General features: G+C 35.6%; 3 protein-coding genes across 6 annotated transcripts in view; 2 read left to right on the top strand and 1 right to left on the bottom strand.

Annotated features, from left to right (window-relative positions):
* Positions 1–43,599, bottom strand: part of LOC142336228 (uncharacterized) — a 125,442-nt gene extending 81,843 nt beyond the window's left edge. The window contains exons 1-10 of one of the 2 annotated variants that reach the window (XM_075384904.1): positions 42,438–43,599; positions 38,749–38,959; positions 38,378–38,435; positions 34,079–34,170; positions 33,304–33,454; positions 19,155–19,244; positions 15,435–15,643; positions 13,964–14,038; positions 2,545–2,868; positions 1,526–1,808 (exon numbers count right to left, since the gene is read on the bottom strand). In XM_075384904.1, the coding sequence (XP_075241019.1) occupies positions 1,526–1,808; positions 2,545–2,868; positions 13,964–14,038; positions 15,435–15,643; positions 19,155–19,244; positions 33,304–33,454; positions 34,079–34,170; positions 38,378–38,435; positions 38,749–38,959; positions 42,438–42,783 (1,839 nt within the window). In that variant the 5' untranslated portion in view covers positions 42,784–43,599. The remainder of the gene's footprint in view (positions 1–1,525; positions 1,809–2,544; positions 2,869–13,963; positions 14,039–15,434; positions 15,644–19,154; positions 19,245–33,303; positions 33,455–34,078; positions 34,171–38,377; positions 38,436–38,748; positions 38,960–42,437) is intronic. The other variant, XM_075384905.1, reaches the window with a different exon arrangement.
* A 44,752-nt stretch (positions 43,600–88,351) lies between these two features.
* On the top strand, positions 88,352–238,969 carry LOC142336229 (transient receptor potential cation channel subfamily A member 1 homolog). 3 transcript variants are annotated; one of them, XM_075384906.1, is made up of 20 exons: positions 88,352–88,688; positions 112,643–112,805; positions 116,428–116,696; positions 117,060–117,275; positions 117,593–117,686; positions 127,115–127,340; positions 127,750–127,933; positions 128,218–128,561; positions 140,322–140,573; positions 156,929–157,059; positions 162,930–163,303; positions 163,478–163,522; positions 171,794–171,930; positions 174,914–175,097; positions 175,777–175,911; positions 186,948–187,148; positions 219,931–220,185; positions 230,991–231,170; positions 232,097–232,129; positions 237,839–238,969. In XM_075384906.1, the coding sequence occupies exons 1-20, from the start codon at positions 88,404–88,406 to the stop codon at positions 238,028–238,030; spliced, it is 3,900 nt and encodes a 1,299-aa protein (XP_075241021.1). In that variant the 5' UTR covers positions 88,352–88,403; the 3' UTR covers positions 238,031–238,969. The 3 variants fall into 3 exon arrangements, with proteins under 3 accessions (XP_075241021.1, XP_075241022.1, XP_075241023.1); XM_075384907.1 differs by lacking the exon at positions 232,097–232,129; XM_075384908.1 differs by lacking the exon at positions 163,478–163,522.
* Positions 238,970–255,198: 16,229 nt separating this feature from the next.
* Positions 255,199–273,688, top strand: LOC142337079 (beta-1,3-galactosyltransferase 5-like). The gene is made up of 7 exons (XM_075386147.1): positions 255,199–255,615; positions 259,006–259,110; positions 261,618–261,766; positions 267,180–267,339; positions 268,176–268,313; positions 268,735–268,836; positions 273,357–273,688. The coding sequence occupies exons 1-7, from the start codon at positions 255,328–255,330 to the stop codon at positions 273,576–273,578; spliced, it is 1,164 nt and encodes a 387-aa protein (XP_075242262.1). The 5' UTR covers positions 255,199–255,327; the 3' UTR covers positions 273,579–273,688.
* Positions 273,689–288,358: the final 14,670 nt, after the last annotated feature.

A 288,358-nucleotide genomic window follows, 5' to 3' on the forward strand; every position in this document is an offset into this window, starting at 1 on the left:
TTAGTTTCTAAATTTCTTACTCTAAAATAAGATCAAAGAATCCTTCAACAGCATAATAATTGCCACTGATTGAATAAGATCAAATGAAACTTTCTTCCCAAAAAGTTCTTAACTTTTTCAATTTCTTTACCTAATCTATCTTTCTCATATCGGTCTCGTAGGATATACACTTGACTTCAAGTTCATCTAACCTGCGATTTCAATCTTTGCTAGTTTTGTTTCCCCAACTGCTTTACCAATTGCTATTGACCAATTGCTTAATAGCTGAATTTGTGCAATCGTTTGTTATATAGCAACATTGTTTTCCCACAGGCTTTGCTTTATCAGCAATTTTTGGTCAACTGGCATATCATCAAAACGCTGTCCATGCAAGATTATATAGAAATTTTGTCCGAACAAGTGTTCAAAAAAATGAAACTCAACATTTGAGGTTAATGGAATTTTGGAATATTTTAGCTAAAGGAAAACTGATTTTCTAATGATTAACAACAACTGTCAATGATGTGAGAGCAATAAGAAGCTTTTCGAATTAAGATTGGAACGAAGGCTGAAGGTTGAAAGATATGCCGTTCTAAGCTGGTGGTTGGTTGGATTTTGACCACAGTATGACCGTTTACCCAGTTTACTTTTTCAGTGCCTGGTGTGCGCATTTGAATTATCCATTGGATTACATGCACCTTAAGTTTTTTGCGATACCTTATTTGTAAGTTTAATCCACGATCGAGCTTAATTGAAATGGAAAATCCAATAGGCCTATTCATTTGAAATTGATTACAAGAAATGCTAAGTTTTGAAGTATACTTTGGTGACGTGAAATCCACAAGTGATGACTCAGCGGAATCAGGCCAAATAAATTTAGGTATTAATTTGGGGCGTTGTGGATTATTCCAGCACAGCATTTTGTTGCCACGATGTGACTTTTGTAGCCGGGTGAAAGTAATCGAGATCACTCTAATTACTTCAATGGCCAGCCATCAGAGCAAGTATCTCCAATTAGTTGCAAAGCACCAACAAATGTTGTTTAGCCTTTCAAAGAATCAAACTTCTCTCTCGGCTCAAAAGTGAAAACAGAAAATCTACTTGTTTGAATGTCAAATCACAATATACACACTAATTGAGGAAGTTTTTCCTACTGAAGAGAGGAGAAAATGCGTACATGAAGACAGTAAGCTTATAAGCTGGCTGGCGAAACTCCACAACAACATCAAGGAAAAGTAATGGAAAAAGCAATAGAATGGGGCAGAGCAGCCAATTTGAAGAAGAGGAAGAAATCAACGGACCAACAGTCGTCAATTTAGGAATCATTATTAATTCACACTTCAGGAGTAACGGGTCTCGGAAATGAACTTGGCACTTCCCCATGATAGCCCTCGCTCTCCCTTAGAGAGGCTAGTTCTATAATAAGGCGGCTATATTATCGAAGAGAGACGACGAACCATAATGGGGAAGACACAATAAACTCCATGGAAAATTAACCTTTGCTTCCATAATCATTTTCGCCAGTTTTCTCTGGTTTAGTACTCACCGGTTGGGGCTGTTGGGGAGTGGGGGGAAGCTGATGTCCCTGTTTGCCAGATAAGGAGCTGGAACTACCGGATGAGACCCCAGACTGGGACATCTGGGATTGAACTCCCCCTGAAGTGGGACCAGTGGATGCGCGGGTGGTGGCCGGGGATTGTCCGGAGGATGTAGAAGATGCGGCGGGAGAGGGCGCCGAGGGGCGCTGAGGAGGGACTTGTTGTTGTTGGGGCGGGGGCTGGCTTTGAGCAGGTGACTGTTTGAAGGGTTGGGGAGCTTGTTTGCCCATGCTACAAAAAAATAGAGTGGTGAACAATGATCAACTGTTGCTCAGTTGTATTTCTGTTTTTTGGTGACTCGCAAAATGATTTTTGAAAAAATAATTTGAAAATAGCCACCTGTGAAAAACTGAAATCTTGTTTGCTGCATAAGAACAAAACTGGAGGGGAGTAAGGGTTTCTTTTGTCACTAAATGAGAGGTGACCATAACCGATTGTGTGGTTATGTGAGCGGAAAGACTTGTATAAACCAATTAGATTTATGTTACATAACTCTGTAAAGTACGATAGATACCAATTGATGATTCGAAGAACGGGAAATGCCCAAAGGAGTGATATGCTGCTCAATGACTTTGTCTGATTATTTGCTTGATTACCCAAGATTCAATTGTTCAACTGAGATATTTACAATTGAAATTAAGAATAAAACAAGAACAAAACAGTTAACTTCTTATCTTTAAGTTCATTGTTTTGAATTAACGGAAGCTATATAATTTCAAGTATAAAGTGTAAGATCATAGTTATTCGTTATTCGTTAACTTAATAATTACTGAACTAATATCAATGATTCAATGATTAATGTCTTTGTTTGGTTTTAGTCGCACCCTACAAACCCTATGCACATAAACTCTATGCACATAAACTATTTTCGTGATTGCAACAGCAAAGCACTTTGGAACAATAATACAGAACATTATTGGAGAAAACAGTCAACTTAATTTTAGGTTCCACTGGTTATCTTACTCACCTAGTGTCATTTGGTAGGGAAGCTAGTGGGGTGCCTGTACTAGCAGCCCCTCCAGCAGCAGTAGTTGCTGCAGTACCCACAGTGGTAGCCGGAGTGGGCTGTGGCACTATGCCAGATGCAGACTTGGCCATGGAGTCCATCTTAGTGAGGACCAGGTCTGCTATGGCCCTCTTGTCCTCCTCCTGTTTGTCCCCGATGAGTGGGAGACAGCAGTCGTTCACCTCTATGATGTAGTCCTTGTTGTCCCTCCCCCTCAGAGCACTGATTCCACACATGTCCAGACCTCCGAACAACTCACACACCTGGTCCATCCACATGCGGAACCTATATATCACTTGGGTTAACCTTGAATGTTCCTACAACAGATTCTGAATTTTACTTATACAAAAAACAAAGTTAATTTCCTGTAGCAGTTGCAACAAAGATACAGATACGATTGTAAGTCTGCTAGGTTTGTACAGGACATCAAAAACATACGCCGTTTGCAAACCTACTCAGGTCCAGATCTCGATTTATGAAAAGATTCAAAAATTCTAGTCGAGGTGGGGGTACTAAAATTCGCTGTTGCCTAAAATTGCGCAGTAGAGCTTCCTACTTAAAACCGAGGAGAATTCTTTTTATGGGTCGGTTAAAATGCTTTTATGGGCATTAAATTATGACAAGCAAGGCCTTTTCATACGTCGAGAACTTTTTTTGAGAAGTCTACATTTTTGCTATTCTGGAGAGTTTTTGTTATTTCTTTTGCCTTTTTAGATACTGAAGCAGCAAAAGAGCAACCAAACAGTATTGCACTCCAACTTATAAAGTAGAAAAATTTGAAACATCTTGTTTTTAGCACATTTTTTTTACTAACAAGTACAAACAAAGATAAATTTTATTTTAATTTTATGTTAAAACAAAAATTTTCACGACAGCAGAATCGTAGAAAAGAAACTATTTTTAATTAAAAATCTGAGAAAACATAGCAAATCTTAATTATCATGTTTAGATGGCAGGCTTCATCCTACAAACACCTAGAATCAGAACTTAGATTTTTTAGGATCTTATCACTCGGATTAAGTAACCATTTCACGCAAAAGAAACGACAACTTGAAACAAAGGCTGCTTTATCACTGATATTTGTAGTTTCCATTTTTTCTGATTAATTTTGAAAAAGAGCAAACCAGTGTGTGTAATAAAAAAACCATGTGAGAAACAGAATGTAGGAAAAAATAACGCCTCATTTTAATTCATTATTTTGATTTATTATTGTGAAACAAACATTTTTGTGAAACCATTCTTTTTGCATTAATTTTGGAGAAATTAGTGAAAAAAGATAATATGTGGAGAGAAGCTCCTCTAAGCGATCAGATGGCGTTTTTGCCATCAAAACTCATTGTGAATGAATTCCTTTTCGAACCAAGTTTTTGTGGTCAAATAATATCATTTTGTATAGGAAACAAAATAATTGCCATCCAAGCCTCCCTGCTTTTTAAAAATTTTAAAGTTCGTGCCAAAAATGTGCACAATTTCTTATGAGAAGAAAAACAATTATTTCTAGTGGATGTCAGATATGCGTGTAATTTGTCTATCATCAGATTAGTTAACATTAAGTCCACCTTCTAGGCGGAAATGATTAAAACCACTATTGATTTACTCAGCATTGTTTTTGAATAGCGGAAAAAATCTTGGCAGCGGAGTACAACACAAAATATTTTTGTGACTACAATAAAAATTACAAATGACTGTTTTGATTTAATCATGAAGTGACAAAATGCCAAGGTCACGAGTGATGGTCACAACAAATGGAGAACCTAAATGGTCATAACTGCTAATAAAGCGTTTTAAGAGTTGAATATACAAGTTTTTCGTGATTGCTCCCGCAATCACTCGAATCAGCATGCGCTCATCTGCGAAATAGAGGGCCTCATTGCTCAAAAATGTAATAAAATAACATGTATGTTTTGGGGGAGAATAACTTGCCTTGCATGGTCCTACTGTGTCCCGACAAAACAGTCCCAGACAAAACAGTTCCAAATTGCAAAATGTTCCCAGGCAAAACAGTTCCAGACAAAAATAACGGAAAAATTTTATTTCAGTAGAAACCGGGTAGACATAGTGGACAACTGGGATGACGATTAGCGAAAATTATTGTTCAAGCATGCCAGGAGAAGCATATTTTGTTGCTCGCCATGGTTTTAGCGTTGCTGGCATAGATAAAAAACAGTGGTTCTGACAAAATAGCTGATAGATTGTCATAAAAATGGAAAGACCAAATGCCGCAAATATATACTTGGTCAAAACAAGACCATGCTTTGCAATCCTCAGAGAATTAAACTTTTGTATCAGAGGCAACAGATGCAAATGGCGATCATTCTAGTTTGAGAATAACGCTTTCAATTTTTGAACATGGAATGTTAATTTTATAATTAGCTACATTGAGAAATCACTGCACAAAATTGAATTTTCATCATATGAGGTCAAAGATCCGAATTCTTTGATTTTTTAAAGAATTATAGATTTGCTAAAATATGACTATTGGCTTAATTCTCTTTTTTGACCAATTTAGTGTAGCTACAAATTATAAGTGGAACATCAACTCATAGTTGGCTGTTTTAAAAATAATTATTCAGATGGTTTTTTAATTAAAACTTGATTTATTTAAAAAGTTTGCGTCATTGTATTCATTTCAGAATATTCATTTATTACAATATATATTTCAAATAACAATATTCATTTCCACTCGCTCACAAAGAGATCTTTGAAAGTTCAGCAAGTTGTGCAGATTGATTGCTGAGTGATTATAACTTAAATCAATTGAATCGTTATTTCATAAAATAATTTAAAAGTAGTAAGTGCCATCAAACTCTATACTTTGCAGAGATGGAACTGACCTAGCGGTTCAATGAAAGAGCACTCACTGCGGGGAGCCATTGCATCAAAGCAGGAAATCAATTAAATTTCCTTTTCAGGAGCCTAACACCCCTTTTTCAGGTTACCATCGGGCCCTGAGGGACTAACCCCTCCCCCAACCCACCTTATCTCATGTTCACGTGAAGAGATGGGATTGATGGTTTACATATCACAAGAGATAGTGCCTGGTTGAAATATTTGTGGAAATGGTGGGGTGATGTAGCATGTGGGTAACTTTTCATCGCCATTTTGACTGATTTATTTGGTCCTTATCAACTGTGACCACAGTTTTATTCCCAAGGAGGGGAAACAAAGGCGACATTTTGGCTGTAAGCTGCATAAATATAAGTAGTGTGTGATATTTAACACATGCAGGAAGTTTTGTGGCGAATATATTCCATGAAAAATAATAGCCCGCGTCTCAAAATAAGCTACGCCCGCTTTTTAAGAGTAAATGTTCTGGAATCTTCTCTTCCAGCAGCATTCTTCAATATTTAAGCAACAGCTTTCAATTTTGCACGCAAAAGCGTTTGTCTCAATGCAGCAATGTTAAATAGATCAAATTTTAATTAAGAAACCATCTGAATAATATTTTTTAAAACAACCAACTTTGAGTTGATGTTCCACTTTTAATTTGTAGCTACATTGGCCAAAACAGCGAATTAAGCCAATAAAGTCATATTTTAGCAAGTCTATACTTCTTTAAAAAATCAAAGAATACGGATCTTTGACCTCAGATGATGAAAATTTAATTTTGATGCAAAACGATTTTCGTGAATTTACACATTGATAACAACGAATCCAATCAACTCGCAGTCTGAACCACATTATGTTCAAAACCCATTGAGAGTCTGATTGAGAAGATATCGGAGGCGGCGCTGTCTATGGCCATGACTCTCAGCCACTGTGGGAGGTTATCCAGAAACCGCAGGCCGGTTATTGCTGCGAAAACGCCCATCGGCCCGCGAGAGACAATCTATAATAGCCATTCTCTGAAACTTTATGGCTAATTTGACCTCTTTTTCAAATTTCCACTTACTTGCTATCGGCTTGCTTGACCATCACTTTCTTTTATATAAATTACAAAAGCTTTGATGGGCAACAGTAGCTTTTTCGTAATTTTTTATTATTTCAAAACGTGAAAATTACGTCTTCACTATTTTTTCGCAAAGTTGATTATATATAAAAGACAGTTTTTTTCAAATGAAGCTTCATATTTTCAGACAATTGGAAAAAAATTGTAGATTTTGGACTTTTGTCTTTAAAAGGCTGGAGACAATCTAGCGCTGAAAACTCTATCAAAAATCGGAACATTTTTTGGTGTTTCCGCCTGTTGTGAGTACTGTTTTGTCCCAAAAATACTGCTGTCTCGACTGTTCAGAAATTTCACTCTGGATACTTGGAATAATAATCAACTTATGTGATATCAGCAACCAGGAAATTTATTGCCAGAGAAAGATAGTTGATCAATTTCAACAATACAACAGTAGATTTTCTACCAAAACTAATTAGTGGTCCTTACTAAAGTTTAACTGGTTCAATCAAACTTTCCACCAGTATGGACGATCCAATGATGAACCTTCCTAGAACAACTTCCTACTTGAGCCTCCCAGCACTTACTGGTCAGATCCTTATTACTTTCTCAACCAACAATTCTTGATCTTTTGGGCTGCATTTTCACTCACTGTAACGAGGCAATTATGTTCTTTTACGAATAACTTACTAAGTAACTACAATTTTTGCTCACTGAGAACCAACTGCTTTTCTCAAACGTTCTCTCTCTCTCTCTCTCTTCTCTCTCTCTCTCTCTCTTTCTTTCTTTCTCTCTCTCTCTCTCTCTCTCTCTCTCTCTCTCTCTCTGTCTGTCTCCCATACTCAGACTAGCTCTTATGTACGGGTGCTTAACGTTATCAGAATTGTCAGCAATAACGAAAAGATCTATTCAAATAGAACATTTTGACGTAGCTCTGAAGTGTAACAGTGAATTTTTTCAAGGTTGGTCTTAAGTTGCACCTTGTATTAAGTAATTAATTGTTCAAGATTATTTGAGTTTCGTGGACAACTTGGGTTGATAAATTCACGATTCGGTGAAAAAAAACTTTTTTCATGCTCAATCATTCTCATACTTGTCTTTTTCCTATTTATAGACACTTGTCTGCTCCATTCTAAGTTTACGTCTGTTTGTGCCTTAGATAAGGATTGAGCAATTTTTGTATTCGAAACAAAATTTGACAAACTTCCTTGAGAAAAGAGTGATGAGGAAAATCGAAAATCCACAGTTTGTATTCTAGTGCTTTTCGAACGTTAACACTCCCGTATTAAAATTGTTCCCAGTTTGACGCATTAGTTTTTTAGCGAGTGACTCAATAGAAGCAATGCCCCTGTAAGGATGTACGTCTCGAAGAGAGTGTTAAAAGGTCTCCAGTTATGGTTCTTGAAGGTAAATAACCAGCTGCTGGTGACCTGAAAAACACTCTGTTTTGTCCATTGAGTACACAATTGTTCGGTGCACCATCAGTTCAATTTTGATTCAAGTCAGACTTTAGGAACTATTGGTTTTTTCAGGGTTGGGGGCGGGCTTGCAATTTTTTTTGACAATTTTTCCCATTTTTCAAGGCTACATCTTGTTGAAAAACTTTATTCTTTCCACTGTTGGGCTAAAAAATCATTAGGTAAAATTAATTATACCTATCTTAAACATTATGAAAACGCTGTCTCCCGCAGTTTGTCATGAATGCTTTTATTGCCGTTTCCACTACTGTGTACATTATTTATTAGGTGGTAAATAATTCTGTATTTTCTGGAAAAACTCATAAAAGGCCATCAAGTGCTTAAAAGTAGATTTCTTACGTCTTTTTCCTTCTTTTTAGGTCTCCTTGTTGACTGAAATTCCTATTTCTTTGTCTGAAAACACCAATTATTCACTCAAGTTTTTATCTGCTTGATAAATTTACTCACAATTTCACTTCATTTTTACTGCCCAATTGTGCCCCTCGTTCTCTTAACAAAAGTAAAGACAATCAAGTTTAGCTTCAACGTTGTGCGAACTAATTAACCAGAAAATATGAAAGTCTCAATATGAAAGTCACAAAAACACATTGAAGAATTTTTTTGGTTTTCATGACTTTGAAATTTTGATTTCACTGGTTTAATTGAACTTTCTGGAAATTTTTCAGTACCAGTTAAAACTAAAACACGAATTGAAAAATGCAAGGCCTAAACTTGAAAATTGATTGTGTCAATTTTTATGCCTACCGTCAACGATTAAGGCAAAAGCATTTTCTGAATGAAATTAAAATAAGTTGACAAAATAGCTAAAATGAGAAATTATTGCACAATTATAATTTCTGTTATTGGGAAATGCACGTTATCTAATTATGGAATAGCTCAATATCAAATACTGATCATTGTAATTTTCTGTTACTGCATAAAAAAATTTGTCTGCCTCAAGTAAAAATTTTGGCTAATTCTATCTTTATTGGATACAATCGATACCTAAAAAGAATTTCGTCCAGAAACACAAATTCCACGCTTTTAGTTTCTTAAATTATGACATGCCAACATACGTTGTTCTGACTCATTTGGTGATCGATACAGAATTCGGTTTAAATGTTGGAACATTTTGTGCAAGTTCAGATATCTCTTCCTGCTTTTTCAGTATCTAGCCACATGTTTTTGTTGAAAAATACTGTGGTAAATTTAGTCAGTCCTTCAGGTTTTAGGACCCACTGTTTCTGCTGATAAAAATAAACAATATAGCAGAGCTAAGTTTATTAATTATTCTCTGGAGAATCACTGCTCGCGCGTTGTTCATCACGTGATGTTCAAAAGTTATTCACATTTTCTCGTAATGTGAAAGCTGTTGCCTAGTGTCAATTAAGAAACCAAGTGAGCAAACTTTTTGGAAGCATCCTTAACAGCTTCAAAAAATGTATATGGGAAAGTTTGTGGGATTAGGAAACGTTTTTGTTTTTTTTTCAAAATCTGAAGTTGATTATTACGATAAAACCAAGTTTCCATGAAAAATTTAGAATAACCCTTTCATAATTCTCCATTTTATAAACAAACAAGGAGGCTCGTTAATGTGCGCTTGCACATGATGTTCCGACCCGAGCTCATCTACATTTTGACTTAATTGAGATAACAAAAATAGGTGTTTGTGTTTAAAAAAATTTTCACACAACCTATCTAATAATTGAATTATTTAATGTCATGCGTCATTACAGCGCTCATGAGATCTGAGATCTGCCATTAAAAAGGATACGAGAAAAAAACAAAATAAGCAAAAACCAAAAGAACTTTTTTACGGCAAAAAGGCAAAAACACAATACCTAAATTTAAATGCACCTAGTAACAACGTCGAAATGCAGTCAGATAAAACCCTCACTACACAAATTTATTTTTTAAACTATACAGCAGATGGATGTTTTACTCAATGAGACTAGGTAACAAGTCGACAAAGAGAAGAGAAAATGAATTCAAATTCAGAAATCAATCAACATTCTTTAAACCAAACAATTTTAAAAGTCGAAAAAAATCTTATAACAAAATAATTCTTAATTAATTTACTGAAAAGTCATTACGAAACCAATGGGACCAGTCTTTGGTTAGTCTAAGCCATTGGAACGGAATAAAGATTAAGAAAATCTCAAAAATTACAAACAGTTTGCGAGAACACGAATTATTAAAGCCATTAAAATCATCATCTTGCAACTGAATATTACGTATTTTTAGTTCAGTTTTATTTATACTAATTAAGCTGAAATTATACTGAAGGAACAAAACAGTTCATTTGGGCCAAATTTGAAAACCATTGGGATCTGTTATTACCCGAATGGGCTAAAAGAAGAGAAAAAGAAACACAAATACACCACTCACAAAATTTTATGAAAACGCATATCGTCCGTAGTAATATCAGTAGAAATGTCAATTTTTGAAGTTCAAAAAATTGGATGGGACCTCACAAAGATGAGAATAAATTACAAGTTGACGAAAAGAACAACAAATTTCGAAAAGTTTTAAAAACTTTGACAAAGTATAATATCACAAACTTTAAGACTATTCGCTATAAACTGACCGCTCCGGGAAAAATCATTCATTTAATTCCTAATTACAAGCTTATTAGACCGGCCAGAACTTTACGGCTACCTAAAGAGTAAAAAAGAGAAAACGGCAAATAAAAAAATCATAAAAGTGTCGAAGCCATTAAAAATGAAGTTTTCAGTAAAAAATTAAAATTTGAAAAATTTTGAAGATGTATAATATCATAATTTTTAAGACCATTGGCTGTAAACTGACCGCTTTGGGTAACATCACGCCTTTAATCGTTAATTACAAGTTTATGAGATCGATAAGAATTTTACGGCTACCTAAAAATAAACAAAAGAGGCAAAAACAGCAAACTCAAAAAAATTAAGCGAAAAGTTTGAACGCCTTTAGAGAATGAACTTTTCAGTATAAACTCTTCTATTTTCAATTAATTTTTTAACAGCAATGGGATTGTTTTTATTGTTACAAAATGACTTAAAAAACAACAAATATGAACAAAATTATTGAAACCACGAAGTCTTTGAGAAAACCCCTAGAAACAAAGCCATTAAATTCAATAGCTTTTAATGGAATAAAATTAACACGCTAAGTTCTATCTCGATGAGAAAGAAGCGAGATCTTGCATTCATAAGTCGTCAATAATCCATCACAATAAGTCGTATGACAATGAAGAAAAATACACTAAAACTACGAAATTTTTGAGAAACCCCGCCTTATCAACGACATAAATTTAACAGCTTTCAACGGAACCCATTAAATACGCTAATGTAGGCCCTGATGTTTGTCATTCATAGGTCATCAATATGACATTACAACATGTCATTGACTAAGAAAACAACAATAAAAAGATGCAAAATCCAAAGATTCAGTAGAAAAAGGCGAGAAGAAAGTGTCAAGCCATTTGAACCATAGGCTTTTCGCTGGAAAATATTACTGAGATCTTTTGAACGTCTTCTCTAAGCCAATGACAACTATCAGTATTAGGATAATGTGATAATATTTCAAAAGGAACCAAAATTATCAAAAAATATTTTCCTAAATTTTTTAAAGGAATTATGAAAACTCGTGCTTCGAAGTAAAAAAAACCAATAGTTAGAAGATAAAACCGCTAACTAGATAAATTTTTGTCAAAGTAGAACAAAATTCGAATCTGTCATTGCAGAGACTATCTTATAGTTCTTGAAAATAAGCTTAAGATTGATTTATGTTACAAAAATAATATATATTTTTTTCAAATTCTTTTTAAACATTAAATTCAATAGCTTTCAAGGGAAGTCAATGAATACGCTCAGTTTTACCTCGAAATCAACAAAAACATGTTTGCGATGCATAGATAATGAAAACGACATCACAATAAGTCTTATGACCGTTAAAACAACTAATACAGGCAAAAACCAAAAATTCTTTAGAAAAGTGCGAGAAGAAATTGTTGAAGCCATTTAAACCAGAAGTTTTTCTCTGAAAACTTTATCTGTGATCCATTTAACGTCTTTTGTAAACCAATGGGAGCATTCAATCTTAGGAAAACTTGATGAGATTTCAAAAGGAACCAATAATACGAAAAAGTCAAAAAGTAAAAAAAAATTGAATTCTTGTGGCATTGAAGTCATATAACCAATAGTTAGAAGATAAAACTGCTAACAAGATTATTTTTGGTTGTAGTAGGAAGGAAGAGTGTCTTTTCATTTTTGAGACTGATTCAAGTTTTCGTTTCAAAGACTTAACAGCCATTAGCTGTCCACTCAAAGCAGTAGATAGGTTCAGGTAATGCTAATTACGAGACCTATTGCTCTTTCAGTCAACGATTTTATGCGATAAGATTCTAATTTAGTAAAATCTCAAAAATAAAAGCAGAATATCAATTAAAATTACGATAACTAAGAGTCGAACTCAAAAAAAAACATGAGCGATTCCTTGAAAACGAATTTTTTGTTCATTGGGCTTCATTTGAGTGTAAATGAGGTTCGTCATTAACTGAAATTCGATAAGAAAATTAAAAATTGACTCGCCTCTAGGTGACTTGAAGAAAACAAAAATTATTCAAAATTTTCTTAAAAAAAGAGCTCTCAAGAAGAGTTCGATTTTTTTTGGTAGTAAACTTCCCTATGAGACCAGAGCTAGTCCTCTTCATCGCCTTTTGTCTATTAAGAACAGCAAAATGATTGATTTTGTGGCGTGAAATGTAATTTTGAGATAAAATTTTCGTAGAAAAAATGTTAATTCAACAAAAATTACGGTAAAAGTGAACAAAAGTGAACCAATTATCCCCTGTTAACTTGAACCTTTAAACCTCGATAACTCCTCGAAGAAAACCAAATTTAATAAAATATTTCTAATTTCGAATTCCACGCTGGGTGAGCTTTTTATTGATACCACTCACATTTCTCAACGATGAATATATCGATTGGCCAAAATTGTCTGAACAAAAAAAAACCCATTTGAGTATATAGTTCCTCCCCCCACAAGTGGGATCCGAACACTAAATGCAAAAGACATCAAAATTAACACAACAGATGCATCAAACAACTTAATTCGCAATATCATGGGATTTTACATTGGCTTTTTACTTTATCTTAATACTATGTACGCGTTAAAGGTACTTACAAAATTTTGCAGATATTAGTAGCTCAGTTGATCATAACTGACGACAACGATTATACGAATTGAGGGACTATTCACCGATTATCCTTATTCAATTACTATTTAAATGATAATTCTATTAGCTTGAGGTATTTTGAGTTGTCTTTGCTCTGTTTTAAAAAGGAAGATAATTTTGTGAAATGCCCTTACCGCTGAACCTAACTACTAATCAAATTTCCTTGGGATTAATTTCCACTTTAGGCTATTTAATTGTTGTGTGGAAATTACTTACACGAAATTTAATCGCTTTCCACATATGGCGTCAAAAGACGGTTGGAAGTCCCAGCCAAATTATTTGTAACTAGTCTTTTGGTACCGGTAGACGTTCGTTATGATTTTTTCAAAGTTGAAGTACAAGTGTACTTTTTGTGTTTTGAGTTACGAAATAACTGAATGATTAAACAATTTATCTAATCTGGTACAGAAACAGAAAAATTTGGATGTAAATCAGATAGAGTACAGTGTCGGGTATCTTTTGAAATTCGCGCTCAGCCTCGGACGCAATCATTCTCGGCGTTGAGATTGACAATAACATATACTTGTGCTCTGACTTTTATTTTTTGTTAAGAAAATATGGCAACAATATATACAAATGAGTTGTTTTTGTCCTTTTGGTCTTTTATGCCCACGACTTCAAAAAAGTGAAATGGGCATACAGAAATTTATCGTAGGGTGTGTTAAGTTACCCCCCCCCCCCCAATGGGAACAATAGCAGTTAATCAGCTATAATGTTTAATTTAGTTACGGTGAGGGTTAAAACAAGAAATGAACCAAATAATGCAAATGTGCAGAACCATAGCTTCTATGAATGTGATGAAATAGATTTTGAAGGGCTAACGTGTCGTTCATGTTGACTTGTTCCACAACTGCTGATCCTAAATTGGACTTCCACACTGCAGAAGAAGAGGTCCTCCTGAAGCAAAACAAAATCACATATATCCAATGCACCGATGCAAACTAAGCCTAAGCTTTTGGTATGAGCTTGCGCCCAATCGAGCTTTGTATTGAGCAGCATAAGCGCTCGATCTAGATTGGCTGGCAGTATGCAACCACAACGCTTTAACTCTTTCCACTGTTTTTTTTGTGCAAAAACTTTGAGACAAATTCTAAAAGTCATTATTTGGTCGTCAACGCAGTGAAGCATCATTCCATTCAAAACAATTAAGCCAATTTGTTTATTGTTGTAACCAAATAAACAATGACCCAGATCTGAAAACTCGGTTGCTAGGTTCATTTCCAGGTATAATTACCAAATTGATCATACAGATTTAATAAAATATTTGCATCTCGAATTCAGTAATTAATTATGAAGTTGAAGAGGTTTCAAAAAGATCTACCCTTATTGCTCTCAAAATTTGCGCAAAAACTGGTGGTCATTTGTGGCCAAAAACTGGTTTTTGTGATACACAAAAACTGGTGGTCATTTTCAATTTTTATATTAAGAACTAGAGTGAAACTATTGTGTGTCGATTCACATAGAAATCAAACGAATTCAACATAATTGGAAAAATTCACTTCAAAAACAGAGCCATTTAAAGGTGCGATTTGAACTTTAATTTTTGTAAAAGACTGGATTGTTTTCCTACTCCATGACTGAAGTGAAATGCAATGAACCTGAAAAAGAAATCTAATCGCGTAAGCCCACTGTTTTTATTCACGCGTGAATCAAACTTATGCTTCCTTTTGCAAGCAGTAAGTTAAAAGAGCGCATGAAATAAAAATTAAGAGCTTTGTTTTTCTACCCCTTTCATAGACGGTGACGTCAATAGAAGCGATGAACAGGCTCTTCAGACTGAAAAAGAAGGCTCAAGTAGATTAAAGTTTGATGCATTTTGTTATTGTGTCTCCACTTGAAATTTCGATAGCCATATTTTCCTGAGAAAACTTTATCTCTCCATTATTAGTAAACTTTACTCTTAGCCAATTGCGGGCGAGACTAAAAACTTAATTCAGTGATAGGTCGGTATGTTGTAAGCAGTATAACGCTGGTATTACATATACCTTGTTAACTTCAGCTTCACCTTGCTGTGGTTGGTTATGATTGCTTATGTTCCCTTTTATTTTTCTAACGTTATTTTTGTTATTTATTTTTCAAAAAAACCGGCCATGAAGATAAATATTTTCAAGTTTTGGCACTAGTTTCCACGGTTAACCTAAGGCTATTTTAACGTGAAAAACAGTTCCTTAAAACGGATAGTAGCAACGAAACGTTGCCACTGCTGTCCTCAAAGGTCTCAAAATGATAAGAAAAGTTGTTTTGCAGAAGTAATCTAAATTCATCAGGGTTTTGAATTGGTACACACACTTACATGTATACTTTGTACTGTTGGCCTATCTTCTGAATGCGGAAGTCGAATTTGCTGTCGATGAATGGCTCTGACGTTGAGAACGTGTTTGCCACCTTCACTAGCCCTGCCACCTCTTCGTAACTCTGAGCAGACTCCACCTTCACCTTGCCCACTCCTCCGTGGTCATGGCCGACCTTCACCACCACTGGCAGTCGAGGCACCTTCTCACTCTACACATGCATTCAAACATTATAATAAACCAACTGTCACTCTTTCCCAGATGGAAACTTTCAGCTTAAAATTAGCATCAATATTTAGACAACAAAGAAATAAACTCAGTTTATATCTTTTATTAGAACAAAGTTTTAAAACAATTTGTCTATGAAAAAAAAATGGTTCGACCTTAACTAGGGTCCTCGACCATATAATTAAAGTCAATTTTAAGTCTTAAGGAATTTCCAGAACATAGAGGCATCGAATAGAGCGTTCAAACTAATACGAAACTTGCAAATTCTTACAAGTTAACCATTCGTTCTCGACACGGGTTAATTATAGCCCATACATTAGCAAAATCAAGCGTAATAAATCTATCTGTGTGAATTGTAAATTACACCGCAAAGGCAGAATTTGAATAACTTTGCCTGATCTTGCTCTTGCGGTTATCAGTTCAGTTACGTTCAGTTGCAGAATTCAAGTTAAAATCTTTGTAGCCTGAATTCCTTCTGTGTTTCCAAATTTTGCGGAAATGAATTACGCTTAAAACGGGATACAGTTACCAAATCTGATATCTAGTTTCCAGAGTGTACGTAAATAAATGTGTGTAAGTTTATTCCACAATGTGGTTTATTAAACGCTGCAATTTCTGAAAATAAATTCCACAAAATGCTTTATTAAATTCCACGGTTTTGTCACTAATTATACCCCTAATTGCGTTAAAGTGTAATTGGACTAAAACATTGCTAACACTGGTTAATTAAAAATTGGCGGACTGCCTTAAATATTTCAAAACATCAAGCTGAAGAATTTTTATGCGAAAATTTTACTTCTAACTTAGTTCCATAACACTTCTTATCTTTGAAACTTGGTATCACTTCTATAAGCATTTTGCTTTAAATTGATTTTGCATGCTCCAACTCGGATTTAAGCTATCAATCAAGCTGCCATGATACCAGCGGAATTGCTGGCCTGGATTCGGCGATTCCTAAATTTGCTGATTTTATTGACTTGGGTTACCAGTTTCAATTCAAAATAGCCTAGCTTTTGAATTAAACCCAATTTTGCAAAGTCCGTGTAAATCTAATGTAATAACAAAGCAAAATTAATTTAAGTTACAGGCTCAATCAAATTTGACCAGGGCAATTCAGGTCTAATTTGGCGGAGTAATGAAATTCATTCATTTGTGAAGCTGGTTTCCACTTTTGTTCATTATTAGATCTTGAAAGATAACTGTGCCTAATAATGTTTTGCTTTTTCGACTGGTCTGAAGACCGCAGCCAATTTCTCTGAAAGTTGTTTAGTTGTGATATACGTACACGCTTCTATCCATTGAATCAAAACTTGCTACACCCTAATAAGACATAAATGATGTTAAGATATCATACACAACTTGAAATATCTAGACAAGGACTTGAAACACCAACATTTCTTGTTATATCTTCTTTACCGCACTTGACAAATTTTTGTCACCACTCAATGAAATTTTCATAAATGTTGATAGCCTTATTTTTTGTTCCCTCCTAACTTTGGTTACGAGGGAACAAAAAAAGGGAACTAAAAATTCAACTAAAAATAGATAAATTTTTTTTATTGTGGTCTGCTAAAATTTTTTGACCACCACGTTTGTTTATGATTTTTGTTCAAGTCTTATCATATTACCACAATTAAGACAGCTCATATTAGCATTGAAAAGAGGCTCAAGTTAACAATTATATATATATATATATATATATATATATATATAAATATATATATATATATATATATGTATATATATATATATGTATATATATATATATGTATATATATATATATATATATATATATATATATATATATATATATATATATATTTATATATATACATAATCAGCAAATAGCTTATGTTTTCGATGGCTTCGACATCTCCTTCTCGTTTTTTTTTTATTTTTTGGTTTTTGCCTAAACTTGTGATATCTTTTGTAAGCTTAGGACTTCTTTTGCTTAATGAAAATTCTTAGTGCTACCTTATTCAGATATGATTTAACGCATTCAATGCGTTTGTTGAAAACTAAATGTTTTAATGGCTTCGATACAATGAGTTCTGTTCTGAAAAATTTTCTTATTAAATTTTTGATTTTGCTAATTTTCTTAATTTCACGTTATCACAAAAATCAAAGATGGCATTGGTGTTAAACACAGCACAATATTTAATGAATACAATAACAGAACACATACAGTTTTTACTGATTGTTTTAAATCGGCTTTGACACTTTCCTCGAACATTTTACTGTATTTCTGCTTTGCCTGCATTGTTGTTGTTTTTTGGGAGTTGTATGCAATACTTTGACAGGTCTATTTAACTTCTTTTGAAGGCCTAGATGAACTTAATTAATGTCGTCAGTTGATGGCTTAAGATTTCAAGGAGTGTATTTTTATTTGTTCCCAAAATTTTAAGTATTACTGAACTTGGCTTCTTCTTTTCCTCAATTTTTAACATATTCTCTTCAATTAGCGTTCCCATTCTTTTTCTTGTAAAAGAAAATTAAATTCATACTTTGGTTTCTCGTAGTAAACACTGTTTTACGATTTGGCCCTATGTGTTTTCATAAAATTTTTTTATTTGATCAGTTGTTGTTGTTCTTTTTTTGTCTCTTAATACATTCCTCTATAATAGCATGTCCCAATGATTTTCATATAAAGCCCACAAGAATGTTTTTAATTATTAGTTGAAAATTAACTGGCATAACTTAAATAATAGTTTAAATAATAATATGTAATATTCACTTAATATCAAATTTTTTAATGGCGTCAAAACTTCGCTCTTCTGTAATTTGTTTGTATTTTTTTTATTTTTCCGGTATCTATTCTTAGTTTGTAGTCCTGTCATATGGCATAATCTAACTAAATACAGGTCCTCTTGGCTTCCAAAAGAGCTATATGTAAACATATCAAGTTAAAAGCCAAGGGTTTTTATGAATTTGAAACATTTTTATTCCAAAAAACAGGCAAAAAGACAGGCTCCATATGTTTTGTAATCAAGGACAGGTGGTTTTGAATATTTTAGGATTTACCTGATTTTATTTTGACTTCGTTACTATGTGTTTTAAAATATTTGATATTGGGTTCAAGCCGTAATTAATGTTTTCTGTTTTTGATTACTTGTTTTATTCATTTGTCTCGTAATCATAATTTTTACAGATCTCATGGGCGATGTAAGGCGGCATAGTATTATTTAATTAATTTATTAATTTGAGTTGGTCAGAACTTTTTACTCAATATTTATTTTGGAACATCTCTGCATTTGGTAGAAAATTATGTCAGAAGTGTGGATGAGTGGGGTCGGAACATTATGTGCGAACGCATATGACCGAGCCTCCTTGTTTGATAGGTCTATAATCGCAGCCACTTTCTTTGAAAGTGGTTTATTGCAGTAGCAGTACACGCTCGTAATGGCAGGCCAATGAAAATCAAAAATTTTATTCTAACGCGTGGAAGGGCCGGGAGGGGAATTAATTTGAGTGTGTGTGTGTGTCGGTGACTTACCATCTGCTTGTGAGTGGGGTAGAACACCTGTTCAATCAAAGGGAACTTGTCCTTCCCGAGTTTCTTCTGAAGTGTCACTAATTGGGAGAACTAAAACAAACATACATGCATAAATACATACATAGATACACATCTTTTTCAACAACTATCCACGGCGCTTAAAAAGAACAAACATGTAGGTATATCTTCACTAGAGGTTTTATATATTCGTGTATTTGTGTACCAATCAAAACTATGATTATCTGGTTGTTTTGCTACAAAACAGAGTTATTTGTGCAATACACATCCAGGACAGGCCTGCAAAAGCTACTTGGAGGATTTTATGGGAAATATGGTCATAGAGGTAGCATTTTCACCAGTTTTCATTCTTCTGTAAAATGTGCTGCGAATTAATCATTAGAGAATGAGGGAGAGTAATTCAATTTTCTATACTGAACTGTGAACGCAGGGTGGCCATCTGTTTTAAATAATTGCAGATAGAATTACCAGGGACTTGATTAAAAATGACTTGTTTTTGGAAAACTTTAAATACTCAGAAAAAATGGGAAAAAATTTTTCACAGGTTTTCTGGTCAAATTTTACCTTGTCTGATCAAAAACCGTGTCAACATACCGAACAATTTCTTTGCTGCATTTAAACAACTTTTAAACTTTAAAGCTCATTCCAGTTACCAATCTGAATCTTAAATGACTACAAAGACAGATGAATAATAAAAGAAAGATGATTTTGAAATTATTTCAGACAAAATGAGCTAGCAGTCGAGTGGACCTTCATACAATGTAAAATTCAATTTGAAAGGCGAAAAAAATTAAGTATACTTTTTGAATACCTAGAGGAAAAACTAGACTTGTAGTCTCTAATTACTTATTTTATTTTGTAAGATAATAATTTTTTGCAAAGATCATTTAAAGTAGAAGCAGTCTGTTCGGAAAATCAGATTGAACTTTTTGCTCCGCTAGATAATTTTGTTGATAAATTCCCAAAAAATTGGGTTTGTATAGAATTTCGTATTGGTGATCCTTTTTGTGATGGCTTCAAAGAAAATTCAAGAAGTTTAGAAGATTTTGTTATTAAAGTTTCAAAGACCAAAAGAAGAACTTACCTGAAGAACTTTGCTTGCGGCTATGTCGATATACAGTGGATATACAGAATGCAGAATCAACTACTGCGTGGATTATGTCTTTTGTGGAAAAATGTCGCGCAGAAAAGATGACAAGATCAACACCGATTGTACTATAGTGAACCTACAAGTAACCATTCTCTTTCTTAATATGAGCTGGTAAGATGCCATTAACAAACTTAGGAGCCTAATGAGCACTAGAATCTTGATGAATACTCCGTAAAAAGACATCAGGTTGCCTATTCAAATTTATGTTTCTCCTAATGAGAGGGTAGTAACGGCAGAAAAGGCAAAATGTTTGTCCGTAATACAAGGTGTAGGGGAATCAGACAACAATTTTCTAGCACATCTGATAGCAGAAGCACGCTATTGTGACTTCGAAAAACTCGAAACAGCGGCCAACCCTGAAGAGGAAATAATGAAAATGAAATTTATCTCAGAATTGAGAGATCCTGAAGCAAAACTTGGACAACTAGACGTTATTAAAGCCAAACCAGCAATGTCGGTTACTTATATGACAGAGAACTTAAAATTCACAAGTAAAGCAATGACTGTTGCTATCTCTTCATCAAGTTATAAGTCCGGAGGTGAGCCACACTCTAGTAGACCCTGTTCAGCGCTAAATAGAAAATGCAACTCTGAAAAAGTGGGACACTTCTGAAAAAGACATAGGAGAATGGAAAGTTTTATACTAGTAAATAAGATTTAGCGTGACTGCGACATGGAGTTATATCTCAATAAAAAACTGCAAAAGAAAAATGCAGGCAGACTCAGATGCAGATAGCACAATGATATCAAAACAAGGACTGGGCTTGGTCAACCTTAGTTAGACGGTAAAATAGGATATCTCAAAGCTTATGATGGTCGTCAATTAACAATTCTGGCATCACCTACTTGTGACTTTGATTGGAACGGAAGTAGGCACACCCAAAAACAACTAGCAGTTGTGCAATCTTAAAAAAATTGGACTACTTGGGAGAGACCTTGTACTCAAACACGGTGTGAACAACATCACAATTAAACATCTAACTGCTGTGAAGGGTTGGAAAGCTCATGTGAAGCTGATACTAGGATCACAGCCACTGTTCTGCAAAGCCAGAAAAATATCTCTACCTCTTTAAGACAAGGCCACAGAGAAACGTGAACAGATAGTCAGACAGGGCATTATTGAACCGGTACAGTCAGGAGGAATCAACAATGCTTCTCCAGTGGTGTGGCAGAGAAAGAAGAGTGGAGAACTGAGACTTTGTAAAATTTTGAGAGTGCACATCAATGGCAAGGTCATGGATGACCACTACCCAATAAAAAACATAGAGACAATCTTTCACAACCTATATGCGTCCTAATAATTTGGCAAAATTGATCTATGACGCCTTTTAGCGAATTGATTTTCACCAAAAAAACCAAAACATATACACAACCAGCACATCTCAGGGACTGTTCAAGATGTGCAGACTACCTCAGGAATTGGAAAAATCTTCTAAGTTCTTCCAGAATTGCATCGAATCAACACCGAAAGTAATCAAAGGCGTTTTGATCTTTCCAGACGATGTGTTGGTCTATGGAACTACCAACAAGCAGTTCGACAAAGAAATGCTTGATGTCAAGAGACAACTACGTGAAAAAAATTACTACTAATAAGAAAAATCTAACTCAAAACCAGACAATGGCATTAGCTTTTTGGGACACTCCATTTTAAATTGGAAGAAAATGCAAAAACACCAACTGGAAACAAACAATCCGAATCGTTGGTTGTGATGGCTAATTTTTACGGGGAAGAAAGATTGCTGAGTTTGCAACAAAAATGCTACAACTGAATTACATGAAAAACCAAAAATTTCTCATGGGGCAAAATGCATCAAACAGCGGCCAACCCTGAAGGAGGAGTTGTTGAAAACGAAATTTATCTCAGGATTGAGAGATCCTGAAGAAAAATTAGACAACTAGGCGTTTTTATAGCAAAACCAGCAAAGTCGGTTACTGAATTGACCGAGAACTTACAATTCACAAATAAAGCAATGGCTGTTGCTAGCTCATCATCAGGTGATAAGTCCTTTAAAGTGATTGAATAAGTTGGGTACAATGTCAAAAGACCTTTCGGAAATCAAGCAAACATTTTATGGCTAATAAAAGCAACAAAATGTGCACTAGGTCTGGAGGCAAGCCACACTCTAGTAGAAACTGTCCAGTGCTAATTAAAAAATTGAACTGTGAAAAGGTGGGACACTTCTCAAAAACGCGTGGAAGCAAACCCCGAAAAATTTCAAGTAAAATTAAATAATATAATTTTTGTGGAGAAGAACATAATTCTTTAGATCAACCATTTTTGGCATCGGCAAACGGAATGTCTTATACTAGTAATTAGGTTTAAGCATAACTAAGACGTGGAATTATATCTCAATAAATAACTGCAAAGTAAAAATGCAGGACGACTCAGGTGCAGATAGCACAGTGATATAATCAAAACATGGACTGAGCTTGGTGATCCTCCGTAAGATGGTAAAATAGGACATGCCAAAGGGAACTTGTCCTTCCCGAGTTTCTCCTGAAGTGTCACTAATTGGGAGAACTAAAACAAACAAAAATGCTTATATACATAAATAGATAGACATCTATTTTTTCAACAGCAAACCGCAGCGCTTAAAAAGAACAAGCATGTAGGTATATCTTTACTCATTACTTATCTCATTACAACTCATTACAATCTTTAATCAAAACTATGATTGTCTCGTTGTTTTGCTACAAAACAGATTTATTTGTGCAATACACATCCAGAACAGGCCTGCAAAAGCTACTTGGAGGATTTTATGGGAAATATGGTCATAGAGGTAGCATTTTCACCAGTTTTCATTCTTCTGTAAAATGAGCTGCGATACAACATAATATATATGATATTTTCATACAGTACAAAAAATCCGGATTGAAAGACGAAAAAAATAAGTATTTTTTTAATACCTAGCAAAAAACCACACTTGTAGTCTCTAGTTACTAATTTTAATTTGTAAGACAATAATTTTTTGCAAAGATCATTTAAAGTAAAACAGTCTGTTCGGAAAATCAGTTTGAAGTTCTTGCTCAGCTAGATAATTTTGCTGATAAATTCTCAAAAAATTGGTTTTTTTAGAATTTCGTGTTGGTGATCCCTTTTGTGATGGCTTCAAAGAAAATTAAAGTTTCAAAGACCGATTTTGTTTATAAAGTTTCAAAGACCAAAAGAAGAACTTACCTGAAGAACTTTGCTTGCGGCTATGTCAATAAGGAATGGCTAAACTCTTTTATTTTTTGCCTTGGCGCTATCAGCAATGTCAATTTCTGGATTGCCCGAGAACTTACAATTCACAAGTAAAGCAGTGGCTGTTGCTATCATTTCATCAGGTAATAAGTCCTTTAAAGTGAATTTAGAAGTTCGGTACAAGGTCAAAAGACCTTTTGAAAATCAAGCGAACATTTAATGGCTAATAAAAGCAACAAAATGTGCACCAGGTCTGGAGGTAAGATACACTTTAGTAGAACCTGTCCAGTGCTAACTAAAAAAATGCAGATGTGAAAAAGTGGGACACTTCTCAAAAACGCGTGGAACCAAACCCCAACAAATTTCAAGTAAAAACAAATAAGATAACTTTTGTGGCGAAGAAAATAATTCTTCAGATCAACAATTTTTGGCATCGGAGAATGGAAGGTCTTATACTAGTAATTAGATTTTATAATAACTGCGACATGGAATTATATCTCAAAAAATAACTGTAAAGCAAAAATGCAGGAAGACTCAGGTGCAGATAGCACACTGATATCATCAAAACATGGACTGGGCTTGGTGATCCTCCGTAAGATGGTAAAATGGGACTTCCCAAAGGGAACTTGTCCTTCCCGAGTTTCTTCTGAAGTGTCACTAAATGGGAGAGCTAAAAAAGCAAAAATGCTTAAATACATAAATAGATAGACATCTTTTTTTCAACAGCAAACCGCAGCGCTTAAAAAGTACAAGCATGTAGGTATATCTTTACTAGAGGCTTTCCGTTTTTGTGTTTTTGTGTACCAATCAAAACTGTGATTGTCTCGTGGTTTTGCTACAAATAGAGTTATTTATGCAATACACATCCAGGACAGGCCTGCAAAAGCTACTTGGAGGATTTTATGGGAAATATGGTCATAGAGGTAGCATTTTCACCAGTTTTCATTCTTCTGTAAAATGAGCTGCGATACAACATAATATATATGATATTTTCATACAGTACAAAAAATCCGGATTGAAAGACGAAAAAAATAAGTATTTTTTAATACCTAGCAAAAAACCACACTTGTAGTCTCTAGTTACTAATTTTAATTTGTAAGACAATAATTTTTTGCAAAGATCATTTAAAGTAAAACAGTCTGTTCGGAAAATCAGTTTGAAGTTCTTGCTCAGCTAGATAATTTTGCTGATAAATTCTCAAAAAATTGGTTTTTTTAGAATTTCGTGTTGGTGATCCCTTTTGTGATGGCTTCAAAGAAAATTAAAGTTTCAAAGACCGATTTTGTATATAAAGTTTCAAAGACCGAAAGAAGAACTTACCTGAAGAACTTTGCTTGCGGCTATGTCGATAAGGAATGGCTAAACTCTTTTATTTTTTGCCTTGGCGCTATCAGCAATGTCAATTTCTGGATTGCCCGAGAACTTACAATTCACAAGTAAAGCAGTGGCTGTTGCTATCATTTCATCAGGTAATAAGTCCTTTAAAGTGAATTTAGAAGTTCGGTACAAGGTCAAAAGACCTTTCGAAAATCGAGCGAACATTTAATGGCTAATAAAAGCAACAAAATGTGCACCAGGTCTGGAGGTAAGATACACTTTAGTAGAACCTGTCCAGTGCTAACTAAAAAAATGCAGATGTGAAAAAGTGGGACACTTCTCAAAAACGCGTGGAACCAAACCCCAACAAATTTCAAGTAAAAACAAATAAGATAACTTTTGTGGCGAAGAAAATAATTCTTCAGATCAACAATTTTTGGCATCGGAGAATGGAAGGTCTTATACTAGTAATTAGATTTTATAATAACTGCGACATGGAATTATATCTCAAAAAATAACTGTAAAGCAAAAATGCAGGAAGACTCAGGTGCAGATAGCACACTGATATCATCAAAACATGGACTGGGCTTGGTGATCCTCCGTAAGATGGTAAAATGGGACTTCCCAAAGGGAACTTGTCCTTCCCGAGTTTCTTCTGAAGTGTCACTAAATGGGAGAGCTAAAAAAGCAAAAATGCTTAAATACATAAATAGATAGACATCTTTTTTTCAACAGCAAACCGCAGCGCTTAAAAAGTACAAGCATGTAGGTATATCTTTACTAGAGGCTTTCCGTTTTTGTGTTTTTGTGTACCAATCAAAACTGTGATTGTCTCGTGGTTTTGCTACAAATAGAGTTATTTATGCAATACACATCCAGGACAGGCCTGCAAAAGCTACTTGGAGGATTTTATGGGAAATATGGTCATAGAGGTAGCATTTTCACCAGTTTTCATTCTTCTGTAAAATGAGCTGCGATACAACATAATATATATGATATTTTCATACAGTACAAAAAATCCGGATTGAAAGACGAAAAAAATAAGTATTTTTTAATACCTAGCAAAAAACCACACTTGTAGTCTCTAGTTACTAATTTTAATTTGTAAGACAATAATTTTTTGCAAAGATCATTTAAAGTAAAACAGTCTGTTCGGAAAATCAGTTTGAAGTTCTTGCTCAGCTAGATAATTTTGCTGATAAATTCTCAAAAAATTGGTTTTTTTAGAATTTCGTGTTGGTGATCCCTTTTGTGATGGCTTCAAAGAAAATTAAGGTTTCAAAGACCGATTTTGTATATAAAGTTTCAAAGACCGAAAGAAGAACTTACCTGAAGAACTTTGCTTGCGGCTATGTCGATAAGGAATGGCTAAACTCTTTTATTTTTTGCCTTGGCGCTATCAGCAATGTCAATTTCTGGATTGCCCGAGAACTTACAATTCACAAGTAAAGCAGTGGCTGTTGCTATCATTTCATCAGGTAATAAGTCCTTTAAAGTGAATTTAGAAGTTCGGTACAAGGTCAAAAGACCTTTCGAAAATCGAGCGAACATTTAATGGCTAATAAAAGCAACAAAATGTGCACCAGGTCTGGAGGTAAGATACACTCTAGTAGAACCTGTCCAGTGCTAACTAAAAAAATGCAGATGTGAAAAAGTGGGACACTTCTCAAAAACGCGTGGAACCAAACCCCAACAAATTTCAAGTAAAAACAAATAAGATAACTTTTGTGGCGAAGAAAATAATTCTTCAGATCAACAATTTTTGGCATCGGAGAATGGAAGGTCTTATACTAGTAATTAGATTTTATAATAACTGCGACATGGAATTATATCTCAAAAAATAACTGTAAAGCAAAAATGCAGGAAGACTCAGGTGCAGATAGCACAGTGATATCATCAAAACATGGACTGGGCTTGGTGATCCTCCGTAAGATGGTAAAATGGGACTTCCCAAAGGGAACTTGTCCTTCCCGAGTTTCTTCTGAAGTGTCACTAATTGGGAGAGCTAAAAAAGCAAAAATGCTTAAATACATAATTAGATAGACATCTTTTTTTTCAACAGCAAACCGCAGCGCTTAAAAAGTACAAGCATGTAGGTATATCTTTACTAGAGGCTTTCCGTTTTCGTGTTTTTGTGTACCAATCAAAACTGTGATTGTCTCGTGGTTTTGCTACAAATAGAGTTATTTATGCAATACACATCCAGGACAGGCCTGCAAAAACAAGTTGGCGGTTTTTATGGGAAATGTGGTCATAGAGGGAGCATTGTCACCAGTTTTTCTTTCTGTAATATGTGATGCTAATTATTCATTATATAATTATTCAGAGAATGAAGGAGAATAATTCATTTTTCTATACTGAACTGTGAACTCAGGGCGTCTATCTGTGTTATATAAATTATTGCATATAGAATTTCCAGGAATTTGATATAAAATGACTTGATTGTTTTTGAAAATTTTAAATATTCAGATGAGATGGGAAAAAATTGTCCACAGATTTTCTGGTCAGATTTTACCTTGTCTGATCCAAAACGGTGTCAACATACCGAATGTTTTCTTTGCTTCTTTGAAACAACTTTTAATCTTTAAAACTCATTCCAGTTACCAATCTGAATCTTAAATGACTACAAAGACAGATTGAAAAATAAAAAAAAAATTAAAAAAAACGAAAATTCAAACTGATCAAAAGATCTGGAGATTTTTTTTAAAACAGAAGAATGATTTTGAAATTGTTTCAGACATCCTGAGCTAGCAGTTGGGTGGACTTTCATACAATATAAGATCTGATTCGAAAGGCGAAAAAAGTAAGTATTTTTTTCTAATACCTAGCAAAAAAACTACACTTGTAGTCTCTAGCTACTAATTTTAATTTGTAAGATAATAATTCTTTGCAAAGATCATTTAAAGTAGAAGTAGTCTGTTTGGAAAATCGGTTCAAAATTTTTGCTCCGCTAGATAATTTTGTTGATAAATTCCCAAAGATTGGGGTTTTTTTAGAATTTCGTGTTGGTGATCCTTTTTGTGATGGCTTCAAAGAAAATTCAAGAAGTTTAGAAGATTTTGTTTATAAAAATTCAAAGACCGAAAGAAGAACTTACCTGAAGAACTTTGCTTGCGGCTATGTTGAGAAGGAATGGCCAAAAAACTAAACTCTTTTATTTTTCCTTGGCGCTATCATTACCTTATTGACCTATCAATGAGTTGTCAGATGTAAATTCTCACACCCATAGAAACCTGATTCTAACATCTACTCACCTCCAACTAAAGACCTCGATTGTATCTAGGCCAGATATGGTTCTCATGGAAAAATGTTGAAAGTAGAAAATCACGTCCGGGATTCGGAACTGAGATATTTTCACATGTCAATCAAGTAAAATTTTTTTTAGCTTATCTAATTTTTCTCTATCTATTTTTGCCTTGATAAGCACTATAAATAGGAAGTAAAATTTGTATATTTTCATTTCCACAATTAATCAAAAATTCAATTTATTGATTTGTTTTGACTCGTGTTATCGACCACAACAATGGTGTCCAGACCACCAGCAGACAGACAATTTCTGAATCTGCTAAATTTGTGGATTATAGCTTTTGTTGAGAAATGTTGCGCAGAAAAGAAAGAGGACAATATCAAAACCGATGGTACTATATTGGACCTACATGTAACTTATCTCTTTTTTTTATGTGCTGGCATGATGCAATTAATAATATTAGGAGCCTAATGAGTCCTAGAATTTTGATGAACACTCCGTAAAAACGAATAAGACTGCCTACTTAAAATTATGTTTCTCCTATTGAGAAGATAGTAACGGCAGATTGGGCTAATTTTTTGTCCGTGATACAAGGTGTAGGGTAATCAGACAACAATTTTATTGCGCGTCTAAGAGAAGAAGCACGCTGTTGTGACATCGAAAAACTAAAAACAGCGGCCAACCCTGAAGGTGAGTTGTTGAAAATATAGGTTAACTCAGGATTGAGGGCTTCTGAAGCGAAAACTTAGACAACCAGACGTTGTTAAAGCAAAACCAGCAATGTCAATTTCTGAAATGACCAAAAACTTACAATTCACAAGTAAAGCAGTGGCTGTTGCTATCATTTCATCAGATAATAAGTCCTTTAAAGTGAATGGAGAAGTTGAGTACAATGTCAAAGGACATTTCGGAAATCAAGCAAACATTTTATGGCTAATAAAAGCAACAAAATGTGCACTAGGTCTGGAGGTCAGCCAAACTCTAAAAGAACCTGTCCAGTGCTAATTAAAAAAATGCAACTGTGAAAAAGTGGGACAATTCTCAAAAACGCGTGGAAGCAAACCCCAACAAATTTCAAGTAAAAAAAAATAAGATAACTTTTGTGGCGAAGAAAATAATTCTTCATATCAACCATTTTTGGCATCGGAGAACGGAAGGTCTTATACTAGTAATTAGGTTTTAGCATAACTGCGACATGGAATTATATCTCAAAAAATAACTGCAAAGCAAAAATGCAGGAAGACTCAGGTGCAGATAGCACAGTGATATCATCAAAACATGGACTGGGCTTGGTGAAACTCATTTAGATGGTATAATAGGACATCTCAAAGCTTATGATGTTTGTCAATTAACGCTTCTGGCGTCACCTACTTGTGACGTTGAGTTGAACGGAAGTAGGCACACATATAACCAACTAGAAGTTGTGCAGTCTTATAAAAAATTTGGACTACTTGGTAGACACCTTCTACTCGAACACGGTGTGGACAACATCACAATTAAACACATACCTGTTGTGGAGGGTTGGAAAGCTCATGTAAAGCTGATACTAGGATCACAGTCGCTGTTCTGCAAAGCCAGGAAAATATCTCTACCACTCTAGTCACAGAGAAACGCAAACAGATAGTCAGACAGGGCATCCTTGAACCGGTACAGTCAAGGGGAGTCACCATTGCATCTCTAGAGGTTTTGTAAAGGCTTGAGAGTGCATATCAATAGCAAGGTCATGAATGACGACTACCCAAAAACTGACATGGAGACAATCTTTCAAAACCTATATGTGGCCTCACAATTTGGCAAAATTGACCTAAGACGCCTATTAGCAAATTGATGTTGACCAAGAAGCTCGAGACATATGCAAAATCAGCAAATCTCATGGACTGTTCAAGATGTGCCGACTACCTCAGGGATTGAAAAACTCTTCTATGTTCTTCCAGAAATGCATCGAATCAACACTCAAAAGAATCAAAGCCGTTGTGATCTTTCAAGACGATGTATTGGTCTATGGAATTACCAACGAGCAGTTCGACAAAGAAATGCTTGCTGTCAAGAGTCAACCACGTGAAAAAAAATTACTACTAATGAGAAAAATCTAACTCAAAACCAGACAATAGCAATAGTTTTAATAGCATTTTAAATTGAAAGAAATTTCAAAAGCTCCAACTGGCAACAAACGATTCGAATCGTTTGTTGGGATGGCTAATTTTTACGGGTAAGAAAGATTGCTGAATTTGCAACAAAAATGCTACAACTGAATTACATGAAAATTATAAATATCTCATGGGGCAAAAGGCAACAATAAGCTTTCGACGACTTCAAAAATGAATTATGTGCTAACCCACCTGTACATTCGTAAAGTTTGCAAAAAGAAGCGATAACTACTGACGCCTCTGAAAAAGTCGCAAGAAGGATATCCAGTAAAGTATGTTTTGAGGAATCTGATTCCAGCGGAGCAAAACTACTCAAGATGCGAAGAGCGTGTTGCGCTGGCAACCGTTTTTTTTGTCGCATGGTTGAAACAATTTCTTCTTGGAAGACGATTTACCCTAAAGACAAACCACAAACCATTCGAATATCTCTTTGCACTTGACAGAGATAGCAAAAACAGCATCAGCTGAAGTCACAATATGGACAACAAATCTAATGCGTTTCAAATTTGAGTCGCGGTTCACACCAGATCAAATACGCCACGCGGATGCTTTGAGCAGAATGAATTTTGATGATTACTAATCCAACAACGATCGATTGTGCCTCGCAATCAAAAACATCTACTTTGCTCAGAGTGATTTGGTGACCCAAGCAGAAATAAAAACTTTACGTGGAGCAAAGACCCTTCCAGGTCACAAATAAAGGAATCAATGAGTCAATTGGAAAAAATGCTCAGAAACGGAAAAGCGATTCGAACAACAGAAAAGTGCATTGACGATACACAATAGAATCATCCTCAGAGTTGTTGTCACTTTCATTCTACCCAATCTACGACACCTAGTTCTTTGCAAAACCGCAAGAGACACATTTTGGAAAGAATGCAACTAACTGAGGCTTCAGTCGGATTGATGGCATGGTGGTTGTGCATTACCCAAGACGTTCAACAATTTGTTATTAAATGTAAAAAGTATCAAGTGAACAGGCCTAGCCTGGGCGAAACAGACTCTACGTGGCCAGAAGAAAACGTTTGGGAACGGCTCCACATACACTGGGGTTATGTTAAGGACCAATGTAATATGTTAGTAATTGTTAACGCGGGTTGAGGCTGGATAGAAGTTTTCCTCAAAAGAAATAGAACGCCAAAAAGATTCGAAATACCATAAACCTTCGTGTCTGATGATGGTCCAGATTTTTTAAGTGGTGACCTCAAATGGTGGTCTGAATCATTGGGAAATGAGAAAACCGAATCATCGTTCTGTCCTCCGAGAGCTAATGAACTAACTGAGAGAGCAGTTCAGACATTGAAGCGGGCACTTCAAACGTGGATTCCCAAATTTAAAGTGTCATTTGGGGCATTCCTTTAGAGGGCAACGATGACAAATCGAAACACTTCAAAGACGAGGGGCAAAACTCTGGTTGAACCACTTCTGGGACACAGAGTGAGACTACCAGCAATAGCATTTTTCGACTCGTGCAAACACGTTTTATTCAACGTCAATGCAAAGACGAACACAATTCCTGTTACCTTCATCATCAGGAAGGGCTCGAAAGTGTTTTTATACAGCTAGAAAGTTCAACTCGGACTATCTTAGTGAGCGACAAACAAAGTGCGAGATTAGACGAGGACACTGTCAAAACTGAACAGCCAGTGGAGGAGACCATGTCTCAATCAGAACCCCAAGTTCAGAACACGGATGTGGGACCTTCGCATCAAGACGAAGCTTCTGCGGTCATATCAATTGCAGAGCACCAACAACCCGAACCATCAAGTGTTCGCGAAAATCAACAAGACATAGAAAATAAACCGACAGATCAGGAGAACCTGTACCGACAAACTTGCTTAAAAAGGGATCGAGGACGTGATGGTTTCAAAGAAAAATCAAAAAATTTAGAAGTTTTCTTATTAAATTTTAAAAGAACGAAAGAAAAACTTACCTGACGAAGTTTGCTGTTATGTCAAAAAGTCTTGGCCACAAACCTAAACTCTTTTTTATTGATGTCTTGGCGCTATCATGGTCTTATTGACCTACCAATCAGTTGTCAGAAGTAAATTCTCCCACCCAATGAAACCTGATTCTAACAATCCTTGACCTCCAATTAATGAACTCGATTGTATTTAGGCCAGATATGATTCTCATGAAATGTTGATGAAAATAGAAAATCCCCTCCGAGATTCTGATTTGAGATCTATCCATATGTCAATCAAGTAAAACATTTTTAAGCTAATCTAAATTTTCTCTGTATATTTTCGCATAGATAAATATTATAAATACGAGCTAAATTTTGAATATTTTCAGTTCCAATTTTAATTTAAAGTTCAACTTATTGGCCCGAGTTATTGACCACGACATTTTATTGATTCAAAAAAGACCCTGCAGGGCCAAATTGGCTCAACAAAAAGAGCCAGTTGATCATCAAATTTTACACCCCCAAACGATCTTGCAGGATTGGAACCAATATTTAACTATTCAATGCTTCGGTTAACTTAGAGCGTTTGTTAAGTAAACAACTGATTTCGAAGGTTCTCATCAATGTCGGTCAGAGAGTGGATAATCAATGTTCTAGTCAGAGAGTGGATTTTTTCTGTTATTTTTCACAAATTTTCGTTAATGGAAAAGTTTGCCCATGAGAAGTTTGCTTAATAGTTTCAAAATTTTGCTCATTTTCCAATAATAACGCTATTGAAAATTAAAGTTTCAGAGATGGTATTGTTTTCTAGAATAATGTTTCAACAGAATTGGCTATAGGATGTGTGTTTTTGCTTTGGCAAAATTTGAGGGTAGAAAATACTCTCAATAAGTTCCAAGGTGCTCTGAAAGTGGCCTTCATTTCATTCCGATGACACCGGAGTTGTTTGGCCGTTTTTCTCCGAGTTTGCACAAAAGACTGCAGCGAATAGCTGGCTGTTTTGGCTGATAAGGGAAGTTTTTTAGTTAGCATCGTTCACAGAAAGAGAGCAACTAGCAGGAGGAGAAAAAGAAGAATAGAGGCGATTTTGTTGCAAATTGGGACATCTTGAAAAAAATTCTTTTTAAAGAATGAAACTGTGATCTGTGGGTGAGTAGAGGTGGGAGTGTGTTGTACTTACAGTCCATGGTTTGTTTTGGAAGTTGTATATGGCGGAGAGAGAGTTCACACTGGGCACACACCCAAATTGCAGTCCAATCAGCAGGTTGGTGAAGTCCTCTGCCGCTGTCTTTGGATGTTGCCTCACCAACACAAAGTCTGGCCGGAAAGTCCTGCAATGAAACAACACCAGACAATTAATCAGAGTAAGACAAGAGGTTTCAAGCATTGCAGAATTCGTCCGAGAAAATGAAGAGAGGATATTTAGTGCACTTAGAGAACAATAGAAATACGATGGCGTGTCTTTCTTATATGAAAATAGAATGGAAAGGAGATGCAGGCCTTTTTACAACAATGATTGAACGTATTATAAAACAAATGGCGTTTGCATTCACGTTATCTTTTAGATAGAGCATCTATAATATTAAAAATAAAAATAATGAATTCAACCAAGCATAGTTACAACCAGCATAGTAGCCCCAGATTAGGGGAAAATGAAGTTTCAATAATTAAGACGGGACACCATCTTTGACACTCGTTAGCACCACTTTTCAACATCCATTTGCAGCAGCAAACTTAATGGGACCAAGTTGATCAGACCATACTGTGACTTAAGATGTTGGTTTGATCATCTTTCTCCGAAGAGACCTTTTGCAGTTTGTTCCTATTTTTCATTGCTCTTTTCTCTCGTTTTTTGTGCACCCCATGATGGTCTGACTAGAATTGAAAGTGTGGAATCCTTATAGTGGGAAGAGAAGACAAGGAATATAACATGTAGTTCTGTGGTGTGTGTGTACCTGACAACTTTTGGTCCTCCTCTGCTGATGTGCATCTCCACTGTGGCTCCAGTCTCAGAGTGACTCTTCACACACAACTCACTAAACTCCGCCTACACACAACACACACACACACACATCATACAACACAAATGTTCACTGTGAGTTTTTTATCACTTTTGTGCCAATAAGGACTAGACTGCTTCTGGTTAACTTCTGAACTATATCTCTGGTAGTTTACAGTAATTGTAAGTGTGCACTCAGCGTTAGACTAATCTACATCAGAATGTATAACCCAATCAACAACTGATAACAAGCGTGTCGAAGAGTCATACTCCTAATGACAAAACTGTTTTTTTTCAAAAGATTATTATCATAGGTCGAGAACTGCTATCACTGCTATCAGCTGCTTTCAAATACGTTTACTTTAAATGGCGGCAGTTCTAGCACATATTACTCGTTAAATAGCTGTTTTTGAGGTTTTCCTACTATACCGCCAATATTTCGATAACACTTTCCATTTTGCGTCACTCTTTTTTATTTTGAAAATAAGCGGACTTTCTTATCGATAATAGTCACGAAATTGTGCATCGAACGTCTCGGAAAACTTTGTATAGGATTCACTTCAAATAGCGCAAACATTTTTTGTTCCTACCCCACTTGTTGGGGAAGGAACTATATACTCAAATGCGTTTTTTGTTCAGACAATTGTGGTCGATCGATATATTCATCGTAGAGAAATGTGAGTGGCATCATTAAAAATTTGAAATAAAAAAGATATTTTTGAATTTCGTTTTTTTTTTCGAGGAGTTATCGAGGATTGAAATTTTGTGTGAACACGAGATATTTGGCTAGATTTTGTTCACTTTCAGTGTAATTTTCATTCAATTTGAATCTATTTGAACACAAAATGAATCAATTTTGTGTTCCTAATAGACGTTAGGCGATAAAAAAAGACTAGTTCCGGTCTCATAGGGAAGCTTAATATCAAAAAATTCGAATTCCAATTGAGAGCTCCTTTTTTAGAAATTTTTTCACATTTTTTAATTTTTTTATGTCAACTAGAGACTAGAAACTTTTCATTTCGAGATTCCGTTAATGGCATACCTCATTTACAGTCAAATAAAGCGTAATGAAAAAAAATTCGCTTTCATGGAACGAATAATGTTTTCTTGGCTTCAACTCTTGAGTTTCTTGAAAACTTATTTTCATGAACTGTAAGTCAGTCTCAGTAATGACAGGACCCCTTTCTTTCCTACTTCAACCAAAGTTAATCTGGTTAGCCGTTTTATTTTCTAACCATTCGTTATATGACTTCAATGCCACAAGATTTCAAAAAAAATCAAAATTTTTGGATGTTTTTGTATCAATAATTCTTTTTGAAATCTGATCATAATCACACTATCCGAAAATTTATAGCTCCCAGTGGTTTAGAGAAGACGTTAAATGGATCAGAGATAAAGTTGTGCCGAGAAAAATTTATGGTTCAAATGGCTGCAACACTTTCTTCTCGCACTTTTCTAATAAATTTCTGTCTTTGCATGTATTTGTGGTTGTTTCCATAGTCATAAGACTTTTTGTGATGTCATAGTGATTACCTATGCAAAACAAACATCCTTTTTTTCTAGTGAGGCATAACTGAGCGTACTCATTGACATCCGCTGATAGCTATTGGATGTAATGGCTGTTAAAGTTTTAAAAATATTTTCTCGAAGTATTTTTTTGAACTTTAACCGATCTTAAGCTTATTTTCGTTAACTGTAAGTCGGTATCAGCAATGACAGAACCCCCCATTAATTTTGATTTCAACCAAAATTTATCTAGATAGCGGTTTTTTCTTTTAACTATTCGTTTTATGACTTCATTGAACGAATTCAAAGTTTTTTCAAAATTCGGATTTTTTTTATCAATTTCTATTTGAAATCTTATCACATTATCCTTATATTGATAGTTCCCATTGGCTTAGCTAAACAAATTCAATGGATACAGATAAATTTTTAACTTTTCAGAGATTAGCTTGTGGTTTAAATAGCTTCGACACCTTCTTCTCGCACTTTTCTTCTGAATTTTTGGATTCTGCCCGTTTTTATTGTTGTTTTCATAGTCAATGACTTGTTGTAATGTCTTATTGATGACCTATGATTGGAAAACATTCTTTTTGTCCCATCGAGGCTTAATTTTGCGTTTTTATTGGCTTCCGTTTAAAGGTATTGTTTTCAATGGCGTTGATAATACAGGCTTTCCAAATTTCGTGGTTTTAATGTATTTGTTCACATTTGTTGATTTTTTAAGTCATATTGCTAAAAAGGAAGAATCCATTTGCTGCATTCGCTGTTAAAAAAGTTTTTGAAAATAGAAAAATTTTTATTGAAAAGATCATTTTTAACGGCTCCGACAATTTTCTCACTCAATTTGTTTTGAATTTGCTGTTTTTGTCAGTTTTATTATTTTTTAGGTAGCCGTAAAATGCCGACCGGTCTCATCAGCTTCTAATTAAGGATTGAATGAACGATGTTGCCCAAGGCAGTCAGTTTATAATTAAAAGTCTTAAAAATTATGATAATATACATTTTCAAAAATTTTTCAACTTTTCAGTTTTTGTTGTTGTTTTCGTCAACAACAAGAAAAACTGGATTGGACCTCTCATCATTGAGAGGTCCAATCCAGTTCCTTGTATTGAAAAAAATAGAATTTTTACTAATATTTTATCGTAACTGCTGTTTTGTTTGTTGGACAATATGTGTTTTCATAAGAGATTTGTGAGTGGTGTATTTTTGTTTCTTTTTCTCTTCTTTTAGCCCATTTCTGTAATAACAGATCCCAATGGTTTTCAAATATGGCCCACATGCAATTAATCATTCTTTCAGTTTAATTTCAGCTGAATTGTTATAAAAAAATTGACCTAAAAATACATGTGTCTTCATGGCTTCAGTGATTTGTTTTTTTTTTCGCAAATTGTTTTATATTTTTATGAGTTTTTCTGCATCCTTAGTCCGTTCCCATGGTTTAGTTACCAAATACAGGTCCCATTGGTTTCATAATTTCTTTTAAGTAAATTTAACGAGATTTTTTTTTGTTATAAGCTAATGATTTTTAAGACTTCTGGAAATTATTTGGTTTAAAAAATGTTGATTGACTTTTGAGTTTCTCCTCGTTATTTCTTCTCTATGTCGACTAGTCTCATTTACGAAAACTTCCATCTGTTTTATAGTTAGGAAAAATTAAATTTTTGTAGTAAAGGTTTTTTCTGATTGCATTTTGACGTTATTACTAGATGCTTAAGTTTAGAGATTGAGTTTTTGCTGTGAAATTTTTTTGTTTTTGCTTATTTTGCTGTTTGTTTTTTTTTCTCGTATTCTTCCTAATTGCAGATCTCATGAGCACTGTAATGATGCATTGCATTATGTAATTTAATTAGTAGTTAGGTTTTGAAACGATTTTTTTAAAACTCAAACACCTATTTTTGTTGTCTCTTCATTTGGTTGACAATTAAGTCAAAAATGTAGATGAGCTCGGGTTGGAACATCATGTGCGAACGCACATTAACGAACCTCCTTGTCTGGTTCTAAAACCCTACATTTGTAGGGAAGCGCGCAGACATGAAATTTTTCAGACTGAAAAAAAATTAATTATAATTATTTACCATTTGATATCAGCGGTCCTGGCACTGAGGGTTTTGAGTGAAAATAATCAGAATTGATTTGAAGGCTGGGGAGAAAAAATTACAATCAACGACTAAAAGCTGCTGATCAAAGGATTTGGGAATAAATATTTTAAATTAAGACAAGTTTTGACAGTTCGAAAAACTTCCAGTCTGCGCTAATTGCGAATTATTATGACTGAAAGACTCTTCAGTATCTGAATTAAGTCTCAAGTAACTAGTAGCAAAATTTGCTAATTCAAATACTTTTTCCTTTTCCCCCTAACGTGCATCATTTCGCATAATTTTGTTCAGAATTCACTCAATATTGTTCTAATAAGTCAACTAATATTTGACTGTGACGTTCTCGTGCTATTTTTTTTAACAATTTCACGTTACTACCTATATTTTGTCTAATAATGGCGCAAACATCTGACTATAAATATCATGTAACCAACTCCCATTCAAGTGGCGCGAACACTTCGTTACAAATACTGATGGATATGTAAAACTGTTCCGGGAAACTCAGAAACACAAATTAACGAAAAATGCAAATGAGAAAGAATTACAGGCGCAACTTTATAGATCGCTAAGACGAGGTATTTGCCCGAGTAATAATGCAGCGAAAAAAATTCTTCAATTTTTAGATGATGAATGAACACGATTATTTCATTACTTACCTGTTCTACCCTGATGTCATAGTCTCCAAATAGTTTCCGTCCTCGGAAGTACTTGTTCCTAAATACACAGCAAATCTATCTTACCTCTTAATAAAGAATAAATTGCATTTGCTTGTTAAAACTTAAAAATTTTCATTAAGTTTAATTTTCACATGAGGAAAAAAAATCAAGCCAATTAAATTTGCAAAACTGTACAACGTCTTGCGAAGCTCCTGAAAAAGCCCTATGGTGAGCAATGAATACACAGGTTCTATAAATCCATCAGTGCTTTTAGTATGGTTGCTTTTTAGTTAGCCCTATATTTGGTCTGAAATCTGATCAGTTGTTTAAGACAACAGATTAAAAGAGAACAGACGATCTGTATAACTAACCAGTCAGTTTGTGGATCGTCTATGACAAGTAGAATCTTGATTTTGGGTAGTGCTGCATTCTTGGCCGTCTCTGCCACATTCTGTGCTTTCTGGGTGAGAGAGGAGAAAAATCCCCCCACGCCACCTCCCGAAGAGGGTTGTGGCTGCTGTTGCATCTGTGATTGGTTCATCTTCCTCTGTTCGGGAGGAGAGCTAGGGGCACTACCAGCACCTGCAATCATCGGATTTTTTTTGCCCACCATTTTTTGGGGAGTAAATTAATAAAGTTTATCACTCAATGAGAGGGGACAACTTGAGACTTTCCATAAGGCTCACCCAATGAGCAAACTCATGAGAACAGAACATTCAGGCGAGTAACGACGATTGCTCAAAGGTTGAAATATGTCCGCATCTTTCTATAAAAGTAGTTGAAGAAAAAGAGCGATAATCAGCAAAAGGCGACAAAAGTGATGAGGTTATGCATTCCTAGGCGAAGAATCAAAAAGCTGCATGCGAAACAAGCATTTCTCTATCAACAAAACTGTTTAAGGTTGAAAGTTGAAACTCTCTTGCTATTGAAACATTTGGACGAAACTCAAAACAGTTTATGAGAAAAGTAGACTTCTGCAGAAACTCTGATGTTCCATGGCTATACCAGAGTTAACTGCGCATAATTGAAAGCGGTTTCAGTAAAGACCCGCCATTGATTTTCTTTTTAACTTTTGAATAAAAGACGTCGGCAAAACTAAGAAACATTTTTGTACTAATTATTCAGCAATGTAATTATTCTCTCTTTACAGAAACAAAACAAAGTATTTTTTATAGAAATTGCATTCTACAGGTAGTAACTAATTAAAGTTGAACAATTGATGAATTCAGCAGGCCACAATTATTGATTTTTTCTCACTAAGCTTCTCTTTCTTTATTTATTAGGTGGAAAACATTTAAAAAAACCATCTACAAATTAGCAGAGAAGATAGATTTTCAATCTGATTACAAATAAAAGTAATTGTCAAAATCAAAATGTGAACTTAATAAACTACTAATTTATTGACTGTTTCTTGTTTAAATCGTAGCAGATAAGTTCAGTCAATAATTTGAAACAAAAATGTAATCTATGGATTTTCTAAAATTTTCTAATCTAGATTATATATATATATATATATATATATATATATATATATATATATATATATATATATATATCCCAGCGAACCAAAACATGATACGCCTTGATGAGAAACGTACTAAAACAAATTTAATATTTCCAAGATGTTGACTCTTGACATAATACTTATTCTGAAAATATCAAGATTTGTACGAATTTGCAAGATCTTTGCATGGGCAAGTCAAAAAATTTTTTTGCCTTGCAGTTTCAAAAGATGTCCCCGGTTTCCATTTTTGAGTTATCTATGCCATTATAGCAAGTTTTAGATTTTTTTAAAATTTCTTGGGACGAGATGCATCAAACAGCAATTGGAAATGATAAAGAGTTTTATGAAGATTTGTCAAGTTTTTGTCAAGAAAATTTTTTGGTTTATTTTGATAAGACCTTACTATTCCTTATCAAGAGTTAACATGAAATAGTGCTACTTCAAGTTCTAGGCAAAATGTTTCAAGCTTTGCAAAATATCAAGACTATGCACGTCTTATCAAGGCATATCAAGTTTCTATTCACTGGTATGAGCTTTCAAATCAATAATTCTTGTTTACAATTTCAAAGAACCAATTTTGAAAAGTGGTGTAAAGTTTTCCTATAGTTTGTTGGCAGTTTTATAGAGGCTGTTTTGACAGCTTCTGTGTTTTCTGACATTTAAAAAAAAAATTTCACAGTGGCGTCAAAATTTATAAAAGAGAATTTTTGCTGGCATCCAACAAATTTTTGGTGCTTTTTCGTTCTCAACATCTAAGACATCTTACTGAGTGAGTGAGTGGCAGTTATCAAAGCTAATCGGGTTTTTACTGCTTCTTCCCTGATTTTTCATGGTCAAAAATGCTTCTGTGTAAAATTATTGTTTTCTCTTTAAAAGGAAATAACAGCATAATTTCAGCTGTGTAAGTTTAAATTGTTCATCTGCAATTTTTAGAAATCTTTGGAGAAAAATGCATCTGCTTAAATATATTGCATGCTAGAGACGAGATATCAACTAGTAAAATGTTTCAATTTTTAATTGATTATCAGCCCTGCATTTGTTGTTTCAAAAAATTGCTTATTTGTTTCTGCATTTAATAGTGAAGCTGCTTTCGCAGAAAAATAATTACTTAAATACGAGGGTTTCGATTTAGTTATAATTCAGAAATATCACCAAATCGCCTTGGAATTTTAATTGGGACGAAGATTTTCAAGTAGCCAACTAATACTCGCTCAAAAACATACACAGAGTAATCATGACGCAGTTTTAGTTAGCAGAAGTGGTTGTACCTAATATACTTAGCTCAACCATTCTTGATGTGTTTTCAACCCTCCTTTTTGGTTATTAATCACATATCAGACTTTTTTCTTTTGGAGGATGATTGTTCTTTTTTAGCGACTACGGCAAATTTTTGCTTCTGAAATTTCTACGTGGTATCACTATTGCAGCTGAAATTGGTCATGTTGATTTCAACTTTGAGCTTTGCGTAAGAGTGAATAATTTTGTAATCTGGTCACCAGGTATACACTTTCAAATTTTCAAGTTTCTCAATTTTCAGGTTTATTGGACTTTTTGTGGGATAATAGTCTACTTCGAAGACCGTTTTGTAAGAAACCAACTACTTTTGTTCAAAATTCTGAAAAGTCATCTTTATGTTTTTTATGTTTGAATTGGACTTTTGGTGACAAAAATACAAATGGAAAAATAAAGCTTACTGGTAAAATGTGATAAACATTGTTTTCAATACAACCATGTTATAAAACTCTTGCTATTAATTTTTCTTGCCGAAAAGAAGGAACAATTTTAGTTCAAAAGAGGAACTGAACCGAATTTAGATTTCAAATTACAATCGTTTTTAACGCTGTCCGTCTATTTAAATTTTATATCTGTTTTGCAGCAATTAATCCAATGTTGGTTGTTGGCTTTTCATGAAAAATGAGAAGATGCTTAAAACAAATATGCAAAAGAACCTGGATCTTAAGATAAATTAAGTGTCATGAAAAAGTCAGTCTTTGTTCGCAATTGTTTTGCATGCGTGGCTTTGTGCTACTCCGTCATAGTTTTTGTTCGTAGCTTTTGAGGCCCAAATCCTCGACAATTTAAAAGTGATCTGAATTTTTTAAATCTGGAAGTAAATGTTATCAGTCGCGCGTAAAAAAATCTCTGTCTAGCCTATCTTTGTTCTGCTAATCTTTATGAACACAAGAATTTCAGGTAAAACGTTTTTTCCACAAAGATTTCAAATAGATTGTAAATAAGGAAATATTTGCGTAATTGTTAAATTATTTTGGCCATTAACTAGAGAATTTAGAAAGTGATATTAAACAATGTTTATTCTTGAAATGGGTGTATCAACGAGTGATACGACAATAGTATGGGAAAGTTTCACAAAACAATTGATATTGCGAGCGTATCAAAATAAACAACATTGGGTGATTGCATTTCAACAAGAGTTTTTAGAAAAAAAATGACCAGTTACTTTGACCGGGAAGAGCAACTATTTTTTTCCAAAAGCTCTCCCTAAAAGGGAAAAAGGCTTAATTATTTTGTACAGCGTGTTTAATGATTATACCATACCTGGTTTGGATAGGTCGCTTCTGGGTTGGGTGGTGGGTGGGTGTTGGAAGTTGTGTTGGGAGTGGGGAGGGGGGTTGCTGCCTCCAGAGGGTGGGTAGTGGGGTGCCTGCTGCTGTTGCTGCTGTCTGTACTGTGCTGGTACCTGGTGACTAGGGTTGTTCTGGTGGGGGTACTGTTGTTGACTGGCTACACCTGCTTGGCTGGTCTGTTGTGGGTTAGCACTTGCTGATGGGGCGCCTGATCCGGCGGGGTTATTAACTTGGTTTATAACTTCCTGTGTACTTGAAGCGATAGTGTCTAACAAATTGGGGCCCAAATCGGAGAATCGTCGTTTCAAAAAGTTCATTCTAGTAATATTGTTATGGTAAACTGCGGCGCACAGCTATCTGCTACTGTAATGTAATGCTCGTTTATGACTATCATGCAGTATTACGCTAGCAAGTTGCACCCCACACGCACGCGATGGAAAAGAGAGGAGAAAAATGGGAAGCAAGAGCACGAGAGCGGTGGGAAGAAAGCCTAGTGCAAAGTAGTTTTATTGTCTAAGGAAAGCAGGCAGGAACAGCGGATGGGGAAAAGCGAGAGAGAAAGAGAGAAGGTAGAGAACAGGGCTTATGTATTGACTAGTAGAAGCAGCGAGCGATGCTTTTGCACAAGTAGCGAGTTAACTTGAATTAGTAGAGTAGCAACTATAGTACGTTTTAAAGGTGTGTAGCACATTTATTATGTATGTAGTAGGCACACCAATGGATGTGTGTGTGGTCTAGAATAGATAGATGGATACAGTCAAATTGCTCAGAAGGTAGCAAAGAGAATTTTTTGGATAAATGCGTGCGTGTTGTGATGCGGTTTTGCCTCTTATAGAGAAGTTATGCTCAAGGAATGCCTATAATATACAATAATCAGCACGCGTGAACAAGCTATGGTGAGGTTGTGTTGCAATATTATGGAAAAGAAAGAATGAACGGATTGATGGAATTGGAAAAAAATGATGGTATGCCTGTATTATGATGCATGCATGTGTTTTTTACCTATTTTCTTTCCCTTATTGTATAAAAAAATAATAGCTCCCGTTGTATTGCTCTGCTGCAAAGCGGTGGTTGCTGGTTGTTTTTTATTTACGTGGGCGAATACTGAGAAGGAGAGGTAAAAGGGGAAATATGGCACTAAAACGGTATTGAGCGTAGGTATTAGTGGCGTGCAATAATATACACATGCGCTAGTATGTGCTAGTGTGTGTGTGTGTGTGTGTGTGTGTGTGTGTGTGTGTGTGTGTGTGTGTGTGTGTGCGAGGCAAGGAATATTGAAAGACAGCGAAAAATGAGGGAATTCAAAGACGCGAGATGGTGGAATGCATGTCGCGGAGGGCCAATATTTGGATGAGAGGGGGGGGGGGGGGTTTGACTGTCCAAGGTATGGGGTAGGTTAAGGGGCATTATAACATAGTACTATTATGATGCTGAGTAGGTAGTAAGAAAAGAACTGCCAGGATGTTTGCTACTAATACTACCAAATTTATATATATTTCATCTACCTAGCACACGTGTGTTTGTATCACGGTGGCATAGCAGTTACAGCACACCACTAGCAGTCAAACTGGCCCCGTGGGAATAATTTTCCCCATTTGAACAACACTGGACTACGCAGGAATAAAACAGCTCATGTTTGTGCGAGAAAAGGAGATATACTACTAAATGATTGAGAGCAGCCCTCTCATCTATACTATATACAATCAAAAAATAAGCTACATCACTTTCTAAATTCATTTTTATTTCACTCCCGCACCCCCCCCCCCCCCCCCCCCAGCAAATGTTCCTTCTAGCTATGGTCTACAGTTCTATCCCGTAAAATAAAGGAAGGAAGCTTAGTACCTATCACACACACTCTCTCCTCTCTCTCCTCTCTCTCCCTCTCTACTAAAAAGAATAGCAAGTCTAGCAGATCCGATACTTTATGCTAACTCGTCCTAATATCACCGCACAGACCAATTTTGTCAGCCATGGCTAATGAACCCAAAGCCCTGTTAATCTGCATTATAAATCTCTTTTCCTTCCCGATTAAAAGCGTCCATTTTGGCAGACTATAAATCACAATGGTCTATTTTAACCTGTATTTCTACCTGGTTAGGCTATTCGAGACGTAAGCTAGCGAAACGTCAAATAACAAATTCAAAACTCCTCAAAATTCCCTTTTTTCCCTGCTGCCTTTTCAGCTTTTTCAACAAAATAAACACGAAGGCAGAGAGCGTGTGAAAAACATTAGAGATAAAGAAAACGGGAGCACGCGGTGCGCTTTTTGCGTTAGATGAAAACAGAGCCATACTTTGCGACATTTCTCTAAATAAAAGGTAGTCTCACTAACACATGCCATCATGAATGAAAGCAAACAAAACAAATCAATGTTGATTCAAAGCCAAATTTCATACCACCCACTACCACCTAAGGCATTATCATATTTTAGAAATGTTTCTTTCTCATCTAAACTTTTCATTTTTCTTGATGCATAAATAATGACACTAAAAAGGCTGATAAGGAATTTCCAACGGTTGCCTTTTTATATCATGGAAAGTAATTGTTTTCTATTCATAAAAGCATGATTGATCAATTTTGATAGATACACTGAAGCCTCTAAAACGTAGAACCTCAGAAATATTTCTGCTTCTCCTTCGAGTGGATAAAATTGCATAACATAGTAATATTTGTACTCTTTTTTATGATATAAATTCTATAATTACTCCGACCCCACTTTAGTGGGAAGGAAAAACTATATACTGAAATGTTTTTTTTTGTTCAGTCAATTTTGTCCGATCGATATATTCATCGTAGAGTTGAGAGTATAATCACAATAAAACTCCTACAGCAAATAAATTGGAATTAAATAGATTTTTCAGAATTTCTTTTTCTCAAGGAGTTGCAAAGATATACAATTTTGCGAACCTGCCTTCGATTTCCGTTTTTTTGCTCACATTTTCCATAACTATTGCCCATATGTTCGTCAATTTGTTAAAAAGTGTTACAATTGTTAAAAAATAGTGTTATTGATTTTACCTTTAAATATAAAGTAGGTTTTCTGAACTGTTCGATCCGGCTTTCGGCTAAAATTGTTGCTAAATTGTTCGAAATTCAGACTTCTTTTAATTCAAAAATGGCACCAAACATGCATTCTACCTTAGCCCAATATGCAAAAACTTGCCTTAAAGTACAGCTCTGAACACTGCTGGCATAATTTTTGTGAACTCTAAGGAGTATCAGCTTTGTTTTTGCTTCCAAAGAGAGTCATTTGGATTTAAAGTTTTGCTTGTTTTTGGTAATGTAACTCAATAATTATCAAAAATGAAAGACCTATTTTGAATACATTGACTTTTATAGTAAATTAACCATATAAAAATAATTATTGCTATTCGACAGGCACAAAAATGAAGGCTAGTTTGAAGATAATCTTGCAGTTTCATAATCAAAAAATATTCGGATTGTATTGGTGCGCGGTTTTTACTCTTCCAATTATTTTTGACTTTATAAATGTTATTTAGAAAGCGAATGATTTCAAATTGAGGCCAAATTAGTGACACAACATATTTTCGCGAAAAAATGACCAAGAGAGATATATTAGGTTTTCACAAAAATCTGCTACTTTGTCTTTCAAAAAAACTTTTGATTAACTTTAAACAAATCTTGTGTTTTGCTAGCATTTGTCCTGCTTTTTTGCGGTCTCGTGAATTCTTTTCACTAATAAAGTTTCCAATCGACTTCTTTAAGTGGTATAAGCGAACCTATACAATGCGTTCAGTTGATACCGAATATCTTCTAAGTGTTTAGATAATTTTGTTTGAAAAAAACATCAGTGAACTTTAGAAGTTTGCCGACTATTTGTCTTGTTTCTGTCAACTTGTAGCTGAGTTTTAAAAAAAAAACAGTTTGCGATTTTTCTTCTCTTGCAAAGTAAAGCTGGATGTTTATTACACTTTATTGAATAATAGGTTCACAGCATAGAAACTACCAGTTTTCACAAAAATGTCGTGATTTTTGTGTATTTGGCATTTTTTGAGTATTTTGTTCACTGGTCAAATTATCACATTAAAGACAGATTAAATTGGCGTTGGAGAAATTATCAAGTCGGTTTCCTTAAAAGTTTTCTTGAACAACTGATGGTTTTATGGGATTCAACACAACTTTCACTAATTATTTTTGCTGAATTTTTAACTGCTGTTGTCGTATTTTGTGTTGTTGAAAGACATTTTCTTGATGAAAAGCCTCAATAGTTTTTTCAGGAGAAAAGTGAAGCTACTTTGTAATTTCAGTAAAAAAACCAATTGTCCAAATGTATCTAATGACTTTAAAATATTTTTTCAAAACTATAAAACCAGTTTGAACGTTGCCCACTTTTTCATTTTGTTCTTCTATTTGTCATTCTAAAAATTTGTCTCCTTAATGAATAAACACATCAACTTGTGCCTGACATTGATGTTGAGCCAAAAATTAACCTTTCTTTTAGTTGTCTGTTTTGAATGATGGCTTTTGGCTGCAGAGAATATGTTTCCATAAAGTTTTCGCGATTGTTATTGCTACTGGTCAAAATTTGAAGTTGGTTCTTCTGTCTTTTTCACATTCTCCCATGACAAAAAGCTCCAATGATAATAAATTGAGAGGGCGCAGCTTATTTCTAGTGAAATAAAAAACAATCAATATCGTGGGTTCTTTTTAGCTAACCGTTTCGTGGCTTTGATTAAACTAGTTTTCATTGAAAATTGGCAATTTTCGTATATTTGCTTATTTGAGGCTCAAAACCCAAGGAGGTATGATTGACCTTTATTTGACCCAAGTTTTTCCCCTTTAGAAATAGTTGTTTCCTAAAAAAGAAGGTATTTTTGAACCCTCATGCTCTCTTACCAAGTCTAATCAGGGACAGGTACCGTATTCTTTAATTGATGGAGAAATTCATTTGTTCAATTGACGTTTTATCTGACGCTACTCTGACTTTTTGTTTGGTGTCTTTTTTATTAACCATCGATTTTTGGTCGTAATTATTAATTGTTGTTATTTGACTTTGTTTTCTTTCTTGTCTCGTAGTTTCGCAGCTTGTTAGATCTCATCGGCCATCTAATGAGGCGTTGTATTGAATGCAGTTTAAGTTGATGTTTCGAACTCATACACCATTCATTTTCGATCATTATGTGAACACGTTCTCCATCTCTTCCTCATTTGGTAGACAATTAAGTCGAAATTTTAGATTTGCGTGATCGGAAAATTTTGTATACTTGAGTTTGCTACAGCAACTAGACTCGATGAAGTTTTAACACTACACCAAAATTGACAAGAAGTTTTTATTCAAGATCGATTATCAAAAGAGCTTTGGTTTATGTTTAAAAGGGTTTTCTGTTTTTGTCGACACAAGTTGAAAAGTTGAAAATGTGTAAAAGAGTTTTAGTTTATGTTGGCATAATTCGGCATAAGTAATTTATGATATGTGAGATCCGATAAGCTGAAAAAAATCCAAAAAATGCGTAATATAGGTAGTCTTCCCAATAATTATATTAAAAAGGTATGGATGTTAACATCCTTACGTGATAGTTTAATTTTTCAATTGTATCCTTAAGTATATGCTTAAGTGTATGTGTTTTTCAATTAAAGTGGTGTAACATATGTGATATCCAATTAGCTCAGGATAAATTAAAAAAAATGCTTAGTTTATGTAGATTTTTCCGAAAATTTAGAGTTAAAATGTATGAATATTAATGAATTACATGATAATTTATTTTACCAATTGCCTGCCTAAATATATGTTTAAGTATATGCTTTGGTATGTATTTAAGTATCTGAGTTCTTGAAGTAAAGTAGTTTATAATATGTGATATCTGATTAGCTTAAATTAAATTCAAAATATGAATAATTCGGGCAGTTTTACCAGAAAGTTTTTGGGAAAACTGTCAAAATTATGCATACTGTGATTTTTTTAATCGGTCAAATATCACATTTTATACAAGACAGGCTAGACCGTACGGCGCCAAACAGTTTGATCAGAAACCAAAGGGTGGAAAAGAGTATGATAGGTAGTCATCAAGCAATCACATCAAAATTGACGACATCTTACACTGCACGGTCTGATCAGATGTCAAACTTTTGTTGTTTATTTTTCGCTAAGAAATCAAATTTAGAGAATTTAGTAAATATAATCTACTGCATTAATTTAAATTTGTTTTGTGTCGAGAATTTTTGCCAAAGATAACGGGGATAAGAGTACAAAGAGCGTAATTTTTTCTTCACTTTTTCCGGGTAAATTAAAAGAGAAAGAGGGTCTTTTCACATCACTTTCGCTGATGTTCTTTTCCAGTTGATGTATCGCATCTTAATGAAGATAGTCTCCACCACTAACCTTTGTTGACCCACTTACTGAGGTCCAGCTCCTTACATCGAATCATTCCATGGGGTACATTTGGACATATAGCTGCTGATGTTGGCACAAATGCAAGAACATCGTCTGGTAGCTCTTGTCAAATATTTATCCTCCCATCCATTCTTCGTCAAGTTTCACCTAATTTTGGAAGAGCAAGGCTGTCATCAGAAAAAAACATTGGAATTTCAGAGACATGTGCAGACTTTGCATCGATTTTTGTGATTTGCAGAAAAAGTTTCGAATGAAAGGCTGGTCACCAAAATAAAGTAACTTCACACCGCTGTCATAAAGTGTTGTAGTCTGATGATACAGCCAAGGAGTATTTTGCTCGCCCACAGCGCAGAAGCCTATGTTTTGTTCCACATTGAAGCAAGATTTTCCTCCTGAAAATGGAAAGAAGCAATGAAAAGAACCAAAATTTTTCTCACCGAGGGATTTTTCAGTAAAAAAGGTAGATTTGTGTTTTGACCTAGTATCTAATACCTCATATTACCTAAAATACCACTCCCTATATATATATATATATATTCTTATATATATATATATATATATAAATATTTATGTTTAAATATATATATATATATATATATATATATATATATATATAATTATATATATATATATATATATATATATACAATTTTTAAAATCTCAATTCTTTTAATTTTCAATATATTATAATTTAGTATAAAATGGATAACAATTCAGCTAGCTGAAAGCCCACGACTAGTTGCATTGACTGAGCGCGTTGTTCTTTTACATCCCAGAATAAGAAAAACCAATCAATTTTCATCCCTCTTGCCGATATGAAAAAAGGTATCCCCAAATGTCAACTCGTAAACAGGACAGATTCATTTGACTATATCTCAGAAAACAATGAACTTTCACCTTTTTTATTAGGCTAACGCGAAAGCCTGAATAGGCTTTTTCTGTTTCAGACAAAGCCAAGAAAGTTTTAAGTAACCGTTTTGACGTTTCTTCGATTTATCTCACAGAGAGGACCAGCAGATTTTGACGCAACCCGTATAAAAAAAGTGTTTTCGAGTAAAAGACAGCACAACAGATCATTTTCCAGTTTTTGAGGAAATCAAAATTCGATCGCGGAATGCTTGATTTTTTCTTCTACGTAAAAAATTTGCTTCAATTAGTTGCAAAAGAAGATTTTTTCTAGTGCGCTCATGCAAATTTGTCTCTGATCAGCATATTTAACAACATCGTGCTAAAATAAAGTACGTCCTCCTCGACGTATATTGTTCCGCAATGGTTCCCTCTGCATTCGAATATCAAAATTTTTCGGAAATGGCTCTTGGTATTGATCTCTAACAAAAAATTTTGGATATTCTTTACATATACAATCTCACGAGCGGCTGGGTAGGTAGATTGAGCTTTTGTTTGCGTTGAAGCATGATTTTTAAGTAAAACTGGAGCGCTGAAATTCTATTAGTTTCGTTCATTGTTTCTTGAGCTGCATTGGCAGAAACAGAAAATGGTTGCAGAGTTATTTGTGAAGCTTAAATGAGAGGAAAGCTGATAACTTTCAGTTGAGTGGAATTTCACGCTCGGACAAAAAAGATAGCAAACTCCGTCTACGTGATGTCCAAGATAAACCAAGTATGTCTTCAACAATTAATATGTGCATTAAACCAATGCCAACAAAATTAAGTTGACTTTTATCAAAATCGGATGTTTTCCTCAAGAGTTCCTCAAATTTTAGGTTGGTGCCATTTGGAGTTGTTTTCGCTGCAGATAAAATTTTTCTTTTTAAAGATAATGCACTCTGCTTAGGAATTGGCTATTTCATTAAAAAAACTAACATTTAGGTAATATTTTCCGTCTATAAAACGATAGTTATTGCTGTAGCAGCTTCGTAACTCCTCTTGTTCGTCCATCAATAACATAAAAGTGCACAAAGAGAAATTTCGGTGAAAAAATCAAATATGAATTGACAACCGCTTTTTTCTTGCTAAATTTGATTTAATGAGTGCTTTTCAATTGAATTTGTTCAAATGAGTCCGTTTCAATGATATTGTTAAATAAAGAGTTTGTTCAATTTTTTTGCGTCTAATTATAGGTGTACAGGTGCATTCCATCGAATTTTCTCCAGAAAATCCCTAAATTCTGCGTCTGTTGTAGTTATCCCATTATGCCGAAATTTACAGGTGTCTATTAAATTTGGACTCGTTTACAGGTTGCGTCCATTTACAGATCACTATTAACCCGTGCAATAACAGGTCTATCAATAATTTTTTTGCCTCTTTTTTTAAGTTTACAATTCCAGGCCATGCGCGATGGTCGCGACATCGTCAATTCACCGGATTACGATCTGACATTGAAATTCCCTTTCATACAGTACTATGACCTGTTCAACGAACCCCTTTAAGTTGGGTTTAGTTTGTTGACGAATGTGAACGCCCCACGAAAACCCATTTACACCGAGAACTGGTACAGTAGGCGTTTTTGAAACGAGGCACAATTGTGCTCATTTTACAGAACCCGAAAGAAATTATTGTGAGTTATTCACACTTTTACAGAGTCCTTTACAGATTTATAGGCATGGAAGGGTGAGTACGTGGGAGAGGGAGAGGATTAAAAACAAAGGAGGATAAAAAAAGGTTTCCTATTGCAGACCCCTCTTAAATTATGGCCAAATTTTGCCTTAAGTCCGATCTTAGAAAAGTAATGCCGAATTTTGTTTTTCCGTCTATTTACACGTTTACAGGTCTATTTATTAATTTCTGCACAATTCCTCCATTAAAATTGGAGTTTATCGAAATTATATTTTTTCTGAAACATCCTTCCATTCTGCTCGCTCTCTCTCTCTCTCTCGTTCGCTTTCACTCCCCTGAAATTAGTTTTTTTCTGAAGAGGTTTCTGAGCCGAGTCTTCTTTGGAGCTAATATACGGCGTTAATTCCTGGACCCGATGTGTTCTCTTGTGACTTCGTTATACAAAACTAATTTTCTTGTTCTTGTTCTATATATGGTGGATCAAGTCGTGTTTCAGCTTTCTCTATGGCTACCAAGACAAAGCGGCCGAATAACAGCTTACTACGGGTTGTTTGCACTGGCGTATATCGTTGGCATGCTCTTAGTAGCACCTCTAATTACATTCTTTCTGTCGCGGGCTGGAACTTTACTGTGTTGGTGCACCAATGATTGCCCTCACTTCCTTCATCATCTTGTTGACGTTCTACAGGATTCAAAATGTAGCCGTTATTAGCCCATAAATTGAAAACGTGGGAATTTTTAGCAATTTGAGCTTGATCGCTTCAACCGCACGATGAACTACTCAAGTCATTACGAAGTTGCTGCATGTTTAAAGACGAAGAAGAGGCGATTCACGAAGAAAAATCAGGAGTAGAAACATCTGTCTAATTAATTGATCTAATTTAATAAATCAAAACTATTTTTTACAAACGTTTGCGCCTTCTCAATCTTAATTTATTATCATTGTTTTAAGGTAAAAGAAGCCATATTGCGTTGCTCTAGGCATTTTTATGGTTTTTTAAAATTCTTAGAGAATTGACGGTGTTACGGAGCCAACCTGACCAGGAATCTACTGGAAAGAACCCGCGAATCAAAGGCGAAGAAAGTGAACCAGTCATTTGTGTATGTTGCTGGGATCAGTGATCGAAAGTATTGCGAGTGGCTTCGCTATCAATGAGGTGTCTAGCAGAAACGAAAATTTAATCTACACTTGGGCTGCATTACTCATTTAAGAAGTGTTCTGAGCTTACCTTTTAATAGGAAACTATCTGTACTGTCTTATGGTCGTCTCAAGAATAGAAGTAATCTCAAGGCTTACCTGACTAATTAAAGTTCTATGTTTCTAGTCTGTTACTCTTCGATGGGAGTACTAGTGGATAGAGCACAGGCCCCAATGCTGCTATCTAGACTTATTCTCAAATATATTTCACGAGCGGAGTAGAGAGAGATTTGTATACTTTATTGTAATATCAGGTCTGACTCTGAAAGAACCAACTAAAGAGTGAAATGGAAGTATTCAAGCTATTTCTAAAAGGAAAAAAAGTAATAAATTTTTCAACCCATCAGAAAAGTGTATTTCAGTTTCAGCAGATTATATATTTTCTTTTGAATAAATAGTTTTTTCCAATTTTATTTCTGAATGTCAATCAAGATTGACTCCATCTTTCCGGGATATTGAGTTTTTGAAAACTTGTGACTTGTTCTAGGTTCTCTTCTACTTCTCTTCTCTCGTTATGTAGTTTGTAGGTAGATGCGTAATCAGCGGGCAGTTGGAGGTAGTCGAATATCAAAGAAGTAGTTGAACATCAACAGCCACAAATTTATCTATTCCACGAACCCTTTGGAATCGGCGAAATTCAAATGGTTCCCCTGTCAAATGGCAGAAGCCGGCGATCCAGTGATTCGTGGGGTGCCGATGCTCTGTCGTTGCTGCTGTATACTGACTAACCTGACTTACCCGAATGGTTGCTTAGTAGTTTAGTATTTGTTAGATGTGAATTGTGAATAAGGTTTAAAAAGTATTATAGTGTTATCCGGGTTAGATGTAGGTTCAATTGGGTATTTCTCAACAAGTCCTTCGTGAAAAATTTTTTTAATTGCTCACGAGATTCCTGTTAATTATACATTCAATTGTTCTAATTATTCGATAACACTTTACATGTGTACTTCAAGTTTCCCTTCCGGCTGGAAAAGAAAAACTTTATTCATGTACAATGTCGCTCGATCGTGTTTTGCTATGTGAATGTTTGTTTAAGAAAAATCCAATGTCAATTAACAAAATAAAGTAAACATATAACAGCCTGATTCCTATGATGCAGGTAAAATTTAACGTTGCTATATTATTTTAGCTGCATTTAGTTTTTGTGAGTTGGTAGAAGTCCAGATTCACGAATGTTGGGTAACGTGTGAACGGAGTTGGCATGTTAAAGGTGTTTTGTAATTAACGTCATTCTGGTTCATTTGTAAATCGTATCATTAAGGAAAAAGTGTAATAAGGAAAAGGTGTGGTGTATTATTCGTCTTTTTTGTTGATTATTTCAAATCGTGTCTTGCTATAATTCGTGTCTATCAGTGTATTGTTTCTAGTGTTATTAATTAGTGTTATTAATTAATTGGTGTGATATTTAATCTGAACTGTTATTTCTCTGGTTGAATTGATATTACCCTTTTTGAAAGTTTCGAAAATCTTGTTATTTTTAATTGTTTTCAAATATTTGGTTGAAAATTTGTTGTTATAACATATCTAATGTGAAATCTGTCACAAAAATTGTTTTACTTTTATACTGTATGTATACAGGTGCAAATTGTCAGTTCTCGGTAGTATTCATAGTCCGTAATGTGAGGTTACATGCATTTCTTTCTGAATACGTGTCTTTTCTCTTTGGCATGAATTCAATTATTAACTTAATTAATTGCATGTATTACATACATTCCGAGTTGTCATTTAATCATTTCGATTGTTATTTACATACTCTACAGTTAATCTACATTAATAGTTCATATATTCAATTTGATATTTTTTACACATTTCAGGTGAGGTAGTATATTTTTTTGTATATCTTCTAAAGGGTATTGGTTTATAGCTTGCTCTTAGTTGATTGGTTGCTAGAAGAAGAAGGGTGTAATATTGGTGTCTTTTACTATTACTATTGGGGGTGAATTTGCGTACGTGAGTTATTAACTTTGATAGAACAAGTTTAATGGTTATCTGACCGATTGTTGCAATAAACACTCGAATTCAAATGGTGGTTGATGATAACCAACTATTCATAATTTAGTGATAGGCTAGAGCTAATATATTACAAGTTATTTACTTAATCGTAATTCGACAATTTATTCGGAATTTTGAAAACAATAATGTTTGGAAGTCTAATATAATGTATCATTTTCGCGAGGTAATACGTGCTAAAACTATTAGTATGTTCAGCTAATTGTGAGCACAGTTTATCATTTTATCATTGCTATTGGTGAGTAATAATGAGATAATACTGATGAGTACTTGTGTAGTTTGGTGTACATATATGAATGGGTTTATGAAAGACAGTTTATAAATGGTTAAAAAATGATAGTTCATAAAGAAAAAACAGTTTATAAATGGTTGATAAATAGCAGTTTATAAATGAAAGACAGTTTAAAAATGAAAAACAAGATTATAAATGGTTACAGTTAGACAATTTTGGTTTGTTGAGGATAGTTTTTAATAGTTTTGAATTCGTTGAAATCTTTCATGATGTCTTCATTCTGTCCAAATAAGCAAGCAAGAGCATTGATTAAGAGTTGGGGGTCGATATGCGATATTGTTGCTCGTAATGCTTTTGTAACTTCGTTTTCTTCTTTGGTTGGGAAGCGAATTCCGAGATACTCGACATACTTTTTAACCAGTTTGACTGGAACACTACCATGGATATGATATGAATGATAGTTTTCATACGGTTCCAGTGTTTCAATTGGGACAATAAGAGGTCTGTGTGGGTGTTCAATAGGTCGGAAAATATAGTAGTTCTTAATGGGGTCATAATTTTGCAATGTTCTTTTTATGAATTCGGGCTTTATGGTGTATGCATATTTAAGAAAATAGGGAGATGTTAGTTGATCGTCTATATATAAAAATTTTTCATGGGGTAGGTTATCTTTCAAAAATGTGTAATATATGAGGTTATGAATAAGTTTTGTTTCTTGTACTTTGAAATTGTTGCTTTGTACGTCTTAGGGGTTGGGTGCAAGAAATTGAAACTTAATGGAAAACTTCATGGTTATATATTTTATATGCAAGTAGGTCTTCGGAGGTTTTTGCTATTACATGATCGAGGATAGGGCTCTTGGGCATATAAAATCGGTAATTATATTTATACCAAAATTTTTCGGTCAGGCCTTAATTGGGTTTATTTCTGTTGGTGTTGTGCATCTGCATCTCGGCCCATATTTCGTGTACTATTCTTTATTGATTCAACATTTTCACAGGTTTCAGGTGGCATGAACATGAATTCTGGTAATCGAAGTTGTTGCTGGAATAATGTTTGTATGTAAAAATTATGTAGTTTTTTCTCTTATGGGATATTTGCCCAATTGAGGAATGCTAATAAAAGGTTGTATTCATTATGGTCGGAATTTGGGTAGTTTTTCGGGTCGTCGTCTTTAAACCAAATCTTTTTACTAACCGAGGTGCTTGGTGATTGTTCATATGTACTTTAATGGAAAAAATTCTTTGGGTTACTGCTCTTAGGTGTAACTGCATAGGGAATCTCAAGTTGTTTGGTCTGGTCCTAAAAATTTTGCCCCACTAACTTGATTATAATGTTCAACTATTGGGTTGATTGGTTTGGTGCCTGTTCTTTGATGGAGTGGTGTGGTTTCATTGAAGTTTTTAGGTGGTTCTGGTAGCTGTTCTGGCATGCGTGGATTATATACCATTAGTGGTGTAAATATTGGCATTGGTGGATTTGTGTACGGTTAATGTTACTAATATACGGGTTAGTGTAATAAAATTGCTGTAACGTAGGTTGTATAATGTTTTGACTATTCGTAAGAGGTGTCGATTGATATAAGGGTGTTGCATGTAGTGGGTTTGATTGAAAAGGTAGGTTAGCAACAGGTTTATAATTGGTGTGGAATTGTACCTCTTAGTTCGTTATCTTTCCTTTGGCTCTAGCCGCTATATTCGTCCTTTTATCCGACAATGATGTATGTTTGACAGGTTGTCAGCTGAGTTGTCGATGTGCACAATCAGGTTCTGTGGTCTCGATGATTGAGGTGATTGAGGTTGTGGCGATGTAGTTTGTAAACCTTCTCCATAGTTTGTGTTATCGACTACTGTGTCAGTTGGGCTTGTTGGTCCGGAACTAATCTCGCCTTCTTCTACGGTGTAGCTAATAGGGGAATCAGGATGGAAATCACTGTTTGTTGTCATACTAAAACATTTGAAATGAAAACGGTGATATAACAATAAATATATTAATGTTATAAATAAACGTAATAAACATATTAGTTCGTCACACTGTTTTTACGATGTGCTATAATCATAATGTGTCATACTATATCTGATTCATTTCCGTTGGGAAAACTTATACTGAGAACAATTGTCGACTGGGGAGGGTTGGGTTTGGAGGGGTCTACTATAATCAGAGGTTGGGGTTTGATTTGTAATCAGAGAAGTTGAGGGATCGATTTAGAATCAGAGAAGTGTATTGTTAGTGATTTACATATATATATATATATATATATATATATATATATATATCAGATGCGTTATTAAGTGAACAATCCCTGTGTTAACATGTGTTAACACACATATCAATTGGAAAAATTGATATATGTGATTAATAGAAGGTGAAAAAGTTTATTAACGGGTTAATAGGTGAATGTTAATACATTTTAAAATAATAATGATGACTGTGTTATGGTTAGGATGAACAATACGGTTAGGATTAACAATATTAATATCTTCTTAAGTCTGTGTAATAGAGGGTTGAGAGTTCTCTCAAATGTTTTTTTGTTATATTTCATAGTTTGTTATACATTGTGAATCGTCGTATGTTACTTCATTCGTATGTGGTTTATCTTCATCATCTAAGATATCTCAGTTTACATTTAGACTTTGGTTCTGATTCTTGTTTAGTTAAGTGTTGAACACCTAATGGTGGTGGGTTTTGGATCTGTGATAGTTTTACTGAAGGAATTAGATGTTTAGATGTATCATCATTTTTAGGCGTTTCATAATTTGGTTTTGGTTCGAAAAAGTCTGGTGCATTGGGTGATTGATATGATGGAGGTGTTATTATATGTAGAGTTGGTGGTGATATCAGTGGTGGTGGTGGTTGTGGTAACCAAGGTAATGGCTGATCTCTTAATGATTCTTTATCGGTTATTGTTGCTAATAATTCTTTATGGAATTGTTCTAAAAGTGTTCTTCGTTCAAGTATAGGTTGTTTTTTACTTTTTGCATCTCAATTTTGTAATTGAATTCCCTTGCTCCAGCGTTTTACTGTTGCATTGTAGTGTTTGTAGTTGGTTTCTACATAGATTTCATTGTTATCATCATCTATTATAAACGGTGATTGTGTGATTACAATTTGTTATTGTTCTTGAGGTTGGTGTCGGTGTTTTGAATTTTTCTTTTTGTTTCTAATGGTGTCGTTATTAATACTTGGATGACTAATATTATCACTGTCATCTGACGTGTTATCAAGTTCTTGTGCTTCTGCAATTAGTTGGTTGAGTGTATGTGAAAATATTCCGAATATTCCTGATAGTAATATTTTTGCTGTTAGTAAAATATCTTGCTTGTTTTCCAATTGCTTTATGTATTGCAAAGGCGTTTTAGAATTTTATTATTACGTTAAATACAAACAGTATAAAATTTACCATCGCATACAGTATAGGTATTTTTTCGAGTATGTACCATGGTCATCCAAATACGGTGATGACTTGGTCTTTTAGCCATTTTCCATCAACGATTTCTTTCCAATTAACAGTCGGTTGATCTATTTCGAAATTATATCCATTGATGTTTGGGTTTTTTAACCATTTTAAGGAATGTTTGTATCGTCTATATGCATCTAAGAATCCTAATTGTTCTAATTCAAGGAGTTTTTGTGCATTTGCAGAGGTGGCTTCTTGTAACGCTCTGCTCTATCACGAATATATTCTCTTAGTAAATCTCGTTCTCGTTCTCTTACTAATTGTTCTCTGCTGAATATTCCGTTTTCGATTATACTGGCTCTACTAAAAAGTTTATCAACTTCTATTTCTTCAGGTGAGATGGTATGTAATATTGTTTCAACTTTTAAAGGAAATGGTGTGAGTCGATATTGTGCAGTTCCTTATGTATCAACAGATATAAGTTGGTCCAAGTTATTATGAGAGCAAGGAATTTTTTTAGCCCTAGCATAGGTTTTTTAGGTCAATTGGTGTAGATATTGAACTATACTTTGTATATTATACTAAGTATTGGTATCTTAACAGGTCTTTTCGTTTGGTACCCAAAAGTGTGATACTTTTCGTGCGCATATGTACATTTTCATAACATTTATTCCTTCTTGAACAAATATTGAACGGTCTCCGGTGAGATTATATCCAAGCAAATTATTGTGAGATTACATCCAAGCATTATATCCAGTGTATCTTTATGTACTTGTGTAAGTGTTAGTTGTCGTAAATTGCGAGTTTGTTCGCAAACTTTTGAGTAAAATTCAATGGCTTGTAAGCATAGCTGTGAGTGTATTTTATTCATATACAAGACCCTTTGCATTTCGAGGCGAGTGACTTCGTTCACGAAGCTGTAATAGTAATACGAGTTATTAGTATTATTTTGCATATTATGTTGTTTCGAAGCGTCTTTATTTCTTATTTTTTTAAAATAAATTTTTGGTTTTTGAAGGTGTTTGTGTCTTTATCATAACGTTTGCCGGTGTTCATATCAAAGACGTGTTCATAGATACTAAAAAGTCCTCGTATTCGGTTGTGTAGAGTGGTTTTTTTGGAACCAGAATTGAATTGCGGTTTAGTGTAAACTTCGAATCTAGTTGCTATTTGAATGGTATTGTTATTTTTTGTATCGTTTTTTTTGTTTAAATTTTGTGCTGAAGTCCAATCCATGTTGGTTTCAATCCAAAATCGATCTTGGTTATCATGAAGGCGTCAAATCGTATTATTTCAAATCTTTGACTCTGAACTTCTGGTTCCCATACAATTGTAATTTTTGTTAATGCTGTTGGGTGACAGTATCCTCCTTCTATATTGCGGAAAAATTTAGTTCCGTCTAGTGAAATTTCAATCGCATCTAAAATCAATGTTAGTGATACTGAACTCAAACCTAGTGTCAAGCCAAGAAATTCGACTCTATTTTTTTTTCTACGTCCACCTTTACAGTTTGATTGTAGATTAAATCCTGCTCCTGGTACCCAAGATTTGTCGGTGTAATCATACGCTATTCTACCGTATTGTGGTGTTAACGGTGTGTTGTAGGGGAATTTTATTCCTCCTTGTAGTTTTTGAAGTCTATTTTGTAACTCGGGTTATTCATGAAGTTGAATGAAATATTATAATTCCGAGGTTGATATTTAGTATTCGTTAATACTCTAATTCGTTCCAATTCATTTCTGACTTCGTCAGGGTCTAATACTTTGGAACGTGTTGCATCAGAGTAGTAATAGCTTTGTCTACTTGCTCTAATTTAATCGGTGTGTGGTGAAGACCAATGTACTGATTCTTTAATCGTTGTTTCTGCTGCAAAAGCTTTTATTTCTATAGCTTTTGCTCTGGAGGAGAGCTGAACTCCTGTTTTCTCCATCTCTAAGTCCATGGGTTTGAATTCGCAGGTGGTTATTTTATTTAATTCATAGTATTTAACATTACTGATTTCATTTATCTCGCAATCGTAGTGTTCAATGGATGTATCCTGTGGTCTTATTTGTGCTCCAGTAGTCAATTAATATCTGTTGGTAAGTTCTTATTGACTATTCTGCGTGAGCGTCTATGTGTTTTGTTGTGTCGGGGTTCGTTTAGAAATGGTTTTATTGCTGCTTGAGGAATGTAAATATTCTGCTGTCTATGATTGTATGCCTTAATTTCATGAACATGTTTATTTGATGTTGGGTAGTTATTCGTTGTTTCGATATTGGAAATTCATGTATTGGTTCCGGTGAGTCTTGTTTAAATGAAGTACTATATTGTGTTCGTTGTTCTGGTGTTTGTTTGTTATCTGATTTGGTGTACTGATCAAGGTTAATATTGTTTTGTATGTGTGGTGGTGTCTGTATTTGTGATGGGGGGTCTGCGCGTCCCCAGTTATGTAACCAGTAGTTCGCTCTTGTATCCCATAGGTCCTCATAGTCTGATTCGGTGACGTTTATAATTTCATTTAAAATGTTGCTGTGTTTATGATGGTTTTGTTTAATATTGTCAAGGTTACATTTTTGTTTATGTTTAGTTTCCAGATATTTTATTTCTTTTAGACGCAATTTAATTGGTCCTAGGTTAGGTTCAAAGTATGCTAGGAGTATAAATAACGTGATTGTAGTGATTGTACCAAGGAGTATTAATAGCAATATTTTTAGTTGAATCGAAATGTGTATGTTAGACCTGTATGTGGATTATAGAATGCTGCAAAACCAAGGGTTTGTTGTACATATCTATCAAATTTATAAATAAATTCAGTGCAGATTAATGGTGGGGGGTTTGTGCGAGTTGTAATTGACGGTGTTGTTGCGTGAAATGGATCATTAAAAATTGTGTCATTTCGAAAGATTGATTGAAAGTGTAATTCTAATGACAGTGTTGCTAAGACGTTTAAAGCAGTTTGTCTTTGACGAGTAGTGAGTAATGTAAATGTATTTCTTAAACGTGTTGGTCCGTTTAGTACTGGTGCGGGTGTAAATGATGTATAATCTACTAAAAATCTTTGTCTCTGTTCACGAATTATGCTTAGTGTAGGTGGGTTTTGGTTGTGAATTGCGGGAGTAATTGGACCTCGTGCTCTTCGATACTTCTCTGGTAATCTGATTTCGGGTTCGAATGATGTACTGGCTATAGGTGTATTATCAGAAATTGTAAAAGTCTCAATTTGTGAATAGGTATTTTGTGAAGCGTTGTCTTCTAGCGATGTATTTTGTGTTGATAGGGTTAGGCTTGATCTGGGTTTTATTTGTGTACTTGATATTGAATCTCTGGAAGATGTTGACCAAAAAAAACTATGCGGAGAATTTGCTTGAGGTGCTCTAAATTGTTGTTGTACGAAGTTAAAATCTTGTATTTGTTGTCTCGTTGGTTGATAAAATAAATTTGCGCTTAATTCTGACGATGCAAGTGTAGTGATAGGTGATTCACTAAGTAATTCTGATGAATGAATCCTGAAGTTTTGTAGTGTGGGTGTGCTATTTCTAATTGTGGGTTCAGATCGTCCTGTATCTAATGGTCTTAGTTCTTCTCTATCTATTTCTATGTCTGTTGTGCGATAAGGTATTAATGGTGCTTGATTAGGGTACGGGAACGATGAACGTCTACGTGCTTTCAGTGGTGTTTTTCGGGGTTGGACGCTTTCGCGTCGAACTGTATAGTGATTTTCAGTTCCTGGTCCGGTATCGTCGTTCTCTGGTGATGTTAGTATATTTGTTAAATCTGTAACTTCGTTATTATATGAAGCAATTGTGTTGATTTAATTTAGGCACCATGGTTTGGCTTTCCCGGTGTTCTCTTAATATTCTGTTGATGATGTCTATTACGTTGTTTTTGCTGTTGTTGATGTCGAATATTTGGGTCAAAGTGGTTATTAATTAACGTAGAGTTATTTGTTCGTGTATGTCGTTGACGATTGAATTGGTTTTGATTGTTGTGTGGGTTATTTGTTTTGTTATTAACTGTTGCTCTATTATGTCTATGTGTGTATATGCCAATGTGGGAAAATTATTTGTTTTTTTTTGTGTTTTGTGAATGTAGTATGTTATATGTTGTCGGAGGCGAAAGGATTAATAATGGTATCTTTACTTGTTGTGGTTGATTTCTTTGTGCGCATAAATTAGAAATCCAGATTTCGTGGTTTTCTGTTACATTTAGCTAAGATATTAAAACATTTCCGTAATTTGGAGTATTTTTGGGGAATGCGACTTGTAAATAAAAATTTTGAGCTCTTAAACTATAATAAATAGCTTCTACGCTTCTTTCGGGATCAATTTTGAATCATTAAATTTGATACTTTGTATGGATCGAAGATGTAATTTTTTAGATTATAACACATTAAAACAAAGAAATATATTATAAAGGTATATTTTAGAAATTGGAAAATTTCTAATTCTATGTTTTCAGTAAAGGATTTACAATAGTGATTGATATCTTGTTCGTTTAGTCCCTGTCCTTCTGACATTAAATATTTTGGTGTAGTTGCATGTATCACTCGATTTCGGCGTAGTGCGTTGTGAATAATTGCAAATGTTAATTAAATTGATATTACAATTATACACAGTGTAGTTATGATTACAATTAGACTAATTGTTATATAAAAGGCGATGAAGAAATCATTTTTTTGTTTTGTTTTTTATTTATTATGAAAAGAATTCTGTTAGGTCATCTGAGACAACTAAGAATGGTGTGCTAAAATCTGTTATGTTAATACACTTTTCTTTACTCAATTGGCTTAAAAACTGTTCATAATCAATAAAAGATTGTAAACTAATAGGTTTGTTTTGTAAGTGTAAGAAATGGTGTTTTCCCCAGGGAACGTCTACTAATTTTTGGTTGTTTAAGATTGCTGTGCAGGTTAGAAGGTATTTCTTTTGTTGTGTTTTACAGTTTATTATGTTTAGTATATATTCTTTATAATGGATATGACAATGATTGTGGTTTTAAAGTTTTTAAATTTATTTTCATTGTATGTGACTATTAGTGGTTGTTTAGTGGTTTTTTTGTCCGTCTACAGCGTACATATCTATTTCTAGTGTGTCCCTTTTTGTCTTTTTTTTGAAATCGGAGTATTAGGATAATAATTCTAGTATTTCGATCTGTTACAAAACTTTTGACTACTCTTACTTTGCCTCAATTCCGTTTGGTTACTCGTATTCGCATATATGGTTGTATGTTTGATAAGATTCAGCAATTTATGTTTAAAGTTAGGTTTAATCTGATTTAGTTAATTTCTGCTAATTCGTGAGCAACACGGAGAGTTTTCTCATAAATTTATATCTGGATCTTCTTTCCCTAGACTTGATCGTAAATTAATGTTAATATAAATATATCCTGCTATATTAGTGTCTATATTACTGTCTGTAACAAAATGTTTGTGATAACAAACACATGGGTTATGTATATTTATTATGAGATTGAGATCTTTTTTGTTCTCAGAATATGTTTTTAGAGAAGTATTAGTGCTCTAGAACTATTACTGTAATTATAAACTATGCGAGCTCCTAATCTGTGACACGTGTCGTTATTCAGTATCCGGATATATTTATCCAATAAGGTTATTACTAATGTTTATAACGAAGGTTAGAGAGAAGGTTATAACGAGTTAGTAATGTTATAACTACTGTGTATCTGTGTAATAAGTGAGATCAGTAGAAAGGTGTTTATTTTACCTGTATTATCGGAATAATAGGTGTATAAAGTTCACTCGGGTGCGGGCGGTTGTTCTAGACATGGTCTGATTTTATTCACTTCTTGATCTTCAAGTCTGTCCACAGGTTTGTCAGCAGCTCTGTCTACTGATCTGTCAACTGCAGGTGATAAGGATGAACTGGTTGAAATGGTGGTATTGGGAATAATTATAATCGATACAATGTCTTTTGAACTGGTGGTAATGGGAATAATTATAATCGGTACACTGTCTCTGGTTTCGAATTCAAGAGAGAGTGAATTAAACGGATATTCAGGTGTTTAAACGGATTTAAACAGAACCAAACATTTTAAAACAGTTTAAACAGACTTAAAGAGAATTGAATTTACTATTCCAAGTGAACAGATTATTGTATTCACCATCTGATTGATTTCAGTTGATCAATCGGAAAAAATCAATACAATGATAATCTGATCTATTTAGAAAATTTCAAAATTTACCTGGAGTATATTGGAATTTGAGTAGATGAAATTTGATTCAAAGTCTTACTGATTTAGGAGAGAAGTGTATATGAGATAGAGTTGATTTTCCGAAAAGAGAAAGAATTTTCCAAGAAATGAGAAGTCAACTGATTAGCAAGAGGCAAAACTGAGTTTGTGATTTAGATTAAGATTTGAAAAAGGGATATTTTTCCTTTAGTCCTTAATTAATATTTGCGTTCTATGTTGAAGCCTCTTAAGTGAGTTTTTGCTGTCAATTATGTTGTGAGAGTCCTGTTATTGATTTTGGAGATCGGACAGTGTGTCTTCATTGTACTTTATTTTTACATTAATTAAGTATTCTTTCTCAATTTGTGTCTTTTTTTGTTGCTCGTTAGTGCTGTTGAAAAAAGTCTATTTGTCTTTTCTGTTGATTAAGAATTGTTGAACAGGGTCTGTATGTCCGCTTTGAGTATATTTGAGGCTGCTTGAAGCTGTGGAAAAGTGTGATTATTTCAGAGTGCGTGCTTATTAAGTATTCAAAAGCATTGTTATTCCTGTGTTCAAGTGTCCACCTAGGTATTCCTTTTATTCCTCAGTACTGCTAATTGATTTTTTAATGGAATATGAGCATGTAATTTATATTTGAGGGTATTTATTTTGGTTTAAATTTTGATCTTTGAGGTATATTAGAATTCTGTTTTGTTTTCAAAATGGTTGTGAGTGGTGTTAAATGTTCTTCTGAGTAGACCTGGTGGTTTTTTTCAAGTGTTTAAAATGGTTGTAAGTAGTTTTAAAATGGTTGGAGGATGGTGATTTGTACTGTTCTCGGTTGTGAAGTACTTCTTAATGCAATTCTCAATGGATTTTAGCTTGAAAAATGCGTTCCTTTAAATGGGAAATTGTTGAAGTATAATGGATGCAACTGTTGAAGTGCTTTCTTTGAGTGCTAGATTGACGTTTATTAAGTGTAGTGTAAAATAATATGTTTCGTGCATTAGACGATTGTGTATTTAGCCGATATGTGCGAGTGTTTAGCTAATATATCTTTTGGATTTGATTGAATAATTCAAGATCCTGTGCGGTGTAATGATATAGTTATAATTCGTTTGAATGGGAGGCCAGAGGATATGTTCAGTGTGTGTGTGCTGTGATGTAGATGCGTTGGGAAGGTGTGAAGTTATAAATAGAGAGCTATAAACGGATTGTTCACAGTGTTCACAGTGATGTTGGGTAATCACAGTAATGTTTTTATATTTACAGTGATGTGTTCACGGTCATAAATGGAGTGGTGTAAGCCTTTGTTCATTGTGATTTGTTCACAGTGATAATGTAATGTACCGAATATAACATTATACCGTTTACATAGATATATCGTGTGAACTCCTTCATAAATGATTGTTGTGTTCGGATACAGATTACTCTTTTTCCTTTGGATAATTTATTTCATGTATTTCAGGTGTGATAGTGTTCTGGAATCTATGGGAGTGTTCTGTGTGAGTGTTTGGTGTATTGGATATTACAATATTTGGGTATTCGTTATGGATACTTGTTGAACGGTTATTCAAAAACGGTTTTTATCATTCGTACGGCTGGTTATCATTCGTTATCATTTGTTTTTATTCGTTATTATTCGTACATTGCTGGTTATTATATGGCTTGTTATTACTGCCATTATGCTATTATGGATATATCTTGGTTATGCATTGTCTTTATCTGCGTTTCCATTTTGCCGGTTCGATCTAACACAACTCCGTCCTTTTCTTTCGGGGGGATGTGAATTGTCGCCTGGGTGGTGGCACTTCGTATACGTGACTTTTTAAGAGCATTGCATTGTAATTTTTTATTTAGTTAGGTTAGTTAGGTTATTTTTAGTTAAGTTATTGTAAGGTTTTTGTTTTAGTATTTTTGTTAGCTTGTTTATTAGTTATACATGTTATTTATACATGGTATTATCATTGTGTTATTCGTGAGCTTAGTTTATTTGTTTATTCATTTAGATTTGTTTCAATCGTTAATTTGTTAGTTGTTTATTTTATTAGGTGTGATCAGAAGGCCATACGATGAATGAAGATCAATAGAAGGTTATCTAAAGATGAGGAAGATCATCTGGAGGAGAAAGATGTTGAAGAGCATCTGGAGGAGAAAGATGTTGAGAAGGTGAGACAGATTAGACAGATCATCTGGATGGGAAATGTTCTGGTAGAACTTTTCTGATTGATAGATGGGAAAAGTGTTATGGATAAATAGAAGCAGTTCTTTGTACAGGTTTTGTGCCTCTAAACTATTGAACTATTGAACTTACTTTTAAATTATTGAACTAGCATTATTAATTAGTTTTATTTTTTAATGTTTCATATTAAGTTAGTTGTTTGTTTATTGTTTATATCTTTTATCTAATGTGTTCGTTCAATTTATTTTTTTCTTTTCTTTTTAACAAAGTTTCTAGAACGTGGCATAGTTTGTCTAGAAAGTTGTCTAGAAAGTGGCATAGTTTAACATATTGAGTGAACTACAGTGAAGTTAGTTGCCAATAATACTACAATGTATACGAATGGGTGTATGGGTGATTACTTTTAAATGGTGTTTATTACTTACGGGTGTATTAATTGGTTTATCGATAAAATGAGACATGAATTTAGCACATGAATGGATGTCATTGTTCACCAATGTTCACAAATGTGAACTGTTTTATTGTACACAGGTGTGAACTGTATTATTTTACACTGGCGTGTACATAAATTGCTAATGTACAGAAATTTGAACTGATTTAGGTATTGCGAACTGTTGTACTAGCGTACAAACGTGTGAATTGGAAATGGATACTGACCGCAATGGGACTTTCATGTGATAAGATGTTCCGCTTATACAAAGTAGTTGCATACTTTTAAACAAGCTGGTTAGGATTAACAGTCAATCTAGTTAATATTAACTATCAATCGGTTATATGGTATGGGTCATACAATATTATAAGATAGTAAGGATTAGTGATCAATCGGCTAGATGGTATTAATATGTTGGCATTTTTAATCGAATGATTATTTAATCGGTTTGTTGCTCTATTTGAACTTAAGTAGGTGATTGGATATTTATCCTTTCTCAAATACCGCGGTGTGTGGTCTTTTAATTCAACAGTTGAATTAAACTGTTATCCGTTTATTTACTACTAGCTTAATTAAGAATGAGGTTGTCGATTTTTTACGGGTGTATTCAGCCTTCTTACAGGTATGATACTTTAGAATATTGGGTTCGAAATGCAATGCAGGTGAATGGTGTAAAATTTGTCTTTATAAGATATATAAACGGTTAGTAAAATGTTTGTAAGTATCAGGTATTTATGAAAATAGATTAAATAATAATTTAACAATTATTAAATTGAACATTAAGCAAAGTTTAAAAAGTGAAGGTGTATGAGAAGAAGGTTTAAATTTTCTTCTTTAAACTTTATTTTTAAATGAACCATTTCTATTTTTAGTAGAAGTACTGGAAATTCCGGACGTTCTTGTTATAAGAGATGTGTACATGACAACGTATGAAGAGATATTCATCTTATTTTTACACTTCGTTTTCGGAGGTTGTAAGGTATATGGCTTTCTGGATACGTTGTTTCTGTTTTATGATCGGTTGTTTCATTGTTCATGTTAGGGTTTTTGATGATTGTTTTTGTCGGTTGTTTCAATGTCGGGATGTGATTATTTAATAAATAATTATGTAATTCTTCCTTGATATGTTTTTTTTTGGAAAATATGGTAATATATGATTACGATGTATAGTGATTCTTTCCTTCTTCTGATCTTGTAATTTATAAGTTGTTTCAGTTGGATTTTCAATTATTATTTATGGTCCTGTTTTCAGGGGTATAGGTTTCTTCGATACTCCGTCGATTTATTGTTGTTTTGTTAATAATACAAATGTATGATTTTGTAGTGGTTTGGCGCTGCGGAATCTAGTATACACTTCATCAGTGAGCTTTTTTCTTTTTTGTAGAATTCGTGTTATCGTTTGATAGGTTTCATTGAATTGTTTTTTTAACTAAGAACCATTTTGCGCATGTTCCTTTTTGCCTTTTTGCTGGATTAGGATGATTAAATTGTTGTTCCAGGTGTGTATTTGTAGATTGTGTTTTACAGATACTATTATCTGAAGGGTTGCAATTTCCAAAATTAACTGTGGTTGTTCCCAATTTAACCTGAGTTGGTTTTCAAGGTTTTTGATTAAATACTACTTCATATGGTGACATTCCTAATATTGTTTGATATTGTGTATTGTGCGCGTATGGGAAGAATTTTGCTTTCCGTGACCAATTGTTATATTTCCCGTCTACTAATGTTCTTATGAATTGTGCAATTATTCGGTTTGTACCTTCTACAAGGCCTTTTGCTCAGCTTGCGTAGATCGTGTTTGGTTTAAATTTGATTTCAAAGTACTTGCATAGATGTGTTAGTTCTGAGTTAATGTATTCAGATCCGTTATCTGAACGTATCTCTTCTGGTAGTCCAAATTTCATAAACCAATGTTCGAACAAAATATGAAAATGCGTCTACAATTACAAAAATACATTGATTTCCCTCAGAAGGTGGAATTATTGGTCCTTTTGTGTCGATCTTTATCATTTCGTTGAAATATGTTTTTGTAGATGCTAGGTGTTCGGCATGCGCTTTGTTGTGGATATTTGGGAAATATTATTTCTCCATCAAATTTCGTTTTGTTTTTTTTTCTAATCTTGTGTGGCCGACACTATCTGTGCAGTGGTTTTCAAAAAATGCACATAATAAAAATAATGTCAAGGGTAAACAGTTTCAAATTAATGATTTCCTGTTAATTGTTATTAGCACTTTAATGCGCGAGGTGTTTTCGTCGATTACTACTGATTTAAACTTCCTGTAGGAGGCGAACAATTCTTTATTTCCTTTGATGTCTGGTGTAACGGAATTTGGATTGTTATTATGTGTTTTCCACATTTTTACTTTATGAGGTACTGGATCGAGGATTTGTGTTTCTTTAAGTAAGGAATTTGAGATTTTTGTATTTTCGTTATAGAAGACAATATCAATTTTGATGTTTTCAAATTGTGGTTCAACTGATTTTATGTTATTTTACAATCGTTGATAATCATCATCATGGTGTTCGATATATGGTTTTTTTTGATTTCGAGATATTACGAGGTCAAATTTTTCCTTTATTGGTAAATTCCAGTTTTTATTTTTTGGTTTATATTTCGGTATTAGGTTTGTTTTTGTTTCGTTTCTGATTTTTCATACGGAATAAGTTGGTATTTGTTTTTGTCAATATTGATTTATAAGAAACTGTTATGATTAATTGCTAAGTATGGGTAGTGGGTTTGATCTGTTTTTCATCGTTATTGTTAGAGCATATACTGTATTGGAATTCAAGGTTATTTCCGACTGGTGTTTTTGCCAGGAAAAATTTTATTTTCTCAGGAATTTCGACGGTAATGTTTCTTGATTTTTTAGAATGTTCTTCGTTGATGGTTCTACTGAGGAGGTCAGGTAGTGCTAAGTTCTTTCCTTCTCTCCATATAATATGGACATTTGGGACTTTCATCAGGATTAGTTGAAATCTCTATACTCTGTGGTTAGTTTATTTTTCTTGGAGAATAGATATATAATGGGTTTTTGATCGGAGAAAAAAATTATGTGATGCTTTGATCCTGTTCATAAAAATTCGTATTCTGTCAATGCAAATACGATTGCAGAGCATTTTCTGATGAGAGTTGATAATCTCATCTTGATGGGTGTAAATGGTCTCGAATTAGCTGAAATCAGGTTCATTTTCTTTTCTGTAGGGTGGTGTTGCAATAAAGCTGCCCTTAATCCCGTATTTGATGCATCGGTTAAAATATAAAAGGGTTTGCTAGTATCGGGTATTGCAATTTATAATTGTTTGGTTATTGTTTTTTTTTCATTTTTTCAAATATTTTTGGTGTTCTTTGCTCCATTTAAATTCCGTTACTTTGCGTAGTAATTTGTAAAGAGGTTGAAGTATTGGTTGCATTCCATATACGTATTTGTCTAAGAAATTTATGGTTCCGAGGTATCTTTGATGTGATTTCATACTATTCGATGGTTCCAGCTTTTAAAATCCTTCTAGTCGTGATGTTAGTAGTTCAATGTTCATGTTTTCTATCATATGAAGAAATTAGACTTTTTTCAACATAGAATATGTTTTATCAGGTGGTGCTTTTTGGTTTTCTTTTTGCAGAATTTTGTGATTTTCTTCCAATGTTTCGTACATTTGTTCGTACGTTGTTGTCTGGATGAAGATGTCATCTATATAGGTGATTACTGTTCCTTTCCGTATCAAGGGGTATAAGAAACGAGTTAATATCGAAGCGAATGCTGCTGGTCTCATAGATATACAATAAAGAACTCTTTTGAAACAAAATTTTGCATTTCCTATGTTGAAATGAGTATATCTCATTGATTCGTTATCAAGGGGTATTTGGTTATACGCGCTATCTAAGTCCGCAGTGACAAAGATTTTTCCATTTGTTCTGGTTAGTGCATCTACAGGTTCAATTGACCAGTTACACTTAGATTCGTCTTTCACTGTTTAAGTTTCTTGCGTCTAGGACAATTTTTAGTGATTCTTCTTTTCGTAAGATAATCACAGGATTTGTAAATGTATTTCCGTTGAGAGTTGTTCTTTATTTACTGGTGACATGATATCGTATTTTTTAAGAACGTCAAGTTACTTTTGTAATTTATCTCTCAGGTGAATTAGTACTTAACTTACGCGTTGCTTTTTGAGAATTGCATGTTTTTTCATCGGAAGGTTAAATTTTACTTTTGTCTTGCCAACATCAAATTTTGTAGTAGCATATACATTTCTGTATTTTAAGATTATTTCTACAACTTTATCAAATTGTTTTTGTGTTAGCTGAGAATGTTGGAAATCAAACACTTGTATAAATTCTTTGTCTTTATCGTCATATCTGGTAATATTAAATTTACTTTCGAAATTTGATTTTCAAATGTCGCAACTTGGTCAATTGTTTCTGTATTCTCAATTTGGAAAATTTTTTTGATATCGTTTTCATTTTCATAGGTGAGGTGATATAATTCTGGAAAAAAATCAAGTGAATTGTATAAAAAATTTCAATCTGGAACGTTTTGAACTTTGTATTTTGGTATATGAAACCGATAATTTCATCTTTTAAAAGAATTTTATGGTTGTTTTTATTTATCAAATAAAAATCTGGGAAGATTTTGTTTTCTTTAGTTAAGTCTTTAATATCGGTGAAGGATAGGTTTTGATATTTATGGATTGGTTCAAAGTAATGTAGGGATGCGTACAAGGCTTTTCCATTAGATTTTTTCATTCTTTGGATTATGGGGATAGGAAATGTTTAACATTTATGTTCATCTGGCTCGAAATAATGAGTTTTTTTGTTGTACACTGGATATAATCTCGAGTAGTATGGGTACTCTTTGGTTGTGTTTTGAAAAAACATTATTTCGTTATCGATGTTTGTTGGTGTATTTATTGTTACTTTGTTTCAGTTGCAGTTAATGGTTTCTTTGTATTCTTTAAAGAACGGTGTTTCCAGTACGGTTCTTTGTTTCCAGTACAGTTCTTTGTACGGTTTCCAGTACAGTTCTTTGTATTCTTTAAAGAACGGTGTTTCCAGAACGGTGGATTTTTGTATTATTTGCTGCTGCCAGGGTTTTTGTCGATTTCGTTAATTGTAGGTACGGATTTTTATATTTTAGCTTATTCCAAGTATCTTTGCTCAGATGATTCAGCGTTGCTCTTGAAAAAAACTTGAAGTCAATTTTCAATATTGGTTTTTGTTTCGTGAAGTTTGTTTCCAAACTTGAACATTGGTGCATTGGTAAAATCCATATAGGGTTTGATTCAATTGTGTTTATGGAACTACAGGTTTCTTCATGTGCATTGTAGAATTTATTTAGTATTTGTTGATCTTCGTTTATTGTTGTTGTTATTTCGACCGTTACCGTAACTTCTATTATTTGAATTTCTGTTTCTTTCATTACTTTTGTATCTACTTCCGTTATTGTTGTGTGAATTTCCATTTTTTTTTATTAGGAGGGGATCTCGATTGATATGGTGATCGTGAATTAATTCGTGGATTATTTCGTGTAGTTGTTTTGATTATTATTATTATTATATTAGCGATCATTATTATTATATGATTGACTATAACTTCGGTTTTAGCTGTTGCTGCATTTTCTGGTGTTTGAATAATCATTATTATTGTTATTTCTGTTATAGCTTTGTGATCGGCTACGGTTATTAATTCTATTATTGTATCTGTTTTGAGATCTATTGTAACTGTAAGATCTTTTGTTTCTGTATGACATGATGTTGCTATATGATCTGCTGGAAGGTCTACTTTCGCTGTAAGGTCGGTTATTTTGGTTATTCTGGTATCTGTTGTGTTTATTAGGTTTTCTGCTTCTGTAACTATTATAAACAGGTGATGTTGGTGGTGGTTGTCTACCATTGACATTGTTTGAATTAGTTTGTCTATTCGGGAGTTTTTGGTTATTCCTCATATGTCTGTAGAATGACCTTTCTCGTGGTTTTTGTTGGTGTTCTTTTTGTGGCTTTTTAAAACATCTGCTATTCGTACGTCCATGTGAACTACAAAAACTACAAAATAGTGCAAATTTCGGTCTCCCTTCGAAGCTTTTTCTATCATATGTGTTATTGATTCCATTCAAAACATTACAGACTGCATTTTCAAATTTATCAAGGTTATTCTGGTTTAGCTTATCTGTATTGTTGCATATTTTGAGATAATTGATTAATATCTATCTGTTGGTTGCTAGTGCTCTGATTTACTTCATACAATTGTTTATGATTGTTTGTTATAGTTCTAGTTATGTCCATCTGGTCTATTTTATCAACTAGAGTTTTGAATGGCATTTCAGGTTCTCTCGGTGTCTGTTTATGATTTGCGTATTTCTTCAATGCTGCCATTTTTAACTCATTGTCCAGGTATCAGATAAAAGTTTGATTAATTACACTATTTTTGTAATCTTCTGTGTATAAGGTGTATGCAGTTTTTACTAATGTTTCAATCCTTAATGCGAGTGATCTCAAGGATTCGTTAGTTTGTTTTTGGATTTGTTGTATTACTGTTTTTGCTTGTTGTTTTGACTTTTATGAATCAAACTTATCTGAAAATTTTTTACAGAAAAGTTCTCATTCGAGTTTTGTTTCACTTGGTAAGATGGAGAACCACTTTTGTGCTGGTCCTTGTAAGGTGTGTAGAATTTTTGCTGCTCGATTTACATTCAATTGGTAATGACCTGGCCGGTTGACTGGTTCCATACCATTGCTAAATATCATTGCTGCTATTATTGCTTCAAATATTCCTCAACTGTATGTCCTGGATCTGTGCCGTCCAATGGTTTTATTGTTGTAGGTACTGATCCGTTTGAAAATGAGTTTTCTATTCGCGGTCCTTCATTTATGCTCATTGAGGTTAATTGTTTATAAAAATGTAATGGTGGTTCCGTTGTTGAGTTAATTTGAACATCAGTTGCTGAATTAATCTGCATTTCAGAACGTTTTGGTCTGATTTTTGTCACTTGTGTGTTTCTCCGTTGAGATTCAGCTCTCTGGTTTTGTTTTGTATTGAATTATATTATTGTTTGCTGGATTTGTTCAAATGCTGCATTTAATTGTATTTCTTATTTTCTTTGAAAGTTTTCACTCATTTGGTAAAATATGTTTTCCATATTTTCTAATATTTTTTTAAAACTAATTTCAGTGGTAGTAGTTTTTTTTTGTTTTCGTATATATCTGGTGTTGCGGTATTATTAGTGTAATCATTGTTACTGCCGAATGCAAAACTGATATGTTGTCGTGGAGCTTGTATTTTTCTTGGTCTCTCCGTTTTTATTATGTCTTTGGAATAATAATTTGTATCACTTTCGTCATCTGGGTCGTTTGATGGATATTGCGTTTCGTTATACTTATTACTGAATAGGTTTGCGTTTTGGAATTTGTCTGGCACTAGTGTTGATTTATATTTTTTAATCCTATGGTATTTTGTAAGTTGTCGTTCGGTGTTGAAGTTGACGTTATATTTTTTGGTGTTGTCATTGACATTGATCCTGTCTGTTCTTTAATACTGGTTTGTAATATGCTTTCATAAAAAGGTGATTAATGATTATAATCCCAGAGTTGTTGAAATTCACGTTTTTCTAAAGATGGTATCTCTTTTTTTTATACTTTCCCAGTTAACATCCGTGCTTCGTTTATATACTCAATGCTGTCTAACCAAAATAGGTAACACACTTCGGATACTACTGTCAAGATGTCTACCGCCGTTTGGTCAATTATTTCTTGTCTGACTTCTGCTATTCTATTTAACCAATTTTCAAAGCTTTTAATACTTTGTCTTAACGTTTCGTTTAATGATTGTTTCGTTGTTTCTTTAACTTCTTTTAGGTATGTGGTACTGTCTTTTATTGTTTTGAAGGTTGATTGGGTTAATGCTGATTAACTGTTTCTATCCTGTTTCAATTCATGTCCGCTTATAAAAATTCGTACTTGTTGCTCTAGGCTTTAATCAATATGGTTATTATAATGCTTAATAGTATTTCCGTTTTCTTCGGTAAGTTGAAATATATAATTTTTATTTAGTTGGTCTGTTGTTAAGAATTTTGCTGGTATATAGTGTGATAAATGGTGTTTTTACAAGGTGTGTTGGGTTACAGTTTTAGTATTTAGTAATAGGTTTATTTTTGTATTTTTTGTTTTTGATTGAATTATCTGTTTGTCCTCTGTTGGACAATCAGGGTTCATATCGAATGGTGTCAACAATATATCGTTATTCATTTTAGGTGATCACAGATTATTTCTAAGCTATTTCAAAGGTGATAGTACTATAATATGTGAAAGTAATTTACAAGCGATTGTAAATTTGTGGTTTAATATCTGAATGCTACTCAACACTGGCCGCACCAGATAAGACGTGATCTGAGCCTACCTTTTAAAAGGAAACGATCTGAACTGTCTTATGGTCGTCTCAAGAATAGAACTAATCTCAAGGCTTACCTGACTAATTAAAGTTTTATGGTTTAGTCTGTTACTCTTCGATGGGAGTACTAGTGGATGGAGTACAGGCCCCAATGCTAATATCTAGATTTAGTCTCAAACATATTACACAAGCGGAGTAGAGAGAGATTCATGTACTTTTTTGTTAAACCAGATCTGACTCTGAAGGAATCAACTAAGGGGTGAAAGGGAAGTATTTAAGCTATTTCTAAAAGGGAAATAATTAATATATTTTTTAACCAATCAGAAAAGAGTATTTTAGTTTCAGCAGATTATTATTTTCTTTTGAATAAATAGTTTTTTCCAAGTTTTTTTCTGGATGTCAATCAAGAATGACTCCACCTTGAACATCATAGAGCTCAAGAAAAGAATTGCCTAAACAAACATATTTCTACTCATCCTTTTCGTATAATGCGGATCAGCGTCGATAAAAATATAAAAGTTTTATATTATCTTGTGTTCCTAATATGATTAGTGGGAGACAATAATTAAAACAGACGACAATGTTAAGAAAATTTTGCCACACAATATTAGAAATCTTAACTGTTGTCACCTAAAGCGAAAAATTTTCACAAAAAACGCAGTAAAGTACTCACATTAATCATGGACGTAGATGAAAACACAATTTGTCACATCACAGCGACATATCGCAATCCATTCTGAACAAATCCATACTTTGTTCAGAATGGATTGCGATAAATATATCTGCTGTTAAGGAGGTTGGGTTGCACTTTTTGTTCCAAAAAAATGTCAAAAAATGGAAACTGATTTGACCTGCTTTGGCAGTAAACTTTACGAGTCAATTTCGGTGGAATGCAAAAAAGATTTAAACCCAAAATCGAAGAAGAAATTACTAATAAACATAACTAACCACCACAAAAAAATCAAGAAAGCTTCATTGATATGTTTGCATTAAACTTGCTACTGTATATCTCTTGGGTGATTAAAATATAGAGTACTTGAGAAAAAAAGAACAGAAATATTCTTGACAGTGTCATGATACAATACGAGCTCATTTCAGTCTGCTCGTATTTTCATATTTACCAACGAGAGTCTGCAACAAGCTCAGTTGCTGACTTGTATTTGACACATCACTTTAAACAGACCATTTATGCTTTGTAATGTTAACGAACAAAAAAAGTATCAGAAAACAACCTCAAATTGTTTAATCGTTTGACAAAAGCAATTGTGAGCCCGCAGTTTTTTTAAAAAAACGTTATTGACGCTACCCTTACATTCATCTTTCAATTTTCACTATAAACTTTTTGTTTTCACTCAATGGATGGCTATTGCATTGCAAAAGCATCCACGCTTCAGAAGAGTTTTTTTGAGATGTAAACAAATGCATGTCGCTAATACAAAGAAAACAAAAAATATCTTCGTAATTTTCATAAAAACAGAATTGAAAAAAATTGGAATCGAAACTGGAAAAATGGATTGGTTTTGCGGCCGCAATTTGAAAGAAAAAACAAGAAATTCATGCTCATTAAATACTTGCTCTTGGCAGCAAAAAAATCATATTGCTTTTTGACAACCAAATAGGGGGTTATAAGCAAAATTTTTCATTGATTTTTATTTAATGATATATAATAGATTATTACAAAAAATAGCTGATGACTTCAATTTTTAGATTGTAGACATGGGTTTTGAGACTGGTGATAATGTAAAACTTTCCTTTAAAAATCATTAGTTCAGCCCAGATCGTCCAAACTTGGTATAATTAGGGTCACGTTCTTAGAACAATTAGTGCTGGATCAACTACTGGAAAAAACCCTTGGACCCTGCACCAAGCCGGCTTGAGCGATTAAAAACGGCGCTTAAGTTTTGTTCCTCATTTCGCAATCCTGATAAACGGACATACTAAAACCATCTTATTTCCAAAACAAATCATCTTGCTAAAGTTACACTGCCTGAACTAAAACAAGATTCTTTGAACGTTACAAACTGTCCGCCCATATCTGTAACCACACTGCCATTTGGTTTCAAATCAAAATAATTACTCATTACGCTCTGCTTTACTGAATAGAATTTTTCTGGAAGGCAATTGATTCCAATGAGATAGTTCATGCTGCATATTTAGACCTCTCAAAAGCTTTTGATTCAATATCACAACAAAAGCTGCAACAAATGTTTTTTTCAATTGATTTTGCACTCAATTCAATGCCAAGCATTGAAAGTTTTCTTTCTGAAAGATTATAACGTGTGTGTGTAAACAAAAAAACTCGAGCTTGTATGAGGTAAAAAGAAGCTTCTTCCAAGAAACTGCTCTTGGTCTACTCTTATTCAAAATCTATGTCAATATTTTGGTGCATACCATTGATGGAAACAGAACTTTGGTCTAAAATGCCGATAACTGTTTGTTGTTTTCGGCAAAGAAATCAAGTACCGCTGCATCATCTGGAGCTTTATCTAGAGCACAAGATTGCCAAAGCAAATATATTTTCCAAGTCATACTGATTAAGGTTAGATGCTACCAAATTCGATTACATTTGTATTTGCCCAAGGGCGAGAGTCGCCTCTTTTATCGGAAACAACTCAACCGGACAATCAAAAAATAAAAATAAATGCTTAACGGAAAACCTCTGAACCATACTTGAATCTCACTTAAAACTTGAAAGCCAGCAAAGGAAACTTTACAGAAGATTGCAATGGGCATCAAAACAAGAATTATTATTAAGAATCAGCTCTCTGCAAAATCTATAGAAAAATTTATTAGATGCAATTGTTTTTTCTCAGCTTGGCTACAGTAGCCTTTACATCACTAGCATAAGGAAAAGTTTGTCACTATCTCTGGATAGGCCGATGAACTGGGTTCTAAAATATGTATTTTCTGTTTTTCATATATAAAGTCGGCGTGTGTATGCGCTTGTCAAAAGTGTTTGAGCATTCAACAATTCGTTCAGCAAAAATCATTACTTTATTTTTTTTCACTGCAACAAGGTAACAGGAAAGCATTCGATCAATATATTGGTCTTCACAGTGCCAATTATCACATAATTAATGGAACTAGTGATATCATATTTCAAGACTACAGATAATCGTCATTTCTGGGAAATTGATTTTATCCAAACTCTAGAGGATTCTCAAAACGTTACAAAGGTTAAATGCTACCAAATTGGCCCATAACAGCAACAAAATTTTTATCTAACATGCTCAAACATCTCCACATTTAGAGAAAGGACAAATTCTGAACGCACTGCAATATGGTTTTTGATGAAATTGTTTTTCTTACCACGCTTTGTTTTACTCAAGAGAATCGTTCTCGAAGGCAATTGATTCCAAGGAGATAGTTCATGTTGCAACTCTAGGCATATCAAAAACATTTGACTCAATATCACATGAAAAGGTAGTACAAAAGATTTGTTCAACTGGTTTCAAGTTAAATTCAATGCCACTCTTTGAAAAATTTTTCTATGAAACATTACAACGTATGCGTGTAGTATTGATTAAAGCATTCAGCAAAATTCTTTACTTTATATTTTTGACTACAACAAAGATAACAGGAAAGCATTCGATCATTTTGTTAGTCTCCACAGTGCAAATTATCACAAAATTAATAGAACTAATCATATCATGTTTGAAGACAACAGATCATCGACTTTTCTGGGAAACTCATTTTGTCACCAAATTTCCATGAACTAGAGCTCCTTACCAGGTGCAATAAAAAATTGAAGTACACTAAAAGTTCCTAGAGAAATGTTTTACAGATTTTTTTCGCAGAGTCTAATGATTGTCCTGCAGTTTTTTCTGGTTGAACTTCGCAAAACTTCAGCTGAAAATAATCATGTTTTTCATCCAATGTGTTTTTTCGTTATCAGTTCAAAAGGTTTTTTACCTTAACTTTATAACACTTTCAGCTGTAATAACGCATTGTTTTTATACTTCAAAGTGGAATGCAAGTGTCTTTTCCCTCTTATTGGATAAAGTTTCACTCTTTAAGTGCCACCTTTTAATAGTTTTGCTCTGCACCGAACATCATTTTCTACTGTATCCGCTTGATTTAGGAACCAACAAGTTCAGCGATGTTCTTCAAAAACCTTTATGGAAAATGAGAACAAAAGAACCCAAAGAATCAAGTTACATAGCTAAAACGTTGTAGGTGAAACAGACAAGAGCTCAGAAATTCTTCAGCTGTTGGGGTTAACATGTTTTCCCATTAAAACGTACGAGAATGTTTTTTTAATTTTTAAAGCCAAATATTTTGCTTTTCAAGAAAGATTTCAATAAGAATTCCCGCTCCCTGTACTCATTGCACATATTTGGTTAAGGGTTTTAACATTTTGATATAGATTTGTTCCTTTAGTATCTGAACCCCGCCACATGCATTGAGAATGTTTCAATCGATATTATGCGCAGTACTACAACTTTCAAGGTAGTGTTGTCCCAGAGGAGACTCTTTTGTGATATTTTGAATTTACAGTTGGATCATGTTGGCTGGTTTGTCCAATAAAAATGAAATTGGAACCTTTACATGGAGCTCTATGTACCCCATGCAATTTCAAATTTTTGTCAAAGGTTGATTTCAATAATGGCAAACAAACTCTTCATTTTCACGTTATGAAAGTGTTTTGAATATAACACAATTTTTTTTCAATCTACTCGCAAATTTTTGGGTGGTATTTCCTCTGTTTTGATGGAAAACGGTCCATTTTTGTTGAGACTTTTGTTTGCTCTTTCTCGGAAATTTTTGCAGTAATTTTTCTTTTTGTTGTTTGCTTATCCAAAGTCCTCATTAACGAAACTCAAAGACCACTCAGTCGGATGCTGGTTTTTAGTCCAGATCTCTTGCTTTTCAATATGAGCTACATTAAGACTTCGAATCACTGGTTGCATTAAAAATCGTTTCTATAGTCCTTTGAATCACGTTTTTCTTATGTTGTAATGTTGCACAGCTACGAAATCTCAAATTTTTATCAGTGTATATATATATATATATATATATATATATATATATATATGTATATCAGTGAAAGCCCAGCTTTCTATTACCGCTGGGTGTCTATAGAAAGAATTTTAAGTTTTTGTTAGGAGAATTCGAATATTCAAGGTAATGTTGAGGATTACCCCTGCAATGCAGAGTACAGTGCAACTATGTCATCACATACTTCTTGAATATTTTCAGGTCCTTTGTATCCTCTGTTGTAGCTTTTTATGCAAAATAAGAACGGATACAAACAATATCCTGCATTTTTTTATGCTCGACGTCAGCAGTAACTTGGCATTTTGTATGAAACCAATCTTTACATGATTTTTACTCTACTCCTTTTCCTCGGAAAGAAACGCGTGGCCTATAATAAGTGCACATTCCCTTGCGGCCAGGAGTTTTGTTCTTCTTTTCCTCATTGTTTCAGCAAAGATTTCTCAAAAAAAGTTACCTACAAACTAGCCATAATTACGGCCAATGAAGAACCCTTGGATAAACCGTCCGATTGCGTGTACCTACATTTTTATGCACTTTATATGAGTTTTCGCTACGGCTAGTCTCAAAAAGTTCTCCATAATTGACCTCGGAATCTCCGGCACCGGAATCAAAGTTCTTTAAGGCGATCTCAATTGACTCCTCAACCGGTACATTGGCGTACAAGCTTTTAATATCGACGGATACTAATTTCTCATCTTCCTCCAAATCCTATTCCTTTAAATCGGCTTCCTTCGAGTTAGTAATATTATTGGTTATAGTAGTAGTAGTAGTAGTAGTAGTAGTAGTAGTAGTAGTAGTAGTAGTAGTAGTAGTAGTAGTAGTAGTAGTAGTAGTAGTAGTAGTAGTAGTAGTAGTAGTAGTAGTAGTAGTAGTAGTAGTAGTAGTAGTAGTAGTAGTAGTAGTAGTAGTAGTAGTAGTAGTAGTAGTAGTAGTAGTAGTAGTAGTAGTAGTAGTAGTAGTAGTAGTAGTAGTAGTAGTAGTAGTAGTAGTAGTAGTAGTAGTAGTAGTAGTAGTAGTAGTAGTAGTAGTAGTAGTAGTAGTAGTAGTAGTAGTAGTAGTAGTAGTAGTAGTAGTAGTAGTAGTAGTAGTAGTAGTAGTAGTAGTAGTAGTAGTAAAAGAGTAGGATTTAGGGTTAGGTCCACGGGTTTTCACCCTGTTGATGCAGTCAGAATTTTCAGTCGGTTATTAGTTTGCTCAAGGGGTTACAGCTTCCGCATCTGCAAAGGATCCTGCACGTGCAATTATTGTCTGGTGTGAAAAATCTGTTAAAGAAATTCCAGTAAATTTTCAGTAGCCTGCCTTTGTTGAGGTTTTGACCATAGATTTGTGTTTTCTGATCATTTGATTGTAGAGTGCTTTGGTCCTTAAAAAAATTGTTGTCAGTATTAGTCAAGCGGCTTTTGTCGACTTTGAACTCTCCCCTAAATACTAGTCTTGTTTGTTCAGCATTTGAGTTGTCACTCTCTAGGCTGATGTCTAAATCGTAGTCTGTTTTCTGCATAGCTAAAAGATACAGTAAATGATGCAACTCAATGTGCATGCATTGGGGCAGTAGTTTCAATTTTGTCAGTTGTGGACACTCTACAGTTCTTGCATGTTCATATTTTTTGGCATCCATGCCTGAGAAGCGTACGTTGCAATAGGCACAACGTAACCCACGTAGGCGTTTCATTTGGATATTCTGGAGCTCAGATCACTGATGTTACGTTTTATTTGGACTAACATGCCGAATGCTTTAGTGGCTCTAAAGTGACAGTTTTCATTCCCAGTTAGGTTGTCTTGAAAATTGATGGTAATTTTTTTTGGCGTAGTCAAAACTATCAGTTGTTGTTGGTAGCTTGTCCGGTAGATTATTGATGAAATAGCAAGGGTCTTAGTAGTGAACCTTGAGGCACCCCACTTGTGATTTTTCTGAGGCTCGATCTTCTTTATTAATTTCCACCATTGGCTTTTTTTCGCATAAGTTTGAGCAGATCAGACTGATCAATTTTCCGCCTAAGCCAGCGTTTTGTAGCTTTCCGATTAGTTTACTATGTGGGACTTTATCAAAGGCTTTCGAGAAATCAATGTACAGAACTGCTAATTGTTTGATTGTGTTGACGTCGTTATAATTGAACACTTTATCAAGGCACATTAAAAGTTGTAGAGTTGCGGATCTCTTTCTTCGGAAGCCGAACTGACTAGGGTTAAGAGTTCCCTTTACAAATTCATAGATCTCGTCAAATGGTATCTTTTCAAAGACTTTCGAGCAACAGCAGAGTAGGGTGATCGGCCGGCAGCAAATTACGTCTGCTCTATTTCCCTCCTTAAAGATGGGGGTCACTTGATAGAGTTTCCATTGTGTGGGATATTTTCCCTTGTTGACACAAGTTAGAAAAATTACGGCTAGGGATTTTCCAATTGTTGGGTGACATTTTTGCAGAACAAGGTTTCCGTTTCTGTCTGGCCCAGTTGACTTGCCTTTTTTAGATTTATCAGAGCAAGGCATATTTTATTTTCTAGACAATTCACTGTGTTCAATGAAGCATTTGTGCTTGTAATCCGAATTTCATCTTGATCGTTAAAGACACTGACAAAGTAGTTGTTGAAATATTCCGCTTTATCTTTGTCCCAAGTAGCTGCGCTAAATTCAAGTTTTAAAAGTTGAAGAATGTTTGCAGATTTTTTTGATCAACTTAAGGTATTTTTGGATTTGAAAGAATGTGCGCCTTTCAAAAGTTGTTGTTTCATAGTCCTTAAGGTCATCCTTTGCGCTAGATTTTATCAGTTTCTCCAGCTTTTTGAGTTTTATTCTATTTTCCAACGACTTAGGTTTCTTTTGTTCACTTCATCGTGTTCAGACACTTGACGAGGTTTGAAGTGTAGCTAAAGTTCCATGGTGGCAGTGCAGCGCGGTGCTGAGTAACTCTCGGAATGAATCGTTCATTAAGTTTCCAGAACCAATTATACCATTGATTTACAATTTCTTCTAATTCGCTATAGCAATAGGGATACCAATGCTCAGCTGCAATTGCTTTGTTAGTTCCATCCCACTCGACTTGTTTGTAGGCGAGTTTATAGCTGGGTGTTTCAATTTCAGTCGTAGGAACATATTGTGGTATTTCAAATTCAGTTTTGAGTGGTAGATGATCAGAGCAAATTTTGTCTGCGATATTTTATTCTGGAGATAGTTGGTGTTGATAAGTGCATTGATTGATGCTATCCTTTTCTTTAATTAGTATTACATCCAGTTTATCACAGTTGCAGTTGGTTATGTTATAGTAGATAAATTGACGTCGTTATAGTAGATAAATGTAGAGAAGTAGATATATGTTGACGTCGTTATAATTGTATACTTTATCAAGGAACATTAAAAGTTGTAGAGTCGCGGATCTCTTTCTTTGGAAGCCGAACTGACTAGGGTTAAGAGTCCCCTTACAAATTCGTAGATCTCGTCAAATGGTATCTTTTCAAAGACTTTTGAGCAACAGCAGAGTAGGGTGATCGGCCGGTAGCAAGATACGTCTGCTCTATTTCCCTCCTTAAAGATGGGGTCACTTGATGGAGTTTCCACTGTGTGGGATATTTTCCTTTGTTGACACAAGTTAAAACGATTATGGCTAGGCGTTTTCCAATTGTTGGGTGACATTTTTTCAGAACAAGGTTTCCGTTTCTGTCTGGCCCAGTTGACTTGCCTTTTTTTTAGATTTTTCAGAGCAAGGCATATTTTTTTTCTAGACAATTCACTGTGTTCAATGAAGCATTTGTGCTTGTAATCCGAATTTCATCTTGATCGTTAAAGACACTGACAAAGTAGTTGTTGAAATATTCCGCTTTATCTTTGTCCCAAGTAGCTGCGCTAAATTCAAGTTTTAAAAGTTGAAGAATGTTTGCAGATTTTTTTGATCAACTTAAGGTATTTTTGGAATTTGCAGAATGTGCGCCTTTCAAAAGTTGTTGTTTCATAGTCCTTAAGGTCATCCTTCGCGCTAGATTTTATCAGTTTCTCCAGCTTTTTGAGTTTTATTCTATTTTCCGACGACTTAGGTTTCTTTTGTTCACTTCATCGTGTTGAGACACTTGACCAGGTTTGAAGTGTAGCTAAAGTTCCATGGTGGCAGTGCAGCGCGGTGCTGAGTAACTCTCGGAATGAATCGTTCATTAAGTTTCCAGAACCAATTATACCATTGATTTACAATTTCTTCTAATTCGCTATAGCAATAGGGATACCAATGCTCAGCTGCAATTGCTTTGTTAGTTCCATCCCACTCGACTTGTTTGTAGGCGAGTTTATAGCTGGGTGTTTCAATTTCAGTCGTAGGAACATATTGTGGTATTTCAAATTCAGTTTTGAGTGGTAGATGATCAGAGCAAATTTTGTCTGCGATATTTTATTCTGGAGATAGTTGGTGTTGATAAGTGCATTGATTGATGCTATCCTTTTCTTTAATTAGTATTACATCCAGCTTATCACAGCTGCAGTTGGTTATGTTATAGTAGATAAATTGACGTCGTTATAGTAGATAAATGTAGATAAGTAGATATATGTTGACGTCGTTATAATTGTATACTTTATCAAGGAACATTAAAAGTTGTAGAGTCGCGGATCTCTTTCTTCGGAAGCCGAATTGACTAGGGTTAAGAGTTCCCTTTACAAATTCGTAGATCTCGTCAAATGGTATCTTTTCAAAGACTTTTGAGCAACAGCAGAGTAGGGTGATCGGCCGGTAGCAAGATACGTCTGCTCTATTTCCCTCCTTAAAGATGGGGTCACTTGATAGAGTTTCCACTGTGTGGGATATTTTCCTTTGTTGACACAAGTTAGAACGATTATGGCTAGGGGTTTTCCAATTGTTGGGTGACATTTTTTCAGAACAAGGTTTCCGTTTCTGTCTGGCCCAGTTGACTTGCCTTTTTTTTAGATTTTTCAGAGCAAGGCATTTTTTTTCTAGACAATTCACTGTGTTCAATGAAGCATTTGTGCTTGTAATCCGAATTTCGTCTTGATCGTTAAAAATACTGACAAAGTAGTTGCTGAAAAGCTCCGCTTTATCTTTGCCCAAAGTAGCTGCGCTAGATTCCAGTATTAAAAGTTGGGGAATGTTTGCAAATTTTTTGATCAACTTAAAGTATTTTTGGATTTAGCTGAATGTGCGCCTTTCAAAAACTGTTGTTTCGTAGTCCTTAAAGTCATCTATTGCGCTAGATTTTATCAGTTTCTCCGGCTTTTTGAGTTTTTTTTGTATTTTCCAACGACTTACGTTTCTTTTGTTCGCTTCATCGTGTTCAGACGTTTGACGAGGTTTGAAATGTAGCTAAAGTACAGTGGCGGCAGTACAGCGCGGTGCTGAATAACTCTCGGAATGAATCGTTCAATAAGTTTCCAGAACCAATTATACCATTGATTTACAATTTGATCTACATTGCTACAGCAATAGGAATTCAAATGCTCAGCTGCGATTACTTTGTTAGTTCCATACCAGTCAGCTTGTAGTAGGCGAGTTTATAGCTGGGTGTTTCAATTTCAGTCTTAGGAACAGATTGTGGTATTTCAAATTCAATTTTGAGTGGTAGATGATCAGAGCAAATTTTGCCTGCGATATTGTATTCTCGAGATAGTTGGTGTTGATAAGTGCTTTGATTGATGCTATCCGTTTCTTTAATTAGTAGTACATCCAGCTTATCAAGACTGCAGTTGGTTATGTTATAGTAGATGATCCTTTAGATGTTCATGGGTTTTCACCCGTGTTTCAAAGTCAGTTTATAGGGTTCAGTTTTATTTCGTTCAGGGATTGCAATGTCCACATCTGTAGAGTATTCTCCATTTAATATTTTCGGGGAAGAATTTTTCGAAAAAATTGTAAATCCCCAGCAACGTTTGCTTGTTTGAATACTGCCCGTAGTCTTTGCATACTCTAATAACTATGTTGTAGAGAGTCTTAGTTCTGCGAAATAAATTGTCAGTGTTTTGAAAACGACTTTTCGGAATTTTGAATTCGCCTCTTTTATTTTGTCGAGTGGCTTCAGAAAGCTTTTTTGCAGATCTGAAATAGTGTCATACTCTCCCCAAATTTCGTCTTGATCGTTACGGACACTGACAAATTAGTTGTTGAAAAATTCTTCTTCATCTTTGTCCCAAGTAGCTGCGCTAGATTCGAGCTTTACAAATTGAGGAATGTTTGCATATTTTTTGATCGACTTAAGGTGTTTTTGGAATTTGCTAAATGTGTGTCCTTCAAAAACTGTTGTTTCATTGTCCTTGAGATCATCCTTTGCGCTAGATTTTATCAGTTTTTCCAGCTTTTTGTGTTTTCCAAAGACTTAGGTTTCTTTGCTCGCTTCATCGTGTTCAGACGTTTAACGAGATTTGAAGTGTAGCTAGAGCACCATTCCAGCAGAGCGGCGCAGGGCTGAGTAATTCTCGGAATGTATCGTTCAATAAGTTTCCAGAACCATTTATACCATTGATTTACAAGATCATCTACATTGCTAAAGCAATAGGGATTCAAAGGCTCATCTGCGATTGCTTTGTTAAATCCATCCCCAATAGTTCGTCTGTAGTCGAGTTTATATCTGGGTGTTTCAACTTAAGTCGTAGGAACTGATCATGGTATTTCAAAATTCAGCTTTGAGTGATAGATGATCAGAGCAAATTTTGCCTGCCATATTGTATTCTCGAGATAGTTGGTGTTGATAAGTGCACTGATTAATGCTAGCCGTTTCCTTACTATTACTACCTCCAGCTTATAGCAGCTGCAGCTGGTTATGTTATAGTAGATAAGGCTTTAGATGTTCATGGGTTTTCACCCGTGTTTCAAAGTCAGTTGATAGGGTTCTGTTTTATTTTGTTCAGTGGATTGCAATGTCCACATCTGCAATGTATCTCCCTTTAATAATTTCGGGGAAGAATTTTTCGAAAAAATTGTAAATCCCCAGCAACGTTTGCTTGTTTGGATACTGCCCGTAGTCTTTGTATACTCTAATAACTAGGTTGTAGAGAGACTTAGTTTTGCGCAATAAACTGTCAGTTTTTTGTAAACGACTTTTCGGAATTTTGAATTCGCCTCTTGTATCTTGTCGAGTGGCTTCAGTGAGCTTTTTTGTAGATCTAAGGTAGTGTCATACTCTCCCCTCATGATTGCCAAGAGATAAAGTAGGTTGTGTTGTTCAGCATAAAGACACAGGGGAAGAAGTTTAAGGTTGATCAATCTATCTCTGTAGCTTTCATTTGAGCAGAGAATCCATTTTTTTGCCAGCTTTTGCACTTTTTCAAGTTCTGACATGTTTTTCTGGGAGGGCATCCATGGCTGTGATGCGAAGGTGACAGTTGGAACAACGTAACCAATGTACGCGTCCAGTTTAGTGGTCCAGTTAGAAAGGTTTGAGAGGTTGCGTTTGATTTGAAAAAAATGCCCTATAGTCTCTATATTTGCACCTGGTTTTTGGGGTTCTGATGACTGCTATCGGGTATTAACAACAGGCCGAAGAGGAGTACCGTTTTTATGAACTTTATCAAGTCCATAAAGTCTGGTCGGTTGAGATCCAGTCTGGCCGGTTGAGATCCAGAACTAAGAAAGTTGATGAAATTTTCATCAATCGTTCAAGCCTGCTGTTGAATATACTCTCACAACATCTCAGAGCGAGGTAGCTTTTTATGTGCAAATTTCTATGTACTTAATTCTTTGTCAAACGTTCAACATAAAAGTCATGCACTTGACAAATTATCTGTTTTTGTGGTAGCTGCAACCCTCATCAAAGACTTTGAAACCAACTCGAAACAATAATGGGACGAAAAACGCCCTTGAGAGATTCCTAAATCCGAATCTACTATAAATACTAGACCGCAGGTGTGAACCCCTCCCCAAGTGCAATCATTGAAATTTAAATTGAATTAATTTGACCCGCCTGTCGTTCGAGAGCAATTTGTCTGACGTTAGTCAGTTTTATTTTCGTACATATTCTTAATAGTTTCTTATTCATCTGATCAAACCTCAAATCGAAGTAATGCCTTGTCTGTTGATTATTAACGATAGTTGAATTCATCTCGTTCTACTTCTTGAAACGACAGCATGAATTCAAGATTTTGTTTTAGATCCATGGTACTTTTGTGCACAAATGAAAATGCCCTTGACTCCAATTGAGAAAGTGCAGTTCAAGGGCATGAGGAGATTAAATTCAAACGAGGTTATCAATGCCGATGACCAGCAAGCGGAAACTAACCTGAATGGAGATGGAAATCCTCAAGATAATAACCATTTGGCTCCAAATGTACCCTACGCCCAGAATGTTTTCGTTGAAGATGATAATGAAGTGCAGCCTAAGAGACGGGGATCAAATATTTCAGACATAGGAAGCTATTCGTCCAGTGCGCACGACTATTCCAATCTTACAATTTATCAGGTACAAGATTTGGTTCTTTCCCATTATAGCCGCCCGCTTAGTAGTTATACAGGGTAAAGCCACCCTCGTTATCGTAAATATACCATAATGGTGGAGGGCTGTAATTTCGTTGGAAGGGCTATAATTTTTTGGGGTCGGGCCTATAATGGGAAAGACCCAAAGACTGTTGCTAGTTCTTATCAGTGCATCAGAGAATAAAAATTCTTCTAATTCTTAATGAGAAATGCCAGTGTTGATCTCTGAAATGGATTGATATATCTACTCACATAACCATCCCCACCCATTGGTTGAAAAGGCAGGCACGGACCAATACACTAATAGGCAGGCACGGACCAATACACTAACTTTAACCCTAATAGTGTGCAATCGTCTACAGATCAAAACGCCCATACCTCAAGACTACCAGTCCTCAAAATCTCGTCCTTAAACTGTAGATCCAAGTAGTTTGATTCGAGAGTTGATCACACCTGTGTCTTTATTTCAATCTGTTATAGCGTAGTATGTAGAATTGATTGATGTAATGGTAGCCATGAAGGATTTGTAATTGGCTTGAAAACAGAAATTAATGTTCACAGTGAAACAATCTGATCTAAATATCCTGTTGACTTTGCAACTTCGGCTCTCTTTTGCAATTTAGAGCAGGCAATAATTGTTATAAATGTTTACAATCCACCTCATGATTCTTCTATCGCTTAGAAGTGGAATTGTTTGATTCTTATTTACAGGATATTAGTTCGGCTCATGGAAAAGTTTTCAAAAACTATTTAGATCTCATCAATGTGCTCATGGTAGGTGATGTAAACCTTCCTAGAATTAATTGGCGTCTTCTGAGCCGTAATAATGCCCATGAAAAACGTTTTGCCAGGTTTTTCCAAAATACGGGTTTTGTTCTGTCATAGAGGACAAAATCATTAAAAATGATTGTTTTCTTGCAATTTTTCTTTTGCTCAGATCCACTCGACATTTTCCGGTCACCCACTGATTAGCGTTGATGTGAATTTTTCGAGCAGCCAGGTTGACCGATCAAAATCAATTTATTCTTTCAGAAAGAACGGATCTTCCCAAAATTGCTGAAAGATTCAGTTACTTTGATGCATCAGCTGGAGATATAAACCACATACTTCAAATTTTTTTGATGAAATCAACTTTTACTGTATGGCCTTTATTCCATGGAAACTTAGACGGCGAAGGGAAGCTCCTTGTTACTTTTTGTATCATTCTATTCACGCAGAGAATATTCTAAATACAGCTAAGTGACGTCAAAAAGTCAATAACATAATTGAAAGACTTGAAAAGAATTTAGCTGATTCACTCTAACTAGATAAAACAGTATATCTGATTTCCGGTGCAGATTTAACTTCGACAGAAATTTTTCAAAAGCTTAAGAGCTTTCATCGTATTCCTGATCTGTCCACTAAGATGAACTTTGGTGGAAACAGTATTTCTGGATCGTTGAAAATTGCCAAGGCATTCAATCAAGATTTGGCATATGTCTTCAAAGAAGACACGGACCCTCTTTAAGTGGCACTTGATTCAGCAGACCCCACAATTTGTCTAGCAGATTTGTCAATCACTAAAAGTGAAGTAAAGTCAATGATCCTAATTTGTTATTCGGGTTCTGAGTCATATGATAAATTGCGGCCAATTTTGAAAACTTTTTCGGCTGCCCTTGTCCCATTTGTTACTGAGATATATAGCAAAATTATAAATGAGCAAGGGTTGCCAAAACGCTGGAAGAAAGCAATAATTAAATTTCTGCATAAAAAGGAGTCGAGAAATGACATAAAAAATTACAGACCAGTGTCAATGTTGTGCGCGCTTTAATTAATTTTCAAGAAGGTATTGTATAAAAAATTTAGGGATCGTTTATTGAAAATTTTGGACAAACGCTAGCATGGTTTTAGGCCCAAGCATTCTTCAATCATGTTCTAATAGCAAATTATTAAGTAAATATGAAATTAACCATATTAAGACAATGATTATGTAGAGAAGTTGAAACGTTAAACATAGCAATCGTGATAATTGAAGGTTCATCAAAAACTAACATAAAACATTTCTGACACAACATTTGACATCTAAACAATCTTTAAAACAGGAAAACTTAGTGTATTATTCAAATATTAACTAAAGTGTGTTCATAACTGAAATGGAAAGTATGAATTCGCCCACATATCAAAAGCTGTCATAATTTTGGCATTGCTCGTGACATTTGGAAAGCGTATTGACACAACGCAACTAATTGATCATATAATTATATGGCAAAAACTAGATGGAATTTGAAAAAGGGAAAATCGGCCGTTCAGGGTAAAATTGCAAAGTCGATGAAAGAAATGAGCATCGAGACTAGCACTAATGGTTAGAGTATCAAGTGAAAAGTATGCCACACCCCCCTCTCAGGGTCCTAAATTCAAGTGCCTAGGAGCTAGAGCACTTCAAAAGTACAGCACTTTTTCAAGGTCACCCGACTATCGGAAACAAAAGTTGTGACCTTGAGATGAAAACTATTGAAAATGAAAGCACCGCATAAGGGAATGAGAGTTCATATGAGAAATATACACCAGTGACCTTGAAGGTCTTGCACCAAGGTTAAATATTATTTTTTCCAACATTTTAGTATGTTTTTACATTATTTCTAATATAAAATTCAACATTGATCGAACTTGACCCAATTCCGTCGCTTTAATAGATGAGAATTGCCGGTAGAGGGCAAAGCTATATACTCATCATAAAACGATCTAATAATTTGATATGAAAAATTTAAAATATTAGTTTTGACCGCAACATAGCTGGCCCCGTTTTTGGTCACAAATCCAAAAATAACATCACTTGCGGTCACTATTTACAGTGATCAACTTCACAATGGGTCTTTTGTAGCTACCCGTTGCAGTTTTTACTAGCGCTGATCTGACTTTTTGGTCGTCACTCTTATGAACTTCTTGAATTCTTCCTAACGGGAAGTTGAATGGATGCACATCCTTATCGACTATCCAAACCAGGTCACCAGTTTTTGGCTCGATAAGTTCTTCCTTGGCCGACTTCGTCCTCTGCTGTAGGCTTGGCAAATACTCAGACATACAACGGTTCCATACGGCAACTAGGATGCTATGTTGATCTCTGAACAGCTTTCTGTAACTCGCAGTAGTTCCAGAAAACAACGCATTTGACCAATTAATGCTAATTTGACCTATCAGAAAGTGGTTTGGTGTCAGTGGCTGTAAATCGGTGACATCTCCTAACATCCGTAAGTGGTCGGTTGTTCATTAACTGCTCAACTACACAGAGTACTGTGCGAAGTCTGTCTTCAGTTAAGCTCTGTTTGCCGAGAACATTGTACAAAGCTTTCTTGCAAGATTTCACAAGATGTTCCCATACACCTCCAAAGTGAGGAGCTGCAGGCGGGTTGAAGGTCCACTTGATGCTCTCCTCTGCCAGTCTACTTGCTATTTCGTCTTTCCTGAGCTCCTGGAAGGCTTCCTTGAACTCTCTAGCCGCGCCAACAAAATTTGTTCCATTGTCAGAGATTATTGACTGAGGTTGACCTCTTCTTGCAATGAACCTATGAACAGCACCAATGCAAGCTTCGTGTCCAAGCTGTCAACCAGTTCCAGATGAACAGCTCTAACACTCAAGCATGTAAAGAGAGACACCCTTTTCTTTATTGTACGTCTGAACATCTTTACTTCAAACGGTCCGAAGTAATCGACACCGGTATTTGTGAATGGTCGGACATTATTCGTCACTCGGTCTGTCGGTAAATCACTAATCTGTGGAGTTTTACCGCTAGTAAACAGTCGACATGTTACACAATTGTGTTTCACTGCTCTCAGCGCGCTTCTTAGTCCAAATATCCAAAATTTCTTCTGTACTTCGTTCCGAATACACTCCACCCCTTCCTGATGAAAAGTTTTGTGCTGATAGCTCAAACAATTCGACTGCTCTATGTTTGCTAGGCAAAATAACTGGGTGTTTTGTCTCGAATGGTAAATTAGTTCTCCTCAGTCGTCCTTTTGCTCTCAGGATACCGTTAGAATCAATGAATGGAGATATGGAAACAATTTTGCTGTTTGAAGAAACTGTTTTCTTGGATTTCAAGTCATCAATTTCTTCAGAATAGACTTCCAGCTGAACTAATTTCCAAATCAGTTGTGCAGCTTCTTCTAGTAGTGAATGCACTTCAGAGTTCTTTCTGGCAAGCGATAAAAATCCAAGCAATTGTTCGCCTCAGTCGGTTGTTGTCATGTATGAACTTCTTGATATACTTCATAAATGAAATATTATTACAAGCATATTTAGTTTATCTGCAATATTTATGTCTTGCCAATAAAAGCAGTTTTCTTTAAATCTCTTGACTTTCATAAATCGGATTGGCTACTAAATGTATTAAATTCATGTTTTGCTAATGAAGACAAATCTCTTTGTAAATCTGATTGGTTACTTGCAATGTTTAAAAACTTATTGAACTTACCAAAAATGAGTAGAGACGATTGTCGAATGTTAACTGATAGAAAGTAGATGCAAAGAAATAGAAAGTTGAATTGCAGAATTGTTTTGTAAGAGAAAAGGATAGACCACACAAAGAACTCTAAGCATTCGGAGACCTGAAACAGAGAAAAGACATTATTGAAATTACTAATTTTATTTTATCTGATTAAAATGTATATATTAGAGAAGTACAAAAGATGGTGACAGATAAACGTGGTCAATGACTCTTTAAAAAACGTCGTGCTTTTTCTTAAATAATATCCAATCAAAAATCTTTACATTCAAATAGATCTTATTCCAGCAAAAATTCTTTCTTATTCCATTGATACCGGAAATTCGAATATTTTGATACTCTATGAAACAATCAATTCAAATTTTTGTGGCCTCTTCATAATTGATAAATCAAATTTCTAATATAGTAAAGTTGCCGCTCTTTTAGATTCTGCAGACACAAAAATTTACCTGTTATCTGATAACACTTTATCTTGCTAAACAAACCAAAATGTTGCCTAGCATTGTTACTGCACTTATTGATTCTGTTCATACGGAAAATTCACTTGAAATCTCCTACTTATTAAATACAAAACTGAATTTTCAAGACCGTCCTTTAGAAGTCCTGTGTATCATTACAAATGAAGAAAAAGGAATCATATTTCTTGTTGTCACTGAAGATCATGAAGAAGAATTAATAATTCTCACACTCGACAAACACGCTTACTTGTATCTGAAAGAATATATTCTTATTTCAAAATTGATTGAACTTGATATAAAAAATGACAGATGTGGCAGCAGCAGCAAATGCAATTGCAACTGCTATTACAACAAGCATCGGTACTGCAACAGCATCTGCACAACCTGCTCCTACAGTACAGCTCACGCCTTTCTCAGGCGGTCCAACAGAAGACTTCCGCGTATTTAAAGAACAAATTCAAAGCTCAGTTACACTATCACAAGTTCCTAACGCCGGAAAAGTTGACTATCTCAAACTACATTTAAGCGGAGGAGCACTTAGTTATTTCTTAGAACTACCCGCAGCAAGCAAAGCTGACATTACAACCGCTCTTACATCACTTGGGACTCGATATGCTAGTCAAAATCAGCTTGAACTCTATAACCTAAAGTTTCAAGAACGCGAATTCAATTCGACGAAGGAAACACCGGAAGATTATTTGACTGACTTTATGAAACTAGCAAACATAGCGTTTCCTAGCACAACGGGAGCTGGCGCAGTCGGCAGAAGTGGAGAAAGAACCAGAAGAGTTAGAGATGCATTAATCGCTGGAATGCCAACGCAAATCAGGCTCAAACTTGTTGCGCCCAGACACAGACACAGTCGACGATTGTGCTCGCAAGTATCCAAACGACTAGTGCTTAAAAGTATTCTGCCAGACGACGAAATTAATGCTACAGCATTTAATGCCGTCACACAACCAGAAACTTCATCATCACTATTTACAGCAATCAATTCAGTAATTGAAACACAAAAAGATCTTGTGAAAAACCAAAAAGAAATGGGAAAACAAATGACAAAATTGGACAACAACATCAGATATAACCGAGGAAACTACTCTCGTGGATATACTCAAAACAGAGGTAATCATCACAGCAGACCACCGCGCTGGAATGGTCGATTTCAACAATATTGGGCTCCAAGAAACCAAGGTCAAAATCGCCGAGGATACGGATACAACAATAACAACAACAATTTTAATCGAGGACAACAAGGATAAAGATCAAGATTTAATCCGATCATCTGTAGAAACTGTGGACAGCCGGGTCACATTGTTCGTGACTGCTTCTACAGAAAGCCACCGGAAAGAGGCGGACATCTGCCGTATGACTTTTATACGGGACCAACAAAAAACTAAGTAAGCCACAGCCTGAAATTTTTCTATCTACACTAGCTCACTCAACTAACAGAACGTTTATACACACGCATGGTGAAAAACTTTTCTACGTATACTTAGATTTCGAGAGCTTTTACCTTGAAGCTTTGCTTGATACATGCGCATTCTCTAGTGCAATGTCTCTAATAAATTTTGAAAAAATCAAATCACAATGTCCTCACTTGGTGAAATCACAACATCAAAGTATTTTAAAAACAGTAAAGATGGCAGATGGGACTTCAGTTTCTATAGCTCTCAGATGTTCTCTCATAATATCAATCGGTGGACAAACGTTTCAAGAAAATTTTCTAGTTCTGCCACAATTAAACTCGACACTACTTGGAATGCCTTTTGTCAAGAACCACGAAATTGTATTTCATCCAAGTAAAGGAGTTCTTTACCTGTCTGACTATACTTTTACAATACCTCAGAAAAACACGAAGACGACAAAAAAATATATCGTAGAGAATGTTTCACGAATGTCTATTGCAGCAAATCAACAGGAAATCTTAGAGTGCAAATTACACAATGAAAACGCTATAGGACATCTGGGAAATGCAATAGGAATAATTGAACCTTCAACAAAAATTGAGCAAAAAACAGGACTCTGCCTTATGTCATCAATTAGTAAAGTCGATAGTAACCTAAAAACAAAGGTGGGAGTTATTAATCTTCTTGCCCACAGTGTAACTATATCTCCAAACAAGAGAATAGCAAAATTCACAATTCTCACACCAAAACAAGCATCATTCATAGTGCCTATTCACCCGTCTCTCCTAAACACATCAGACTCCATGCATTCAATAATAGAAAATAAAACCACGAACAACAATTCAAACTATTGCCCTTACTATAATGATGGATTTTGGTTCGCCACACCAGAAAACTGCCCAAATGCTACAATGCTTTCTGGCGTACAGAGGAAAATATATGACACTATAGTTAATTTCAAAAAATTAGAATTACTTGATCCAACAAAGGACGCAAAAAACAGAAATGAATTTCTTAACAAATTCAATTGGAAAAACTCTGAGTTCATGAAAATCGAACGCAAAAAACTGGAAAACCTTTTAATTAAACATCACAAAATATTTGCAGGACATCGACTAGACTTGGGAAAAAACACAGATTGCCTAATTAAACTCACACCAGAGCATGAAAAACCAATTTATACTCCGAATCCAACAACAGCTATTCACTTAAGCGACGAACTTCTTATCGATTTAGCCCTCATGCAATATTATGACATTATAACAACACTGCCTTTCTCTAAATATTCTTCACCAATTTTTGCTCAAAGAAAATCATCAGGCAAACTTCGAATCCTAATTGACCTGCGAAGAATAAATCATTTGCTCAGACATGATTACAAAAATATTAACTTTCCCATCCCTACATTGGCAGATGCAACTGCTCATTTAGCAGGCAAGAAAATTTTTGCAAAAATGAATTGCAGTCAAGCATATTTTTCCATGCAAATGGCTGACGAGCTGAGCATACAACTACTTGCATTCCATTTTGGTGGCCGAACATTCGCATTTAAACGACTTGCACAAGGACTTTGCAGATCACCAGCTGCATTCAGCTCATGTGTAAGCAAGCATTTACAATCAGGTGTTGCCAATGATCAATGCTTCGTTTACTTTGATGATCTAGGCAATGGTGATATTAATTGAGATTCCTTAATACAAAACTTATAACACATTTTCGGTTGCATTGAAAAACTGGGATTTAAACTTTCAATGGATAAGTGTGAATTTGGTATTCGAAAAATTCATTTCCTGGGACATACAATAACTGAACATGGGATCGCTCCAAACAAAGAAAAAATTGAACAATTTTTGAAAACAGTCCGAATGCTTAAAACATTAAAACAAGTGCGCAGACTAATTGGATTTATGCAATATTTTGCCAAATTTATTCCCAACTTATCTGTGAAACTCCAACCATTTTTGAAACTGTTGAGAAAAGAAAATGACTTAATAACAACTCAAGAACACCAAACCAGCCTTGAAATTTTGAAGAATAGCCTGAAGGATCCATGTAATTTATCTTTAAAAATGGCCAAACCAGGATGCCAATTCATTATAGTCAGTGATGCAAGTTATTATGCAGCAGGCTATATTTTGCTCATTGAAGACTATCACGACCACTCTCTGAATCCAAACGAAAAAACATATGCACCAGTGGCATTCGGATCACATTTATTCTCGCCGGCTCATCTAGAGCATTCGATTTTTGTGAAGGAATTTTTAAGCGTTTATTTTGCATTCGAAGCTTTCGAATACTATATTTGGGGAGTCACCTCAAACCCAATAATTGTTTTAACAGACAATAAGAGTGTCAGCCGATTCTTCCAAGCAAAAAGACTGCCAACTAATATCTGGAATGCAGTTGACTATGTACTTTCTTTTCGCTTTTTGTTAGGACACATACCAGGGAAAGCTAATGCTGCAGCCGATTATTTATCTAGAATTCATGTCAATCCTGCAACAAAATTTAAATTGAAAATTGACAACAAAGTACCTATCAAAAACATTGATATACAAATCTTGTCAAATACACCAGACAATAGTCTAAATTCCATACAAAACAATTTTTACACAAATGAAACGATTCAAAATATTCCAACAATACACGTTCAAGATGACGAAAAAATATTTGACGTTGAATTAACAGCTTTACTCGACGTTCAAAATAGCACAATTAATGCAATGTCCGAAGGAAATCCTCTAGATAAATTAGATCTGAACGAATATACAAGCGCTTTAAACATTGCTTTTGAACAAAGAAATGATCCAGATATAAAGGAAGTCATAAACTGGTTTAGAGCGATGGAAAAACCAGACACAACTTACAACTCATATGATCAGCAAAAATATTCCAAACAGTTTGGAAGACTAGTTTTAGAAAATCAGACATTGTATCGAAAGTATTATGATCATACAGGAAAAATTTTTACCAAACAACTCGTAGTCCCGAAACACCTTAGAAAAGAACTTTATTTCGAATTCACAACTCAAAAGTGAAAGGACACCTAGGCATCAGAAAAACAATCAAGGAATTCCGACGAAAGTATTATTTCCCAGAATTTACTGAATTTCTGATAACATATATAAATAATTGTCTATCATGCTTGCAAAGTAAATCGGTAAATCAAGAAACAGTAACCCCGCCATTAAATCTAGTTAGTTCAAACACTAGCTTCCCAGCAGACTTACTAGAAGTTGATAACGTGGGCCAACTACCAAAATCAGGAAGTTACTCTTATATAGTTACGGCAATGGATGTATTTTCAAAATATTTGTTTGCACAAGCAGTAACGTCCCCATCAGCAGAGGTAGTAGCAAGAACCTTAATGCAATGGTTCATGAGACACTCTTACATACCACTGGGAATTCTCACAGACAAACGCTCTGCATTTACATCCTCTCTCATTCAAGAGTTAGCATAGATGCTCGAAATTAAATTAAATCATGCTACTGTAAAACATGCACAAACTATTGGATTATTGGAACGATCACATGGACCGTTAAAAAGGTATCTCAAAATTTACGAAAATCAAATGAAACACGATTGGCACAAGTATGTTGACTTAGCAGTATTTCAACATAACACAAGCTATCATACTTTTTTGGGATGTCCACCCTCATTGATATTTCATGGTAGAATTCCGTTTAACCCAATCGACTTAAGGTTTAATAACAAAACACTACCAAGATTTGAAAGCAGATTCGACTACATTAGTGACCTTCAAACCAAGATGTCAACACTATTCGGTGAAACGAAAGAATCATTAGTTTTATCATTTAATCAATACCGAGATTATTATGACAAAAAAGCAAAAGCTTTCCCACTGAAAGTTCACGAGTATTGCATGCTTTTGAATCCACAAAGTTCTAACCAGCATGAAAAAATAGGAAAATTGGAATGTAAATGGAGGAGAATTTATCGAATTGAAAAAGTCTTAACACGCAGTAATTACTTAATTCGAAGAGTCAACACGAACTTTACACAAATAGTTCATAGAGTCCGCTTTAAAGCCTTTTAAACCGCAGTATAAAGTTGAAGATATAGAAGTGATAGACGACAAAAAATTTTGTGAAGATCCGCTTACTCCAGACATTTTAAAAGAACCTCAACTATTTGATTCTCAAATAGAACAGATAGTATACAGACCTATTGACAACCGAAGTCCTTCAGTCAGAACGGCAAAAAAACGCAACTCTCAAAAACGTCTGAAATTTCTCTTCAACAAAGGCCAAAAGCACCTACAAATACTTCAGAGAATATATTACAAATAACCCCCCAGAGTCAACGCAGTCACACAGCCCATCACCGACGTTCAAAATTCCACCTGACGATTTGCCGGTTAGGCCTGACATTCAAAGTAGCCCGACAAGACTAAATTTTAATGAGCCGGGACCCAGCAGCACTCCCACTTCAAACTTAGCAAAAATCTTAGCGCGAAAAAAACAGAAGAGAGCTCAACAGCAAGAGGCATCAGGCTCAACTCAAATACCCTTAATACCATCATCACAAAATCAAGTTGAAATCCAAGCGAAATCTAGTCAAATACCAAAACCCAAAGCCGTAGTAAATTAACAATCGGGGCCACAAGTAGCCAATACAACTTCAAAATACGGACGGCAGCGCAAAGAAACTCAATTTTTTGGCACTAACAAATAGCATGTTCCCAAATAAATAAATTTCTGCAAATAATTACCAACTTATTTCAAATAACAAAATTTTATGCTGACACCCTACTGAGAAGTTCATCTTACTAAATATGCTTAAAAACGCAACGTACCTTAGTATCAATCAGCTTTTAGTTCAGATACATAAATTTCTCGATAAATTTGTAACTTAGTGAATGCAAGTCTGCAAATTGTAAATAAATAAAAATGATATGAGTAGTTTTGAGTGATTCATAATACCAAATGAAGACACATACATAACTAACTCGAGACAGCATGGTTTAAGCTTATCTAATAAGAAACCATTCCAAAAGAGCCTCAGGGTGTTTTGGAATGGTATGGAATGCATACCCATGAACTATTAACTATTACTAGACATGCAAAACATATATTATTACCTATCTTAATACATTGAAAAATACAAAAAAAAATCAAAATTATTCACAAATGATGATGAAAATAAAAAAAGTAAGCACACTAGTTTGAAGCGCTATATTATACCTATCAACTACTGAAATATCATTTTGATCCAACTGCATGTGTCCACAGGGGGCTCACTTAAGTTCAGATAAGTAATTACTACTTACAGTTCAAATTGATCACATTTTGAACGCCACACACTGTTGCCATTTTGAAATTGCAACTTCCGAGCATGCCGAATTCACCAGTCCACTTGTTCCTTCAGTACAACACGCTCTTACCAAATCCAGTAAACCCAAGGTCGACACAGGTTCTCATTCTCTCCAACTAAATTTCTTCACATGCTTTAGCCATGTATCTAAATATACGCACGTTAAATATGATATAAGTTGCATTCTACAAATAGTAACATTAACCTTGCTCTCTGGATTTCCTTGCTAGATATAGCTCCTTTCTACCGGGTAACCTGAAACTACGTTTCATTCTTTTACTGGCAGTGCGCAAGGGCGAATTATTCCCACGTTTACTACTATCAAGTGTATGTTTAACTCCACTCCGATTAAAGGCATACAAATGCTCTGATAACCCGCTAACTTCAACTTCGTGGCTCTTATCAAGCTCTTTGCTAGTTTGCAAAGCGCCCTCCATGCCCGCATAACCAAGCAAAGCTTTGAAACCTTCATGTCTAATTCCGGATCCATAATCCCTCAAAACACGCTCAACCCTATTTGAATCTTTCATATTACACGCCTCCCAGCCCCACACAAATGACACTCCTGCAGTAGACGTTAATACAGCATGAGAAGCTAAACTTGGTTGGCATAAAATATATCCTGGCTGTGGAATGTAACATTTAACATTTTCTTTCGTGAAAGAATTAACGGGAGCTTTCATTACGAAATTCATAAAATCGTCAGAATTACGAATAATTTTCTCAAAATTAATGGAATGCTTCCCTGGTGTACAAATAAAATAAAGTTTTTCTCCTAATAACGTAATAGGCACTGAATCGTCACCACCTGTTTCGATGTGGCCATCAGTAAACCACGAATTGAACTGTACAATCGCATCTAATTTCGTTAATTTCAAGCACGTGGGAATATTTGTCGAAACTATGTTCTTTAATGACATGCTGTAACACCAAGAATGTTGATTAAGTTCAACGTCAGGACACGCAAGCTTGGAATAAATCCGAGATTCACGTCCCAGATTGTTTACAGTTGATGGCAAATTGAAGTAACAATCAACATCTGACAAAAACTGTTGTTCATTCGAAATACCATTTAAAAAATTTAAGAAGTTTTGATCAAATTGAAACAAATTATGGTTGGTGATTGAAATTGGCTTCTGTACCCAGTCATTGGATATGTAATTCGCATAGCCAGCTGTTATTATTTTACTTGTTGCTTCCAGCCAAGTAGATGATTGTTCAACATCAATAATAGGTACAACATTCCAACCGAGACTTTTCAATTTATCGAAATTTCTATATGTGCTGTTGAAATCAACTATTCGTTCATGTAGCGACTTCAAATTATTTTTGAAGCGAGTGAGAGGCATTACATCTGGAATAATTTTACGCCATTTAAAAAATTGCCCCCTTAATTATAAAAAGGCCACCCAAAATACCTATATTGCAAACCAAAAGGCAGAGAAAGCAACTCAAGTTATTTGCAATACATTACCAGAAAGGCAACGCCACAAGGCCAGCAGCAAACACAGCAAACTACAGTTAATAGAAAAATTATAACATATTGAAGATGCGTTGTGTTTTCCATTTGCAGCTGAACTTGGCAGGGATAATCCACACTTGTAGAATAATGAACAATTTTACTGTCCTCTACAAACGCCATATAGTTGTTGCAGCATAGAATTTAGGACCTTTCGTCCAACTCAACATGTTCACAACAGGAAGATGAAGAGAACAGAAAGAACAGAAACAGAAGAGCAAACATTACCAAAACTCGAAAATTTACCTTACCTGTTAGTGGTTCAATATTCATTTTATACATTACGCTGTTTGAAGAACTGAAATTACAACAGAAGTTACTTTTGAACTAATTTTAAAATATGATCCTTGCGCCCCTTAAACTCTTTGCACTTGGCTGTGACATCTTATTTTTACGTCAGCAAATTTACCCTTGGGTTTCCTAGACAAAAATAAATAAGCAAATTTTACAACTCAATTAAAAATGTAATCAGCCGCTATAAACCTCCTTTGGCACATTTTTATTTCTTCCCGAGTTCCAAGGAACTCCCTAATTATGCCTAAGAGGAAGCCACCCACAAATGGGATGAACTGACAAGCTTTGTTTTCTTTTTCTGACTGCTATATTAAAGTTATTTTTCTGCGGGTAATGTCTATGTTACTGTCTGGCCAACTGTAGCGTGCAATTAAATCACGCCTTTAAATGTTCAATCTTCTCAATCTGCTCCTCAAATGATAGCAGAAAACATGTTATCACAGATGAACTTAATAAGTTACAGCGCTTTGATATTTGTATTATACAGTAGAAGTGATGAAAATCAAATCACAAACAGCGGAATCGAATTTGTTTACCAGCAGAAACTGTTATTGGCCGAAAAATTTTCTAACGTAGAATTTCTGCTTCCTTTTCCCAGATTGCCATCTGGACTGCATATAACTCTTAAGAACATCTCGGACCAACTAGAAAAATCGTTGTTCTCTTACAAATTTGGTTGCAATCTCACGTATATGAACACAAGCGAATCGACTCTTAACTATGACTACTTCGCTGAATATGTTCAAAATCAATTACAAGCAGCTGACGTTGACATCAGAAACTTGAAGGACGAAATTTCTCAAACCCTTACCGCTAATAAATTCAATAATAGGGAGAAAAGAGGAGCACCTTTAGTGGCATTTGGAGCGTTAACTGCTTTGACAGCGGGCGCTGGTATAGCATGCGCAGTCGGAAGTATTTTCTGTAGTTGCGGAGGAGCAAGTCGAAATCGTGAAGACATCGACTTTGCTTTGGAAAAATTACAAAACAATGACCAGATTTGGACAGAAGTCAAAGATAATCTGGAAGAGAAATTTTTTGTCGTAGCTTCGCAATTAAAAGATATACGATTGAATGAGAAACAAATAGTTGCAACGCAGGAAAACCATGCCCGAATTCTCAACAACGCAATCTCAGTTATCGAGTCGAACTCTAGCAGCTTGATGGCATTTTCTCAGTATTTCTATACTCGAGATCAAAAACTTAAACTCCAAATTAACTTAGCAAGTTCGTTACTGGCTCTGAATAATGAAATTAAAAGCTATCGAATTGCAACCTACGCTTATCGACTAACAATTTTAAATTCTGTAATGACGATGGTCGAAAAATTAATCCCAATGACATTGTTACCCAAAAACGTCTTAGAGAAAATACTTGACAAAATTGCTAGCCAACAAGTTAAATCAAATGATATACTTACTCTTGCAATCCCGCCAGCTCAAATTCTAACATACTATGAAACTAAGTCGTGAAGGAGAAAGCAGAAAACTTAGGGAATGGAAAGTGGCTTTTCATATCTGCAACTGAGCATTTTGATATGTATTTGAGTGAGATGAGAGATACCAATCCTCTCAATAGAAAGAGACTTGATGGTTGTAAGGCTTGCGTCATTGAATTAGAATGTGGAACAAAAGTCGAAACTAGATTTATAGAAATTCGTGCAGATATGGTGTCTTGTAGGAACGACTCGGTAATGCGAGTAGATGTAAACTTAACAGAACCCCTTCGTTATCTATTTTCAAAAATCCCATCTCTTAATGAGATGCCTCATATAGCAACGGAGTCACAAGCCAGGCAGCAGATTATTGAAAAATTTCAACTGAAAATGACAACGAACTCGTACTACTATCGCAAATCATTCGACCGACTGAATGAATTGACAACACCAATAGTGGAAGATTTGAAAATTATTCGTCCAAGTTTGAGTTGCAGGTTTACGGAGAGTTCAACATGGAAAATGACTATTTTCTTTGGTCTGATATCATTCGTGACATCCTCAATTCTTCAAATTTTATTTGGCTACTTCTGCAGCAAATACAGAAATCGCTACAACTGGACAGACATGCTAATTGGACATCAGCAGATCAAAGTGAGACCGCTTGCGGTTGTGAACGATGCTGAATACAGTTTTCTTCAAACAAAACCACATGCAGAAGTCATGAGGAAGTATTTCATTTTGAAAGAAAGTGACATACGAGAGAGAGTAATGCCAGTAGTGCCCAGTTATTCAACGAGTTCACCAATGAACGAACTTTGTGAACAAATTGCAATGCGAATTCAAAAATCATAAATAACTTCCTTACACAAGGCTGTGGTCATTATTGCTTCATCAATTGCTTTCAGTGCTTTGAAAATGTTCTCATTAACAATCTCAAAATTTAATTAAAGGGGCGCAGTGTCATGTGTGAACTCCTTGATATACTTCATACATGAAATATTATTACAAGCATAGTTAGTTTATCTGCAATATTTATGTCTTGCCAATAAAAGCAGTTTTCTTTAAATCTCTTGACTTTCATAAATCGGATTGGCTACTAAATGTATTAAATTCATGTTTTGCTAATGAAGACAAATCTCTTTGTAAATCTGATTGGTTACTTGCAATGTTTAAAAACTTATTGAACTTACCAAAAAATGAGTAGAGACGATTGTCGAATGTTAATTGATAGAAAGTAGATGCAAAGAAATAGAAAGTTGAATTGCAGAATTGTTTTGTAAGAGAAAAGGATAGACCACACAAAGAACTCTAAGCATTCGGAGACCTGAAACAGAGAAAAGACATTATTGAAATTACTAATTTTGTTTTATCTGATTAAAATGTATATATTAGAGAAGTACAAAAGATGGTGACAGATAAACGTGGTCAATGACTCTTTAAAAAATGTCGTGCTTTTTCTTAAATAATATCCAATCAAAAAATCTTTACTTTCAAATAGATCTTATTCCAGCAAAAATTCTTTCTTATTCCATTGATACCGAAAATTCGAAAATTTTTATACTCTATGAAACAATCAATTCAAATTTTTGTGGCCTCTTCATAATTGATAAATCAAATTTCCAATATAGTAAAGTTGCCGCTCTTTTAGATTCTGCACACAAAAATTTACCTGTTATCTGATAACACTTTATCTTGCTTAACAAACCAAAATGTTGCCTAGCATTGTTACTGCACTTATTGATTCTGCTCATACGGAAAATTCACTTGAAATCTCCTACTTATTAAATACAAAACTGAATTTTCAAGACCTTCCTTTAGAAGTCCTGTGTATCATTGCAAATGAAGAAAAAGGAATCATATTTCTTGTTGTCACTGAAGATCATGAAGAAGAATTAATTATTCTCACACTCGACAAACACGCTTACTTGTATCTGAAAGAATATATTCTTATTTCAAATTTGATTGAACTTGATATTTTCGAATTTGAACTTCTTCACTTATTTTAAAAAATGACAGATGTGGCAGCAGCAACAAATGCAATTGCAACTGCTATTACAACAAGCATCGGTACTGCAACAGCATCTGCACAAACTGCTCCTACAGTACAGCTCACGCCTTTCTCAGGCGGTCCAACAGAAGACTTCCGCGTATTTAAAGAACAAATTCAAAGCTCAGTTACACTATCACAAGTTCCTAACGCCGGAAAAGTTGACTATCTCAAACTACATTTAAGCGGAAAGAATTGATCACTGAGGTTCTCGTCGATAAATGAGTCCCATTGTTGTCCTCTTGTCTGCCATATGCCTTTCAGGAATATTCTTCCACGGATAACAAATGGAGCTAGAAATCCCAAAGGATCAAAAATGCTAGAGACAATTGATAGAACTTTTCGCTGGGTACAATAGTTTTCAGGCTTAAACTGTAAGCCTCTGCATACTTTCAACGTGTCGGTTTTGTTGTTCCATTCTAATCCAAGAATCGTCAGGGCCTTGTCATGTACTTCATCTTCATCAAAATTAGTAGCCCACTTAGTTAGTTTAAAACCACCTTTTGCTAAAAGAGCTATTAATTCTGCTTTGACGTCTGCAGCTTCTTCCCGACTCTGCAGCGAGACAAGTAGATCATCCATGTAGAAGTTATGGCATGCTATGTAACTAGCTCGATCTGAATTTTCAGCATTGTCCGTTGCACATCTTTGTAGCGCAAAGTTTGCACAAGTTGGAGACGATTTAGCGCCAAATGTATGTCTATTGTACTGATACGTTACTAATTGGTCATTTTCATCTGACCATAGAAACCGTAGAAACTTTCGATCTTCCGGTCTGACTTCAACTTGAAGGAACATTTCTTCAATGTCGGCACTCAAAGCATATCGGTTCTCTCGGAATCGTGCCAAGATTCCCATCAGACTGGCTAGCAAATCCGGACCTGCTAAAAGCATGTCGTTGAGACTTGTCCCGCGAAATTTGCTGGCTGCGTTACATACTCTTCTCACTTTGTCGGGTTTGTGAGGATTCAGAACTGGGTGATGTGGTACATACCAGACTTGTTGATTGGTTGTTGCTGCCAAGTCGTTGCTAGAAAGAATTGAGATATATCCTTTACTAAGATCTGAGTTAATTGTTTCTGTATATTTCACTTTAAGTAATTCGTCTGTCTGTAATCGACGCTGCAACCCTCGAAGTTGTCCCAATGCTGATGAAAAGTTGTTGGATAAAGCTGCTTGTTCACCGTTCCATAATAAACCAACTTCATATCGTTCGCCGTTGAATTTGATCGCTGAATTTAGAATCTCGGTGGCTAGTTTGTCTTCTTTTGTCGGTAACTTTAAGTGTTCCGTAGGACTCCATATCCCACCACTTCTTGACAACTTCAGCGAGTTTCATGTCATCGTTGGCAACTTGACACGCTGCGCTGAGTTTTAGCTGATTAATTGGAACTGGACCACTGACTGTCCATCCAAGTGGTAACTTAATAGCCCACGGTTTGTTATCACCGCCATTTTTGTATTCGACGGGTCGAATCAGTTCATAAGCATTCTGGCCTAGAATGATCGCAACTTTCTTCAAATGGATCTGCTTGAAACCCACACACTTCAAGTAGGGATACTTTTCTTTCATCTCCTGGACATTGTAAACGCTTGTTCCAATTTCCAAGTTCTATTGACTGTGAATTGAGAGTATCTTGCCTTTGTCCTGCATACAGTTAGCCGGCCCAATTGTAGTCTGAACCGCTCTGCATGTTGTAATTTGTGCCGTGAATTCCAGTTACATTTAACGACACTGGTTCTCCACGTAATTCAAGCTTTTCTAACAAGTCTTTATCCACCCACGTCTGAGTGGACCCCGTGTCACAAACAGCAAGAGTATCTTCGAATTATCCTTCATCTCCGAAGATTCTGACTCGTGCTATTTGCATTAAACCTCTTATTGACCCCACATTGCTGGTCAAATTAGTCACTTCTGTCTTGTTAATGGGTTTCAAGTTTTCCGACCTTTTCTTGTAGTGAAGCAACTTGTTGTGAGTTTTCTCACAGCCATCAACGCCACAATTTATTTTCCTTGGACAGTCTTTTGCTGCATGGTTATCAGCAAGACATTAAAAACATAGCTTCTTTTCTTTAACGACATTGTATCGTTCATCTATTTTCATGTTCTCCAACTTATCGCAGTTCCAGACCCTATGATTGGAACCCAAAAGGACATTTGCTTTCGGTCCGAGTTTTGTCGTCATTTGAACTGAAGGTTGACTCGCTGGGCTTTGGACTTTTCTTGAAATCAGGTTTTTTACCGAACTTTGCCGTTTGTGTTTCGAATTTTGACGATGTAGGCGCACAATGAACTAATCGCTCATGTACTTGCGCTTCTTCTTGCAACCAATTATTAAACTCGGCCAGGTTTGGTATTCGTCTTGCTTTGGTTGGGGCCTCTATAAAGGCAAACCATCGACGCTTTGTATCTAACGGCAACTTACTGACCGCAATATCAAGGTTAATAGAAGAAAAGAGTAGGTCGTTCGAGAACTAGGTCGTTCGAGTACCCAGATTGCTGTAGAATGTTCACAAACGTTGATACTGTATCAGCAAACTCTATCAAGGATGATAAGTCGCTAAATCTAACCTGTGGGAAGTTCTGAATTTTGGCAAGTTGTGAAGAGACAATGTGATGAGGCTGGCCAAACTTTCTTTGCAGTGTGTTCCAAGCCTGATCGTGCATTGTTCCAGAGTAGCCCATTCCATTGACAGCTCGTTTTGATTTTCCAACAAGCAGTGTCTTCAAATGGCTCATTTTCTTGTCTCGACTAATACTGCTGCTGTGTATTGTAGACAGAAACATTCCACTCCATTTAGGCCAATCCAATGGATTACCATCAAATTCGCGCAGTTTTAATTTTGGCAAACTTCTGTTACTATTGTTAGTTGGTGTTGAAAAGATATCATTATCGTTGTCCCTTGGAGACAAGAATGAATTTGAATAGGCGTATCTATCAGGTGAAAATCGTCTATCTCTGCTTCCCAGAGGTGTACTTTGAATTCTTGTTTGCTGCTCAAATGGATTTTCGATATCTTCTCCTGAACTGTACTGCTGTCGATACTTTGTTAAACGACTCGAATAACTATCTGTCTTTAAAAAAGAACTTGACGGACGCTCCACTTCTGGCGGTTGAACTCTGAGGTTTTCTGCGTACTCATCGTATTCCGCGTGAAGTTCTTTCGGGGAAAATTTGTCATCAGACTCTGTTTCACTTGATTGTTTAGATTTGCCAGAAGTCTCTCCAGAAGAACTTTCTAATTCTGCTTCCATCAAGCGAAGTTGAAGTTTTTCCTCAACTTGTCTCATCTGTTCTTCGTGCTCTCTTTGCTTTCTTTCAAACTCCATTTGTAGCTTTTTGGACTCGATGTTGGCCTTCTTTTTGGCCTTCTCCTGTCTTTCTTTAACTTTTTGGAGCTTTAGCAATCTCTTCTCCTCCCCCCTTGCAAGCTTGTTCTCCAATGAGTATTTACCAGATTTACCCACTTGACTTGTGTTTTGAGTCGCACTGTCGCTTTTCTCTTTCTGTGAGCCACTGATCACAAGGTTTACGCCATTGTCCTGAGGAGTACTGTCCGTTAGAACTGCTGCATTTGGAGCATCTTCTGCCAATGTGGTGAATGTGGAGACTGAAACTTCTCCAAACGAAACCATTCTGTTTTCTGATGCTGCTGCTTTTAGATCGAAAAGATTCAAAATGTAGCATTTGTGATCCGTTAGACGACTTCTGTAGTCAATACATTTCTCTGTTACCTCAGAGCAACCAGTCCCACTGTGTTTGACCTCTACTTTACTCAGCTGATTGAGTAACTTGTCTTCTTCTTCGAAGTATGCGTCAACTTCAGATCTAACTCGAGCAAGACGATAGTTTCCTTTCAACAATCGTATCAATTCTTCTCTTTTTCTTCTGAGTTGTTCATACTTCTGATTCAATTTAACCAAGTCCAAAGAGTGCTCTTGACGGCCACGTCTGAATGGAACGATGATTTTTTGTTCGGAAAATGCTTGTTGTTCTGATGAAGAAGGCATCGACTTCTTGGCAACCTTCTGAGATTTTGTCGACTTCTTGAACATTTTGATAATAAATAACAACAAATATTATCTTTTTAAATGTCCGGGGAGAATACGGACCATTAATGTTACGGCTGATATTAGTAGTGAAAAACTAAAAATATCTTCGTTTAAAGCACGTTCTGGTTCGTTTAAAGCTTTAGAAACTTTTCTTGACTGTAATTTCCTTAGGATTTTCTGCAAAACTTTAAAATAACTTGAATTTTAACTTGAATAACTCAAAAGTCATACAACTTGACTCCAATTACACTAATGCTCGCTCTGTTAGTAATATGTTCACCAGATGACATTTACGAGTGGCAATTAAACATTACATAACTGACATTTACAGTTAAAGGGAGTGTTATGTTCAGGAATTTAATCTGTTTACATAGCAAGTTATTAAGTAAATATGAAATTAACCATATTAAGACAATGATTATGTAGAGAAGTTGTAACGTTAAACATAGCAATATGGCGTGATAATTGAAGGTTCATCAAAAACTAACATAAAACATTTCTGACACAACATTTGACATCTAAACAATCTTTAAAACAGGAAAACTTAGTGTATTATTCAAATATTAACTAAAGTTTGTTCATAACTGAAATGGAAAGTATGAATTCGCCCACATATCAAAAGCTGTCATAATTTTGGCATTGCTCGTGACATTTGGAAAGCGTATTGACACAACGCAACTAATTGATCATATAATTATATGGCAAAAACTAGATGGAATTTGAAAAAGGGAAAATCGGCCGTTCAGGGTAAAGTTGCAAAGTCGATGAACGAAATGAGCATCGAGACTAGCACTAATGGTTAGAGTATCAAGTGAAAAGTATGCCCAACCCCCCTTTCAGGGTCCTAATTTCAAGTGCCTAGGAGCTAGAGCACTTCAAAAGTACAGCACTTTTTCAAGGTCATCCGACTATCGGAAACAAAAGTTGTGACCTTGAGATGAAAACTATTGAAAATGAAAGCACCGCATAAGGGAATGAGAGTACATATGAGAAATATACACCAGTGACCTTGAAGGTCTTGCACCAAGGTTAAATATTATTTTTTCTAACATTTTAGTATGTTTTTACATTATTTCTAATATAAAATTCAACATTGATCGAACTTGACCCAATTCCGTCGCTCTAATAGATAAGAATTGCCGGTAGAGGGCATAGCTATATACTCATCATAAAACGATCTAATAATTTGATATGAAAAATTTAAAATATTAGTTTTGACCGCAACACAATGTGTGCATAATTACCTTGGAAGTGTGGTACGCGACTTGTGAGAAAAATATCGCTCTGCGCAGTATTGCAGTAGTTTGCCATTCGTGACAATAAAAGCTCAATTAATTGATCCCCTGAGTTTTTTAATAACCAGTTAGAAAATACCTCTATACTTCCTTATTGAAAAAGACCGATGCTAGTCTCGCGAAAAATAAAAATTAGTTGAGAGCTCAATCGAGCGACGAAAAGCAACTTTCCCTATGAGTGGAACCAATAGTTCATAAATTGCAGCTGACTCAGTTCACACTGGTGATTAACTTCATGACTGCCTCCCTCTGAAAGTATCTTTAATTCTCGCAATAACAGTTTTGATTGGAGACTAGATTAATTGGAACCAAGAGATGAACGAAGTCGATAGCAAGCTCTCGATAATCGCTAAGTTCGAATCACTAAGTTCGACACTTAACGAATCACTTCATGAAGACACAATAAGCTTTGATTGGCATCACAACTTTAGACATTATTTTTCAGAAAGAAATACGAAAAATTCTGAGTGATTACCAGAAATGTCTTCAAACTTTTATTGCAGTAAATTGTCATCCAAAATAATGATTACATAGACCTCTGCCATATTCAGAATTTTGGTTCGTTACCTCGGACCACATGCATTACATTTGATTTACAAACTATATATCTTGCGCGAACGTATATTTGTAACAACAAATAATACCTGAAGAGTAAGATATGTTAATGAGTAACGATTCAGTAATATTGAGGACAAATTAGAACATAGTATAATTTCTGACGTTAATGAGTTTGCGGGTGTAATGTAATATGGAATTGAACTGAACTCCTGACCATTAAGTTTCTCATCAGTTTAAACAGGGTTGACTTTTTCGACTAACTTTGCAATGCGGTGTCAACTGCCATCTGTTAAAGGAAGATAGTTTTGAAAAGTTGAATTTATCTTCACGGCGCTACGCTGCCAAGTACAAGCACTACCAATGTCTGAACTTGTCGGAAATTCATCTTTTCAAACCATCTTTCGTTAACAAATGGGCGTTGACACTGCATTAAAGTCAATCCTGCTGGATGAGATTGTTACTGGTAAGTAAAACCACGAGAGTTTAGTCGAATTCCATATTAAATTACATCCGCAAACTCATGAACGTTAGATTACGCTATCTAGAGAAGATATAACATGTTCGAATCAAATTAAGAAATGAAACAATCGCCCAAAAATTTTTGCAAGGGAGGTTAAAAGTCATATTGAGAAAAGGATCTGACAATGCAAGAGGTGAAAATATATTGAGAAAATTATAGAATGCAAATTGATGATCAGTTTTTTCCACAGCTTATAAGTTTGTTCCTTTTATAAAAAGCTGTGAGCGACCTGTTCTGGGAGTACTTCACAAACAACTATCGACGGCTAAGCTATCAACTACGCCGAACCTCTGATCTAATAGCGTTAGATTCGTTCTTGGTGCTTTAGTAGTTAGTGGAAGCTTTTAACTGGTTATTAATTGTTACTGTTAACTTGAATTGAAACGAAAATTATTATTAGGCCGCACTGGCGTCGACTAGGGCAGCGTTCGAGTTAGGGTTATCTGGAACTCGGTGAATAGGTTTTAATAAGTGTACAAGTTCGGTTAACTGAAATACGAGATATTGTTCGGAATTGTTGATTTATGTGACAGGTGTGCAGAACAGGAGATGTGAATGCTTTGCAAGCACTTCTGAAGAGGAAGCCAATCTTGAAGAGCATCAATGTGCTGGACAACTACGATCTATCTGCACTGCACTATGCTGCCAAGTACAACCACTACCAATGTGCACGACTCCTTATTGCACGTGGAGCTAGTTAGTAACAGCCACCCTAATCTACACTTCTCTCAATTGAATACTCTGATCTCCCCTTTTGAATACTTTGCTACTTTTTCACACTAGAGCAGATGCTGTCAAGAAGCTATGGCTCTGAACTGTGATTCTGAGATTGGTAATTGACCGATTTTGAATTTAAACTACGGTGATCAACCACGTAAATTATAACAATGATGGCGATCAACCACGTAAATTAGATTAAATTTTCATCGTAGAGAACTATCTTCACATTAAATTTCGAAATCTTCTTTTTGTGTGGCTGTAACTTCAATATTCACCAACGTAACTTTTAAATGTTATTAGAAATTGTATACCAAAATTTTGTTAGAAATTATTGTCATGATTATAGACATCAGGTCAAATGCCCACTTCATACCTTTTTTGAGAGCAATTTAATTAAACCAACTTTTAAACGTATTGAGAACTGCCTTCTTAATAAATTAATAAATTTATTCGTATTGAGAACTGCCTTATTAATAAATTAATAAATTTTATTATTGTTCAAAGTCAATCCTTCTCAATTACAGTTGCTCGCAAGAGAATTTTTTGTACAAAAAAAGTTGACCAAAAATGATTTGTCAAAAATCTAGCTATTTGCTGTGAATACATAGTTTGAAGTGCCAAATATGAATTTTGTGTTACGTCACTAGGCACTCATATTTGAATGCTGATGTCAAGCGTAGTGAATTAATAAACATTTGTTCGTGGTGTGTTCACATGTAGTCATACCGCCAAACATGTACTTTAATTTAATTTTAAATTTACCATGCTTAGTGTTAGTGAAAGAACTATCTTTGAAGCGATCAAAAGTTTTCTTTTTGTCTTGAACTAAAGCAAAAATGATGCTAGAATTCGAGCTGGTTGATGTAAAAATTTGGTTGTTGCACGTGTTTTGGTAGTAGTTTAGGCAATGATTGACTTTGAATGACACGTCAGGTTCATTTTTATTTCCGTTGTGAATTCAAGATGCAATTGTTATTGTTCCGATTGTTCATTTCAATCTGTCATCAGTTTTTTTTATAAAGATAATGCTTTACTGTTATAATGACAAAATACTTTCCGTATTTTGCGAACTCAAAAGATAAAATTTGATTTAGGAAATTTACTAGAAAATCAGAGCATTAAATGCAACCATGTTTTACGATTAGGTTTATAAGCGTGTGTGGAGTTTCCACTGTCTTAATCTATATATTTTAATCCGCTTTATTATTCTTTAGCAGCTCAGCGTACTTGAGGTCGATTCACCTTTAACAGCTATGAAATCAATAATAAATTGTTTCTTTGTTTATTTGGTTAATATGAGTTCTTCTTTATCTTAATCCGCTTTATTAATTTTTTCAAACATTTGTTTGTTCCAGACTGGTGGAGCTATCGGATAGAAGGGAAGCCATCATCCCTAAATATACGGGATGCACTCTAAATTTTAAAAAAAATGATACGGGAACACTAACAATGAAAAATGACTACAAGTTACTGTAAACACTAAATGAGAAGTTGATATAATAAATAACCAATTTTTAGTATTAAAGTCCCTGAGTAAAGTCTACCGCAATTGTGAACACAAGAAGGATCGATTAAATCGTTCCTCATTCAACATATAAGCTTCCTTAAGATTCAAGTTGAACGATTTTGTAAAAAAAGTGTTAGTAACATACACAGCAGGGGGACTTTAGTTAAAATAATGGATGATCAATTAAAATGGATAAACGAAGTGAAATTTGAAAAAGTTAACGAAGAAAAACTTGAAAAAAGTTTCAAGTTTTTAGTAGCATTATGTAGAGTGAAAAGAAAGATAGTGAAAGAAAGGTGAGTAAAGTGAAAGAAAAAATGTAGTTTCATTCAATTTTTATTTTTTCTGTGAACGAATCTTTTTGAATTGACTGCTGACTGATCATCGTCGAGGCAATTTTCCTCACATTGCTCATGGCCTCGATTGATGCGGTGTCATTCTTGGCCTCAGCTCTAACCCCAACATACTGAGCAATTGCTATTTCAGTATTCTCCGAGGTGCCATTGGCAATTCACTGCTCCATTGAAACGAGAATATCTTCCAAGTCCTCAATTGGGAAGGCTACTGAAATTTTGTTCATGTCATCAGAAAAACGTTCTTTCTTCTCGCTTGCTGACAACCGCCCGCCGGTCGTTTGAGAGCAATTCGCCCGACGTTAGTCTGTTATGTTTAATAGCCGCCCTCATCTTCTCAGCCGGCTATTATAGCGCTCCTATTTTTTTTTTTACTTCGTCGAATAAAAAAATGTTTCGCTTTACCTCATTTTGCCGCCTTTTCAACATTTTGCGTGAAATCTTTTTGACTTCTCTAGGCTAGTTTCTCTCTTCTCTCATTCTGCTAAAAGTGATTTTGAACATCAGTTGCTCAGCAAAGCAATTCAAAATGAACAGAGTCAGTATAAAAAATTGAAGTCAGAAGTAGAAACGGGATAAACCCATAAAGCCCAATTTTAGATGCCCGCTATTTGAACGTCGTTCCTATAAGTCTTATTTACCATCTCTAATGCTTATTGTTATTGATAGGAGCCCCTGTAGCCTCTCTCTAAGAAACAGAAGTATGTTCAACTACGAAATGCCATCAAAATAAATCGGACTTAAAAAAATGTTTTTGTACAAAAATCTTTTTTTTTCAATATCTTCTGTTATTTCAATCCCAATCATGCTTATTGGAATCAACGGCGGCTATTTTCCGGCAATCTGCCGGGTATGTTTCTGTTCGTGCTGCAAAAGCAGAACAGTTTTTTTAAAATAAAATTCCCTCACATCCCTAAATTGAACTTCGGGGTGGGCTGAAAATTAAGCCCTTTTTGTTTGTTGTCGTGTAATCTCTTCTGCTGTGATTTTGAGAAATTTTGAAAAGCTTGGCGTGATTATATCGTTAAATGATTGAAATTCTTCTTGTTTCTGGTCTTTTTTTGTTTCATCTCTGTTTTAACGTCCATCCAATATCTTTTGGACAAAAATATGCGCCTCTTATAAGTAAATATTGGATAACTTAGTAGTAAAGAGATAATCAGCACTAAGGGATTTTCGTTAAATTAATCAAAAGTTCAATTTTTCTGATAAAATCAATTTTTTGATATACAATTTAACATCCTTTCAAGACGTCCATCCAATTAACATCCTTTTTAACGTCCTTTTAATTGCTTTGTCTGTCTCTAATTTGCCAATGAGTTCAAATCCTCTCAGAACTGATATGGTAAAACAAAGCGATGTTGATCTATTTAACTAATTATCAAACATACTATCAGTCTTAATTCGATTTAGCCTAGAGCATTAATCATGCTCAAAATTGTGGGCATTAACTTCATCAGTTGTGAACGTTGCTTACATTATAAGCCTATAAGTAAGAAGAATTTTTAAAACTATTTTCCACAATTTACTGTCACATTTATTCACAATTCAAGGTTTAGACAAAACGTGAATAAATGTGACAAAGGAACGTCACATCTGTCCACAAAAGGTGACATTTTATAAAAAAGTGTACGCTAGATTTGTTGAATCAGATTTCTGAATGTTAATGGTCACTTCGGTTTCCTGCTGGTGTTCTCAGAATATGGATAAGATTTACTAACAAAGGTTTGTGTTTGAGGCGCGCGAGTATTGGGCGTGGATGACACAACGCCCCTGCATTTCACAGCCATCTACAGGAAGTCGAACAAAAAGCCAGATGCTACTCTGGAGGAGTCGGAGAGTGCTGAGCAGACTAAGTTGATCAAGCTGTTCTGTGGAGACCCAAGCAGACCCAGAGCAGATGTGAACGCCAAGGACAGATATGGGTGCACTGCGCTTCATATGGCCAGCTACAAGGGAAACAAAGCTGCCCTGGTAGACTTGCTTGAATGTGGGGCCGATATCCAGGTATAGCCACTGATGTATAGGTATAGGCTTCAATCGTATAGATCAATTTGAATTAAACTGCGTCAAATTGGCATGAAAATGGCCTTATGATGAATTATGAAGTATTCGTGCAATTGTAGCTGCTTATTTTCAATGGTATTTGTGAGCGAGAACCAACTTTTGGCTAAATTTCCGTTCTTCCCTAAGTCGCATCAGTAGGCGTATCATCTTAGACTGGTTTTTATGAAGAAAGTATGTCTTCTGCTTTGCTTCTCATTTTTTTTATGATCATATGTTTTGATCTCTGGCGAAATTCTTCAATAGTGGAGATGCTATCATACTAGTTCAGTCAAAATGTTTAAGTAAGCAGTATTTGCTGTTTAGTGCAAAGATGAGACTGACATGACTCCTCTGCACATGGCAGCATCCTATGGATACTTCGACATCTGCAGCATTCTATTGGAGCACGGGGCCGCCATCTACTGTCTGGACCAGGAGCAGAGCACCCCTCTCCATCTGGCAGCATCCGGTGATCACGTTGGAATTAGCCGCATTCTTCTGGAGGAAGCTGCCAAGCAGGAGCATAATCTTGTCAAACAGGTGAGTTAGAAAACGGGCTATTGGTCACTGAAGATCAATGCTGATCTTTCGTACTTTTTCTGTTTTTTTTTCAGTATCCTACATCGAAAATGGTTAGAGGTTTCTGTTCTCATATCGTAAGAGCAGCTCTTTGTAGAAAAGACGGGCTCTTTGATCTATGTTTTTGTCTAGTTTTTTGTACCTCAATCTTGCAGATAACTTTTGTTTGTGAGCCCCAACGGAAGCTAATTTGTTAGTCCCAAGTTTATGTAGACTATATTAACATCCAGTTTATATTATTTCAAATATGAAGATATTGAGAGTGTGATTTTTTTCAGCTGTTGTGTGCGACCGACACTTCCTCTCAAACGGCCCTTCACGTTGCAGTGGACCAGAACTGTCTCAAAACTGTCGAAGTCCTCTTTGAACACGGTCAGTTATGTAGGATTAGCATTTTAACTTTAGAAATCAAATTCAAAACTTAAATTTGGAGTAATATGTTGAAGTTATATTACAGTGAGTGTGACTTACCGAGATAGCGTTAAAGGGAGTTGATTCGAAGTAACAAAATACAAATTTATCGAAATGAACTGAGAAATTTGCTGAGCGGCAATCGGATCAAATAGTCCAACCCTATTAATCTTGAACATAAAAGATTAGGGGTTTGCTCATAAGCCGCGCTGAACAATCCAATGGACGAGTAGTGATCCCCTACTATGAGACATCACTGCATCGTATATAATTTTAAAGACAAGGCACTATAACTCTTTAGAGCTGCGTCATGGAAGTTGAATTCTATATAAACTGAGACATCACTGCATCGTATATGTTTGCTCTTGAACGAAGTTAATAGCAATTATTGTAAATGTGTTGGTCTTTTTTGCAAATTTTTCGCTTGACCGTTTTTGCGCTTTTCTTCTAGAACATTCTTTGACTTCTTTAGTGACTTTTCACGCTTTCGTTCTTCATTTTTGAGTGATCTCTATTGTTCTCACTCCGAAGGAAAGCTTGTTGCTAATATAAAATCGATTGCTGCATAGCAAGAAGAAGGGCCTGATAGCCGAGTGGGCAGTGCTTCTGGTCTGGGAGCGGGAGGTCAATTGTTCGAATCCCGGCGTGGTAAACTATTTTTGCGCCCTTAAAGAAAAATTTATCTAGGCCACAGCCCCTGAATTAAATTGCCTCACCTGTCGTTCCAGAGCAATTCTTCCGACATTAGTTGGTTTATGTTTTAAAGACAAGGCAGTATAACTCTTTACTGCTGCGTCATGAGAATTGAATTTCTATATAAACTAATTTATGAAACTAGTCTCCCCTCCCGCACTATGGCACTGCATGAACTATCAATGTCAGTTGGCCGTTTGGAACCGCGGCACCCTCTGAGGCATATGATAGCATTGCGCAGGAGAGCAAAACTTATTCTCATACGTATGTAGGTTATTGCGTCCGAGTATGATTCGTCCAATTTTTTGACCAATTTTGCTTGCTAGTTGTTTTATAGTGCGCGTTGTGGACGGTACTGCGCCCCCATGCAGGAAAAGACGAGCGAACGGAAGCTACTCTTCTCGGCGTCAAGTATTCGTTGCTCATACGTGAGGCACTTCAACGACTCGATATTTGTACGCTTTTACGGAGTTTTTCGTGCATGACTTGGCAAGTGGGTTAAAGATCTTCACGTCGAAGAAATAACGGCTAAACCTGGACCCTCACAGGCCATTCGCTTTAACCCTATTAATTATAAATAGAGTTAGATTATCTAATGTTAAATCCTCCTCGCATGTTATGAAAGTTCTGGTCATTAATCAGGCTGAAAAATGAACGATTTTTAGGTCATATTCGTTTACCTTTCCGACCCACTAAAAATTATAGTACTAAGATAAATTTTATACATTGATTTTTTCACTCACAGTAGCAGTATAGGCACGGCTCGTTCTCGGCAAATTTTTGTTCCAATTCTGAGGAACCAATATTCGAGTGATTGCTGTCGAATTAGTCCATTCTCGTGCTGGTTGTGATATTTAAGAGTGATGCCGTAAATCTCGTGTAACTGTATAATCTTTATCTAGTTTGCGTACTTTTATCAACAAATTTAATAGGTTAAGGTTATCTGTCTAGTCATTTGTTTAATAGCCGCGAAGCGTTAGCGGTTATTATTGGGGACATCGTGGTATTTTTAGGACTCGAAGAGTAGTATTGAGATTCTACAGGTTTTTTTTTTAGCAGAAAGCAAGTTTGTTCATGAATTGAATTTTGACTTCTTTAGGTTTTAGCATTTGCCTCCGTAATTGGTTGTTGACCTCTGTTTTTCGATCATTGGAACATTTCCTCATTTTTTGTTCCTATATAGGTCACCCCTAATTATCTAAACTACACCGCACAACCCCCCCCCCCCCACCACCACCACCTATCTACCCCCCCCCCCCCAACATCTACCTACCTCCCCCCAACTTACCCCTCACCTACCCCTACCCCCAACTACCCCAGCACTACCCACTTCCCCAACCTATCTACCCACCCACCCCACCTAGAGCGCACCTCAAAAATGGTCGGTATATTTAAAACACTTTAATGTGGTTTGTTGGGCTACTTTTGTTTTTTTCTCTTTTCTTTTTTGGTGTTCTGATTTCGGTAAGGTTAGGTTAGAGATTATAATGCACGACGATTTGAGTCGTTTCCGGTATTCTACCGGCTATGTTTTTAATTCGTTGTCTCCATCGATGATCCTTACGACCTGACTTGGAGTTGACTTTTTCAATGACTTCAGTGACTTCTACTGCTTTGCCGGCAAAATTTGTGTGCGTTACATCTTTTTTGCTTTTAGGTCAATTGCGTGACTTACCTCAGTCAAGAAAATGACTTTACTAATTTTTATGAACATTTTTTAGTTGGAGTTCAATAGTGTGCATCTAAGTAGTGCCCTTATATGCCATAATTCTTGAGTATTAGTCTTGAGTTTTTGATTTCGAATATCAATTTTGAAAATGCTCTTTTAGGGTTTTTTCCTTATAGACCGTATGTGTCATAAAATTGACAGTCCGAATCTAACCCAAAAAGTCTAATGATCTATTAAAGGACTGGTGGTCGATCTGTCAATCTTATTTGTTTAGTTGAGTCAATTAATGGAAGGCCACAAGCGTCTATCGAGGCTTTTTTCCGGCAATCTGCCTGCTATGTTTGCAACAGCCAATTAACTGATTCTAAAACCTAGTTTTGATTAAAAATAGAAACTTCTTAGTCAACTTCCATTTTCAAAGTACTCTGTAAAATTAAAATTAGACCGTAAAGGGACAAATTATTTAGTAGCTTCACGTCTAATCAACGAAGGATCTTTTCAATAGTAAGGGACCGAGTACTTAACTTTGTACAGCACTGGGTGATTATAAAAAGATCTATTACTAAGCTGTATTAGGAGGATCCAAAAGACAACAGCCGGGTTCAGTGTGTTAAGTTAACCCATTTATGGAATGGTGAACGAAGTAGTCAATTAGAACATTCAGCAATAACGTGAAATTCAATGTCTTTGTGTTTTTATCGAGTGGGTGTACTTGACTGGATAGGATTTTTGAGTGAACAGCGACGAATTTTTCACTAAATCTTCGCTTTTGGTTTAAGTGTATCGGTTGATCAATTTACCTATGAATCGGGTTGAGAACCTGGTCTAGTTCACCACCTTAGAGTCACCAGTCTATACTAAGCTCGTTACTGAGTTCTCCAGAGTGTGATAATGTTACAAGAGTCAGTTAAGTACTTAACCCCTCGACACTGCATATAGTTAACTGTTACAACACCAGGCTCCACATACATTTAAGTATTGAACAAAGGGCCTGGTATGCCCTTAAGTTTATATAACTGTAGCTTTGTGTACCCCTGGTATTATTTTCCTTCGCTATACGAAAAGACTTGGGGAATTGTGAACAGGATAAACTTCCATCCTTAAGATTCAAGTTCTTTAAGTTATCCGCTAGCAAGTATTTTTCGGCTATTTTTTGCGCATTTCTGGCCTCTAATGTGATGAATTCAGAGGAACGGTAATTTAATATTTCCTAAAAGAATGTCGAGCACTAGGTATGATGAGAAAGAAAGAAAAATATAAAACGCTAACAGAAAATTTTTTTGGACCATAATACAAAGGGGAATATGGAGTGCAGACGTTGTAATCTTCAATTGTTGCAAGCAAAATAGTGCACTTAAATTATAAATTCTTACAAACGCAGCACAGCCAAACAGTGCTGATTACTGATAAAACAAGTTTTGATTATTTTGAAGGCAAAGTAATGGATTTTTAATTGACCCTCAAAGAAGAGGTTTTAAGATCATTTTGTACTAAGGACAAATTTGATTTCTCTAATGACTTTTTCACGCGCCGTTACCCCTCTTTTCTACCTACTATGTGCATCAGAAACAGAAAATTGTGCACGCGGAAGATTACTGCAAAAGTGCAGTCAATGGCTCATAAAATACCAGCAGAATTAGAATCCGTTGTTACCGCTCGAAAATCAAAAAATTGGAAGCCAAAATAGAAAAAATGCAGTTTGAATAGTCTTTAATAGCTGCCCTCATCTTCTCAGCAGGCTGTTGTCGCGTCCCTTTGTTGACAATCAAAGGGTTTGGATTGTATTAGTGCTCTGTATTATTAAGATCTCTTCATACTTTTTCTTGACTTTCTCATGACATTCAATTAAAGGGATCGAAAAAGCGAGTAGGAATGAAGCGTGATTTTTTAAAAATTAGATTTAAAGTAGAGTGAGCAATTGTTGGTTGAACAAATTTTCGGTTTTTGAAAGCAAATTATTTCACGTGCTGCATTTTTTCTGTTACCCTGATTATCTGAACTAATTGTGTAACGGGCTCTGCATGTCTTGTAATAATGGCTAGTTGTTTTTTTAAATCATTAAAGAGAAGTGGTTGGTTTATCTGACTAAGACACTGTTTATTTTAATAGAATATCAGTAATATTGTGTTTTGACCGCCATTAAGTTTTTGTTGTCCTGTTTCTTAGTATCACTAATGGCTGGTCTCCTTTGAACAGTAATGAGATATAATAAAACCTGGGTAATAATTTAAATTGATATCTAATGGTTAAAGATACTTTGTAACAAATTGTAATCAAAGATAAACCGAAGTTTTTTAGTCCTACTCAGATTTTTAGTTATTTAATAACCGCTATTGGCCTCTACAGCTATTTTTTAGGCGGTCTCCTGTTTTTATTCGCTTTACTTTTTGATCACGCCTTTGTTTGGTATGTCAGATTTTAACGTTCCATTTCTGACTCACCTCACTCACTGTTTTGTTTGAGTGAATTTTAAATCCACTAATTTGATGAATTATGCAATATAGTGAATGCGGTCAAAGTCAAAGGAGAAAGCTCAAAAGAAATGGGATAAACTGATTAAGCTCGGTCATGAAGTCAATCCATTGCGTTATCATTAGAGCTCATTAGAAAGATTCAAAGTTCTTTATATCTAGCGTCATTAGTATTAAGGTTAACAGCCTTCAGTTTGGAAGCTAAATTAAGTATTTTAGATTCTAGCTGAAGTTTCACATCAAATTAGCACACTTTGACACTTTGAAAGATTTCCTGTAATTTTTTATCTCGATGTTCGTCAAATGGGTCAACGGCGGAATTTTTCCGGCAGTTTTGCCATCTATTTTTTAATGTTTTGTCACTTTGTCTTAGTGATGACAATTCTCGTTTGCTGATGAGGCATAAATGTGACTATTTAATAGGTCAAGTTCATAGTTTCAGCCTCAATAGCCCCATTTATTTCAGCCTCAATAGCAATAATGAGACCTGTCACCTATGCGATTGTGTGATAAGACAACAAGAAAAAGTTCCACGCAAAAGTAAAAAAAATCGGGTATGGTTTTTGGAAACAAATACCGCCGAAGTCAGGAAAAACAACAAGTTCATAGTAGTTGTTTTTCCTGACTTCGGCGATATTTGTTTCCAAAAACCATACCCGATTTTTGACTTTTGCGTGGAACTCTTGGGTTTGTCTTACCACTCAATCGCATAGGTGTCAGGTCTCATCAATTGCTATTGAGGCTGAAATTAATCAAATTATTTATTTCCGTTTATAGCAAATGTTTTTCTTTGACTTTGTCACCAATCCTGGTCATGTTTTTTTTGCAAACTGTTTTTCTTTTAAGTTGTCTAATTAGTTAGTCGTCTCAGTAATTAAATTTGTCCTCGGTTTTTAATGAGCCCCAAAATGATTTACACTTTTGATTGACTTACATATTTAATTTTGAATTGTTTGTTGATTTTTTGAATATTGCCTGCATTTGTTAGTCATTGTAGTCTCATTCCACCAAACGGATATGCTAATGTTTTTTTACCTATGAAGCTGAAGATATCTTCTATTCTATGGGTTAGGATTTCGGTGTGCAGTGTTACTTTTTTTGTACTTTGACGCCTAAATTTCAAATGTTGACTTTTGCCAAACTTCTGTTTTCGCCTCTGTTTATTTTATTCAGTATTGATATCGATTTCCACAAGATTGTTTCATTGTGTATTCATTCTTACTACACCTTTTCTGAATAGTTTTATGCAGTTTTTTTCTGTTGTCTTTATTTTTCGGGAAATTGAAATCTTACATGTTTTCAAGACTTCTGGTTTTTGTTTTTGACAATATAGGATCATGTACTTTGTCTGTCATAGTTTAATGATGCTGGAAAATTGTTGAGTTTCAAGGTTATTAGTTACCTAAATTATCTGGCTCGTACTTCAGAAGTTGTGATGTTGGTTCTTACTTTTTCGAGCAGAAGTTAGTTTTGCTTTTTTTCGTTAAGCTAGTTTCTCTTCTCTTATTCTGCTCAAACTGCTTTTAAACACCAGTTGCTTTAAACACCCAAAATAATCTAAAATCTACAGACTCAGTACAGGTACAAATCAAAAATAGAAACGGATTTTTCCATCTCTTCCGTTTACGATAGGTCCTGGAATTCCAAAAGAAGTTAACTCAATCAGTTCTTTCACAGAAATTTCAATAAGTAAGCTTAGAGATTTGATTTCAGCGTCGTCAAACAGTACCTCTCTACACCTCTCTACAGGATAGCATTGCAGCATCGCTTCAGACGGGATTCTTTCCTAAGTCCTTCAGAAATGGCAATTTTGAATACTCATTTGGAGAAAGCAATTTCTGATTCTAAAGATTATCGAATTTGTTGACCTGTCTCAAACCTAATTTTTATGGCGAAACTATTAGAAGGGGAAGCGTTATACAAACGCGAGTGCACACTGAAAAGAGTAGTCTAATTAGTAAAAACCAAAGTGTCTACAGGAAGTGTTTTCCACGGAAAGAGCCGTTGTTAATGTTACAAATGGTTTATTCCTCACTTTAGACAAGTGAGATAGTTTTTTAAATTTTTTTTCGTAAGTTCTTTAGATTCTTGAAACTAGTTTGGGTTTCAAAGATCAAACACTCAGTTTTGTTAATAGTTATCCGAGTAGTAGATCTCAGTAAGTTTTAACATGAAGTTCTGCAAGGATCTGTTCTAGGTCGTGTTCTTTTTCGTGCTATATCGTTCCTCTAGAAGTTCTCTTTGATGTCAATTATCAGTTTATGCTGATGACACTGTTGTCTATATTTTTTTTACCACGCTGCGATAAAAACAGTGGGCTTTTGTGTTTACGACTCTGCGAATGTCGTTCTGTGGTGCTAAGCTGCGACTGAACTCTAATTAAGACTGGATATTTTCATTACTAGAAAGAATAATTTAAATTGCAATTCCAGCAGATGCCAAGTTTTCTAATAATGTTTTTTTTTGCTGAGCGTCAACTTAAGATGACACTTTCATATACAAAAAGAGCTGTGTTGATGATGTTATTTCCTGCAAAAAATTTAATCCATCTGATGTACAGTCAACAGAAAGTAGTTGGTAGAGCTAGGTCGAGTAATCAATTTTTCGCGCCTATGTTATTGTAACTCGTTATATTATGGACTACTTGTGGAAATTGTACAGGAAGTAGGGCCTATAATGAACTCGGCTCATTTTTAGAGTGCCCCTGGTTCAAGAATAGCAAGTTTTGTTAAACAGCTTCATTGGCTACCCATGAAACAACGTGCCCTCTACAAAATTTTAATATTTGGTTACCGGTTGGCTCACCATTCGTGGAAAGTTCCTATGTATCTTGGAGAATTATTTTGAAATGATAAGGCGACTAGATTCCAATAAGCATACAATCTGAAATTTCCTACGGTAAGAACCTTAAGCAGCTGGACAAAGGTCATTCAGGTCAGGTTTCTGTTCCTCATGAATTGAATATGTTGAGTTTTGAAGTAACAATAATACCTGAGTTCACTGCAGTTAAACTTGAAATTATTATTGAGTTTGTAAATGGTGCTTTAACCTATAAAAATAAACCCCTGAAGACCAGTTTAAGATGCCCAGTATTTAAACTTTATTGCAATTGGTCTTAGTTGATCAATGACGGCTATTTTCTGGCAATCTGAAGAGTATTTTGCTATTTTTATAGCATTTTTAATGCCGTGGAACAAAGCTTGAAGCAAATTTTTAATGCAAACTTTTTGCTTGTCCGTTTTTCGAGTTTTTTTCTCGCTCGCTTGAATGGTTTGAGTTTTCAAATTAAATTGAGCTGTCGCCAGTCTAGGTGACATCTTGACTGCGTAAAAGTAGGCGAAAAGTTGTAACTTTTATTTTGTGGTGGAAGTTAGACGAACACCAATTAAAACACAAAAGGGCACTTGACAATAGGAAATGACATTTGTCGCCTCCTGCAAATTAATTAAACAACCTTCTTGTAAAGTTACTGTTTTCCTAAAATGTGTCCATTTACCCTCAACCCTTTCGACGGTGAATTAATCCCCAGGCGGCCCTAGATTTTGGCAAAATAACAGGGAAATAATAATAATTGAATAACTGTAAAAAAAACGTATTCACATAAATTTTATAGATCTGTAAGGCAATAACCTGAAAGGACGCCGAATTGATTCAAACTGAATAGATAAACCAGCATAAAAGTTCAAAAAATGTAAATTTCCGACCGTATTATGTACAGCATTTTCTAGTGAAGACAAATTTTAGTGAACTACTCTACTTCATGTTGTCAATTGGATTTTAAAGTGCCTCGGTTAAGTCGTTTAATTAGTGTTCGCCTAATATTCATAAAATTTAAGTTGAAAATGTTTGTCTAATATCTACAAAAAATTCCTTTTGCCTAATCGAGCTCTCGCCACGTTTCCAGTAGCATGCCTTCTATGGTTGCTTTGTTCAAGAATATATTCTCATATTTTTGGCGTGCTCTGAAAACTGACATCATTCAGGATTCTTCGAAGTTGATCACAATTGAGCTCGCTGGTTGGGGGGGGGGGGGAAGGTCCCCCAACCAATTCATAACTGCGTAGAATACTGTTGCTAATTTTATAAAAGTTGCAAATTATGAGTTCTAATACCGTCGTCACTGTACTCTTTGCAGTTAATCCACTGGTCTTCACCAGCTAGCGGGGCATGAATTTAACTGCCTACGAGGCTATAATAATTTTTCCTCGTCGTTGCTAGCTATGAGTTTGATTCCAGTTGATAATGGTTCTGGTACCATAAGTTCATTTGTCAATCCGAACATTTTTCAGAAATTCATAGCTTATGCTTTCTTTGTTGAGAAGGTTTTCTATGAATGTTGAAGTATATCATTTTCACCCCTTTATATTATTTGGGGGTGTTTAGTAGTTTTTTTCGGAAAAAATGATAAAACTATGATGAAATAATTCCAAATTTTGTTGTCTTGACGACGGTGGTAAATTATTAACAGGGAGCGCGCCCCTGCTTTTGTCTCCGGAAGACCTTGTCTGAATTTGTGGATCTCTGAAATGAAGTAACGTAGCGTTGTTGAACTACAGGCGCAGAAGCACACATACGCATGGAGGACAATTACAACTACCCTCTTCACTTGGCTGCTCAGAATGGTGAGATGGAGATGTTGGAGTTGGTGTTCAACCAGGCTAAAGAGCAAACTCACAAGCAGGGATCGGACATCCTCAATGTGCAGAACAAGGGATTCGAGACTCCATTGCACAAGGCTGCCTCCTACAACAGAGAAAAGGCCATCGAGTTCCTCTTGCAGAAGTTAGTTTATAAACATGCTCAAATGGATGGTATCTTTTAAATCCTTCTCAAAACCTTGCCATTTGTATTTATGCTAGATCGTGATGTACAGTTTTTTTTTTTGCAAGAGAAATATTTTTAAAGATGGTGGACGTTTGTTCGGGGTTTTCTTGTTATTGTCATTATTTTTTCTGCTCATCACCTTAAAGCATCAATTACCAGATATTAAGCATCCTTAGAGCACAGCTCAGTGGCATTCTTGAGTTCTACGGGGTATGAATCAATTGGACAAATGTTGGGCAGCTGTGTCAAAACTTTTAAATTATAGTACTCAAAATATATCTTTCGAAATTACTGAAGGTTTTTTGTCTTTTTCTATTGTTATCTGAGAAAAAAACTAGATTTGAGTTTCATCAGTTAATGTTTGTAGTGGTGCAAATATTGACGCAGTTGACGAAGATGGGTACACTGCTCTGTTAGTGGCAGCCTACAAAGGACACGAAGCAGTCACTGAGCAGCTACTGAATGCAAAGGCTGACGCATCAGTCGTTGACTCACTGGGCAAGAACCTGCTGCACATGGTGGCCGAGACTGAAAGTGTACCTCTTGCAAAGGTACAGTTATTCAAAGCACCAGTAATACCAAGTTAGTCAACAATAGACATCGGGAATTGTGTATCGTGGCTAGTCCTTAACGCTGTCCTTTCTTGAATGTATTCGCCTGGAGTTGCAGTTCTTATGCCTAGAGATGGTGCAAGGCTTCTATGTAATTGGGCTTTGTACAGTTCGGGATGTCTGTTTTTACTGAATCGGAATACATATCAGTTGTTCTAAAATGCACTATGCTGTCATGGGTTAGGTTGTTAGAGAGTAACCAATTGAACAGCGATATGTTTAAGAAACTACTTGAGAAAAGTGACGTGAAGGATCTTCTCTCTGAGCGAGACCAGGTTGGCAATACACCTTTGCATGTTGCGGCTAGAAACGGCACAGCAGAAATGTTGAGAGTGTTCTACGACAAAGGAGGAGACATCACAATGAAGAACGAAGACGAACAAACGGTTCTGCATCTAGCTGCTGATTATGGGAGGACAACCGCTGTGAAATTAATCTGTGAATTGGACGATGATTTGGTGGGTGTGGAGGATGAGAATTCGAACACTGCCTTGCACTTGGCAGCCACTGAGGGATATGAGAAAGTGGTCACTGTCCTCATACAGTATCAGGCTGATGTTGAGTCAAGGTAAATTCTCCACCTTTCGGCCAATTCTTTGTGCTAACAAAAATAAATGTGTTCCTGAGTTACTTCATAAAGGAAGTTCGGAGGGGTACATAATGAAGAACTGATTTTTAATTGCTCTCAAACGAAGTTTGTAGCAATTATATTAGTCCTGTCGGTCTTTTTTTTATGCGATTTTTCGCTTGACCAATTTTTCGTCTGACGCTTTTGACTTTTCGTCCTCAAAAACGGGGTAAACAGGTAGCGCCCAGCGGGCATTAAGTGCTCTTAGAGCCTTTTAGCTCTGTTTCAGCTCAAACAGTTTTGGAGTCTTATACTTATGGTGTGAACAGCGGTTCTTAGAGGCTGAAGACCCCCACCCCCCCCCCCCCACTGCTGACCCCCCCCACTATTGCCCCCCCCCACCGCCCTGTTGCCCCCCCCCACCCCCCACCCGACTGTCATCACCCCCATCGGCACCCCCGTGCACCCTCCCCCCACCCGTGGCTAGCTACTGACGAACAACCGCTAGCTAAAAACGCAAATTTATACTAATTTTCACAATTTTTTCAAGATTTTTGAAAATTTTTGTCAGTTTTTTAAGTTTTTTCAGCCCTAGCAGCCCTAGGTGTCAAGGAATCCACTCTAGGATTTGATAATAGGTTATTGAATAGTTTCTAGTGGTAATAGAATGGTTTCAACATTTCAACACTGCGAATTTTTTGCATTTTTTTGATAAATTTTGCAAATTTTTTCAATGTTTTTGAAAGTTTTTGTCGTTTTTTAGGTTTATCCAGCCTCAAGAGCCAAGGAACTTCCTCGAGGGTTTAATAATAGGTTACTATGTAGTTTCTAGAAGTAATGGAATCATTTTCAAGATTTAAACAACACGAATTTTAGCATTTTTTGACAAAAATTGCTATATTTTTAAAATTTTTTGACATATATTTTCATTATTCAATATTTTTCAGCCTCAGGGGTCAGACAACCTCCAGAAGGGTTTGATAATACGTTGCTGCATAGTTTCTAGTGGTAATAGAATGTTTTTCAACATTTGAACAACACGATTTTTAGCAGTTGTTGGATAAAACTTGAATTTTTTTTTTCAAATTTTTCAAAATTTGTCATTATCTAAGTTCTTCCAGCACCAAGAAACCTCGTATAGGCTCTGATAATAGGTTACTGAACAATTTTTATTGCGATAGAATAGTTTTGAAATTTTTAATATCACAAATTTTATCGATTTTTTAATAAAACTTATGATTTTTTCAATTTTTTTTTTGAAATTTTTGTCATTTTATTTGCAGTTTTTGAGTTTAACGATTAATACTGGCCAACGAAGCTTTTTAAGTCTTGCAGATGGGTTAGATGACAAAAATCCAGAGGCAAAAAATGTTCTTTGAACATTTTCGTCACTGCGAAATGTGGAAAGTTTTCTTCTGAATTTTGCACTTTCAGTTTTTTATATGATTTAGTTACTAACGAGGCTAGAATCTCATGGAGAAAATTTCTAGCTCTCTCTCTTTCTCTGTATGTGTGTGTTGGTTGGCGTTTCTTTCCTTCTCTTTCTCGCTCACGTTTTACCTCGCACTCTCTCTCTCTCTCTCTCTCCTTAACTCTTTTGTTGACTTCAGCGGCTGTTATGTGGCGTGATAATATCGTCTATTACCCTAGCCTCACGCCTCTTCAATCAAGCGAAAGCTAACCTCACTAAACAGTGGCTAGGTGCTGACAACCGCCCGCCGGTCGTTTGAGAGCAATTCGCCCGACGTTAGTCTGTTATGTTTAATAGCCGCCCTCATCTTCTCAGCCGGCTATTATAGCGCTCCTATTTTTTTTTTACTTCGTCGAATAAAAAAATGTTTCGCTTTACCTCATTTTGCCGCCTTTTCAACATTTTGCGTGAAATCTTTTTGACTTCTCTAGGCTAGTTTCTCTCTTCTCTCATTCTGCTAAAAGTGATTTTGAACATCAGTTGCTCAGCAAAGCAATTCAAAATGAACAGAGTCAGTATAAAAAATTGAAGTCAGAAGTAGAAACGGGATAAACCCATAAAGCCCAATTTTAGATGCCCGCTAATTGAACGTCGTTCCTATAAGTCTTAGTTACCATCTCTAATGCTTATTGGTATTGATAGTAGCCCCTGTAACCTCTCTCTAAAACAGAAGTATGTTCAACCACGAAATGCCATCAAAATAAATCGGACTTAAAAAAATGTTTTTGCACAAAAATCTTTTTTTTTCAATATCTTCTGTTATTTCAATCCCAATCATGCTTATTGGAATCAACGGCGGCTATTTTCCGGCAATCTGCCGGGTATGTTTAAAGAGTGTACAGCTACAAAGTTCTTAATTTTGTAAATTTGTCGAGCGATAGTAATTTGATGCTCCATTGACTATCTAGTCGAATCTGATGCTAATAGCATGGATCCATACAAATGGAAAATAAGAATTTTCAGCGTTAATTAGCGAACCATCTAAAACAATATGGTAGATTACGGTGAAAATTTTGTCTTCCGTGGTTTCCATTCCAGAAAGTAAACTTTAAATGTATTTTTTATCGAGTGCTAGTAGCCACCACTCGTACGCACAGTGTGTATTGTGAATGTTTGTGTTTGAAACTGAATTTCATACCCATTTCACTACAACTGATCCATTCATACAAAAGTATAGACTTTGTACGTACCTGAGTTCTTACGTTGCTCACACGTTGCTCACACTCACTTACGTTGCTAAGGCTGCTATTGATCTCGTACTTTTTTCGACCTGACGAATATTGGTTTCTGACAGGTTTCTCTTATTGGACGTACTATACCTTCATGCGGCATTTTGACCTAAAAGCGTGTTGAGGAACACTCCTGGGTTGAACACATGATTAGTTAAAGAGAACTTTTATTGCTTTGGAGTGCAGCTATTAGCGAAGTGCAGCTATTATTGGGAACATCGTGGTTTGGGAACACCAAAACAATCCAGAGAATTTGGATTGTATTGGTTTTCTGTCTTTTTGTTTGTAAAATGTGTTCACACATCATGACTTTTTAGAATTAGATGCCCGCCGGGTGGGCACTAAGTTTTGATCGTTTAATTAGGGGCTCTTAGCTAGTTTTAGCAGTCTTCCAAGTGCTTAGAGTGCTGAACGCGCTGAGCAGGTATAAATTCAAAGTGGAAAGGTCAATTTTTGTAGTTTTTGAGCCGAAGATGGTAAAATTTTTCAGGATTTTTCTGACATTTCTTGTTTGATGAGTGTTAAAATAAAGGTTTTCAAAGTTCATAAAGGTCATTTTCAAGCCATAATTCTTTTTTATGTCTTTTTGTGCTATATGTTAGAACTTTTCCAATGCTTCAAAATGTTTTACTAAATAGTTTTTGGGAACACAAAAAGGTTAAGCTTGCTTTTAATATTAAAATTTTAGCGGCGTTTTATTAAAATTAGCAATTTATTTCAAAGTTTTTCAAAATCTTTGTTATTTTTTGTATCTTATCATCTTCCAATGAAACTTATTTAGGGTTTGAAGACGGTTTACTGTATATTTTTTGGAGAAAACGAAAGTTTTGAAGATATTAATATCAAGAAATTTAGCGGAGTTTCAGTGAAATTTCAAGGTATTCAAGTTGGTTGATTAGACAGTTTGTGGAGACAACGAAATAGTTTTAACAATTTTAGTAAAACCTTTTTCCTCAACTTATTAACACACTTCGCTATTCTTTTTATCAAACTCTTTGGCATTTTCAATGTTTGTTATTTCTTTGAAATCCAGTGATACTTTTTTGTGCTTGACGATGAATTACAGGAAATTGTTGATGACATTGAAAGGGCTTCTCAAATATTAATGTCACAAATTTTGAAGAATTCTATAAAGTTTGCAGTTTTAAAGTTTTTTGAATTTCTGTGTTTTGTGTAAGTGCCCATCAAGCTTTTTTGATTTTTTTTCGAATCTATGAACGCGTATAATTCTGTGACTGATTTCTTTGTTTTTTGAACATTAGCGTCAGGAACTTGAGAAAGAATTTGTAGTTTCTATTTGCAAGTTAATGTTTTTTGTTATTGTTTCTGTTTGCCTCATATGTGCCGCAAGATCTCTGCTAGTATGTAATTTAAATTTTACATATTTAAGAAACTAGCAATATCATGGTTTTGAAGATATCGTTGGAGATTGAAATAGTTTGGCGATTATTTTTTGAAGTTTTCGTAAAACTGCTTCACTTTCAAATTTTCTGAGCTCAAGTATAAAGATTTTTTTCTGGATCTTGGTGCTGTCTATACATAATTATTAATATTTTGGTTTTCGGATTATTTCATATTATTACGCGGAGCCCTACCTTGTCTTGGTGTTCAACACCTTCATTTTAGAGTCGCTGATAATAAAAGTATATAAACTTTTAATGTTTTTATGTCTGTGTTTCTGTGAATTTGTGAAATAATTTTCATCTGTTGTACTGGCATTGTCTAGTGGTTCTGCTCGTCAGGTACAGTAGTTTTAATAGTTTCTTTCATTTCTTCGGATTGTATTTTTCCTGCTGTTTTTCTAATTCGTCGTCTCCATCGATGATTCTTGCGACCATTGACTTTTTCAATTTCAGTGACTTCTACTGCTTTGCAGTTAAAATTTGTGTGCGTGACGTCATTTGATCTGCTTTTAGGTCAACTGTGTGACTTACATGACTTAATCAACTTTAAATTTTATGAACGTTTACTGGTTAAAGATCAATAGTGTGCATCTAAGTATTGCCAAACGTATATGCCCTAAATCATGAGTATTAGAGTCTTGAGTTTTTGATTTTGAATAATAATTTTGAAAAAGCTCTGTTAGGGCCTTATCCTTATAGAGCGTTTGTCTTATAAGAATGACAGTCCGAATCTAACCCAAAAAGTCTAGTGGTCTAGTAACGGACTGGTGGTAAATCTATCTTATTTCCTCAGTTGTTTCAATTCCATGGAAGGCCAGTAGCGTCTATTGCGGCCGTTTTGCGTCAATCTGCCGGTTATGTTTGTAAATTGCTTTTGTTGATAGCCGCCCTCATCTTCTCATCCGGCTATTATATTGCTCTTATTTTTACAATTCAAAGAATTCGAATTGTATTGGGGCGCTGTCTTTTTTTTAAAGATCTGTTCACACATTTTCATGATTTTTGAAGTCAAATTGGAGTAGTGATTTTGGTCACGCCGAAACAGGAAATGGATTGAAAAAGCGAGTGGTTTTGCGGCGTGAAATTTTTTCGCTCTAATTTTAAAGTAGAGTGAGAAAACGGTGTTTGAACAAAAATTCGCTTTCTCGCTAGTGGTTTTTTTGTTCACATGCGGAAATTTCACTTTGATTTTTACTGTTTTTTTTCGATTTTTTAGATCGGATTTTTTTCTAAATGGTTTTCCCAATCCATTCATAGTCCGTTTTAGGTCTAGTTTTTTTAGTCAATGAAAATTTTTTGAATTGTACATCAGGACTTGTCCTGCTATGTTTTTTTACTTCGTCGAACTTTTTTTCGCTTTACCATTTTGCCGCTTTTTCGACATTTTACGTGAAATATTTTTGACTTCCCTAGGCTAGTTTCGCTCTTCTATCATTCTGCTCAAAGTCCTTTTAAACAGCAGCTGCTCAGCAAACCAATTCAAAATGAAGAGAGTCAGTATAAAAAAATCAAAGTCAGAAATAGAAACGGGATAAACCCATAAAGCCCATTTTTAGATGCCCGGTACTGGAACTTTGTTCTCATAAGTTTTAGTTACTATGTATAATGCTAATTGGTATTGATAGTAGCCTCTGTAGCCTCTCTCTAAGAAACAGAAGTATGTTCAACTACGAAGAAATGCCATCAAAGTAAATCGGACTTAAAAAATGTTTTTGAACAAAATTATTTTTTCTATTCTTTCTATTCTTTCAATCCCAATCATGCTTATTGGAATCAACGGCGGCTATTTTCCGGCAATCTGCCGGGTATGTTCACGTGTTCGGAAATATCTAATATCAATTGGTGATGGTGTTTGTGATAAAATCTTTATCTTGAATGTTCTATCGATTAACAAATGGGTTCAAAAAGTAATCAATGCTTTTTTATTTTTGTCGTTCGACTTTTATTTTACATTTATTTTTGTCGCATATAGCGCAAAAACTGGTTTTGTTTGTGTTCATGCACTTCTTCAGTCTGCTTTTCTTGTACGTTCATTTGACGCGCCGATTAGTGGTGCGTTTTTAGTTGAGTTGCGTGATTAGTTTAGTCATATATGACTGGCCTCAATCTTTAAAAACTTGGGTCTTTTCAGGTTACTCTAAAATCTTTTATGGTCAAGATAGGAAAACTGTTCAATGAAGGCTGCTGAAAGTATTGCTTCGAGTTTGAAACAAAATAAATTTTGAGGCTTTAACCCTAAGAAACAGTTTTTAATAGTTTTATAGAGTGCATCGACAACTCAATTCAGTTCATTACCTCTTGCTAATTCTATTCTATGAAGCCATTTTGGCAATCCGTTGGCTATGTTTAGAATGCACTTTTTAATGAGTCCGTAGATACAGAACAGTTTTTTACGGAAATAGTTGTAAAGTGATCTGCATAAATCCAAGGACTATCGTTGGAAGCACCATATGGACATTTTTGATCTATATTTTATTTAGTTGAATAGCCGCGAAACGCTAGCTGAGGCTATTTTAGATTTTTGAACTTTAAATATTGAAGCAAACTAACTAAAAGATTGGTTCAGTGCGTCACTGCGTAGAGCACTCACGTATAACGGCCTATATACCTAAAAAGTTTTTTTTTAAGTAATATCTCAGGGACAGCTAACTTGAATGATCTACGGAACATTACGGCAGTCCTTCCTACAGCAGTTGAGCAGTTAAATTTGCCAGAAGTTACTACTAGCTCGGTCATAGATAGCATCAATCAATCCTCAACGGTGTGGAATTCAAGGTAGAGGTGCACAAGTTGCACATTTAAAACAATAAGCAATACTTTGTCCAAAAGTCAGAACTTGAACTCAAATAATTGTACGAGCAGTTAATAGAACAGGTTACTGAACCAGAGGAAAGGAGAATGAAGTGAAACTTCAACACTTGCACATCATGCTTGTTAACGGCAAATGTCTGTTGAGGAAAAATAACTTTTTTAAAAAAATCCTCGCTCAATTTTACAGCGCTATTGCTGTACGCTCAAGAATCTTCAAAGTTTGAGGAGAGTAGTGGACAATCTGAAATTTAGTGCGCCCTCGCGTGTAAAAAGTTGAGAGATTTATTGGGGTTTAGCTAGTGTTGCGTGAAAGTATGCGGATACATAGTTTGTAATTCGAGAGCAAAAAGAAATCAATTTGGCGCTTAGAAGCGATCTTTTAATCAAGTCCACAGGACACTGCCGCGTTCGACACTGACGCCAAATTTAATAGCAATAGAAATTCTAAAGATGCTCTAGAAGCGGCTCAGATGAGAAAAGGAGGCAATATCTGGGAGCTTGTCGACAGAAACACATCAGTCACTTCTTTAATCTTAGCGTAGAAGATATGATGTCGAAAGAGTCAATTTTAAAAAAAAAATTAGTTTTGACATGGTTCAAAGGAAGGATTGATGGCGCCATTTTACGTGCATCCAATCTTGGCGTATGAGGCACCAGACGCAAACTGGGCTTTTTAATACGAAGATGGCGCATTCTTGGCCTGAAAACAAATCGGTTTGAGACAAAAATGAGGTTGTGAAATCGACAGTGCGTGCTACCAGATTGGATTAGATAAAAACTGCATTGAGTCAGATAAGCATATGCTGCCCAAAAATGTGAGACTGCATGACTGACTTAATCTACTAATGACTCACTCGTTCAATAAGAAGGACTCAAATATTATCAGAAATAAGAGCATATTTGATGTCAGGATTATTGATAGTCATGATGTTTTTGGCACAACAGATGTTTTTCGTTACTAAAGAGGTCAAGTCAAGGTGACGGGTTGCGGCAATTTTTTGAAATATACCGACTGATTGATGTGTTGAGGTGACTTTTTTTTAGTTCTTCCTTGTAATGTTTGGTTATTAAATCCTCTCAAACGAAGTTTGTAGCAATTATATTAGTCCCGTGTTCTTTTTTATGCGATTTTTCGCTTGACCAATTTTTTGTCTGACCCTTTTTGACTTTTTGTCCTCAAAAACGAAATAAATAGGTAGCGCTTGGAGGGCATGAAGTGACTGTGCAGCTGTCTTAGAGCTTTCCGCCTTACTAGTCTCTAAGTATGCGATTCATCGAAAGTGTTTTGAGGATTCATAAATTTATGGTGTGAAGAGCTGGTCTTAGCGTTTGGAACACCCCCCCCCCCCACCCTCATTCACCCCACCACCTTAAGAACCCTCCCCCCCCCCCCTCCAATCACCCCTCCCCCAATCCTGATCCTTACCCTGGCGATCCTCCTCAGCCTGCCAATTTGGACCCCCGTCTCGTGCGCCCCCTCAATGCACGCCCTAATGCTAGCATCCCTAAGCCCCAGTTGTCTACTACCGAAGCCAACCGCTCGCCGGTCGTTTGAGAGCAATTCGCCCGAAGTTCGTCGATTATGTTTGTGTTTAATAGCCGCCCTCATCTTCTCGGCCGGCTATTATAGCGCTCCTATTTCTACAATTCAAAGAATTTGAATTGTATTGGGGCGCTGTCTTTTTTTTAAGACCTGTTCCAACATTTTCATGGTTTTTGAAGTCAAATTGTAGTAGTGATTTTGGTCACGCCGAAACAGGAAGTGGAGCGAAAAAGCGAGTGGTTTTGCGGCGTGAAATTTTTTTTGCTCTAAATTTAAAGTAGAGTGAGAAAACGGTGTTTGAACAAAAATTCGCTTTCTCGCTAGTGGTTTTTTTGTTCACATGCGGCAATTTCACTTTGATTTTTACTGTTTTTTCGATTTTTTAGATCGTTTTCTTTTCTAAATGGTTTTGCCAATCCATTCATAGTCCGTTTTAGGTCTAGTTTTTTTAGTCAATCAAAATTTTTTGAATTGTACATCAGGACTTGTCCTGCTATGTTTTTTTTTGCTTGTCGAACTTTTTTTCGCTTTACCTATTTTGCCGCTTTTTCGACATTTTACGTGAAATCTTTTTGACTTCCCTAGGCTAGTTTCGCTCTTCTATCATTCTGCTCAAAGTCCTTTTAAACAGCAGCTGCTCAGCAAAGCAATTCAAAATGAAGAGAGTCAGTATAAAAAAATCAAAGTCAGAAATAGAAACGGGATAAACCCATAAAGCCCATTTTTAGATGCCCCGTACTTGAACTTTGTTCTCATAAGTTTTAGTTACTATCTATAATGCTAATTGGTATTGATACTAGACCATGTAGTCTCTCACTCAGAGACAGGAGTATGTTCAATTACGAAATTACATCAAAATAAATCGCACTTAAAAATGTTATACAAAAATCAATTTTTGTTGATATTTTTGTTTCTTTCAATCCCAATAGAGTTATGGGAATCAACGGCAGCTATTTTCCGGCAATCTGCCGGGTTTGTTTTATTTGCTGAACGTAGATTTTTTGATTTTTCACTGCGATGTTAAGTTATTTACTCGTTTTGTTACTCTTTTTTATAAGTTTTTTTTTGTAGATGATATATTATTAATAGCCGACCTCATATTCTCAGCCGGCTATTATAGCGCTCCTATTTTTTTTTACTTCGTCGAACTTTTTTTCGCTTTACCATTTTGCCGCTTTTTCGACATTTTGCGTGAAATCTTTTTGACTTTTCTGGTCTAGTTTCTCTGGGTCTTTCCCATTTTAGCCCCCCCCCCCCCCCCCAGCTTAGTGGGCATGTAACCTATAGCCCCCCAGATGAAAATTCATAACCACCTCTTTAACACAAAGTCGGAAATCGATGAAGGCGAGCCACTGAAATTAATAACCACTTCTTTAACACAAAACTAGAAATCATTGTAGGCGAGCCGCCGGATGATGACATGGGCTTGCCCATTATAATTGATTTTAGTTGACTTCTCATAATCGCATTTCAGCTGCTACAGAGATAATACGAAAGCATGTTTCTCGAAAAAACCTGGACCCGTTCCATCAAATAATGACGGCGATTGGAAAATTCCAGCATTCGATACTGGAACAAAACAAAAACTTCTAACCAACAATTTTAAGCATAAATGACGAATTTAATTGTATACTATAACTTGATTTTTTTTAGGGGGGGGGGGGGGGGCTATAATTTTCTGGGGGGGGGCTATAATGGGAAAGACCCGTTTCTCTCCTATCATTCTGCTAGAAGTGAAATTGAACATCAGTTGCTCAGCAAAGCAATTCAAAATGAACAGAGTCAGTATAAAAAATTGATTTCAGAAATAGAAACGGGATAAACCCAAAAAGCCCAATTTTAGATGCCCGCTATTTGAACGTCGTTCCTATAAGTCTTAGTTACCATCTCTTATGCTTATTGGTATTGATAGTAGCCCCTGTAGCCTGTCTCTAAGAAACAGAAGTATGTTCAACTACGAAATGCCATCAAAATAAATCGGACTTAAAAAATGTTTTTGTTCAAAAATCTTTTTTTTTCAGTATCTTCTATTCTTTCAATCCCAATCATGCTTATTGGAATCAACGGCGGCTATTTTCCGGGTATGTTATTGAGATTTTCACTTCGCTCAAAAAATCGTGCAGGTTTTTTCTCATTATGTGAAGTGTGCTTTGTTAGAAGTTTAAACTAATTAAAGCTTTTTGAGAACATAGTGGAAAAAGTTTAACCAAACAATTAAATTATAAGATCGGTGTGTGATTTTGGCAGGATTTTTGACGCTTTTCTTTTCACCGTTTTTGGGATACAACAGATTTATCACTCAGCTGTTACAGTGCTCTTCAAACCTAGTAAGTTGTAGTTTTGACTAATACGAAGAGCATATTTTTTTTCAAATTTTTATGGGTATTTTCAATTTTTGCTGAGAAACTTGTCTTATCTGTAATTTTTTTCTGAGACTTAGAAAGACTTAGATGTTCAGTTGAGTTGATCTTTGATTTGGCTTCGGTAATTAGCTACTCTTCGTGCTTAATATGCATAATCCCCTGCCTCCAATTACCGTCAATATATCGTGAAGGGTTTTTTAATTTCGGGGCAATAATAGGGAAAACATAAAAATTTTTGCGACCTGTCCGTTGCTGCTCAAAAGCGTTGTTAAGTTCATCAGCGACTAATTAGGTTTGCGTGACGTCGTTTTTCAGGGCAATGTTGTGTTTTGATTTGTTAACTCATATGGCTTATCCCTTTCAGAAAATTCTGCGATTGAAGGTCATTGAGTTCATCCCTCTTAACCCCAAAGTTAACTTATTTTTTTTATAATTATACTTTTTAGGGACTACACGTGATTTTTTTTTTGGATCCCGATATTAAAATTGGAGGCTCGTGCCTGTAAGTCTGCGGGCTGTTTTAAAAAATTAAGTAGGATCTTTTGGTGGTCATAATCAGATCAAGGAAACGAGATTGATGAATCATCTTGTAAAATAAAAATTTTGCAGTTCTTTAACGCGTTTTTCTTGCCCATAACTCTTAATGTCATCATATCTGTTGTGACTAATATAGATTGATTGATTGATTAAATGTTTCTGTTGAAGTAGATACGCAGTGATGTGGCAGATTTGTGACCAGGTTTGTGTCCTTTCTATTCTGTGCTCATTTGCGTATTGTCTTGTCTGACCGTTTGTACTGAATCGTTCTTGTGACTCTATCTCTTATGTTTTACCTCAATTAATCTTTCACAAGCAGTATCCCAAGCTTCGTGGAAATTGCATCAAAGGAAAACTAGCAGCATAGAGTCACGTCATATGCTCTGTTTTTTTTTGTTTGCAGGAATATTCAACAATGGACACCTCTTGACTGTGCAGCTGCAAAAGGCTGGACCAGATGTGCCAGAATCCTGCTGGAAAATGATGCTCCTGTCGATGCTACCGATAAATCCAGCATAACTCCCCTTTACCTGGCATGTCAGAATAATCACCCACAGATGGTAAAGCTTCTTTTGGACTACGACGGTTCGCTCGAGATCCGATGCAGTTCGAATGGCAAAAACCCCCTGGACATCGCCATTGAATCACAGTCTAAGTAAATATACGCTGAATTGTCATTGCGAGCTTTCTCTTAGAAATGACTTGCCAAAGATCCTTATTTAAGAAAGAATTTTTTGTGATAACAACTTGCCATTAATTTGATTATGGAAACGATTCTAATTAAAGGTATATGCTAAGCAACATTTCATGTCCTGTTCGAAAACATTTATTGGAAGCTCACAATTTTTTATTAGATACTGGTTTTAAGAATTACTCTCCCATTTCTGGTAAAAAAGAACCAGCTAAATTAGGTACTCATCATTCAGTGATTTGAGCATGTTTTTGATCAAGTTATAAATTTTTGATTTGGTTTTCTCATTTTTTTCGTTGCCAAATTTCACGAGACTTGAAAAGACAAATTCAAGACGTGCCCCATGTTGAGCTAATCTTTCACCCTGAATCTAGCGTGACAAAAAGAGTGTTACGGTCGCTCTGTAAATTTGCATGCTCGTAGTACCAGAAATAGAAGCTTACTATTTTGGAAACGGAAAAATTTAATAAATTAATTCTTAACTTTTTCTTCAAAACGTTGAAAATTGTACTGTTTCGACAGGGTAACTCAGAAATGAAAGCTTTCATTTTTTTTGTTTTTAATAGCCGCCGTCAGCCTCTCAACGGCCATTAAAAGTGAGCGAGCTTCACAACCGCTTTCCTTTTTGCAATCTAACATTCGGATTGTATTGGTGCTCTGTCTTTTTTACGACTCGAAGAGGAGTATTGGTGGAGCGTCTTTTTTATCGATGATTTTTTGGATTGTATTTGAAACAGGATGTAAAAGTCAATGCTGTACGTGAAAAATAAGTGTTTAGGTCAAACGGCTGAACGAATTGAAGATCAGAGAGAAGTGAGAATGGTTTTTTGATCATGCCGCATTTTCGGGAGAGAGCGAGAAAAGTAGGTGTGAAAAAAATTTCGCTAAGCGAGCGAAATTTTTTGTTCACATGCGGCTTTTCTCAATTAGTTTTGTCTTGTTTTAATTAACAACCATATTAACAAGTAATTGTACTTTTAGGAGTATTTTTGACCATCTCAACCATATATTAGAGATTTATATGCAATCTTAAGCTATTTTTGTGATTTCACCGTTTTAGGGACTTTTCTTAGCGGTTTTTGTACACTTTCTCATGTATTTAAATTCTCTGGTGATTTTTTTGGTTGCAATTAGTGTCTATGTTGCTTTCAGTGGCCTCTTGATACCCTTAATTTTACTTTAATTTTGTTTTAGTTGATGTAAATAGGCTAATTTTGAAATTGGCTAAATTTCCTATTTTCATGTTTTTCGACTATTTCCTGTTTTATCTACCTTTAGAATATCGTATGTTTAATTGTTTAATTAGGGTTGCTGGAAGGGTTATTGTTACTAAGTGAGAGCAAGGAAAGGTTTCATAGCACATTGTTTCATAAAATATACTCATCAGTTCTAGAGTTTTTGTTGTTTTTCCTTCGTGCTCATGTTTAAGTGTTTTTCAGTGCGTTTGGATGTTGCGTGGGTACTTATTAAATAAGCAGGGACTGTTCCTGAAATCGTTTTGACAACATGTTAGTACTCAATATTTTTTAGAAAATAAGTTTCACCTTTTGCTATGTATTGTTGGTTATCTTTCCCCAATCACTTGATTTTGATTTGTAGAACACAATTGAATCATACAAGACAATCTATTTAAAACAGTGCTTTTGTTGTCGCAACATTATTTTTCTAACTGTTTCAATCCCAAAAAGGCCGTCAGCGGGGTCAACAGTGGCTATTTTCGGCAATCTGCCGGCTTTGTTTTCTAGCTGCAAAGTTGTAAGCTGAGCGTAGCTATATTGCGGTGCTCCTGTTTTTTTTTACAATTCAAAGAATGTGAACTGTTTTTGGGCGCTGTCTTAAGACTCGAAGAGGCTTTATGGTTTTATTTTTTATTGAGCAAGCAAGAAAACCCAATTATCAATTCGAATAGCGGTGAAAAGTTAGAGGGAGGGAGAAAGAGGTTCTTTAGTTCATGCCTTCTTCTGAAACAGAGCGAGAAATTTAAGTAAAAAAAATTTTCACCAATCGAGCACTATTTTTTGTTCACTTGCGGCTTTTTCAAGCTGATTTTGTTTTTAATAGCCGCGAAGCGATAGCTGAGGCTATTATTGGCCTTCTCTTGGTTTTTTATTTATTTCGTCGCCATTTTTGTTACGACCATATGACGTCACAACCACTTCAAATCTGCTTTTTGTTCATTCGTTCATGCAATTTCAACTGAATTGCGTGCGTGACGTCATTTTTCACTCTTAGTGGAGCTAGTTTTTTTGTTCATTCGGGTGATTAAATTTTTGGTCACACGTGACTTACCTCACTCTCAACAATGACTTCCTCACTCTGAAATTGAGTTTTCTTTGCTTTAATTCAAAGAGATAAGGTCAAATGAGTGCATGTCACTCTAATTGAAGGTTATTTAAGAGCAACTAATAGCAACAGCAGTAAGTTATGCAGGTTCTCAATCAAAATTTTAACATCTCAGCCCCTAATGAAAAGAATAAGTTTCTTTTTTGGTCCGTCTGTTTACCTTCTCTTTGAGACTACAGATCTATGAAGCTATTGCGGCTATTTTCTGGCAATTTGCCAGCTATGTTTTAAAATTTCTGTTGTTTAAATGTTTATTTTAGACCAAATTTATGATTTGCAAGTTGTTTTGATATCGTTTCGAAGGTTTTGGTAATTGAAGGCAGTTTTACGCTAATTTGAATGTTTTTCAACTAATTTTCCGGCTTAAATGCTATTTTAGCGATTTTTGGCCCATTAATGCTTTACTGCCTGATGTGCGTGAATTGAAGTTTTGTGCCCGTAAGCATTTTCTATTACAAATTAATTACGGATTCCTTGGTACCAAGCAAATTTTTTCTTTGAGTTTTTACACAAAGTTGCGAAAAGTTTAGGTAGTTAAAAGTTTTCTTTTTTTCTTAATGTTTGTCGCTTTATTTCAAAATTTTTGTGGCTTTTCTGAATTTGTGTGAGCAATAAAGTTTACTCGATTACTTGAAACATTGTTTTCTTTTTGTATATTTACCTTTTTAGAAATTGAAAACGTAAAGGAATTTCTGTATTTTTTCGATTTAAAATACTAATTTTAGTTTTTACTTTGCTGAAGACTTTTCTCTTCTTTAATGCTCAATGCCATCAGAAACTAGTTTTTTTATGGGCTGCTTTCTGGCAAAGACATCTTCGGGTCCTTTCGGAATTCTTCCGAGCTGGTTTTTTCAAGATCACACTTTTTCACGATTTTTGAAGATAAATTTAAGTGATCTTGGTTACGCCAAATCAAGTGGAGCGAAAAAGCCAGTGGTTTTGCGGCGTGAGAATTTTTTGCTCTTACTTCAAAGTTTAGTAGGAACGCGGTGCTTGAACAACGGTGATTCGCTATCTAGCTAGTGGTTTTTTGTTCACATGCGGCATTTTCACTTTGAATTTACTGTTTTTTCATTTTATCCGATCGGATTTTTTTTCTAATAGTTTTTCCCAGTCCATTTGTTGTCCATTCTAGGTCAAGTTTTGTTGTTTAGTGAATGAAAGTTCTTTGAATTGTAGTTCAGGAATTGTCTTTCTAAGTTTTTTGTTTCATTGTCTGACGCTACTTTTTCGTTTTAACTTTGTTCACACCGCAAAGACGGAAAAAAATCAATTTTTCAGTCGTTTGCTTGATTAGATTTTGATAATACGTGACTTACCTCACTCATTAAAATGACTTCTGCACTTTAAAACTTTATTTTTAATAGCCGCGAAGCGACAGTTGCTTTTATTGGAGACATCGTGATTTTTTTTTCAACTCGTCGTCTCGATCGATTTTTCGTACGACCTGACTTCTTGGAATTGACTTTTTTAATGACTTCTGTGACCTCTTCTGCTTTGCAGTTAAAATTTGTATGCGTGACATACGTCATTTGTTCTGCTTTTAGGTCAACTGCGTGACTTACTTGACTTAATCAACTTTAAATTTTATGAACGTTTACTAGTTAAAGGTCAATAGTGTGCATCTAAGTCGTGGCAAACGTATATGCCCCAATTCTTGAGTATTAGAGTGTTGAGTGTGGATTTCGAATATTTATTTTGAAAATTCTCCAGTAGGGTTTTCCTTATAGCGTATATGTCTCATAAAAATGACAGTCCGAATTTATCCAAAAAGTCTAGTGGTCTTTTAAAAGACGACTATCTTATTTCTGTAGTTGTTTCAATTCATGGAAGGCCTCAAGCGTCTATCGCCGCTATTTTCCGACAATCTGCCGGCTATATTAATCAGTTTAAAGGCAAAGGAACGCGTATGTGGAATGAATGCCCCTAATAAAAAAGGTTGTTTAATATATTTCAGCAAACCTTTTTAATTTATTGATTAATGATTTTTACATAATTTTTTGAGCGGTGTCAGAAGTTTTTTCAAATTATTGATCTGTATCTGTTTCTATATGTATTATATGGCACGCGAGTCTATTTCGCAGGTACTGTGGCAATATGCTGGCATTGTTTCGTCTTTGTAGCTGTTGTCTTTACTCATAACTTGCGGTTGGTTGCTGTCTGATTTTAATTGCTCTCGAACAAGCTTTGAAGCATTTATTCACTTTGTCACTCTTGAAATCTTCATTTTTACGTGATCTAAATTGCTCTCATCCGAAGTTAAGGTATTCTGCAAATATAAGGGCTATTATTGTAAGCAAGCAAGAAAGCAAAGTAGTTGTGGCTTACTGGTAAAGGTATCAGACGACAGTCTGGGAGGTCGAATGTTCGAGACATCTTTGGAATTGTTTTTAGACTTTCTGGTCTTGGTGTTTCCTGTTTTTTTTTCAAAATTCTCTTTTGGATTTGTTATATTTTCTTATCTTAAAAAAGAAATCCAACGCTTTTTCTGCATTTATTTTTATCCAATGGATTAGGTAGGGATTATCCAATTGCGATCAGGTAGGGGACAAATCTGCTAGTTTTCAAGTTAGTTGTTTTGCAGATTTTATCATGAAGCTTTTGATTTTGAAGACATAAGTGTGTAGAATAAGACAAATTGGAAATTGTTTTCGTTTTTCCCGAAGTTCATGGAATGGTCTGGGAGCTAAAAAACGAGGCGTTTAAGTACGTGAATTTATCTGAAGAGATTTTAAAAATGCGAAAATACTCTCAACAAATTTTCGTTTTTTTCTGCATGCGGCAATTTAACTTGTTTTCAACGATATTTCTACACGAATGGTACTGATGTTTATGCATGTGTTCTACTGGTTCTTAGATGTGAAAGTCTTTGTACCACCAATGGCCAGCTAAGAGTTTTGTGACCAAATGCTATTTTGTTTCAAAAGTCAGTGACTTCTTACGTTATGCCCTGTCTGTTCTAGTTATTGTCATGTCACTTGGTATCAGTGACAAGTCTCATTGGTTTTAAATGAGGCATAAATGACTCGCCTTAATTGGATGAGTGTATTTTGCTTAGCTTTTTTAACTTTGACATTACCTGTTTTCAAAAAGTTTCTGTCTATTCTTTAGTTTTGTCTGTATTTTCTCTTCTTTTGTTTTATTAGCTTTTTTAAGAAAGTCCCCCTAGCTAGTTTGACTTAATTGAAGCTTTTTGAAGTTTTTTTGTGAGCGAATGCTTTTTTGTACTTGGGCACTTTTTTCATAAAATATTGATGAGTGGGTTCTTTTAGTTGTTCTTTTGTCCTGGTATTTATTCTCATGAAGGACAGATACTATTGGCTTTCTAATGAGCAGTAAGTGGAGTTAATTCACTTTGTTAGTCGATATCTTTTGGTTTTTATGACTGGGACAATATTTTTTTAATAAAATATATTTTAATATACGAGTCTTACTCGTATTTGTTGGTTTTTGTTTCTTACTTTTCCTGATGATAGGTCTCATCAACGTCCTAATGCTCATTTGGTTCAATTGATAGCTAGTTGTTTTTTCTTGGATACCATTTGTTTTTAAAATTTTCAAGTGAATTTTTTGAATATTGCCTGCAGTAGTAGCAATTATTTTAGTCTCCCAATCCACCCGCAATACACGAATACACTCCACCCCCGCTTGCTCACCATCGTCCACTCCCTACACCTCATTCCACCCGAAACCCTGCACGCACGCTTGAGTCCCAGCACCCACCCCGCTCCCTCCTCCACGCTCCACTACTCCCTTCACCTCCACTCCCCTCAATTGATATCTATTAATCTTAAGCTAACCTCCTTCGATATCTGGGGCTATTATTGGCCTTCTTGGTTTTTTAAAACTCAAAGAATTTTAATTGTATTAGGGCGGTCTTTTTTAAAGATCTGTTCACACATTTTCATGATTTTTGAAGTCAAATTGGAGAAGTGATTTTGGTCACGCCGAAACAGGAAGTGGAGCAAAAAAGTGAGTTGTTTTGCGGCGTGAAATTTTTTGCTCTAATTTTAAAGTAGAGTGAGTAAACGGTGTTTGAACAAAAACCCGTTTTTTGCTAGTGGTTTTTTGCTCACAAGCGGGAATTTCACTTTGGTTTTCGCGGTTTCTTCAATTTGTTGGATCGGATTTTTCTAAATGGTTTTTCCAACCCATTCATAGTTCATTATAGGCCTAATTTTTTGTTAGAATCAAATTTACGTTTCTCGCTAGTGGTTTTTGTTCTCGCTAGCGGCATTTTGACATTGATTTTCTGTTTTACTGGTTTTTTTGGGTCTTTTGATCTGATTTTTTTTGAATTTTCCGAATTCACTCATAGTCCGTTCTAGGCCTAGTTTTTTGTTTAGTCAATTAAAATTCTTTGAATTGTACGTCAGGACTTGTCCTGCTATGTTTTTTATTTCGTCGTCAAGATTTTTGTTACAATCATATGACGTCACAACTTCTTCAAATCTGCGTTTTGTTCATCCGTTCATGCAATTTCAACTGAAGTGCGTGCGTGACGTCATTTTTTGCCCTAAGCGGAGCAAGTTTCTGTTTTCATTCGCTTGATTAAATTTTTGGTCACACGTGACTTACCTCACTCTCAAAAATGACTTCCTAACTTTAAAATTGAGTTTTCTTTGCTTTAATTCAAAGAGGTAAGGTCAAGTGAATGTGTGTCATTCTAATTGACAGTTATTTGAGAGCAACTAATAGAGACGGCAATAACTTATACAGATTCTTAATCAGAATATAACATCTCAGCCTTCAATAAAGAGACTATTATTTTGGTCTGTCTTTTTTTATTATAGCTGCGAAGCTGTAAGCTGAGCGTAGCTATATTGCGGTGCTCTTGGTTTTTTACAATTCAAAGAATTTGAATTGTTTTGGGGCGCTGTCTTTTTTTTAAGATCTGTTCACACATTTTCATGATTTTTGAAGTCAAATTGGAGTAGTGATTTTGGTCACGCCGAAACAGGAAATGGAGCGAAAAAGCGAGTGGTTTTGCGGCGTGAAATTTTTTCGCTCTAATTTTAAAGTAGAGTGAGAAAATGGTGTGTGAACAAAAATTCGCTTTCTCGCTAGTCGTTTTTTTGTTCACATGCGGCAATTTCACTTTGATTTTTACTGTTTTTTCGATTTTTTTGGATCGGGTTTTTTCTAAATGGTTTTCCCAATCCATTAATAGCTCATTCTAGGCCTAGTTTTTTGTGTGAACCAAATTTTCATTTCTCGCTAGTGGTGTTTTGTTCACATGCGGCATTTTGACACCGATTTTTTGTGTTTTTTTAATTTTTTTTATCTGATTTTTTTTAGAAATGATTTTCGCAATTCACTCATAGTCTGTTATAAGTCGTTTATTGTTTAGTCAATAAAAATTCTTTGAATTGTACGTCAGGACTTGTCCTGCTATGTTTTTTGTTTCGTCGTCTGACGCTCTTTTTTCGTTTTACATTTGTTCACTCAGCAAAGCTGAAAAAATCAAATTTTCTGAACGACTTCTTCCTCTCACTAACGGCATTTGCGCGCGTGACGTCATTTCTCACTCGCTTTAGCGAAAGTTTTTAGGTTATTGGCGTGATTAGATTTTGATCATACGTGACTTACCTCACTTAATAAAATGACTTTTGCACTTCAAAACTTAAGTTTAATTTGAATTTGTTTAAGGTCAAAGGAACTCCTATGTGCAGTAAATGTCCCTAATAAGAGGCTGCTGTGGAATGAATTTTAACAAGCTTTACTAATTTATCGCTGAATGTTTTTTAGCCTAGTTTTTTGAGCGGTGTCGATTTTTTCAATTTAGATCTGTATCTGTTTCTATCTCTATTATATGGCACGCAGGTCTATTCTTTCGCAGCTCTTCCGGCAATCTGCCGGCTATGTTTGTTTTTTTGAGACATCAGATCTACGAAGCTATTGCGGCTGTTTTCTTGCAATCTGCCAGCTATGTTGTTTAAATGATATTTAGCACCAATTGAGGTTACAGTAACTTATTTGTATTACATGATAATTGCCAGAGAATGAGAAAAATTGGAACCTAGTAACAATTGACAATCAACACCTAGAGTTCTTTCAAGTGGAACCAGTTTATTGCTTCAAATGTGCATGCACTGTCTTTTTTAAATCAATTTCTTTATTATAGCTGCGAAGCTTTAAGCTGAGCGTAGCTATATTGCGGTGCTCTTGGTTTTTTTGTTTCATTGTCTGGCGCGCTTTTTTCTTTTACATTTGTTCTAGAACATTCCGTCTCTTGACTTTTCAAGTGGCTTTTTCACGCTTGATTTCTTGCTCTCTGCGCTCTTATTTTTAAATTATATCTGTTGCTAAAACAAAAGTGATTTAAGATCCATGAGTGCAAGTGCCCGATAGCCGAGTGGATAATGTCTCCGTTTCTTACACAGAAGATCAGTGTTCGAACCTCTGAACTGTCAAAATAGTTTTGCTCCCAAAAGTGTTCTCAATATTACACCCCGTTGACTTTATCTTGTGAGTTTTTCAGGCAGCGGCAATAACTTTTTTCAATTCACTTCTGTATCTGTTTCTATCTTTCTTTTAGGGCATGAAAGTCTATTTCGCAGCTATTCCGGCAATCTGCCGGCGGTTTTTTTAGTACATTTCTGGCGACATTTCTTGTTCTTGTGCTTTACTAAAGGAGGTGTGGTAATGTGCGTTTGTGCGCAGTTTTCCGATCCCGCTCATCCACATTTTTGACTGCATTGTCTACCAAATGAAGAGAATAGAAAAGATATACACAAAGCAATGTTTGAGTTAAAAAAAAACCTGTTACAAATCGAAACTACTGAAAGAATTATATAGTGCCAAGCCTCATTAGAGATGCCTTGCCATTAATAAGACTACAATACAATACAAACGACAAAATAAACAAAAGAAAAAATATTTAGGCAAAACTCAATATCTATTTTTAAAAGCACATATTAACACATTCGAAGTACCATGAAAACTAAAGATGAAACCTAAAATACACAAGCTGATTTGTCCTTAATAACAAAGCAGATGCGACCTGACCTTAATGGGACTATATAATCAGTCTACATAAGAAAAAAGCGCGAAGTCATAAAAAATCACAATCTTAAAAACTTCTACATAGATTTACTTGTAAGTCCTCAAGAAACAAAATGGCACTGTCTTCGACAAGAAAGTGGATGGTACCTCTGATTGATTAGACTACGTTTCAAGTTGACAAAAGGAATATAAAAGAAAAGTTCGAAAAAACATTGAATCTTTTGAAAACCAATAACGTCAAAATTATAAACCATTAGCTATCAACTGACAGCATTGAATAATTTTTTCAACCGCTTAAAAAGAGGCTATTCAGACCTGTCATTAATCAGAAAATTTCTTACGACTACTCAAAGAACAAAAATTACAGGGAGAAACAAGAAAATACCAGAGAAAATTGTCGAAGTGTCCAGAAAAATTTCTCTACGATTAATCAATCGGCCAAAATTGACTGAACAAACAAACCCAATTGAGTATATTGTTTCTCCCCCAGTAAGTGGGATCGAAACAGTAAAAATAGTTGGCTTTTTCATACAATTAATTTGAATATGAAATTCGTTTACACATTTTGCAATCATCTTAGTCTATTTTCTTTCTTATTCCCTATTCTAATTTGTAGTCCAATTGTAATGGTTATTGTTAGGATTAAGTTTTTGCCGCATTAAATATCATTGCGGCTGATAAAAACTGACTTATATGATAACGCTTTCAGTTCATAATAATATACTCTGCCAAACTCTGTTAGCCACGATTGATGGTTCTGATGCTTTTTTAAAATTGAGATCAACTTATCCTTGTTGATATTTAATTCATGTTTGGTGCAATGCGAGCTGGCCAAAAATATTGACATTTAACATGCAAGTCGCTGACTCGGAGAGTGCGTTCATTAAATTCTGTCTAGCAAACTTTACACTAGTTAATTCATCTGATCTGTTCATCTCATGGTTGGGTCCGGTAACATGTGGATGGGTCCGGTATCAAACAATGTGAATACAGTTAAAGTATTTGTTTCTTGAGGTAAAAACAAGTCGAATTGACTTTCGTGTTCGCAGCCAATTTATCAGTGGAATAAAAGGTAGTTCAGAGTTGACCATGGGTATTTGAAAATTGATAGTTTAATTGCTGTTAAAAAAGTTATCCCTGGGCGCTTTTTTCAATTTTGAAGGAAATTGTCTTCCGTTTGACTTAAAATGTACATGTAAAGCCTTGAATTTCGAGTCAATGAGATTAAGAAGTGTTTCAACGCTAATTCAATAAAATGTGACTCCGTTTGAGATTTACTGGTCAAACTCTGATATTTTTGAGTCGTTGTTAAATGAAAACAGATTTATGTTCTATGATATGCTCAAACTGATTATGTAGCTTAAACTTAATAGTTTATCAATAGCCGCGAAGCGATAGCTGAGGCTATTAGTGGCCTGCTCTTGGGTTTCTTCACGACTCGGTGAGGAGTATTGGTTTTCTTAAGGCTTTTTAACTGGTAGTATCATTTGTTCAGGCGGTATTTTGACCTAATAGTGAAAGTGAGTAAAATTTGAGGTGTTTTTTTGTACACTTATGTACATTGTTGTGCACATACTAATCCGATTTTGGCTGTTTTTGTCAAAGTTTTTTAAATTTTTTTGTGTGAACTTTGAGTTTATTTACGATAAAAATTCTTTAGGTGCACCATCGGTGTTTTTTGTTTCGTTTTGTTGCTAATTGAATTGTTCTTCCGATAACTCTTTAAAATTCATTGGAAATTTTAACCATTTTTGAACATGTTTTTTCAAATTGTTTTTGTTGTTTCGCAATTGAGCTCTTTTCGCTTCTTACTGAGACATTACGAAGATGGCCATGTTTTGATCATAAACCTCGATTGCTTAAAAACAAAAAATCCATGTTTTACCTCAACTTTTTCATTTTGATTTTTAATTTGAGTTCCCAATTTAGTTTTTTCAATTTTCAGAAATTGCGAAGTAGTTTTTTAACCTTTTTTACAGTGTATGTATTGTCCACATTCTACAATGTTTCTTTCTAACATTCTCCTAAGACCTATTGTTTTTTAGCCCCGCCTCATTAAATTGGAAACCATTGTGTTGAACTAATAATTTTTGTCTTTTTCTTTAAAATTTTTCTAAAGTTTTTTTGTTTGCGATTGCTTTTATTGCAAGTATGGCATTGAGGTTTTGCTAGCTTCTTTTACAAGTTTTGGGCAACATTCTTGTTCTGCGTATATGCTTTTGGTTTTGTTTTGGTAACATACAATTTTTTGCATTTGAATATTGTTCTGTCTCTTTAGTCTTTTTCATGATTCATTTCGATTTCATTAATTTTTTGGTCATTTACTTTTCTTGCGTTCCTTGTGATTTTAAATTAAATGAAATTAAATTAATAAAAGCAATCGCAAACAAAAAATATAGAAAAATTCTGAAGAAAAAGACGAAAATTATTAGCTCAACTCGATGAAAACTGATGTTTATTGTCAAAGCGACAAAGTTTATTTAGTTTCCCTTTGATTACTGTTTTATTTTTTAAAGTAGTGTTTCGATTGAGTGAACCTACGGAAATGGATAAGTTTGGAATCAATTTTTGGCCATTTCTTGCAGTATTCAAATTACAGGCAGAAACAAGAAATTACCAGAGAATTGTCGAAGTTTCCAGAAAAATTTTTCTACGATTAATATATCAATCGGCCAAAATTGACTGAACAAACAAACCCAATTGAGTATATTGTTTCTCCCCCCAGTAAGTGGGATCGAAACAGTAGAAATCATTGGCTTTTTCTTACAATTAATTTGAATATAAAATTCATTTACACATTTTGCAATCATCTTAGTCTATTTTCTTTCTTTCTTATTTCCTATTCTAATTTGTAGTCCACTTGTAATGGTTATTGTTAGGACTAAGTTTTTGCCGCATTAAATATCATTGCGGCTGATAAAAACTGACCTACATGATAACGCTTTCAATTCATAATAATATACTCTGCCTAACTCTTTTAGCCACGATTAAGTGTACTGATGCTTTTTTAAAATAGAGATCAACTTGTCATAGTCGATATTTATTTCATGTTTGGTGCAATGCGAGCAGGCCAAAAATATTGACATTCAACATGCAAGTCGCTGACTCGGAGAGTGCGTTCATTAAATTCTTTCTTGCAAACTTTACACTAGTTAATTCATCTGATCCTTTCATCTCATGGTTGGGTCCGGTAACATGGTGGTCGATTACAATGTGAATACAGTTAAAGTATTTGTTTCTTGAGGTAGAAACAAGACTAATTGACTTTCGTGTTCGCAGCCAACTTATTATTGGAATAAAAGGTAGTTCAGAGTTGACCGTGGGTATTTGAAAATTGATAGTTTAATTGCTGTTAAAAATGTTATCCTAGGGCGCTTTTTTCAATTTTAAAGGAAATTGTCTTCTGTTTGACTTAAAATGTACATGTAAAGCCTTGAATTTCGAGTCAATGAGATTAAGAAGTGTTTCAATGCTAATTCAATAAAATGTGACTCCGTTTGAGATTTACTGGTCAAACTCTGATATTTTTGAGTCGTTGTTAAATGAAAACAGATTTATGTTCTATGATATGCTCAAACTGATTATGTAGCTTAAACTTAATAGTTTATCAATAGCCGCGAAGCGATAGCTGAGGCTATTAGTGGCCTGCTCTTGGGTTTCTTCACGACTCGGTGAGGAGTATTGGTTTTCTTAAGGTTTTTCAACCGGAAGTATCATTTGTTCAGGCGGTGTTTTGACATAGTGAAAGGGAGTAAAATTGCCGTGTAAACTAACTTTTACTGAGCGAGAGAAGTTTTTGGTTCATGTGCTGCATTCAGTGAATGACTTTTTGGATGTGAAAAGAGGCGATATAGAGAGATATAGAGAGATTGGCGATATTTTGAGAGATTGGCGCATATAGATGACAGTTTGTAGCCGTGTTTTCGTCCGTCTGGACCAATTTTTTTTTAATGTATTTTGCTTTTTTAAAAAGTAAACAACTTTTTAAATCTTTTTCATAGTGTATGTATTGTCCACATTCTACAATGTTTCTTTCTAACATTCTCCTAAGGCCTATAGTTTTCTCGCCCCGCCTTCCTTAAATTGAAGACCATCGAGTTGAGCTAATAATTTTAGTCCTTTTCTTTAGAATTTTTTTTGTTTAGAAACTTTAGAAAAGTTTTTTTTGTTTGCGATTGCTTTTATTAAAAGTGTGGCATTGAGGTGTTGCTAGCTTCTGTATTACATTTTTCGGGCAACATTTTTGTTCTGTGAATATTCTTTGGGCTTGGTTTTGGTAACATACAATTTTTTGCGTTTGAATATTGTTCTGTCTCTTTAGTCTTTTTCATGATTCATTTCGATTTGATTAATTTTTTGGTCATTTACTTTTCTTGCGTTTTTTGTGATTTAAAGAGACAACTGTTGTTTATTTTGTGTTTATCGCTTGAGTGAACCTACGGAAATTGATAAATTTGGTAACAATTTCTGGCCCTTTCTTGCAGTATTCAAACTTTTCTTCAAAAATAATGCTCTGGGAGCCTAACATGGCTTGACTTTTGCCACTCGCGTTCTTTGATGTTTTTAATTGCGTACAAAATTTTTGGCTTGTTTTATAATAGTTATGTAATTTTTTTAGTTAAATTGATTTTATCTTCATTTTTTGACTGATTTTCTTTTGTTATTAGTCACTTTAGTAGGAACCAGTTCATTTAAAAGGTAATTCTTTCACGAAGACGACCTCGGGTTTTTTACGGATTTTTCCCGGCTATGTTTTTTTTCGTCAAGATTTTGTTGCGACCATATGACGTAACAATCACTTCAAATCTGCTTTTTGTTCTTTCGTTCATGCAATTTCTACTGAATTGCGTGCGTGACGTCATTTTTCACAATTATTTGAACGAGATTTTGTTCATTCGCGTGAAGAAGTTTTTTGGTCACAAGTGACTTACCTCATTCAAAAATGACCTCCTTACTCTAAAATTGACTTTTCACTTTAATTCAAAGAGATAAGGTCAAGTGATTGTGTCACTTTAATTGAGGCTTAATTGAGAGTAGTGAATAGAAGCAGCATTAGGATAAACAAATTCTTTATAAAAAAATGTAACATCTCAGCATTTCATAAAAAGGAATTTTTTGGTGTTTCTTTTACTATCTGCCCATCTACAAAGCTATTGCGGCTATTTTCTGGCAATCGGCTAGCTATGTTTTTAATGAAACACGTCGCTACCTGAGCTGTAGCAAATATGAGCAAATTGATTAAAATGATTTAAAGATAGACCACTCGAAGTATTCATGCGATCAGGACAATAGTAGTATAATTTGAAAGCCCATGTTGTATGTAGGGTAGAAGTAAATTGCAGGTTTTTGGATGCTGGCATTTCTGAGAGAATTAGCGAAAGCTCAAAACTTCAGATTTCGACCGAAATTGATTGTTCTGTATTTCAGTAGTGATTAATAGCCTAGAAAGCTATTCATATGATTTTTGTGTGTTACTGTTTTACAATCTGGTTGTAATTGGTGCGCTGACATTTTTGGAGAGATGTTCGCCTTCATCTTAGCGAAAATTTTGGCCTTGAAACAGGATAAACTAACCTGGTCGGAGGGAATTAATTTGACATGCAGACTTGTGTGCTCTATTTTTTAGAGTAGGAAGTAGAAGAGGCTCCTTCCTCATCTTACTCGCATGCAATGAAGAATTGCACGCCAATTTAGAACACGTTTCGTCTCTTGAAAAAAATTCTGTCACTTTGTCTTTTTTCTTTCCGTTTCAATTCCGATGTGCGTCAGGGGGACGGCAACTGCGGCGATTTTCCGGCAATTTCGACAAGTTGCAGGCTATGTTCTACTATGTGTTGAACTGTCGAATTGTAATTCGACAGTTCTTTTTTTGTCTCGGTGTCTGATGCTGATTTTTTTTCGTTGTACGTTTTTTGTCGTAAACTTCAAACCATCAAATTTTCATATTTTCTTGCCATCCTTGCGTTTAACTGCTCAACGTCATTTGTGACACTCATTGGCAATTAATCTTTCAGCTTAATTGTTGTGATTAGCGTTTTGAAATCATAAATGAAGTACCTCACTAAATTTTTTTTTTAGTTACTAACATATTTTAATTAAATCTGCGTGGTCTCCATTATCAAATAATCTTGGTTTATATTGATCTAAAATTTAAATGTTTGCTGATTTTTTCTTATTGCCAATCTTAAGGTTTTCTCCGATCTCTCCCTCAGCCTTTTAACTCTCGTTTTTTAATTTCCTCGCGTTAATGAACTGCGCTCAAGTACCCTCCTGTTGTATTACATTGCTTACGAAAATACTCCCCTCTCATTGGGTGAGTACAATAAGAATTCTGGCTTGTTTCTAATTCATCAAGAGATTGATTCAGCTCAACACAGACGTCTAGGAAAAGTTATCTTCACATTGCGTCCCACACAATCGGGTCGCTGATTATCACACAGTTCACTAAATGGTTTTTAACACTAATATTTCGCTCATTTAGGTTACTCGAAGTCCTATAAATTTTGGCAAGGCTGTTTGTAATAACGTTTCAGGAGTAGGACGAATTAAGCAATTAGATTTTAAATTGAAAAACTGATTTTTTTTGTTAATTTTTATAGGTTGTTGCATCATAACTCTTAACTAAGCTGTTTCGATCTGTATTATACGGCACGGACGTCTGTTTCGAACCGGCTCTGTTCTTTACTTCGTTTTTTTAACTCTTATTGAAAGGCAGTATGTTCTAAGCCATGCATAGTTTTTATTTTCGCGGGAAAGTTGAAGGCAATGCTGTCTTTTGATTACCCGTCTAAGTGATCGTTCAGAATAAGTTATGAAAAGCACGGATGCTTTATCCTGATTGTTGGTTTGATTTTCAATGGACAGACTCTTTGGCCAATTTACGCGAAGTGTAGAACTTTAACAACTAATGTAACAATAATTTTGTGGAAAGTTGACTTAGGTAGCATGCATACTTTAACGTATCTTTATAGGCAATGCGTGGAGGCAATTTTGGACAATGAAGAGTGGTGGAAGTATGCGCTGCAGAACAGAACAGCCTTCAATGACAAAGACACAACCCTAACCAATACACCAATGAGGAAACTCATTCGACGCATGCCAGGTAACTTATTATTATTTGGTAAAGTAATAATAAGCGATATATTGGTAAAGTGGTTTTAGTCGCTGTCCAGTGCTCTTAGGGTTTTACTAGTCTCTAAGTGTATTTGCATGTTGACATTAATAGTTGGTTTTGGTTGCAGTCTCGAGTATGCCTAAGGGATTTGTTTTAAATTGATCTCGAACAATGTCTTCAGCAAGCAACTATTGTCGTGTCTTCATGCAAAATTTCTGCTTCACCGTTTTGACTTTTCGATTGAGACTATCCTTTGGCGATCTTCTTGACTTCTTGTTTTGTGCGTGATCTAAACTGCTATGTCATCAACAATTTCAAGCAGCTGAAATTAATGGAAAGCGTGCTGAAATTGGTTTTGGTTACTAGCAACAAAGCGATAGCCGGAGCTGTTATTGGCCTTATCTTGGTTTTCACGACTCGAAGAGGAGTCTTGGTTTTCTTTCAAAGCGTTTTTTTTGCTTGCAAGCTGTTTTCAATCAATAACTACTATTGGTCAATGCTGCATTAATGTTCAACCCTCAGCAGTTGATACCACAGTTTTTTGTGTGCCTAATAAGGCTTTTCAAATCGGCATAAAATTGTCGTATAGTTTTCAAAATTTTTGAGTTTTGACAATTTTTGCATTTTTCCATGAATTGTTTTAGGTTCTTTGAACGGTTTTTTAATTGCTCTCAAACGAAGTTTGTAGCAATTATATTAGTGCTGTTAGTCTTTTTTATGCGATTTTCCGCTTCACCCATTTTCCGTCTACCCCATTTGACTTTTCGTCCTCATAAACGGGATAAAGAGGTAGCGCCCAGCGGGAATTAAGTGCTCTTAGAGCCTTTTCAGCTCAATAGTCTCCAAGTATGCGATTCAAAGACACTGTTTTGGAGACATATACTTATGGTATGGAGGGTGGTTCTTAGAGGTTGAAGACCCCCCCCCCCCCCACTGTTGCCGCACCCCCATCAGCCCCCCCGTGCCCCCTACCGTGACTAGCTGCTGTCTAAGCCAACCGCTCGCCTGTCGTTTGAGAGCAGTTCGCCTGAAGGTAGTCGGCTATATTTCTAAGAAATCAGTGCATATGGTTTTGTCATTTTATGTCATGCATGGAGCGTTTCTTTTTGCCGTGAGGTATTTTGTAAACATACCAATCCGATTATGCGGTTTTGTCCAAAATTTCAAAGCTTATTGTTTGTACTTAAGTTTAATTAATAGTAAAGGTCTTTCTATGCAGTTCCAGGGATTTAAGTGTCGTGTTTTCAATAATTGAATCATTATTATTATTTGGCATTGAGTCTTTGAAATTCGTGAAAAATTGTTTCTTTAAATTTTGACTTATTTTTTAATAGCCGCGAAGCGATAGCGGCTATTATTGGGGACATCGTGGTTTTTTGTATTTCGTCGTCTTCATCGATAATTCTTGCTACCTGCATTCTTGAAATTGACAATTTCCGTGATTTCTACTGCTTTGCAGTTGAAATTTGTATGCGTGACGTCATTTGTTCTGCGTTTAGGTCAATTGCGTCACTTACCTCACTCAAAAAATGACTTCTGAACTCACTTATGGAACTTATGAAAATTTACTTTATTCAGATCAATAGCGTGCATCTAGTAGTGCCAAACGTATATGCCCTAATTCTTGAGTATTAGAGTCTTGAGTATTTGTTTTTGAATTTTAATTTTGAAAAAGCTCTGTTAGGGTTTTTTCCTTATAGAGCGTATGTGTCTCATACAAAAGACAGTCCGAATCTAATCCAAAGAATATAGTAGTCTATTAAAGGAATGGTGATCACTCTGTCTATCTTATTTCTAGTTGTTTCAATTCACGGAAGGCCACAAGTGTCTATCGCGGCTAATTTCCGGCTATCTGCCGGCTATGTTTGCAAAATGTTTTTGTTTCGAATCTTGCTACTGTTTTTTTATTTTTACAGATTTTAGACTGAGAGATGGCTGTGTAGTTTTTGCTGAGCCTGAACCTCATTTTATTTTTAAAAATTTTATTTTTAACTTTCAAGAATTTAGAAGAATCTTTTTCTTTCTCTATCTGTTTTTAGTCTGTTTGCTCATGTTTCCAATTCATTTATTTGGAATTGATTTTATTTAATGTAATGCAGCGCTAATAGTTTGCTGGATTTTTTTTGAAACTTGACTGATATTTTTCTAATGAATATTCCTGGGGCTAGATTTTGCTAAACGGTTTTATGTCTTTAAGTAGAGTCTTTCTATCGTCTTTTTCAACATTAATTTAAAATTTCCGATAATCTGAATTCATTTTGTCTGTGATGTTTCCGCCAAGATAAAAAGTTATATTATATCTTCTTAATTGCAATGACACCAAAATTTCTTGTCCTATTTTAGTTTTTTGTTGAATAATTAAATCCAGTTTCTGAGAAGTTTAGCTGCTTTATGCTTTCCCAATTAGTCGTTTTGATCGCAGAAATAATTGGCGGGGTTCTGAGTTCTTAAGACCATTAGCATTAGCTATTTTGTGGCACTTTTTTGCCTGGTAAGTTTTGCTTTTTCAGCCCATCAGTTTTTATCCACCTTAAGATTTCTGGTCACATTTTAATGTTACCAGATATGTTCGTCATTATACAAAATTTTGAGGTTTAAAGTTTTTACCAAGTTTACCTGACTCAGTGGAGTGAGTTTTTTTGTTCGATTGCGTGATTTTGTCCCACTGTCAAAATTTGTTTTGTACTTGTTTTTGTTGTTCGCAACAATGTTTGTAGCAATTAGTAGTCCTGTGATCTTATGCAATTTTTTGTTTACACGTCGAGATTGGAACTCCACGCCTGAATTGCCCGTTTCACTGCCTGCTTTGCTCGTTGAACTGGCCCATTAGTTTTCGGATGATATAAGGGTGATTCCACTTTCGTTTTTCACCTTAATTTGCACCACTGTTCAAGATCGCCACTTACCTATTCAGGACCATTACCTGTTACTATGAGTTATTCCTAATCTTGCAATGATTTGAAGATTTGCTTGAACTGTGTCTTCTAGCTATATCCAGCCTAAACCTGCGTTGAGAGCTGCTAAGATATTGCGATAGTCCTTAACATAATCCCAATCAAGGTGGAGCGGTCGCCAAACGTCGACTTCAGGCCACGTAGTGTTTTTCCTAGACTAGGCTTGTTAATTTGTCATTTCTTATATTTACAATCAAAGTGTTGTACATGTTGGATAATGACATGCCTTCAGGCTATCATATTGACGAATGCTCCTGTTGCATTCTTACAAGGCTGTGTCTCATGTGCTTTTGCCAAAACCAATTATCTGAGTTTGGGTGGAATGAAGGGAACAATGTGTATTTTCAATGCATATTTTTGACGCTCTAATCTTCCACACGCAGACCTTGTTTCCAATTGCCACATTTGATTATTGTCTGTATGCCCTGGAATAGTCGGTTTTTTCCAAGTTCTGTTCTTCTTATTTCTGCTTGCGTTCCCAAACCAGTCTTAAAGAATTTTTTCTTTGGTTGCGAAAAACATTTTTTTTGTTTTCATATTTGTGTTCGTCAAGATGCATTCTGCTCAAATCATCTGCGTGGAGGTATCTGCTCTCCTGGTGTCTACTTCAACTCAAATTTGAAGCCCATCACAGCTATTTGCCATCTTGTTATTCTAGCTGATATTGTCTTCGGCATCTCTTCTGATGCAGAGATATTTGAGTGATTTATGGTCTATCTGTAGGGTATATTGTCTTCCAAGTAAGAATTGGTTCAATCTCTTGACCACAAACTCAATTGTCTAGTTCACTCGGTATGTTTGAGTAGTTTTTGCTCCGCTGAGGTTAATTTCCTTGAGACATTTATTATTGGATGTTTTTCTTCCAATTGCTTTTTCAGAGGCGTCAGAAGTAACACGGGCCTCTCTTTGCAAACTGTAAGACTGTACAAGGTGTTAGCATATAATTCGTTTTTATGTCCTCAAAGAATGTTTCTTGCGTTTCGTCCCATGAGAAATCGCTATTTCTCATGTCATTCAATCGTAGCATTTCAGTTGCAAAATCGGAAATCATTCTTGCGTGGAAATTTTCTAATCCAACTAATGATTAGAATTGTTTGTTGCTAATGATTCGATTTGTTTGCTGTTAGTTGGTGGTTTTACACTTTTAAACATGTTTGGGATCTTGTGCTGTTCCGTCCTTGCAAATTTAGTATCCCAAATAATAATAATACTTTTGACTAATCTGAGTTAGCTTTTTTCCTCTTTAGTAGTAAAGCTTTTGTCACATAGTTGACTCTTGTTTGCAAGCGTTCTCTTGTCGAACTGCTATTTGGTGTTTCCATTGTACAACAAAATCGTGTTGAAAGAGCACAACAACTTCGATTCAGTTGGCACATTTTGATTAGTCACTGAGATGTGTTGGTTGTGCATATGTCCCTTGCCTCTTCGTCGAGTTCATTTTGACAGTAAGCGTCCGAGGGTTCCATTTTTCCAAAGTAGGAGGCTCCATGAAGATTATGGAAGATCGTGTCCATTTGTATTGTGTAGTCCTCGTCCATGACCTTGGCATTGATATGCACTTTCAGGTCACTCAAGGTCCACTCAATATCGAATTATATTCCCCATGTCGAAGACATGCTAAAGAATTTGTTCTTAAGTATGAAACACTCCCATCTGCGATCCTGAAGATGCTCACTCTGAAGATGTTTTTCTTAAAAGTTATTTTGTTTATTATACCTGTAATTGGTTGGAGTTTCTTCTTCACAGGTGTTGCATTTTTCACTTAGTACTGGACAAGGTCTACTAGAATGTGGCTTTGCTCCACAACTAGTGCGAAAATGGTTACTCTTTTGTTAGCTGTGAATTTTTTGGTGGGTTTTTGAAATGCCTTTTTGAATTTGTACCCAGCTTCTTCACAGTAAAGGGGTTGTTACCTGATGAAGAGCTTTCAAAAGCCATTGCTTGACCTCTGAACTGAAATGCTCGATCATTTTTGCAACGGACATTGCTGGTTTTGCTTTATTATTGTCTAGTAGTTTAAGTTTTGCTTCAAGGTCGCTAAATTTTGAGAAGTTTTGTCATGAAAAATTTTCAGTTCTTCAAAGTCACAATAGCGCTCTTCTCTTATGGGACGTGCTGGGAATTCATGGTCTGATTCCCTTTCACCTTGCATTACGGACAGAAATTTAGCCCCTTCTGTCATTATTACTCTCTCCTTTGGAGAAATGTAATTTTGTTGAGGCCCTTAGATAATAATACATTTTGAGGTGTAGGGCCTAATTATGTTATCTCGCAGTCAATTGTGCCGCAAAAGCATGTGGCATGATCATCATGGGTATCTAATACACTGGTTTAGCGGCGAGGACATTTGGCTCGTTTTCATAGAGCGGAATGCCTTAACGGTATTTTAAAACTACTCCAAACCTAATTTGGTAAGAGGTGCGGGCCGAAAACAGCCATTTCTGCTAATGTTTTTTGTTGGTGTCTAATAAATATCATTACGGCTGATTGCCCTGAATTTGGTAAATCTGCTTGCACTTGAATCGGTTATAGTGGTCGTCACCTGTTGGTTGATTTGTCGATCATTGTTGGTTATGATTTAAATAAATCTTGAATTTCTCAACAATTTTACTGCAATCCTCGAGGAGCGAATGAGCTGTGACGATTGTTGACATCATATCGGGAGCATACTATTTCCCAAAGCCCACAGCATATATTATAGCTGAGCTGCGCATAACGGACGGGGGGAAAGTCCCTAGTTGTTTCATTTGAGATGCTTTTTTAGTAAGAACCCTTAGATGCTCAATCATGCTTCAATTGGACAACTATTAAGAAAGGTCAATCAATGCCTTCTTCGGTTGGTTTCAATTTTTTGGGAAAATAGCGGTGAGAGTTTTAGTATTAGGCTCACAAGAAATGTTTTAGAGATGGCTGTGAAGGCATTTAACAATTGCATCATCCCTGATAAGAATCACGGACCAAATGACGAGGAATTCTGCATCACGTTCATCTATGAGTTCATTGACGACGACTACTCCATGACCAATTGGCTGCCAGAACCCAGTGCTGGAACTTCTCTGGAAGGATCCTTAACCGGGGCCACAGGAACTTCACCAACTGATAATGCGGCAGAAAGCGACAAGGGCTCCCTGAGAGATTCAGTAAACGCGTACGGTGAGAAGAAAGTGTATGTGGAAGAAGATCGCTTCACTGGAAGAAAACCATACGTGTGTGCAGAAGCCAAAAAGTATTCTGAAAGTACAAAAACTCTCATTAAAAACCATCCGCTCTCTGTTATGGTAAGTCAAGGGCATTTAATGTTCCGCTAGAAGAATCCGTGTTTATAGTTCAGCGGTTCGTCAAGTATGTACCGCTGGTCGTATTTGTAGAATATGATGTGAATGTGCTCTGTTGATACCAGTGTCGAGGGCAAAAACTCTATAAATTTGTAGATGATAACTGTGTTTTGTTAGGTTAATGAAGAAATGTGGTATAATAACCAAGAGCAGAAGATAAAGGTAACCAAAACTACGCAATAACGGTTGATCTTGTAAAACATCTTGTTGTTCATTAACTTCACAGTTTGTGTACACTCTATTGACATCCACAACAAGTGTATCCAACATTCCAGTATTGAGAGGGACTGTCGTGTTTTTTGAAGTGCTCTCAAAGAGCTCTGTAGGTCATGGTAGTTTGTCGTGCGTTTCGGTTCTCTGAATAAATTGTTCTTTCTTATTCAGAATGTTAATAGCTGCGAAGCTGTAAGATGAGCGTAGCTATATTGCGGTGCTCTTGTTTTTTTTTACGACTCGAAGTACTATTTGTTCAAGCTGCGTTTTGGCTTAATAGCAAAAGCGAGTGAAATTGACGTGTAAACTAATTATTAATTGCTCTTGAACGAAGTTCATAGCAATTATTATAAACGTGTTGGTCTTTTTTACGCAAAATTTTCGCTTGACAGTTTTGACTTTTCGAGTGACTTTTACGCCCTTGACTTTTTGCGTTTTGCGTGATCTAGAATTCTCCCTCAATCACAATTTCAAGCAGCTGAACTCAATTGGCAGCAATTTAATACTAAAAGTCAATTGAAAAGTGCGGCAAAACTGGTGCCATTTTTTAACTTAAATCTTAATAGTGGTATATGTTAACCTCTAATGTGGTTATTTGAAGCCCACTATTGAACTTCTTAGTCGCATTTAGGCCCCCTCCCCCTCCCCCCGACTGAAGCAGGCTGCAATTGATTAGAGCTCCCACTAGTCGTTCCAAAGCAATTCTTCCGACGTTTAGTCGGTTGTGTTTTTGTTTGCATTTCGCTTTTAATTACTAGAAACTCTTTTATTGCAACATGAGGGACTTTAATTTCGTTTCAATAAAAATTCAATCGTTTTTTGGCGTTAAGTTTTTGAAAAACAGTTCAAATTTTTTTCATGAATGCATTCTTAAAAAGTTTTTTTGACCATTTTTTTGCAAAATGTTTCAATGTTTCGTAGGTTTGAATTCTGCTTTTTCTTTTTTTTTGTTGTTCAGAATGAATCTTTGTCTCGGATGACTCGTTGTCTTTTCCTAGTCTCGAATGCTGAATAATGAAATGTATTCGTTTTTCTTGATTTTTTTAAATTTGATGTTTAACTTTCAAAAATTAGTCTTTTTATTACGGTGTTCCTTGTATTGTCTCCATATTCTTCACATTCTAGCTTTGGGCTGGGACCTACGTTTATATTCGTTTATATTCGTTAAAAAATTGAATGATTTCAGCTTTTTCTCAGATTATCGTTATTTCTTTGGTCTGCAATTGATTGCATTCAACATAAGGCGGTACTAAGAGTTTGCTAGAAAGCATTTTCCACTGTTTTTACATTTTTTGTAATAGCCGCAAAGCAATAGATGGGGCTACTATTGGCTTTCTTTTGTTCTTAATAGCCGCCCTCATCTTCTCAGCCGGCTATTATAGCGCTCCTATTTTTTCTTTACTTCGTCGAATAAAAAAATGTTTCGCTTTACCTCATTTTGCCTTTTTTCAACATTTTGAGTGAAATTTTTGACTTCTCTACGCTAGTTTCTCTCTTCTCTCATTTTGCTAAATGTGATTTTGAACATCAGTTGCTCAGCAAAGCAATTCAAAATGAACAGAGTCAGTATAAAAAATTGAAGTCAGAAGTAGAAACGGGATAAACCCATAAAGCCCAATTTTAGATGCCCGCTATTTGAACGTCGTTCCTATAAGTCTTAGTTACCATCTCTAATGCTTATTGGTATTGATAGTAGCCCAGGTAGCCTCTCTCTAAGAAACAGAAGTACGTTATGTTCAACTACGAAATGCCATCAAAATAAATCGGACTTAAAAAATGTTTTTGTACAAAAAATTTTTTTTTCATTATCTTCTATTCTTTCAATCCCAATCATGCTTATTGGAATCAACGGCGGCTATTTTCCGGCAATCTGCCGGGTATGTTTATAATAGCCGCCGTCAGCCTCAAACGGTTATTATTAAGGCGCTCTCCTTTTTTAAAAATTCGATTTACCTTTTGATCACACTTTTCGTTTTACATAAGTCACGATTGTCACGTTTGATTTCTGATTTGCTTTACTCACTGTTTCAACTGAATGGATTTTGATTTCTTTCATGCATTGAACTACGCAATATAGTGAATAAGGTCGAAGTCGAAAGAGCAAAATCAAAAGAGACGGATAAACCGAGAAAGCCGGGTCATTAAGTCCTTGAGATTTAGGTTATCCATGTTCATAAGAGCGTTTGCTAGCTGATATCGGTATTAAGCTTATTAGCTTTCAATTTAGAAGCTGAATTAAGTATAATTTTGGAATCTAACTATTACTGCACGCCAAATTAGAATACTTTTTGACACTGAAAAAAAAAACAGAAAAAAATTCAGTCAATTTGTCTCTTCTTTTGTTTCAATCCCGATGTGCATCAAGCGCGTCAACGGCGGCTGTTTTCTGGCAATCGTCGTCAAGATTTGTGTTACGACCCTTTGACGTCTCAACCACTTCAAATCTGCTTTTTGTTCATTCGCTCATGCAATTTCAACTGAATTACCTACGCATATGACTTATTTTCTATTGCTTGATGAGCACCCAATGTTGATTAAGATTTAGACACTGTGTCGTTATAAATTGTGAGTTTTCGTTTGTCAGTTTTCAGTTTTGTGCTAGCATTTATTCTCATTAATGATAGGTCTGATCTGCTTCTAATGAAGCATAAGTGATTCAAATAATTAAATAGGTTCCTAACTATTTGCTTTTTAGACTCTTTGTTTTCAAAAATTTATTAGAGAAATTTTGTTTTGACTGTTGTTCGTTTTTTATTTTTTCAATTGTTCTCATTGGTTGCTAACGAAGCATTGATGAATCTAATAATTGGCTGGAGCTCGTAGCAGTGGTTTTGATAGCTGCATTGCGATAGCTTGGGTTATGATTTGCCTTCTCTTATCATATTCCAAAGTTCACTCTTAAGATCTGTTCACTTTTTATCGACCTTTTCACGTCAATGAGAAGTCAAATAAGATTGAGTATTTTGGTCACGCTGAAGTACTAAAAGGATCAAACAATCTGATAGGTTTTAAGTGGTTTTTTCCAAACTACCTTAAAGTGAAGTGGGACATGATGTTCGAACAAATTTTGAGTTTTTGAGAGGGAGTTTTTCTTCTCGTGCGTCAATTTGACTCCTGTTTTTGGTATTTCTTCTCCTTGAGTGCTTTTAATTTGATATATATGTGTTCTATTTGTGGCTCTTTGCAATTGCTTGAATTCATCAAAGGGCAGCTATAACTTTTTAATAGCCGCACAGCGATAGCTGGGGCTATTATTGGCCTTCTCTTGGTTTTTTTTTATTTCGTCGTCATGATTTTTGTTACGAACATATAACGTCACAGCCACTTTTTGTTCATTCGTTCATGCAATTTCAACTGAATTGCATGTGTGACGTCATTTTTCGCTCTTAGTGGAGGCAGTTTTTTTGTTATTGCGCGTGATTAAATTTTTGGTCACACTTGACTTACCTCACTCTCAAAAATGACTTCCTCAATTTGAAATTGACTTTTATTTACTTTAATTCAAAGAGATAAGGTCAAATGGGTGTGTTTCACTCTAAATGAAGGTTATTTGAGATCAGCTAATAGAGGCAGCAATAACTTGTACAGAGTTTTAAAATATAACAGATCAGCTTTCAATGAAAAGACGAATTTTTTGGTCTGTATTTTTTACTGTTTTTTAGTCTGCCGATCTACGAATCTATTGTGGCTATTTTCTGGCAATCTGCCAGCTATGTTTATGACTTTGACACTATTTGTTGTCATAAGATGTTGGTAAATTTTTTATGGGGCCCCCGGTTTTGTAATTTATTTGCTGTCTTGTGATTCAGTGTCATCAATGACAGGTGTAATTGGCAGCTAATGAGTCGTAAATGAACCTAATTAATAGTTCATGTCAATAAGTAGTGATTCTCATGACTTTGACACTATTTTTTCTCAGTTTCTGGAATTTGTGAGTTTTTCGAGTACTTGTTGTGTTTTTGTCTGTTATCATTTAATATTATTAGGGATAGGTCTCATAGGTTGCTAATTGTTTATGTTAATCGGGTCGATCGACTCTGTTCAAAACTAACGCTTTCTATAACTGGCAGTCAGTTTTCAAGAAATAATATCGAGTTTTACGAGATGTGCGATTTTCTATTGTTTACTTTGTTGTCTTATCTATAGGTATCATTATTGGCAGGTCCCATTGGTTGCTAGGAAAGGTTTTTTAATTGCAAATAATTATTTTAGTTAAAAGTTTTTGCTTTTTGTGGCTTATACGCGGTCCGTTTTCAAAAACTAATAGTGAATTTTTGAGTTGTGCTAGTATTTTTACTTACTTATTGCCGTCTTGTCACTTAATCTCATTAATAACCACCGTCAGCCTCTCAACGGCTGTTATTTAGGCGCGCTCTCATTGTTTTAATTCGTTTTACCTTTCGATCACGTTTTTTGTTTTACATAACTCACGTCTTTCAAGTTTGACTTTTTATTTACCTCTCATTGTTTCAACTGAATGGATTTTAAATACTTTCACTCAATGAATTACGCAATATTGTAAATACAGTCAAGGTCAAAGAGCGAAATCAAAAGAAACGGGATAAACCAATAATGCACGGGCACTTAGACTTGATGTTTAAAGACTTAGTGCGTTAAGTTATCGATGTTCCCTAGAGTATACTGCTAAGTGGTATTAGTATTAAGCTTAGTGTTCTCCCGTTCAGAAGCCTAATCAAACATATTTATTGAATCTATTGAAACTGCAGAAAAATTAGAGCACTTCTTGACACTAAGAAAATTATTATATTGTCTATTTGTATTATTTACAATTTGTCTTTATTTTTTCTAACTGCTTCAATCCCAAAGGAGGTCAGCGGGGTCAACTGCGACTATTTTCTGGCAACCTGCCGGCTAATTTTAACGACAGGTTTAACCGCATGCAGTTGGGGATTCAGTTAATCGAAGTAATTCCTATAAATCCGTAGCTATTGTGTTCTCGGACTTTAAGACTATTTGTTTTCAAAAAGTGTTGGCGTTTTTTTAAATATTTATTGGTTTTTGTAGAAAAGTGTCATTACTAATATTAATATCTTTACTGAACTTTTCGTCGACATTTAATGATATCATTGCTTGAATCTATCGAATTTGTTTTTTGATTTTAACCCTGTCTTTTCAAAAAGTAAATGTAAGAGTTTTTGTTCTTCATTGTTTTGTTGTTCGTGTGGTCTTTTGGTTAGTCTCATTACTAACACTTCTCTCTGGCCCTCCAATGCGGCGTAAATAGTTGTCAGGTCATTATTTAATTCAATTCTTGGATTGTATTTCAGGACCTGTCCTGCTATGCTTTTTTATTTCCAAGATTGGTACGAACATATGACGTCACTTGAAATTTGTTTGTTTTTAAATCAGTTCATGTAATTTCAGCTAAATGAGGTCACTTTTGCGTACGTGAGGTCATTTTTCACTCTTAGTGGAGCGAGTTTTTTGTTCATTGGCGTGATTAAGTCCACTCTCGAAAATGACTTCCTCCCTCAAATTGACTTTTCTTTACTTTAATTCAAAGAGATAATTCAGGTTAGTGTTTGTCTTCTCTCTAATTGACGGTTATTTGAGAGAAGCTAATGGATATAGCAATAAGTTATGCAGTCTTACCCAAAATATAGCAACTCAGTATTTAATGAAAAAAATCTTTTGGGTCTGTTTTTTTCCTATCTTTTGATACTGCTAAGCTACTAAGCTATTGTGGCTATTTTGACGCTATTTGTTTTGAAAGAAGTTAGTAGATTTTGATTTCTGCCTTTTTTGCTAGTATTTTTTGTCGCTCACTCTCAATATTATTTACAATTCTCATTCGTTTTTGCTATCACTTTGAGGGCTTTTTTTTGCATTCGAAAGATGCGTAGTGTCAATAGTTCTATAAAGTTTTTTGTTTTTGATATTTTGCAAAGCCTTGGTTTTTGGAGAAATAAATTTTGTTAGAGTTTTGTAGATATTTTTGAACGAATTTAGATTTGTGCTTTGTTCTGCTGTTTTTTAAATTCGTTTTTAATTGTTTTCCTCTTTTTTAAATCACCACTTTCATGCTTAACTTCTGACTCACCACACTCACGGTTTCAACTGAATTAAATTTAGAATTCATTCAACAGATTTAACGCGAATACCTTCAAGGTCGAAAAGCAAAAAAAAGCGTAGACGGGATAAACCAATAAAGTGCGGGCACCAAAACTTATTGCTGGAAAACTTAGTGCATTAAGTTAGTATAATTAACTTTCAGCTTTGTCTCTGTTTCAATTGTTTACTTAAATTGTTCTATGCGTACAAAATTATTTTTAATTTTCATTTTTGAGTTTGTCTTTCTTAATTTTTATTTAATGTGCTTCTGCTGGATGGGAGCTGATTGAGCAGAATTTATTTCAGGAGATTAAATAATTTGTTTGGAGGTTGTAAATGGAATATTGTTAGAAAATGTTTTTTGATTATTCATGTTTTTTCTTTACTGAGTTTTTATCCGTGTATGTTTTGTATTGTTTTTTCTCTATTATGTGGTGGTCCTTTATTGATAATGAAATAACTAACTTTTTGTTAATTTATTTTAGTAATTGCAGTTGCAACTGTACGCATTGGGTTTAAGTTAAGTTTTACTCCCAGTTGTTTCTGATGTCTTCCCCTTTTGTTTCGGATCCGTTCATACATTTTAATGCTTTGCAGTCAAGTCATTTTGGGCGGTAATTTTGATCACGCCAGAACAAAAAGTGGAGCGAGAAAATGAGTAGTTTTGCGGTGTAATTTTTCCACTCTAAGTTTACAGTGGAGTGAGGAAACGATTTTTCGTATTCTTTATAGTTTTTTTCATGTGCGGCTATTTGACCTCTGTTCCCAACTGTTTTTGTTTGCGCAATGAATTTTTTTAGTTGATTTTTCTAGTTGCTCTCAAACAAAGCTGGAATGAATTGAATTAGTCGTGCTGGCCTTTTGATGCGATTTTTTGTACTGCCAATTTTTCATCTGATCGTCTTATCTGAAGAATTTTTGTGATATTTTTACTTGAGACACAAGATAATTCCCACAGCAGTCCTCTAAGAGACTTAATAGTCTAAGTATTCGATTCACCCAAACTGCTAAGTAAGCAAAAACTGATGTCAAAGGCAATTCTGCAAGTGTCGGACCGCCGGGTGCAACCACCACCGAAGGCGTAAGTGCCGGGAGGCACGTGCTAATAAACCAAGTCATAATGTTGATTATAGAGATGTAATTCAATGATTAGGAAATGGATGATTTTCTAGGTAGCAAAAGGAGATTTGTGAAGCAAATCTCACGAAAGTTTCAACTGTTACCAAACAATAACAGTGGGCAACGGGTGGCCCAGGCATATCATGCCAAAAGGAACTTGATTGCTAGGGTCTTTTTGAAACGCTACCAACACTGGCGTCAGTGAAGCAAGCTGACGGGGTAAATTCTATGGTCAATAAAGGACTCCTATATAGTGAAAGCTCTGTGCCACAACAGCAAGGCAGCTCGACCCAAATAAAATAGGCAGCTTATCGAAAAGAATTTTAAATATTTGAAATGGTTGAATCGACAAGTTCGTCAATTCAGATATGTTTGTTGCTATCTATTCTACGACGGGCAGGCCTAGTTCGCAGCTTTATTCAGCAGTCTGTCGGCTTCGCTTAATCAATGGTGATGTTAATCATGTGTAAGGAATATCTGTTGTTCGAGGGCAATGTGTCCGACCTTCATTTAGTTGTGTGAATAAATGAGTCCTTGAACTGAACAACATTTGTAGCCATTGTCACTTCTGCTTATCAAAAAAGTCCACCACTTTGATATTACCTAATCGATGCACTTTTGTTGTGAATAACTAACACATCGCTTTAGACAGGTCAAGGAAAACAACCACTTGTTAGTGAGTGAAAAGCACTTCTAATAACGAGTTCAAACTTCACAATAGTCATCGTTTAATGCTTGACTAAATGTAGGTTAATTGATTATATGGAGTTTTTTCCTTTCCTCGTTAATGAATTTTTGTTTCTCAAGCTTGTGTGAACAAACTAATTTTTTTGAGTTGATGGTTTCTAAAGACTAGAAAGGGGGATGGATTATAAATTGCAATTAATATATACTATTATGAGGGTGTGAATAAATTAATCATATATGGTCATACTCTATGGGGTAAACGGTGTTGTTTCATGTGATTTTGGGTGGCATTTTTGAAAACCATTGATCATAGATCTGTTTTTATTTTTGACTGTTTTGTAGGTTTCAAGCGAGGCAGAGCATCTGTTGCAGCATCCCCTTGTCTTGATGTTACTGCGTCACAAGTGGAGTGCATTCGGCAGCATGGTGTACTATGCAAATCTCCTCCAGTTTCTCATCTACCTCTCCTTCTTAACCGGGTAAACGAATGCCTTCACTGTTTCAATGGTGTCAATTTTGAATGCTATTGGAAGTTTGTTCTGCGATCCTTGCGTGAGGACTTGGCCGTTTCAGATTGAGCATAATTAAGTACTCAGCAGCGAGCCAATGGCTTACGCGGGACTATTCTTTGAAGTTTTCCAAGGACATGAAATGAATCACAAGGATCCAATTTTTAATTGCTCTCGAACGAAGTTTAAATCAATTGTTGTAAACGTTTGTGCCTTTTTACAACTCGAAGAGGAGTATTGGTATAGCACAAATTTTACGACTCGAAGAGGAGTATTGGTATTATACAGCTTTATTTAGCTGGAGCAAATTTGTTCATGACTTGAATTTTGACTTCTTTCTATGGTACCATTTACCTCCGTTTATAAACTTTGACTGTTGTTTTCGGACTTTAACAGTAGCTTAATTTGTATTGTATAATACAATTAGCAATTGATGATAATATTCTAAGTGAAGAGGCCAGGCCATTTTGATAATTTTTGATCTCATATAAGTCGCTCGTTCTTATCCAAACTACAGACCCCAAACGCCCCCAACCTCCCCCCCCCCCACTCCCCAGACAACGTACCCTCTCCCCAACCTACATACTGTACCCCCTCCCCTACCTAATTACTTAAGCGGACTACCACGCAGTCGGCTCTATAAACTATCTTAGAATTTAACTGAGCAAGGTCTGATTGGCTATCGGGTTTTTATGTCAGACCGATTTGACTTATCGATTGACCTTTTCGCCTTGAATTCGTCTTATTTTTTTTCGGTCAACGTTTCAATCATTAATGGAAAACTGCTCTCACAGCTATTATTTAGACCTCTCCTTTTTTCACATTTCAAAGAACTTTTTCATTTCATGAAAATCCGACCTTCTTGAGGCACTGTCTATTTATGACATCATCAAAAGGAGTGACGTGTTTCTTACGACTCGGGAGTAGTGTTTTGTAATCAATTTTTTATTGGAGTAAATTTGAAGGACGAAATGAAGCGTGAAAAATTGGTTCAGCACAATCAGAGTGGAGCGAAAACAGAAAAATTTTGTAAGCGCGCAAAATGTCTTGTTTCCGTGGGGATTTCTTTCGGCAGTTTTCCTTGATTAAAACTATTTTTCAGTCGAGAAGTTTGGCCAGGCTATATCAACAATTTTACATTCGTAGTGATAGCGTTTTCATTTTAGTAATTAATATAGATTTCATGCTCTTTTAGAGACTTTTCACCAACTTTGGCGATTTTTTAGGCTATATAAACAGATCCTCGTCCATTTTTTGCTTCATAGAATTTATTGGAGATTGGATGTATTCTAGTTGGTTTTATATTAAATAAGGAAATAATTGATTTTCTGGTTTTTCAGTACAGTTGATTTTTAGAGCTATTTTTTAATTATTTGTCTAATCCTTTTTCATGAGTGGTTAATTTTCAGATAAAATTTTGACCGATTTGTTGCTTTTTGCATTTTCTGACGCTTTCTAGCAGTTTTTGTAATATTTCAATTTTTTAGTCTATAGAGTTTTGTTGTAGCAGTTTGTTTGTTTTGGCAGATTATGCGACGTTTTTATTTTGACGGGAATCAGTTTTATGCTATTTTTTTAAAGAAATTTGATTAAATTATTTCTAATTACGCACTGGTTTTTTACATTTCAAATGTTTTCTCCCTTGTTTTCCTGTATAATTTTTTTTAAACGAAGTTTGTAGCAATTATATTAGTCCTGTCGGTCTTATGCGATTTTTCGCTTGACTGATTTTTCGTCTGACCCATTTGGCTTTTCGTCCTGAAAAAAGGGATAAACAGGTAACCGCCAGCGGGCATTAAGTTCTAGAGATATTTTATCTTTTTAGACTTTTTTTGTGAAAAATGTGATTAGATTTCGAGTTCCTAAGATTATTTTTCCTGGAATTTTTCTTACTATGTATCCCTTTTCATTTTTTCTATGTAGCAGTTCATTGATTGAAAAAAATCAGTGTCACTGGGTGTGTTCAGGGTAACTGATTTGGAGTCGCAGCATGTGGAAATTTACTTGAAAAATATTTCAGATTTGTTTTTATTTATTCGTCTTTTAACTTTCTTTCCTTTTTGATTGTTTTAATAAAAATAAGTCGGCGATTCAAATTGCTCGTTAACGGAAGTCTGAGTCAGAGTTTACTTGGCGTGGGTTTCGGAGTCTGTTTTTTTAGTTCACACATTTTTGTTTTTTTGAAGTCAAATCACGCCGAAACATGTAGCGATAAAGCCAGTGACTTTGCGGCATAAAGTTTTTCACTCTAATTTTAAAGTAGAGTTAGAAAAAGTTGTTCGAACAAACATTTGATTTCTGGATTGTGAACTTTTGTTTACGCGCGGCAATTTGACTTCTTACTGGTCTTTCCAGGTTTTTGATTGGTTTTTATAGCTAAATGCTTACGCAACTATTATAAATACGCGGAAAAAGCAAGATCAAAAGAAAGATGATGAAGCCTGGTCATTAAGTCTTAGTGCAATAGGTTATCAAGGTTTATTAGAGCAATTGCTCGCTGGAATTAGTATTAAGAAGGCGAATCAAGTGTAGTTGTGTAATATGACTGAAACGTCACACCATATTAAAACAATTTTCGACACTTGGTTGTGCGTCAAGGGAATCTGCGACGGCTATTTTCCTGTAATTTACTGCCTAGGTTTTAGAATTTCAAGCAGTGGAGCTCAATTGGCCTGAATATACAGTTTACTACCAGAATTCAGATCAAAAGTGCTCGCAGCTGGTTGAATTTTTAATTTTAATTACATTGTCCATAATGAGCTGTAACATATTTGGGAGCCCCTTATTGAACTTATAGCTCACCACGGTGAAGCTGGCTGAAATCAATCCACCAATACGCCTACTGGAGCGTTTCGTACAACGCGGGTCCGTTATATTTAGATAAGTTGATCACGGTCTGTTGATTAGTCAGATTTCGCGCATAATTTTTATAATTGATAATAGTTTTCTGTAGGTACATTGTGGTGACGAAGCCAAAGCATTTTTGGAAGGGAAACGCTAGTTCTGTTTACGATAATTTGGATGACTACATTCGCAATCAGGATGGAAGTGGGGTCAATTGGAACGCCTTTAGAGTGTTTAACAATTACGGCCAGTGGGTTGTCATAGCATTCGCAGTCTTCAATCTTATCAAAGAGGTAATTAGGAATCTGTTTGCAGCTAACCATTTTTTAACAATCGATTTCCTGAAACATTTACATTGAGTTTTGCTCTTAATGGAAGACTCGAGTGAAACTATTATGATGACTGAAGTACTTAATAGAGTCCAGGCATTCTAATCAGCAGCCTGAATATTCAGAGCTTATTCTTTTCTTAAGAAAAAATATTTGATTTATAGACGTTCGTAGTTTTTGTAATCGTTAATAAGAGTAGGAGCAAGAGTAGGAGCAATACTGAGTAACTGTGTGCTGGGAAAATAAACAAATTTAAAAAGAGGACTCTTAAGTCATCTAAGGATATTAGGACTATCTTTTCACCACTCGTTGTTAAAGGTTTCGTTCTGCCTACTGAATTCCTTTTAGTGCATTTATAACTCGATGCGTCAAAAAGCATCATTTGATATACTCATAATAAATGAAATGAATTTGAGCAATGCATGGCAAAATGGTCGGGTGGCTATGAAGACGGCACCCAAAAGTTTTCGTTAATATCTTGAACCGCTTGCGCTTATCAATTAAGACCAGGTCTCAGTAATTGCATTAGTTACACAACCTTTACCGAAGCGGAATGGTGAGAGGAAATGAAGTTGTTGGTAAAGAAACATAATCACTAAAAGCTAAGGAGTAAATGTTGTTAGGTTATGTTCCTGCTTTCTAGATGTTCCAAATCAAAGTGTACAAGATGGTCTACTTCACTTCGGGAACAAATGCGATCGAGGTGGGCTGTTTCTCCCTCGCTCTTGTTCTCACAGTCCCCACCGCACTAGGATTTAATGACGACAACACCCCAAATGTAAGTGCATTCAATGTAAGTTTTTGGCAAATTTTTGGTTCTACTGGTGACGTTTTCTAGCCGAAGCGGCTGGTGGGAGTGTTATGCTAAAACCAACGCAAATTTGAGTAAGAGTTGGCGTTATCAATTTAAACATGTGTAGTGCTCTTCAATAATCAAGCTCAAATAACATCACTCGAAGCTCCTTATTGAAATTTTGGTCGCAACTTTTTTTCTGAAACATTCTGTCTCTCGCTTGATCGATTTAATTGGACTTTCATCATAGAACACGAGATTAACTGGTAATGCCGAGTGCATTAAGTGTTTGAGCAGATTTCTTACAGTTTTTCTAAGCTCTAAGCTGAAATCAATTGGCGGCAGTTTACCACTAAAAGCCAACTGAAAAGTACCGGGAAATTTTCAATTCAATTTGCAGTTCTTAATAGTGGCATGTAATAACCTCTAATGACGTCATTTGGAGCCAGCATGGTGAATTTAGTTTCCCCCGGCCCAAAGGCTGCTCCCCCACTGAAGCAATGTTTGCTGCAATAAATGCGAGCTTTCACTGGTCTTTCGTGAGCATTTTCCGACGTTAGTCGGCAAGTTCTGTTTTCGAAACGGAAAAATTAGAACGACGGTTGGCTGCGGACTCTAAGCTGCTTTGCTAATCTTATAAGAGCAGAATGTGCTAAAATAGTTTGCTCGGGTTTGCATCCATTTTGGATGTGAATTTTAGCCCAGTCGTTAAACGTGAAATTTAGCCCAATCCTGTTTAATAGCCGCCGTCAGCCTCTGAACTGCTATCATTTAGGCGCTCTCCTTCAAATTCGTTTTACCTTTCGATCACGTTTTTCATTTTACATTAGTCACAGCTTTCACGTTTGAATCCCTGACTTACTCACTCACTGTTTCCACTAAATGGGTTTTAACTCCATTCACTCAATGTATTACGCAATTTAGTGGATAGGTCAAGGTCAAAATCGAAAGGAAAGGATTAAACCGGTAAAGCCCGCCATTAAGTCAAAATGCATTAGGTCATGAGAGCTCATTAGAGCGATAGCTAGCTGACATCAGTGTTAAATTTATTAACCTGCAATTAAGAGGCTGCTTTAGTGTAGTTTCAGAATCTAACTGAAGCTGCACGCCAAATTAAAACACTTGACACTTCGAAAAAAATTTCTGTCAATCATTATCTCCTTTTTTAATAGCCGCAAAGTGATAGCTGGTGCTATTATTGGCTCTCTCTTGGTTTTTTAATTTCGACATTTTAATTTCGACTTTTTGACCATATGACGTCATGATTACTTCAGATCTGCTTTTTGTTCATTCGCTCATGCAATTTCAACTGAATTGCGTACGTAACGTCATTTTCTACGCTTAGAGGAGCGAGCTTTTTTGTAGCTGCGGAGTTGTAAGCTGAGCGTGGCTATATTGCAGTGATCTTGGTTTTTGTTTCGTCGTCTGAGGCTCTTTGTCGGATTACTTTTTTCCACCCCTCAAAGAGCAATTTTGTTAATCTTATGCCGCTATTTCACTGTTCTTTTGCTACCTTTTAATTGTTTCCGAAGAGAAGCAATTATTGGAAACGTTTGAGTCTTTTTCATGAAAAATTTTTGCTTGACCGTTTTTTGACTTTTCGAGTGATTTTTTCCTTTTTGCCTGATCTAAAAATCTTCTCAGTCGGATATTATAGCAATCCTATTTTTTTTACTTTGTCGAACTAGTTTTTGTTGTTTTACCTTAGTTCACAGCTTGTTGAACATTTTGTGTGAAATCTGTTTGACTTCTCTAGGCTAGTTTCACTCTTCTCTCATTCGGCTCAAAGTGCTTTTAGACAGCAGTTGATCAGCAAGGGCAGTTCGAAATGAACAAATTCAGTATAACAAAATCGAAGTCAGAAATAGAAACGGGATAAACCGAGAAAGCCCAATTCTAGACCCACGCTACTTGAACTTTGTTCTTATGTCTTTATTACCATCTCTTTTGGTATTGATAGTAGCCCCTGTAGCTTCTCACTAAGAAAGAGGAGTATGTTGAACTACGAAATGACGTCAAAATAATTTGCACTTACAGAAATCATTTTTTTCCATTATTCTTTCAATCCGAATTGTGTTTACCGGAGTCAACGGCGGCTATTTTTCGGCAGTCTGCCTATGTTTTTATAGTTTTAAGCCGCTGAACTCAAATGGCGGCAGTTTCATGTTAAAAGTCAAGTGATAATTGCGACAAAATTGACGTCATTTTTTCGCTTTAAATCTTAATAGTGGTATGTATATACTAACCTCTAATGACGTTGTTGGAAGTACCCTAGTAAACTTTTTCGTCCCATTCAAGCTATCCCCCACCGGCTGAAGCAGGCTGCAATCGATTAGAGCTCCCACTAGTTGTTCGAGAGCAGTTCATTCGATGTTAGACGGTTATGTTATGTGATTGACGTCATTTCTTAGACTAATTGGTGGTGAGTTTTATGCTGAACCGTGTGATAAGTTTTATCATAACTGACTTCCCTCATTCTCCAAATGACTTCGAACTCTTTTAAGGTCACTTGAGTTCACTCTAAAACTTTTCAAGGTCAATATAGAACTCCTATATAGTGATCAATGTTAATAATAAAGCATGGCGACCAAAAGCGTGGTGAGTTTTATGCTGAACCGTGTGATAAGTTTTATCATAACTGACTTTCCTCATTCTCCAAATGACTTCGAACTCTATTAAGGTCACTTGAGTTCACTCTAAAACTTTTCAAGGTCAATATAGAACTCCTATATAGTGATCAATGTTAATAATAAAGCATGGCGACCAAAAGCGTGGTGAGTTTTATGCTGAACCGTGTGATAAGTTTTATCATAACTGACTTTCCTCATTCTCCAAATGACTTCGAACTCTATTAAGGTCACTTGAGTTCACTCTAAAACTTTTCAAGGTCAATATAGAACTCCTATATAGTGATCAATGTTAATAATAAAGCATGGCGACCAAAATAAATAAAAACGAATTTGAATTTTTTTAAAAAGAACTTCTTAGTTTGAAAACGTTTTGTTCTTTGAAAGGTTGCTAACTGCTTAATACTCAAGTTTTTATTTGTTGCTATCTATGTGTTATATCACATAAGTATGTTTCGCAGCTGTTTCGGCAATCTGCCAGCTATGTTTTTGTTCATTCGCGTAATTAAATTTTTGGGCACACCTGTCTTACCTCACTCTCAAAAATGACTTCCTTTTAAATACTTTTCTTCACTGTAATTCAAAGAGATAAGGTCAAGTGAGTATGTTTCACTCTAATTGAAGACAGTTTGAGAGCAGCTAATAGAAACAGCAATAAGCGATACTGATTCCTAATAAAATATAACATAACAGCATTTAACAAAAACAAAAGTTTTTGTCTTTTTACTTTCTTTTTGAGACTACAGATCTACTAAGCTATCGCGGCTATTTTCTCGAAAGCTGCCATCTACGTTTTTTTCTGATTGAAACTCGATGTGCGTCTGGTGTGGAGGCTATCTTACAACGGCGGCAATATGCTGGCTATGTTACATTTTTGAAGTTTTTTTGTACAATTTTGTTTTGATAAGTATATTCAATTTATAGGTAGGTTTGTTTGAGGTAGGTAGAATTTCATATAGGTTTTTTTAACGAATAACGGCGAGGCGATAGCCGTGGCTTTTCTTAGCCTTCTCTTGGTTTTTAATTGCTCTCAAACGAAGTTTCTAGCAATTATATGTCCGGCGGTCTTTTTTAATGCGATTTTTCGCTTGACTTTTTGTCCTCAAAAATGGAATAAACAGATGCTCGGAGGTCATTAAGTTCTCTTAGAGCCTTAAGGCGCACCAGTCTCTAAATATCTGAGCATGCTATTCGCCGAAACAGCTTAAGAGACATAACTTCATGATGTGAAGGGCGGTTCTTAGTTTGACCCCTCTCCGGTTCTTAGTTCGACCCCTCTCCCTCGACCCCCACGTCCTCTTTGCACCCCTACAATCCACTTCCCCCCAAATAAGCTAAAACTAGCCGCGCAGCTTGCTACAAACGGAGTCAACCGCTCGACAGTCGTTTGAGAGCAATTTGCTTGACGTTAGTCTTTGTGTTTTAATGTCAAGACTTTGTGATGGTGATATGAGGTCATGATACTTCAAATCTGCTTTTTGTTCACTCAGGATTGCGTGCGTGACTTCATTCTACAAATCTATCGCGGATTTTTTCTAGCAATCTACCAGTTATTTTTAATTCGTTGGTTTATGAGTTTGTTTTGAGGTATATAATTGAGGTATTGAAAATGCCAAATTAATGGCCGAAAACTTTCGTGACAAATCTCTTTTTTATTGTGTCCACTAAGGTTTTTGATAGCTTCCAGCTATCTATTGTGCGCATTTTGACTACAAAATGGTTGCTTTTAAGACACTGCTTATCCACGATTTCTTTTAGCCTGTAATTTGTTTAATTGCTCTCAACGAATTTGGAAGTAGTAATTGTAATCGTGTTTAATAGCCGCCCTCATCTTCTCAGCCGGCTATTATAGCGCTCCTTTTTTACAATTCAAAGAATTTGAATTGTATTGGGGCGCTGTCTTTTTTTTAAGATCTGTTCACACATTTTCATGATTTTTGAAGTCAAATTGGAGTGGTGATTTTGGTCACGCCGAAACAGGAAGTGGAGCGAAAAAGCGAGTGGTTTTGCGGCGTAAAATTTTTTCGCTCTAAATTTAAAGTAGAGTGAGAAAACGGTGTTTGAACAAAAATTCGCTTTATCGCTAGTGGTTTTTTGTTCACATGCGGCAATTTCACTCTGATTTTTACTGTTTTTTCGATTTTTTGGAGCGGATTTTTTTCTAAATGGATTTCCCAATCCTTTCACAGCTCATTCTAGGCCTAGTTTTTTAATTGAATTAAATTTTCATTCCTCGCTAGTGGTTATTTTGTTCACATGCGGCATTTTGACATTTTTTTTTTGTTTTTTTTTCTTATTTTTTGATCTGATTTTTTTCAAATGGTTTTCTCAATTCACTCATAGTCCATTCTAGGTCTAGTTTTTCTGTTTAGTCAATGAAAATTCTTTGAATTTTACGTCAGGACTTGTCCTGCTATGTTTTTTTTACTTCGTCGAACTTTTTTTCGCTTTACCATTTTGCCGCTTTTTCGACATTCTGCGTGAATCTTTTTGACTTCTCTAGGCTAGTTTCTCTCTTCTCTCATTCTGCTAACAGTGATTTTGAACATCAGTTGCTCACCAAAGCACTTCAAAATGAACAGAGTCATTATAAAAAATTGGAAGTCAGAAATAGAAACGGGATAAACCCATAAAGCCCAATTTTAGATGCCCGCTATTTGAACGTCGTTCCTATAAGTCTTAGTGACCATCTCTTATGCTTATTGTTATTGATAGCGGTCCCTGTAGCCTCTCTCTAAGAAACAGAAGTATGTTCAATTACGAAATGCCGTCAAAATAAATCGGACTTAAAAAATGTTTTTGTACAAAAATCTTGTTTTTTTTTCAATACCTTCTATTCTTTCAATCCCAACCATGCTTATTGGAATCAACGGCGGCTATTTTCCGGCAATCTGCCGGGTATGTTTTGTAATGCAAAATGTTTGCCTGACCGTTTTAAATTTTGGTACTAGAACATCTCGCTTGAGTGATTTAAGTGAAAAAGAAGAAAAAGCGAACTGGTAATGTCGGAGGGCATTACTAACAGCTTTGCTAAACTCTAAGTGTACGGTTCAGCAAAGCTCTTGAAGGCTTGAGTCGGCAGATTTTCTTCAAATACAGTTGCTGAACGCAGCTGTCATTTGCCTGTCTAATAGCCGCCCTCATCTTAGCAGGCCATTTTTGTGCTAATATTTGTTTTTTTTATCCTCGAATAAAAATTTTGTTTAGCTTTACCTCATTTTTGGCGCTTTTTCGACATTTTGCGTAAAATCTGTTTGACCTCTCTGGGATAGTTTCATTTTTTGCGTCTTCTGTTCAAATCGCTTTTAAACAACAGTTGTTCATCAAGCTAATCTAAAATAAGCGGAATCAATTTCGAAAGATAGCATCAAAAATACAAAAGAACTAAGCTCATGAAGCCCAATATAAGAAGCTCGTTTCTTGAACGTTGTTCTTGATATGTCTTAGTTAGAATCTCTGATACTTTTTGCTATTGATGCTAGCCCCTGTATCCTCTCATGAAGAAACGAGTATGTCTAACAACAAAATGAAATCAAAACAGTTTGCACTTTTTTGCACATCAATCATTTCCCCCCATTTTTCTGTTCTTTCAATCGTAATCGGTGTTGTGGGAATCAATGGCGGCTACTTTCCGCCAATCTGCTCAGTATGCATTTATGTCTGTTCACACATTTTGACGTTTTTGAAATGAAAATTTGGAATTGATTTTCATGCAGTGTTGCGGTTGTGCCGTCTGTTTTTATGCTTTGGAGCGATGTACTATTCAATCACTTGGATACTTGTGGATCACTCTTGACCTACCTCCCTCAAATTGACTACGACTTACTTTAATTGGATGATTAATGGCTGCATCTGAAAGGCTAACAGTGAGCCTCTCAAAGGCTATTTTTTAATCCCTCTCCTTTTTACCTCTCAAGTAATTTGAGTTGCATTGGAGTGCTGCTTTTTTGAAAGATCTGTTCACACATTTTCGTGATAAATAGCCGCCCTCATCTTCTCAGACGGCTATTATAGTGCTCCTATTTTTTTACAATTCAAAGAATTTGAATTGTATTGGGGCGCTGTCTTTTATTACGAATCGAAGAGGAGTATTGGAGAAGTCCTTTTTAATCAATTTTATTGGAGTGATTTTTGAAGCGGGAAATGAAACGCGTGAAAAAATTTGGAGTGATTTTGGCGCTGAACAAAAGTGATGAGCGGAGCGAAAAGAGAGTGGTTTTTGTCCATACCGCTGTTTTTGAGAGAGCAAGAAATTGATGTGTGAAAGAATTTTCTCTAAGCGAGCGAAATTTTTTTGTTCACGTGCGGCATTTTAAAGCTGTTTTTTATTTATTTTGGTTAAGAGGTTTGGTTATGATTTTGTTTTAATTTTAGGCTGGTTTCGGTAGTGGTTTGAAGGTATCTGGAAATTAATATGAATTTTATGATAATTCGGAGGTTTTTAATGTATTTTGCTGATTTTTGGGCTAATTTTCTGCGTTTTTTGACGATTATTTTGTTTTACTGGCTCAAATGGTTATTGAAGAAACCCCTTCTACTTGAGCAATTTTATTATATCAATTGGTTACAGTTTTGTGGGTAAGAATCATTTTTTGTTGAGAAATATGACAAAAAAAGGCGAAAATTGGAACTATTTTTCTTAATTTTTTGCAGTTCGTTTTTCGGTTTTTAGCTAAGTTTTTTTTGCCTATTATGACTTGCCTATTGTTTTGCGAGCATCTGGATACCCTATTGACTGAAGGGAAATTTTCTTTGGATTTATATGTTTTCGAAATATTAAAAAATTTAGTAACTTTTTCCAGTTTTTCATTGAAAGTTGTTTTTAAAAGAGCTTTTTTTTCATAATTTTAGCCTAAAATATTTTTTTCAAAATTCACATAAGTGGTTTTTGTAAGTACTAGTTGTTTTGATGAAGTTTTTTTGGCAGAAATAGTTTTTTCGGGATCTCAATTTATAACAAAATTTGATAAGATTTTTTATCATATTTTAACAGATTTGATTTTTTTGTTTTTACTTTTTTATTTCTTGACTTTGTTTCAAGATAATCATAATTTAGTGAAGGCACGTTTTGTTTGATGACTAGTTGGATGGCGTTTAAATGGATTTTCACTTCGAGTCGTTTCCGGAATTCTGGCTATGTTCTTTTTTTCAAGATCTGTTCAAATTTGATTTTTACTGTTTTTTCGATTTTTTGGATAGGATTTTTTTCTAAATGATTTTTCCAATCCATTCATAGTCCGTTCTAGGTCTAGTTTTCTGTTTAGTCAATGAAAATTCTTTGAATTGTACGTCAGGACTTGTCCTGCTATGTTTTTTTTTAAGATCTGTTCACACATTTTCGTGATTTCTGAAGTCAAATTCGAGTAGTGATTTTGGTCACGCCGAAACAGGAAGTGGAGCGAAAAAGCGAGTGGTTTTGCGGCGTAAAATTTTTCGCTCTATTTAAAGTAGAGTGAGAAAACGGTGTTTGAACAAAAATTCGCTTTCTCGCTAGTGGTTTTTTGTTCACATGCGGCAATTTCACTTTGATTTTTAATGTTTTTTTTTTCATTTTTGGAGCGGATGTTTTTCTAAATGGTTTTCCCAATCCATTCATAGTCCGTTCTAGGTCTGGTTTTCTGTTTAGTCAGTGAAAATTCTTGAATTGTACGTCAGGACTTGTCCTATGTTTTTCTACTTCGTCGAACTTTTTTTCGCTCTACCATTTTGCCGCTTTTTCGACATTTTGCGTGAAATCTTTTTTGACTTCTCTAGGCTAGTTCCTCTCTTCTGTAATTCTGCTAAAAGTGATTTTGAACATCAGTTGCTCAGCAAAGCAATTCAAAATGAACACAGTCAGTATAAAAAATTGAAGTCAGAAATAGAAACGGGATAAACCCGTAAAGCCCAATTTTAGATGCCCGCTATTTGAACGTCGTTCCTATAAGTCTTATTTACCATCTCTTGTGCTTATTGGTATTGATAGTAGCCCCTGTAGCCTCTCTATAAGAAACAGATGTATGTTCAACTACGAAGAAATGTCATCAAAATAAATCGGACTTAAATGTTTTTGAACAAAAATCTTTTTTTTTCAATATCTTCTATTCTTCCAATCCCAATCAAGATTATTGGAATCAACGGCGGCTATTTTCCGACAATCTGCTGGATATGTTTTTTGTAGTCAAATTGAAGTGATTATTTTTGGTCACGCCGAAACAAGTTTTTCTCGTTACAGAAGTACTTACGAATTTTTTAAAAATCTGTCGAGGTAGAGAATAGATGTTTTAAAACAAAAGATAATGGTTTCGCCTTCTGTTACCGTCTTGTATGCAAAAATCCGAGTGTTAAAATTGCTTCCGGAATTTTTTCGGCTATTTTCTTAAGATCTGTTCGCACATTTTCATGAATTTGGAGCAAAATTTGTGTAGTCATTTTGGTCAAGCCGAAACAGGAAGAGGAGCGAAAAAGTGAGTAGTTTTCGGCTTGAAACTTTATCAATTTTTATAGTTGTAAGCTGAGCGGAGCTATATTGCGGTGCTCTTGGTTTCTTTGTTTCGTCGTCTGACGCTCTTTTTTGTTTTACATTTCTTCACACAGCAACGCTGAAAAAGTCACATTTTCTGATTGACTTCTTCCTTTCACTAACGGCGTTTGCGCGCGTGACGTCATTTCTCAATCTCTCTCTCTCTAGCAAAAGTGTTAAGATCATTTGCATGATTAGATTTTGATGATACGTGACTTACCTCACTCAATAAAATGACTTTTGCACTTAGGAAGCTCGTTTCTTGATGGTTGTTCTTGATAAGTCTTAGTTAGAATCGCTGAAACTTTTTGCTATTGATGCTAGCCCCTGTATCTTTTCATGAAGAAATGATTATGTCTAACAACAAAATGAAATCAAAACAGTTTGCACTTTATTGAACATCTATCATTTCCCCCCTGTTTTCTTTTTTTTTTTTTAAATCTGTCGAGGTAGAGAATAGATGTTTTAAAACAAAAGATAATGGTTTCGCCTTCTGTTACCGTCTTGTTTGCGAAGTTCCGAGTTTTCAAATTGCTTCTGGAATTTTTTCGGCTATATTTTCTAAAGATCTGTTCGCACATTTTCATGAATTTGGAGCGAAATTGGTGCAGTCATTTTGGTCACGCCGAAACAGGAAGAGGAGCGAAAAAGTGAGTAGTTTTTGGCTTGAAATTTTATCAATTTTCATAGCTGCGAAGCTGTAAGCTGAGCAGAGCTATATTGCTGTGCTCTTGGTTTTTTGTTTCGTCGTCTGACGCTCTTTTTCGTTTTACATTTCTTCACACAGCAACGACTAAAAAGTCACATTTTCTGATTGACGTCTTCCTTTCACTAACGGAGTTTGCGCGCGTGACGTCATTTCTCATTCTCTCTCTAGCAAGGGTTTTAAGATCATTTGCGTGATTAGATTTTGATGATACGTGACTTAACTCACTCAATAAAATGACTTTTGCACTTTAAAACTTAAGTTTAATTTGAATTAGTTTAAGGTCAAAAGAACTTATATGTGCCTTTAAAGTACCTAATAAAAGGCTTCTGCGGAATGAATGTTACCAAGTTTTAATAATTTATCGCTGAATTTTTGTACCTAGTTTTTTGAGAGGCGTCGATTATCATTTTAGATCTGTATCTGTTTCTGTCTCTATTATACGGCACTCAAGTCTATTCTTTCGCAGCTATTCCGGCAATCTGTCGGCTATGTTTAAAGCAGGGTGAAAAGCGGAGTGTTTGAACAAAAATGTGCTTCCTAGCTAGTGGATTGTTTTGTTCATTTGCGACAATTTGACTTTGATTGTGTACTGATTTTCAATTTTTATTTTCTAAATGTTTTTCCTGATTCATTCTAGGTCCATTTTTTTAGTCAATGAAAATTCTTCGAATTGTATATCTGGACTGTTCCTGCTAGGTTTCTTAAAAATTGTTTCTTCATGCCTTCTTTCGTTATACAAAATTCATCACTTTCAGATATGACTTTGACTTAACTGACTATTTTCCAACTGAATGGAATTTGGAATTGGTTTTGTAATTTTATTCCAATAAGTCCAATAAATAAGGTCAAAAATGAAACCGAGAACCAATTTAGAACGCTTTTGACACTTCTCGTTTTTATCTAATTGCTTTAATCCCAACGTCGGGCAGTGGTGTTAAAGGCGGCTATTTTCCGGCAATTTGCCTAATTTCAAATCAATTGCAGACATCGCAAAATTTTTATAGAAAAACCATTTTTCAAAGAGCTTGCCTAATTTTTGTTTTCTGTTTATATCAGCATTTAAAGATTTCTTTGCTTTTGACTTCAATTTTTTAAAATGCCTAATTAATTAGATCATGAAAAATGTCTAGAAAGTATCGCAATATTTCTGACAATTTAAATTGAATGCATTTTGTGTGGGCAGGCACCACAGTGGCAGTGTGGAGCTGTGGCCATCTTCCTCTCCTGGATCAATTTAGTCCTCTTCATCCAGAAGTTTCCAAAATTTGGTATCTATGTCGTCATGTTCACAGATATCTTGGTCACATTTTTCAACTTCTTCCTTGTCTTCTTCTTGTTCATTGTCGCATTTGGAATGGGATTCTACACTCTACTTCAGAACCAGGTTAGTCTTATTAAATTTAATAGATCCTGACAATCATCGTTTTACGAGATCTACCAAATATGAGTGCGTGTACTCAAAAGTGGAATATTTAGTTGGTGCTTTTCTCTTTATGGTATTTATGCATAATAGACTAGACGTTCAATTGTTGATTAATTTTTTTTATAGCTGCGAAGCTGTAAGCTGAGCGTAGCTATATTGCGGTGCTCTTGGTTTTTTTTTTGTTTCGTCGTCTGACGCTCTTTTTTCGTTTTACATTTGTTCACACAGCAAAGCTGAAAAAGTCAAATTTTCTGAATGACTTCTTCCTCTCACTAACGGCATTTGCGCGCGTGACGTCATTTCTCACTCGCTTAAGCGAAAGTTTTTAGGTTATTTGCGTGATTAGATTTTGATCATACGTGACTTACCTCACTCAATAAAATGACTTTTGCACTTTAAAACTTAAGTTTAATTTGAATTTGTTTAAGGTCAAAGGAACTCATATGTGCAGTAAAGGTCCCTAATAAGAGGCTTCTGTGGAATGAATTTTAACAAGCTTTATTAATTTATCGCTGAATGTTTTTTAGCCTAGTTTTTTGAGCGGCGTCGATTTTTTTCAATTTAGATCTGTATCTATTTCTATCTCTATTATATGGCACGCAGGTCTATTCTTTCGCAGCTATTCCGGCAATCTGCCGGCTATGTTTGGATGTTGCTGCCCTCATTTGCCCTACAACGAGAACTTAGAACGAGAACACTTGGCTTACCATTCTTGAATTATAACAATATAGGAGTAACAAAGGAATGATCCAAACTTGGTTTTAATGCTTTTGATGAAGTTTCATGGGGTAGATATCAGTGTTTTACAGTTAAAATATTGTATTTGAAGGCTTTGTCTTTATTCAATGAAGAAAAAAACCTATCTGCAACATAAGTTTTAGCTGGAAAGGCAGGAACACTAAGTTTGTCTTGCTGCTAGCATATTTATTTAGTGGGGCCAAACGGTAACGTTGAAAGTAATGTATTGCTGAGTGAAATATCAAGTTATTATAGACACACAAGAAGTTTTTTAACTTTTTTTTTCGTTTTGAAAAAAGGGAGGCTTTTTAATCGTTACCTTTTATTATCTGGTAGAATAAACTAAAGATCGCATTGGTGTATGATAACTGATAACTGAATGTTCCAACATACGTCTCAAGTTTGTCAAGTTTTTCTTTGTTGAGAGGGAATGTTTCTTTGACTATCACTTCTCAAAGCTCAAATTGAAGCAACTTTTCTGGACCAACCTTGATTGTAACTTTCTATAATAAGAAAACTGAAAAACAATCAACCTTTATTTTGATTCAATTTCAGATATCAAACCACATGCATTGTCAATTCTTGGCCATAGAATGTAGCTTCTCAGAAAATTGGATGCCAACAAGAGCAATCAGACGTTAAAAAATTGTTTTAAACAAACACAGACAGTAGATTGCAAACAGAAATTACAGCGATAAGTTTACATGCCAGAAGTAGCGAAGGAAATAAGTGACTGTTTCCCCCCATCTGCGTTGTTTTTTTTTCAAGATTTTCCCCAACTGATGTTATCTTCACGCATCAGTGGGACGGAGGATCCAATTGAAATTTTTCTCAAAAAATGTCTTAATATCACGAAACAATCAAAAATTAGGAATGTTGATTGTTTATTTTTGTCTTTTTGTTGAAAATTTTATTTCAAAGTTATCCTCAATTCATTTGTCCTAAATTCGGTCAAGCTTCACCTTTAGCAAGTTCAAAAAGAAAACAATATTTTTTCATTATTTACGTGACAAATCAAAGAAAATTTGTGAAACTACATTTTTCCAACTAAAATACTGACCCTTTGTATATAAATTTTCTCATGCAAGTAGACGCTGTAGTCTGATGTTTCAAACAAATTTGAGCAATTGGAGAAAGTATGTGTCAGTTGCAAACAAGCAAGTTGAGAAGACCGTTGCAGTGTTGATAATGATAATATTCTTCGATTTTTTTAGCAAATGACTTTTTTTGCAAATGGCTTTTGAAGTCTCTAGATTTGATTAATTTGGTTAATCATAATTATATAGAGCAACTAATTAACTAAAGGAATTGGTTTCAACTATTATTTTGCGGTAATTTTACGAAGAAAATTAACCTCTTTAAAATTTTTACCCGTTTTTGGAAGTGGAGTTATATAAAGAGTTCCAATAGAATTTCTATTAAATTTCTAGTCAGAAAAAAAATCATTGTGGTTGTCCAGGGTGGCCATGGATCGAGATGTCAGTGGTTCGAATCCCGGTGGGGTTAAAGTTTTTTGCACCCATAAAGAAAAATTTGATCTAGACTAAAGGCCATGAATTAAATTGCCTCGCCTGTCGTTCAAGAGCAATTCTTCCGACATTTGTCGGTTTATGTTCTTTTTTTGTCGACTGAGGTTAGTGCTCAAGTGGAGACCAACTCAGATTTCAAGTTCTAAAGTTAGCTGGAGCACCAAGAACAAACAACGTAAAATAGAAATGAAAAAAGTTCGGTTTGACACAATATTATACACCCATATTCAATCAATTCTGTGGAATTTCAATCTGATCTTTTTTCAACGAAAACGAGAATGAGGGTTATATTCTAGCGTAGGTGCGCTCAGATTATTACAAATTTATTTTGTAAAAGAACTTCTGATTTCTCTCAATTGATTCACAAAAGATATAATAATGATTATCCCATACTTTTCACAGTCGAGTCAGATAGTTGAATCAAATAATCCAATAATTTTTTGAATCAGATGCCCGAATATGCAAAAAATTTGTTTGTTAGTCGGGCCAGAGAAACCACCAAAAAGATAAATGAAATATTTCAATTTCTTTAAGTTCTTTAAGTTTTCTTTTCCATAAGAAGTATCACAGTTGCTGATTTGGCCAAGTTTATGTCTAGTGAAATCATAAAAATTCATTAGAACGTATCAAACAATCTTTTAATTTCATTGAGCTTTTCAAAGAAAAAGGAATTTTAATTTATTTTCTTTTTAAATAGAAATATGGCGTCTGTTTAACTTTTCGGTTTTCTTTTTGTTCTTTAATTTTTACATTGAGGAATTTTTTTGTTATGTTTCCAAACATGTTTATAACAGATTATAAATATAATTATACAAGTTAAACCCCCTTCGCACCCCAATACTTGCCCTTCTTTCTTTTTTATACAACGTCTCATTTTTAAAGTTGCAACAAAATTTGTATTTTTATTAATGGTGGCCGTCAGCCCCTCAAAGGCTATTTTTAGGCGCTCTCTTTTTTGTGCACTTCAAAGAAATTGAGTTGTATTAGGGCGCTGTCTATTTTTTTGATCTGCTCACACATTTTAATGATTTTGAAGTAAAATTGGAGAGGTGATTTTGGTCACGCCGAAACAGGAAGTGGAGCGAAAAAGCGATTGGTTTTGTGGTGTGATTTTTCACTCTAATTTTAAAGTACGGTGAGAAAACGGTGTTTGAACAAAAATTCGCTTTCCCGCTAGTTTTTTTTTGCGAAAAAGAGAGTGGTTTTCCAGCGTAATTTTTTTACTCTAATTTTAAAGTAGAGTGCGAAAACCGTGTTTGAACAAAAATTCGCTTACTCGCTATTGCTTTTTTGTTCACATGAGGCAATTTAACTTCAGTTTTTACTGGTTTTTGGATTTTCGGATCGGATTTTTTTCTAAGTGGTTTTCCCAATCAATTCGAGTCCAATCGAGCTCTAGTATTTTTGTTTAGTCAATGAAAATGTTTTGATTTGTGGGTCCGGACTTGTCCTGCTACGTTTTTTTAATATTTGTTTTACCTTTCGATCACGTTTTTCGTTTTAGTTAAGTCATGATTTTCACGCTTGACTCCTGACTCACCTCACTCACTGTTTCAACGGAATGGATTTTAAATACTTTCACTCACTGTTGCGCAATGTATTGAATATGGGCAAGGTGAAAAGGGCAGAATCAAAGAAACGGGATAAACCGATAAAGCCCGGTCATTAAGTCATAGTGCAATAAGTTATCAAAGTGCATTAGATTAATTGATAGTTTGCATTAGTATTAAGCCTAATAGAGTTCAGTTTAGAATTAGAAGCTGAATTAAGTATAATTTTAGAACCTATCGGAAACTACACCAAATTTGAACACTTTTTGACACCGAAAAAATTCTGTCAATTTTGTTCTCTTCTGTTTCAATCCCGACGTATGTCAAGCGGGCTAATGGCGGTTTTTTTTGCGGCAGTTTGCGGACTAGGCTAAAAATTGCAACTAGCGTTTAAATGCTACAAAATGGTGTATAATTGCTCTCAAACGAAGCTTTTTGCAGTTATATTAGTCCTGTCGGTCTTTTTAATAGCCGCACAGTGATAGCTGGGGCTATTATTGGCCTTCTCTTGGTTTTTTTTATTTCGTCGTCATGATTTTTGTTACGACCATATGACGTCACAGCCACTTTTTGTTCATTCGTTCATGCAATTTCAACTGAAATGCATGTGTGACGTCATTTTTCGCTCTTAGTGGAGCGAGTTTTTTGTTCATGCGCGTGATTAAATTTTTGGTCACACTTGACTTACCTCACTCTCAAAAATGACTTCATCAATTTGAAATTGACTTTTATTTACTTTAATTCAAAGAGATAAGGTCAAATGGGTGTGTGTCACTCTAAATGAAGGTTATTTGAGATCAGCTAATAGAGGCAGCAATAACTTGTACAGAGTTTTAAAATATAACAGATCAGCTTTCAATGAAAAGACGAATTTTTTTGGTCTGTCTTTTTTACTGTTTTTTTAGACTGCCGATCTACGAATCTATTGCGGCTATTTTCTGGCAATCTGCCAGCTATGTTATGCAATTTTTCGCTTGACCGATTTTTTGTCTGACCCATTTGACTTTTCGTCCTCAAAAGCAGGATAAACAGGTAGCGCCCGGCGGCCATTAAGTGCTCGAAGAGCATTTCAGCTCTGTTTCAGCTGAAATTGTTTTGGTGAAGTATAATTATGGTGTGAAGGGCGGTTCTTAGAGGTTGAAGACCCCTCCACTCTTGACCCCCACCCACTGTTGTCCCCACCACCCGCGCTGTTACACCCCCCCCCCCACCCCACTCTTGCCCCCATCAGCCCCCGGTGCCTCCCACCGTGTCTAGCTACTGATGAACCACCGCTCGCTAAAAACACGCAAATTTATAATAATTTGCACAATTTTTTTCAAGCTTTTTGAAAATGTTCTATTTTTTTGTTTTATCAGCCCTAGGTGTCCAGGAAGCTCCTCTAGGGTTTAATAATAGGTTACTACATAGTTTCTAGTGATGATTGAATGGTTTCAACACTTTAACATCACAATTTTTGGCATTTTTTTTTTTCGAAACGTGCAATTTTTAAATATTTTTTATTTATTTTTTGTTATTCAGTTCTATCCAGACCCAGGGGCCAAAAAATCTCCTTAGGGGTTTGATAATAAGTTTTTTTTTGAAAAATTGTGTTTGTTTAGATTTTTTAGCCTCAAGAGCCAAGGAACCTCCTCTAGCGTTTGACAATAGGTTTTTGTATTGTTTCTAGATGTAATGGAATGTCTTTCAAGATTTTATCAGCACGATTTTAAGCATTTTTTAAAAAACTTGCATTTTCGTTTTGAAATTTATGGGCCTTATTGAGGTTTTTTGAGCCTCAGGGGTCAGAAAAACTCCGTTATGGTTTGATAATAAGTTTTTTGAAAAATTGTGTGTTTTTCAAGATTTTTAGCGTCAAGTGCCAAGGAACCTCCTCTAGCGTTTGAAAATAGGTTTTTGTTTTGTTTCTAGATGTAATAGAATGCCTTTCAAAATTTTATCATCACGATTTTTAGCATTTCAGAAAAAAACTTTAGTTTTTTTTTCAATTTTTTAAAAAATTTATAGTCCTTATTGAGGTTTTTTGAGCCTCAGGGGCTTGATAACTTACTGGAAAATTTTTGTTGACCATGCATTAATTTCCAACTTTTTAATTTCGCAAATTTCAGCAAATTTTGATGAAAGTTTTGTCATTTTTGTCATCTTTTGTCATTTTTTAGGTTTTTCCGGCCTCAGGAGCCATAGAACCTCCTATAGGATTTGATAATATGTTACTGCATAGTTTTTAGGTGTTATGGAATGTGTTTTGAGATTTTAAATATCACTAATTTAGACATTTTTTTAAGCTTGAAGTTTTAAGTTTCTTGAACTTTTTTGAATTTTCACCGGGACCCGGGGGCCCTGGGACCTCCTCTAAGGTTTGATAAGCTGCTGCATATTTTCCAGAGCTAAGAAAAATGGTGATCAATATTTTTATAAATCCAGTTTTAGTAATTTTTGAATAAAATTTTTTTTTGGGAAAAATTTGTTCGAAGATTTTTGATCTCTATGAGATCCAAATGTAATTTTTGGATAAAATGTAATTTTTGGATAAAATTTTTTTTAATTTTCGGAAAGTTTTTTATCATGTTCCAAGTGTATGGATCTTTATGAGCCGGTGAAACCATTTCAGGCTTGAAGCAGGGATACTGGATAGTCTCTTGAGACAATTAAATTGTTTTGTAGATATCTCAAATTTTAGCAAGATTTTGTTTAAATTTGCAATTGTTTTCAAAATTTTTTAAATATTTTTTGTATTTTTCTGAGTTTAGCGATCATACTGGCCAACGAAAAACTTTTTCAGTTTTTTGCTATATGATTTTTTTACTAACAAGGCTAGAAAAATAGAAGTTGCAGAGTCGAATCCCATCATGGAAAACATTCCTAGCTCTCCTTCTTGCTCTCTTTCTCGGTTAGGGTATTTTCCTTCTCTTTCTCGTTCAAATTTTCTCTCACTCTCACTCTCTTTTTGATGCTGCACTTCAGCTCTTGTTATGTGGCGTAATGTCATCATCTTCTATCCTCATTAACGCTTGGTTATTGTAGAATTGTTTTTATCTTTAATGACTTAATAAGCACTTTTTAGGAAATCATTGCTTATTGCTCTCAAAAGCAGTCTGTAACATATATATTAATCCTGTATGTCTCTTTTACGCAATTTTTCGCTTGACCGATTTTTCGTCTGACCCATTTAACTTTTTGTCTTCAGAAACGGAATAAAGAGGTAGCGCCCAGTGGGCATTAAGTTCTCTTAGAGCCTTTCAGCCCACCAGTCTCCAAGTATGCGATTCACAGAAACTGTTTTGGAGACTTATACTTATGGTGTAAAGTGCGGTTCTTAGAAATTGATCCCACGCCCCCGCCCACCGCCCCACATCTTTCCCCAATCCACTTTCGCACCCCTGCTGCGGTGCACCCCAGCTGCGATCACCTCATGCCCCTTCAATTAAGCTAAAGCTGGCCTCACTAAACCGTGGCTAGCTACTGACGAAGCCAACCGCTCGCCGGTCGTTTGAGAGCAATTCGCCCGACGCTAGTCAGTTATGTTTCTCTTTTTTCTCTGCGATCCGTAAACAAAAGGCGAAAATTTGACTGAAGAAAAAAAGGCCGACCTCTATTGTATTTTCCCCATTTTGAAAAAAATGTTGGAACAATAAGGAACTTTGATGATGAGCTCTTAATCTGACATGTTCTGCAAATTTAGTTAATTTGTCTATTTTACCACGCGTCCACACGAAGAACACTTAAGTGCAGCTCATATGATAATGAAATGAAGCTGAAACGCAGTGCCTCGATGGGGCCTTGGCGATTTCAAAGGAAGTTTGTACAAGTAGTATACTACCTAATCGAAGAGATGTACAATATCGTGGCCGAGTCACCGTTGCGCAAAATCAAACTAAGGGGACTTCATCAGATGCAATCTGCGGCAGTCAAGCCGTTGGTTGATAGTCTATTTTATTTAAGGTGATGGGTTGAACAACAGAACGACAACTCAAATAGACGACACTGAATTTTGTTTCAACTGGACGGCAATTTCATGCAATCTCATATTGCTAATCCTCCCAGTGCATTGATATTTTGACTATGTTATCCATAAAGTAGTCTCAAGCATCCCGTATTGACTTAAAATTACATGAAATTAGCCAGAAATCACGTAGACCGCTCTCCATGGTCATGCCTCTCACACGCTGTGCACCGGCCTCTCAACTAGGACTAAGCTATCAGCTCATATTGAGATTTTTCCTGTATTAATTTTATTTACATAGAATTTTGGTATCGTCTATTTGAAACGTACGTCGTGCTGTTGAAACGCCCTATTGGTAATTGGGGGTCCAAGGAGGACTCGGGAATGCAGTTCTCTTCGTCACACTGCATGCGACGTATGCCGAACCATTTATGTGCGAGTATCTTGATAATTACATCTCAAAAGGGCTGTTAATTGCCAAGCCAATCTGCGTTTATAATGAATTTGTGAAGATTTTCAAGTGGGGGTTCATCCGTTCTAGGTGATGTAATTTCTCCTAGTTGTTTGATATATTTGCATCTAGACGGCCTGCGATTGTGCAACTTAAGTTCAAATTGTTTTTCTCCAAAATTCATTGACAGCCCTACGCCGATGCCGATGTGAAATCGCTAATCCTGGAATCAATGCTATAATTGTTAATTGATCTCAAACGAAGTTTGTAGCAATTATATTAGTCCTGTTGGTTTTTAATGCTATTTTTCGTCTGACCCATTTCACTTATTGTCCTCAAAAACGGGATAAACAGGTAGCGCTCAGCGGGCATTAAGTGCTCTGAGAGCCTTTCAGCTCACTAGTCTCCAAGCATGCGATTAACAGAAACTGTTTTCGAGACTTAATACTTATGGTGTGAAGGGCGGTTCTGTGAAGGGAGGTCGACTCCCCACCCCCACAACAACCCATAACCCCCCCTTACACACACAGAAACCCGCCCTCTTTTCACCCCCATCCTCACCCCTGTACATCGTTCAGCCCGTAAGGGCCCCGTGCAGCCAGACCCTCTCCCACTGTTGCCACCCCTCAACCCCCCCCCCCCGATGCGCTCACCTCACGCCCCTTCAATTAAGCTAAAGCTAGCCTTACTAATCCGTGGCTAACTACTGACGAAGCCAGCCGGTCGTTTGAGAGCAATTCGCTCCGACGTTAGTCCGTTATGTTATTAGTCCTGTTGATCTTTTTTATGCGATTTTTCGCTTGACCGATTTTTCTTCTGACCCATTTGACTTTTCGTTCTCAAAAACGGGATAAAAACGTAGCGCCCAGCGGGCATTAAGTTCTCTTAGAGCCTTTCAGCTCACTAGTCTCCAAGTATGCGATTTACGGAAACTGTTTTGGAGACTTATACTTATGGTGTGAAGGGTGGTTCTTAGAAGTCGACCCCACCCCCACCCCCCCCACAACCGCCCTCACTTCACCCCCCCCCCCCACAACCGCCCTCACTTCACCCCCCCCCCCAAAAAAAAATCACCACCCCTGCACATTGTTCAGGCCGCAAGGGCCCCGTGCAGCGAAAGACTCCCCTCCCACTGTTGCCACCCCCTCTCGGCGTGCACCACCCCCCCCCCCTCGCTGCGCTTACCTCACGCCCCTTCAATTAAACTAAAGCTAGCCTCAGTAAATCGCTACTAACTACTGACAAAGCCAACCGATCGCCGCTCGTTTGAGAGCAATTCCCCCGACGTCAGTCGGTTATGTTTGGAGGTTTTTCTTATCGCGGAGAAAAAGCGCCTGGTGAACCACTGAACTTAAGTCACTAGGTGTTGAGTTTCCACGTCGGTGATTAGATCTCGGGCCATCTCAGGGGTTTGAGAGACATTATCATTCCATTGACACTGCAGTTAAAATTGCGTGGGCACCATTCGTTGACTCTCCTAGTTTTTTTCACCATAGTTAAATGTCATTTGTAAAAAGTTGTCGCAGTAGGTCAGTCTTAATATTGCCATGTTATTTTGTAAAGAGAAGACTGAAAAGTGCAGCGATTATCAACTTCGTTTTGTCTCATAAAAGAGTCGGTAATAGCGGGCGATTTCAGTTTAATAATGTTTCAAAAGACCCACGAAAAAGACCTACTGTGACAGTTTTTTGGGAAATGACATAAAAACTTAAAAAATTCCCGCTGTTTTCTACCAATTCTCAGTGGTATTTGCACTAATTAAGTTTCTTTCATTTGCAGCTGTTTTTCATCATTTTTTCTTTTTGTTCTGTTTTATCACTGTGTATGCCAAAAATCACCGTGTTTGCAACAAGTGATCAAGCAGGCTCTTGTTTATGATTATTATTAATAGCCGCCATCAGCTTCTTAAATAGTTATTATTTAGGCCCTCTTTTTAAGATACAGAGAATTTGATTAATGGCTCTCGAACGAAGTTAAATGCAATTATTGTAAGCATGTGCGTCTTTTTACCACTCGAAGAAGGAGTATTGGTATTTCAGACGCTTTTAGCTGAAGCAATGTAGTAATTAGGAACTGCTGGTGGTGTTCATGGTGTACATCATTGTGTATGTCAACAATCACCGTGTTTGCGAACGCACCCCCTTCCCTCCCGCATCTACCAACATTAGTAACTACAAATTGTGTTTTGGTTTTTTCTTTTGATCTAATTTATTAAATGTAAGTCGCACTTGAACGCAATGGTTAACAACGCTCCTATCTCCACATGCTTTAACGATCCTTTAACATGCAGCCTACACGACCATGCTTAAGTGCCTGATCTGTAAATGTTTCTTTGCTCAATAAGCGTACCGCTTAGCAAAAACAAGCGAGACAAAAAGCCATCAACCAATTTTTGTATGTAGCCACTACGGATAGACAACAATAACAGGCGTCGGTAGTGCAAGGGATCCGAACTGTGGCTGTGAAGCGAGGGGCATGGGTTCGAGACCGAGTCGGTGCAAAGAATGGCCTCTGTTTTTTGTCTCATAAATGTGAATCTTGTTTTTGATCCACTACTGTGTTTCGTTCCTGCTCCCTATATTTCCCTTCTTATTTATTCTTCTATATCTAATTTATTAAATGTAAGTCGCACTTGAACGCAATGGTTAACAACGCTCCTATCTTCACATGCTTTAACGATCCTTTAACATGAAGCCTACACGGCCATGCTTAAGTGACTGATCTTCAAATGTTTTTTTTTGCTCATTAAGCACACAGCTTAGAAAAAACAAGCGAGACTGAAAGCCATCGACCAATATTTTTTGTATGTAGCCGATTCAATAGACAGCAGTGAGAGGCGTCGGTAGCCCAAGGGAATAGACCTGCGGCTGTGAAGCGAGAGGCATGGGTTCGAGCCCGAATGGGTTCCAGAAAAGGCCCTTAATTTTCTCTCAAAAATGGTGACTCTTGTTCTTCATCCACTACTGTGTTTCCTTCTTGCTCCCTTCTTTATTTCCCTTCTTATTGATTCTTCTATATCTAATATATTAAATGTAAGTCGCACTTGAACGCAATGGTTAAAAACGCTCCTATCTTCACGTGTTTTAGCGATCCTTAAACATGCAGACTACACGACCATGCTTAAGTGCCTGATCTGTAAATGTTTCTTTGCTCAAAATGCGTACGGCTTAGCAAAAACAAGCGCGACAAAAAGCCATCGACCAATATTCGTATGTAGCCTCAACGGATAGACAACAGTAACAGGCGTCGGGAGTGCAAGGGATTAGACTTGTGTCTGTGAAACGAGGGGCATCGGTTCGAGACCGAGTCGGTGCGAAGAATGGACGCTGTTTTTGGTCTCATAAATGGTGAATCTTGTTTTTCATCCACTACTGTGTTTCGTTCTTGCTCCCTTCTTTATTTCACTTCTTATTTATTCTTCTATATCTTCTAATATATTAAATGTAAGTCGCACTTGAACGCAATGGTTAACAACGCTCCTATCTTCACATGTTTTAACGATCCTTTAACATGCAGCCTACACGGCCATGCTTAAGTGACTGATCTGCAAATGTTTTTTTGCTCATTAAGCACACAGCTTAGAAAAAAACAAGCGAGTCTGAAAGCTATCGACCAATATTTTTCGTATGTAGCCAATTCAAGAGACAGCAGTAACAGTTGTCGGTAGCGCAAGGGATTAGACCTGTGGCTGTGAAGCGAGGGGTATGGGTTCGAGCCTGAGTCGGTGCCAGAAATGGCCTCTGTTTTTTGTGTCATAAATGGTGAATCTTGTTTTTCAATCACTACTGTGGTTCCTTCTTGCTCCCTCCTTTATTTCCCTTCTTATTGATTCTTCTATATCTAATATATTAAATGTAACTCGCACTTGAACGCAATGGTTAACAACGCTCCTATCTTCACGTGTTTTAGCGATCTTTAAACATGCAGCCTACACGACCATGTTTAAGTGCCTGATCTGTAAAAGTTTTTTCGCTCATTAAGCATGCGGCTTAGCAAAAACAAGCGAGACAAAAAGCCATCGGCCAATTTTCGTATGTAGCCACAACGGATAGACAACAGTAACAAGCGTCGGGAGTGCAAGGGATTAGACTTGTGTCTGTGAAACGAGGGGCATCGGTTCGAGACCGAGTCGGTGCGAAGAATGGACTCTGTTTTTGGTCTCATAAATGGTGAATCTTGTTTTTCATCCACTACTGTGTTTCGTTCTTGCTCCCTTCTTTATTTCACTTGTTATTTATTCTTCTATATCTTCTAATATATTAAATGTAAGTCGCACTTGAACGCAATGGTTAACAACGCTCCTATCTTCACATGTTTTAACGATCCTTTAACATGCAGCCTACACGGCCATGCTTAAGTGACTGATCTGCAAATGTTTTTTTTTGCTCATTAAGCACACAGCTTAGAAAAAAACAAGCGAGTCTGAAAGCTATCGACCAGTATTTTTCGTATGTAGCCAATTCAAGAGACAGCAGTAACAGTTGTCGGTAGCGCAAGGGAGTAGACCTGTGGCTGTGAAGCGAGGGGTATGGGTTCGAGCCTGAGTCGGTGCCAGAAATGGCCTCTGTTTTTTGTGTCATAATTGGTGAATCTTGTTTTTCAACCACTACTGTGGTTCCTTCTTGCTCCCTCCTTTATTTCCCTTCTTATTGATTCCTCTATATCTAATATATTAAATCTAAGTCGCACTTGAACGCAATGGTTAACAACGCTCCTATCTTCACGTGTTTTAGCGATCTTTAAACATGCAGCCTACACGACCATGTTTAAGTGCCTGATCTGTAAAAGTTTTTTCGCTCATTAAGCATACGGCTTAGCAAAAACAAGCGAGACAAAAAGCCATCGACCAATTTTCGTATGTAGCCACTACGGATAGACAACAATAACAGGCGTCGGTAGTGCAAGGGATTCGAACTGTGGTTGTGAAGCGAGGGGCATGGGTTCGAGATCAAGTCGGTGCGAAGAATGGCCTCTGTTTTTTGTCTCATAAATGGTTAATCTTGTTTTTCATCCACTACTGTGTTTCATTCTTGCTCGCTTCTTTATTTCCCTTCTTATTTATTCTTCTATGTCTAATATCTTAAATGTAAGTCGCAATTGAAAACAATGGTTAACAACGCTCCTATCTTCAAATGTTTTAGCGATCCTTTAACATGCAGCCTACACGGCCATGCTTAAGTGACTGAGCTGCAAATGTTTTTTTTTGCTCATTAAGCACACAGCTTAAGAAAAAACAAGCGAGACTGAAAGCTATCGACCGATATTTTTCGTATGTAGCCAATTCAAGAGACAGCAGTAACAGGTGTCGGTAGCGCAAGGGATTAGACCTGTGGCTGTGAAGCAAGGGGCATGGGTTCGAGCCTGAGTCGGTGCCAGAAATGGCCTCTGTTTTTTGTGTCATAAATGATGAATCTTGTTTTTCACCACTACTGTGTTTCCTTCTTGCTCCCTTCTTTATTTCCCTTCTTATTGATTCTTCTATATCTTCTAATATATTAAATGTAAGTCGCATTTGAACGCAATGGTTAGCAACGCTCCTATCTTCGTGTTTTAGCGATCCTTAAACATGCAGCCTACACGACCATGCTTAAGTGCCTGATCTGTAAATGTTTTTATCCCTCATTAAGCATACGGCTTAGCAAAAACAAGCGAGACAAAAAGCCATCGACCAATATTCTTATGTAGCCACTACGGATAGACAATAGCAACAGGCGTCGGTGGCGCAATGGATTGGACCTGTGACTGTGAAGAGAGGGGCCTGGGTTCGATCCCGAGTGGTGGAGGAAAAGGATGCATCGTTTACTGGGATACAAAATTCGGGAGTTGGTTGTCGTTTTCTTCCCCTCTTCATTTCTTTGTTTTTTTGTTACTTATATCTTCTTTTCGTTCTTTCTTTATTCCTTTATCTTTTCTTTCTTTCTCCATTTATTTCTCTCCCTCTCATCTAATATTTTAAATGTAAGTCGCACTTGAACGCAATGTTTAGCAGCGCTCCTATGTTGACATGTTTTAACGATCCTTAAGAGTGCAGCCCACACAATCATGCCTAAGATCCTGCTCTGCAAATGTTTTTTTCGCTCATTAATTATACGGCTCAGCAAAAACAAGCGAAACGAAGACATTGATAAAAATTTTGCTTATGTAGCCAGTACCGATTGACAACAGTAGCAGGCGTCTGTAGCGCAAGGGATTATACCTGTGGCTGTCAAGCGAGAGACATGGGTTCAAGCCCAAGTAGGGGCGGAAAAGGATGTATAATGTACTCGGAGTTAAATTTGGTATTTGGTTGTCCTTTTCTTCCCTTCTGCGTTTCTGTTTTTTAAATTTATATATTCTTTTTGTTGTTTATTTATTCCTTCATCTTTTATTCCTTTCTCCATTTTTTTCTCTCCCCCTCATCTAATATATTGAATGTAAATTGCACTTGAGCGCAATGGTTAACAGCACTACTATCGTCAGATGTTTAACGACCCTTAAACATTCAGCATACACAACCACCACGCTTAAGCGTCTAATCTGTAATTGTGTTTTGCTCATTAAGCATACAGCTTAGCAAAAAGAAAAGAGACAAAAAAGTCATTGTCGAAAACTTTGCATATGTAGCCAGTTCAACAGACAACCGCAACGGGCTTCAGTAGCGCAAGGGGATTAGACTATGGCTGTGAAGTGAGGGTCATGGATTCGAGCCCATGTAGGGGAGGAAAAGGATTTATAACTTACTGGGATAAAAAATGGTGAGTTGATTATCTTTTTCTTCCCTTCTTCATTTCTTTGCTTTAATTTGTTACTTGTATCCTCTTTTTGTTCTTTCTTTATTCCTTCATCTTTTGTTTCTTTCTTCATTTCATTCTCTCCCTCTCATCTGTTATATTAAATGTAAGTCGCACTTGAACGCAACGGTTATCACCGCTCCAGCTTCTGTTTTTTAGCTCAAAAATGGTGAATCTGGTTTTCGTTCTCGCTCCCTTCTTTATTTCCGTTCTTATTTATTCTTCTATATCTAATATATTAAATGTAAGTTGCACTTGAACGCTATGGTTAACAACGCTCCTATATTCACATGTTTTAGCGATCTTTAAACATGCAGCCTACACGACCATGTTTAAGTGCCTGATCTGTAAAAGTTTTTTCGCTCATTAAGCATACGGCTTAGCAAAAACAAGCGAGACAAAAAGCCATCGGCCAATTTTCGTATGTAGCCACAACGGATAGACAACAATAACAGGCGTCGGTAGTGCAAGGGATTCGAACTGTGGTTGTGAAGCGAGGGGCATGGGTTCGAGATCAAGTCGGTGCGAAGAATGGCCTCTGTTTTTGGTCTCATAAGTGGTGAATCTTGTTTTTCATCCACTACTGTGTTTCGTTCTTGCTCCCTTCTTTATTTCACTTCTTATTTATTCTTCTATATCTTCTAATATATTAAATGTAAGTCGCACTTGAACGCAATGGTTAACAACGCTCCTATCTTCACATGTTTTAACGATCCTTTAACATGCAGCCTACACGGCCATGCTTGAGTGACTGATCTTCAAATGTTTTTTTTGCTCATTAAGCACACAGCTTAGAAAAAAACACGCGAGTCTGAAAGCTATCGACCAATATTTTTCGTATGTAGCCAATTCAAGAGACAGCAGTAACAGTTGTCGGTAGCGCAAGGGATTAGACCTGTGGCTGTGAAGCGAGGGGTATGGGTTCGAGCCTGAGTCGGTGCCAGAAATGGCCTGTTTTTTGTGTCATAAATGGTGAATCTTGTTTTTCAACCACTACTGTGGTTCCTTCTTGCTCCCTCCTTTATTTCCCTTCTTATTGATTCTTCTATATCTAATATATTAAATGTAAGTCGCACTTGAACGCAATGGTTAACAACGCTCCTATCTTCACGTGTTTTAGCGATCTTTAAACATGCAGCCTACACGACCATGTTTAAGTGCCTGATCTGTAAAAGTTTTTTCGCTCATTAAGCATACGGCTTAGCAAAAACAAGCGAGACAAAAAGCCATCGGCCAATTTTCGTATGTAGCCACAACGGATAGACAACAATAACAGGCGTCGGTAGTGCAAGGGATTCGAACTGTGGTTGTGAAGCGAGGGGCATGGGTTCGAGATCAAGTCGGTGCGAAGAATGGCCTCTGTTTTTGGTCTCATAAATGGTGAATCTTGTTTTTCATCCACTACTGTGTTTCGTTCTTGCTCCCTTCTTTATTTCACTTCTTATTTATTCTTCTATATCTTCTAATATATTAAATGTAAGTCGCACTTGAACGCAATGGTTAACAACGCTCCTATCTTCACATGTTTTAACGATCCTTTAACATGCAGCCTACACGGCCATGCTTAAGTGACTGATCTGCAAATGTTTTTTTGCTCATTAAGCACACAGCTTAGAAAAAAACAAGCGAGTCTGAAAGCTATCGACCAATATTTTTCGTATGTAGCCAATTCAAGAGACAGCAGTAACAGTTGTCGGTAGCGCAAGGGATTAGACCTGTGGCTGTGAAGCGAGGGGTATGGGTTCGAGCTTGAGTCGGTGCCAGAAATGGCCTCTGTTTTTTGTGTCATAAATGGTCAATCTTGTTTTTCAACCACTACTGTGGTTCCTTCTTGCTCCCTCCTTTATTTCCCTTCTTATTGATTCCTCTATATCTAATATATTAAATGTAAGTCGCACTTGAACGCAATGGTTAACAACGCTCCTATCTTCACGTGTTTTAGCGATCTTTAAACATGCAGCCTACACGACCATGTTTCAGTGCCTGATCTGTAAAATTTTTTCGCTCATTAAGCATACGGCTTAGCAAAAACAAGCGAGACAAAAAGCCATCGACCAATTTTCGTATGTAGCCACTACGGATAGACAACAATAACAGGCGTCGGTAGTGCAAGGGATTCGAACTGTGGTTGTGAAGCGAGGGGCATGGGTTCGAGATCAAGTCGGTGCGAAGAATGGCCTCTGTTTTTTGTCTCATAAATGGTTAATCTTGTTTTTCATCCACTACTGTGTTTCATTCTTGCTCGCTTCTTTATTTCCCTTCTTATTTATTCTTCTATATCTAATATATTAAATGTAAGTCGCAATTGAAAACAATGGTTAACAACGCTCCTATCTTCAAATGTTTTAGCGATCCTTTAACATGCAGCCTACACGGCCATGCTTAAGTGACTGATCTGCAAATGTTTTTTTTTGCTCATTAAGCACACAGCTTAAGAAAAAACAAGCGAGACTGAAAGCTATCGACCAATATTTTTCGTATGTAGCCAATTCAAGAGACAGCAGTAACAGGTGTCTGTAGCGCAAGGGATTAGACCTGTGGCTGTGAAGCGAGGGGCATGGGTTCGAGCCTGAGTCGGTGCCAGAAATGGCCTCTGTTTTTTGTGTCATAAATGATGAATCTTGTTTTTCACCACTACTGTGTTTCCTTCTTGCTCCCTTCTTTATTTCCCTTCTTATTGATTCTTCTATATCTTCTAATATATTAAATGTAAGTCGCATTTGAACGCAATGGTTAGCAACGCTCCTATCTTCACGTGTTTTAGCGATCCTTAAACATGCAGCCTACACGACCATGCTTAAGTGCCTGATCTGTAAATGTTTTTATCGCTCATTAAGCATACGGCTTAGCAAAAACAAGCGAGACAAAAAGCCATCGACCAATATTCGTATAAAGCCACTACGGATAGACAATAGCAACAGGCGTCGGTAGCGCAATGGATTGGACCTGTGACTGTGAAGAGAGGGGCCTGGGTTCGATCCCGAGTGGTGGAGGAAAAGGATGCATCGTTTACTGGGATACAAAATTCGGGAGTTGGTTGTCGTTTTCTTCCCCTCTTCATTTCTTTGTTTTTTTGTTACTTATATCTTCTTTTCGTTCTTTCTTTATTCCTTTATCTTTTCTTTCTTTCTCCATTTATTTCTCTCCCTCTCATCTAATATTTTAAATGTAAGTCGCACTTGAACGCAATGTTTAGCAGCGCTCCTATGTTGACATGTTTTAACGATCCTTAAGAGTGCAGCCCACACAATCATGCCTAAGAGCCTGCTCTGCAAATGTTTTTTTCGCTCATTAATTATACGGCTTAGCAAAAACAACCGAAACGAAGACATTGATAAAAATTTTGCTTATGTAGCCAGTACCGATTGACAACAGCAGCAGGCGTCTGTAGTGCAAGGGATTATACCTGTGGCTGTCAAGCGAGAGACATGGGTTCAAGCCCAAGTAGGGGCGGAAAAGGATGTATAATGTACTCGGAGTTAAATTTGGTATTTGGTTGTCCTTTTCTTCCCTTCTGCGTTTCTGTTTTTTAAATTTATATATTCTTTTTGTTGTTTATTTATTCCTTCATCTTTTATTCCTTTCTCCATTTTTTTCTCTCCCCCTCATCTAATATATTGAATGTAAATTGCACTTGAGCGCAATGGTTAACAGCACTACTATCGTCAGATGTTTAACGACCCTTAAACATTCAGCATACACAACCACCACGCTTAAGCGTCTAATCTGTAATTGTGTTTTGCTCATTAAGCATACAGCTTAGCAAAAAGAAAAGAGACAAAAAAGTCATTGTCGAAAACTTTGCATATGTAGCCAGTTCAACAGACAACCGCAACGGGCTTCAGTAGCGCAAGGGGATTAGACTATGGCTGTGAAGTGAGGGTCATGGATTCGAGCCCATGTAGGGGAGGAAAAGGATTTATAACTTACTGGGATAAAAAATGGTGAGTTGATTATCTTTTTCTTCCCTTCTTCATTTCTTTGCTTTAATTTGTTACTTGTATCCTCTTTTTGTTCTTTCTTTATTCCTTCATCTTTTGTTTCTTTCTTCATTTCATTCTCTCCCTCTCATCTGTTATATTAAATGTAAGTCGCACTTGAACGCAACGGTTATCACCGCTCCAGCTTCTGTTTTTTAGCTCAAAAATGGTGAATCTGGTTTTCGTTCTCGCTCCCTTCTTTATTTCCGTTCTTATTTATTCTTCTATATCTAATATATTAAATGTAAGTTGCACTTGAACGCTATGGTTAACAACGCTCCTATATTCACATGTTTTAACGATCCTTTAACATGCAGCCTACACGGCCATGCTTAGCTGGCTGATCTGCAAATGTTTTTTTTGCTCATTAAGCACACAGCTTAGAAAAAACAAGCGAGACAAAAAGCCATCGACCAATATTTTTCGAATGTATCCAGTTCAATAGACAACAGAAACAGGCGTCGGTAGCGCAATGGATTAGACCTGTGGCTGTGAAGCGAGGGGCATGGGTTCGAGCCTGAGTCGGTGCCAGAAATGGCCTCTGTTTTTTGTGTCATAAATGATGAATCTTGTTTTTCACCACTACTGTGTTTCCTTCTTGCTCCCTTCTTTATTTCCCTTCTTATTGATTCTTCTATATCTTCTAATATATTAAATGTAAGTCGCATTTGAACGCAATGGTTAGCAACGCCCCTATCTTCACGTGTTTTAGCGATCCTTAAACATGCAGCCTACACGACCATGCTTAAGTGCCTGATCTGTAAATGTTTTTATCGCTCATTAAGCATACGGCTTAGCAAAAACAAGCGAGACAAAAAGCCATCGACCAATATTCGTATGTAGCCACTACGGATAGACAATAGCAACAGGCGTCGGTAGCGCAATGGATTGGACCTGTGACTGTGAAGAGAGGGGCCTGGGTTCGATCCCGAGTGGTGGAGGAAAAGGATGCATCGTTTACTGGGATACAAAATTCGGGAGTTGGTTGTCGTTTTCTTCCCCTCTTCATTTCTTTGTTTTTTTGTTACTTATATCTTCTTTTCGTTCTTTCTTTATTCCTTTATCTTTTCTTTCTTTCTCCATTTATTTCTCTCCCTCTCATCTAATATTTTAAATGTAAGTCGCACTTGAACGCAATATTTAGCAGCGCTCCTATGTTGACATGTTTTAACGATCCTTAAGAGTGCAGCCCACACAATCATGCCTAAGAGCCTGCTCTGCAAATGTTTTTTTCGCTCATTAATTATACGGCTTAGCAAAAACAAGCGAAACGAAGACATTGATAAAAATTTTGCTTATGTAGCCAGTACCGATTGACAACAGCAGCAGGCGTCTGTAGTGCAAGGGATTATACCTGTGGCTGTCAAGCGAGAGACATGGGTTCAAGCCCAAGTAGGAGCGGAAAAGGATGTATAATGTACTCGGAGTTAAATTTGGTATTTGGTTGTCCTTTTCTTCCCTTCTGCGTTTCTGTTTTTTAAATTTATATATTCTTTTTGTTGTTTATTTATTCCTTCATCTTTTATTCCTTTCTCCATTTTTTTCTCTCCCCCTCATCTAATATATTGAATGTAAATTGCACTTGAGCGCAATGGTTAACAGCACTACTATCGTCAGATGTTTAACGACCCTTAAACATTCAGCATACACAACCACCACGCTTAAGCGTCTAATCTGTAATTGTGTTTTGCTCATTAAGCATACAGCTTAGCAAAAAGAAAAGAGACAAAAAAGTCATTGTCGAAAACTTTGCATATGTAGCCAGTTCAACAGACAACCGCAACGGGCTTCAGTAGCGCAAGGGGATTAGACTATGGCTGTGAAGTGAGGGTCATGGATTCGAGCCCATGTAGGGGACGAAAAGGATTTATAACTTACTGGGATAAAAAATGGTGAGTTGATTATCTTTTTCTTCCCTTCTTCATTTCTTTGCTTTAATTTGTTACTTGTATCCTCTTTTTGTTCTTTCTTTATTCCTTCATCTTTTGTTTCTTTCTTCATTTCATTCTCTCCCTCTCATCTGTTATATTAAATGTAAGTCGCACTTGAACGCAACGGTTATCACCGCTCCAGCTTCTGTTTTTTAGCTCAAAAATGGTGAATCTGGTTTTCGTTCTCGCTCCCTTCTTTATTTCCGTTCTTATTTATTCTTCTATATCTAATATATTAAATGTAAGTTGCACTTGAACGCTATGGTTAACAACGCTCCTATATTCACATGTTTTAACGATCCTTTAACATGCCGCCTACACGGCCATGCTTAGCTGGCTGATCTGCAAATGTTTTTTTCGCTCATTAAGCACACAGCTTAGAAAAAACAAGCGAGACAAAAAGCCATCGACCAATATTTTTCGAATGTATCCAGTTCAATAGACAACAGAAACAGGCGTCGGTAGCGCAATGGATTAGGCCTGTGGATGTGAAGAGAGGGGCATGGGTTCGATCCCGAGTCGTGGAGGAAAAGGATGCATCGTTTACTGGGATAAAAAATTGGTGAGTTGGTTGCCTTTTTCTTCCCCTGTTCATTTCTTTGTTTTTTTTTTACTTATTGTCTTCTTTTCATTCTTTCTTTATTCCTTTGTCTTTTCTTTCTTTCTCCATTTCTTTCTCTCCCTCTCATCTAATATATTAAATGTAAGTCAAGTCGCACTTGAACGCAATGTTTAGCAGCGCTCCTGTTTTCACGATCCTATTTTCACTATGTTTTAACGATCCTTAAGAATGCAGCCCGCGCATTCATGCCTAAGAGCCTGCTCTGCAAATGTTTTTTTTCAAGCCCAAGTAGGGGAGGAAAAGGATGTATGATGTGCTCGGAAATAAATTTGGGATTTGGTTGTAGAAGTTCGTTTTATGCAAATTCATTGCGCTCCTTTAACATAGCGCACCTTAATCACAGCAAAGCCAAAATTGTCGCTTAACCAAAAGTTGCTGTTAAATAAGGTAATGGACGCCAAAAATACTCGTCGGTAGCCTAAGAGGTAAGAGCTGTGGCTGTTAAACGAGGGGCAAGGGTTCGAACCCGAGTTGCCACGAAAAAGTCCTATTTTTTTTAAACCTGGTCGGATATGATTTTGTGATGCTTATGCGGGCTTGCTAGTATTTCTGAAATAGGTAAAGTTAGTTAAGAGTTTATATTGCACGACTCCGGTATTCTACCGCTATGTTTTTTATGCAAAATTTTTGCTTGACCGTTTTTGCGCTTTTCTTCATGTTGGGCTGATCTCAATTGCTCTCACTCCGAAGTAAAGTTTGTTGCTGAAATAAAAATGATTTTGAAGTACTGAGATATAAAGTGACAATAGCGCAGTTGATGTGATGGGAGACTGCTAATTTGGAGGTCGCCGGTTGGAAAACCTTTGGGGTCAATGTATTTTGTACCAGCAAAAAATGTTAAATCTACAGACCCTTTTGATTAAATTGCCACCCCGCCTGTCGTTCGAGAGTTCCTGTCTTTATTTGGTTTGTTAATAGCCGCGTTTTGACCACGTTTTTTGTTTTACATAAGTCACGATTTTCACGCTTGACTTCTGTCTTACCTCACTCATTGTTTCAACTGAATGGATTTTAAATATTTTCACGCATTGAATTACGCAATGTACTGAATACAGTCAGAGCCAAAAGAGCAAATCAAAAGAAACGGGATAACCGATAAAGCCCGGTCATTGTCATAGTGAATTTGGTTACCGAAGTTCGTTAGAGTGATTTCTAGCTGGCATTTTTATTAAGCTTAGTAGCTTTCAGTTTAGCTGATTTACGTATAGTTTTAGAATTTAACTGAAACTGCACACCGAATAAGCGCACTTTTTTGAAAGTTGGGAAAAAGTGGGTCAATTTTTATCTTGGCTTTTTTCTGTTTCAATCGCGATGTACGTCAAGCGTGTCAAAGGCGGCTATTTTCCGGCAATCTGCTGGCTGTTTTTGTATTCGGGCGTTGTCTTTTTTAAATATTTGATTGCACATATTTTAGTCAGGCCAAAAACAGGAAATAGAGCGAATAAGCGAGATTTTTGGTGGAATCTTTTTCACTGCACTTTTAAAGTAGAGCAGGAAGACAGTTTGAACAGATTTTTGTGTTCTCGATAGTGAGTTTTGTGTATGTGCGCAGATTTAACTTTGCTGCGTATTTATTTTCGAGTCTTTTTTATGTTTTGTCACATACATTCCTGGTCGTTTCGAGAGGTAGCTTTTCATTGCTCTTAAACGATGTTTATCAATTATATTAGTCATGTGGTCTTTTCATGCGATTCTTTGCTTGACCGATTCTTTTTCTAACGCATTTGACTTTTCGTTCTCAAAAACGGGATTATCAGGTAACGCTCGGAGAGCCGGATAGGCCATAAAAGTTTTAGAGACTTTCGGCTTACTAGGTTCTTAGTATGCGATTCAACGAAACTGTTTTCGAGACGTAAATTCATGCTTTGAAGGGTGGTTCTGAAAGTTTGAACCCTCACTTCAACCCCCTCCTCCACTTCGCCAGTCATTTAGGAGAAATTCGCCTGACGTTAGTCGGTTTTGTTTAGTTTGTCTCATTTTTATTTCTTTTGTCCTTCAGTACTTGTCCTGCTGTTTTTCTCAAGTCGTTTTCTCCTTTTTACCTTCACACAAGTGAAGAATTTCGCGTTTGGTCTTTGACTTTCAACTCAATTGGATTGAGAGTTGGCTCAACAAATTTACGAACTGTATTGACTACGCTCAGATTCAAAAAAGTCAAAAGAAAAGGGAGAAAGCGATGAAACCTGGGCGTTAAGGTTTTCTATATAAAGACGCAAAGGCTGTAAATACTATGAGTTATAGGAGTCCCTTGAAGAACTACTAATTGGTATAAGTATTTTTGAGGCTGAATTCACTTTATTCCCTTCATCTTCTTGCTATTATAGCGCTGGTTCTTTTACTTTTGTCGAGCAAAATTTGGTTTCGCTTTAACTTAATTATCAGCTTGTTCGACATTTTGCGTGAAATTTTTTTAAAATTCTTTAGACTAGTTTCACTCCTCTCTCATTCTGCTCAAAGTGCTTTTAAACAGCAGTTGCTCAGCGAAGCAATTCAAAATGGACAGAGTCAGTATTAAAAAACGAAATCAGAATAGAAACGGGATAAATCTATAAAGCTCAATTACACATGCTTGATACTTGAACTTTGCTCTTCCAGCTCCTATTTACAATCTCTAATGCTTATTAATTGCTCTCAAAAGAAGTTTGTAGCAATTATATTGGTCCTGTTGATCTTTTTAGGCGTTTTTCCGCTTGATCGATTTTTCGACTGACCAATTTGACTTTGCGTCCTCAAAAACGGGATAACATTAGCGCCCAGCGGGCATTAAGTGCTCTGAGAGCCTTTCAGCTCACTAGTCTCCAAGTATGCGATTCTCAGAAACTGTTTTGGGGACTTATGTTTACGGTGTGAAGGGCGTTTCTTAGAGGTCGACCCCCCCCCCCCCCACATCAGCCAACCCCCGACATACCCCTCACCTACAGCTTGCAGGTCGTTTGGGAGCAATTCGCCCGACGTTAGTCGTCAATGTTAAGTATTGTTATTGCATATTGTTAAGTTTTCTATGGGTATTTTTTATCAGGAGGAAGCAATTGAGTTGTTCACTGGCCTTAATATATTAAATAAATACTAAAATAAATTAAATAAATTAAAAATTTTTGTATTTTTTGTTCGTATTATATAGTTTTTCGTATAGTTAGTAATTGGTTTTAGACTGGAGTTTGGATTTTATCATTTTTCTATACCGAAAATTTGCCGTTTCATTTTGTTTTTTACCTTAGTTTTTCTAATTCAATGATTTAATAGAGTGAGTAAGTTGGGTGCAGTTACCGTCAAAATCCGCTCCGAATTAGTTGAGGAGTCTTCCGGTTAGTTTTTAATGCCTTGTTTGTTTTACACAAGTGACCACTGTCACGTTTGACTTCTGACATACTTCTCTCGCTGTTTCAATTGAATGCAATTCAGAATTCTTGTTAATTCCGCTCAAACAACCTTATAGCGAAGTATTGGAGATGCTAGTTTTTTATACAGTTTTTTGTCTGACCCTTTCTTTATCAGATTATTTTGATCATTGGGATGAACTTATAGAATTCGAAGGGGCTTCAACGAAAGCAAGCCCCCAGCTTATAAAAGATCAAGTGGTCCGTCTTTAGTCGGTAATGTTCAGTTCTTTGTCAAAGCATGTGGCAATTGGAGTTGATCTCGACCCTCTCCCTCACCTCTCTCTTAGTTATTAATAGCCGCCCTCAGCCTCTCAACGGTGATTATTTAGGCGCTCTCCTTTTTTTAATTCGCTTTACCGTTTGATTTTCACGTTTGACTTCTGACTTATTTCAATTACTGTTTCAACTGATTGCATTTTAAATTCTTTCACGCATTCATTTGCACAATGTGATGAATACTGTGAGAGTCAAACGGTCATAAACAAAAGAGACGGGATAAACGGAGAAAGCCCGGTCATTAAGTCATTGAGAAGTAGGTTATCAAAGTTCATTTAGTGTTTGCTATCTGACATTGATTTCAGCTTATTAGCTTTCAGTTTAGAAGCTGAATTAAGTATTGTTTTAGAACCCAACTGAAACTGCACGCCAATTTAGAACACTTTTTGACAATGAAAAGAAAAACAGAAAAAGTTCGGTCAATTTATCTCTTCTTTTTTTCTTTTCTGTTTCAATACCGATGTGCATCAAGCGCGTCAACGTTGGCTTTTTTCCGGCAATGTATCGGGTATGTTTCAATCTTAGTGATTAGGCTTACTTTCCAGATGTTTTTGAATAGTTTGTTCTCCATTTGGTGGCAAATTTTGTTGCAGTTAAATTAGTCCTGTTGTCTTTTTATGCTTCGTTGTCTTTTCATGGTTTGCTGTGTTTTTCTGCTTCATCGAATATTTTGTGACTTCTCTAGGCTTGTTTTTTTGTCTCTTATTCTTCTCAAAGAGCTTTTAAGCAATAGTTGCCTTGCAAAATAATTAAAAATGAACGAAATCGGAAACAGGATAAATCCATAAAGCCCAATTGCAGCTGCTCGTTACTTGAACTTTGTTCTTATAAATCTTAGTTTCAATCTGTAATGCGTACTGTTTTTGATACTAGGCCATGTATCCTCTCACTATGAAAGAGTATGTTCAACTACAAAATGACATCAAAACAGTTCGCACTTTAAAAATCATTGTTCAAAAATCAATTTTTTCATTACCGATCCCAATCGTGGTTATGGGAATCAACAGCGGCTGTTTTCCGGCCATTCGTCGGGTATTTTTCATTAATAATAACCGCCTCAGCTTCTCAGCAGGCTATTATAGCGCACCTATTTTTTTTACAATTCAAAGAATTTGAATTGTATTGGGGCGCTGTCTTTTTTTTAAGATCTGTTCACACATTTTCATGATTTTTGAAGTCAAATTGGAGTGGTGATTTTGGTCACGCCGAAACAGGAAGTGGAGCGAAAAAGCGAGTGGTTTTGCGGCGTGAAATTTTTTCGCTTTAAATTTAAAGTAGAGTGAGAATACGGTGTTTGAACAAAAATTCGCTTTATGGGTAGTGGTTTTTTGTTCACATGCGGCAATTTCACTTTGATTTTTACTGTTTTTTTTTCGATTTTTTGGATTGGTTTTTTTTCTAAATAGTGTTTCCAATCCTTTCACAGCTCATTCTAGGCCTAGTTTTTTTGTTTCAACCAAATTTCCATTTCTCGCTAGTGGTTTTTTGTTCATGCGACATTTTGACATTGATTTTCTGTTTTTTTATCATATGTTTTTAGAAATGGTTTGTCCAATTAACTCACAGTCCGTTCTAGGTCTGATCTTTTGTTTAATCAAGGACAATTCTTTGAATTGTACGTCAGGACTTGTCCTGTTATGTTTTTTACTTCGCTTTACCTTCGTTCACAGCTTGTTCAACATTTTGCGTGAAATCTTTTTGACTTCTCTAGGCTAGTTTCAGTCTTCTCTCATTCTGCTTAAAGAAAGTGCTTTCAGACAGGAGTTGCTCAGCGAAGCAATTCAAAATGAACAGAGTCAGTATTAAAAAACGAAATCAGAAATAGAAACGGGATAAACTCATAAAGCCCGATTTTAGATGCCCGTTACTCGAACTTTGTTCTTAGTTAGCATCTCTAATGCTTATTGGCATTGATACTAGCCCCTGTTTTGTCTCACTACGGAGCAGGAGTATGTTCAGCTCCAAAAGGACATCAAAATAGTTCTCACTTAAACATTTTTTTGTACAAGAATCATTTGTTCACTAGTTTTTCTCTTCTTTCAATCCCAATCTTGTTTATGAGAATCAACGGTGGCTGTTTTCCGGCAATTTGCCACGTATTTTTGGTTCCATAGTTTTTTCCATCAGCATAATAGTAAACAGTGATATCCAGAATGCTGCCTAATTCATTAGAGAATTCAAGTTTTCTCTTTTTGTCTGGTGACTATCGTTTCGGATGTATTGCACATAGCAAAAAAAGTACATTCAAATCTTCCAATATTGCGCATAGATATATAAATTTTATTTGACTCTAGATAGTGAGTTGGAACGGCTTCTCACGGTCAGTTATCGGTTACTTCCTAGGTATTCTTCACGTTATCCTATATATTAATTGCATGACAGTTTATAAGGCACCATGTTTAACGAAAGGCGAATTTGAATGTTTAAGAGGCCTCTGAAGAGCATGTTTAAAAGCTATTGAAGATCAAGTTTAAGAGCTGTTGAGCAGCATGGTTAAGAGGGCCGATTGTGAGAGGTCAATGACCAAAAAAATTGCTCTCGTAAAAGGTCAATGTCCGAAAAGCGCAGACTGCAAAAGAGTCATTGACCTAAATGCAAAAAGTCGTTGACCTAAATGCAAAAAGTCGATGACCTAAATGCAAAAAGAGTCAATGACCGATATTCCAGCTGCCAATAGGTTTGCGCGCCGCAAAAAAAACAGGGATTCACGAAAAGTCACTCACCGAAAAATGTCAATTAGAAATAGATCCAAAAAGAGGGTATTGCTATTTTTGGCCTTTCAATGATTTCTTGTTATTCCGTTGACAATATGCTGGTTGTCAGCATATGAGGTTAAACCACTCTATTTGATTGCTGTCAAACGAAGTTTGTAGCAGTTATATTAGTCCTGTTGGTCTTTTTCATGCGATTTTTTCTTGACCGATTATTTTTGACCCATTTGATTCTTTGTCCTTAAAAACGGGATAAACAGGTAGCGCCCAAGGGGCGTTAAGTTTATTTAGAGTCTTTAACTTCTCGTGAACACAAATTGTTGCGATGCTTTAAACTCTGTACGCAAAATGTATGTGTGAGCGATATGATATTTTTGAACAATCTTCATTTGTTTTCGGTTTTGCTTTTTCAACTGAAGTTTAATTAACTGCATCATTTGTTGCCAGGTTTTTTCTAGATCAAATGAAGAGTTAGCCTGCCAGAAGAATTGATTCTGTTTTTCTTTTCTACGCTTGAAGGAAGATCTTTTCTCTTTTTTTTCCTTCCTTTTGTGCTCCTTTCTCTCCTTCTTTTCTCTCTTTTTTTCCTTTCTCTTCTTTTCTTTATCTTTGTTTTCTTTTTTTTCTGTTTTTTCTCTTTCTTTTCTATCTTTTGTTCTGTCCTTCAGCTTTTCTGTTGCTTTTCTCTCTTTTCTGACGTACTGTCCTGTCTTTTGTGTTTTTTTTGTCTGTTCTTTTCTGCCTTTCTTTTCTCTTTCGTTTTGCTTTTTCGTTTTCCTTTTCTCTGTTCTTTCTGTTTTTTTTTTCTTGTGCTTTTTTCTTGTTCGCTTCTCTTTCATTTGATTTTTTTTCTGTCTTCGTTCTATTTCGCTTCTTCTCTCCTTTCTCTTTTTTTCTCGCCCTTTTCTCTCTGTTCTGTATTTTTTCCTGTTTTTCTTTTCTCTGTCTTTTTTCCGGTCTTGTTTTGCCTTTCTTTTATCTCAATTTTTGTTCGTCGCTTTCTTTTCTGACTTTAGTTTGCCTCTCTCTCTCCTTTTCTCTCTTGCTGTTCTCTCTTTCCTTTCTGCATTTCTTTCCCGTCTTTCTTTTTCGTTTGTCTTTTTCTTTTCTGTTCTTTTCTTCTGCCTTTCTTTTTGCGCATTCTTTTTTCTCTTTCGTTACTGTCTTTATTTTCTTGTTGTTTTCTCTTTTTAATAATCGCACAGCGATAGTTCGGGCTATTTTTAGCCTTCTCTCGGTTTTTTTGTTGTAAGGATTTTTGTTACGACCATATGATGTCACAGCAACTTCAAATCTGCTTTTTGTTCATTCGTTCATTTATTTTCAACTGAAATGCGTGCGTGGCGTCATTTTTCGCTCTTAGTGGAGCAAGTTTTTTCCCTTCATTCGCTGTGATTAAATTTTTGGTCACACTTGACTCATCCCACTCAAAAATGACTTCCTCACTTTGAATTAACTTTTTATTACCTTAAGTCAAAGAGAAGGTCAAATGGGTGCTCTAAATGAGGGTTATTTGAGATCTGCTTATAGAGGCAGCAAAAACATATCAGCCTTGAATGAAAAGAAGATTTTTTGGTCTGTTCTTTTTAACTGTTTTTTAGACTGCAGATCTACAAAGCTATTGCGGCTATTTTCTGACAATCTGCCAGCTATGCTTGTTTTTTTTGTCTTGCTTTTCTCTCTTTTCTGTATTTTTCTCTCTTGCTTTTCCTTTTTTGTCTTGCTGTTCTCTCTTTCATATCCTTTCCGTCTGTCGTCTCTTCCTGTTTTTTCCTCTTTTCTGCTTTTCTGCTTTTCTGTTTTGTTTATTTTGTATTTTACATGTCTTTTCTTTTCCTTTTCTCTTGTTATTTTTCTGCCGTTCTTTTGCTCAATCTTTTTACTTTCGTTCCCCTCTCATTTCTCTTTAGTTCGTCGTTCTTTGCTGTTTCTGTTCTGTTTTCCTTTTCTCTCTTGCTTTGCTGTTTCTTTTCTGCTTTTCTTTTCTTGTTTCCTCTTTCTGTTCTTTTCTTCTGCCTCTTTTTTCATCCTTTGTCTTTTTTGTTGTTCTCTTCTCTTTTTGCTCTTTAGTCTCTCTTTTCTGTTCTTTTCTGCCTTTTTACTCTTTGTGTTTTCTCTTACTTTTTTCTCTTTTTTCTGCCTTTCGTTTTGTTCTTCTGCTTTTCTTGTTTTTTTCTGTATTTTTTCTGCCATTCATTTTTCTCATCCTTATTCTCTTTTGTTTCTCCTTAGCTTCTCTCTTTAGTTATTGCTTGCTTTTCCGTCTTTTTTGTCTTCCTTTTTGCTTTCTTCTCTGTCTTTTGTTTCTGTCTTTCTTTTCTCTAATTTCTTTCTGTTTGTCTTTTCTGCCTCTTTTCATTTTTTTTTGTCTTTTTCTGTTCTGTCTCTCTCCTTCTCTTCTGTTCTTTTTAGTCTGCCTTGCTTTTCTTTGTCTTCTGTCTTTTTTTCTCTTACCTTTTTGTATATCGTTTTTGTCTTTCCTCTATTGCTTTTCTCTTTTCTTGGTTTTTTCCTGCCTTTCTTTGTTCGCAGTCGTTTTTTCTCCTTCCTGCCTCTGTCGTTTCTCTATATTTTCTCGTTGTTTACTTTTTCTTTTCTGTTTTTTTCTCTCGCTTTTCTCTGGCTTTTCTGTCTGTCGTTTCTCTCTTGCTTTTCTGTCTTTCTTTTCTCTCTTTCCTCTTGCTTTTCTTTTTCTTTTCTCCCTTGCTTTTCACTTTCCTTTTCCCAATTCTGTCTCTTTCGTTTACTTCTTTCTCTTGTTCTTTTTTTTCTTTCTTTCTTCATTTTTTTCTTTCTCTTCCGTCTTTTCTTTCTCGATTTTTTTCATTCTATGTCTTTCATCTCTTGTTTTTCTCTTTTTCTCTCCTGCTTTGGTCTCTAACTTCTCCCTTGCTTTTCTCTTCTCTTTTTTGCTTTTCTCTCTTTTGTCTCTTTCTTTTCTGTCTTTCGTTTTTCTTCCTTTTCTCTCTCGCTTCTCTTTCTTTTCTCTCTTCATTTTCTGTCCATTTTTTCTCTTCTGTTTTTCTGTTTCTTTCGTTTTTCTCTGTAGTTTATGTCTTTCTTTTCTCTTTCCTTTTTCTCCTGCTTTTCTCTTTCCTTTTTCTCAATAGTGTGTTTTTTTTTCTTTCTTTTACCTCTTTCTCTTGTTCTTTGCTCTTCCTTTCTTTCATCATTTGTTTCTCTGTTCTCTTTTTTCTTCTCTCTTTCTTTTCTGCCTTCTTTACTTCTATCTTTCGTCTGTTGCTTTTTTTTCTGTTACTCCTACTTTTTTCTCTTACTTCTCTCTTGCTTTTCTCTTTTCTTTTTTACTTCTCTCTTTTGTCTCTTTCTTTTCTGTCTTTCATTTCTTTTTCTTTTCTCTCCCTCTCTCTCCATCATCTTTTTTCTTTACGGTTTCTCTCTTTTTTCTCTTGCTCTTCTTTTTTCCGTTTGTATTTCTTTTCTCTCTTTCATTTGCCGTTTATGTCTTCTCTTTTTTTCGTCTTTTCTCTCTATTTTGTCTTTTTTTCTGTCTTTTTTCCTCCTTTTCTCTCTTGCTTTTCTCTTTCCTTTTTCTCCTGCTTTTCTCTTTCCTTTTTCTCAATTGTGTGTTTTGTATCTTTCTTTTACCTCTTTCTCTTGTTCTTTGCTCTTCCTTTCTTTTCTCATTTGTTTCTCTGTTCTCTTTTTCTCTTCTCTCTTTCCTTTCTGCCTTTTTTACTTCTATCTTTCGTCTGTTGTTTTTCTCTTTTACTCCTACTTTTCTCTCTTACTTCTCTCTTGCTTTTTTCTTTTCTTTTTTACTTCTCTCTTTTGTCTCTTTCTTCTCTGTCTTTCATTTCTCATTTCTCTTTCTTTTCTCTCCCTCTCTGTCCATCATCTTTTTTTCTTTACGGTTTCTCTCTTTTTTCTCTTGCTCTTCTTTCTTCCGTTTGTATTTCTTTTCTCTTTTTCATTTGTCGTTTATGTCTTCTCTCTTATTCGTCTTTTCTCTCTATTTTGTCTTTTTTTCTGTCTTTTTTCTCTCCTTTTCTCTCTTGCTTTTCTCTTTCCTTTTTCTCCTGCTTTTCTCTTTCCTTTTTCTCAATAGTGTGTTTTTTTTTCTTTCTTTTACCTCTTTCTCTTGTTCTTTGCTCTTCCTTTCTTTTCTCATTTGTTTCTCTTTTTCTCTTCTCTTTCCTTTTTGCCTTTTTTACTTCTATCTTTCATCTCTTGTTTTTTCTATTTTTTTTCTGCTGCTTTTCGCAGTAGAAGTTCGCTATCTGTACTAGTCTTAGCGCTCCTTAAATGTGCAAATTATCAAAAGTTGAACATAAAATTGCTGGTACTTGGGGGTAATTTACTAAATCAAACACATCGGTAACGTAACGTAATACCTATGACTGTTGAACGAGTGGTATATGTTCCAGCGCGACGTGGTACAAGAAAAAAATGAATTATAAAACTTCTATTCTTTTAAATGATCTTGTTATGCTTTTGCGGGCCTGCTAGTGATTTTTAATCTCAAGCAAAATATCACTATCAGTTTGAGTTGCACCTTTTATGTCACGAGATCAGCATGGTGCTCTAGGGTTATGCAGCAAGTAAGGAGACTATACGGTACGTGATTGTGACAATATAGCATGTCAATATTCTAAACTTGATTTCTTAAGAGGGTATGATTAACTTTCATACCTTAACTCGATCTTCAATTTTCGATTCAGAGATACTAAGGAACCCGTTGCTCAGTGTTTTGTCATCAAAGATGCAAATGTTGGGCTCAGGTTTCAAAATAAGGTATTTCTGGGAATTTTTCTGTTTCTGCATCTGTTACTCTCACTATACTTAAATAGTTGATTGGCCGTCCTTTCGAGCGAAGCGCTTTTACTGATGGGTTGTTTTAGAACGACTTCAGCACAGTGGTGTACGCCATGATCAAGACTGGGGTGATGATGATTGGGGAGTTTGAGTACACTGATATCTTCTTTGGAGATCCGGACACTAATCCCAAAGGCAGCTGGCAAGTGGTGACCCTTCTGTTCTTCGTCGTATTTGCAGTGATCATGTCCATCATCACCATGAACCTGCTGGTGGGTCTGGCTGTAGATGATATCAAGGCTGTCCAGGACACTGCTGTTCTGCAACGCATGGCTATGCAGGCTAGTTCAACACCCACACCAATGGAAAGAACACTCAACTCGGTTCTGTTGTGATAAATGGCATCATTGTCGTTGTGCCGACCCCGCCTTTGTTGGGGGAGGGAGAGAGGAACTATATGCTCAACTGGGTTTTTTGTCCAGTCAATTTTGGCCGATCAATATATCCATTGTAGAGAATTGTGAGTGGTATCATGAGAAAGCTCGTTCAGCGTTGAATATATAGTTTAAAAATTTTTAACAGCCGCGAAGATCTCGAATGATATAAGCTGAACGAAGCTATACTGCGGTGCTCCTGTTTTTTTTACTATTCAAAGAATTTGAATTGTGTTGGGGCGTTGTCTTTTTTAAAAGATCTATTCACACATTTTCGTGATTTTTGAAATCAAATTGGGAAAATGATTTGGTCATGTCGAAACAAGAAATAGAGCGTAAAAGCAAGTGGTTTTGCGGCGTGAATCTCGCTTTCTCGCTAGTAGTTTCTGTTCACATGCGGCAATTTCACTCTAATTTTACTGTTTTTTTCAATTTTTTTGATCGGTTTTTTAAACCATCTAGCTTCTAGATATAAAACCGATCAAAAAAAATGATAAAAAACAGTAAAAACCAGAGTGAAATTGCCGCATGTGAAAAAAACTGCTAGCGAGATTTCCAATCTATTCATAATCCATTCTAACTCTCATTTTGTGTTAGGTCAATGAAAATTCTATGAGTTTTTGGTCAGGACTTGTCCAATGTTTTTTGTTTAGTCGTCTGACGCTCTTTTTTCGTTTTACATTTGTTCACACTGCAAAGCTGAAAAGGTCAAATTTTCTCATTGAATTCTTCCTCTCACTAACTGCTTTTGCCCGCGTTACGTCATTTCTCATTCTCTCAAAAAAATTTGTCAGTCTTTTTCGTGATTAGATTTTGATCATGCGTGACTTACCTCACTCAGTAAAATGACTTCTGCACTTTAAAACTTAAGTTTAATTTGAATTCGTTTAACCCAAAAAGTCTAGTGCTAGTGGTCTATTAAAGGACTGGTGGTCGATCTGTCTATCTAATCTCTTTAGTTGTTTCAATTCATGGAAGGCCCCAAACGTCTATCGCTGCTATTTTCCGGCAATCTGCCGGCTATGTTTGTTATCGAGGTTGGAATTATTATGAACATTCAATTGATTTCTGCTCTTTTTGTTGATATTTTGTAATATTTTGCTCGTTATCGTCATTTTTCTCAATATGTTAAAATTGTTAACGACAAAATTTTATTACTTTATCTTTAAAGATAGAGGAGAGTTGCTGAATTGTTTGAACCGACCCTTTCGGTTGCGTTTTTTTGTCTGTCATTGGATCTTCTTTTAATTTCAAAAATGTCAGTAAATATGCCCAATTTTCTAAGATGCTGGTCCTAACGACCTCTAAACTGCTGGAACATACCTTCGTAATCTCCAGGTAAGTATTATTATTTCACATGAGCTTCCTATGAGAGTGTTCTGAAAGACAATTTTGCCGGTTTTTGCTTATTCAACTCGATATTTATACAATTCGTATCATTGAAAGCTGCTCTCTTTTTCTCAGTCGGCTATTATAACAGGCATATTTTTGTACTTCGTCGAATAAAAATTTGCGATTTACGTTAGGTCACAGCTCGTTCAACATTTTGCGTGAAATATTTTTCAACTTCTCTAGGCTAGTTTCACTTTTCTCTCATTGTGCTCAATGATTTCTTAAAGAGCAGTTGCTCAGCAAAGTAATGAAGAGAAATCAGTTAAAAACCAAAATCAGAAATGAATACGTGATAAACCCAGAGGAGCCCAATTTTAAGTGCCCATTAATTGAACTTTGTTCTTATGAATCCTAGCTACCATATCTAAAGCCTATTTGGTTGTGAGAATAGCCCCTGTATCCTCTCGTAAAGAAACATGGGTATGTCCTACTATGAAATGACAGCAAAATAGTGTGCACTTTTTTATAGCTGCAAAGCTGTAAGCTGAGCGAAGCTATATTGCGGTGCTCTTGTTTTTTTTGTTTCGTCGTCTGACGCTCTTTTTTCGTTTTACATTTGTTCACACAGCAAAGCTGAAAAGGTCAAATTTTCTGAATGACTTCTTCCTCTCACTAACGGCATTTGCGCGCGTGACGTCATTTCTCGTTCTGTCCAGCAAAAGTTTTTAGGTTATTTGCGTGATTAGATTTTGATCATACGTGACTTACCTCACTCAATAAAATGACTTTTGCACTTTAAAACTTAAGTTTAAATTGAATTTGTTTAAGGTCAAAGGAACTCATATGTGCAGTAAAGGTCCCTAATAAGAGGCTCCTGCGGGATCAATTTTAACAAGCTTTATTAATTTATGAATGTTTTTTACCTAGTTTTTTTGAGCGGCGTCGATTTTTCAATTTAGATCTGTATCTGTTTCTATCTCTATTATATGGCACGCAGGTCTATTCTTTCGCAGCTATTCCCGCAATCTGCCGGCTATGTTGTAGAAAAATCAGTTTCTTCTTTTTCTGTTCTTTGAATCCCACTAGTGATGTAATATCCACTTCTAATGGATATAAAGTAAATGCAAAGTTAGTTTTGGTGCCATCATGGTTTTCTTACAAAAAATAGTTCAGATTGTTTTGGGGCGAAATGAATTGGCAAGTCTTAATGGTTTTGCGTGGTGGTATAATTGAACCTATATATTGATTTCAGTTGGTTTTAATTTTTCGAGTTGATAAGGATTTAATTGCTCTTTTCTAATTCTTTTTTTGCATTTTTTTAATCAACCCATCAAAGGTAACTGAAGCCTTTTGCCAGTACTGCTAATGGTTTTAGTTGATCGCGAATGACTTTGAAATTGTTTTCTAAAGTAAAATGTAAGCGTAGGTCTTGTAACTTAGTCAATCATGACAGGTCACATCTCTTTCTTGGCCAAGAAAACGTTAATCGACCTATTGATTTCCTTACTCGAACTGATGGTTTAATTTGTTTGACACTAGATGTTCATAGTTTGTTTTTGCTAGTTTTGATGCTGGTCAAGTTTCGTGGTTCTTTTATCCTTTCATAAAGTCCATTCATAAAAAGGGTCCAGTGATGTTGAAATGAGATCCAATTACAATTGTTCAACTAATTTCTTAGTTTTAATGGCTTCAACATAGTGTTCTGTATAATTGTTTGTAAAATTTTGTTCTGCCTGAGTTCGTTGTTTATTTGCAGTCTTACGATTTATTCTCACTAATGACTGGCCTAATTGTTTTCTTTAGGACTTACAGGTTAATTTATCTAGTATGAACATTTAATTGCTATGGTGCGATTTTTGAAGAAACTTACAGGTTAATATATCAAGTATGAATAATTAATGATGCAGCAATTATTGAAGCTAATCTTGTAGTTGTACAATTGATCTTGTAGTCTTTTTTTTTCAATTTATTTTGCTTTACCGTTATCTTTATCGGTTGAATTAAATCGCACTAAACTTTATGATTCAGTCATAATCAAAATCGCTTTTCATTCACAATTTCAACCAACTGAACTCACGCCGCCCTAGTTAATAATTAGTAAAATGCAAATTGTGACAAATTTTGTTTCACTTTTTTCTAGTTCTCAACAGCTCGATTAAATTTGCGGCTGAAGTTATTTCTTGCGTTTTTATTGCATAATCTGAGATCGATATTAATTTGTTTTCTACTGGGCATAACGTGGCCAGTTAAAATTATTTAAGTTATTTTGTTGGCCAATACAGTGCACTTTCGGTGTCCTGAGATCGGGTAGTCCAACGCGACGGTCTTTCAAACAAGTTAGTTTTTTTTCCGATCGCGTAACGATCCTATGAACGTAAACTAGAAGTTCTAGAATGAAAATCAGGCTGATCTTGGCTTCGGTTTTTCTAATCGTAGAGGATATATATCAAAATGTTAATTGTTCTCAATCAGACGATCAATTTAGAACGGCTTCTGGTCGTTTTAATTATTGAACTTTTGGTTTTCTCTTGGATCGATCTCCCCTCTCAATATAAACGAGTAGGAGTGGAAATCCTAACTTAGATTGTTTAGACACGCCTTTCTTTTTAAAAGATTGGTATTTTTGAACTAAAGTGGAACTAAAGATTTTGAACTAAAGTGGAAGCGAATGAGGAAATCAACTGATATAAAGAAAATTATGAGACCACCCTGAAATGACTGATATTTGCGATTCCAATATATCTCTGACCTTACGTGACGATATGACCTCTAAATACTTAGACTTCTACGTATCTCGTCCCACTGAGTGCCGGATACCCAAAATTTTGAGAACAAAACAATCATTAAAGTTTGAAAAATACCCAAAAATAAAGTTATACCGTAAAGTTTCTACCAAATTATCTCCCAGGCCATCCAATAGGTAACCCACGTCGCTCAACAGCTCGTTGACATTGCCCAGTAGGAAAATAACCAAATTCTACCAATAAAAACAAAATTAACTTTTAAAATTGGCAAATTAATCAAGTATATTGCAAAGTTAGCAAACGAACGAAGATAACCAATTGTAACAAATAGCAAGCTGATATGTGACGTAATTGCTCTGTTAACGCAGAATGATCTTAGTTTTAACCAGTTTTCACTTACTTACAGGACGAAAACTGAGCTAAAATTTCGAATGTTAGCCAAAATGTGGAAAATTTTGTTTTTCATAAATTTTGTTTTTTGCTCACTATGAGCATCCGGAGTTTTGTTCTCAAAAGGGAAGCTAGGGGATTGAAATGTATCGAATAACCAAGAAAAATTAAGTGGGGATTAGACTGAAGTTATAGTGCTGATTGTAACGAAAGGTATAAGATGCTTTTCTCGCAACAAATTTGTACTAATGCTCAATAATTGCCTGTGAGCCTTTGGGGTTTGTTTTAAACCAACACAACATAAATGAAGCCACTGAATTAAACAGGTTTTATTGCAACATTTCCTGACTATTGATATTTTGGTTAATATTTTGGCAATTAAGTTAGGTTGACAACGCATGTCAACGACTAAAGGCAGCTTGCATGGTTTCAACCTCTGTATGCTAAGAGTTTTGCTCTACGTTTTTTTCAACCTTGGTATGTCACAATGGTGTGTGGTTGAGTGACGTTGGAAATGTATTGTTTGAGAGGGCGTGGCTGTGGCAACGTTTTGGATAACTGTCAATTTCGTCAGCTAGTTTAGCAAACTTCGACAGGAAGTTCCAAGTGTACTGAGAGAAGTGTTTACTAGAATAGGGGTCGCTTTGTCATCGGAGTTCAAATTGCACTCAGCGAGCTTACGCTGAATTTACGATAGGCACAATGATTGTTTCTGGCCTTGAAAGGAAATGATTCCCAATGGTTCTTTAATGGTTTCATCAGAAAATCCATGTGATTTTTTATATCACAATACTTGGCCATACCCATTTCAAGATTGATTGCACCGCTTCAGGAATAGCAGTAAGCACATGATAAAATTTTGCCTCGTTTTTAGTAATTCCGGAACGGGCAAACTGGTAATCCATTAGACGGAACGAAATTTTAGGATTAAATCGGTAAAGAATAGGTGGTTTGACCAGGACTCTGGCTATGTAGCCGCCTGCTGCTAGGTGTGGTGGAGCCAGAAATAGTTTAAGATCTATTGTTCCAACTAGAGTTTGAAAACCTGTGGAAATTTCCCCCCGTAAATTTAACAAAAATACCCCAAGCAGATAACGAAACCGGCAACTACCGAGTCTGCTGCAGCACCTAAACCTGTACGTGTACCGGCATACCAACACGTGTGATTTCCATACCCAAACTTGTACCAACCATACCCTGACTTGTACCTAGAAAACCCGAATCGAGCCTAAGAATCCAATCCTGTACCTACCGGATTGCCCTCCTCAGTAATCCATCACCGTAATACCAGTTATTGAAAACAATTAACAGGAGCCCGGGAAGGAAACAATTTTAAGGAGTCGAAGGAAAGTAAAAATTCGACTAGGAATTTCTGATAAGAAGGAGAATAGCGTTCAAAAAATAACTAGGTTCATTTTAAGGCGTATTTTAGGCTCTAAGGGTCACCGTTATATGATTGCGACTAACTTAGATTATTTTGGGTACGCCTTTCCCTTTAAAAGATTAGTATAATATCTGAACTATAGTGCAACGATTAGAGGAAATCAACTGACGTAGAGACAGACAATCCCGGAAATTTCATGAGACTAAAATGTGATTATGGAGATATCATGATTATACTTCCGATTCCTCCATTTTGAACAAGTTGTACTCTGATTATACTGGACTATATGACCTCTAATTAATTGCACTGCGACAAATGGCTTATACAAGGTAACAAGGGGCGAATTGTTGTTCCTTGTCAGCACGCGGTAAAACTTATGCAGGATCTGGTTTTGTTGTTCATAACTTCCCATATCTCGCTCTTTAGTGACTTGCCGTTCTTTGCATTTTTGACGTTGTTTGAGATATTGCTTTAACGACAGACATGCAGGTGTTATGATTTTAAAAATTCCAACAAATATGTTGCAGTATAATTCTCATGACCAGCATGATTTTGCAGCTGTGTTCGTTCGTGCGTGCGTGTCAAGATGTCATTACTTGTTATATGTACTTTCAGGTTGATAGTTCACAGTTGAATAACCGAAGTGAATAATTAGATATTTAAGTCTCCTCTGTTTCAAAGTTTTAAACAATATCCTTTGGGTCTTGAAAAGCCGTGGTGTTTGTTTAATTCCCGAACAAGTCGATGTGCTTGATGTCTAATCTTATCGTGTAGATTGTTTTGATCCCGTCCAGAGATAACGTCATATTAAATTAAGTTATGCTCTCTCAAGGAACTGTATGTTTGACTTGAAGTGCATTGTTCATACAGGTACGATAAAAGCACACAAACCGAATAGCTGATATGTCATTATGTATGTTTGGGTGCTCAGAGCATGCTGCTAAGTTGAATGTAGTGTCGTTGTGTATATTGAAAGATTGTTATTCTCGAAAATCCGATGACGGACATACGAAAATCCGACTGGTTGTCAACTGCGGACATACGAAATTTAATGTTGGTCTTTTTAGTGCGACTTTTGCCTGATCGATTTTTGATTTGACGCTTTTGACTTTTCTTCTTGGAAACGGAAATAAAAAGCTAAAGCCCCTGAGGACATTAAGTCACTGAGCATCTCTCTTAGAGCTCAACTAGTCTCTAAGTGTTCGATTCATGGAAGATGCTGAGAAAACTAGTTAATTGTGTGAGGGGTTGTTTTCTGGACCCCCTCAGTCCGCAGAGCGGTTTGGAAGGTCAAAGGCAGCTTTTTTCCGGCAATTTGCCGGCTATGTTTTGAATGTATGCATCTCAGTGTAGTGCATTCTCAAAAATTTGTAATTGCTGTGGAGCGAAGTCTTGACCATTTTGTCTTATCGGGTGACTTTAATCGCGATTGACTTCTTGATTTTGGTATGATAAAAATTGCTTTCTCATTCAAAATTTCAACCAACTAAACTCTCGTGGCGCCAGCTTAGTACTAAAAGTCAAATAAAAAATGTGCCAAAATTGGTTTCATTTTGTTACTCTTATTTTACTAATGGATAATATAAGCTCTAATTGCATCACTGAATCCCCCGAATTCCTATTGCAGCACTATTACACACTCCTCCTTCTCCTCTGCCTCAATTGGGTTACAATTTAAGTGACTTCTATTATTCGTTCGAGGGCAATTTGTTCAACATTAGTAGGCTGTGCTCTTGCTCTGCTAACTCTGATGGTTTATGAAGGGTTGAAATGTTTTTTTTTCCAACTGCTTCAATGTTTTTGAAAAGTAGTTTTGGCTCTTATCTATTTAATAGCCGCCCTCATCTTCTCAGCCGGCTATTATTGCGGACGTATTTTTTTTTTACTTCGTCAAACTTTTTTTCGCTTTACCATTTTGCCGCTTTTTCGACATTTTGCGTGAAATCTTTTTGACTTCTCTAGGCTAGTTTCTCTCTTCTCTCATTCTGCTAAAAGTGAATTTGAACATCAGTTGCTAAGCAAAGCAATTCAAAATGAACAGAGTCGGTATAAAAAATTGAAGTCAGAAATAGAAACGGGATAAACCCATAAAGCCCAATTTTAGATGCCCGCTATTTGAACGTCGTTCCTATAAGTCTTAGTTACCACCTCTAATGCTTATTGGTGTTGATAGTAGCCCCTGTAGCCTCTCTCTAAGAAACAGAAGTATGTTCAACTACGAAATGCCATCAAAATAAATCGGACTTAAAAAATATTTTTGTACAAAAATCCTTTTTTTTCAATATATTCTATTCGTTCAATCCCAATCATGCTTATTGGAATCAACGGCGGCTATTTTCCGGCAATCTGCCGGGTATGTTTTTAATAGCCGCCCTCATCTCAGCAGGCTGTTGTTGCGCTCCTTTTTTGTTACGACTCGAAGAGGAGTTATGTTTATCTGTTTTTTTAATCGGTCCAGTTGTTCCAAAACAGGATGTAAAAGTCAATGCCGCACGTGCAAAAATTGTGATTTGCTGTTGTTGAACAAAACTGGAGAGCGCAGAGAAGAGAAAGGGGTGTTTTTGGTCATACCAGTTTTCGAAAGAAAGCAAGTGTGAATATAAAGTGAGTGGGATCAATTGTTTTTTTTTCAAAACATTAACAAGAAACTGTTCGTCTGGAAGCATTTTTGACTATCTCAATTTTGTTTTGGTATTTTATATGCAATCCTGAGCTGTTTTTTGTGATTTCGCCGTCTTAGACGCTTTTTTCAACCGGTTTTTGTATTCTTGTTTTTGTACGCTTTTGTAGTTCTCATAGTTTTTTGTGAATGGGTTTTTAATACCCGCCTCAGCTTCTCAGCCGGCTATTAAAGTGCTCCCAATTGTTTACAATTCAAAGAATTTGATCTGTTTTGGGGCGCTGTCTTTTTACGACTCGAAGAGGAGTATTGGAGAAGTCCTTTTTTTTAATCAATTTCATTGGAGTGATTTTTGAAGCGGGAAATGAAATACGTGAGAAAATTTGGAGTGATTTTGGTGCTGAACAAAAGTAAAGAGTGGAGCGAAAAGAGAGTGGTTTTTGTTCATACCGCTGTTTTTGAGAGCGAGAAATTGATGTGTGAAAAAAATTTTACAAGCGAGCGAAATTTTTTGTTCACGTGCGGCTTTTAAAAGCAGTTTTTTGCAACTTTTGATGGTTATGAGGTTTGATTATGATATTGCATTAGTTTCAGGCTTGTTTTGATAAGAATTGAGGGTTTCAAGTAGTTAATTTGATTTTTTTAATGCTAATTTGGAGGTTTTTAATCAGTTTTGACGAAATTTAATTATTTTTTTACCTGTTTTAAGTGGGATTGGAATAGAAGCTTGTTACTTAAAGAATTTTCAGAGCAATTGATTAGAGTTTTGTTGGTATAAATAGTTTTTTCTTCGGAAAAATTACAGAAAAATTGAGAAATTTTAAACCATTTCTTTTTTTTGCAGTTTTTCTTTTTTTTCAATCTTAGACAAGTTTATTACCCCATTATGACTTGCCCCTTGTTTTGCGAGCTTTTCATTGCTCTAATTGCAATGGAATTTTATGCGGCTTTATGTTTCCTTGTGCTATTAAAAACTCATCAAGGTTTTATAGTTTTTTGTTCAGTTTGTTTTTGAATGCCGTTGCTATTCTTCCTTAATTTTTTTACGGCATTTGTGGAGTTTTGGGGTTCACAATAGTTGTTCTAGGTTTTTAGCCATAAGTATGGGCAATTTTCTCCTTCGAGTGATTTCCGGAATTCTTCGGCTATGTTTTTTTTCAAGATCTGTTCACCATTCATGATTTTTGAAGTCAGATTGGAGTAGTGATTTTGGTCACGCCGAAACAGGAAATGGAGCGAAAAAGCGAGTGGTTTTGAGGCGTGAAATTTTTCGCTCTAATTTTTAAGTAGAGTGAGATAACTGTGTTTGAACAAAAATTCGCTTTCGCTGGTGGTTTTTTGTTCACATGCGGCATTTTCACTCTGGTTTTTACTTTAAAATTGTTGGTACAAATTGTTTCAAGTCTTTTCTCTTCTTTCAGTCCAAATCTTGGTTATGGGAATCAACGGTGGCTGTTTTCCGGCAATCTGCCGGGTATGTTTTTTAATGAAAATAGATTTTTGTTGGTATTGGTGGCTTTTTCGTTTCGTTAATTTGAATTTAGAAACAATTTTTCGCTCAATTTTGTGTTTGAATTTTTTGACTAAGTGTTCAGTTTTTCTTAAGGTGATTGAGAACAGTTATTGAGACTTATTTAATATTTAGAGAATATTGTTAAAATGGCAGTGATGGAATTCGTTTTGGTTTGCAAGATGGTTTTTCAAAAATCTTTGAGCCTTTTTGATGGTTTCTTGGTTTCCTGGTTGAATTATATTGGCTTGCGAGGTTTTTTTTATTTGAAATGTTTTTCTTAATTCCGCTTGAAATAAGTTTGAAATCACAACAATTATTTGTTGTCTTTTTATGCAAAATTTTCATGCATTAATGGACGTATTGCTCTCCCTCTCTCGCCCTCATTATTGAAAGTTAATTGTTCCATTATTACTAGTTTTTCTTTACAAGTTTTTCGTCATGCAATTTGACCTCTACGTTCTTCGCCGACCTTAGTTGGTTATGATGATTGAGCTCTTATTAATTTAAGAATCAATGTAAATGTTAAGCTACAATTCATGAGTTTCTATGGAAGAACAGAAGTTTATGGGACTTTGCATGGCTCCCAATAAGACAAATATGATCTAATTCTTTAACAATCAGCTGTATAGGATGGCTTTGTAAAGAATTTTGCTCGATGAAGTTGCTAAGTTTCAAAGTCTTTTCACAGTATCTTAACTGATTCACTGGATTATAATGATTGGATTGCAGGTTGAGTTGGCGCTGCAAGTGCAACACATTCTGCCAGAGAGATTCCGGAAGTACTTCATCATCAAGCAGGAGACCCTCTACCCAAACAAGATCAACATGGCTGCCTCCTTCCTCGAGAAGACATTCGGTACTGGCATGCTAGATGGACCCACCATCATGAAGAGCCTCACCATCGATCAAGTACGTCTAACAACCCAGTAATACTATTATTAAATAGTATTATGTTATGAAAGTGACACATTGCCTAACCAAAAGACTAAGAGGGTGTATCTTTCCCAATTAACTAGAAGAGCGTTAACTAATAGTGAAATGATATTTTTCCGAGTTTGAATTTTAATGTTACCCTTGAATAATTTAAACGAATGTTTGTAGCCGAGTGTGGTTTGTATTTACTTCCGTTATTGGCCAGCTTTTTTTAAATATAACATATAGAGCTGAACCTTTATATAACATAGAGAGCTGATCCTTTTTAATTGCTCTCGAACGAAGTCTAACAATTATTGTAAACGGGTGTTTATTTTATGCAAAATTTCGTTCTAGAACATTCTTTGACTTCTCAAGTGACCTTTTCACGCCTGTCTTCTTCATTTTTGAGTGAATGTTTGTTGCTAAAATGAAATCGATCGTAGCATAGAAAATTGTTGGGGACTGATAGCCGAGTGGTGAGTGCTTCTGACGATGATTTCGGAGGTGTGTGTGTGTGGGGGGGGGGGGGGGGTTGGAATCCCGCCCTGGGCGGAAACTTTTGCACTCATAAGGAAAATTTTCTAGGCTACAGCCCCTGGAATAAGTTGCCCCGCCTATCGTTCGAGAGCAGTTTGTCCGACGTTAGTGGGTTTATGCTCTATATAACATATAGAGCTGAACCTGTTATTGGAAATAAAATATTCGAAAATTGACATGTGTGTTTATCTGTATTTTCTAGATTTCTTCGCAGCAAGAACAAATCTTTTATAATAAGTTTGGATCAGAAACTATCTGAAAAAATACTAAGAAAATATGATCTTAATGTCTTTTCCAAATGACTTTAAATTTTATTGAATAATACCCAGCACTGTTTGTTTGTCTGCTTGTTCGTTAATCTAACATGTCTGTTCAATTTTCAGTACGATGACCACAATGTCGTTAACACAAAGCAGGTTAACTAAACATTACTTCACTTCTTGTATATGAAGTCACGGACAGAACTGTCTGCAGTCTTTTGTCGGTTGACCCCATTCACCCACTCTACAATTAACTCATAAATGCCTCTCTGATAAACAGTCTGAAACTGTCGTTATCTAACATATGGTAAACTGTAATCACAACGATTCATTCCGATTCATTCTGTGGGTTGTCGTGTTTTGTCATATGGGTCTGTGGGATACTAATGGATGATCAGTTCACGTCTACTGTTTTTGTCACGTTGAAAAACATAGACTGTTTGAATAATAATGGTATTGTGCTCTTAACACAGACCCGGTACTGATTTTTAATAGCCGCAAAGCGATAGCTGGGGCTATTATTTGCCTTCTTTTGGTGTTTTTACAATGCAAAGAAATTGAATTCTATTGGGACGCTGTCTTTGTTACGACTGGAAGAGGAGTATTGGTGGAGCGTCTTTTTTTGATCGATAATTTTTGGAGTGCATTTAAAGCATGATTTAAGAGTCAATGCCACATTGAAAACTAAGTGTTTAGGTGAAACGACCGAACAAATTGAAGAGCAGAGAGAGTGAGTTTCTCTCGCCGCGTTTTTGAGAGGCGGGAAAAGTAGGTGTAAAAAATTTTTTGCTAAGCGAGCAAAATTTTTTGATCACGTGCGACTTTTTCGAAGCAGTTTTTTAGTGTTAACTTTTTTTGAGTAAACGGGTTTCTGGAAGTCATATTAACAAGTAATAGCACGTTTGGGGGCACTTTGACCAATGACACATTAGAGCTTCATATGCAATCTTGAGCTCTTTTTTGTGATTTTGATCATATGGACGCTTTTTTAATCTGTTTTTGTACCCTTTTTATTAGCCGCAAAGCGATAGCTGGGCTCTTATTGGCCTTCCATTTGTTTTTTTAATAGCCGCGTCCTCAATTCCAGGCGGTTATTATAGCGCTCCTATTTTTTTTACAGTTCAAAGAATTGGGATTGTATTGGGGCACTGTTTTTTTAAGATGTGTTCACACATTTTTCAATGTCTTTGATCTTTCAAAACGGGATAAACAGCGAAAGACCAGCGGACATTAGAGGCCCAAAGTGGGCTTTAGTAGTCCTTCAAGTGCTTAGAGTGGTGCAGCTGCTGGGATGGCCTCAATTTAAGGTTAGAAGGTCATTTTTAGGAGTATTTGGCCTCAAAATGCTGCAGTTTTTCATGTTTTTTTTTGTGATTTTTTTGAGTTTTTTGTTTGATTAGTCTTAGTTTGAAGTTTTTAAAAGTTGATGAAGGCCTTTTGCGAGACAAAATAACCTGTTATGACCATTTAATGAGCTATATGTTTTGGTACTACAAACACAAACACGCAAAATGATACTAATTTTTGCAATTTTTATCTATTTTTATGTCATTTTTTGAGTTTTTCCAGCTTCAGGGACCAGGTTATCTTATTTGGGGATTTTAATAGGGATTTTAAGGGTTTATAGGGTTTATAATAATCCCCCTTAGTGATTATAAGGTTTTGTAATAGAGTACTGCATAGTTTCTAGTAGCTATGGATTAGTTTTCAACATTTTAATGTCTCGAATTTTAGCAATTTTTCGATAAAGTCTGCAATTTTTTAAGGTTTCCTAAAATTTTTGTCAATCTTTGATATTTGTCCATTCTCAAGTGCCAGAAAACCTATTCCACGGTCTGATAAAATTTTACTGCATGGTTCTTAGTTTCAATGGATTTGTTTTCAACAATTTAGCCTTTCGAATTCTAAAAATTTTTTGATAAAATTTGCAATTTTTTTCCAGTGTTTTCAAAATTTGTCTTTTATTCAGTTTCTGTTGCCCCAGTAGCTAGATAACTTCATGCAGGGTTTGATAGTATGTTATTAAGTAGTTGCTAGGGGGAAATTGAATGGTTTTCAATATTTTCATGGCACGAATTTATTTTTTTTTGAAATCTTGAATTTTCTGAAATCTTTTGAAATCTTGAAATTATTGCCTATCGATCTTTGAGCCAATGATTTTCTTAAGGCTTGGAATTGGGTTGCTGGATAGCCGCTAGAGACTTAGTAATGGTTCTGAAGATCTAAATAGCACAATTTTTAGCAGCATTTAAAATCTATAGTTAATTTCATTTAAAAAAAAAATTTCGGTCATTTTCGAGTTAATCGATCGTCAAGGGCCTTTGGATTTTTTCAAGTCTTGCAGAGATAATACTGGACCGATTTCAAAAACAAAAATATACTCATTGCTAAAACTCAAATAGTTTTCGTAATGAGTATATTTTTGTTTAGTTTGTTTGATTGTTTTAGTTTCTCAATTTTTTTAGATGATTTTGTTTGTGTTTTGGCTGGCATAGTTCTATTGATCTGCTGGTCAGGCAGGTAGAGTACTTCTAAGTTTTTGATTCAATTCTTTGAATTGTGTTTCTGGACTTGTCCTGCTATGTTTTTTTACTTCGTCTAACAGATTTTTGTTTCGTCTTGCCCTTACTTCTTGGAATTGACTTTTTCAATGACTTACTTCGCTCAAAAAATGACTTCTGAACTCACTTATGGAACTTTAAATTTTATCAACATTTACTTATTAAAGGTAAATAGTGTACTTCTAAGCAGTGCCAAACATATATGCCCTAACTCTAGTAATCAAGACTCTAGTAAACATTTACTAGAGTCTTGAGTTTTTGATTTCGATTATTAATTTTGGGATTTTTTCCGTTTGTGCCCCCCCCCAGTACGTTATGCGCTCACCAGTTACAGAGCACGTGCCATTACATAATAAGTCATTATGTAAAAAATATTGCACGTGCATCTGGGGGGTTCAAATAATATGCGCCCACTAAGCTGAGGGGGCACAAACGGAAAAGATTCTATAAGGAGAAAGCCCTATTAGGGCTTTCTCCTTATAGAGCGCATGTGTCTCATAAAATGACATTCCAAAGCTAACCTAAAAGTCTAATGGTCTGTTAAACGACTGGTGGTCGATCTGTCTATTTTATTTCTATAGTTGTTTCAATTCATGTAACGCCACAGGCGTCTATCGCGGCTATTTTCCGGCAATCTGCCGGTAATGTTTTATTTCTTAGTCAACATTTTCGTTGCCACCATATGATGTCACCATGACTTCGTTTTCTGCTTTTGTTCTTGCAATTTCCACTGAATTGCGAGCGTGACGTCGTTTTCACTCTTAGTGGAGCAAGTTTTTGGTTCATTCGCATGAAATTGACTTTTCTTTACTTTAATTCAAAGGGATAAGGTTAAGTAAGTGTGTGTCCACCTAGTTGGAGGTTATTTTGGAGCAGCTAATAGAGGCAGCAATAAGTTTTTCATCAAAATATAACATCTCAGAATCTAATGCAAAAATTTTTTTGGTTTACTTCTTCTATCTACGAAGCTATTTTACTGCAGATCTGCGAAGCTATCGGGCTTCTTTTCTGGCAATCTGCCACTTTGTCTCATTTTAAGCTTTTGGAATAATTTTCTTTGAAATCAGTTTTGATTCAGTTGAAGAAAATAGGCTGATTTTTGCACATTTTTGCTTAAAGTTTCTGATTTTGAAGTTTTTTGCCATGTTCCTCTATTTATTTCTTCTACCTTTCAGATTGTCTTTTTTTCACATGTTCATTTAAGGATTGTATGTTTGTTGTTATTATGTGGAAACAATTGAGGGTTTTGTTGCACATTTTTATAAGGAATAAATTAGTTAATTATGCAGTTTTTTCATCGTGTTTTAAGTGTTTTAAGTACGTTAGATTGGGGTTTAGGTGCTATATGAATATGCAAAAACAGTTTTTTCAAGTCTGTAGAAGACAGTTTTTGAGACTTTGAGTTTAAAGAGAACATTTTAAAAGAAAATTTGTAGGTTTTAAGATATCGTTAATCTCTTTTTGCTCTTTTTCCCCTTTTCGGAGACGTATCGTTGGCTATGCTTGCCAATCATTCGATTTTCGTTTGTTGAACGCAACTAAATCATACCAAACATTTCATAATGCACAATGCTATCGGAGTCTGAACTTTTTCTGGGAAGCAACAAAATTTGCCAAGAAATTGTCTATAATTTGTTTTCCCTGATAATTCGTTGCTTCCGTTGGTTGTTTCAAATTGATTTTTTGATGGAGTTAATAGTTGTATCAGTTAGTAGTTGGCTAGGGTGTAATTTAACTTTTAATTCGAGGAATTCCGGTGTTTTCATGCTATGTTTTTTGAAGATCAGTTCAGACATATTCATGATATTTGAAGTCAAATTGCATTAGTGATTTTGGTCACGCCGAAACAAGAATTGGAGCGAAAAAGCGAGTAGTTTGGCGTCGATATATATTTTTTCATTCGAATTTTAAAGTAGTTTGAGAAAACAGTGTTAGAACAAAAAAAAATCGCTTTCTCGATTGTGATTTTTTGTTCACGTGCGACAATTTGACTTTGATTTCAGCTTTTCCAATCCATTCATTGTCCATTCTACGTCTAGTTTAGTCAATAAAAAGTTTTTTAATTGCAGGCCCGGACTTGTCCTGCTATGTATTGTCAAGACTTTAGTTACGTTCATATGAGATCACAATCACTTCAATTCTACTTTTTGTTTCATTAATTGCAGATTTATGAAAAAAATCTGCAATGTTGTTTCATAGTTTTGACTACTACTACTACATTGGGTGCAATTTCGACTGAATTGCGTGCAATTTCGACTGAATGTGCGCAATTTCGTCTGATTTGCGTGCGTGACGTCATTTTTCTCTCGTATTGGAGCAAGTGTTTTTGTTCATTTGCGTGATTTTTTTTGGCACAAATGACTTCCTCATTATGAACCGACTTCTCTTTACTTTAATTCAAGGAGATGAGTCCAAGTCAGTATCTGTCAATTTAATTGAAGGTTGTTTGAGAGCAACTGATAGAAACAGCGACAAGTTTTACTGATTCTTAATGAAAACTTAACAGCTCAGCAATTAATAGAAAGAAATCTGGGTCGGTTTTTTACTTTTTGAGAATGCAGCTCTACAAAGCTAGCTATCGCGGCTATTTTCGAGCTATCTGCCAGCTAAGTTTAAAAATTATGAAATATCATGAAATGTAATCACTCAACTAAGTTGTCCTTCCCTTTATCACTGTCGTTTGAATTTTCTGTGACTGCACTTATCTGTATCACTATTTGTAATGTTTTTACAGAAACGCCGAACTCGCAATAAGGTAACGGTGGAATTGTTTATTTTTCGTGATATCTAGGAAAGTGGGAAAGATGTTGTTGGTAGTTCTGGGTATCTAGAACTGTTCATCTTAAAAGGTTCTCACGAAGAAGGTAAGGTTTGATGCATCATTATCTGAATTTAATGCATCATTAGTGCATTATTATCTGATGATGCATTTGCAGTCCAAAAATATTCACTTGTTTGCAGAAGAGCAGTTCCTTTTAAGAAATTATGACAGTCGATGTGAATATTGCACGCTTAACAGCTAAATTTTGAATGCATTATCAAAATGTGGTGCTCCGTCGGATTTCTGACGGAGAGAATAGAAAGAATTTTTTCAAATTGTAGAGATCCACTTATAGATGCATATACAACAATAGAATAAAGGTAATGGTTTCGTTTACGGTGGATTCCTATTAGAATCTGTCTTTTCTTCAGTGATTCTACTGTCATTTTGACTCACAACTGGCTTCAATGCTCAACTGTTAACTGTTAAAATGAGGGTGGAGTGCGAGAAGGAGCGTGAATAATGTCGTATTTGGTGATGTAGGAACCGATGGATGCTCTGAAGAGTAGACAAGAGAAGATGATCCACCAGTTGAAGATGATGGAATCCCTCATGAAAGACATGCAGAAGTCACAGGACATGTTGCAGAGGAGTGTGCACAAAATGGCAGAGAAGCAGGGCATCGAACTCAACGAGGATGACTATGTGGGGGAGGTGGACGATGACGAAGATTGAACAGGTTCAAGACTCCTCACTGAACACCATTTGAGGGATTACAGTTGCATGATACGGTGACGGTGAAACAGTATCATTGGCTACCTCTGATTCAAAAACAAACCGGAGACTTGCATTCATTATAGGGGACAAGAACTATAATCACTGTAAAATTTAAATGCTAATATTTGAAAGAGAATAATGAGCTCTTACCAACTGGGTGCCATTTTAACTAAACACTTCTGTAATTTCTAACACTTGTTTTAATCGATAATTACGTCAGTTTGTTTGCACAAGTGGGGTGAGCATACCTCGCAGAGTGACGTTAGCTATTTATCATATTCAATGTTTGTTTCTGACAGAAAACTCTAACAAACATAGTTTTGTAACCTAATCAAGTTAATTTGTCTTGCTAATAATTTCGAACTCACGAATTCTGTTGTCATCTTTTAATTCAATGCCACTTCAACGGCCAAATTTTTAAGTGCTTCATTTAGACGTGACTGCACCAATTATTTCTGTATATTTGATGAGTTAATTTGTTCCCACTTTAAAGTCCTTACTTCGATATCATGTTAGACCTCATTACTTGTAAGAATTCAATATATTTCAATACTGATGCACGATATAGTTAACATATGCACAATTTTGTTAATAGTTGCTATAAGAATCGATGATAACGTTCGAAGTGCCATAAATTAGAGTTACGTTTGATATTTTTTCTGTCTAGAAAACTAACCGATATTAGTGCCTGACAACTAACTGAGCGACGACTGAACTATTACTAACCTATCTATTTCCTTGCATTCATTTTCTATTTTTGTCGAATTGAGTGCGGATAATTCTATTAGATGCAGTACAGTTAGTAGATGTTTCGTCATTTTAATGAATGAGTTGATCTGATCAAATTCTGATTGTAGAATTTAATGATTTGTATCTAAATTTTAAATTGCTTCCTGGTTTCATTTTTCTGTAAGCCAAGGATGGATTTAAATGACTTAGTGACACGTTACGGGGTAATCAGTCAAAACATCAAAGTTATATAAAAGAATATTTCGACTATGCCTGCATCGGCTTAAGATCTCGCAGCTAATTGTGCGAAAATTGTCGATGTGAAAATTTGATTGAACTGCTATTTTGGTTAGAACATTTTCCAGTCAGAAATTCTTCAACAAACTGAAAAAATAGACAATATCAAAGTTTTGAATCTCGACCAGATGATCAGAAATGTTGAAAATTATGATTTCCTTTATCGTGGAAAGGTGCGTCTTTACTTTCGCAATGGTGTACTGTTTTTCAAAATTAAATTATTGGCTGAAGTTTTGATATTTTTGAACGAACTCATTGAAAATAAACTGGTCAATATTAAGTGATTATTTGCAAAGGGAAGCAGATCCAGCCAAAATCACTATAATGAGAACTTTACTATTATTATTTGGTGTTTTGCTGCTGCTGGGCATCATTTGTCACGCGCCACCATTATCAAAATTACCAGTGGTTTTTGAGCATGCACACAGCACCTATCCAAATACCGAACGCAATTTTAATCAATGGTACTCCTATATCTATCAACTTTTTTGAAGCTTCTTAAAAATGTTACTCATTCAAGTACTGGAAAACCTAAACAGAATTGATCTCTCAGGCAAAAAGCAATTCAGTTTTCAAAGTAATAACTATGCAGCAGATGGACTGTTTTCTATATTGAAGTGCTAATAGACATCAGGGAAATTGTTCTCGAGAAATAGACTAATTCTTTAGCTGCCGTCAAGCCTTCAGTTCAATTCAAAAGAATTCTGCGAAAAAAACCCCGAGATCTCGCATTCCAGGTTCAACCTTTAGATGCCACTGCAACGTTAATATCTATTCAAGTATTCCAAACATTCTGAAACTCCGACAACATGATTGCATTCTCTGCTCAATAATTGAACTCAATGAGGTAAACTTCGAGCCGAGTTGTCAGCTTATTTCATCTATAATCACGCTGTTCCACAGGTTAAAATGTGTGAACCTCTAGTTTTTCGTTAAAACTCAGTGATTTATCAGAACAAATGAGAAGCAATTTTGAGGTTGTTCAGTTTGCCGGCGATAATTTCATTTTCCGAAGCAGGACGGAAGAAAATTATTTCAGACAAAGTTGGAAAGCTGCTGGCGGAAAAAAAAATTTGTACAAAATTTAGCTCAAATTAAATGCAGACTGCGCGACGACTAAACTGTTACTAACGCATCTATTTCCTTGCTGTCACTTTGTTTTTGTCGACTTGAGTGCGGGTAATTCTATTAGATGCAGGACAGTTAGATGCTTCGTCAATTCAATGAATGAATTGTTCTGATCGAATTCAATTTGTCGAATTTAATGACTGGTTAGCATCTAATTTTTAAATTGCTTCCTGGTTTTATTTTTCTGTATGTCCAGGATTTAAATGACTTAGTTACGCGGGACAGGTTAATCGGTCTTAACACGAAGGAAGGTTAAATAATAGAATATTTCGGTTTTGCCTGCATTGGCTGAAGATCTAGCCGCTCATTGTGAGAGAATTGTTGAAATGTGTTTTTGATTGAACTGCTCTTTTTGTTAGAACATTTTAAGTCAGAAATTGTTCATAAATTGAAAAAATAGACAATATCAAAATTTTGACTCAGATTATCAAAATGTTGAATATTACGATTCCTTTAATCCTGGAAAGGTAAATCTAAACTTTCGTAGCCGTGTACTCGTGTACTGTTTTTCAAAATTAAACTATTGGCTGAAGTTTTGATATTTTTGAACGAACTCTTTACAAATAAACGAGACAATATTAAGCCATTCTTTGCAAAAGGAAGCAGACCCAGCCAAAATCACTTTAATGAGGAATTCAATGTTATTATTGAGTTTTTTGCTGCTGCTGACCACCTTTTGTCACGCGTCATCTTTAACAAGATTACCAGTGTTTTTTGAGCATGCACATACAACACCGCTTCAAAGACCACAATTTTCAACAGTCCTCAATCTTTATCAACATTTTCGAAGCTTTTGAAAAATATTACGCATTCAATTACTGGAAAAAACTGATCTCTCGAGCAAAATGCAATTCAGTTTGCAAACTAATTACTCTGCAGCAGATGGACTGTTTTCTACATTGAAGATCTAATAGGCATCAGGGAAATATACTAATTCTTCAGATGCCGCCAAGCGTTCAGTTCAATTCAAAAGAATTCTGCGAAAAATCCCGAGATCTTGGATTCCAGGTTAAGTCTTTAGATGCCACTGAGTTGTCCGATAATCTAGTCGATAATCACGCTGTTCCCCGAGTTAAAATGTTTTAACCTCTGGTATCTCTCTTAAACTTCAGTGATTTATCAGAACAAATAAAAAGCAATTTTGAGGTTGTTCAGTTCGCCGCTGAAGTTTTATTTCCAAATCAGGACGGAAGAAAACAATTCAGGCAACGTTGGAAAGCTGTTTGTGGAAAACGATGATTTTTTGTACAGAATTCAGATCAGATGAAATGCAGACGGTACGGTTTTTATTTTTCACAAGCAATTATGAGCAAAACCAGATTTTTTGTTTAACGGTGAAAACTTACAACTGACTCGTAGCTGACGAATTCTTGGTGTGCATTTTGATTCGAAATTAAAATTTGGAGATTCGCGTGAATTCAATTCTAAGGAAGTAGGCTGCGGCTATTTGTTCGTGTGAGGGGTTACATGTCCTTGTGGTTAGAATGATTGTTTTTAATTCCGTTGTGCTATTGAATTTCAATATTGCATTTCTTTAAACGGCAACAGCGCAAAATCGTACACGCATAGATTGGCAACGTAGCTGGGGTATAAATATTTGCTAATAACGTCAATTGTATGATCAATCTTGTAATCTGCTTAAAATATCGGCTCCTACCAGCTGAATTGAACTTACTCCTAATGAAGTTACAGAAAGGCATTATGTCTTGGGGAACAGCAGAATATTGTAACATCTGAGTACTAATAACGTCTAAGAGTTTTAGCCGTTCAAGCAGAACAAGACAAGTGATTAATAGAAAGATAAATGGGTAACACTTCACTGATGCTTAATGAAATCAAAAAATGAAATGAACTACCCTCTCGGATTCAAGTTCTGAACAGTCAGTAAAAATTCTGAGGAGTTTAAACGACTTCTTTAACAAACAACATATTAAACTCAATATGAGGCAATTTGGGGCATATGAAAATTTTTTTTTTATGTAAAAGCGGAAGCAAAAAATCACAATTGATTCATTTTATGTAATTATACAATTAGTGAATGTTTTTATTTGTTAATAAATTTTGTTAACATGCAAAACGTTAACCTAACAGTTATACGTTTGAAATTTACGTTCTTTTTTAAAAAACACGTGTGTTTTGAGATAAAAATCTTGCTTTTGAGATTAATACCTAGTCTCCTAAGAGTTTGGTTTTTGAATGAAATTTGAGAACAAATGTGCCAACATGCCACCGCTAATCATATTGCTTAATATGAATGAATTCAATTTGAACCCAACAACTTCCAAGTCTTTGTGCACGACCGTTTACGTCCAGTTTTCCAAATAATTAGTCCCATAATCTGCAAGTCGGTTTGTCTGGAAAACTGGATCAAAATTGTTCCATTGTTTCGCCGGGTGCCATATGTACATATGTACCTATCTCTCTTCAAGCTAATCAGAATGGTGAACACGTTTTAAATTGAACTCATATTGATCAAAATCCAGATAAAATTTTTAAGTTCAACTCATCAGCATTCTAGCATCGTTAAATCTATATAAAGGCGACCCTACTCATCAAAATTTCCTAAAGCTTAAAAGAGACTAATATGTGCAAGCAAAAGGAAATATGTTGCATAGCTACCAAATTGATTGATTCCTGGAAAACCAGATTTGAGTACCTAACAAAAAACAAGCAAATTGCATGTACAACCATCAACAATCAAGTTTATTACAGCAGCAGCTTGAAGAGTTTTTGAGTTTGAGTTTGAATTTGGGACATTGGTTCTAAACTGTACACTGTTTCTGGGGTACAAAGCCATTATAAACACCGTGGAGGGTTTTTACTGGCTTTTCCTGGTTGCGATTACTTGTCGTTGATTACTTCTGGCTAGCCGTGTTTGCAGTTGTTATTGAACATTGTTGGGCATAAAGGTAAGTGTTAGAGTATACACTCTAGTAAGTAAGTTGTGATCATAAGATGGAGCTTGAAATGATAGCTCAATATAAGAGAGCACAGTAACACTCTCGCAGTGTGGACCAGTTGGCTCAGTAGAGAGCACAGGATTGCAATCAATTAAGAGATTGTGGGGTCGCAACCCACATTGGTCCCAAACTTTACTCTCACTATAATGGTGTTGGCATAGTATCAACATAACGAGCAAAGAGTTGCTCTAATAGGTTATGGGCCCAGCTTAACGCTCTAACTAGAAGTTGAAAGTGAGAAGTTACGATGCACAACTTAAGGGGGTGTGTTAGAGTATACACTCTAGTAAGTAAGTTGTGATCATAAGATGGAGCTTGAAATGATAGCTCAATATACGAGAGCACAGTAAGACTCTCGCAGTGTGGACCAGTTGGCTCAGTAGAGAGCACAGGATTGCAATCAATTAAGAGATTTTGGGGTCGCAACCCACATTGGTCCCAAACTTTACTCTCACTATAATGGTGTTGACATAGTATCAACATAACGAGCAAAGAGTTGCTCTAATAAGAAGTTTTGTCAGGGATAGGGAAGAAAGAAAGAATAAGTAGGTAAAAGAGGAAAGAAAACAAAAGAGATTGAATTAAACTAAAACTAGAAGAAGGTCTGAGAAATAATCAGCATTGTTTGTTTGCTCGAGCCAGCTGCGGCGCGTTGGGGGATCGAACTCCCGCTGTGTTTTTCATTTAGTATACTTATGTGTTGCGCCAATATACACACGTCTCTGCTTGAGAATGGTCTTTATTCAGTTATCGTGGCTGATGAGTTTCTCTTGATTTTTGAATTGAATTCGTTATACATAATTGAGATACTTTAGATTCATTGGTCCAAAGTTTGCCGGTTTCGAATTGTATCGTATTGAAAACCAGATTTGAGTACCTAGAAAAATATATCAATTTGCTATCAATATATCAAAATATCAAATACATCAATTTGTTGGTGGCTTCAAAAGTTATTTTTACCTTTAAAAAACGGAACCACTAATTTTGATTTTTAACATTGTACTAATTTTGTTTATATAAATTTAAACTTGTAATATTTAACCCCTGGGTTATATTTTCAATTTACTTGTTTAAAAAAACAAGCAGGTAAAAACGAGAATTGGCCACAAGATTACGGCAAAATATGCACTGTATTAAATAGAAGATCAATCGATACGCCCGACTTTTTACAATTTCGTGTCAAAAGTCAGTAGCCAAAATTTTTGTCAAAATTCAACTTACTCCACCACTATCAATTAAACACTATAGAGTCAATTAATCTTGAGCCTTGGACTTGAGAAGCAGAAAAGGATTCCACAACAAGGGAAATTAAATATTGAAAAGCGAACTCCATCGTTGACAACTTTCATTGTAAAGTGTCGTCAAAGACGGAAAAAAACTATATGGACTCAGGTGTCATTTCTCCATAAGTTCAAAACTGACTGTGAGGAGTTACGATGCACAACTTAAGGGGGTGTGTTAGAGTATACACTCTAGTAAGTAAGTTGTGATCATAAGATGGAGCTTGAAATGATAGCTCAATATAAGAGAGCACAGTAAGACTCTCGCAGTGTGGACCAGTTGGCTCAGTAGAGAGCACAGGATTGCAATCAATTAAGAGATTGTGGGGTCGCAACCCACATTGGTCCCAAACTTTACTCTCACTATAATAGTGTTGATATAGTATCAACATAACGAGCAAAGAGTTGCTCTAATAGTAAGTTTTGTCAGGGATAGGGAAGAAAGAAAGAATAAGTAGGTAAAAGAGGAAAGAAAACAAAAGAGATTGAATTAAACTAAAACTAGAAGAGGGTCTGAAAAATAATCAGCTTTGTTTGTTTGCTCGAGCCAGCTGCGGCGCGTTGGGGGATCGAACTCCCGCTGTGTTTTTCATTTAGTATACTTATGTGTTGCGCCAATATACACACGTCCCTGCTTGAGAATTGTCTTTATTCAGTTATCGTGGCTGATGAGTTTCTCTTGATTTTTGAATTGAATTCGTTATACATAATTGAGATACTTTAGATTCATTGGTCCAAAGTTTGCCGGTTTCGAATTGTATCGTATTGAAAACCAGATTTGAGTACCTAGAAAAATATATCAATTTGCTATCAATGTATCAATATATCAAATATATCAATTTGTTGGTGGCTTCAAAAGTTATTTTTACCTTTAAAAAACGGAACCACTAATTTTGATTTTTAACATTGTACTAATTTTGTTTATATAAATTTAAACTTGTAATATTTAACCCCTGGGTTATATTTTCAATTTACTTGTTTGAAAAAACAAGCAGGTAAAAACGAGAATTGGCCACAAGATTACGGCAAAATATGCACTGTATTAAATAGAAGATCAACCGATACGCCCAACTTTTTACAATTTCGTGTCAAAAGTCAGAAGCCAAAATTTTTGTCAAAATTCAACTTACTCCACCACTATCAATTAAACACTATAGAGTCAATTAATCTTGAGCCTTGGACTTGAGAAGCAGAAAAGGATTCCACAACAAAGGAAATTAAATATTGAAAAGCGAACTCCGTCGTTGACAACTTTCATTGTAAAGTGTCGTCAAAGACGGAAAAAAACTATATGGACTCAGGTGTCATTTCTCCATAAGTTCAAAACTGACTGATAACGTGCAACTGTTGAACTTGAACAATCTCAAAAGGGAAAAAAAGTGAAACAGACAATTAAAAATAAAAGTAATTCAATTTTGTAACTTTATCAGACTTATAACAATTGAACAAATTAGAACACAAAACTGTATTAGACTTTGACGAATAGCTAGCTTGGAAAATGTATTGGATTGAAAAGAAGAGTTTATGTTGCTTACATACGCTCCTTTTCGCAGTTCATGAGGACTTCGCTGAAGTCGTATTATATATCTGAATCTTTCTGATAAAATTGAAAAATAATGAAATTATTCATACGAAATTCAAATAAAATGAAATCTTTAACTGGCTTCTTTTCATTCTTTTGTTCTCCATCAATTTACAAATGCATGGATTTTTCACAATTTTGCAAAGGCTGGAAATCAATAATTGGGACAATAATTCTGAAAAACAAATTGAAAGTCAGTTTTATAAGCCATAGAGAGTTCTCGCATTTAATATTGGCTGGCAGATTTGTTTGTTGATTTTAAGTTTCGCATAATATTCTAGAGTTGAGTTGGATAACTGAACTTAGCGAAAATAGTTGGATAACTGAACTTAGCGAAAATCATCTAGAAAGGTGTTCTGGAGGAAATAGTGATGAACAGTTTTGCTGATATCCCAGTTGAAGATTTTGTAGATGAAGAGTATTTATTCTCTAACATATTCGGAAATACACTCCAGGAGATTACATGTGAACCAAAGTTGTTGCATCCTGTTTCAGTAACCACAGACCCTGCAGGATTCTGCAGAGATTAACCCTCTAGAACAACCGCAATTGTCAGTTTCAACGATGAATAAAGCTGAACAATTGTCCTCAGACCCAAATGTCGATGCTAATTGTCAAAACAACAAGGAACCTGAGTACATTGAAGACCTAGGTATTGTTGCCGGTAACTTGAACCAGTTCGAAATGCTACCTGAGTACACGATGCCATGAGTTACAATTTCTGCTGTTCAGCAAGAGACATTCTATCGGGAACTTCTTAATGCTCAACTGCAACAATCGCTCTATGACCAAAGGGTTGAAAACTCAAATAGCTCATCAGGTAGGTATGATGAGAATTGAGGGAATCAATTTCAGACCGCTGTGCAAAGTAACCAGCCTCAGCAACCCTCAAGAAATTCAAAGATAAAGGAAATCACAGATCTTTTCGATGTACACTTGAGCCGGAAAAGCTCCAGTTTGCCCGGTTGGTCGCATCTGCTGAACTTTTTTTCACAACAACAGAATTCACCTCAAAGTAACTTTACTAACGGAACACAATTCATTAATAGCCATCTCACACACAACGTTCCCCCACCTCCGAGCCCACAGGTGGATCCACAATTCCTATTCCCGTCGAAGTAAATAGTTAATCCTCAACCCCCTGTGATTACCTCTAATCTCCCACCGAATGCATTGATTTACCTGCCCTTGCCAATAACACACAGCTAAACATTGTCCGTTCCCTTCCGGCCTGATCTATTAGCTAATCCTCAGTTTCCCGTGATTCCTCCTATTATCCCACCGAGTGCATCGCCTTACCTACCCGTGTCAAATAACCCACAACAAATAACTGTCCGTTCTCTTCTAGCCCGCCGGTTACAGTGGCCCATCACACCACTATTCCCCGATAACAAAACCTTGATTCAAACATGTGACGCTGTCCGCAGAACAGTCCTGCAAACCCAATCATGAGGTTCAAAACTTTCAGATGTTTGTAACATCAGTCAATCGGAGCTACCACCAAGCACTGCTAACCCCGCTATCAGCCATTCAGTTTGGCAATCAACTGCAGCATAAATTTTTTGAATAGAAACCACGAAGCAACCTGTAGCATCTCAGCTAATCCTTTTCGTACGGCAACTTACGTCGCGCCATTTTCAGTCACTCTAACCGGCCATCTAATGAATGAGCAATTTATCCCTAATCTGTGATAGGGTGGCCCACTGCACCCAAAGCATCCACTACATCTCTCAATGCCGGACGTTAGCAGACGCAATAACGAACAAGAAGAACGATTGATCCACTACCCAAATAGAAGTTGTCCCAATACGGCGGTAAACGGCTATAGTTGCACGAATGGGGCGGTGAGAAAGTGACATAGACTCAAAGTACTCAACAAATGACGTCAGATTGACATACGTGAGAACTCTTCTGACTGAAAAAGCGAGGTCCACCATTGCTGATTTTGCATACTGTTGAATTAGAGAGAAAGATGCAACTAAGACACTGGAGTGTCAATTTTGCCAACCACAGTGTGAATTGAGATTGCGATTCACTTGCAGTCTATGACGGATGACGTCATGTCGACTAACCTTAAAACTTTTATCACGGGAATACCAAAAACTGCCATTGCTGAGTTCGCATTTTGCGGCTTAATGTACAATAAACACGCATTTAAGACACTGGCACGGAAGTTTGGTGATCCAGGGGCAGCTGCTCGTGCAGACGCTGACAACCCGAACATTTTTCCTCTACTTCCGACTCATTTTATTAATAACATCATAAACTTTGTGCTACATTTTTACTACCAATTTTGTCACTCATAGTGAAAAAACTGCCGCCCAATTTGAGCAATTCATAGTCACGTTTCACTGTCCGAACGCATTGGGTAAAAACGATAATCCTCGACTTCAATGACTGGTCGAAGAAAATGGCTAAGACACATGATTTGATGAAACAAACATCATCGTAGGCAAAAGTTGAAGATACCACGAACGCAGTAACCAAAACTAAAAATTAGCCGCCAACACTTAAAGAAATGGCACCAAAAAACAACTGCAAATTCAACAAAACCGCTTTCCACTCGCTGCGTTTTCATTAAGGCCAGTCATCGCGTCTGCAGTTTTGTTTGCTCAGGGAAGAGCTCCAACGCAGTGAGCAAAGATACTGGCGGAAGAAAAACTGTGTCTCTCACCATTCCTGCAGTGCCGCAATGCCAGAAAAATGGGGAAGACGTTTGCAACAGCTCTCCTAGCACACTTCTTCTCTTATCCATCAAAATTCGGCACAACAAACAACAATAGTAATTCCTGTTTTGGGGCAAGTCAAAGTAAACCTTCTAGTGCATCATCGATTGAATGAAAAATTTAAATATAGGTGCAGAATTAATTTAAATCAAGCACAAAAAATAACATCTACGCCGGCAGTTTTAGGTCTGTTAAAATGCTTGTATTGTAAGATTTGGACAATACTTAAAAGCATGTGTACAAGCAATCTGCTCGTTAGAGTACTTCGGTTCCGACAAAACATGCTCGCACTTCAAAGTTCGCTTGCACATGGACTGCGTTTTATGTGGCACTTTAACGTTGTCGTCACTTTTAATCTCGTATTGCTTCAAAGCCAAAAATGAAACGCATTTTGAACTCGGTAGTCAGGTAATGCGACCAACTCAACGCTGAATCAGTTAAAATCCTGTGAAAAGTTTCATTTTTTAAGGAAGAATCATTCGAATACCATCAACGAGGACTTGGTAAGAAGATACGTGGTAGAAGTTGAAGATGTTCATAAAGAGGATCAGAACGTGAATGGTACTTACCACGCCACACAGCTATTAACTCGTCAAGTTACGAAAGATATTCAATTAGTTAGCCAAGTTTTACTGTGCATCTTTGGTAAAGTCACTGCTAACTAGCACTGACTTACTGCAAAACCTTTTTGCCCTGCTCAGACAACATCTGTTTGCCCTATCAACTACCATTTAGGCATTGTTCCTGCATGTTGGAGTTACAACAATAAACACCCCACATATCTGGTCCAAAGGAATTTCCCCCTGCGCTAAATACTCACTGCAGGTGAGAATGCTAATCATTATCCTAAAGCCGCAAAAGGATTACCTGAGATCTTTTACATGGAAGATTATTTAGATTCAGTGCAATCTTCCGAGAGGTCCCTCATCAGATCTAGTCAAAAGAAAGGGTAAATTTTCTGCGTATAGCAGGGTTAAAGCATACTACGTCTGTAAATTTTGTGCAAGATCTGGCTGACCGAATAAATTGGGTCTGCTCAATCTATTCTACCATAAATCATCGGTTTATTGAGCAAAATTTTATCGAATTGAAGGTCTACGAACCGATTGGTTTTGTCGCATTGTTCAATTTAGGTGCTTGTTGTTTTTGCAAGTATCTTTAATGGACAAACTTAGTTCTAAGAGAGAAAGCGTACTTAATTTACAAACTTGGGATGAAGAGTTATCGAACGACACAATTTATAGATCGCTTGCATTGTATGTTGAAATGCGTCGGCTGATTAAGATCACTATACCGAGAAATAGATTTCAGAACCGTTTCAGCATCTTTAACGCAACATGTTTGTTGATAACTGGCAAATCCAAGATGTGGGAAACAATGTTTGGTTTGATTTCATTATTGTTATAATCATTTTTGTTATTTTTATTTTTATTATTATTATTATTATTATTATTATTATTATTATTATTATTATTAATACTACTACTATTATTATTATTATTATTATTATTATTATTATTATTATTATTATCAATATTATTATTATTATTATTATTATTATTATTATTATTTTTATTATTATTATTAATATTATTATTATTATTATTATTATTATTATTATTATTATTATTGTTATTATTATTGTTTTTATTTTTATTTATAATATCATTATCATTATTATTATTATTAATATTATTATTATTATTATTATTTTTATTATTATTATTATTATTATTATTATTATTATTATTATTATTATTATACTAAGCTCCCTAAATGAGCCGTTCTCCTCACTGCTTGCTTAGAAAAACTTTCGAGCGTTGACCTTTACTGTGTAAAAAGCGTTCATTTGGACACATAGTACCATCGACTTGCAGTGGGTAAACTCAAACAACAAACAACCCATCTTCATTGCAAATTGTGTAATCTAAATCCTGGAGTACGCCGGCGTTGTCCGATTTAACCACGTTGTTAACTTTGATAATCTGGCAGTAGCTGACATGCGTGGTATTTCCGCTGAAGATTTTTGATCGGGTAGCTGGGTGAGTGATTCTTACCTCTTTAGAACTAAGCATTTTCTGTCTGTAGCAAACACTGTTGTCGATAACATCAAGACCACGTTGTAACAAAGTAACAAGACGAAGCTAACACCCCATAAGCCGCTTCCGTAGCTCATTCAACTAATGGACATCCCACAAAACCAATTTCGTTCAAAAATTTCTGCTCTTTTAAAAAAAGTGGTACACATAACAGCTCACGCCCTCCGTCACTACGGTCCCACAAATACTACCGTAAATCCGATTGTTTTATGATAAATCTCAATGATCTCAAAGAAACCGAGCGTCCCCTGCATTTTTTTGAGCAAGGAGAGCCCTTTACTTCTGAAAGAAAAGATCCTCACGACAACAAATACTTCAAACAGAGTAGCCCAAATTGCTCCGTTTTCTCTCTTTGTCGGAGCAATTGGTCTAATCAGAACCCTCGCGTCAAGCGGTGAGTTCAAATTGTCTTGGTTGCAAAACACCATGCTGCCCTGCAAACAGACCGTGTGTTTTGTTATTTTTTTTCTGCGGAGTGCACAAGTTAAAAACCACCATAAGGGTATCTATTATCTCCAGTCGGTCATCCGCATCCGGAGACGCTAAGCTATCCATAAACAACGAGCTTCACTGTGTTCAATAAAGTCTAAAACAACTACGTGCAAAATGTTCCCCGCTACCATCGTCCAAACTTCTCGCCTGACCTCTCACCAGAGAGACTCGCTTAGTCGCCCCGTCAGTCACGTCCATTCACAAATTTCGTGGTCGACTATTTTGACGCATTCTACGATGCTGCGTAGTACTAATGAGAATGGGTTTTCTCTTTATTGCATCACAACTCGTGCCATCCATGTCGAAATTGTTCTGCCCGTGGACGCCAGTTTGTGTGTAATGGGAGTTGAGTGGTTTGGGCGTGGAGTGGAGTTCTCCCGTTTGAATGCTCTTGCCAAGAGCTGATTAGATAATGGCACTAACTTTGTTGTTTTAGAGAAAAAGCACCGCGAGAAAACTGGGAAACTATCAAAATCGTTGCCGTGCTTGGGCACAAATTTACTTAAAGGAAGTTCTTCTCGAGTTTTGTGCCACATCAAGGCGGAGTCTGGGAGAATCTTGTACGAAGTTCTAAGCAAAATTTTTGCTCCATCCTTGGTACGCTTCGACACATTGACAAAAATTGGAATTAAAAGTTTTGCATCGTTGAGCACGCACGTAAGGCACGCCCGTCAATACCCTTCAACGCCTATCAGTCGGACCTGGGCTTACTGACTTTTTCTTCTAAGCAATCCTCCCAACGGTAATCAGTTGTTTGGTTATTGGTAATGAAGTTTTTAATAGCCGAAAGCAGTATGCCAGTGCACAGCCGTAAGCTAACGCCATTTGGTCCCGTTCGCGTTCCGGCGCTGAACAAAAGTTCTAAATGGATGTATAAACTATTTTTGACGCAAAGTCAATATAATCAGCGTGCTCTCATCTTCTGCAAACTTATTTAAGTTGTTCTCAAAATATTTCCAGTTTGCAAAAATCATTGTCTTATAGTTTGCAAATTCAAATTTCAGCTTAAACTGTGGACAGCATGGTTTTTCTCAAACAAATTTACTTCGACATACTTGGGGCACCTAGATTTAGTAGCAAAAACAAAAAATTTCAATAAATTCAAATTTTTCAAAGTTTTCCCTTTATTTCTCTAAATTTTTTACATATTAGAACTCAATATTTGTTTGTTCTATATCTGCACGCACAAACAAATATATACAAACGCAAACAAGCACGCATACACACACAAGCACACTGACACAAACACACAAACATACACATACATACACACATGCGTACACGCACAAACACACAGGCACACGAACAAACACGCAATAACTGTTGTAACTGCTTGAATTAGGCATGTGATATCAAATCAAAATTGGTTGTGTCAGTTTTGAGGCATAGGATGGATGCGAAATTTTTTAAAACCTCATTTTTCTTCGTTTCGCGAAAATTTGTTACAAGCTTGGCGAAGCAATTGTTTTCTCGTTTCCGTTTCCGATTAGCAAAAAACTGACCAAATACGAAAATATGCTATTTCTATAGGCCTTACCTATTTAGGGCGCTATATATCATTGTTCTTTATCCGAACACATACACACACACACGCTCACGCACACACACATACACACACACCCAGACACACACACATGCAAACACACGCACGCACATACATACACACATACACACACAAACACACAAACACACACACACACACACACATATATATATATATATATATATATATATATATATATATATATATGCACACACACACGTGCACACATACACACACATACACGCACACACACAAACACATACACACATGCATACGCACATACATGCACAAAAACATAATCGTGTGGACATGAAACCAAATACTGCTCAGGCCCAATTGTGTGACAAGGAAATATCTGCGAACTATCTATGTTAATGCACTGTAAAAGAAGTGTTCTAAATGGATTTATTGCCTAGCTGTGAGCTTATTTCTAGCGAAATTCATCAATCCGTCTCAAGACGCCATAGAAAGTATAGTTAATGATGCTTAAAATATTACCTTGGATTACAATATTGCTCAAATAGATACCTTAAATTATCTTTTGAACTAAAAATTGAAGTTAATGAGACCGCAGTTATCACATCAAGATTATGTATATTCTTGGAGCGCACTGATCTTGAAACCATATGAATATCAGAAATAAATCAATCCAGAAAAACTATATTTATGTTCTTGTTCCAGTACCGGACAATTCCCCCTCCCATCTTAAATCAATTATCGTGCAACTCTCCCCAGTGTTTCTGTTGAAACAGAAGTTACGAATGTGCGTTTCAGCAGTGCTGCATATGCTATACTGGTTTAAAAGGAATACACTAACATAGTAGATGTTTTTTGCACACGATCAACTGACGTGGACTTTGCGCATACTACAGCACCTGCAATTATTCATTAACTATTCTTAAAGTTTTGCTGATCATGCTTAGTACTTTTCCTTTCATACTTTAAATCTAAGTCACTAATAACTGCTGTCCATTGATAGCTAAAATGCCGCGCGTGAAATCAACTTTTTTTTAAATTCTGGAGCTTTTCTGTGATTTTGATCATATTTTCATCGTATTACTACATAGCCCGTGTATCTTTTAATGGTGTTCCCTCACTCTCGGCCCATTACTCGGCGCTTTTTGGATCTGGGAAGTCTGAGGAAAGTGAGGAAGCACACGAACAAACACGCAATAACTGTTGTAACTGCCTGAATTAGGCATGTGATATCAAATCAAAATTGGTTGTGTCAGTTTTGAGGCATAGGATGGATGCGAAATTTTTTAAAACCTCATTTTTCTTCGTTTCGCGAAAATTTGTTATAAGCTTGGCAAAGCAATTGTTTTCTCGTTTCCGTTTCCGATTAGCAAAAAACTGACCAAATACGAAAATATGCTATTTCTATAGGCCTTATCTATTTAGGGCGCTACATATTATTGTTCTTTATCCGAACACATACACACACACACGCTCACGCACACACACATACACACACACACACACACACACACACACACCCAGACACACACACATGCGAACACACGCACGCACATACATACACACATACACACACAAACACACAAACACACACACACACACACACACACATATATATATATATATATATATATATATATATATATATATATATATATGCACACACACACACACACACGCGCACACATACACACACATACACGCACACACACAAACACATACACACATGCATACGCACATACATGCACAAAAACATAATCGTGTGGACATGAAACCAAATACTGCTCAGGCCCAATTGTGTGACAAGGAAATATCTGCGAACTATCTATGTTAATGCACTGTAAAAGAAGTGTTCTAAATGGATTTATTGCCTAGCTGTGAGCTTATTTCTAGCGAAATTCATCAATCCGTCCCAAGACGCCATAGAAAGTATTGTTGATGATGCTTAAAATATTACCTTGGATTACAATATTGCTCAAATAGATACCTTAAATTACCTTTTGAACTAAAAGTTGAAGTTAATGAGACCGCAGTTATCACATCAAGATTATGTATATTCTTGGAGCGCACTGATCTTGAAACCATATGAATATCAGAAATAAATCAATCCAGAAAAACTATATTTATGTTCTTGTTCCAGTACCGGACAATTCCCCCTCCCATCTTAAATCAATTATCGTGCAACTCTCCCCAGTGTTTCTGTTGAAACAGAAGTTACGAATGTGCGTTTCAGCAGTGCTGCATATGCTATACTGGTTTAAAAGGAATACGCTAACATAGTAGATGTTTTTTGCACACGATCAACTGACGTGGACTTTGCGCATACTACAGCACCTGCAATTATTCATTAACTATTCATAAACTTTTGCTGATCATGCTTAGTACTTTTCCTTTCATACTTTAAATCTATGTCACTAATAACTGCTGTCCATTGATAGCTAAAATGCCGCGCGTGAAATCAGCTTTTTTTAATTTCTGGAGCTTTTCTGTGATTTTGATCATATTTTCATCGTATTACTACATAGCCCGTGTATCTTTTAATGGTGTTCCCTCACTCTCGGCCCATTACTCGGCGCTTTTTGGATCTGGGAAGTCTGAGGAAAGTGAGGAAGTGCCTACAATCGAAGACATAAAGTATGAGCCAAAAGGGCCGATTGTTTTGTCGGAACATGACTTTTTACTACTCAATACGGAGAAATGCAATTATGTGCGACACCGAATGGCTAAAAAAGTAAGTAATTTGTTAGGAAAAAGTTTTAAAGTTCGCCACAAAAGTTGTCACTGCAAGTGAACTGAGAAATTGGTTGAACTGTACGTTGAACTAGCTCATTATGTTTTCAAGACTATAAACAAGAAAGGGTCAGTAAGGTGCGTTGAGGCATAATTTTCCAACCCCACTCACCCAAATTTTGACTTAATTGTCTACAAAATGAGGAAAGGCTGAATAACTTTCAAAAGTTCACCTACTCTTCAAAGATTGTTTGTCTATGAGTTCAAAAATTTTTATAAAGACTAGCCACTTTATGAATCAAATTTATGAATTAAATGCGAATTTGAGGACTTGTTTTTATTGAGACCACGACATAGGACAAACAAAATAACAAAAACGTCAATTATGGGCAAAACTCATTATAAAATTAAAAGGAAACACTTTGTAACAAAATCAAAACAGCATCAGAGGAAACCTTAAAAACGCTAATTAACTTGTACTTCAGCAGATGGAACCTGTCTCTGACGAGACTAGATAACAAGTCAGCAACAAAACGATAAAAATGGGGCAAAGTTCAAAAATCTCCTGAGCTTTTTGAAACCCATTAAAGCCATCAAAACCATCAGAATTCAACAAAAAAGTATTCGAGAGATTTACATGTGACTCCTAAGGAAGACAATGAGACCTGTCATTGATCATACAATTTAGTGAGACCAAGTCATAAGACTACAGAAGAGCAGCAAATAATGGCAAGACCCAAAAATTAAATAGTTTACGAAAACTAAAATTGTTGAAATCATTAAAACAATGAGCAACTAACTGAAAAAAATATATTACCTCGTGGTTCATTTAAATAGCAATAGCGCCTGTTGTTGAAAGGCAATGTGCAAGGACAACAAAAAAATCAAAAAGAAAGAAAGAAAGAAAGAAAGAAAGAAAGAAAGAAAGAAAGACAGAAAGAAAGAAAGAAAGAAAGAGAGAAAGAAAGAAAGAAAGAAAGAAAGAAAGAAAGAAAGAAAGAACGAATAGAGGAGGAAGGAATAATGCACCAAAAAAAGAAGAACAAAAAGGGCAAAGATCAAAATTAATTTGATGGGTTTGTAAGCAATCAGATTGAAAGTGACCATAATCATTAGCTGTGAAATGGAAGTTTAAATAAATTTTGCTCATACCTCCAAACAAAGCTATTGGCATTTCTCGTTATTCTGAATACGTCATATATGTCATATGACTAAAAAAAACATCAATTACACGCAAAAAAGAAAAAAAAATCATTTAAAATTTGCACAAAAATGTCCAAAAATTTGAAAGTGAAGTATACTAACTGAAAACGTCAAAAATGTTCAATGAATTCTCATTTCAACATAAATGGTAGCCTTAATTAACGTAATAATGTGACTGGAGACCAAAAAAACCCATTTTCAAATATCTTAAAGATTTTTTTATGTGAAAACTCTTCGTTTCAAGGTAATAAAACCATTACATAAAACAATAAAAGGCTAAATAGATTACTTTTTAACTCACTATAAAGAAAATATGTCTCGTGATAGGTTGGATTAAGTTGCAAGGTGACCAAAATAGGAATGAAAAATTGAAAAATTTCGAAACTTTACTTGTATTTTCCAAAACAAGTACATTTAAAGTCATACGAGCTATTAATTATCTACTAAAAGCATTGGATATTTTTTGCTTATGCCTCGTTAGATAGTTCGATAGCTATATTAACAATTTAATAATTTCACTATCTCTTAAAAACAAAGAGAACAATGAATGGAGGCAGAACGCAAGAATTCAAAAAAATTTCCGATGTTTGTCGAAGTCGGAAATCATGAGCTATTCTCTGAAAAAATAAGATTTTTTAAGATGATAACCGTTAAAATGTTGATGGGATCTAGAGTTATATGAATTCGAAACTCTATGTGGAAACTGAGTTTCGAAACTGATTTGTCTCTAATTGGGAGAAGAGAAATGTGAACAGAATTTCAACGAACACAGCGCGCCAATGCAACCTGAACGATTTGTGATTGAAAATCCACGATACCATCAAAATTGCTCTTGCTATATCTGCGAACCTAATAAGCTATTAAGAATACGTAATTGATCCAAATCTTAACGCAGTACCTAATTTGTTTCAAGAAAATGCTCAAAAATAAATGTTCCATTTTGGATAAAATTTGATTTTAATTAGCGGGAGGCCCCAAAAATTTAATTCCAGAACACTTTTGTTACAGGAGGAACACTTTCTTGGTAGCTTCGCGGTAGAAGAAGTCATTTTAACCATCATCTGAGTAAATGACAATTGTGCCAGCAGTTTTTTTGGTTTGTTTTTCCTGAAAAGCTCGATAAAGTTAGCTAAAGAAGCATATTTTCTGCCAACTTACTTGAAACTGGCTGATTTTTCAAAAATATCCAAAATTTTAGCAAAAAGGTTTTAGCAGATCAGACAATTCAGCAACTCTCCGCTCATTTCAAATTTAAAACCAGTTACACCTTTTTTGACCAGTTTATAATATCTTAGGAAAGTTGAGGAAGATTTGGGCTACGCAAAATGTGAACAAAAAACGGAAATCAATCAATTGTTCACAAAACATTAAACTTCGTTACATCCTCCGAAAAAACAAAATACCGAATTATCTTTTTACTATGAAACTCTATGCCTGACGGGCTTTCTAATGATACCACTCACAGTTCTCTGCAATGAATTTATCGATCGGACGGAACCAAAAAAAAACCAGTTGAGCTTCTATTCCCTCTCTCCTCCCAATAAAGTGGGGTCGGAACAATTAGCTATATTTTAGATTTTTCTTTGGATTATTATTAAAACAGAATAACAGATAGTTAGATATTTTTGATCAGTCTATCAGAAGTGTATTCATGCTTTATAGGTGATTTGAGGTTAAGAATTAGGATAGAATAATGAATTTGTGAAAGGTATTTTAAACAAAAAAAAAACAAAAGTATATGTCAATGATCGCACATAATATAAACGCCCACTTGAAGTGCTCTTTTGTTGCACGGACGAGTCCCAAAATCCGGCTCAGGTCTGGTCATCAGCTAAATTCTGATCATGGCTGCTTATTTGTTGTGTAACAACCCACCATTGTTCCACCGACAGCAGTTAGCACAAATACTTAGGACTGAGAATACTCTCTAACCAACTGTCTACGAAACCCTTGGCCCAGCCTGTTAACTTTTACATCACAGTCCTGGTAACTTGACAATTCTGCTGGGCTCAAGGCGCCTTATCATTAAAAGTCCGGGGCCTGGTTATTAGCGAGTCAAAACTGATCAAAGATGAGAACTCGAAACTAGAAACTTAAAGGGGAAACAGGTATTATAATTGGGACTCTGCTACATCTCTTCTATTTGTTTGTTGTTTAAGAAAAACATGGGCGTCGTTTACTTTTCCAGGTGATTCTGTTTGTGATAATCACAATGAGTAAGCACTACTACACTAGACAGCAACTCCGTCTTGACTGGGCACTCCCTGACATCGAGGAGGATGTCCGATTCGAGGTAGGAAACACCTGCATAGTCACACTTTCGTTTTAGGGTATTTTTCAGCAAGTAAGCTAAATGATCATTCAATTTCAATAATCAATTTGATTTTTTTGTTCCATTTAAAAACTATGCGCAAATTTTTCCACAATATATACAAACTGTAAAGAATTTTCAAATTTGTCTTAAGGGAGCTAGCTTGTTGGAGAAATTGATTTGGAGAAATCCATTGATGTGTTCCATCTATTGTAGATAGATATTTATTCGCTATTGTAGAATATCGATAGGTGAGGCACACCGGCAGTTATGTGATTATTTGTCTTCATCCATCTTCTGCCTTGAACTTCTCTATTTTCTGAACTATACCCCAGTTTCTGATTTCCTAAGACGAGCCCTAGGAATCTTGCGAGGCGAGTCTGGCACTAGCGAGTTAAAGCAATTGTAAGATTGGAAATCACAAGAGAGTAATAGCCGGGTGAGGCTACTTAATGCTTCTGGTGGGAACTCCGCAAGTCGGGGATTCGACTCCCTCCATGTTTGGGTTTTACGCCCATAAACAAAAGTTTATCTAGGCTAGAGACCCTGAATTAAATCACCCAACATGTCGCTCGAGAGCAATTTGCCCAACGTTAATGGAATAAGAATCATTTCTGAATTCTTATAATTTTACTTTATTTTTGTAGTATTTTGAAATGAAGTTCGAAATGACGATTGGGCAGCTTACTGAGTGCTTTTAACAAAGATCAGCAACTAAACTATTATTATAATAATTAAAAACATTTGGCCTTTTAGAGAGTGATACTTTAAGCTATGCAGTGGCAATGAGCACTTACGTTCGTAGTTTTGACTTAAATTTGCCAATGCAATACTTCAGAAAGAAGTACTTCATTGGCAAATTTAAGTCAAAACTACGAACGTAAGTGCTCATTGCCACTGCATAGCTTAAAGTATCACTCTCTAAGAGGCCAAATGTTTTTAATTATTATAATAATAGTTTAGTTGCTGATATGGTAGATATTTTAGGCGCGGAAAATTTTAGTTGCGGATATGTTTTTCTACAGTATGTTCTACAGTAAATTCGGATTCTTACGTTTTCAGTACTTGGAGACTTTGCTCACTAGTAAATTGCACAAAATCAATCTTGAACTGATTTTGTATTTACAAAACTACATTTTTGGGGTTAATTTTTATTGCATTTTAAAAATCTATTGTAACATAATCTGTATAAATTTTCGATTGAAAGAATGAAAGATCTTATGGAAGCCCTTTTATGTCCCATGAATACTTGTTTACCAATATTGGTATTGTTTCTAGCTATCTGTTTTCAGCAATTGATTTGATTACTTTTGGTTGTATTAAATTTATTGCCAAAAATTTTGTACCTAATTAGTTCTCCCTCAGATTCGGTTCTGAAAACGCAGTGGTGATTAAATTCTGCGTATTAAGTTGGAGCAACAACAGTAAGCTTTTGATTATAAAATCTGACTTTTTTAAGTACTCTTTTTGTAGATTCTCCTGTTTTGATATTAAATTTAGTGGTTTTGTGATTAAAATAAATCATAGTTGTCGTTATTACCGAAAAAATTGAACGAATAAATTATAACGTTAGATAATAAAGTAACTTCAAATATGGCTCAAAATCTTTCGCTTGGCCTAATAATTTGTAGTGTTTTCGAATGAACTAGATTGAGTCAGTGACCGCTCTTAGACTTAGACTAATACCTGCCAAAAATATCAAAGTAGATTTGCGGTTTTGTGTCCGTTTGCTTTTTGCATCGTTGTTTTTGAGTTAACAGCTTTTCTTGCTATATTTATAGGCTAACTAAATGAATTGGAGGACGCCGACTCTTATTCCTAGCTCCATATGACTCGAGTGGAAATAAAATTACGATAGTGTTTTCACTAATAGTAGTAATGCGGTTCATTGAGCGCGCTAGTGGCGATTAATACGTGGTGGCACGTATTTGAAAAAAAGCATTGTTTGTAAAGCGCAAAAAGCAATTGATTGATAAAGTTTTCCTCTTCTTTTTATTTTTCTAAAGATAACATTCACAAGAAATAAAGCGTGAAGCTTCCAGACATTTTTGTTATATACGATTTAATTACAAACAGAATTTTATTGCTTTGTTGCTTTATAAGGCATTTGCCACTTATTTTGCCAGAGTGTCACAAGAAAAAGTTTCACTGTTGAGGAGCTTTTTTCAAACTAAATATTCTTTGAATATTTATGAAATAAGAAAGATTGTGTATATTCTTTCTCATATATCACAGTATGGCTAAGCGGAATAGATGACGCAAAAGCTCAAATTATGTTCCGCTTTCCATCTTGTATAGTGTTTGTTTGTTTTAGTAGTATTTTTTTGTCAACAAAAGTGATAGTAAAAGTTAGAATGATTGGCTGAAATATTTTTTCTGCAAATTTTGTCTTGTTTTTTGGTTGTTTTCTGCTCAATCTTAGCACTAATGCCTCGACTAGGTTGCAACATGAAAATGGAGGGGATATTTTAATGATGATTCAATCGTAGGCGGTGTATGTGATGGGCGTGGGGCGTACTGCTCTGAGGGACGACAACATGCGAGTGTGGCACAATGAGTTCGGAGAGCTGAGTAGAGAAGAGAAAGACCACACTGACATGCTTCTCATTGACTACGTCGAGGACTACACTAACATCAGGTGTACATATAAAACAACCAGTTTCAAACCAACTCTATTTTCTTAATTGCATAGATCTGAATAAAAATATGGGCGGTGGCTTATGCACCGCAATAAGAACTGGCGAGCTTTGCGACTTTTAAGAATTGAACAAGACTCACAAATTTCGGACTGGAACTCAAGACAAATTTTTCCCGAAAGAACAGATATAGTATGTGCAAACTATATGTTGATCTGAACGAGATAACATTACCTCGGTAGTTACAATTTATTAGCCATTCCTCGAAATTTAAAGGAGCACTTCGGCACTTTTCTTTACAAATAACTGAAACCAAAGTTTAGCTACAAATGTGGCCATATGTATGGTCTCTATTTGAAAACACTTAACATTTAATATTGCTCCCCACAAGGAGACCCAGATCGCTAAAAAGATGCACGGTTGAGTTCTTTGTTATTAAGTAATACAATGATGATGAGAATAGTGGGACTATCAATCCATATCGATGTCATAAGGGAACATTTAGTTGTCACCTAATTGACTGTGGCACTTCTGTATTATTGTCTTGACTGGATTTTGAGGTGCGTGAAGGAGTTCAGGAGAAGCAGGATTTGAAGAGTTGAGCTCGGAAACACTTGATTGAACATTTTGAGCAGACAGCGGATTTGTATCTCCTCATTTAAACTAACACGCGTCGATTATTGGGTGCTGGAACTCCTCAGATTAGAGATCAGATGTTGGCTTAATCCAAATAGGTTTTATCACCTATAAAATCATCTCATAAAACTAACTCAATTGAAATAACATTCCTCAATTGATTATGCATTAGTTCATTGTAATTTCGGCTGCCTACTTTTGTCCATTCTCATCTTGTGATTTGTTAACTTCCCTTAGCCGAAATGATGACTGAGCTGGAACTGAACTGATCTGAAAAATGTGCCCCCTTTTGAGTGACAGTTATTTGGGACTGGGTGCCGCTGATTCGCTTGAGCTCCCAGACCGAAAATTGATATGTCCAGACCGAAATTAACGCAGCACAAGGGGGGGGGGGTGTCGTGCGTTCAAAATTACACGGTCTGGAAGCACGAATGAACGCAGTCTGGTCATAGGCAACTTCGAACGCACGATAGTCTGTACATCAATATTAGTCTCATGAGTTAAAACTGGACTCAATCAATCAGATGATTTCTGATTTAAAACTTGCTCTGAATTAAACTCTTGTTGTGTCGTTGAGCCAAAAAGTGCTTCAATGGCGTTTGAGTTTGCATTGGATTATATCTGTGAGATGGAAGGATAGATTCAATACTTTTTCCACTCTAATGTTTTGAGAAGCAGAATCCACGATATTAAAAAAATATTTCAACTTGCTCTTTGTGCACGCAAAAATAGTTGAAAGTAAAATGCCGAAACATAGATAAGTCTTGATCTAATTCATTCCTTTCTGTGCTGTTATGATAATCTCAATCGAAGCAAAGTTTCTTATCTAATCCGCTCAGGCACATTGTCTTTCTTTGTCTCACATTCACCAAAATCCACCCAAAACTCAAGCAGTAGCATATACATGATTCTCATGACAAGCTTCTAGGTACTTCGAGTTCTTCTCATCTGCTCAGCCATTTAGAATATGTTGCGATTACAGGCTTTTTTTCAGCTCATAAGAGGAAGTAATGCTAAATCCACAACAAACCTCTCACCATCATGTTTCTATGGGAATGGGTTTCCAGTTTTTGATGGTAAGGCCAGGGTGAACAAATGTTTTCTCGTCACATTTGTCACATATACCGTGACATTGACTTCTTGAACTTTTGTTTTAGTGAGCAAACGTTGTTGTTCTTAAACACTTTTAACTGTTAACTAGCATGAACTGCCCATCGCTAAGTTGAATCACGGCTTTTTTCTAGGTAGTTTGTAATTTGTTTTCTCATTTGATTATTCTATTTATCGTATTGTAATTCAGCTTCTCGCTTTAGGTCAAAACCCCAATTACTTTATCAAACGTGCCATTTTTATTCTAAATTTGTCTGTGCTATCTTTTATTTGTCTGTGCAAATTTATTTTAGTACCAAAGTTGGGAATGGTTATGCGTTCCAAAACGGCTCTGCTTCATTTGGAGTCGGGTTATATTTGCCGAGTCTACCATTTTTTTTACTAATAAACAATCAAGTTGCGATATAGATCATACCAGTTTTTAAAAGTTTTTTTCATACTTGACTGATTTATAATTTTCGTTGACTTTTTGTGAATTCAACTCCGCTGCCCTGTGACTTTTGAAAAGACTTTAAAAGTCTAGTAGGGGGGGGGGGCAATATTGACTATAATTACAGGGGTCGAGTTAAAGTCCAGCTAATATCTTTTCATGGGTCGAGCTTAAGTCTTTTCATAACGAAAAAAGTCAAGCTAGGGTATTTTCATGGGTCCACCAATAGTCATTTCATAACCAACTAAGTCGAGTAAAGGTCTTTTCATGGGTGCATCATTGGTCTTTTCATAAGTCTGTTTTTTCAAAATCAAAATTTTTTAATTTTTTTCTTCTTCTGTACATACAGAAGCATAGCCGGAGCAAGACTAAATAGCTTTGCACCAGAGCAGTCCAACTTAAGAAACAGTTGGAAAACTGCCAAAAGCCTTAAGATCTCTGTCAAATCTTAAGATAAGGAGTTATAACAGCTCGTGTATATTACCACATTACTTGATTCAATGAAACCAGCTAGCTCAAGTGTATTGATCCTAGTCCCATTAGCCATGACAAAATTCGGGTGTTATTCAGTTTGTTTCACCCTACAAAATTATGAAATATCTTTTTCAAAAATAATGCAGGTTTTTGAGGGATTAGTGGTCCTTCTGAATCGTAAAAAATGAAGGAGCATGCACGCTGACTACCTTATATGTAACTTTGCACGGACAATTTTAATGGCAAAAAAGCAGACTTATGAAAAGACCAATGATGGACCCATGAATAGACTTTAACTCGACTTTGTTTCCAAACATTGTGTCGAGCTTAAGTCCAGACGAAATATTGGGCCAAGCTAAAGTCTTTTGTAAAATTTTGGATCCAGCTAAAGCCTTTTGGGAAAAATCTGAGTCGAGCTAGAGTCCAGAATGTCTTAAAGTCCAGCTAAAATCTTTTCATAGCTCAAATGAGTCGAGTATGGTCTTTTCATAGTACATTTTGGTCGAGCATTGTCTTTTCAAGTACCTAGACCTGGATGATACTTTGTATATTCATGGCCCTTTTATTTTGAAGGCGAAAGTGAAAACACCTTCTCAATGTCCGTCTGCTCAGATTCAATAGTGGCTCTTATTCTTCATTCAGTTGCTGGTCCTAGTGCGTATTTAAAATTGTACAATTTTAAGTACATTTTTAGATATAACAGAATAAGTTTCTTCGAATAGGAACATGTTGAAATCGTCAAATCTTGATATTGAATTGGTGTGGGCTTGCTATTACCAAACGCCAGTTTACTCACCCAGTGAACCGAAACTTGATATATCTTGATAATAAACATACTAAAACATTGTTAATCTTGCCAAGATCTTGACATCTTACATGGCACGATAACATCAAGAAACGTAAAAATCTGCAAGATCCTTGTATGCGTATCAAGAAACAAGATCTTGGCGAGATAATCAACAAAAATTAATCATGACTTTTCAAGACAGACAAATTTGTAAAAATTAAAAAGCACCTTTAAAAAGATATAGCACGCATTCACAAAAATAAGCAAAAGATGTCAGGACTTGTTGGAAAATTCAGCTCTAGTTGGTTTATTATACAACCATTGAGCCTAATTTTTCCTGCAAAATAAAATTTTAAAAAAGATTCAAGCTCCATATGTATATAGTAACACACGTTATACAGGAGCGTCACAGAGAAGGCCCCCCACTCTTCTCCCATGAAAATCTGGATGCAATTGATCAAATAAACAGACCAAAACCATAACATGATCTAACACCATTTACAACGCACCAAAACCGTAACATGATCTAACACTGCTTACAACACACCCGATTGGTTCTAGAGAAACCAGTTCATGGAAAAATCACGAAACTATTACAAATAACTATCTAAGTTTTTTTAATAAAAAAAATACAAAATCTTTGTTCAATTATCAAAATCCCAAGGAAATCTGATAAATATTGCAGAGCACACAGCTGATAAATATGATCAAACAGCAAAAAAAATCAAATAACAAACGTAGCTAACTTAATATATATATATATATATATATATATATATATATATATATATATGTATATAATTAGTGTGAAACATTTTTGCCTTGTCAGGAGATCATAAAATATTTCTGTTTGCCTTTTTTTACAAAGCAATACGTTGTTTGATTGTTTTTGGAGAACAAAGTAAGTTAAGTAAGCCTGTTTTTTGGTGGTACTCGAATTTTATTATTTGCTAGAGACACCTGAAAGTACACCATCGGGTGAGCTGAACAATTCGATACACAGCTAAACAGTTTTGCATTGGCATAGAAATCGCATTTGATCTACTTTTTGTCCTTCAATGTTTTGGCAATGTTGGACGATGACTACTTTTTCGTATCTTTGCCCAAAAGTGCCCAAATAATCAGTTTTTTCGATTACTTTTTCTCTGTTCATATTTCCTAATGCTTTGAATCGCTTTCTATAAAAAAGTGACCAAAACTACTGTTGATCCAATTTGCCCCGGTTTTCAACTAAGTTTTATTCGGAAAGTTTTTTTTTCTTATCATACTTGCTTTAAAAACTGTTTTTTATATGTCAAGATTGATAAAGATCTTAGCATGGTACGCCAAGAAAATATCTTTACATTTCGTGGTAAGATCTTGTCAAGATCATACCATGGTGTTCCGAAAAATTTTTGCCTCTCAAGGTCTTGGCAAAATGTTTTGAGTTTTACCAGAGTTCTGAAAGGTGTATCAAGTGCATCACTATGGCCAGGTGTATCATTTTTCGTTTCACTGGGCAATCAAATAACCATTACTTGTATGGAGCAGATTTCTGGCGTAGCCCATTTGTCAAATTTGTTCATCGGAGTAACAAATAAGAGAGGTGCTCCACGGACTTTTTAGGAAAATGTTTAAAATTTTCAAAATTGTTTTGAGCCACAATTGGTTGCCTGGGGTGAAAATCACGTAATTTGACCCCAATTTTAGGAGCGCATCTCAGCCCAATGTAATCGAAAAAGATGTAAGAGTTAAGTTTTCCCGTTGCAACTCACTCTTACATCACGTTACTCCTCAATCTAAATGAGAGGAATTAATTGAGACCATTTGACCTGGGGCCTAATACGGCTCAAACAGACCGTTTTATGCCCATAGCTGGACCAAAGATTTTTTGTCGAAAATAACCGCGAAAAGAGGAAAAGTTGGACACGTGCTGCAAGAGTTTCTATTCTCAAAGCTTTCTAAGGATTTAGTATTTATTTTTGTGTTTTGTGTTAAGTGTGAAGTTGGTGGCTGGCCTTCACTATGCAAAGCACCACTGCCACGATGTGGACTACATCATGATACTGCATGATGACGTCATGATCAGGAGAGACCACCTCATCCCATACTTGTGGAAACTGCCACCAGACAATTTCATCGGTGGAGACTGTGACAATGTTAGTCTGTGGTTACCCCAGTCAAATTGGGACAAATATCTGCTAAGACTCTTGTATGACCGTGTTTGTATCATCTTCTAAGAGCTCATGCAAGACTCTTGACAGAGCCAGAAGCGAAACTCTTTGGCTAACCCGTACCTAATTTTAAGTCGAATTCAGTACTGAGTCAGAGTCTAATTCGGGTCACATTTTGCACTGAATTTGTCTGATTCAGAGCTAATTCAGTGATTCATTCTGAATTATCTTCTGATTCAGAAGGATGCAGAATTTTTTCTCTGAATTTTGCTCTGATTCAGATAAGTTCAGAAATCACTTCACAGTTGGTTCTGAAATTCTTTTGAATCAGTACTGAATCATGAAATTTCTCTGAAATTGTTCTGAATCAGTGCTGATTGACACTGAACCTTAGGTACGGGAAAACATCTAATATATTTCCACTCTCGACAAAGCTTAAAACATCCTGTAAAGACTTGAAAGAACAAGAACTGATAAATTCTCACGAGATTAATTCCTCAGGAGAGAAATATTCGAGGTGCTGCCAAGTGTTGTCAAGAGTTTTTTTGGGTTTATTCTACTGAGATTGTAGTATACCTTCATTTCAGCTTTCGCAACTTACCTGGTTTATCAGGTAAAATAGGTTCAAGAATTTTGAAAAGAATTGAAATATCATAATTCTTCTCACCAATACTCAATACATCTATTCACAGATACGGATCCAAACTAGGCACTGGAAAAGACATTGAAACAGTTTTTACTGAGCTCTTACATTTGCTTCAATATAATAGGGTGTGAATAATCAAAATTGAACGGGGGTTATTATTTGGAATTCACTTTAGAACAGACGACCCGATAGAGATCCGAAGTCGAGGTTCTACGTTAGCAAGAATGAGTTTGGGGCTGAAGTGTATCCTCCCTTCTGCTATGGATCAGCTGTCATTATGACCCCCGATGTCAGAGACAAACTCCTCCAACAGGTAGAACAGTATTGTCAGGTCAATTTCATATTTAAACAAGCTGATTTACGCAATAGAATCCTGTTTGACAAAAGTTACAAACAGTTATAAAACATAAAATTGTTATATTCTTTTAAAAAAATGAAGTTCGAGTTCAGCGTTCGCATAGCCTCAGAATTATAATCGGGCGCAATTCATATTCATTTCTTGACTTAAAGCAATCTTTGTTCTAAAAATTTAACTTCCGAGTTAAATTTTGACTTGATATACTGTCTAAGTCCCAATAGACAACAGAACTATTCTCAAAATGAATTTGATGCTATTCAACTTATCTTGTGTGTCCGATTTGTGTACTTTCTACAGATTCTTGAATTAGTTTTGGCTCTTTATTTGCAGATGAGTTAGAGTAAAAAAAGAAGAATGGACTGTTTTGTGAGTTTAGACTGAGCACACTCCCTATTTCAAGAGGGACGACGTGTACCTGGGCATGCTCATGCGAGATGCAGGCCTCACTCCCGTCAAAATGCCAAATGTCAAACACGCGGTTAACACACTTTAGCTACCATTATTTCACCCAATGTTCTTGTTCCAGCCCTCCAATTTATTTTGTGGATTAAAAACAAATAGCAGTGTGAGCCTCTTTTCGAATAGCCAACTCTGACAGGTCGATATGATTTCCGGAGATATGAAAAGGAGGCTATTTAGAAAATAGGAACATCAATTAATTATTCAAGGGACTTTTAAAATTCCTCTTGACTATGAGTACTGGAACGGTTCTGCATATACAACACCTCATTATGTAATCCCCAATAGCTTTTAGTGACTTCTTAATTGCTTTAACTCCCAAATTGCTCTGACCTCTCTTACATGGATCATTCTCGTTTACCTGATGTGGTAATAGTTAATCAAAGGTGGCAAAGATAAAATGCTTTTTTCTTTGTATTATGATTTCAAAATGGAATGCACTTACTCATAAGAGTATCTTTATCTGCCTCTTACCACATCTTAATGCGCCAGTTCCACCATGTTCAGCTCACATAACGGTTGTTTTACCATCTAGCTTTTCAATTAGCAGAAAAAAATGGTTTTTTTTTGCGACAATTTTTTAAGACGCGGCAATTTTTTTATCAGTAGATTTTTTATTGTTTTTAGATTTCCAAATTTTAGTTTTGTAAATTTTTGTATGTGAGGCGTTGTAATTTGTGTAAGGTATGCTGCTGGCATTGCGATAAAAAATGCCTAAGAACGAACTATAAAGTTGTTACTTAAGCGGAAATCTCGCGCATGCCTAGCTGCTGTTCTGTAGATCTTAGATTCTAGAAAACCTTTTTCGAACATGAAATGTCGCAACTGTCAATGAAATTTATTTTATGATTGAACAGTGAAAAATGTGAACAGTTTTTAAAAACTGAAGGCTAGCAATTGAAAATAGGGCTTTTCTTGTGGCGTACAAAACATTTCACAAAATTTTCAAGTTTGAGATGGATTTTGTTATGGATGTTGCGCAGAACTGTCCCGGAACTACAACGGATAGACAGTCAGTAGATTGAACAGCAGAAACAGGGACATTACATCAGAGTGGGAGTTATTCAAGATGTATTGACCGAATAAATTTAAGAATATCAAAACACTCATGCTAATGCGTCTAACATGATGGGTCATTATGATGTTTAGTTTTCATAGATTTTTATCACGTTGCATGGGCTGCTGAAGCATGCTCAAGGCTTGCGACATCTGGCAAGATCCTGTACTGAAGTAAACTTATACTTTATATTAGATGTTAGATTACTTAGCTGAACTAACCTAAGTATTCAATTACATCTTTCTAATAATAGAATGAAGCACTTGCTTAAGCCACTTTAATTGTGTAAATGTACATTAGACATTTTACCGTTGTTTTTTTTACCAATTAAAAGGCAGGGATTAATATGGCTGTGGCAATTCAAATCACCCCTTCATAAAACTATATATACCAAAGTAAAAAGTACCACGATTGAGAAAGTAAGAAATTTGGAATTTAAAAACTAATTTTTGAGATTTTCAGAACAAATCTAAAATCAAATCCAACCTCACTCAATTGTTGCGATTACCGTATAGTTAGAGAAACCTTTGCGAATTGTTATTAAGTTGAATTTGCTGCTTGAGTTTACTTCACTAACCGAGTCACTTTGACTAACTTTTAATCTTGAGTTAGCAATTGCAAACATATTAGAAACATATTAGATTGTTGTTAAACGATTAGCTTTAGTCAAATTTACTTTTTAGAGTCACTAAGTAATATCATGACACTTATAAGGTTTAAAAAGACGCGGAAAGCTCGACCATCGAATCGGAAGTTAATGATAATTTTCGCAGCCCATGCCCGAAGTATAATCCGTTAGCCTCACGCAATGTACACATTTTCCGATCTTTTATTTCATTTTTGCTTCTTAAAATCAACGGTTCTTTCTTCTTTTCACCCTATTACAGTGACATCAAATCGGATCTAAGACATTAGATCGAAAAGCAACAACTGGCATAGAGTGCAAAAATTGATTTTTGCTCACATTGAGTTTTCAATCAGACTGCAGAAAAAATCAAACCTATTTCATAAAATGATTTGAGCAGTGATGTTGTTCTAATTGTGATGTTTTCACATGTGAAATTTTGTTTTTTCTATCTAGGGACTAGATAGCGCCCAAGACTCTATTGGCACACCGAAAAGTTAGTTTGCTGATTCCTCTTGTTGTTGGGAGTGTACTGTTTTGTACCCAGAAAAGTTTTCCCTGTTTAGACTGTTTAGAAACTCCATTGCGGGTGATTGTACTACAAATCAAAAAATGTAATACCAGCAACTATAAATAAATAGTCAAGAACGAATAATTGAGTAATTTCAACAATCCAGAAGAAATTTTTTGACAAAACTAATTAACGGTTCACACTAAATCTCAATCGATTCAAGCAATCTGTTTGCCAAAATTAAAACTTCAGTCAGTTGGATTGCTATACCAATTGACGCTTAACATGTTTTGCCTCCAGTAGCTTTGTTACTGGCCAGAAACTTATTATTCTCTCAATCAACAATTAAGAGAATAATAAGCTACGAAATTATGCTACGCAACTTTGCCAATTCACAACAAGCTACGCATCTGTGCTTTTTCACAAAGAACTCAGCAAATAACTACAATTTTTTCTCACTGAGCATCAGCTGCTCCGCTAGAGCGTTTTCTCCCTCTTTCAGCGTTTTCCTTGTGCCTTAGGCTACTCAACTTCATAGATTCTCTCTATTCGTATTATAAAACGTATCGTTCTTATTAGAAGCTTGTGAAATAATTTATAGAAGCAGTAGTGAGCGTGGAAGATTAGTCAAAAGGAGCCGTTTAATTAAAAAATTGCCCATATTGACCAAAGAATTGTGGTGAACTTAACTTGGTAATATCCGCAAGCAAAAACTCATGTTTTTGTGATCAATAATCCCTATGCATGTACATGATTTGTGGTTTCTATCTCTTCCCAGTTAATGATTTTCCTCTGATTTATGCTTAGGATATCTTTGCTTCACCTATGGGCTGTGGCAATGATTGTTTCAAGCAATTTTAAATCAACTTCCTAATGACTGCAATGATATCGGAAAATCTGATTTAGGAAACTTTTGGTCGAACCTCCAAAAATTACCAAATTGTCGCTCTCCCAAACTCTTTGTCTTGTCTCCCGTTTTCGTGCCGTACCGACCGCATTTTGTTACGTCCAATTTCATCGCGCATCCGGTTCTTCTTTTAAAGATCATGGTAGATTAATTTATCTTGCGTGGCGTTTTGAGTAGAATGTTGTTTGGAATAGTTTCTCATTTGCTAGATTTCTGGTTACATTTCACTCATTAGTTTCCGTCTGATTTTGTTGACTCATCAGTTACGGCTGTTTTCATTTGTTTATTATTTGGTTGTTTTACTGGCTTCCTTTCCCCCTCCGTCTTCTGTCTTGTTTGCAGCCTCGGTTCGCGCCGTCTTGTTGCGTGGTTAAATTCCTCCGTGAGTTTATTGCCTGGCGTTTTCATTCCGTCAGCCTCGTTTCAAGTCCCGTGGTGTTTTCTTCGCCCAATGTTACCGCTTTGTTTGTCGCGCTCTCCGTTTTGTGGTGCGTTTCTTTTCTTTTCGTCTTGTTCCCCTCTCACTGCGCGTTGTCTGTTTGACCGTCTCATTCCTTTTTCCACCATTCGCCTTTCGCCTGGCATCTTTATTCCTTTGGTCTCCTTTCGCGTCTCTTCGTACCATTTTCGCCCAATGTCGACGTTTGGCCTGTCTCGTTCTTCAATCTACCGTGGATTGCTCGCTCGGTGATTACTTTCTCCTCATGCGTCGTTAACCCGGCGTCGCCGTTTCGCCCGTCTCACTTCCTGTTCCGCCGTGGCTTTCTCACTGGACTTTTCTGTCGTATCCGTCGTTCGCCCGGCCTTTTCTTTCAATTCATCTCTTTTCCGGTTCCGTCGTGCATTGTTGAGCTGCTGGTGTCTTTTTGGCTGTCAGTTTTCCCATTATGTCGTGCGTGGTTCTGTACCATTTTTGTGCGCCTTATTCGCCAGGCGCTCCGTCATCAACCCTTTTTTATTCGTGTTCTTCTCACTTTCCGTCGTCTCACATACGTCAATTGGATCGCCCACGCGACCACTCGTTATTCTGTTTTCGCAACAGCTCTTTGGTCGGAGGATGTTATCGCTTGAATAACGTGACTAAATAGATAAATTTTGATTGTATGATATGAAAACTGTCGCTTAGTTTTGCCGTTCTGCACAACACCCTAAATAGTAGTTGAAAATTATGACAAATATTTAATTGAGTATATTCAGCAGAATCTTGAAAAAATGAAAGTATACGGCCACTAGTCGCTATAAGATGAGACATATTAATTGTATCCGAGCTGCTGATAGATAACACAACTCAACTCAGCTCATCTCTATTAATGTGTTGTCTACGCTACCCTTCAACTACAATTTGAATTGCTGTAATTAAAGATTGAAGAAGGACCTTGATACAATAACAAAAAAGTGATCATGACTTTAAATTTAAGCTTTTTGGTTTTGTGTTGCAGGTGAAAGACACGCACTACTGCACTGTGCAAGGTCTGTTGATGTTACAACCGGTTCCAATGTCCAAGCAGAAGATGATCAGAGAAGAGCACGAGAGGTTCGAGGATGAAGGCAAAAAGTGTCCCTCGGAGGAGCAAAAGCGACCAGTACCACCCCCAAAAACACCCAAGAAGAAATCCAATAAAGGCAAAGGCAAAAGCAACGCTAGGAGGAAGGAACTATAATCAAAATATTTAGTGCCTTTGGTTCATAATAGAAAAAAAACCTAATAATCAACATTAAACATGACATAATTATATCATATTTAGTACAATTCAAAAGTTGACAGGCTTGATGGATATTGAATTTTGATCTGTAACTGCTAAAAAACTTTAGTGTGGGGAAAGTGTTGAAAACGTGGGGTTCGACGGAAAATCTTTACAAAAGGACGATCTACATAAGAAGAAAGACCAGAACTTGTAATTTCTGACCGAAATAATTACCATTTTTAGTATTTATTTCAGCAATGGCAATGAACTCAAATTAGTTAAAAGAATAGGAAAAGGGGGTATGGGCTCTTTCAATTTAATATCGCTGGAGTGTTTTAACAGCTCTGATCAGGGAGGACTTCGCATAACGTCGCTTTTATGAGCAAAGCGCTCGGATAATACAAAAAGATACTCATGTTTCTAAAACAGGTGAGCTAGGGATACCAATGTTGTGCATTGCTTAAATACCGCATAATATCAAAAGTCATTTAAAATAAATTAGGGATCCAAAAAGTTCAAATTTCATCCCAATTAAAAAACGGAAATGTTTATGAGTATAATTGTAATCGCAGCTCAGTTTTATTTTTCGACACATTTTCCTCAACCGCAAAAAACACTTAACACTGTCATGTATCCGAATTTTTAAAAGAGATACCAGTTTTTCCCAACAATTTTATTACCAATGGTTCTTTAAATACAAAATTCGCTTACAAAGTATCCTTCAAAATGTTGTTCAAAAACGAAAACTAACACTGTCATGTATCCGAATTTTTAAAAGAGATATCACTTTTTCCCAACAACATCTTTACTAATGGTTCTTTAAATACAAAATTCGCTCAGAAAAGTAACCTTCAAAATGCTGTTCAAAAACAAAAACTAATAAAGCGAAAAGAGTTATGAAAAGTAACAACTGTGTCCCACAAATTGGCCGAAAGAAACACCTAACACTGTCACTTATCCGAATTTTTAAAATAGATACAACCTTTTGCCAACAACTTCATTACTAATGGTTCTTCATATACCAAATTCGCTCACAAAATATCCTTCAAAATGTTGTTCAAGTCGAAAACAAATATAGCGAAAAGAATCATGAAAAATACCAACTGTGTTCCTCAAATTGGCCGATAAATTGAGCCAAAATCCATGTTTTTTCTAATGCCGACGGAGACGAAAATTTTGAGGCTCTCTAGATGTTGGGGTTTTTATATTTTCTTGAGATTAAATTTTTTAAATCACGGTTCTACTGATAGTCGTTCCTCCTAGAAACATGTCAGTGATAAACTTAACAGGTAAAATTATTGGTGATAATCGTATTCAAAAGAAAAAGGATACTTTACAATTACAGCTTAGCATTAAAAATAAAAATTCTAAACCTTTGCTGTTTTAGGGTCGGAAAAATTAGTCATCTTTTTTTTGGCTGCAGATAGGTGTTCTCTTCTGTCATAAAAATATAGCTCTAATTCTATGCCACATCGGGATTTTGTCATTCAGGGATAGTAGTGCAAACCTTTTTTTGCATTTGAAGGAATAAGTAGCTGAGTTCATTTATACTTTCATTTGATTTTAAATGAATGGACTAATGAACTGAAGATTTTCGATCAATCAAATTCAACCTTCAATCTACAAAAGTAAAGTTAACTGTAGCACATTGTTAATACCAGTTAACCCGTTTTTTTATAGCAATTTTCCCCCGAAAAAATTGGAAGGGCAACGTTATCAGAGTTGAGTAGGGGGAAAAATTTTTAGAGATACTTTAATCTTAGTGTAATGCCTCCGACATTGATTGAATTTAACTAAAGTTAATCACCTTTTGAAAGTTTCGTTTCTGATATCAGTTTGAAAGCAACTCGTAGTTAACCCTGCAGAACAATTGTGATCCAACAAGGCTAAGATAAAATTGTATTTAAAAAGGAGCTTTTTTAGGAAAAAATACTAATAGGTTATTCTTGAAGTTACTAAATCTGCATTTTGTTATTGGTTTTTATTGATATTTCAAATGTAATAGGCAGAGGTACTGCAGGAGATTACCAGTAAGCGTTTCCCCGAAAATTTGCGTTCACTCTATTTGCACGAAAATTATATAGTGATATTCAAGACAATGTGCATTTTTTAGGCTGACTCTAGATGTTTTTTTTAGCTTATATGCGCCGTCCAAACAAGAATTGGCTGTGTAGGGGGAGGCAAATCTCGATTATGAATAATCTGGATGGAGTCTTGATGTCTTGAGACTTACTGGACTTAAGTATGGGAGGTGTGATCATGTGTCATTTCAGACGAACAAAAAAGGACTAATGAATTGAAGATTTTTGATCAATCAGTTTCGACCTTTGTTTTCTACAAAATCAAATTTAACTGTAATATTGTTTACACCAGGTTAAATAATTTTTTGATGTCAAAATCCCCCCCCCCCAAAAAAATGGGAGAGCAAGTTCGTCCGATTAGAGTTGGGGGTGGTGGAAGTTTTTAAGGACACTTCAACCTTAGTGTAATGACTCCGATATTGATTAAATTTATTTAAAGTTTGTCACCTTTTTTGAAAGTTTGATTTTTGAATTCAGTTTAAAGCAAATTGTAGCTAGTTCTGCAAAACAATCATGATGCAACAATGCTCAGATAAAAATCTATATAAAAAGAAGTGTTCTTAGTAAAATTTAACATAAGTAATTCATATAGTTACCAAAGCTACGCTGCATATTGTTATTGACTTTAATGATAATTCAAATGCAGGAAGCAGTGGTCTCGCAGGTGGTTACCCACAAGCTTTTTCCCAAAAACATTCTGTTCATTTTTATGTTATATGTATAAATATTAGATACTGGTATTCAAGACAACGTGCTTAATTTGGGCTCAACTTAGACATTTTCCTTCGTAGCTCTTTTGCGCCACCGTCCAAATAAGAGTTGGTTGTGTTGGGGGCTTAAATCTTGACCTCTTTATGAATAAAGGGTGAGAGAGATAATACTTTATTGGTACATTCAGACAGCATATGTGCAGACAAGAACGGGATTGCATACAATTGTACATTGTGTGATAATCAAAAAATTTTTTTTCCGGAGAAAAATTATGAACTCAACATAAAGTTAGAAATGAGATCCAATGCGTAAGTCCTTCCAGCTGCAACCCATTTCATGATTAAAAGTCTGTTCAACAAAAAATTGATAAAATGACTATTTAAAAGCGTGCAAAACTAGAATGCGATGGGTTTTTCGACTTCTAAGAAGTAGATAAATTATTCTACCAGGCAAAAGTTTCTGAGAAAAACGATTCTGAGTTAAGGCATGTATTGGCCTTTCTTTGGAGAGCTATGTTACCTCTTCTGATCTACCTTTTGAATATTTATCTCAGGTAGGGTTAGACGTGTGAAAGCTGGTATCGACCACCTATTATATTCGGAAAACAACTCGATGCAGCTTTTTCAAATCGATTTTTGACTGGCAAAAGTTTGTGATTCAATTTCAAGTTGCAACAGGCATGTATTTGCCCTTATTAAAAAAGGTCCTTAAACTGTAATACAAATTTTTTTGAATGTACCGAAAACACTGTCACTTATATTGGATAGAAGAATGGCCGAACAGTTTAAATGAGACATCACTAAACATTCCAACAACAAAAGTTCGAACTTAAAGGAAAATTGTCTAAAATTATATCTCATAGATTTTATCGCTACTGCCATTTTTCAAAGAACGTTATTCAACTTCATGGAAATTGAGGGATGGGTCCAATTTAACGCATAGATACTTAACCATTATAGATTCTTGTATATTTTCTCCGTTTAATTCAACTATGTCATCTTTAGGAAGACATTTGTTTTTTGTGAAGTTTTTAAAAAGCTCACTTATTCAGTTTTTGACGTTCAAAGATAGTCTTTTAAAATCGAAGTAATTTTTCAGGATCAAGGTTCCTGATCAATATTTTCGTTTTTATTATATTTAATCTTTTCATCAGCAAACTGGACAGTTTTGAGGTCTTCTTGAAGACTTGAGCGGATGTCGATTATGTAAAGCAGAAAAAGTAGACGATCTAGTATTGTACCCTGGGGCAACCTTTGTTTTATATTTATCCAATCCGAGAAAATGTTGCTGAGTTTCACACGTGGTTGGCGAATGCTGAGAAATGATTTTAATTAATGCAACAACGTCCTTCGAGAAATTCAATTGTTCAGGTTTTGTTAGTAAGATGTAATGCGATATTAAGTTGAATGCTTAGAACGGTCTAAAAAATTTGCAACAAATTGATTTTAATCTATAAAACTACGGAAAGTCTCTGTTGCAAATAAAAGAGCATCAATGATGGAGAAACCATTTCAATTGCCAAATTCTTCTGCGTTTGGTTTTCTGTAGCTGATCAGCTATCTGCAATGATAATAACCGTTTAAAAACATTCATGAAAACAGGGGTAATTGAGCCAGATCTTTAGTTAATTGGGTTCAAACCATCTCCTTTCTTGAAAAAAGGTGTTACATTTCCAACCTTTAAATTTGATGGGGACGAGTTTTGTCTAAATTAGGTGTCTTCAAAATACGTTAACACTGCGTTTATTTCAGTTCTGCCGTTATGTAATGCCAAAGCAAGGTTATTGGAAAGTCCCGATGACTTTCGATTGCCAAGTTTCGTTATGGCATCCATGCGCTCTTTCCTTGGAAAAAACCGAAACGAATTTTGTTTTGCAGCAGATTTTGTTCTTTGATAAAATTTTCCTGTGTTAGGATGAACCAAACCACCAAGCAATTTTCCCAAAGTTAAAAGATAATAATTAAGTTGATTTTTTGCCCATGACTAAGTTGACAAACGAGCTATTTAAGATATGTTATTCGTTAGAATTTCCGTTGGGATCTCTGATCTTTTTGATGAAATCGAACCTAATTTTTTCAATGTTTATGTTGTTGAAAAAAGCTATAGAGTCTCCTTTAGTTGAGTTTTTGTGGTAGTCGTGGAAAGATTTCTGTTAAGTTTTAGAAAAAGAGTAATCGATATATGGAGGACTTTTTATATAATTTGAAATGCATTGTTTTTAGTTGTTTGAAGTTTTTTGCATTCTTCTGTTCTTCCATGTGGTTTCAATTGACAGGTTTTCTTGTTTTTCGTGTTTCGCCTAACTAGAAGGGCTTTTTATAGGACTACTTGTTCAATTCAACATTCAAGCTTTCTCCATTTTTCATTAACGTTGCTGCCTTTATAAAGCAATCCCCAATCAATTATTTCAAGAGAACGTTCGTAAGCTATTTTTTTTGTAGAATTTTTTAATCATGCACTAAAGTTGGGATGGCGCAAAATCTCGCAGACAAACTGTTGGGATTGGTAACTGTACATAGACGATCGGTCGCAAATTTGACATCAAAAACATAGCAGTTCACAAATGTTTTGTCTTACATTATATAATCAAGACTTGGATTATTAGAAATCTTCTAGGTGTACAATTGTTTATGGGCGAGGTAACATATTGGAGAAAGTTTGACTCAAGTTTTTCACATTCATTTGTGCTCAACTGACTGATGTTTAGATCTGCCATTAAAATAATTTCTTTGTTTTCTACAATTCCATTGTCTAAACAAATTGCCAAACGATCTAAAAATTCATCGATATGAGATTTTTGAAGATTATATTGACGACACAAAAGTTGTTTTTTCGCAGATCGTGTTGATTTGAACAATACCCCCATAATTCTTCGACTAAAATTTTTTCATAATACAAAGATAGTTGCGTTTAAAAGTCCTAAGCAATTTAGGAGTTGGAAGCATAAGATCTCCTCTTTATCCGGAGAAACTGGATTTAGTTTTTCTCAAAAAGTTAAAACAAGGATCTGATTACTAAAGTTTTTTGTAGTTTTCTGCTGTGAGCTTCGTTTCCGTGAATCTATAAATTGTTGAAAGACCAAGATCTTCATTTGATTGTTTTATCTCATCATGCTTATTCAACTTTGAGTGTTGATGAAGAAATAGTTCAGAACGTTTTTGCTCCACTGGATTGTCATTTTCGATAGACTCATATCTTACTAGTGTTAAGTTACAGGAGTAAATTACGCATATATATGCCAATGCGAATGCTTAAAAAAACTGCCTGATTTGAAGCCAGAAAATCTGTTTTTGCGTTTCTCTGAAAAAGCCAAAGCTTGGCTGGAAAGGACTCAAGCAATCAATTCGCGAGTGTAAGGTTATTAGGATAAGGCAAAGGTAAGGAAGTGATGAGAACATGGGAGATTATTGTAAGTTACAATTGTGATCCTGCATTTCTTATCAAATTTTTATTACTCAACCTAATAGGAGCGGCAGTTTGGTGCACCCTTGAATAATTTGTTACAATACGGTTACTGCACTGGTTTAAAGTCTGCGAATTGTTTGGTTGAAAACGTGTAAGAGTGAAGTGGGCCATGATGATTAAAAAATATTGGTTTGGATTAATTTGTTCTCTGATGAGGTTAAACCTATTGCGGTTTGTCTGTTCATTGACAAGTCTAGGTAGTCGATCAGAGTTTTGTAGGAGAAACGATGGAACGCAGTTTGTCAAGAACGTTAGACCATAGTTATCAGTAAAGTGTAAATTTCGAAACAAAACTGTATCAGTGTGGTTTATGTTCATTACTGAATCATATAGGTTGATAAGATCAGCATTGTTTACACCAGAGGAGAAATCTTTCAATAACGAATTTTATTCCCTGACTTTAATGTCAGAAGATTTTTTTGGTATTGGTTTAAATGGAGGCACTTGACAAACAAAAATTTGGTTATGACTGAACTTTTCGTCAACTTTATTATATATGGTTCTAAAGCCAAATAAAAGTTGTTAAGCAGTTTTGTTTATCTCCTCACTGATTGCATTAGTGCTGTCGCGTCGTGAATTGTAATAGTATTGAGAGAACAGTTTTGATATTGTTTTACAATTTCAGTTCTCTCTCGAGTAGTGCTCCTTGAATATGCATGCATATCAATGTCTCTTGGAAGAGACGCCTGTTCGACCCTCGCAAAAATACTAGAACCTAGTATCAGGTTTTTTGTTGGGGAGCTTAGCTCCTTCACTTGGAATGATCTCATCGCTTTTTCTGTGCCCTGAAAATTAGGTTGTTGTTGTTGTACAGTCATAGCACTTGCTTCTTTAGGGCCTTCTACAATCGTCTTGATTGGCCCCACATGATTGGAGATGTTCCGTAATAGCTCCTGTTGTTCCATCAACTGTGTTTTTTATTGATAAATGGATGTAAACAATTCGTAAAATTCATTTTTGTTCATGTTTTTGAACGTTTCAAATGGCAGCATATTGATTTAAACGTGGGTGACGTAAATAATTTTGATTCAAAAGACAAGGTCACTTTAGAGCGAATGATTTATTTCATCGAAAAGCAACTGCACTCAATTAAACGGACCTTGTTGACCTGAGGTGTCTGCCCATGTCTGGCAGTTTGGAAATTAAGTCGAAACAAAGATCTAAGGCTATGCTAACCTTTATTGTTCCGAGCCCACTTGTGGGGGGAGGAACTATATACTCAAATGGGTTTTTTTTTGTTCAGACAATTTTGGCCGATCAATATATTCATCGTAGAGAAATGTGAGTGGTATCTTTAAAAAGGTGGTCCAGTGTAGAATTCAAAATAAAAAAAAACATTTTCTTGATTTTCTTTTTTTTGAGGAGTTATCGAGGATTGAAGTTTGGTGTGAACACGGGGTATTTGTTCACTTTTAGTGTAATTTTTTTCTTCAAATTAAAATATTTTCTATGAAAAAAAAGCATTTCAAAACAAAAATTCACGCCAAAAATGGACCAATTTTGTGTTTTTAATAGACTACAGGCGATAAAAAAGACTAGTTCTGGTCTCATAGGGAAGTTCACAATAAAAAAAATCGAATTATATTTGAGAGCACTTTTTTTTATAAAACTTTTCTTCTTTTTTTGCTTTTTTAAATCACCTAGAGACAAGTCACTGTTCATATCAAGTTTCCATTATTGACAAGCACCTCTTACAGTCAAATGAAGCCCATTGAAAACAAAATCGTTTTCACGGAATTGCTCGTTTTTTTGGCTTCTATTCTGTGTTTTCGTAATTTCAAATGAAACTTTGAATTCCTTTTTGAGATTTTACTAGTTTTTTGAAGTCATATGGCATGGACTCATCGACTAGCATATATTCCTTAATGAGCGTTAAGAGAACACATCTAGTGCTTTGAGTGGACAGCTAATGGCTGTTAAGACTTAAAAAGTATTTTTTTGAACATTAACCAATCATAGACTTATTATTGTGAACTGTAAGTCAGTCTCAGTGATGATAGCACCTCGTCCTCCCTACCGCAGCCAAATTTAATCTGACCAGTGGTTTTGTCTTCTAACTATTGGTTATATGACTTCAATGACACAAGATTTCAAAAAATTTCGAAGAGTTTTGAATATTTTCGTATTATTGGTTACTTTTGAACTCTTATCACATTATCCAAATATTATACACATTATCTAAACATGATTCTAATCCCATTGGCTTAAAGAGCACGTTCAAAGGATCATATATAGCGTTTTCAGAGAAAAAACGTATGTTTTAAACGGTTTTGACACTTTCTTCTCGCATTTTTCTACTGTTTTTTCGGCTTTTGCCTGTGTTTTTGTTGCTTTTTTATTAGTTTTAACAACTATTGTGATATATTTTTGATTATCTATGCAAGGTAAACATTCTTTTTTTTCTCATTGGGTTATATCTGAGCGTATTTATTGACCTCCGTTGAAAGCTTTTGAGTTTAATGGCTGTTAAGACTTCCAAAAGTATTTTTCCTAAATTTTTTTTTTACATTAACCAATCCAAAACTTTTTTTCGTGAACTGTTAGTCATTCTCAGTTCCAAGAGAATCCCGTTCTTTTTTACTTCAGTCAAAATTAATCGGGTTAGCGGTTTAATCTTTTACCTATTAGTTTTAAAACTTCAATGCCACGAGATTTCATAATTTTCTTTTCAAGATTTCGGGTACTTTTTTCTTATATTTGGCTCCTTTTGAAATCTTATCACATTATACTATTACTGATGGTCCAGTTGGTTTAGGGAAGACGTTCAATGGATCGTAGATAAAGTTTTCAGTGAACAGATAATGATTTAAATTGCTTCAACAGTTTCATCTGGCACTTTTCTACTTTATTTTCTTTTTGACTGTCGTTGTTGTTGTTTTCATAGTCAATAACTTGTTGTATGGTCTTCTTAACAAAATAAAAATGCCGAAAATACTTATTATCCCATCCAGGCAGAATTTAGCGTATTTACTGTTTTCCGTTCAAAGCTAATGAATTTAATGGCGTTGATAGTAAGAGTTTTCTCAAAAATTTCGTGCTTCTAATGTATTTGTTCATATTTGTTGTTTTTTGAAGTTATTTTTGATTTAAAAAACGAATCCAATTGCTCTTGAAAATTTAATCAAAGAGAAATAGTTTTTATGTGAAAAATTGTTTTTTCATGCCTTCGACACTTTTCTCGCTCAACTTTTTTTCTTGAATTTGCTCGTTTTGCCTGTTTTTCTTCTTTAGGTAGCCGTAAGTTGCCCTGCAGGTCTAATAAGCTGGTAATTGGGGATTGAAAGAACGATGTTAACCAAAGCCGTCAGTTTTTAGTGATTTGTGATAAAGTTTATGATATACATTTTCAAATATCTTTCAAACTTTTCAGTTTTTGTTGTTCTTTTCGTCAAACTGTAACCTACTTTCATAAATGAAAAGTTCCATCCAATTTCTTGTATTTCAAAAAATAACATATCTACTGATTTTTTTGTCTAACTGATGTTTTGTTTGTTGGACAATATGCGTTTTTATAAACGTTTATTGAGTGGTCAAATTTTGTGTTTCTTTTTCTCTTCTTTCAGAGCAATGGCGTAATAACAGATCCCAATGGTTTTCAAATGTGGCCCATTTAAATTTATTTATTATCTCAGTATAAATCATTCAGCTGAATTATTAGAAGCAACAATTGAATTAAAAATACATAATATTCAGATAATAGCTAATTATTTTAGTGGTAGCATTAGTTCATGCGTCCGCAAATCCTTTGTAACTTTTTGAGTTTTTCTTTAGTTCTTTTCTATGGCTTTGTCTAACCAAAGACAGGTCCTTTTGGTTTTGTAATGACTGATTAGTAATATATCAAGGATTATTTAGTTAAAAGCTAATGATTTTTAAGACATGAATTTTATGAAATTTCTCGGTTTAAAAAAAGTTAATTTTTTAATTTCGCCTCATTGTGCGTTCTCTTTGTCGAATTGTTAGCTAGTCTAATTAAGAAAGCTTTTCATCTGCTGTATAGATAGAAAAAAACTAAATTTGTGTAGTTATGCTCATATCTGACTGCATTTTGATGTTGTTACTAGGTGCTTTTTGATTTAGATAATCACTTTTTGCCGTGAAATTTTTGTTAGTTTTGTTGTTTGTTTTTTTTTTGTCTTGCAGTCTCTTTATTGTCAGATCTCGTTGGCGCTGTAATGAGGCATGGCATTATGTAATTCAATTAGTGGATAGGTTGAGTAACGATTGTTTTAAAATCAAACATCTATTTTTGTTATCTCTTCATTTGGTTGACAATTAAATCAAAAATGTTGATGAGCTCGGGTCGGAACATAATGTGCGAACGCACATTAACGAGCCTATTTGTTCTATTTAGTCTCTTTGGTTTTAATTTTGGTTAATAATGAGCTTTTTGATCAATTTCACAAGTTTCACAGCCACAAGGATAATCGAGACTCAAAAATTTTTGTCTAACATTGCTGCAGACTTTTGATATTTCCGGTCTATTGCTAAATCTCTCAACTTGACTGATCTGTCTACAGAATTGATAGATCAAGTGATCATTTTGACAACACAATGTTTGCATTTGAATTGTTTGAAACTCGATTTGCGGCCGTGTTGTTTTCGATTTAACTTTAATTTGCCTAAGCTCACAATCCTTAAACTATGCTCACACCAATCTTCATTCTAACTCTACTTACAAACTTATCTTGCTTACAATCGTTAAGTAACAACAACAACATACATTTAGCCTTATTTCCAATACTACATTATAATAACTAAATTACAATAATCGGGTCATTGTTATTTCCATTGTCGTGATAGTAGAGTGTTACCAATTGATACCCTGACAGGTTTACATCCCACGGAATGAGGAAAATCAGTGGATGATAGTAGAGACCCGTAATATTGAGATCTGTTTCTAATCACCTTTTGTCATTATACCGTTGTAGAAAACTTTTTGTTTACCTTTTTGTTATCAAACATTCAAACCCAAATCTAGCGCACATGGTGCGTACTTCAAATGTGGCCCATTTAAATTTATTTATTATCTCAGTATAAATCATTCAGCTGAATTATTAGAAGCAATAATTGAATTAAAAATACATAATATTCAGATAATAGCTAATTATTTTAGTGGTAGCATTAGTTCATGCGTCCGCAAATCCTTTGTAATTTTTTGAGTTTTTCTTTAGTTCTTTTCTATGGCTTTGTCTAACCAAAGACAGGTCCTTTTGGTTTTGTAATGACTGATTAGTAATATATCAAGGATTATTTAGTTAAATCTAATGATTTTTAAGACATGAATTTTATGAAATTTCTCGGTTTAAAAAAAGTTAATTTTTTAATTTCGCCTCATTGTGCGTTCTCTTTGTCGAATTGTTAGCTAGTCTAATTAAGAAAGCTTTTCATCTGCTGTATAGATAGAAAAAAAAACTAAATTTGTGTAGTTATGCTCATATCTGACTGCATTTTGATGTTGCTACTAGGTGCTTTTTGATTTAGATAATCACTTTTTGCCGTGAAATTTTTGTTAGTTTTGTTGTTTGTTTTTTTTTGTCTTGCAGTCTCTTTAATGTCAGATCTCGTTGGCGCTGTAATGAGGCATGGCATTATGTAATTCAATTAGTGGATAGGTTGAGTAACGATTGTTTTAAAATCAAACATCTATTTTTGTTATCTCTTCATTTGGTTGACAATTAAATCAAAAATGTTGATGAGCTCGGGTCGGAACATAATGTGCGAACGCACATTAACGAGCCTATTTGTTCTATTTAGTCTCTTTGGTTTTAATTTTGGTTAATAATGAGCTTTTTGATCAATTTCACAAGTTTCACAGCCACAAGGATAATCGAGACTCAAAAATTTTTGTCTAACATTGCTGCAGACTTTTGATATTTCCGGTCTATTGCTAAATCTCTCAACTTGACTGATCTGTCTACAGAATTGATAGATCAAGTGATCATTTTGACAACACAATGTTTGCATTTGAATTGTTTGAAACTCGATTTGCGGCCGTGTTGTTTTCGATTTAACTTTAATTTGCCTAAGCTCACAATCCTTAAACTATGCTCACACCAATCTTCATTCTAACTCTACTTACAAACTTATCCTGCTTACAATCGTTAAGTAACAACAACAACATACATTTAGCCTTATTTCCAATACTACATTATAGTAACTAAATTACAATAATCGGGTCATTGTTATTTCCATTGTCGTGATAGTAGAGTGTTACCAATTGATACCCTGACAGGTTTACATCCCACGGAATGAGGAAAATCAGTGGATGATAGTAGAGACCCGTAATATTGAGATCTGTTTCTAATCACCTATTGTCATTATACCGTTGTAGAAAACTTTTTGTTTACCTTTTTGTTATCAAACATTCAAACCCAAATCTAGCGCACATGGTGCGTACTTCCAGCCCAAAATTACAGGGTCTAAAAGTTGGGTTTGAGCCCAAAAATCTGTACAATGGTCTGATTTGGATCAGATCAGAAGTGTTTTTCAAGCTTACGAAAATCTGACCATAGGTCAGTTATGTATTGGACGGTCTAATCAGAGGTCATTTCGGGGGCCTACTGCAGACATTTGCGATCATTGTTACTTTGTTTTCTTTTTTAACAAAATTCTTGAGAGGGTCTAATCAGCTCTTGTCTATGATGCGTGCTGATCGTGCCTTTTTTCTATACAAAGACAACACCATAATATACAACACCATAACCTCTTAAGTTATGTCGGGTGTTTTCAGTGATTTTTGCAAATTAATGCCTTATAAATTGACATTTTTACAAAACTGTTTTTTATCAGAAAATATAAGACACCTCTATACTGAAACTTTATACGAATACTTTAGGTTTTACACTATATTTAGGTTCTACACTATCTGGTCTTACAGGATGATAATTCTGCTTTGCTCGTTATGGCTTAGATTAAGCGTTATAAAAAAAAGTCTAGAAGGTGTAAATTGTGGTTTTCCTGCTGTAAGATAAGAAAATATGTTACAAAAGTTTAAAAGATTTAATAAGCTCTCGTAAAAAAGCCATCCGCGTCAAAATTTATGCTAAAATGACGAGTGAGACATTTTGTGGTATAAATAGATCAACTGCTTATAGAGTTCACGTGGGGAAGACACAGTGCTATAAAGACTTCGTTTCATAACTGCCTTTTCAATGTAGCTGAAAAATCAAGGAGCATGATTGGAAAGGCTTGCCCTGAAGCTGAGCAACAAGGTGTTTGAAAAATTATAATGGCCACAAGCATAGATTTAGTTGCTTGATCTATATAATCCTGCATCAGATCTCCAAAAATTAAATAACATTTAGCAAAAACATTAAAGTAAAAAATGACCAGATTGAATCAATTTATAGCCATTATAAGGCTCAATACTACTTTTTTTTGTTAAACAACTGCTTACCCTATGGATAGATTTTCTAGGCACATTTTAGTCTAAAATTTGAATAGATTTAATCGAGATTACGTGAAAATTGAGTATATTCACGTTATTTCACGACTCATGTTTTAAAATTAGAGTTAAAAACGTGTATGGGAACTAATAACATTAAGCAGATTTAGTTCAATTTTAATTTAAAATTAGATTTATGTAAGCTCACTTGTTAAGATGCTTGTTTTTTTTGGGCTAGTGTGATAAATTGGGCCAACATTTTGGATCTAATTTTCACGCTATAAGTCACTATTTTTCACAATATAAAAAACTCTTTTTGACACGGCTCTTCCCCACGTTAACAGTTTATGGTTTCCCTAATCTGGATCTAACCCAATTAAACAATTGTCATTGATATCTTCGTCTTAAGTATAATTAATTTCTACGCAATGAATACATTTTACATAGATACTCGTGCTTAATTGCTGATGCTCATTGTTGCCTATTTGTTTCAGAAATATCTATCTACTTTACGGAAAACTATAGGAGATTGCGAAGAGAAACTCGAAAATTTGCAAATAAAGAGGAAGGATGCTAAATTTAGTCCCATAGCATAAGATGAGTGGTTTTAGCATAAGATTTTAGTTCCCATAGCATAAGATTTTAACTTAAATGTGCTTTGAAAATTTTCCCTTCCAATTGAAATACGCAAGCAACAATTTTAAAGCCTATTAACACATGAACCCTCGCGCCAAACCAGCGCCAAATTATGGGCAAAACGGCTGCAAAGAGAAAAAAGTTGTCTACTAAAGAAGAAGTGCTCCAAACAAATGAGCCACAACCTCCCCTAAGATACCATACCATAACAACAAAAACACCAAATACAACTCTTATAAATTTTACGGAAATCTAGAGAAACCAACGGAAATTTAATATGTCCACATAATTTTATCAAAGGGTATATTTAGAGAATTGATAGAGATCTAAATTTTAAAATTGAGTTTTGAATAAACTTGATGTATCTAGATACCTGCATCGAGGGCGGGATTTTATGAAATTGATTCAGATCTCATTTTATACTTCAATTTTCTACTTCACATTGAAGTAGAAATTGTGAAAGTAAAGGAGATCTC

Source organism: Convolutriloba macropyga, chromosome 3, assembly GCF_964194025.1.
Source record: "Convolutriloba macropyga chromosome 3, txConMacr16.3, whole genome shotgun sequence".
NCBI classification, from domain to species: domain Eukaryota; kingdom Metazoa; phylum Xenacoelomorpha; order Acoela; family Convolutidae; genus Convolutriloba; species Convolutriloba macropyga.

What these genes read in the sequence shown, in the direction of transcription:
- LOC142336229 (XM_075384906.1), top strand. Translation starts at nt 88,404, where the DNA reads ATGAAAATGCCCTTGACTCCAATTGAGAAAGTGCAGTTCAAGGGCATG. An exon ending in AAAGTGTACCTCTTGCAAAG is followed by an intron (nt 127,934 to 128,217) that starts GTACAGTTATTC and finishes GATATGTTTAAG; the next exon opens with AAACTACTTGAGAAAAGTGA. An exon ending in AGAGCCTCACCATCGATCAA is followed by an intron (nt 231,171 to 232,096) that starts GTACGTCTAACA and finishes TTCAATTTTCAG; the next exon opens with TACGATGACCACAATGTCGT.
- LOC142337079 (XM_075386147.1), top strand. Translation starts at nt 255,328, where the DNA reads ATGCCGCGCGTGAAATCAGCTTTTTTTAATTTCTGGAGCTTTTCTGTG. An exon ending in GACACCGAATGGCTAAAAAA is followed by an intron (nt 255,616 to 259,005) that starts GTAAGTAATTTG and finishes TTACTTTTCCAG; the next exon opens with GTGATTCTGTTTGTGATAAT. An exon ending in GAGGACTACACTAACATCAG is followed by an intron (nt 261,767 to 267,179) that starts GTGTACATATAA and finishes TTTTGTGTTAAG; the next exon opens with TGTGAAGTTGGTGGCTGGCC.